Source organism: Pongo abelii, chromosome 10, assembly GCF_028885655.2.
Source record: "Pongo abelii isolate AG06213 chromosome 10, NHGRI_mPonAbe1-v2.0_pri, whole genome shotgun sequence".
NCBI classification, from domain to species: domain Eukaryota; kingdom Metazoa; phylum Chordata; class Mammalia; order Primates; family Hominidae; genus Pongo; species Pongo abelii.
This window is the reverse complement of record NC_071995.2, coordinates 130,926,671-131,210,747: the sequence shown is the minus strand read 5'-3', so window position 1 is coordinate 131,210,747 and position 284,077 is coordinate 130,926,671. Positions and strand designations below refer to the sequence as shown.

Below are 284,077 nucleotides of genomic sequence, written 5' to 3'. Positions count from 1 at the left end.
TCCCACTTACAAGGGCAGACTGCCCACAAGGGCGAAAAGCCCAGAAATGCTGCCTCACAGGCTGCCTGGGAGCCAAAGCCTCAAGCTCAGAGCGGCGCCAAGTGAAGAGGTGAACTTTGGCCACAGAAGCAGCCACGGTGTCTCTCCAGTCTTGTGAGTGGGCATCCCAGTCAGCGGCCCAAAGAGAAAACTGCTCATTCCCCCAGATGCTGGAGTACCCCCCAAGGTAGTCACATGGGCACACAGATCTTAGGAAGGAAGACACCCAGCAGAGACCAGGGAGGAGCTGGACATGGGGGACACTCAGTGCCGCCTGCCTGTGGACCCCCTCCCCATCCCATTCCTGCCACAGAAAACACCCTGTCCTCCGAGGCTGCAGACTGCACTCAGCACCCAGGTCCTGGCTCCTCGCTGGGCCTGCGGCTGCACCACACACCATCCTTCCTGCAGATGAGAGTGCTTGGTGCTGGTCTCCAGGACGTCGTCAGCAAATGACCCTCCCAAGGAAAGCCTCCACATTGCTCTCCCTGTGTGAGGGACCCCGTGGGGAGAGAAGCGAGGGGCTGTGCCTCTCTCTGTCTTCCTCTGTCTGTGTGTCTTTCTCTGTGTCTTCATCTCTCTCTCTCTCTCTCCTCTATAATCTCTGTCTCTCCATGTCTGTCTGTCATGTCTCTCTGTCTTATGTCTCTATCTCATGTCTCTGTCTCTGTCTCTCTCTGTCTCTGTTTCTGTGTGTCTGTCTATGTCTCTGTCTCTCATTAGATGGGCATGGACAAGCCCCTGTGTGTCCCCCGCCACCATCTCCCCTCCCTCCACACGTCCAGCTACTGTCCCTTAGGAGTCCTTTGGCTGAGCCCTGGACAGGGGATTGGGGAGGGGGATGCAGCCCCTCAGGCCTGGCCCAGAAGCCCCCCACCACCCTACTTGCCACCCCCTCGCGCCCTCTCCGTCCCCTGCTGTGAGTCAGGGAGGGCCAGCACCCAGGAGGTGATGGAGGGCACCTGGGTCCCATGCTGGCTCCCATGTGGCCATGCGAGGCTGTCCCCCCATGCCCACTGGCCGCTCTGTGCTGCCACGTGAGCCACACGGTGGCTGTGATGGTGCCAGCCCGGCCCCGTGGGATCTGGGTGCTGGTTGGCATGTGTGTCCTGACGATACAAAGGGCTGGCTTCATTCTTGAACCTCGGTCTTGGAGCCAACAAGCAGGATCAAGTGGACCGTGGGCCACGCCAGCCTTGTCTGGCCCTCGGAGTGGTCCCCGCACTCGCCAAGCCCCAGCATGGCAGCGCTCTTGGGAAAGGGAGGAAGCACGCCCTCCTTGGAGGAGCTGCTCGTGCTCTCTGTCGAGGCCAGCACACAAACAGCCTCACCGAGAGCCAGGGCCATACCCAGCAATCCTCCCTAGGCTGCATTGGCATCCACGCGGCGCCGGGCGCCACGTCCTGGCCTCCGTTTAGAAACTGTGTCTCGTGTGCGGGGCCTGCAGCCCGACAGAAGGGCTGGTAAATTGCAGTTCAGTGTGTGAGGAAGTACTTTTGTCCCTGAGAGCCTGGGCTGTGTCACCTGCAAATCGCATGAGAAAGAGCTGGGGCTCCAGGCAGGGCCCCGATGAAACCTAACTGTGTCTGTTCCGCCGAAGTGGCCGCAAAGCCACCCAGAGCTGTGGCGTCTGGAAACCAACAGCGATCGTGTCGCGTTTCCTCCCAAACGCCTTTAAATGGGCAGGACAGCGTGGCAGGTGAGGACGCTGACAGGCCAGTCAGCACCAGCGGAGGGTGCTGTGGAGGCCGGCAGGTTTCTCCACACTCACAGACTCACGCTGGCTTTGCCTGTCAGCCAGAATCTTCCAGCTCCACGTAGAACAGTGAGATGGGCCTCTGTGACGGGTGTGCATCCCCTGCTCTGCAAGATCAGGAGCTGAGCAGGAACGGGGTGCCACCGCCTGCCCTGGTCTCCAAGTGGCTTTATCATTATTCAGGACAGCGCAGCCAGCAGGCCAGGAGACAACGGCCATTGGTGAGATGGTTTGTTATGCACGGATCCCAGAGAAGGGGGTACCACTGGGCAGGGCCACCCGGGAGGCACCAGGCTGGGCAGGAGGCAGAGGGTGTGAGGGGGATGTGGCCAGGAACGGGCAAGGCCGGGTGAGCAAGCCTGGGGGGCCTGGCTTCCATCGTCTCAGCAGCTCTGGGGCAGGGGCCATCCTCCTGAGTGGTTGGGTGGGAAGATGGCAGCCCAGAGTGAAGGACAGAGGCAATGGGCTGTGGATTCGCGTTGCCTGGTGGGGCGCGGACTTGTGTTGGCCAGTGGGGTGCAGACTCTTGTTGCCTGGTTTGCATTTGGAAAGACGCTATGGGGATGCTCACTAGCTCTAGGAAATCGCTCACCCGGGAGGGGCAGGCCTCTCAGGCTAGTGAGGTTCCAGACGTCAAAGCGTCAGATACAGAAAATACGAAAGCATGATTAATACACGGGCTCAGCTCCTGCTTGCCCCCTTCATCCCTGGGCTCCTGCTGACAGTGGAGTCGCCGGCGTGGCAAGGGAGGGTGGAATCACAGGCGTCGTTCTCCACCCATCTCCGAAGGAGCCGCCGTCAGGGACCTCACACGGGGCACCCCGGAATCGGCTCTCTCTTCTCCAGGTGCCCTTGGGGGCAGTGCCCCTCCTGGTAATCCTTGTGAGGGTGGTGTCCCGGCTTTCACCTGGGAGGACCGAGGGGCCCAGACCCCTGTCCCCACGCCTGGCCTGGCAGGGAGGGGGGTGGTTGAGGACTCAGAGTCGTGGGTGCCCCCTGGACTTATGCTGCAGGGAGGGTGTGTGGACATGGGGAGCGGGGTCGTGCCTGCATCTCCAGCGCTGCTCCATGACCTGGCTGTTCTAGACCGTCAGTGCCCACATATGCCAACTGATGCATGCAGTCGAGGCTCTTTCAGCTTCCGGGACGTGTCTGCATTCTGCTCCAGAGAGCCGGCAGCAAGTTGGGGCCTCTTCAGGGCCCCGGCACCACCTGGAGAATGCAGAGGCCACAGTGGGCCTCACGTCCCCCGGAACATCCCTCCTCGGACATGAGGGCTGACCCCAGAACTGCTAGGTGCTCACACAATGAGCTGTCCCTGCAGATACATCACAGAGGCTGATAGGAAGGACAGCTGAGTGCACGTGTGTGTGTGTGTGCCTGTGTGGGGGTGGGAGTGTGTGTGTGACTGGGCGGGAGTGTGCCTGTGTGTGACTGTGCCTGTGTGTGGGTGGGAGTGCATGTGTATGCTTGACTGTGTGCGTGATTATGTTGCATGCGTGTGCATCTGTGGTGCATTTTCATGTGAGTGTGTGAAGAAATTGATTGATTCTAAGAATTGGCTCACACAACTGTGGGCTTGCCAAGTCTGAGATCCTTAAGGTGGGCAGCAGGTGGGTTTTCTGTGTCACAGTCTGAAGGCTGCAGACCCGGGTAGGGTTTCCGTGTCGTGGTCTCAAGGCTGCAGACCTGGGTGGGGTTTCCGTGTCATGGTCTGAAGGCTGCAGACCCGGGTGGGGTTTACGTGTCGTGGTCTGAAGGCTGCAGACCCGGGTGGGGTTTCCGTGTCGTGGTCTGAAGGCTGCAGACCCGGGTGGGGTTTCCGTGTCGTGGTCTGAAGGCTGTAGACCGGGTGGGGTTTCCGTGTCGTGGTCTGAAGGCTGTAGACCGGGTGGGGTTTCCGTGTCGTGGTCTGAAGGCTGTAGACCGGGTGGGGTTTCCGTGTCGTGGTCTGAAGGCTGTAGACCCGGGTGGGGTTTCCGTGTCGTGGTCTGAAGGCTGCAGACCCGGGTGGGGTTTCCGTGTCGTGGTCTGAAGGCTGCAGACCCGGGTGGGGTTTCCGTGTCGTGGTCTGTAGGCTGCAGACCCGGGTGGGGTTTCCGTGTCGTGGTCTGTAGGCTGCAGACCCGGGTGGGGTTTCCGTGTCGTGGTCTGTAGGCTGTAGACCCGGGTGGGGTTTCCGTGTCGTGGTCTGAAGGCTGCAGACCCGGGTGGGGTTTCCGTGTCGTGGTCTGAAGGCTGTAGACCTGGGTGGGGTTTCCGTGTCGTGGTCTGAAGGCTGTAGACCTGGGTGGGGTTTCCGTGTCATGGTCTGAAGGCTGCAGACCCGGGTGGGGTTTCCTTGTCATGGTCTGAAGGCTGGTGTCCTTCTCTGGAAACCTCCCGCCCATCTTTTCTCTCAACGCCTAGCTGGCTGGGGCCCGCCTGTGTGCATGCCCACTGACGTGTGGAGTGTCCACTGATGCAAGCATCACTCACAGCTGCAGACATGGTCCCAGCAGCACCTCACATCCACTGAATAACGGGATCTTCACCTCCTGAGCAGACGTAAAACCATCACAAGGGCCACAGCCCACAGGCGTGGCTTGCAGGGCAGGGGTGAGGTGTGTGAGCATGTGGCCTGCAGTTGGAGACCAAGTTTGGAGTCTGGCTGCCCCAGGTGCTGGCTGGGTGACTTGGACACACTCCTCAGCCTCCCCGTGCGCATCTCCTAATTCCCACAAATGGTCTTGAAGGACCTGCCCCAGGGTCCCCTAGACAGAGAGGCGGAAGGGCTCTGGGAAGCTCTGGGCCTGCTGCCTTTCACAGAGAGAATATTCGGGAAAACCATGTTGGAGACAGAGGACGAGGGACACAGAACGGCCAGGTGGACGGAAGTGGGTGGACGGGGTGAGCAGATCACAGGCTGAACCCCATGAGACTGCGGATACACGGCTGTTTCTGGCCAGCGTGAAAGGCGGCTGCGTGTGGTTTGACCGAATAGACACGAGGTTGCCTCCCCATTGCTGTGGTAATGGCGTCTGAGGTGTTTTCTTGTACTAGGTTGGTGCCAAAGTGATTGTGGTTTCAGATCATGAACTTCAAATCATTATAACTAGGTTCAAACACACCTTTATTCGTCAAAATAGGAACCGTTACAATCAACACATTTTTGCCAATGAGAAATAAGTTTGTTTATTCCTGTAGCATAAATATCTGTGCTTCAGGATTTGACAAACTCTTGGAAAGCATTTTCTGCATCCTGCTGGTGGTGGAAACGTTTTCTCTGCAAAAAGTTGTCGAGATCCTTGCAGAAACGTAGTCGGTTGGCGACAGGTCAGGTGAATATGGCGGATGAGGCAAAACTTCGCAGCCCAATTCGTTCAGCTTGTGAAGCGTTCGTTGTGTGACGTGCAGCCAGGCGTTGTGGTGGAGAAGAATTGGGCCCTTTCTGTGGACCGAGGCCGGCGGCAGGCGCTGTGATTTTTGGTGCGTCTCATGGATTTGCTGAGCACACTTCTCAAGTGTGATGGTTTTGCCAGGATTCAGAAAGCTGTTGTGAATCAGACCGGCAGCCAACAGCCAGACAGCCACCGCCAGACAGCGACCACCCAGATGGCGACCGCCAGACAGTGACCTCCAGACGGCGACCAGGCCCTTTTCTGGTGCAAGTTTGGCTTTTGGCAAGTTGGAGCTTCTTCTCAATTCAGCCATGGAGATGGTCATTGCTGGTTGTCGTATAAAATCCACTTTTCATTCTCCATCACAATCTGTTCGAGAAACGGTTCATTGTTGCGCAGAATAAGAGAAGATGATGCTTCAAAACAGTCATTTTTTAAAATTTTCGCTCAGTTCACAAGGTACCCAGTTACCGAGCTTTTTCACCTTCTGATTTGCTTCAAATGCCGAACGACAGTAGAGTGGCCCGTGCCGAGTTCTTCGGCAGCTTCTCGTGTGGTTGTGAGAGAATCGGCTTCGACGGTCACTCTCGGTTGTTGTCAACGTCTGATGGCAGCCGCTGCGCTCTTCATCTTCAAGGCAAAACTTCTCCTTTGAAAAACTTCCCGAATCACCACTGCCCTGTACGTCGTCGGCAGCTCCTGGACCACCACTGCCCTGTACATCCGTTGGCAGCTCCTGGGCCACCACTGCCCTGTACGTCCGTCGGCAGCTCCTGGGCCAAGCGCGTTGTTGATGTTGTGAGTTGTCTCTGTGGCCTTACGACCCATGTTGAACTCGAATAAGAAAATCACTCAAATTTGCTTTTGTTTAACATCATTTCTGTAGTCTAAAATAAACATAAACAGCAAGCAACAAGTCATTAGCAAAAAAATAAAGTGAGAAATGCACATTAAAATGGTGAATAACACAACCAATTTATTGAAGAACATATTCCAATATCAAACAGCAAACATTCCAACAACGCGAGACCACAGTTACTTCTGCACTCACCTAATAACTCAGTTGAAACACACAACGAATTTGTCACCTGCCGCACCCAGGCACCATCGTGTCGTCTGAAGGCCCTGGGAGGCTGCCATGGATGAGGGCTGGTGAAGTCAGGAGCGCCGTGCATACGTCTCTGCTTTATTTTCAGGGATAAAAGCTGTACATTCAGGGCTGGGCATGGTGGCTCACACCTGTAATCCCAGCACTTTGGGAGGCCGAGGTGGGCGGATCACGAGGTCAGGAGATCGAGACCATCCTGGCTAACACAGTGAAACCCCGTCTCTACTAAAAATACAAAAAATTAGCCGGGCATGGTGGCGGGCGCCTGTAGTCCCAGCTACTCGGGAGGCTGAGGCAGGAGAATGGCGTGAACCCGGGAGGTGGAGCTTGCAGTGGGCCGAGATTGCGCCGGAGAGCGAGACTCCATCTCAAAAAAGCCGTACATTCTCAGTATGAAAATTCAGATATTATTACAGAAATGCCACATAGGAAATAAAACATTCTGTCCCATGATAACCACTGGGAACAGTTTCTTCCGGATGTCTATGTATGTGATTTTCAAAATTCCTGTCTGTACAAAAATAACATATGTTTCTATTAGCATATGTTTCTAAAAACATGCTATTTTGTGACGTAGCAATAGCAAATGTGTATTTCCAGGTGCTAGAGGCAGAGACCGAGGGAAGGGGCAGGCGCCGTCCCTCTCTGTGGCCAGGGCCCCCACGGGTGTATCCTGCCAGGTCAGGGGGACTCTGGGGAATGGGCCACGCAGCGGCTGGGAGTGGGGTCCGGGCACAAGGGGCGCTGGGAAGCTGCAGGCGGGCGGGGCCGGTGTTCTCGCTGGAAGAGCCGTGGAGGCCTCGGCTGGAGAGGGGCCCCCGGGCTCGCCCACCTGCCCAGCTGGCATGGTTCCTGGTCAGGGCTGGTTCCCACCCAGTGTGGTTTAGAGTGCAGGGCAGCTGGGAGAAGCTCCAGGCCCAGGTTTCACCCCAGTTTCCCACGTGGTCAGGCGGGGCTGAGGGATGCAAGGTGTGGGAGCCGTGTCCAGCGCCCCGGCCCCCACCAGCACCTCATAAGGAGGGCGTTGCTCGGCACCCAAGAAGGCAGAGGGACACACGAGCAGTGGGGACGGCCAGGGGGTCTTCCACGCATGACGCCACAGAAGCCGAGCCACAAAACGAAATGAGCCTGGAGTCCAGGAGAGACGCACATCACCCTGCGGCAAGGCTGAGCGCCGGTTCCTGTTCCCACGCAGGAAGCCCTATTCCTGTGGGAAGGGCCGGCTGCTTAACCATGGGGTACTCCAGGAAGGGGCCGTCTGATCACTGCAGTGGCAGGAAGAAAATGAAGAGAGCAAGAGAGACGGCTTCTTTCTGAGTAAGGTCACGGCGCTGCCGGCAAGGCTGGGCACCCCTGTGCAGTGCGGCCATGTTTCCCGTGGAGACGGAGTCTGGGGCAACGGTTCAAGCCCGGCCACAGGCCCAGAGAGGACAGCGCCAGGCTTCCAGAACTCATCCCTTCACAGTGAGGATGCTGCTCTGCACCACCCTGCCAGTGACAGTTCCAGCCTTGTCGAGGGTTGAGAGTCGGGTGTCTTCCACCTGCCGTCACCCTGGAATTCACCTTCCAGACGTCAGCCGGGACGCACTGAGACCCAGAGATCTGTCGGGGCCAGGGGCCAGGCAGGAGTCTCCCCTGCTCCCGAGGGTGGCGCCCGAGTCCATGAGCGCCTCCCCTCCGAGCAGCCACCAGGAGCCCCGACGCCTGCCCTTTGTGCTTGCTGCTCCTGTCAGGGGTTTTTACCAAGTCAGCCCAGGAGCTGAGGGGCAGGGGTGGGCGGCTGCAGCCCTGGGGGTGGGTGGTCCTGCTCAGTGACAGCTCCATGGCTCTGGGCAAAGAGGCAGCTTCAGGCTTAGCCTGGTGGCCACGGCTCCTTGCCACCCTGCACCAGCCATGTGGCCTCAGGCGGAGGACCAAGCCTCTGTGCCTTGGCCTCATGTTCACCTGCAGATGACGAGGTTGGCCCCACCTGCCCTGGCACAGGGTTGTGGAACTTCCTCTTCACGCTGCTGCCACGTCCTGGTCCCGCTTTATTGGTTAGGGATAGAACAGCGAAAGCCCTCTTGGTTCCTCAGGCTTGCACTGATGGAGACTTGTGTCCCAGGACACACAGAGCTGAATGCTTCACCAGCGACCGCAGGGGCGCAGGCTCTAACGGTCCGCCGCCATCCTCGTTATACAGGCTCTCGGGTGCATATCTGTTGCCTCATGGTCTCAAGATGGCTGCCACTCCTCCAGACCTCACATCCACATCCCTAACAAAAAGAATGGAAAGGAGCAAAAGGTTCTGCCAACTGAGGCTGTTCCCTTTTTTAAAAATCAGGATAGGCCAGGCACTTTGGCTCACACCTGTAATCCCAGCATGTTGGGAGGCCAAGGTGGGTGGATCACAAGGTCAAGAGATCGAGACCAGCCTGGGCAACATGGTGAAACCCCGTCTCCACTAAAAATACAAAAATTAGCTGGGCATGGTGGCGGGCACCTGTAATCCCAGATACTCAGGAGGATGAGGCAGGAGAATCGCTTGAACCCGGGAGGCAGAGGTCACAGTGAGCTGATATCATGCCACTGTACTCTAGCCTGGGCAACAGAGTGGGATTCCGTCTCAAAAAAACAAAACAAAATCAGGATAAGTCACAGCTTTGCCAAAAGCCCTATTTCTGAGGCCCCGGCTTACACCTCATCGGCCAGGATTCTGTCAGCGGCCACCTCCAGCTGCCAGTGGGCCAGAGAAGTGGTGGTTTGTAGATGCGAGCCAAGTGACTCAGCAGAGTCTGGAGCCACAGCTCCCTCCACGCTCACAGAGATGGCGCCTCCCACCCACCCTACCCCTGGTGATCTGACGATGCCTCATAGCCAGAGTCCTGAGGACACCCTCCGAGCCCCTGCTTCCCTGACCGCAGCACAGCCTGCCCACGCCAGCTCTGCACAGCCCCACGGCCCAGGAGGACTGAGCTCGGGCCTCAAGCATGCCTGCGTCTCACCGCCAGTTAACCCCACTCGCCACCCATCTCCGCTCGGAGCTGGGGTTCGGGAAGCCGTCCCCAGCCAGGACTCCTGCACCTCCTGCCCGAGCCTCATGGCCCCGCTCAGTCCTCCAGCTGCACCCACACATGATCAGTATGACGTCTGAGCCTCGCCTGCCTTCCCTCTGGATGACAGTTTCGCAATGGAGGCCGTATGTCCCCAGCACCTCCGGGAGAACCCTACAAGCCCTGTTGCTTTGCTTGTCTTGACCAGAAGAACAGCTCCGACTTCACAGGACGGCCTCGCCCTCAGGCCCTCTGCCAGGCCCACAGCGCTGCCAAAGACAACGTCAGTCCTCAATGTACAGGGGGAATTTTTGACCCAACGCCCATGCACAGCAGGGCCCCTCTCCTGTCTCTCCTCTCACTGTGATGCTGCAGCCACGGGCCCAGGGACCCACCCATCTGTGGAGGAGTCGGCTGTCTTGCCATCTCTGGCCTCTAGAGTTACTGATGGCCCCTCAGCCTTGGTGTGTCACCCACACCACCCGTGTCTTCCTCGTGTGACCAGAAAGGGGTCCCCATCCAGACCCCAAGAGAGGGCTCTTGGATCTTGTACGAGGCAGAATTCGGGGCGAGTCCACAGAGTAAAGTGAAAGCAAGTTTATTAGAGAAGTAAAGAAATGAAGAGAAGAATGGCTGCTCCACAGGCAGAGTGGCCCCCAGGGCTGCTGGTTGGTTATTTCCTAATTAACTTTTGTGGTTATTTCTTGATCATTTGCTAAACAACGGGTGGATTATTCCTGAGTTTTCTGGGAAAGGGGCAGGATTTCCCGGAACTGAGGGCTCCACCCTTTTTAGACCACGTGGGGTAACTTCCTGACATTCCCATGGCATCTGTGAACTGTCACGGCGCTGGGGGGAGTGTCTTTTAGCAGCTAATGCATTATAATGAGCATAGAATGAGCCGTGAGGACGACCACAGGTCACTCGTTGCCATCTTGGTTTTGGTGGGACTTGGCTCCTTTACTGGAACCTGTTTGAGATGGAGTCTCTGTCTCCCAGGCTGGAGTGCGGTGGCGCAATCTCGGCTCACTGCAACCTTCGCCTCCCAGGTTCAAGCAATTCTCCTGCCTCAGCCTCCCAAGTAGCTGGGACTACAGGTGCACGTCACCACGCCCAGCTAATTTTTGTGTGTGTATATATATATATATATGTATGTATATATGGTTTTTTTTTTTTTAGTAAAGACGGCGTTTCACCATGTTGGCCAGGATGGTCATGATCTCTTGACTTCATGATCCGCCCACCTCAGCCTCCCAAACTGCTGGGATTACAGGCATGAGCCACCGCGCCTGGCCTACTGCAAGCTATTTTATCAGCAAGGTCTTTGTGACCTGTGACTTGTGCTGAGCTCCTGTCTCATCCTGTGACTTAGAATGTCTTCACCGTCTGGGAATGCAGCCCAGCAGGTCTCCGCCTCATCTTTCCCAGCCCCTGTTCAAGATGGAGTCACTGTGGTTTGAATGGGTCTGACACTTGGACTTCCGCCCTGGCTGTGGGGCCAGATGGTCAGGTAGCACGGGGGTGACCACAGGCATCGTCACTCAAACCAGGACACCTGAGAGTTACCGGAGATGCTATATTAATAATTACCCCAAGACAGGGGTATCAACTCCGATTGTCTTGGGCAGTGGGGATGCATGGCTAGTAACTGGCATTAACTGGTACTGACAACTATCTGCTGCATGCAAGGAAGCCACAGGAGTGAGGGTCTTTGCCAGCTGTACCTGCCAAAGCAGCACGGATGGGTCAGCTCTTGGACGTGTAACAATCCACTCTGAAATGTCGCAGCCTAAGACAACCATTTCCTTGGCCCACAACTCTGGGTTGGCACATGGTCTGTGTGGAGCTCTCAGCTGGCCTTGCTGATGCCGGCAGTCAGCTGCCAGGTGAGCGGGGTTGGCTGGTTGGGGTGGAGAGGAACGGGCTCAGCTGGGCAGGTTCTCTCTGCTCCACATGGTCTCTCATCCTCATGCTGGTGGCCAGGTTACAAGACAGAGATCAGTGTGAGCGCAGTCTCCTGAGGCCCAAGCGTGGCCTTGGCACTGGGTGGGTTCTGCCCCTTTCTGTTGGTCCAAGCAAATCATGTGATGAACGCCTAGGGTGATAGTGTCCCTCTCTCAGTGGGGAGAGCTGCACACACAGACGCCAGAAGGCGAGTCCAGCTTAGCCCCAGTTGCTCTCAGTGCAGAGTGCCAGCCGGGCTCCGGCCTCCTTCACCTGATCTTCCAGTGTGGCCAGGAAGGGGAGGGGCCCGGGCCTCCCGCCTCTTGAGAGCCCCTGAGAAGGGGGCCAAGTGCCTCTGGCTCCTGTGGGAGGATTTTGCCTGATCCTTAGGTGTTGGTCTCCTCTGGCCCACAGAGTGGAGAATTCATTGCCAATATTCATCTGAAATTTATAGAGGGTTAAACTGTTTCCCTTGAGGCTGTGATGGGAGAGCCTTTAAATTCTTCCTCTGCATAAGCATCAGTCTCCTGGGAACGCGGCAGGAGGCAGATCTGCCGGTCAGATGATGTACTGGTCCCTGGCTTCAAAATATGTGAAAAACTACACGGTCATTAACTCTGACACAGAAAAGAGACCTGCCCCGGGTGTGGGGACGTCGCACACCAGTGCCGCTTGCGCCAGGAGTCGTGGTCGGGGGTGAGGGCTGTCTTGTTCTTTCCCTGTTTTGCAGGGATTGGAAAGGGGATGTTGCTGAGGGCATGGGGGTTCACTCTCCGACTTTATCACTCCTGAGCTAATGGCCCTGCTGAAAAGCCAGGTCACGCAAGCTGTGAGCCCGTGTGCTTTGGGGGCACCTCACACTCCCTGAAAGCTCAGGGGTCTGCGGCCCAAGCCCAGAGACTGAAGCAGCCCAGTCCCCGGCTATGAGGGGTCCTCAGCTAATGATGGAAGCCGGCCGACTTCCACCGCTCGGGAGCCTCGCCTCTCCCGTAGCTTCAGTCCTTCTAGAGACACGGTGGGGGACCCGAGGGGCCGAGAGACCTGAGGCTGCATTCACCCAAGAAGGGGCCTCGGCACCACCCGCAAGCTCGGTACACACCGACGGGGCTGGCACCCGCGGAGCCAGCTTGGGGAGGCCTCGCAGACCACCCAGCAGTCCCACCAGGTTCCCACGTGGAATCACCCCAGCGCCGCAGAAAGCCCCAGGGACAGAGTGGCCGTAAGTGGCTGTGGGGTTCCTAAAGGAAACACATTCGTTCCGCAGCTATTTATCAAGCACCTACTGCACACCAGGCCTCGCTCTGAGCACTGGGAGGCAGCTGTGAGCAGAAGCGACAGAAACCCTGTCCTGTGGAGCTGAGTTGCGGGGAGGGACAGGCGGAGATGGGGACGGATAGCAGGTGGCGCCATACTGAGGGGTGTGAGCCTCCGGTCCGGACGCCCAGCCATGGGGCCAGGACGGCGGCTCTAAACAGGACATAGGGAGAGGACTCACCCTGAAGACTTGATGGTGACATTTGGGGCTTATTTTTACTTTTTATGTTTTCAGACAGGGTCTCACTCTTTTACCCAGGTTGGAGAGCGTTACGTGATCTTGGCTCACTGCAGCCTCAACCTCCTGGGCTCAGGTGATCCTCCCACCTCAGCCTCCCAGGCAGCTGGGACCGTAGGCACGCCCCACCCCACCCAGCTAATTTTGTTTTTTTTGTTTTTTTTCTGTTGCCCAGGCTCGCTGTTTTTTTTTTAATGGACAAATAGGATTATCCCCATTCGAGGGGTGCGGCGTGCTGCACTCAAGTCAGGCGACTGCACAGCCGCCATCTCCACATCTGCCGTTCCCTTGTGTGGGGGCTCGGCTCCTCCACCCAGTTGCCGGCTGGGTCATGGTCAGGTCCACGGTCCTCCCTCAGCGGCACCGGCACCTGCTCCTCTCTTCCTGTGGTTTTGGTCCTTTTTTTTTTTTTTTTTGAGACGGAGTCTTGCTCTGTTGCCCAGGCTGGAGGGCAGTGGTGTGATCTCAGCTCACTGCAACCTCTGCCTCCCGGATTCAAGAGATTCTCATGTTTCAGCCTCCTGAGTAGCTGGGACTATAGGCATCTGCCGCCACCACGCCCAGCTAATTTTTGTATTTTTAGTAGAGATGGGGTTTCATCATGTTGGCCAGGCTGGTCTCAAACTCCTGGCCTCAAGTGATCCGCCCGCCTCGGCCTCCCAAAGTGCTGGAATTACAAGTGTGAGCCCCTGTGCCCGGCCGGTTTTGTGCCTTTAACTAATCTCTCTCGCACTGGAGCTTTGAAGGCCGGAGGCAGTGGAGCATGCAGAGACCTGAGAAGGGCGCCCGGCGTGGGCACCGCCTGTGCCAAGGCGCTGAGGGGTGCGTGTGGGGGTGCTGGGAAGGCCAATGTGCTTTGAACCCAGGGGGTGGGCAAGGCGGGTGTCAGGAGCCCTGGGGGGCTTCGTGTTCCCTGGTGTGAGGCCCGAGGACAGGATGCTGTGGCGGGTGGGGGGACCGAGTCCCTGTGGCCTCTGTGCTGGGGGTAGACAAGGAGGCTGAAGCTGCTGGAGGCCACCCCAGAGGCCACTGTGCCAGGTGCTCCTGAAGACAGGCAGGCAGACGATGGAGGACAAGGTTCTGTCCCGCCCCTGGGGAGCTTCCTCCGTTCAGGCCCCTTCCAGCAAAGGGGAGGCCTCCGAGGCTCTTACCGCCCCCCGCACCCCGTGCGGCCCCACCCCCCTCCTTCTCACGAAACCTGGGTGGTCTCAGGTTGAGGTGGGAAGACATTGGCGGAGTGGGAGGGCAGCGGGTGGGATCCACCAGCAAGGCCTCTTCCCGCCGCGAACAGAAATCCAAGACAGAAAGGAAGCCCCGGCTCAGGGGGCTGGAAAACTCCAGGCTGGGCCCCTGGCAGCTCCAGGCCGGCTTTCCTCAGGCAGACAACAGACAGAAACCCAGAAACCACCTGCCACCATGTGAACCTGATGCAGAAACACGGTTCACTCCCTCGGGATGCAAAGGCCAACTTCAGCCAGGCACAGTGGCAGCGCCGACTCCACTGTCCCGGGGAAGGAGCCGGAGCCCTGTGGGTGACGTGGGACTATGGCGTGGCGGTGTCCCGGGCGGGGCTGAGCAGCGAGGAGGCTCTGGGTCGCCGGACCGGGCTCAGGGAGACTGGCGTTAGCTGCGTGCTGTGTAATCATCTCAGCGAGGGAGTGGCTCCCTCCTGCCCCGGACTCTGGATCTGTCCTGTGGTGGGCGGTCTCCGAGCGGCTATGAATGATCGGCGATGCGGCCTCCCGGTTCTCTCTCCCCCTGGGACTCGGCTTCCTGAAGGCAGAGAGTCGGGGGGAGGGAGGAGCCCCCTGCTCCCCCACACAAGGGACTGGGCCTCTGGGGTGGGGTGGGCTGACGGGCGGTCCCCGGAGGATGCAGCTAGGGGCCCTGTGAGTGTGGCCCTCTTTGGGAAAAGGGGTCTTTGCAGACGTGATTAAGATAACGGCCTGGAGATGAGAGCAGCCTGGACTAGGATGAACCAGAGTCCAGGGACGACTGAGGCATCCGAGCTCAGCTGGGCAGAGGCTCTGCCCTGTGCGCCCCTGCAGCTGGCACCACCCTCGGCCTCGGCACCTTCTCAGCACCGCAGAGCGAATGGGGCAATGCCAGGGCTGCCACTCTTTCTCGGGTGGTGGGGGGGGATTCGGGAGATGAGGCAAGCACAGTGCCCGCCCTGGGCCTGGCACACTCGTCCAGCGCGGGAGGCTCAGGGCTGAGGACCTGAGTACGGCAGAGCTTGGGCCACGTGGATCAGACCCATTTGTTCACAGTGACGTCAGCCCGTGGGTGGCACTGGCCTTTTTTTATGGGGTGGATGGGATGGGACAGCACAGGATAGGGTAGGATAGGATGGGACAGGGACTGGCTCAGGGCTCTCCAGGGAAACAGATTAATAGCAGATGGTGGGGACAGGGGTTTAGATGTGGATGTTCATCTAAGGAATTGACTCACCCGGTTATGGGGGCTGAGAATGCCGAGATTGGCCGTCGGCTGGCAGGCGCCCAGGAGAGCCAGTGGCGTGAGCTCCAAGCCTGAAGGCAGGGGACGACCCATGTCCCAGCCCGAATCGAGCAGAGTGTGTGAACGCTCCCTCCCTCGGCTTTTCTGTCCTACTCGGGCCTGCAGGGGACAGATTTAAACACGGCTCCCACCAGAGGCCGTGCACAGACCACCCAGAATCGGGAGAACAAATGTCCCAGCACCCTCTTCCCTGCCACGTTGACACAAAACTAACCCTCACAAGCAGGACAGCGCGGGGGGACAGGCCGGAGTGAAAGAGCACGTATAGGAAGGCTGGTATTGGTTAAGTGAAACGACACGGAAGGAAGTGAGCATAAAAGGATATGCAGTGACAAACACGTTTCTGCTACGCGTCGGGGTTCAGAAAGCCAGGGGCCGTGGGGTTTTATTAGCTGGGGAGGCTGGTTGGGTTTTTGGTTGTGTGTGTTCTGGGGATGCGTGGAGCGGCGTCTGCACAGCAAGCGGCTGTTTGTAAACAGATTGTTGGTGTGTTGGGGTGCTGGGAAAGGTGGCTGGTGCAGTGGGGCGGGGGGTTCCCTGCACAGAACAAGCACTGGGGGTGGGAATCACAGGGTGAAAAACCTGTTAAGTGTTGGGGTCAGTGGAATAAACTCCCCTCCCCACAGCCATCGTGTAACACACAAGAGAAGTCCCAGAGAGGAGCAGCCTGCACCGGGACCTTCTCTGTGGGCAGGGTCCCCTGAAAACAGCCCCGGGGAGCCCCGGGACCCACCAGGCCCGTCGGCGGTGCAGGTGCCCCAAGAACGGAGGGCTGGGCCCCTTGGCCTCTCACAGGCCCCTGGCTGGCTGGGCTGGCTGGGCTGCCCGCCTCTGTCAGGAAGGACGTCCACACCCAGTGCCGTCTCCCCACAGGTGTGGCAGTGTGGCGGCAGCATGGAGGTGCTGCCCTGCTCCCGCGTGGCCCACATCGAGCGCACCAGGAAGCCCTACAACAATGACATTGACTACTACGCCAAGCGCAATGCCCTGCGCGCCGCCGAGGTGTGGATGGACGACTTCAAGTCCCACGTGTACATGGCCTGGAACATCCCCATGACAGTGAGTCCCCCACGGGCTGGGAGCTAGGGCCACACCCCAGGGTCAGGGTCAGAGCCACAGCAGGGCCAGGCCGGAGGGAGGCCCCCTCGGGCCCCCCTGCAGGTGTGAGCGGGTGTGTTGACAGGTGTGCACAGGTGCAAGCAGTTGTGTGTGCGGGTGTGAGCGGGTGAGCTGTCTGCCTGCGAAGGAGCCTTCCTCACACTGGAAGAGACCAGCTTACACCCACCCCGTTGTGGTAGATGTTTTTCCTCTCAGCCCAGAGCAATTGCCCATGGTTAGAAGCCAGGGACGGGCAGCCTCTCCCCAACCTGGTGCCGCCGCCTCAGCCAGGGCCTCACTTAGTGCCCTGCACGGCACCTGTCAGCCAGCGCGGCCCCCTCCCCTCTGCCCCCCCAACCCCAGGCAGCCTCAAATGTCTGGCTGTTTCATGAACAGCTCATATGCTGTGTGCCTTCCCGTCCTCAGCACCACATTTTCTAGGTCACCCCCACCATGGCTGAGTCACGTCCATGGTGTGAACTGGCCCCTTGTGTGGATCCACTCGTCCGTGGATGGACATTTTTTATTGTTTCCCATTGGGTTTTGGCCTATGAGTGGCTGACCTGCTTCAAGTTGAGGATTGCTGTTTGTTTTCTAATTTGTAATTTCCCATAAAGAGCCTGAATTCTGGCTTTTCTCAAAGTGCCCCACCCCCACAACCCTAAGAAGGGCAGGTACTGAGATAGGCCGCGACCCATCCCGCCACACCCCAGCGTCTCTGGAAGCACCCCCTTCCTTCCCTGGCCACTGTAGGCGTTGGGTCCCTGAGTTCTGGGAGAACTCATCTTAGAAACAGCCTTGTTTTTTGCATCAACCCCAGTAAGAACCAGATCTTAAGTCATGACCTAGTGCGCGCACACACACACGTATATATTTACATCTGTCCACATACAGCGCTTTGCATACATAGCACCAAAGTCATCTTTCTCATTCACAATATACTACTTCTTAAAAATTCCCACTACAGCCCCTAAATTGGTTCACCACCCCCTGCTAGAGTGCACCCCAGCGTGTGGGTAACACAGCCTGAAGTGGCCCCAGGCTGGACCATTCACTGTGCAAACCCAGCATCCAGCCCCCAGATCAGCTCCCGCCAGGCAGATCAGGAGCTGTGGACATGTGCACTCATGTCTGAGAGATGAGAAGAGGGTACCCGGTGCTCCTACAGCCTTGTTTTCCATGAAGTGATACGGAAAACGTGCAGGGTGATGACCTCCCCAAATGCGTGGGCAACTGAGTGAGGGGCTCCAGGCCCCTGGGCAGTGAGGCCAGCAAATGCCTGTCACCTCCGTGTCCAAGGGCCCTGGTGTGAGCCTCTTGGCTGATTAAAGCCTCATCACAAAGCAACAATGAGTTTCTGGCATGATCGTCCCTACTTTACCAATGAGAAACTGAGGCACAGAGAAAGTAGGGGACTGCCCACACACCAGAAGGTGACGGGATTCAAGCCCAGGCCGCGAAGGCCAAGTCGTCTGCCCTCCCTGCAAGGCCTGAGCCTGGGCAGGGGGCAGGTGCTCCCTCAGGGCTGGCTGTCCGTCAGAGAGTGCTGGTCCCTACAGCCCCTCAGGCCCCTCAGGCCCCACAGGCCCAGGAAGACACAGACACCGCACTCGGCTGTGGGTTGTCACGGCAGAAGATATGGGTCAAAGTCAGCAGAGGGAAGAGACGCCTGGGCAGGGACCAGGAGAGGCCGGGTGCGAGCTCCCAGGTGTCCCCCCCCGGGAGGTCCCGTGGACTTGATTCTCCGGCACCCATGCGTGACAACACGTGCCAGGCGGGGCCAGCCAGGAGCCCCTGAGCCTCAGTATCCAGGGTCCTCACCAGGCTGGTCTTGTGGATATGGCTGACCTCGGTCTCCACCCTCCAGAGGTCAGGCTGATGCTGTGCAGCTAAGGCCAGGTGAGCAGGGCTGTCTTCTCAGGCAGGAGTTTCCTGGGCCCGGTGGGTGTGGATGAGCTGGCTACAGCAGGGGCCATCTGTCCATGCCAGGGCTGGTCTCTGGAAGGGTCCTTCCCATCAGGAGCAGCTGCCTCAGACCCTCTGTGGATATTGGGAGGCTGGGGGGTCCCACCTGGATGGGGCCTCAGCATCTGAATCCCCGGGGGAGGCTGCTCCTGTGAGGGGACTCGGTCCCTGGAGCCCCCCAACCTCATCATGGGGAAGACCTAGGTCATGGGGACGGTGACACTCACGTGCCCTCCCGCCTACTTCTGGCCTTGCAGAACCCAGGGGTGGACTTCGGGGACGTGTCTGAGAGGCTGGCCCTGCGTCAGAGGCTGAAGTGTCGCAGCTTCAAGTGGTACCTGGAGAACGTGTACCCGGAGATGAGGATCTACAACAACACCCTCACGTACGGAGAGGTAGCGCCTCCCCCGAGGGCCCCGTTCGGCCCGACACGCCTTCTGCCCTGACTCTCTCGCACACGTGTGCATTCAGGGTGATGCAGACACATCCACGTGCACACACAAGGTGCAGGTTCACATAAACACACACGCACCTGCAGACATGTGTGTCCATACACATCCATTCCTTCACATGGACCTCCCTAGAGGCAGGCAGTGTGTAGTCACATCCGTGCACACACGTGTGTTCACACGCCTGATTCAGACGTACCTACACACTCACATGTCTGTGTATATACGCATACACTCACCTAGATGTGTGTACAGAGACACATTCACAGGCACGTACGTAAATCCATGCAAACACTCATGTACAAGTACACGCGGACACGAGTATACATTTGCACAGTTTTGCTCATGTACACACAGAACTCTTCATACGCAGATGTATGTTTCACTAAGTGCATGAACCCCAAAGGGGCCTGCCCGTGCACAGATAAACATACAAGCCCTTGTTATCAAGGCAAAATAATGTGTGTGTGTGTACACGTCTGTGCATCCACATATGCAAAGCCGTGTTCATACACCACCGTGCATGCATGAAGGTGCCCACACAGACACACACGACGGGTGATATGCACACCCACACTCACGCAGGCACATCAGCTACTCAGAGACCCCCGTCTCCACTGGCCCCCACATGCACAGCGCTCTGTAAAGCCAGCGAGAAGGTGCTGCTCTTCTCCCCTCTTCCTGGTGCCTCCCACCATGAGACTCAAGCGTCCCAGCCCTGAGCTGGCACTCGGATGGGGCAAGGAAGAGGGTCCCTGGGGTGGATGGTCCTCGCTGAGCCTCCCCTCCCCGCAGCTCCTGGTCCACCCCGTGCTGACTCCAGTCCCTTGGGCACAGAGGTTTCCCAGGCAGCGCTAAGAGTGCATCGGGGCGCCGCCCCTGTCCCCCAGCCTCCCTGTGCTTCTACTCTGCCCACTCCGTCCTCAATTAGCCAAGCGCAGGCACCCCCCACCCAGAGCAGCCGTCACATCCAGACTCTGCTGGGCTTCCTCAACGGTCCCAATTCAAACCTGTGTGACCTCTCGTGGTGGCCGTGCTGGATGGGTCAGCTGCTGCTGCAAACCCAGCAGCCTGGAAACGCGGTGGACAAAAGCAATTAAGTGTCTACACTTGCTCACGAGCCAGGGCCACCCAGGCAGTGCTGCTGGCCTGATCCAGGCTGTGCTGATCTCCGATGGGCCTGTTCTGGCGGCTGGAGGTTGGCTGCCCGATGACAACCCATCCCCCAGCAGGCTGGCACGGGCTTGTTCTCAGAGGGCTGTCAGGATTCCTTCCAAGACAGAGTGGAAGCTGGAAGGTCTCCCAAGGGTCCAAGCCAAGGCCAGCCTACACTGCAAGGCTGGTGAGTGGTCTCTACCCACTCAGTGGGAGCTGCAAGGATGCAGGGAGCAGGTGGCAAGGCAGGGAAGCCACTCCACAGCCTAGGGCCTCCGTCCCTGCTGCTGAGCAGGGCTGACACTGCCGTCCTCAAGCGTCCCCTATTGAGTGATGGCCAAGTCTCCATCTGTGCATGGCAGACACATCCATGTCTCCATCAATGACAAACTCGGTCAGCCACCCCTTCCCAGGCGGTCCAGCAAGTCCCTTCCCAGGCAGCCCACCCAACCAGAGCACCCCACACGCCCCCCTCCTCCTCCCGCGGGCACCTCCTTAGGTGCTGGCTGCAGAGCTGGCTGCGCAAAGCTCCCTGGGGCCTCACCCTCGGGTGACTCTGGACTTTCTCCTGGGGCTTCTGGTTGCAGGTGAGAAACAGCAAAGCCAGTGGCTACTGCCTGGATCAGGGAGCAGAGGACGGCGACCGGGCGATCCTCTACCCCTGCCACGGGATGTCCTCCCAGGTAGGAGGAGCAGTGGCCACCCATGGAGCTCCCAAGGGGAGGACCCCAGGCTACCCAGACCCCACACCCCGGGGCAGAGGCACGGGGCCGGGGCATTCTGAGGCCACCAGGCCTGCATTCCAGGGCTTGGAGCAGCCCGAGGGCCCCTCTAGAAGGGGCCTCCCAGCCCGCCCCACCTGGAAGGCAGCAGAACACGGTGAACTGAAAACAGCCTGGGCAGGGTGCAGTGGCTCACTCCTGTCATCTCAGCACGGTGGGAGGCCAAGGCAGACAGATCACTTAAGCCCAGGAATTGAGACCAGTCTGGGCAGCGTGGCGAGACCCTGTCGCTACAAAAAAATACAAAAATTAGCCGGGCATGGTGGGGCCTGTAGTCCCAGCTGCTCGGGAGGCTGAGGCAGGAAGATCACCTGAGCCTGGGACGCGGAGGTTGAGCCGAGATCACGCCACTGCACTCCATCCTGGGCAACAGAGCAAGACCCTGTCTCAAAAAATTAAAAAGGAACCAGGCCTTTGGGGTCAGATGGGCTGTGGGTGCATCGCTCCCCCCTCAGTCAAGAGAGACGGCAACAGCACTTAGCGCTCAGGGCTGTCGGGTGCTTGAAGTGGAATGTGGGCTGCATTGGCCCTGGGGTGGATTAATAGGGAAATAGTGCTGTTAACCTCCGAGCCATCCCTACCTGGGCGGGACTCACCTACAGTGCAGCCGCAGCCCCAGCCCCAGCCCCAGCCCCGCGGAATCACAGTGGTCAGGGGCTGGCCGTAGTGAAGGTCCAGACCATTCTGACCACAACCCCCAGGAGCTGGACGTTTCTAACCCCACGGGAATGCGTGTTCCGCTCACACACGGTGCTGCATGTTACCCAAATTAAACCCGACTCCCGTCCTCCCCGAAATAAGTGGGGCCGCGCTCTGGGTCTGAGCCATGTTGGTGACGTCTGTCCAGGCGGAAGCCCAGCCACCTGTGCAAGCCGGGAGCCTGGTCCTGTGGAGCATCTGGGCGCCGTCCAGCCCACATCCCCACGTGGGCCCTGCCCGGCGGGCCTCTCCCACTCACAACAGTGTCCCCAGGGTGGGAGGCTCCAAGGCGGCCCCGCAGGGCCCCGTTTGCAGCTCAAGGCAGCTCCACGGCCTGTCAGTGCTCACTGGGGAGAGCCTGGGCCATGGCACCCCCAGGCCTGGACGCTGCTCACCCACGGTCCCGGCGGTCCTGTCCCCAGCTGGTGCGGTACAGTGCTGACGGCCTGCTGCAGCTGGGGCCTCTGGGCTCCACAGCCTTCTTGCCTGACTCCAAGTGTCTGGTGGATGACGGCAGGGGCCGCATGCCCACCCTGAAGAAGTGTGAGGATGTGGCGCGGCCAACACAGCGGCTGTGGGACTTCACCCAGGTCAGCCTCTGGGGAAGGGGGGCCGTGGGGTTGGGGCAGGGCTGCTGGGATCCCTGGGTGCCTCTGCCACTAGAGCCAGCCCATTGGGTGGGAACTGGAGTGCAGCGGTGGGTGCTCAGGGGACGGGGCCTTGGATCAGCTGCTCCCTTATGGGCCCCGACACTCACAGAGAGGACAGGTGACTGGTCAGGGCCACACAGCCAGAGAGGGGCCGGGCAGTCTGATCATAGCCCTGCATCTGCCTCTTCCAGCCTCAGGTGCCCAGGGTAGAGGGAGGATTCAGGGAGGGGATGAGGTATGATTCCAACCTGGGCCGCTAGCCCTGCAGGAAAGATGGGAAATCCTTGAAGCTCTGCTGAAGTCAGCCCCTTCCTGGCCCCCCTGGGTGCTGCTGTGATGCTGGGTTTCCATTCAAACTGCCCCAAGAATGAGCATGAGGGCTGAGAGCACGAAGCAGCCTCCCTGAGGTGGGGGGGAGGGGGAACGAGGACGCCTGCACCTGGCTGACTTGGTGTGCCTGTCCCCACAGAGTGGCCCCATTGTGAGCCGGGCCACGGGCCGCTGCCTGGAGGTAGAGATGTCCAAAGACGCCAACTTCGGGCTCCGGCTGGTGGTGCAGAGGTGCTCGGGGCAGAAGTGGATGATCAGAAACTGGATCAAACACGCACGGCACTGACCCCACCTCTGCCCGGACCCCCACAGACCTCGGGAAGGCGCTGGGCCGAGCCAGTGTGGCTGAGTGGCCGGGGTATGCCCAGCAGACACAGCAGGACAGGGCTCTATGTGCGGCCAGGACAGCAGAGGCCGAGGGGCCGGGGTGTCAGCCACTGCATCTGGAGTACAGCTTCTCCTAGGACAGGCGGCTCCACCCAAGGGGGGGCGTCTGGGGACAGTGACGCCAACTCAAACACGTGCCTTCTCCACGGTATCTCCTGGCCAGGCTGCTGGGACAGCCGCCGCCTCTGCATGTACCACAGCCCCCCACGTCCCACAGGGAGGCCAAGCCCCGGACCACGTGCCAGGCTGCACCCCGGCGTCTTCCACCCACAGGCCTCCCATGCTCCAAGCAGCCTCCCCCAGCACTTGCGGCCGCTCAGCCCTCCAACCAAGACCTAAGTCACACATCATAATGCAGCTCCTTGTGGTCTAGTAAGAGGGGTGCTGGGAGACATGGACGGCAACAAACCTGAGGCCGTGTCTAAGAGGCTGGCACGACTGCTTCAGCAGAGACCAAATAAAGAGAGGATTAGGCAGCAATGCTGTGTGTGTCTTCCTGGGAGCCGAGCTGGGGGTTGGGGCCCAGTCCCTCCTCTCTCCCAGGCACCTGGGCCCTGCTACAGCCCAGCCCCTTGCCTGTTTTAATAAATACAGTTTTATTGGTGCCCAGCCACGCCCATTTGCTTACTATTGTCTGTGGCCACCGCTGTGGGGCTCTCGGTGCAGAGTCGAGCCATGGCCACGTGGCTCACAAAGCTGCAGACGCAGACTCTGGCCAATTAGGAAATCATTGGCTGACGCCTGTGCTGGGATGTGGCCTGGCAGGTGGCCTCACGTGTGCAAACAGACCATGAACCCAATGCAGCCAGAAAAATGGAGGACAGCACGTCCCCTGCAGCCACACATGCAGCCGGAGGCCGTCAGCCTGAGAACTCACCCGAACAGAAAACCAAAACCACGTGTTCTCACTTATCCATGGGAGCTGAATGCTGGGTGCACATGACGCGGAGAGGGAACAGCAGACGCCAGGGACTCTAGAGGGGCAGGTGAGAGGAGGACGAGGACGAGGGCTGGAAAACCACCTGTTGGGAGCTGCGTTCACTCCCTGGGTGATGGGTTCGTTAGAAACCAAAACCTCAGCAGCAAGCTATATACCCACATAACAAACCCACACATGTACCCATGAATCTAAAATTTTTAAAAGCCAGGCACGGTGGTTCACACCTGTAATCCCAGCACTTTGGGAGGCTGAGGTGGGTGGATCATCTGAGGTCAGGAGATTGAGACCATCCTGGCTAAGGTGAAATCCCATCTCTACTAAAAATACAAAAATTAGCTGGGCGTGGTGGCAGGCACCTGTAATCCCAGCTACTCAGGAGGCTGAGACAGAATAGCTTGAACCTGGGAGGTGGAGGTTGCAGTGAGCCAAGATCAAGCCACAGCACTCCAGCCTGGGCAACAGAGCAAGACTCTATCTCAAAGAAAAAAAAAAAAATGGGCAGGTGCCAAATTTGGCAAGTCCAGGCTCCGAGTCTCCAGGGAGTGAGGACGCTGACCCGTTGTCACCGGTCGGAGTTCAGCCTGCGGGGACACTTCACTGTCCACTAGCCCAGAGTTCAGCCTGCGGGGACACTTCACTGTCCACTAGCCCACAGTTCAACCTGCGGGGACACTTCACTGTCCACTAGCCCAGAGTTCAGCCTGCGGGGACACTTCACTGTCCGCTAGCCCTGGGCAGAGGCGATGGGGCTGGGGATGCTTCACTGTCCACTAGCCCGGAGTTCAGCCTGCGGGGACACTTCACTGTCCGCTAGCCCTGGGCAGAGGCGATGGGGCTGGGGACACTTCACTGTCCACTAGCCCAGAGTTCAGCCTGCAGGGACACTTCACTGTCCACTAGCCCAGAGTTCAGCCTGCGGGGACACTTCACTGTCCGCTAGCCCTGGGCAGAGGCGATGGGGCTGGGGACACTTCACTGTCCACTAGCCCAGAGTTCAGCCTGCGGGGACACTTCACTGTCCGCTAGCCCTGGGCAGAGGCGATGGGGCTGGGGACACTTCACTGTCCACTAGCCCAGAGTTCAGCCTGCAGGGACACTTCACTGTCCACTAGCCCAGAGTTCAGCCTGCGGGGACACTTCACTGTCCGCTAGCCCTGAGCAGAGGCGATGGGGCTGGGGACACTTCACTGCTCTTTCCAAAGCCTGCGGGGGCACATGTTCCTCCCCCAGCACCCTGCCTGCTGGGGTGCCCACCCACCACACGGCCCCTCTGCTCAATGCCTTCCTCTGGGACTCCCCAGTCGTTGCTTCCTGTTCTCGTAAGAAGCCCTGAGGGGTCCCAGTTTCTCTGTTCTCAGCAGAGATTTCTCCCAACCCCAGCCCAAGCCTCAGCCCTCTGTCTAGTCCAGACCTTGCCCAGATTCTAAGATCATGGAGGCAAAACATGGGCAGTGAGTGAGGCCCCAAAAGTGAGTGGCTTACCAGGGACTCCCCCACCCCCAGCCAGACTCACAGGAGTCCAGAAGTTTCCCAGGTGAAGTCAGGAGTCCAGAAGTTTCCCAGGTGAAGAATGTGCAGCGTCCCTTAGCTTGCAACATGCAGCGCCTGTAGTTTAGACCAAGAAGATGGCAGGTACAAACTCGGCTCGCTCACACACCAATTCATTAGGCAAATTGACAGGCAAGTCAAAGCTGGCTGGTTCATAGCCCACACAGGATCCCACGGAAAACCTGACGCCTGGAAAATTACTCTCGAATCCTCAGTAGAACTCCCACCCTCCAGGGAGGTGAGTGTTCCCTCCCACTGAGGGAAGCCTACAGCTGCTCCGCCTCATCTGGCCCAGCCCCTCCTCCCTGGCACCAGGAGGAGTCCCGAGGGGAGCGTCTGGGATGGCAGATCCCTGCGGGGCGGCAGAGGTGAGGTGCTGTCCACGCTGTCTGGACAGGAGACTCTTCAACGGGCATGACCTTGACTTGACAAACACTCTGCTTCACCAAATACACCCTCAAGTGTCCTTATTTCCCTGACTATTCCCTTCTGTCCTTACCTGCCTAAGTGGCCACACACCTCTCAAGAACTGCCCCTGTTCTGGAGAAAGTGCCCAGGGATCCTAGAGATCATGTAATCCAAAGAGCTCCCCACCCTTGCATGGGTGGGGCAGAGCTGGAGACGTCCCAACGTCCGCCGCTGCCGTTGCATCTGCTGCCACACAGTGTCACTGTTGAAGATGGTCCCTGCGTGGCTGCGTGGCCAACACTCGGCCGTGGCCACTAGGACGTCCTTGCTGGCCTAGACTCACGCCTGCCTCACAGGGGTGCCCCACATGGGGACCAACCATACCTGTTTAAGTCACAGTGACATGCTGATGTAGATTGGATGTTTGTCCCCTCCAAATTTCAGGTAGAATTTAACCAACATGGAGGTGGTGCCTGCTGAGACGTGTTTAGCTCACGGGTGGATCCCTCATGAACAGTCCGGCACTGTCCTCATGGTAACTAACGTCCACTCTAGTAGTTCCTGAGGGAGCTGGTTGTTAGAAGGGTCCTGGCACCGCCCTCCCTGCTCCCTCCCTCACCACGTCCCCTCTGCTCTGAGAAGAAGCTCCCTGAGGCCTTCCCAGAAGCAGATGCTGGTGCCAGGCTTCCTGTAGAGCCTGCAGGCCCATGAGCCAATTACACCCCTTTTCTTCACGAATTACCCTGTCTCAGATGTTCCTTTATATGAACAGCAAAATGCCAAATGGATGGAGACACGCACTTGCCCTGACCCCAGCACAGTCCCTGGGCTCAGGAAAACGTGCAGTGCCATCCGTGGGCTGTGCCGCCCGTGGGCTGTGCTGAAGCCACCGTGATCCCCTAAACCCTTTGACACATGTGGACACGTCCCTTCCTGTAAGGCACAATCACTCCTCCTCATGGACTTCTGTGTCCTGTTTCGTAACCATAGGTCCTTGGTTGGGGCCACCCCAATTGTATCAGGTGGGATCCAACCAGTCAAACAAAAGGGATTTAATATGGAGGACCAATTGTCCAAGTGAGGGAAGAGCTGAGGCTTTGACCAGGCTCACAACTGCCGAAACCCCCTACCAACACCCACAGGCTGGAAGGCCTGGGAGCTGGGATGCCAGCGGTCACTGGGGGGCCCACAGCAGGCAACTCCAAGCTCGGAGACTGCAGGTTGGTCGCCTGAAACGGTCCGTGGTGGAGAGACAGACAGAGAAACAGACACCATGGTTGGTGATGCTACACGCCACAGCTGTGCTTCCAAGAGCCTGTTGTCAGACACTGGCCAGCACACCCCCAACTCGCTCTCCCACAACCCCCAGACGCAGAGCATCGCCCCATCCAACGGACGCGACCGAGACGCAGAGCACCTCCCCAGTCTAACAGATGCGACTGAGACAGGACGCAAAGGTCTACAGAAACGCCAGCTCCTGTCCCAGTTACTCGGGAAAACTGCTGGCAACAATTCTCTTCTCCTTAGAGGAGGGAGGACAGAGGAGGACAACGGAGGACAGAGGAGGACAAGGGAGGACACAGGAGGAGGACGAGGGAGGGAGGAAGATGTTTATATATGGCTGAAATTTTAATCCCATTTAATTCTTCAAATACCTTAAGTAGTACTGAGCCCTCCTGTGCCCACTTAAGGAGAAACAGAGGCTCGGAGGAGTAAAATGACTCCATACAAGACACACGCGTCACAGAGGCAGACCCAGGGGGGGTCCCACCCAGATCCATGTGACCCCAAACCTGTGACCTTCAACACTGCCTAGCTGCCCAGTATTTTTTTCTTTTTAAACAGTCATGTTTTAAATGACAAGGGTACAAGCAAATAGAATTTAATAAAACTTAATAGCCGGCCTGCTTCTCCCATTGATTCAATTAAAATCTGGTTCTGCAGCAGATTTAGAAAAATCCACATCATCTGTTTGACACGGTTCATTGGCACCTGACAACCAGGGCTCAGAGCGGCCGTTACAGGAGCAGGCGCTCGTGGTGGAAGCAGTGAACACACACACACGTCATTCTTCTCCTTTCTGTGCTCTTGTTAGAGATCATGGGCATCCGAATTTAATTTTGCCTCTAATAAAAATGCCCATCGCCTGATGAGTCTCATTTATGGCTCAGACTGACTTTAAGAGTGGGTACCACAGGAAGCAGCGTGCGGCGGGGGGGCCTGTCCCCAGGAGCGGGGCAGCCTCGAAGGGCCCCAGCAGGGGTGCAGGCCAGGCTGGTGTTGACCAGGGGCCCAACCACACAGAGCGTGGGGGTCTCCCAAACACTCCATCGTCATCACAGGCAAGTTTAGCTCTGGTCGAAGCAAGGGGAAGGTGAAGGGCAGACTCCAGGGCGGGGGCCCCGCTGAGAGGGCTGCAGGGACAGCTCTGGGTTCTGCAGAGAGGGGCAGCAGCAGACACACCTGGGCGCCCTCTCCTCACCGGGCAGCTTTGGGGAAATTACTTTCTCCTTCTGAACTGCATTTAATTCAAACAAGAAATAATAAGGGCTCCAAAGCTTTGCTTTGAGGATTAGGAAAAAAGCACATCATAACTGTTATATTCCTGGGTGGTTTTGATTTTTTTTATTTGCTTCTTGTATTTCCTAAATTTTCTGCAAAGAAACTTGTCTGCAACGAAGGATAATTGGCTCTTTTGTTTATTAATATTCATTTGACACCCACTGCACAGTGGGCGCTCTCCCTCACATCAGCGGCCCGTTCCCCAGCAGAGTGCAGTGCCCAGCTTCCAGCCCCGAGACACAAGGAGGGCTTCTAGAGGAATCACCGTCCACGCTGCCACTGCTGTCCGGCGACCAGGCCCCCGTGCTGGAGCTCACTGTCCGGCCCGCAGGCCGCATCTCACACCACGTCCTCCCCACCTGCCAGGCACTGGCTCACCAGCCTGCCGGGCCTGTGACTGCCCCAGTCCCAATCACAAGGCCCTCCCATGTTTGTGCCCAGCGCTGCCGTAACACAGGACCACAGCAGGTGGCTTCAGACGGCAGAATTGATTCCCTCACAGTCCCAGAGTCCAAGGCCCAGGTGCCAGCCCGGCTCCCTTTGAGGGCTCCGGGGCTCCTCCCACCTCCTCCCTCGCTGGGCCTGACCCGTCTCTGCTGCCGGTAGCCTGTTCCCCACCCCACCCCCATGTGTCTCCTCACGCCTGCATCCTCTCGTCACCTTATGGGGACACCAGCCTCGGATTCAGGGCCCACCCTGCTCCAGGGTGGCCTCATCTTAATGTTCCATCGGCTAAGGCCTTCTCTTTAAATAGGTCTCATTCGGGGGTTCTGGGTGGACATGAATTTTGGGGAGACAGCCCATGACCTTCTCCTATTGCCCAAACAGGCCCAGAAACTTCCCCGAGTCCTCCAAGGTACAGAGCTGTGCTGAGGTCTGTGGGGAGAAGAGAAAGGCTGACCTGCCCCGCTGGACACGTGCTATCCCCGAGCCCCGAAGTCCATCGCCAGAACGGCCCCTGGACATGTGCGTGGCGAATAAGCACACGGAAAGGCACAACGTTAGCAGGCACCGGGGGCTGCAGAGGAAAGCCACGGCGGCCGCACTGGCTAACGCACCCACGGGCAGCACGGGCGAGCCTCGGAGCGCCCCAAACGCCCACCCGCTGCTGGCGGGATCATGAAAGGCTACGGGCACTTGGAGCCACCGTGGGTCACCACCTCTCCATAACCACCTCTCTATAAAGGTAACTCACAGCACCCCGGCCCGGCAATCCCACACCTGCATTCACCCAAGGGGCATGAAGACACGTCCCCAAAGACGTACAGTAAAATACTCATAGCGGCTTTATTCACAACAGTCCAGAGCTGCAAGCAGCCCAGTGAGTGAGCCCCCAAGTGAGGGGCAGCCTCTGCGGGGCCTGTGCCCGAAACGGCTCTTGGCGGAGAGGAGGAGCGGCCGCGCGGCAGGAGAGAGCCTAAGGGGCCAGGGCGCAGGGAGCCGGCCCGGGCAAGCGCACACCCGCCCCTGGAACCCGCACAGCCGGTCACCCCACGCCCAGCAGGGTCAGAGCCGAGGCTGCCCGTGACCGCGTGAGCTGGGCGGAGGGCACAGGATCTGTCTGGATTTTCTTTGCAAAGTCCTGGGAATCTAAAACTACGTCAAAGTAAAAAGATTTTTTGTTTTTGTTGTTGTTTATTATACTTTAAGGTCTAGGGTACGTGCGCACAACGTGCAGGTTTGTTACATATGCACACGAGCTTCGGAGGGGCTGTGCAGATAAGCGGCTGCCTGGGGCCGGGAGAGGCGCCGGGGACAGGTGGAGACGCCGCTGGAACATTCATCACACCCCGCGGAGCTGCACCCGAGAGACCGGCGCCCACCGCACGGGACCTGCGCGCAATGATTTAAAAGGGAAAAGGGCCGCTCCAGGCCCCGCCCTGGACTCCTCCGTCGCTGCGTCTCCTCCTCCCTCCGGCCGTGGGCGCCTCCGTGCTCCGTCTACGGAAGGACAGGCCGCATCCCCACCACACCCCGCCCTTCACACTATGCCGGGCAGTTCCCTCCGAGCCCCGCTGGGACAGCGTCTACACAGCACACACCACAGACAAGCCAGAGAACGGTGCCTGCACCGGACACATCATAACACCAGCACAGAACAGCGTCCACACCGCACACCCCACAGGTGAGCCTAGGGAGCTGTGTCTACACTGCAGACGTCGGCCCGAGCACACACATCTTCATGTAGGCTCAGCAGAGGGGGAAAAACACCTCCCCGAGGGTGGGAGAGTCGCGGCCAGCAGACAGATGGATGGACGGACGGATGGACGGACACAGGCGAACAGGCAGCCCAGGGGTGAGCTGAGCCGGTCCAATGGGCCAGGACCCGGCTCCGTGTGCCCTTCACAGTCAGGATGACAGAACCCCATGGAATATGAAAAATGCCGGGAGACAGACCCCGGGGGCACAGCCCCTCACCGGGCAGGGAAGCCGCCAGAGGGAAGCTCAACTCCAGGTGCGCACCCCCCCCCACCCCCGCCGGGCAGGGAGGGACCCCACCTGCACCTTCAGGCGGTGCTCAAGATGGGGACAGGGTGAGCTGCAGAACTAATTTCATCCCTGGAATAAAATGGAATGATGGGTTTGTATGAAATCAGGACAGAGCTGGGGAGGTGGCGGAGTGGGGATGGGAAGAGGGCAGAGCAGTGGGCTCATTCCCTGGAACCAGCGTCTCCTGGCCTGGCTTAGTCACTGAGGGAAGCTTCTCTGTGCACTGAGCTTGGCTGCCCAGAGAGCAGCCCCACCCCCCTCCTGCTCCTCCTCCTCTCTCTCCTCTCCCTCCTCTACCTCTCTCCCTCTCCCAACTTCTAATCCCCCCTTCCTTCCCATCTCCCCCATCCCTGCCCCCCACCTCCAGCCTGACTCTAATGCTGCACTGGCCTTTAGTGTCTCAGAACACAGCAGTTGCTGGACAGAATCCCACGTGCCACGATGGGTCCACACACAACATGTGAACTAAACCACCCGAAACGCAGCAGGTTAAAGCAGCACTGGGCTCCTGGTCCTCACAATTCTCTGGGTCCATGGGGGCTCCCTGGGCTGGCTCATGGGCAGCCATGGTCACCAGCAGGGCTGGCCAGGCCCGGCAGCAGACGGCTCCTTGCAGCTGGCAGGTGGGGCTGGCCGTCGCTGCGGCCTGAGCTCTCCTCCGCACGGCCTCCTGCCTTAGTTTTCTGTTTCTGATGAGCCCCGTACCTAGCGGCTCAGAGCAACGCCAGTTCATCTCCTCGCAGCTTCCATGGCCAGGAGTCAGCCACGGTGTGGCTGGATTTGCCACTCAGGGCTCACAGGCTGGAGTCCAGGTGCCGGCAGGGCAGGTGCCGTTCTGCAGGCTCTGGGGAAGAACCTGCCTGCAGGCTCATGGGGGGCCTGGCAGCTCTGGGGGCCTATAGCAGCAGGGCTGAGGTCCCGGCCTCCTTGCAGGTTGTCAGCCGGGTCCCCTCTCGGCTCCTGAAGGCTGCTGGCATCTTCCTCTCAAGGGCCCTTCCCATCTTCCAACCGGAAACAGCATGGCCAGTTCTCCTGGCTCTGAGGGGCTAGTGAGTAGGCGAGACCACCCCGATGACCCCCCTTTTGAGTTAAACTGTGCCACACAGGGCACGTCCTCACATTCCAGGGCTCCTGCGGAGAAATTCCGCACGCCACCCTCACCTTCCTGTAGGTCAGGCCCGTTCCTTCTGCGGTGGGCGTGGGGCACTGTTTCAGGAGAGCCACAGCCCAGTGGAGAGGCGTTTTAAGGCCCCACACCCCTTCCACCACGTTCTACCAAGCACGGCAAATCAAAGGCCACCGAGACCCAGGGCCTAGGGACACACACCCATCCTGGGAGGGGAGGTGCCGCCCAGTCACAGTCCCACCAGTGCATGGACACAGGGAGGAGAATCGCCAGGGCTCCGGGGTTGGTGAATCCGGCAGCCCGCCCTCTGCCCCAGTGAGTCCCTTCCCCTCTCATAAAACCACATTCTCCCCTCCCTAGACCACCAGAGCCCCATCTGATTAAGGCATCGAGATCAAAGCTCAGCAGAGGGCGGCTCATGATGGGCAGCTCAAAAAAATAAACCCATCAATCAGAGTCCGTGTTCCTGTGACCGGCGGCGGGTGCAGATGCAGAGGAGGCTTCTCAGCGTGGTTCCTCCTCCTCTAGGAACCTGCCACCCCGCTCAAGCCTGACACAGGCTGGGACAGCCAGGACGGCCGCAGCAGGGGCAACACGAGGCACATCGACATCCCAAGGCCCCCGGGCCTGTCACCAAGTCCCGGCTTGGGGAGTGTCCCCTGGCCACACTGGTCCTGCTCCGGGCAGGCTCCCTGCTGCATGGATCAGTTCCGGCTTGGGGAGTGTCCCCTGGCCACACTGGTCCTGCTCCCTCCTGTGTGGTCTCCTAGGCACGTGGCTTCTCCCTCCGGGGCCCAGGCTCTGGTGTGAGCTGCTTTTTCCGTAGGAGACGCCCGTGCTTGCAGCTCACGCCTTTGTCTGGTGCCCTGGCCTCACACCTATAGGAACTGGGTACCTGGGGGCCTCTTCATCTTTACTTGTCTCAGCTTAGAGAAGCCCAGCTACACTTCCTCCATGCCTGGATTCATGCACGGCCCCACAGGGTGAGGCCTGGACACCCTCACGGGCACTGGGGCTCCACGGATGCAGAAGGCAGCCCGGCCCGGTAGCTCGGCGGTCTGAGATGGAGGTGGAGTAAGACAGAGCGACAAAGACTGCGTCCTGGAGGCAGGCTCCAAGCCTCCCTGAGCTCAGAGAGCCCGCGTGCGCCAGGAAGCCACACCTGCAGGACCCGAGTTGGAACTCAGAGGCTGGTACAGCTGCGGTGCTTGTCGTGTAGATAAGGATGGCCTCCTCTGGCGGCCAAAGTTAATTAAACTGACAATCTTGATAAGCTGCACAGTTAACTGCTCGGGGACAAAGATGGGAGCCTTGTTTGTGGTTTCTTCTTGTTCTTTCCTGTGCCCCACAGTCATTTTAAATTAAATTCAATGGCTTATCTGTGCTAACCCAAGCTGACCAGCTGGTATTTCCTGGGCGGCAAAGCAGTGGCTGACCGGCCTGCGCCCTGCACGCGCTCCCCATCAGAGCATGACGTCACCGGGCCACGCTTACAGAGCTTTGAAGATGGATTTCAAAACTGTTATCATTTCCCCCTTAACGGACATAGTTCAGTGAGATCTGACTTTTTCCCTTTCTAACCTCAGAATGTGGCCTTCCTGGGGGTGTCCGGTGGGTGGTCCCGATGTCCCCACAGAAACGAAAGCGGCCTCCTGGGCAGTGCTCATGCCTCTGTCTCTCTGTCCGGCTTTGGGGGCTGCAGGAAGCAAGAGGTCCTGTGCTCAGCAGCAAAGTCGACGCCAGGGCTCAGCTGACTGCAGCCCTCCCTCCCTCCCACCGACTCCGACCGTGGCTCAGAGGGAGGTCAGAAGCCGTGAAGGGAACAGGGAAAATAGTAATTACTGAGTCTGACCCAATGAAGACACGGGGACTTGCTACATATCCAAAAGAAACAAAATAACACAGCAGCTCTTCAGATGTGTAAGAAAAGGAGGGAGGGAGGGAGGAAGGAAAGAAGAAAGAAAAAGAAAAGGAAGGAAGGGAGTGGCGGAGGGAGAGAGAAAGAAAAGAAAGGGAAAGAAAAGAGAGGAAGCAGAGGTTGCCACAAGACTAAGAGCCATTCATTCCAGAAGAAAACAGCCCCAGGAATCGAAGAGCACTTCGCAGGCACCTCTCACTTCAGAAGAATCAAAGCCAGTAAACTTTTAACAGAAGACCACGGGGTTTAGGTGACAAAACTGAAGAATGGAATGAAAACAACCGATCACAGCGCTGAATAAACGAAAGAATGCCCAAAAAACACCAAGATAAAACGAGAAAACCCAGACGAGAGGAAACTAGACTAAGCTCAGCTGAAAACTGAGCTGCCGACGATTAAAAAATGCTTGTGGTGGGGACGCTGATTCGAGGTGGTTTTTAGTTTTTGACAAAAGGTCTTGCTTTGTCACCCAGGCTGGAATGTAGGGCACATTCTCAGCTCCCTGCATCCTTGATCTCCTGGGCTCAGGAGATCCTCCCGCCTCAGCCTCCCAGGTAGCTGGGACCACAGGTGCATGCCACCACGCTGGGCTCATGTGTTTTTGGAGAGATTGGGTCTCACTGTGTTGCCTGGGCTGGTCTCAAACTCCTGGACTTGACCAATCTACCTGCCTCAGCCTCCCAAAGTGCTAGGATTACAGGCATGAGCCACAACACCCGGCCAAAAAATGTTTTAATACATAGGGTGAAGCAATAGAAAAAATGACAATGAATTATTCGGAATACACACAAAGATAAGTCCGCACAGGGAGAAGAGGTGCCCTTAAGAAAGAAAACCTCAAAAGTAAAACGGGAGAGCTACTTAAAGCTATCATACAAGAAAATTCACCTGACCTGAAAGAAGGATTAATCTGTACATTGAAATAGGCTGTGTTTCAGGAAAAGATGATACAGAATTTTATATTGGCACATGATCCAGGTGGAATAAATACAGCCAGACCCTGACAAGAGGGAAGTCAGCCCCAGGCATCACGCCAATGCTTGATGTCAAAAGTCAATGGGGGCCAGTCATGATGGCTCACGCCTGTAATCCCAGCACTTTGGGAGGCCGAGGCGGGCGGATCACAAGGTCAGGAGATCGAGACCATCCTGGCTAACACGGTGAAACCCCGTCTCTACTAAAAATACAAAAAATTAGCCGGGCATGGTGGCAGACACCTGTAGTCCCAGCTACTATGGAGGCTGAGGCAGGAGAATGGCGTGAACCCAGGAGGCAGAGCTTGCAGTGAGCTGAGTGCCATTGCACTCCAGCCTGGGCGACAGGGCGAGACTCTGTTTCAAAAAAAAAAAAAAAAAAAAGTCAATGGGATGGGTCTTCTGCTCCTGGGAAGATAGAGCAGAGGTATTTTTCTCTATTCATCTCACTAAGTATGGCATAAAACTCTATATGAGAAAACTTAGGACACTGCAGGGCGGAGAGAAGAAAGCAGGCTGGCTAGGGACCTCAGGACCCAAAGGATCATGTGGTGGTGAAGGCCTTGGATTTTCTTCTTGCTTCATTGATCCCATGCTTGGATTTGAAGAAGCTGGTAATCCAGAAACAACAAGAAGCAAAAAAAATTAAAAAGCTCGGAGCACGAGCCTAATCAATACAATCATCAAAGCTCCCACCTCAAGAAACTACAAAAGAGGAGCAAAATCAACCCAATGCAAGCAGACAGAAGGAAAGAAAAAATGACAGAAATCATGGAAAGCAAAGCAGAGGAACAATACAGAAAGTCAAAGAGCTGGTTTCTTTAAAAATATGTAAATGGGCGAACCTCTAGCAAAAATGACCAAAAAAAGACACACATCCCAAGTATCAGGAATGAAGGAGACACACACCAACCCCACAGATAAAAACATGAAAAGAACAAGGGCAGCCGGACACGGGGCTCACGCCTGTGATCACAACACTCTGATATAAATGTGAAAAGAACAAGGGCGGCTGGGCACGGTGGCTCACGCCTGTGATCACAACACTGATATAAATGTGAAAAGAACAAGGGTGGCTGGACACGCAGGCTCACGCCTGTGATCACAACACTCTGATATAAATGTGAAAAGAACAAAGGTGGCTGGACATGGGGGCTCATGCCTGTGATCACAACACTCTGATATAAATGTGAAAAGAACAAGGGCGGCTGGACACAGGGGCTCACGCCTGTGATCACAACACTCTGATATAAATGTGAAAAGAACAAGGGCGGCTGGGCACGGGAGCTCATGCCTGTGATCACAACACTCTGATATAAATGTGAAAAGAACAAGGGTGGCTGGACACGGGGGCTCACGCCTGTGATCACAACACTGATATAAATGTGAAAAGAACAAGGGTGGCTGGGCATGGTGGCTCACGCCTGTGATCACAACACTCTGGGAGGCCGAGATGGGAGGATCACTTCAGTCCAGGAGTTTGAGACCAGCCTGGGCAACATAATGAGACCCTTTTTATACCAAAAAAAGTGTTAAAATTAGCCAGGTGGTACCTGCCTGTAGTCTCAGCTACTTTGGAGGCTGAAGTAGGAGGATCACTTAAGCCCAGGAGATTGAGGCTGCAGTGAACTATGATTGCACCACTGCACTCTAGCCTGGGTGACAGAGTGAGACCCTATTTAAAAAAAAAAAAAAAAAAAAGAATAAGGAAATATTTGACAACCCAGTTGAAATAGACCAATTGCTTAGAAAACACAGCAGACCACAACCTACCCAACATGAACCAGACAGTGTGACTATCCCTGTAACTATGAAGGAAATGAAATACATAATTATAAAACTCCTAATAAAGGAATCTCCAAGCCCAGATTGTTTGGAAAATTTTACCACACATTTAAATAAACATTTACCCCAATTCTATGCAACTCTTCCAGCAAATAGAAAAGTAGAGAACACTTCCTAGTTCATTTTATGGATTAATAGTACCCAGATACCAAAACTAGATAAAAATCGTACCAAAAAAGAAAATCAGACCAGTATCTCTTATGAATATAGAGCAAAATCCTTAACAAAATGTTAGCAAATTCTGCAATATATGAAAAGAATCATATGCCACGTACGAGATGAGTTTAACCTGGGGACACAAGTCTGGTTCAATTATTTTTAAATCTGTCAATATAATCCACAATTCTAACAGGCTCAAGAAAAAAATCACACAATCTCACAGAAAAAAAGCATGTGATAAAATTCAACATGGATTCATGACCAAAACTGTCAGAAGGAACAGAGAGGTGCTTCCCCAGCTCGATAAGGAGCATTGACAAAAATATCCACAGCTGGCATCTTACTCAACAGTGAGAGAAGACCGCTTTCCCCAAGATGAGGAGCACAGCCAGGGTGAGCATGTCACCACACTCTCTCAGCCCAGCACTGGATCTCTCATCACCGGTGCCATGATGCCAGGAAAGAAAATAAAAGGCGTCTGGCTGGAAAGGAGAAAGTGGCACCATCTGACACTCATGCTCAGCCCCCACACTGGCTGGGTGAAGAGCACTAACCAAGAATATTCTGACCAGAATGACTCTCGGGACACTTGTGAGATGGGAAAGACTCCCAGAGGCTGGAAGTTGTGGTGACAAGAGCTTGAAGCCACCAGGGGCTACCACACAGGCCCAAACATGGAGCCAGACCAGAGAAAGCAGAGGTGGCCGTTTGACCCTGGATCAAGCCACACCTGAAGGCAGTTACCAATAGAAGTCAACACACTCCCAATTGCCTGAATCAGTTTTGGTTTGTTTTTCTGTCACTAGGAACCCAATGACTCCTAAGTAACATAAAGGGGGATGGTTTGGTGTTTGGAGGAAGAGCGAGGCCTCGGGGGGAACGTTTTCTGTTGTTGTTAGGATGGAAGGTGTGAGCTATTTGTCAGCTGAAAGGGAGCAGTGCCTGGGAGAGGCAGATGCAAGAGGCTCTCAGGGAATGCAGTTAGAGGAGTAACAGCAGCCACAGAGAGTGAGAGAAGGAGAGGAACACCAGGGAGACACAGGGACACCTGGCCCTGCTCCTGTTCATCTGAGGACAGTCACGCGGCCCCACGCACCGTTCACCCGAGGACAGCCACGCGGCCCCACGCACCGTTCACCCGAGGACAGCCACGCGGCCCCACGCACCGTTCACCCGAGGACAGCCACGCGGCCCCACGCACCGTTCACCCGAGGACAGCCACGCGGCCCCACGCACCGTTCACCCGAGGACAGCCACTCGGTTCCATGCACCGTTCATCTGAGGACAGCCACGCGGCTCCATGCACTGTACTCTGTGTGTGCGCGCGTGCTGTGTGGGTTGTGCTGGGTGTGTGTACTGATTGTGAATGTGTGTGTGCTGAGTTGTGCTGGGTGTGTGTACTGTGTGTGTGCTGTGTGAGTTGTGCAGGGTGTGAGTTGTGCAGGGTGTATGTACTGAGTGTGTGCTGTGTGAGTTGTGCTGGGTGTACTGTGTGTGTGCTGTGTCAGTTGTGCTGGGTGTGTGTGCTGAGTATGTGTGTGCGTGCTGTGTGAATTGTGCTGGATGTGTGTACTCAGTGTGTGTGTGAGTTGTGCTGGGTGTGTGTGCTGTGTATGTGTGCTATGTGACTTGTGCTGGGTGTGTGTACTGTGTGTGAGTTGTACTGGGTGTGCGTACTGAGTGTGTGTGTGCTGTGTGAGTTGTGCTGGATGTGTGCACTGTATGTGTGCTGTATGAGTTGTGCGGGGTGTGAGCCTGTGCTGAGTGTGTGCTGTGTGTGTGTGTGCTGTGTGAGTTGTGCTGGGTGTGTGTACTGTGTGTGTGTGCTGTGTGAGTTGTGTGGGGTGTGAGCATGTGCTGAGTGTGTGTGTGCTGTGTGAGTTGTGCTGGGTGTGTGTACTGAGTGTGTGTGAGTTGTGCTGGGTGTGTGTACTGTGTGTGTGTGCTGTGTGAGTTGTGTGGGGTGTGAGCATGTGCTGAGTATGTGTGTGTGTGCTGTGTGAGTTGTGCTGGGTGTGTGCGCTGTATGAGTTGTGCGGGGTGTGAGCTTGTGCTGAGTGCGTGCTGTGTGAGTTGTGCTGGGTGCGTGTGCTGAGTGTGTGTGCTCTGTGAGTTGTGCTGGGTGTGTGTACTGTGTGTATGTGCTGTGTGAGTTGTGTGGCGTGTGAGCATGTGCTGAGTGTGTGTGCTGGGTGTGTGTACTGAGTGTGTGTGTGAGTTGTGCTGGGTGTGTGTACTGAGTGTGTGTGTGCTGTGTGAGTTGTGCTGGGTGTGTGTACTGTGTGTGTGCTGAGTTGTGCAGGGTGTGTGTGCTGTGTGAGTTGTGTGGGGTGTGAGCATGTGCTGAGCCTGTGCTGGGTGTGAGCGTGCACTGAGTGTGCCATGTTAGTTGCGCAGGGTGTGCAAGCATGTGTGCTATGTGTGCACTGGCGATGGGAGAGTGTGTTAGGTGTGTCAAGGAGTTGTTGCATGTTGCTGAGTGTGTAAAAGGCACAAAGACGAAGATGGTGTACAACATGAGGACTTGGCATGGCCATCAGGGATGGGGCAGGTCCCTTCCCCAGCTCTCCCCTCGGGGCCGACACCTGCCCTTCCTGGAGCCCACACTCCCTGTAAACCTGGAAGTGCCCAACATGAGACCTTTCAGGGCCGTGGTGTCCACGTGCACCTGACACAGGCACCCCCAAAGCCCCACAGAATGCAGGGGCACCCATGGGCTGGAACGAGTGTGCACCCCATAGACCCACAGGCCTTCCCGGCAGTGAGGAAGCTTCCCGCAGTGGCCGGGACAGAGACACGTGGAGCTGCAAGTCTGCTGAGTCCTTCTCTGTTTCACCAGCTGCGCTGGCTTTGTTTCTATTTTCATTTCTTAATTGTATAAAATTATATGTATTATAATACATGTAATGCATTTTATGCAGATATTGAATACATATAATCACACATATATAATTTCATTTAATAACAGAAAACTCACCATCGTAACATTTTTAAGTGCACAGTTTATCATTATTAAGAGCAGTCATGTCTCTGCAGCTGAAATCCCTACCCACCCCAGAACCTGTCATCTTCTAGACTCAGGCTTCGTCCCCATGAAACACAAGCTCCCCAGCACTGGGAGGGTCTGTTTCCTGGCACATAGGCAGCCACCTTCTCACTGTGCCCTCACATGGCCAAGAGAGCGAGGTGTGTGTGTGCATGGATGTATGTGCTTGTGCCTGTATATGCATGTGTGTGCATGCATGGATGTGTTTGTGCATGGAAGTGTGTGCATGTGTGTGTGTGCATGCATGGATGTGTTTGTGCATGGAAGTGTGTGCATGTGTGTGTGTGCGTGTGTGTGCATGCATGGATGTGTTTGTGCATGGAAGTGTGTGCGTGTGTGTGTGCATGTGTGCATGCATGGATGTGTTTGTGCATGGAAGTGCATGCACATGGATGTGTGTGCATGTGTGTGCATGTGTAAATGGATGTATGTGTGCATGTGTATGTGCACGGATATGTCTGCAGGTGTGCATGGATTGTGTGCATGCATGGATGTATGAGTGTGTGCATGAACGTGTGTGTGCATGGATGTGTGTATGTGTGCACACACGTGTGCGTATGTTTGCAGCCCTAATCTCAAGGAAGGACTCAAGCTGGGGCAGCCTTGAAGAGGAGCAGCTCCTCCTTCCATCGACCTGCAGGCAACCCCCCACCAGGGGCTTGAACTCTCACCCATTCCCTACAGCAGGTGGCGGGTAACAGAGAAGGAAGGGCCTGCCCTGCCAGCCCCACTCCCAGGCCCTGCCTGTGCCAGGGGTTCCAGCCAGTCCTGAAGAGCCTGGCCAGGCCCCCAGCTCACATAGACATGGCTCTGCAGAAACACAAACTTTGCCCACCAAAGCCACTGAGGCCACCCACCATGGACAGAGCTTCCTTCTCCCTGCCCTTTCCTGAGCTGTGAGCATCCCCACTGGCCACTGCACAGACAACTCTAACAACCAGTTAAGCAAAGAGCAAGCTGCAGGCATGGGTGGATCTAGCTGCTTTGCCTTCTGTCCCCAGCTCCTCCCTGGGGGCCCTGTACCCAAGGGGACATCTCTGCAGGACTGTTCAGCAACTGTGGCTCCGCTGGGACCGCTGTTAGCAATAATGGCAGCTACTTGGATCAGGACCTTGCTTTGGGGCAGGCTCTGCCCCGCTTCGTGCACACCTTCTCATTCATTCTCACACCAACCCTAGTAACAGATAAGGAAACTGAGGCCAGAGAGGTAAAGCGCCGGCCCCAAGCCCACAGCAAGGGTGTGGAGCAGCCGAGATTCACGCTGACACTGGCCCCAGCCACACAGCAAGGTGTCGGCCACAGCACCCTGAGCTGGAAATACGCTGTCCTTTGTGGTGGCAAGAGGGACTGGAGCTCGTGCCCTGGGTCTGACACGTTACCTGAAGCCAAGAACTCGGCAGAGCTTCTTGCTTGGTGCTCCGGCTGCGCTGGCGACAGCAAGAAGAGTAGAAATCCTAGAATGCCCACGGCACGTCAGTAACTTGGAGGGGCGGGGCTCACCAGGACACACGAATGGCACAAATGTTAAGCTGAAAACAAGTCCATGATACATCCCTAAACAAACAACAGCTCTGAGAACGGCATTTACACACAACAGCACGGGCGCAACTCGGAGACACAGAGGACGCTCGCTGAGAGAGAGAAGCCAGACACGGAACGCAGGAGAGGCAGGTGTGGCCCGGGGCGCAGGCCCACATGGTCCTGGGCGTGAACGCTGCTGTCTGGGTGGATGGAAACGTCCGGCTCCCCTGGTGGGGGCTGCCTGTGGCTGCGTTTGTCAGACTCGCCACCCCACACGTGTAAAGTGGGTGCGTCTCCAAGCAGGGAACAGCCTTGCTTCAGTGGTTCTGTCACCAAAACTGGATTCCCTGAATTTAATCACAGGGAAACATCAAAAAATCCAGATTGAGAGGTGTTCGGCAGGACAGCTGGTCAGCACTCTTCGACTGGTCAGTGGGTACATTTGAAGCCCTGAATCCCAAGGGAGAACCCGACCTGGGGTCATACAATCCCAAGATCACGAAAGGGAAAGGCTGGGGGCAGCCACAGCCCCATGTAAGGGGAGTCGGGGTGGGGGGAGAACCACAGGACACAGATCAAGGAACAGGAAGTGTTCTCAGGGACAGCTGGGGACATCTGCATTATTTCTCGATTTGGGCCAGCCGGAAACGATTTCAAAAACGAAAGAAGTCAGAAACCAACACTTTTCAGGGGTCTCATTCTGTCGCCCAGGCTGGAGTGCAGGGGGCGGTGGGGGAGGGTGGGTTCTGAGCTCAGTACAGCCTCGAACTCCTGGGCTCCTGACCCTCCCATCACACCCTCCCCAGTCACTGGGACTACAGGCGGACACCACCATGCACAGCTAAGTTTTTAATTTTTTTGTTGCCATGTTGCCCAGCCTGGTCTCGAGCTCCCGGCCTCAAACACTCCTCCCACTTTGGCCTCCCAAAGAGCTGGGATTACAGGCACAATCCACTGTGCCCGGCAGAAAAAATACTTTTTTAAATGCACATTTTATTGTACGTAAATCGTACCTCAAAAAAGGTAATTTTTGTCTTTAAAGTATATAAATTATAATTCTACCTAGTAAATATGTATTTGTATGTGCATATAAAAAGGTTTGAAATAAACATACCTAAATACCACAGTGATTAAATATCACTAGTGAGTTTACAAAGACTTCTTTCATGCCTTAATTTTGCTTTTCTGTTTCATCCGTAATAAGAAAATAATCTACCATTTTTTCAGTTATAATTGTAAATAGTAATTATATATCATAACTGTTATTCATTTTAATAAAGTAATTAGTTGTAAATGCTATAGTTTTTCTAAAATAAGAAAACATTCTTACTTTAGAAAAAATAAGAAAATATTCTTATTTTAGAAGAGATAAGAAAATACTCTTATTTTAGAAGAAATAAGAAAATACTCTTTTCTTATTTCTATATCCCTTCTTTAAGGGGATGAGTGGAGTGGGGCCCAGAGGTCTCTTCCTGGCTGAGGGACCCTTGCTGCAAGGTGGTTGGCTGTGGGTCACCAAGGACACCAGCCAGGCAAGGGGTCTGGGTGCAGCCCCTCCTGGGCCCCTGTCAGGCCCTTGCCTGTGACTCAGGGTGTGGCCGCCTCCTCCCAGAGCCTAGGGGATCCGGGAATAGACCAGGCGTGCAGCCTCCCCACAGAGCCCAGCAACCCATCAGCCCATTCCTTTCCTCTCAGGGAAGTGGGCACAGACCCCACGACCCTGAGGTGCCGCTCAAAGGTGAGCCCATCAGTCTTGCGCTGAGCCTGTGACAAGCTGAAAGCCGCCGGTCTCAGATCCAGGCTGTCCCTGCTGCGTCTGCACCGTCCATGGCACTTCCGGTCACTCCCCACCGCCTCCTCCCCCGCATGACCACCCTCTAATTTAATTTCCTGTCAATCCCCAGAAAATGAGTTGTAATTGCTCTAGGAAACATCATCCATCCTTACAGTAAGAGCAAGTTTTATGTCTGCCCCCAGCCAGTCGCCGGACAGAGCGACGCCTCTGCGCCAACATTCTCCACCAAGCCTCAGTCCCCGCAGGAGGGGCCCTGTCTTCAGACCAGTGATGTGGGGGAGAGGGCCGCGATGTGCTTTGGAGCCAGAACTCCCACAGAGCCTGCAAAAGCACAGATTGCAGGCCCGCCCCTGGAGCTTCTGAGCCAGAAGGGCCCCAGAACTAGCATTCCTAACAGGCTCCCCAGGGCTGCTGCTGTGCTCCAGGGACCCCACTTTGAGAATCAGCTGTTTAGAGCACCCCCAGCTTCTAGAAGCTCCCACCCTGGGCCTTCAGCTCCCAGGAGGCGGCTCCTTCTTTCGCCTGAACTTGGTTTCAGAGAGTCTTGCTTGTCAGCCACCCCATCCCCAGAGCATCATCAGGGTCCCCGCAGCTGCCTCTGACCTCATCCCTGCGGCCCCGTCCCACGTGCCTCCCCTCTGCCCAGCAGGTCCCCAGCTTCAGCGTCTGGCACTTGTCCACAGGCACGAGTCCCCGTGGGACGTGCAGCGCTGTTTTCTGCATGTTTTTAGTTTACAGGAGGGTGTTGCATCCGCACATCTCAGTCTACGGCCTGTCTTTTTCATCGAGCCCTGCGTTTCCAGGATCTTCCTGGCATGGCGTGTGGCTAGCCCACCACAGCTCAGTGCTCCCAGACCTGCTGTCAAATGCTCGGCTGCCCCCCAGCTCCCAACTAGTAAACAGCTCGCCAGCAAACCATCCTCCCTCTGGGACCAGTGTGAGGATTTACACATCGCCAACGGACCTGATGTTTGAGGTCATGTCCTGGCGACCCGGCAAACCCACACCCCACAGTTCTTCCAGCAGAAACCAGGCTCTTTAACGGAAAAGCCCGAACCACACAGGATGCGGGGAACAGGGCCCTGGCTGGGGTTCTGGCATCTGTGGGAAGTGGAGGGTTCATCCTTGCCAAGGGTGCACCTGTCATTGCCCTGGCGGAGGATGCTGAGGAGGGAGGCATGGGACCCTCCTCACTGCAACATAAATGGCTGGGAAGAGCTTTCCGGGAGATGACTGGACTCTTTTCATTTGAAGAGCAAGAAAATGTAACAGAAAATGGCTTAGGGCTGGGCACGGTGGCTCATGCTGCAATCCCAGCACTTTGGGAGGCCAAGGCAGGAAGATTGCTTGAGGTCAGCCTGGGCAACATAGCAAAACCCCATTTCTACAAAAAAACAAATTTTTTAAATTAGTGGGCATGGTGGTGCATGCCTGTAGTCCCAGCTACTCAGGAGGCTGAGGAGGGAGGATTGCTTGAGCCCAGGAGCTCGAGGCTGCAGTGACCTGTGATCACACCACTGCGCTCCAGCCTGGGTGACAGAGCAAGACCCCATCTTGAAAAAAAAAAATTAATGTATTGCTTTATGTAATTCAGAAGTTTACAAGTAAACCACCTTCAGGCTTGGCTGGATCCAGGTCTAAGTGCTGTCCCAGGATATGGGTTCCCTCCATCTCTCAACTCTGGTTTCACTGTCAGACTCCATGGAGAGATCTGCAGTGAACCCAAGCTCTCCTTTTTTGGGGGCAATGTGGGTGCAGTATCCTCGGTTGACCAGCACAATTAGGAATGCATTCAGCCTCAAGTTACAGAAAGACTGACGGTGAATTAAACACGTTGGGCTTGGCAGTGTCTTATGCCTGCAATCCTAGCACTTTGGGAGGCCAAGGGGAGCAGATCACTTGAGGTCAGGAGTTAGAGACCAGCCTGGCCAATATGATGAAACCCCATCTCTACTAAAAATACAAAAGTTAGCTAGGTGTGGTGTGCGCCTGTAATCCCAGCTACTCAGGAGGCTGAGGCAGGAGAATCGCTTGAACTTGGAAGGTAGAGGTCGCAGTGAGCCGAGATTGTGCCACTGCACTCCAGCCTGGGCAACAGAGCAAGACTCCATCTCAAGAAAAAAAAAAACAAAAAAAACCACGTTGGTTCTTCAGCAAGAAGTCTGGAGCAAGCAGGCAGTCTTCACTCAGCTCAACAGTCTTATCAGAGACCCAGGTTTTCACCTCTGTCCATTCTTCCGTTCACAGTTGCCTTGACACGTGTGTGACACTGTGTTCACTGACATTGCCCTGCTTGACTGTAAGGTCCTGGAAGGCAAGGTCTGTGTCAGCACTGTTCATTATCCTATCTCTAGTGTCAGGCACACAGTAGGTACTCAGAAAACGTTTCTCTTAGTGGATGGATGGAAAGATGGATGGATGGATGGATGGAGAGTGGGTAGGTGAACAGATGAGTGGATGAGTGGAGGGACGGTTGGGTGGATGAATAGATGGGTGGATGGGTGGGTGGGGGATGGGTGGATGAACAGAAGGATTAATGGATAGGTAGACGGTAAGTAAATGGATGGGTGGGTGGATGGATGGGTAGATGGGTGGGTGGGTAGACAAGTTGGTGAGTGAGTGGGTAAATGAGTGGATAGATAGATGTGCGAGTGGGTGTATGAACAGAAGAATGGATAGATGGGTGGATGGTAGGTAGACAAATAGATGGGTGGGTAGATAAATTGGTGGATAGATGAATAGATGGGTGGGTGGGTGGGTAGACGGTGCGGTGGGTGGATGAGTGGGTAGATAAGTGAGTGGATAAATATGTGTGAGGGTGGGTGGATGGATGGGTAGATGGGTGGGTGGGTAGACAAGTTGGTGATGAGTGGGTAAATGAGTGGATAGATAGATGTGCAAGTGGGTGAATGAATAGAAGGATGGGTGGATGGGTGGATGGTGGGTAGATGAATGGGTGGGTGGGTAGATGAATAGATGGGTGGGTAGATAAATGGGTGGATAGATGAATAGATGGGTAGGTGGGTGGATAGATGAATAGATGGGTGGGTGGGTGGGTGGGAAGACGGAGGGGTAGGTGGATGAGTGGGTAGATAAGTGAGCAGATAAACGTGTGTGAGGGTGGGTGGATGGATAAGTAGATGAGTAGATGGATAGATGCGTGTGTGGGTGGACAGAGGGATGGAGAGAAGGATTGATGGATGGGTGGATGGATAGATGTGTGCGTGGGTGGATAGAGGGATGGAAGGATGGATGGGTGGGTGAATAGAAGAATGGATGGATGAATGAATTGATGGATGGATGATTGGGTGGATGGGCGGGTAGGTGTAGCCATTGATCAATAACTGCACGGAAGCATGAATGAGAGAAGGAAGAAAGGGAGGACGCAGGGAGGGAGGGAGGATGCAGGGAGGGAGGGAGGAGGCAGGGAGGGAGGACCCAGGGAGGGAGGGAGGACCCAGGGAGGGAGGGAGGAAGGTTCACGGCTGAGTTCAGGTGACCGAGGCCAATGCAGGCCTGAGAGGACCTGAGCAGATAACTTCCCTCTCCAAGGAGGCCCCTCCCTGGGACTCCCAGGAAGGAGAAACCAATTCCTCCTCCAGAAGCAGAAGCAGGGAGTGGGCAGAGGGATGGGCAAAGCTGCCTCCTCCCCACACAAGCTGCAGAGGGAGGTGGCCATCCCTCAAAGTTCCAGGGGTGACCCAACAGGCTGGGACCCACAGGGCCCGACCCAGCACCTCACAACCGCCAGTGCCCCTCACTCCACCGCGGGCTCTCTTGAGAGGCATCAACACCAAACCACACTGGAGAAGGACGGCGGAGGTGCACCTGCCGTTCACAGATGCCGGCCCCGGGGCAGCACTTCCCAGGAATCGGCTCCTTCACACACAGGAACAAGGACACGAGGCCACCTGGGACGTCGCCCGCCCTGTGGTAGGTGGTAGGGCCGCCATGGGCTCCAGGCTGGGGCCAGGCCAACCCGTTTCTCTGCACCGCCCACCCCGGGAGGGAGGGAACGGCTCCCGCCCTGACACACACCCGCACGTCCATCGCCTCCTCCAAGGCCCAGGGGACACCCCGGCCTCTTACAAGCAGCACAGGGACACTCAGGAGGAGCTCGCCTTCCCCTTTCTGGAAATTTATTTTGAAAAGGATGACAAAGACGTCCCCAAGGAGCTTGGCAAATCCACACCTGCTCCACTCTGCCTCTCCTTCCAGAGACAAGCCAGCCAGAGCCCCTCCCACTGGGAGCCTGAGAGCCGGGCTGAGGTGAGAGGACAGTGCGGCGCCCCCAGGGCCTGCAAACCCCATGCCTTGCCCTCGCAGGTCTGAACCAACTGCAAGAAGATTCTGGAGGTCACAGAGCTGATCTGAGGCCATCGTTAGCTCTCACAGAGCTGGACCGGGAACGACCTGGCCTGCAGCCACCGCGAGGCTCCCAAACTCTGTCCCTATTGGCCGCCCCGGCCTGGGGCAAAGGCAGGCCCAGCTCCACAAGGCTGGACAGAGATGGACCAGAGGAGTAACGGAGGCACCAGGGAGAAGCAAAGCTGGAGGCGCTAGGGCCGGGGCGTGAAGCCTGGTGTAGAGAGCCTTGCAGGTGTGAGGCGGGAGGGCGGCCTGGGTGATGGGGTGGGGCTGCATGTATTCGCCCCCACGGGACAGGAAGTCAGTGTCAGAGGGGACAGGGCATGTGGTGACAGAAGCGGAGGCTAGGAGGGAGGGGAAGGGCCGAGCCCAGGATGCTGGGAAAGCAGGACCCTGGGAAAGCAGGAGCGGCTCCTCCAGGAGGACCATGGCCGCCTCCGCACTGCATTTTCTGGCCCACGGAGCTGAGAGGATCGATGGGTTGTTGAAGCCGCCAAATCGCTTCCAGCCACTACTTTATTGCAGCAGGAACAGGGGACCAGGCGGGCCGGGAGCCTGGGTTGGGGCCGTTTGACGGGTCGGCACTGGGTAGGAGGTGTGGGAGCAAGGCCCGAGGAAGGGCGGCCAGTGCCCGCGGCGTTGGGGAAGAGCCTCCAGGCAGAGACGGCCGCCCTGCGGAGGCGAATGCTGGGGTGTTCCTGGAGCAAACGGGGCCTCAGGGGTGCAGCCAGGGCCAAGGTGAGGGCTTTGGCTCTGGCTCAGAGCGGGTGGGAGCTGCTGGAAGGCTCTGGGCTGAGGCTCCCTCTGGCTGGGAGTGGGCAGAGCCAGCCAAGGGCGAGGTGAGCAGCGGCTGGGTGTGGGGAGACCTCGGGCAGCCAGGCCAGACCCCAGGGCAGTGGCTCTGCCCAGGACCCACGTGGGGCAGGTGGATGGCAAGTCTCAGCCCTGACGGTGGTGCTGAGTTGGGGGCTGAGCTGGGGGGCTGAGCTGGAGGGTCTGAAGCCTGGGTGGGATCCCCTCAGTGGGATCCGGCAGCCCTGGGGTGGGGGGCAGGGGCGGACCCAACACTGCCTCCTCCTCCCGTGTGGGGCTGGCACTGGAGATGCCCTGTCAGAGCCCCAGAAACCCAGGCCAGGGAGCATGGCCCTGCGCAGCCCTCAGCGGGCTCAGCTCTGCGGGCTCTCAGAACTGAGCCCCTCCACAAGAGCCACGTCCAGATGCCACGGTCCTGCGGGTTAAAAAGAGGCCCCCATGACCCACGCACACCAGGATCACATCCGCTAGCTGAGGGGCTTGGGAAGAGACCACCCTGATTTAGGGTGGGGTCCTTGTAAGGAGAGGAGGGGAGACAGAGGCACGCAGGCCAGAGCAGGAGGGACGCGGCCACGGGACACGAAGTACCAACACAGGGCACCCTAGAGAGGCCTGGGATGTGCCCTGCCCTGGAGCCCCAGGGAGACCAGGACCTCCCACACCCCAGCTCCAGGCTTCAGGCCTCTGGTGTGGAGGGAACACATTCCTCTGCACGGCAGCCCCAGGGCACGACACCTCCCACATGGCCTGTGGTGGGGGTGGGGGTCGCCCGGCAGTGGCTCAGCAGTTAGCTCTGAAAGCCGCCGGGAAGCTGACAGCCACTCTGCCCGCTCCTCGCCGAGGTGGGCAGGGACCTGGGGGCTCCCCTCTCCTCCTGAGCTCGGCCAGCCCTGCAGCACCGCCCCACTTTGCCTCAGTTCCACCACAGGGCCCTCAGAGCCCAGCCCAGCCCTCCTCACCTCCCAGAGCAGCTCGGCTACCAGGGTTTATTTTGCCGTCCGAGGTGTTTCCTTGTGTTCTGAGATGAATCGGGAGCGTGTTTTCCCACTTCCCGAGACCACATCGTTGAGGGCGGACCTGCCTCAACCAACAGCTCACACTTTTCAACGCGCTCACCTCACTTGGCAGGTGATCTACCATCTTATCTAAAGCAGCTCAACAGAAAACACACGCCCACAGCTGAGCTGTGTTCTAACTAAGCTAAGATCACAAAGCAAGTTCCACTGGCTCCAGGTTCCAGACATCCACTTCCTAGTGAGTCCTCTTACAAAACCCAAATTATCGTCCTGTTTGGCAGAGGGGATGGGCTAAGGGTCAGCTTCAGCTGTGAGAAACAGAAACCCCCACAAAACGGTGCCTTCTGTAAATCAGGGGCTTTAGTTCAACATCAGAACCAGGTGTCTTCAATTCCTTTCCCCGTTCTTGGAGGCCTCACGGCGGCGGCTGCAGCCCCAGCCCTTACCTGCACATTCTAGGTAACAAAAAGGAGGAGAAAGCCGCCATCTATCCTGGGACAGCCTCTCCCAGCAGCCCCCGGAGCCCTCTGTTTCTCTCCCATGGCCCCTCTGGCAGGTGTTCTGGTTTGGCAGCGGAGGAAGGTCCCCAAAGGCCGAGTGTTGGGTGAGCAGCCTGCAGGGTTGTCCACACACCAGAAGCTCGGAGAAGCCGGGAGAGCAGGGCGCAAACCCTCACGCCCGCTCCACTGCTGCCCTGCCTGTCTTTCCAGAAGGTTCTGGAGGTTTCTGGATTGTTGAAGACGGTGGGCCTGGGGCGGACATGTGCATCCAGGAGTAGAGGGTGGGGCGGCCCAGCGGACACCCAGGACCAGCAGAGGCAAAGCCCAGGCATCCCAGGCAGCAGGAGAGGCTCCAGCCCAGGCCCTTCTCCACGGAGTCCCGAGGCTCCCAGCCCCCAACACCACGTGGCCATGTGCCCTCGGCCGGGGTGGCCGGCCTGTGCGGCAACCCACACTGGGGGCTCAGGACGTGAGAAGTGGGTCCCAGTCGGCAGAGGGGGCTCAGGATGTGAGAAGTGGGTCCCAGTCGGCAGGGGGGGCTCAGGACGTGAGAAGTGGGTCCCAGTCGGCAGAGGGGGCTCAGGACGTGAGAAGTGGGTCCCAGTCGGCAGGGTGGGGCTCAGGATGTGAGAAGTGGGTCCCAGTCAGCAGTGGCCATCCCCACATCTGAGGGGTCAGAGCCCGCTGAAAACCCAAGTGTGCATCTGCAGCCCCCCAGTGGCTTCCCAGTGCTGGAGGGACACATGGAAAATGGGTCCCGAGGTTAACTGCAGCATGAACCATCCAGCCCACTACGGCCCCTAGGGGACCCTGAAAACTCCCCTCCCCTCTGCCGCTCCTGGCAGACACCAAAATCCCCAGCCTGACCCCTGCAGAGGGCCTGGCCTCCCCCCAGCCCTTGTGGGTCTCTCCATGATGCCTCTTGTTTCTGGGTGTCCAGAAAGCCGGTATCGGAGCCCTGCCTTGCCGCCCTGCACACCTGCCTGGGCCCCGCCTCGCCGCCCCGTACACCTGCCTGGTCCACACAGGCCCTGCAGACTTCACAGGCCCATGCTGCTCCCCACAGGAAGACCCGTTCTTCCCACAGTGCCCCTCCCAGTGAACGCCACCCCGCCTATCCCTCAAGCCAAAGACCATGGAGCACCTTTGGTTCCTCAGTTCCCATCACCAAATCCATCCCACCAGCCCCAAACGCCCGTGCTGCCTGCTCCTCCCCTCCCCTCCCCAACAGATCACCGGATCACGTGCGCCATCTCCCTGTGCTGGGAAAGGCCAAGGGCACCACAGCCGGCCAAGGGCACCACAGCCGGCCAAGGGAACTAACTCCACCTGCTTCCTTGCAGAGCTGAGGCGTGCAAACCTTGCAGATCTGTGGGTGGTGTGGGAGGGGCGCCTCTAACCACAGATCCTCGCGGGACTCCAGGCCTGCGCTCTCCCCGGGGCCTCGCCCTGTTGTGGCTTTAGAAACCATCCGTTATCTGTAGGCTCCAAGTGGTACCTGCTGCTGCCTGGACCTCTCCATGAACTGCAGCCTCCTAAATCCACCCGCCACGTGTGTCAGCCTTTCCATCTGGACGTCTCGGAGACACCCAGGTCCAGCATCTGCAAAACCAAACTCCTCCTTTCCCCAGCCTCAGAGTCCACTCCAAGCCCCGCATCCCATTAGCAACCACTTTGTCCCCCCAAGTGATCACACCAGGGCGTCAGATTCCGCCTTGGCGGCTCTTTCCACCCGTGGCGGCTGCTGCAGCAAATTCCGTCAGCTCCGCCTTTGATGCACACCCTGACCTGATTTCTCGGACCCCCGCTGCCCCCCAGGTCCAGGCCACACTGGGCTCCCGACTTCTCAGACCCCCGCTGCCCCCCAGGTCCAGGCCGCCCTGAGCTCGAGCTGGAGTCCCTGCAGCTGCTTCCGCATCGGTCCTGGCCGCCGCCCTCGCCCCTGCGGCCTCTTCCACTCAGCAGCCAGCGTGAGCCCAGGAAAGCACACGGTGTACCCCACCCCTGCCCAGGGCTGCTGGGGAAGTGGCCGAGTCTGGGCTGACCACCTCTCTGAGCTGAGGACTTGCTCAGACAGTGACGGGGCATTTCAAGGACACAGGGGACAGGCCCGGCACCATTCAAAAGGGCAGAGAAACAGTAAAAGTATCTAATTACAACAGAATCCTTGAGTCTAAGAAAAGGAATGGGGAGGCAAGTTCTGCTTCCCGGAGGAACGGTGGGCTCCAGGCTCACGGGCAGCGGCAGGACTGGAAAATCCCCACTCAACAACGGACCCACGTCCAGCCCTCCTGCGTGCTCAGCCGCCGGGTGGGAGGTGGACTGGGATGGGATCTCAACTGTCCATAAGTGTCACCCACAGGTCACCTTCCAGCGCACAGGGAGGTGTCACCATGATGGAGAAACCCCCGGGGTCACCTTAACCAAGTGAGCAATAATCAGACAAGCAGCCCGTCTGCCCCGGGTCTGACGCACGAATCCCCTCGGCCAAGAGAGTGGCATGGAGGCCAGTCCCAGAGCGGGACCACTGGCTCCAGAGGGGAAGCTCCACTGGGGCCCACGGTGGAACGGCCTCAGACTCTGCCCTGCCTGTGCTGCTGTGCCACGTTGGGCCAGCTGCTGTGCCTCTCTGGGCCTCAGTGTCCTCCTCCGTAAGGTTCAGCATCTGCCTTATAAGCTTGTGGGGTAAGATGAGGCTGCACTCAGGCGTCTGGAGCAGCCTCCAGCCCTGAGCAAGCCTGAGATGGAGGGGCATGGTCGCCCTATTCCCTCTTTCCTCGGCAGCCGCACAGAGGGTCGGCCAGTGCCGTGCAGGGCCCCTGCCCTTGCCAAGCTCAGCACCCAGCAGGGAGGCAGGAGGCCCACGGGCTCCAGGCCAGGCTGTGTGTGGAGAGGGAGGCGTGGAGACATATACAGGCGGCGGACGGGAAGAGCAGGACTTCCGCAAGGGGCAAGGGTAGAAAAATAACCTCCACTCCCACCCGTGACACCTTCGCTCTGAGCCCCACAGGGCCAGGAAAGTGCCTGAGCCTCCATCGGCCCTGGGAGGGCCCTGCTCTACTCGCCCCCTTTGCAGATGAGCAAACACAGCTTCCAAGGAGTGGGGCTGCCTGCCCAGGGCTGCACCTGGGAGGGCCCGGGTGGCTCCAAGCTCCTGGCCTGGCCCCCCTGGGGAGGTGACAGTGGGCAGGGCAGGGGCCTCTTGGCTACAGGCCCAGAACAACTGGAAAATGAGGCCCTTCGGGGACTTTCGGATGCTTTGGAAGGGCTTCCAGTGTCCCTGGTGCCCCCTCACCCCCTGCCGGGTCTTCCCTGTTCCCCCCCCAGCTGACACCCCACACATCCCCACGTTCTGTGGCCTCGAATGTGCAGGACGCACCCAGGCACGAACCCGACCTCGTCGGAAGCCGTCTCCACCGACACCATCATAGGTGGCCAGGCCTGGTCCCCCAGAGCTGCTCCCCGACCGGCAGCATCACAATTCAAGGCAGACGGAAACTGTCACGTCTCCACATCGTAGCCACCATGCCTGCGGCTGGGCAAGTTCCCCGGTGGGTCCCACGCAGCACTGCACAGCCTGATCTGGCAACAGCTCCACGGGTCCCAGGGACAGAAACTGAGGCCATGCCACTGTCTGCACGTGCGTTCTGCCTGGTGTCGGAGGGTGTGAGTGCACCTGTGCGTGCCTGTGTGTGCTGGTCTCATGGGTGTGCACATGTGTGATGTCCAGTACTCCTTAGGTGGCCAAAAGTCAATGCCCCTTGCTGAGGCCCCAAGGGGCCGGGGTTCCCTCCCCAAAACGTGGTTGTGTTGGCTCTCTGGCTCAGCGTCATTGGAACCCGGGGTCCACCAGCCTCCCGCTGGACGGGGCATGGTCCTCGTCCTCATGGGGCTGTAGGGCAGCCAGCATCCTCTTGTTCCCCCCCTACACACACACACACCGGGGGACCTCATTTGTGGCCACAGGGTCCCCTGCTGTGCAAACTGTCTCCAGCTCACTCTTTGGCCAGTGACAAGCGTGTTCACCTCTAGCACGGGACAGAACCTGAGAGTGTCTGCCAGGATGGAGAGGGCCCAGCCAGGGCCTGCCCAAGGCACCCCTGGGTATTAAAGGGACCTGCCCCGGGGACATTGGGGGATGGGGACAGAAAGGGGCTGGGGCCATGGCTCGACCACAGTGTGCTTGGAAAAATGTGACTGGAGGACGACGAGGCCGCCCCCGCCCAGCACCAGGCAGTACAGATCCGTTTCCCAGGAGGAGGGGCTGGGATGTGCTTGGTGGCCAAGGCTGGGGCTGGCGGTTTTCTACTCATCTGCTTATTAGATCCACAAAGTGAATTACGTTTCTCATAATTCTGCCATCGACTGCCGTGCACTTTGTGGTCTGGCAGGGGGAGGAAAGAATTTACCCAGAGCAGAGAAATCTGTGTAAATAAACGCATCACTAAGAATTCCTGCAACCGTCAGAAAGGCTGATTGATGGCACTTTTGCTAGTGCAGGAAGAGGGCTGACGTCATGACGTTCCTTACTGAGAATGAGGCCTGAGCCCGGCCTGTGGACGGAGGGTGTGAGCCCCGAATCGCTCTCCTGATTAGAACTTGTTGCCAAGTATTGACTGGGTCGAAAGAAACAAAATTTAATTTGAAATCAATTCCAGAGCATAAAATTGACCTCAGCTGTGTGTGCTCAGAAGCCACCAGGCCAGTCTGCGAGCTCTTGGTCCAAGCTAGGGGCATCGGACCTCCAGCTGCCCTCCCCGCCAGGGAACGTGTCCACCCTGCAGAGACTCACAGGATCCCCTCTGCCTTTGCTCTTCTTTTGGGGCGTGGTGGGAGTGCAGAAAGAGCGCCCTCATGAGACCCAGGGTCCTTCCACTCATGCCCCCTCAAGCCCAGGTCCCACTCAGGTCAGCCCTCCCACCAGGACCCAGGTGCCATGGGAGGTCGGGGGTCAGCAGCCTCAGGGGCCCCCGTGTCAGACGGACAGAGGTCACGCCGCAGACGTCCTGGCCGACATCCGGGGTCTGGGGCCACCTGCCAGTCTCACCTGCCACTGCCCGTGCTGGACACGTGATTCTGGTGGTGACACAGGCTCAGGGAGGAACTCAGGCCAGCAGCCGGGAGGGGCAGGTGGGAGCCGCTCAGAGGAGCTGAGACCCCTCAGCGTCCCTGCCCTGAGGTGCCTGCCACGGGTGGGGACTGTGTTCCCTGAAGAACACCAGCTGGCTCCGGCCCTGGCTCCCCGCTTCTCCCCCCGCCACGCGGCCCACCCTCCCCGCTTCTCCCTCTGCCACGCGGCCCACCCTCCCCGCTTCTCCCCCCCCACGCGGCCCACCCTCCCCGCTTCTCCCCCCCCACGCGGCCCACCCTCCCCGCTTCTCCCCCCCACGCGGCCCACCCTCCCCGCTTCTCCCTCTGCCACGCGGCCCACCTTCCCCGCTTCTCCCTCTGCCACGCGGCCCACCTTCCCCGCTTCTCCCTCTGCCACGCGGCCCACCTTCCCAAGCACCTTGGGGTGGGGCCAGGACCAGGGACCCCTGGCACGTAGGAGTCACACCCAGCACTCAGTGACCCCCAGCTCTGTGCACAGACGCCAGGGCCAGCCGGGAGGGGCAGAGTGCTGGCTACCACAGGGGCTCCTATCCCCCAGATCCCTCAGTGCACTCTGCCAGAGGGCCGGGACCCCACCGGAAAGGGAGTCGCTGCGGCACGGCAGGCAGGGTGCACCCGGGACTCTGCATTTCTAAGAAGGCTCAGCCGGTGCTGGTGCTCCTGGCCCTGTGACCGCGTGGAGCGGTCCCACCACCCACCGTTGGAGCAGACGCCCTTCCTGCTGGCCCCATGAAAGCCCCACGGGGTCCCTGGCCCACAACCCAACTCCCTCCCAACCCTGCATCCTGCTCCCTAGCATCAAGAAAGGATGTACCCCCAGGGCCAGGGACAGCCTCAGCCCTGGCACCATCGGAGTTGGGGCCCCGGCTTCTGAGCCTGGCGCCAGCACGGCCCAGGCAGCTCCTCCGATGTGAGGCTCCTCAGAAGGGCAGGCTTTGCTGGGCTCCTGCCGTCTGGGTCTGTACTGCGGTCGGCAGCCCCCACCCACGGTCAGCAGCGCCGGCTCAGCAATGCACTTATTCCCGTTATCCCGGCCTGGACCCCATCTCAGCATCAGCCCCCAGAGGACCCAAGTGGCCACCCCCCCACCACCAGCTTGTTCATTTCCTCCAGTCCAGCCCAACCAAAGGCCACAGCTGGGAAGCCCCCTCGTCTAGCCCCGCTGATACTGCTGCCAGACCAGCCCTGACCTGGGAAGAGCCCAGAAGGCCCAGCCCCCAGGCCAGAAAGTGACCGCCCCCACATCCAGCCCTCCACAGCCACCCCAGCGCCTCCCCCACCCCCACACTCAACTGTGTCTCGGGATCCCCAGGTTTCAATCCCTGCCGGATTTCCAGAAATGCTGCTTCACCTCGGAAACCGCACGTGCTGTGGGCGTGCACAGCTGGCAAGAACAAAGCCATCGTGGGCAACCCTTAGGGACACTGTTTCGGCCTCATGTGTTGTTATTAAACCTACCGATTTCCGCCTCGGTTCTGGTCCACGTGACCTCCTCTGCTGCTGTGTGAATGGCCCCCGTCTTGCACACTTACCGCCCCAGCAAAGCCCAATGCCAGCTCTGCCTCCCTGCCACCGGCCACTCTCCTTCCAGCTTGCCTTTGAGAGGCCCAGGGCTCTGGGCAGGGAAGAGGCTAGAGAGAGGGAGGGTGGCCCCGAGCCAGGTGTTTTCCCAGGCTCCTCGCTTGGATGCCCACCCTAGGTGGAATGACCCCTTCAGGCTCACGGCTGTGGCCGCCTACTGCCTTCTAACAAGAACCCCACAGCTGAGTGGCTTAAGCAATGCCAATCATTTTATCGCCTCCCTTGGATTCTGTGGTTGGAGAGTCTGGCTCAAGGACAGGAAGAGTAGGGCCCAGAGGTCTCTCTGCGTTGCCATTTCAGCATGGCAGCTTCGGGTACCTGTGCTGCTCAGTGGCCTGGGACTCTGAAGGAGGGAGTCCCCAGACACACCTGAAACAATGCATGGCTGTGCCCAACAGCCTCAGCACGCACAGGCAGAAATGAGGTTCCATCTCACCAGCCATCAGAAAGACCCACTCAAACCACAGGGAGACTGCACTTCACCACCAAGGGATGGTGCAGATGGATGATGAGTGGATGGATGGCTGGGTGGATGGATGGATGATGGATGGGTGGGTGGGTGGATGCATGGATGGGTGAATGGATGGATTGATGGGTGGATGATGGATGGATGGGTGGATGATGAATGGGTGGGTGGATGGATGGATGGGTGAATGGATGGATGGCTGGGTGGATGGATGGATGGATGATGGATGGCTGGGTGGATGGGTGGATGGGTGAATGGATGGATGGATGAATGGGTGATGGATGGATGGACGAATGAATGTATGATGGGTGGTTGGGTGGATGGATGATGGATAGATGGGTGGATGGATGGATGAATTAATGTATGATTCATGGCTGGGTGGATGGATGGGGTGGGTGATGGATGGATGGATGAATGAATGATGGATGATGGATGGATGGATGGATGGATGGATGGGTGGATGGGTGGGTGGATGGATGAATGAATGTATGATGGATGGCTGGGTGGATAGATGATGGATGGATGGGTGAATGGATGGATAGGTGGGTGATGGCTGGATGGATGAATGGGTGATGGATGGATGGATGAATGAATGTATGATGGATGATGGATGGATGGGTGGATGGATGGATGGCTGGATGGATGGGTGGATGGATGGATGAATGAATGTATGATGGATGGCTGGGTGGATGGATGATGGATGGGTGGGTGGATGGATGGATGTATGGATGGATGGATGAATGTATGATGGATGGCTGGGTGGATGAGGGATGGGTGGGTGGATGGATTGCTGGGTGGATGGATGATGGATGGATGGATGATGGGTGGATGGGTGGATGTATGGATGGCTGGCTGGCTGGCTGGATGGATGGATGAATAGATGGATGAATGTATGATGGATGGCTGGGTGGATGAGGGATGGGTGGGTGGATGGACGGATGGGTGAATGGATGGATGGGTGGGTGATGGGTGGATGGATGAATGAATGTATGATGGGTGGATGGATGATGGATGGATGGATGGGTGGGTGGTGGGTGGATGGACGGACAGATGAGTGGATGAATGATGGCTGGATGGATAATGGATGGGTGGGTGGATGGATGGATGATGGATGCATGGGTGGGTGAATGAATAGATGGACGGATGGGTAGGTGATGGTGTGCAGGAAAAGTTAAATATGAAATCTGAACTCAATTCAACGTGGACACTAACAACGGTCACCAAGTCCCGGAACAGGTTGTGTGAGTCCCTTGAGGCATTCATCCAGTGCTGTTTCAGAGAAATCTCTATTTCAATCTATTCCTATACATTAATTATTGAAAAACAACAGACAATCGCAAGAACAAGTTGACCTTTCTGCGTTCCTTGAGCCTGGTCGCGAAGGGCCCTTGTGACTGGGCCTCACGCCAAACAACTCGTTACAAAAAGAGCGCAGGTCCCAGACCACGCCAAAGATTCATGAGACCTCTCCTCATCCGTGCACAGATGAGCGGCCAACTCTGGAGCCCAGGCTGTTGCTTCCCAGTCTGGTGGTGAATCCTCCATAGTCTGGTGAGTATAAAATATATATATATATATATTTTTTTTTTGTCTTCTCCCCTTTCCATTGCAATTTGCTTATTATATATCTGCATTGCCATTTACATGGAATAAAGGTTGTTTACCCTTAAAGGTATAGTGTGTCTTGTCTTCTCCCCTCGCGCATCTCCTGCACAGAACAGATGGATGGGTAGATGGATGGATGTGTGGATGATGGGTGGATGAATGGATGATGGATGGATGGCTGGATGGATGATGGATGGATGGATGGGTGGATGGGTAGGTGGGTGGATGGATGATGGATGATGGATGGGTCAACGGATGGATGCGTGGTTGATGGACGGATGGGTGGTGATAGATTAGCTAAGTGGCAGATACAGATAGATGAATGATACAGATATATATGATTGATCAATGAATATAGATGATAGACATAAGATAGAGATCATCAATATAGATAGATGTGGCAGACAGGTAAGTAATATATTGAAATAGATAAATAGAGATAGGTAGATAGATGATAAATATGATAGATCACAGAGATAGAGAGACAGGGGAGAGAGATGATTGAGAGAGACAGAGAGAGATGGAAGGGACCAGTGCTGGCGGGGATGTGGAGAACTTGGACCCTTGTGCCCTGCTGCTGGGATGTCAATGGTGCACCCACTGTGGAAAACTGTCTGGAGAGTCCTGAACACATGAGACGTGGAATTACCACAGGATTGCAGCCACGCGGCACGTCCCTGAGCAGCCGGGAGCCCAGCGACTCTTCTTTAACGGTATGCACATGGTGAGACTGCTGGGCCATTTGTCCAGTTAGTGACAGGACAAAATCAAATTCCAGAGGCTGTGCCACCTGCACACCCAGGCCCTGCGGTAATTCCTGGCTTTGTTAGCCATGGGGCTAACCAGGGCTGAGCCACCCATGAGGCACCTTCCTGGATGCTGGGGTGTCACCCTCTGTGCCCTGATGCGGGCCCCATGATGTGGGTGACCTGCACCTGGGGACGCCTGCAAGTCAGCGTGGTTCAGGGCTGGGCCACACATCCTGGCTTTGCACAGCACCTGCCTGGTTTTTGGTTACTCACCTGTCCTTTAAAATGCGTGTAGAGCAGGGAGAGGAGCTCACATGGCAGGGGCGGCCCACGCAGGGTGGCGAGGGCACAGGTGCGAGCTCAGGGTGATGCTGCTCCTCTGGGGCAGGCCAGGCACCCGTCCTATACCCCCTGGCCTGAGCAGCCCCCATTCTGCCAGAGCAGCAGGGCCCCACCTTCCTGCAGGGCACCTGCCCTCCCCACGGGCAGCTCAGTGCATGACAGCTCTGACCCAGCATCAACTGAGAACACTTCTGGGGGAAGGAAACTAAAAGGCATTGGAGTGGCTCGGACCTGCAGGACGGAGCTGCGCCCAGCACAGGGCGGAGTCGAGGTCCCACAGGTGGGGAGGACCCAGCAGCTGGGGATGGAGCCACCTGGGGCTGGAAACAGAACGACAGGGTCAGGGGAGGAACAGAGATGGAGGAGGGACAGTGAGGGAGGTGACGCGGCCATGGGTGAGGTCAGGGCCCAGGGAAGCTCCCGATGGCTCCTACTGCAGGGGCTCCGGAGCCAGGACTCACCAGCCCCTTGGCAGCAGCCAAGCACTGAGATGGACGGGACGCTCAGCAAAGGCTTCCCGCCTTCCAGAAAAGGCGACATCCACCCTCATGGCCCAAATGTGAGGGTTCGGGGAAGGGATTTCAGAAGGGCCCCTGCCCCGCCCTGCCCATGACTTCGGTGGCTGACCTCACTCTCCATGAGGCGTCTGCTGTGGCCACGTGGTCCGGGAGCCAGCCAGGCTGGGAGGGCAGGGACAACTCGGACTCTGTGTGCCCCCACTGCCTGGGAAGGTGGCCAACGCTGCTTTTGAATTTTAAATGAAATCAAAATTGACTACGGTAGCAGGGAAAGATTTCCTAACACTAATTTTCCTCAGAGTGCAGTTGCCACATCAATAAAAATAAACAGCTCTGGAGTGGCCACAGCTCAGGAAGCGGGCAGAGCACAGGCCGGCCCAGGAGGCTGCTTCCCTGGGTCTTACCTGCCTCTCACCTCCCCACCAGCCTCCCCGAGCCTCCTCACGGCAGGGCGGCTGCTGACCCAATAGGGGTGGCTGGGGACAGCACGGAGGATGGGGACAGCACCTCAGGACCGGACTCTGGACACGCTGGACCCTCTTGTGCCAGGTGCTGGCAGTTCTGACCAAGCCCAGGCACCAGGGAGGGCCAGGGGGTGTGAGCCCGGAGGGGTCCTGGGGGCCGTTCTGGAGGCCAGAAGCTGCTGGTGACAAAATAATGTGTGACAAGGGGGACTTGAGAGTAGCAGCGGGGAACGCGTCCTATGTCTGTCAAAAAGAAAGAAAAGAGAGGGGAGAGGGGAGAGGGGAGAGGGTCTGTGCAGGGCACATGTTTCCCGTCCCCCAGGGCAGAGCTGTGGAACCCTTGTTTTCTTCCCTCCTTGATGCTGTGGGTTGGCGGTGGCTGGACGCTGCCCCACCAAATGGGGGCTTCAGCTGGCTGCTGGGGTCCCACGGCAGCCAGGCTGAGAAAACCAACGCAGGTGTCACAGGCCACGGTGGGGCTTGGGCTTTCTCACAATGTGGCGTCCCCACGTAGTGGAGAGCAGGGTGTGGCCTCTGATGACCCAGCCTGAGAGTCCCCTGGGAGGAAGAGCTCAGTGAGGAGGAGCTGAGTGGGGAGGAGCTGAGGCAGGAGGAGGTGAGTGGGGAGGAGCTGAGGAGGAGCTGAGTGAGGAGGAGCTGAGTGAGGAGGAGCTGAGGGAAGAGGAGCTGAGGGCAGAGGAGCTGAATGGGGAGGAGCTGAGGGAGAAGGAGCTGAGGGAGGAGGGGCTGAGTGGGGAGGAGCTGAGGGAGGAGGAGATGAGGGAGGAGGAGCTGAGTGGCGAGGAGCTGAGGAGGAGCTGAGTGAGCAAGAGCTCAGTGAGGAGGAGCTGAGTGGGGAGGAGCTGAGGGAGAAGGAGGTGAGTGGGGAGGAGCTGAGGAGGAGCTGAGTGAGGAGGAGCTGAGTGAGGAGGAGCCGAAGGGAGAGGAGCTGAGGGCGGAGGAGCTGAGCGGGGAGGTGAGGGGAGAGGAGAGGAGGAAGGAGGTGCTGAGTGGGGGAGGAGCTGAGGGAGGACGAGCTGAGTGGGGAGGAGCTGAGGAAGGAGGAGCTGGGTGTGGAGGAGCTGACTGGGGAGGAGCTGAGGAAGGAGGAGCTGAGTGGGGAGGAGCTGAGTAGGGAAGAGCTGAGGAAGGAGGAGCTGGGTGTGGAGGAGCTGAGTGGGGAGGAGCTGACTGGGGAGGAGCTCAGTGGGGAGGAGCTGGGTGTGTAGAAGCTGACTGGGGAGGAGCTGAGTGGGGAGGAGCTGAGTGGGGAGGAGCTGGGTGTGGAGGAGCTGGGTGTGGAGGAGCTGAGTGGGGAGGAGCTGGGTGGGGAGGAGCTGACTGGGGAGGAGCTGAGGAAGGAGGAGCTGGGTGTGGAGGAGCTGACTGGGGAGGAGCTGAGGAAGGAGGAGCTGAGTGGGGAGGAGCTGAGGAAGGAGGAGCTGGGTGTGGAGGAGCTGAGTGGGGAGGAGCTGAGTGGGGAGGAGCTTACTGGGGAGGAGCTGACTGGGGAGGAGCTGGGTGTGGAGGAGCTGAGTGGGGAGGAGATGGGTGGGGAGGAGCTGAGTGGGGAGGAGCTGAGGAAGGAGGAGCTGGGTGTGGAGGAGCTGACTGGGGAGGAGCTGAGGAAGGAGGAGCTGGGTGTGGAGGAGCTGACTGGGGAGGAGCTGAGGAAGGAGGAGCTGAGTGGGGAGGAGCTGAGGAAGGAGGAGCTGGGTGTGGAGGAGCTGAGTGGGGAGGAGCTGAGTGGGGAGGAGCTAGGTGTGTAGGAGCTGACTGGGGAGGAGTTGAGTGGGAAGGAGCTGAGTGGGGAGGAGCTGGGTGTGCAGGAGCTGAGTGGGGAGGAGCTGACTGGGGAGGAGCTGACTGGGGAGGAGCTGAGTGGGGAGGAGCTGAGTGGCGAGGAGCTGACTGAGGAGGAGCTGACTGTGGAGGAGCTGAGCGGCGAGGAGCTGAGCGGGGAGGAGCTGAGTGGGGAGGAGCTGGGTGGGGAGGAGCTGGGTGGTGAGGAGCTGAGTGGGGAGGAGCTGACTGGGGAGGAGCTGGGTGTGGAGGAGCTGACTGGGGAGGAGCTGAGTGGGGAGGAGCTGACTGGGGAGGAGCTGAGTGGGGAGGGGCTGAGTGGGGAGGGGCTGGGTGTGGAGGGGCTGAGTGGGGAGGAGCTGGGTGTGGAGGAGCTGAGTGGGGAGGAGCTGACTGTGGAGGAGCTGACTGGGGAGGAGCTGAGTGGGGAGGAGCTGGGTGTGGAGGAGCTGACTGGGGAGGAGCTGAGTGGGGAGGAGCTGGGTGGGGAGGAGCTGAGTGGGGAGAAGCTGAGTGGGGAGGGGCAGAGTGAGGAGGGGCAGAGTGGGGAGGAGCTGGGTGTGGAGGAGCTGAGTGGGGAGGAGCTGAGTGGGGAGGAGCTGTGGAGGAGCTGACTGTGGAGGAGCTGACTGAGGAGGAGCTGAGTGGGCAGGAACTGGGTGTGGAGGAGCTGAGTGGGAGCTGAGTGGGCAGGAGCTGGGTGTGGAGGAGCTGAGTGGGGAGGAGCTGGGTGGGGAGGAGCTGGGTGTGGAGGAGCTGAGTGGGGAGGAGCTGAGTGGGGAGTAGCTGAGTTGGGAGGAGCTGGCTGGGGAGGAGCTGAGTGGGGAGGAGCTGAGTGGGGAGGAGCTGTGTGTGCAGGAGCTGGGTGTGGAGGAGCTGACTGGGGAGGAGCTGAGTGGGGAGAAGCTGAGTGGGGAGGAGATGACTGGGGAGGAGCTGAGTGGGGAGGACCTGGGTGGGGAGGAGCTGACTGGGAAGGAGCTGAGTGGGGAGGAGCTGAGTGGGGAGGAGCTGAGGAAGGAGGAGCTGGGTGTGGAGGAGCTGACTGGGGAGGAGCTGAGGAAGGAGGAGCTGGGTGTGGAGGAGCTGACTGGGGAGGAGCTGAGTGGGGAGGAGCTAGGTGTGTAGGAGCTGACTGGGGAGGAGTTGAGTGGGAAGGAGCTGAGTGGGGAGGAGCTGGGTGTGCAGGAGCTGAGTGGGGAGGAGCTGACTGGGGAGGAGCTGAGTGGGGAGGAGCTGAGTGGCGAGGAGCTGACTGAGGAGGAGCTGACTGGGGAGGAGCTGAGCGGCGAGGAGCTGAGCGGGGAGGAGCTGGGTGGGGAGGAGCTGGGTGGTGAGGAGCTGAGTGGGGAGGAGCTGACTGGGGAGGAGCTGGGTGTGGAGGAGCTGACTGGGGAGGAGCTGAGTGGGGAGGAGCTGACTGGGGAGGAGCTGAGTGGGGAGAAGCTGAGTGGGGAGGAGATGACTGGGGAGGAGCTGAGTGGGGAGGACCTGGGTGGGGAGGAGCTGACTGGGAAGGAGCTGAGTGGGGAGGAGCTGAGGAAGGAGGAGCTGGGTGTGGAGGAGCTGAGTGGGGAGGAGCTGAGGAAGGAGGAGCTGGGTGTGGAGGAGCTGACTGGGGAGGAGCTGAGTGGGGAGGAGCTAGGTGTGTAGGAGCTGACTGGGGAGGAGTTGAGTGGGAAGGAGCTGAGTGGGGAGGAGCTGGGTGTGCAGGAGCTGAGTGGGGAGGAGCTGACTGGGGAGGAGCTGACTGGGGAGGAGCTGAGTGGGGAGGAGCTGAGTGGCGAGGAGCTGACTGAGGAGGAGCTGACTGGGGAGGAGCTGAGCGGCGAGGAGCTGAGCGGGGAGGAGCTGGGTGGGGAGGAGCTGGGTGGTGAGGAGCTGAGTGGGGAGGAGCTGACTGGGGAGGAGCTGGGTGTGGAGGAGCTGACTGGGGAGGAGCTGAGTGGGGAGGAGCTGACTGGGGAGGAGCTGAGTGGGGAGGGGCTGAGTGGGGAGGGGCTGAGTGGGGAGGGGCTGGGTGTGGAGGGGCTGAGTGGGGAGGAGCTGGGTGTGGAGGAGCTGAGTGGGGAGGAGCTGACTGTGGAGGAGCTGACTGGGGAGGAGCTGAGTGGGGAGGAGCTGGGTGTGGAGGAGCTGACTGGGGAGGAGCTGAGTGGGGAGGAGCTGGGTGGGGAGGAGCTGAGTGGGGAGAAGCTGAGTGGGGAGGGGCAGAGTGGGGAGGGGCAGAGTGGGGAGGAGCTGGGTGTGGAGGAGCTGAGTGGGGAGGAGCTGAGTGGGGAGGAGCTGTGGAGGAGCTGACTGTGGAGGAGCTGACTGAGGAGGAGCTGAGTGGGCAGGAACTGGGTGTGGAGGAGCTGAGTGGGAGCTGAGTGGGCAGGAGCTGGGTGTGGAGGAGCTGAGTGGGGAGGAGCTGAGTGGGGAGGAGCTGGGTGGGGAGGAGCTGGGTGTGGAGGAGCTGACTGGGGAGGAGCTGAGGGGAGAGGAGCTGACGAAGGAGGAGCTGAGTGGGGGAGGAGCTGAGGGAGGAGGAGCTGAGTGGGGAGGAGGTGAGGAAGGAGGAGCTGGGTGTGGAGGAGCTGACTGGGGAGGAGCTGAGTGGGGAGAAGCTGAGTGGGGAGGAGATGACTGGGGAGGAGCTGAGTGGGGAGGACCTGGGTGGGGAGGAGCTGACTGGGAAGGAGCTGAGTGGGGAGGAGCTGAGTGGGGAGGGGCTGGGTGGGGAGGGACTGGGTGTGGAGGAGCTGAGTGGGGAGGAGCTGAGTGGGGAGGGGCTGAGTGGGGAGGGGCTGGGTGTGGAGGGGCTGAGTGGGGAGGGGCTGACTGGGGAGGAGCTGAGTGGGGAGGAGCTGGGTGTGGAGGAGCTGACTGGGGAGGAGCTGGGTGGGGAGGAGCTGGGTGGGGAGGAGCTGAGGGAGAAGGAGCTGAGGGAGGAGGAGCTGAGGGGAGAGGAGCTAAGAAAGGAGGAGCTGAGTGGGGGAGGAGCTGAGGGAGAAGGAGCTGACTGGGGAGGAGTTGAGGAAGGAGGAGCTGGGTGTGGAGGAGCTGACTGGGGAGGAGCTGGGTGGGGAGGAGCTGGGTGTGGAGGAGCTGAGTGGCGAGTAGCTGAGTGGGGAGGAGCTGGCTGGGGAGGAGCTGACTGGGGAGGAGCTGAGTGGGGAGGAGCAGAGTGGGGAGGAGCTGACTGGGGAGGAGCTGGGTGTGCAGGAGCTGACTGGGGAGGAGGTGGGTGTGGAGCAGCTGACTGGGGAGGAGCTGAGTGGGGAGGGGCTGAGTGGGGAGGGGCTGGGTGTGGAGGAGCTGCGTGGGGAGGAGCTGGGTGTGGAGGAGCTGAGTGGGGAGGGGCTGCGTGGGGAGGAGCTGAGTGGGGAGGAGCTGAGTGGGGAGGAGCTGAGGGAGGAGGAGCTGAGTGGGGAGGAGCTGAGGGGAGAGGAGCTGACGAAGGAGGAGCTGAGTGGGGGAGGAGCTGAGGGAGGAGGAGCTGAGTGGGGAGGAGGTGAGGAAGGAGGAGCTGGGTGTGGAGGAGCTGAGTGGGGAGGAGCTGAGGAAGGAGATGCTGGGTGTGGAGGAGCTGACTGGGGAGGAGCTGAGGGGAGAGGAGCTGAGTGGGGAGGAGCTGGGTGGGGAGGAGCTGACTGGGGAGGAGGTGGGTGTGGAGCAGCTGACTGGGGAGGAGCTGAGTGGGGAGGAGCTGAATGGGGAGGAGCTGACTGGGGAGGAGCTGAGTGGGGAGGAGCTGACTGGGGAGGAGCTGAGTGGGGAGGAGCTGAGTGAGGATGAGCTGGGTGGGGAGGAACTGACTGGGGAGGAGCTGGGTGTGGAGGAGCTGACTGGGGAGGAGCTGACTGGGGAGGAGCTGGGTGTGGTGGAGCTGACTGGGGAGGAGCTTAGTGGGGAGGAGCTGGGTGTGGAGGAACTGACTGGGGAGGAGCTGGGTGTGGAGGAGCTGACTGGGGAAGAGCTGACTGGGGAGGAGCTGACTGGGGAGGAGCTGGGTGGGGAGGAGCTGAGTGGGGAGGAGCTGGTTGTGGAGGAGCTGGGTGGGGAGGAGCTGGGTGGGGAGGAGCTGGGTGTGGAGGAGCTGAGTGGGGAGGAGCTGAGTGTGGAGGAGCTGAGTGTGGAGGAGCTGAGTGGGGAGGAGCTGGGTGTGGAGGAGCTGAGTGGGGAGGAGCTGGGAGGGGAGGAGCTGACTGGGGAGGAGCTGGGTGGGGAGGAGCTTACTGGGGAGGAGCTGACTGGGGAGGAGCTGGGTGTGGAGGAGCTGACTGGGGAGGAGCTGAGTGGGGAGGAGCTGGGTGGGGATGAGCTGACTGGGGAGGAGCTGGGTGGGGAGGAGCTGACTGGGGAGGAGCTGGGTGGGGAGGAGCTGCGTGTGGAGGAGTTGGGTGGGGAGTAGCTGCGTGTGGAGGAGCTGTGTTGGGAGCAGCTGACTGGGGAGGAGCTGGGTAGGGAGGAGCTGACTGGGGAGGAGCTGGGTGGGGAGGAGCTGGGTGTGGAGGAGCTGACTGGGGAAGAGCTGACTGGGGAGGAGCTGAGTGGGGAGGAGCTGGGGCCAGGGCAGAGCCAGGATGCTGGAGGCCCGAGCATGTTTATCGGTGGGGTCAGAGGTCACCACATGGAATCTTTTTGCCGGGATCTGAGGCTGGAGACTGCGGGAAGCTCTCAGGGGAGGGCCTGGGGTGGGAGGCGGCCGGCAGGAGAGGAGAGGAGGGTCCAGGGAATGGGAAGGGCAGGGGCTGCGGCCAGAGGAGGCCGGGAGCTGGGGGAATTTGGGCAGAGGACCGTCGGTCCCACGATCACTCCCTGTCTCAGGGCCCCTCTGGCCACCAGGTCCTGCCACCAGGTCCTGACGCCGTCCAGCCTGCCTGGCTTCCACCGCTCCGTCTGTGGGGCTGTCAGGCACTTCCTCCATGGGCAAGCGGGGCTCCTGAGCCTGGCTGTCCTCCAACACCAGCTAGGGGAACCTGCCAGCACCAGGCTCTTCCTTCTTGATCGCACCTTGCAAAGGTATTGCAAGGACAGGTGGAGAGCACTGGGGCTGTGAACTCTCACGTCACTGTCCTGCACACACTGGGATGGTGGACACTGCCTCTCAGGAATTCCTGAGTGGGGACGAGGCTGTCCCACCAGGGACAGTCCCCCCACCACCTCTGTGAAGAAGCTCCCAGCCTGTCCTGAGGGTGCTGCAACCCTGGGCTGGACCCTCCCTCCCCCGGTTCCCAGGAGACCCCGACAGAGCCCCCCCGAGCCCGTCCACTCCACCCCCTCACTTCCTGCCGGCTCCATTGGGCTCAGGGCCTGCAGATCTGGAGGAGGGTGCCTGGTCCCGTGGCCCCCACACCCTTATCTCTTCATTACTTTTCCCTCTTATCTACCCAGTTTCCTTTCTCTCATGCAGCCGGAACCACTGCACTAGAATGACAGCAGGATCAGCCCAGCACTGCGCCACCGCCTCCCCGTCTGCCTGCCAGCCAGTACGGCCTCAGCCACTCGCCAGCTGGCCCAAGCAGCAAAGCCCATCGGGCCTTGGGGAGCACTGTCTGTGGCGGTTCACAGCTCATTCCCCAACACTGTCACCCGCCTGAGTGGCCCAGACAGCACTCGGCCGGCCTGCTGAGCAGAGGTGGAAGCAGAGTGGACCTGGCAGGGCACTCCCCAGCTGGGGTGAAGAGGGCTCACCCAGCGTGGGCTTGGGCGGCTGCCTAGACACCCACATGGGCACTGCCCAAGCTCTGGGAACGAATGAAGGAAAGAAAATGGGCCGAGAGAGGCGAGAAAAGAGCAATGCTGTTTCAGCCCCAGGTCCAACCACACCTGCTGCCAGCCCCATCTGTTCACATTCCATTCCCCAGAGCCCGTGGCTGTGTCCCCCACAGGGCAGAAGAGACTCTGCAGGTGAGACCGGCTGAGGGTCTAGTGGGGGGTCGTCCTGGATGACCCCGGCCCGGTTCATCACACGGTCCTTACAGTATGGAGGTAGGAGGGGCAGAGGGAGCGTTGGCCGCAGCAGCAGACATCGTGGTGACAAGCAAGGGGCCAAGCCAGAGCCCAGGAGCACAGCGGACTCTGGAGCCCAGAGTAGTCAGCAATGAGTCTTCCCAGAACCCCCAGAGGTGCCTGACCCGCCCACACCTCCATGCCCCGCCCCGCCCCACCCAGCTCCGCCCACACCTCAACGCCCCGCCCCTCCACGCCCCGCCCCTCCACGCCCAGCCCCGCCCACACCCCCACGCCAGCCCAGAACAAAGCCGCTGACTACGCCATCAGGGGACCTGCCACCTCAGTATCAGAACCCGGACCACGAGCCCCCAGAGGGCCGCAGCGCACGGGGGGCTTCCTGAGGTCTTCGAGGGGCGCCGTCGAGACAGACGTGGCGCGGAGCACACAGGGGCAGCGGAGGCTCCGCGAGGCACCATCCTCAGCACAGGATGCCACCACAGAGGCGTTGGGACTGGAGGCATTGGGAGGGCAGCGGGTCCCCAGGGGTCTCCTGAAGGTCACCCGCCCAGCACCCCCCAAGACAGGCGCTACCGTGTGAGCTCCCCGCAGCTGCCGCAACAAGTCACCGCAAGCCAGTGGCCTAGAACCACGCAGCTTCATCACAGTCCGGCAGCCAGGAGACCGAGATGCTGTCCTGAGGCAGGTGTGGGCAGGTTGGGGCAAATGTGGGCAGGTGTGGGCAGGCGGGGCCCTCAGAGACTCAGGGAGGACCCATTCCTGCCTTTTCCAGCTCCCAGAGGCCCCTGCTCCACCCTCGGAGCCGATGGATCGTTGTGGCCTCTGCCCGCCTCTTCACACCTCTGACTAGGACACCGGCCACCAGACTGAGGGCCCACCCTGAATGCAGGATGATCTCAGCTGGTTCCTTAATTACATCTGCAAAGACCCTATTTCCAAATAAGGTCCACTCGCCGGTGCTGGGGGCCAGGACGGGGACATCTCTTTCCGGGGGACACATGTCAGCCCCCATGAGATCCGAGGAGTGAACCCCAACCCCTGTGAAGGCTGCGGGATGAGGGGTCCCCGTCGGCACCCTGAAACACCAGCAAAGCTGGTGCAGAACATCTGGGAAGACCAGGCAGAGGCAGAGGCGTTTTGGGGGCCACCGCATCACACCTGCAGGAAGGGCGCTGAGGGAGGTGGATGGGGGCCCAGGGCCTGTGTGTGCATGTGTGCGCACATGTAGTGCTGTGTGTGTAGTGTGTAGTGGTGTGTAGTGGTGTGTGCGTATAGTGGTGTGCATGTAAGTGGTGTGTGTAGTGGTGTGTATGTGGTGTATAGTGGTATGTGTATGTAGTGGTGTGTGTCATGTTGCATGGTGAGCTCTAACGACCCCAGCCCCCAACACCCAACTCTACCTCCTGCCACCCGGAGCGGAGGTGAGCCGTCCCCACCAAGTCCACACTGCAGGTTCACGAGCGAAATCAGTGCTGCTGCAGTTCCACATCGCTACGTTTTGAAGTCATTTTCTGAGCAGACATAGACCTTGGCAGCACACTCTGTAGATAGGACAACGGAGGCCCAGGGCCGTGCCACCCTCCTAGCCGGGAGTGGAGCCCGCACTGTTGGAGACCGGCATGGCCTTCACCGTGGGCTGCTGGCCCCAGTGTGGGAGACCCAGACACTGCAGGGAACGGACACGCTCCCCACTGTCGAGCAGCAATCGCTTATGGCCGGGGCCTTCGCCACAGCTCCCAGCACGACTGACGCTCGGGAAACACACAGGCTGACTGATTCTCTGCAGCTGATTTCCTAAACGCCAATTAAATGCTCCAGCATCCCTTATCGCCGGAACGCGCACTCCACAGCTCTTCAGATATCCCTCATTACGGATGTAGCTGTGACTTAATTGTCCGGCAGCTGCGTTCATTTCCTGGAGGGAGACCCGGAATCGGGGGACGGGAGGAGAGGGAGACGGAGACAGAGAGGGAGTGGGGGAAGCACGGGGGGAGAGAGACGCCGTTTGTGCAGCGCTGTTCTCCATGTGCAGTGAGGGCACCGCCGGGTACACGCAGGTGCCGGCTGGGTATTGGCCTCATAGGTGATTGAAAGGGCCTCTGGAATTTCTCTAAGATTCTGGAACTGAAGGTGTCTCAGTCCGTCTGCACCACTGTTACAGGTTACCTGAGAGCAGGTAACTTCTAAAAAGTGCCACTGTCTTCTCTCCAGTTCCGCAGGCCGGGAAGTCCAGGATGAAGGCACCACCCTCTAGCGAGGGCCTCCTGGCTGCACCCAACCTGACAGGAGGCCAAAGGCCAGAGAGCAGCCGGCTCAGCACCATGTGAAGAAGCCACTTTTACAAAGACCTGAATCCCATTAACAAGGATGGCGCCCTTGTGGACGAGGCACGCCTAACACCGCCTGGTAGGCAGCACCCGGATCTCGGAGGGCAGGTGCTCCTCCACAGCACAGGGGACATCCCTGTGCTCTCAGGGACGGAGGCAGCACCTGAATCTCAGAGGGCATGCGCTCCTCAGGGGCAGCACCTGGATCTCAGAGGGCACGCGCTCCTCCACAGCACACGGGACGTCCCCGGGCTCCCAGGGACAGAGGCAGCACCTGGATCTCGGAGGGCACGCGCTCCTCCACAGCATAGGGGACGTCCCCGTGCTCTCAGGGATGGGGGTCGCCAGCCAGGGAGAGGGGACCTCGGGCGGTGAAGGAGGTCCCTGTTCATGCCCTGCTCACGCGGGGAACACAGGGAGCAGAGGACCGAACATGGTTACGTGGACATTGCCAGACACAGAGCCCCTCGGATGACAGGATCCAAGCCTGGCTGACTCGGAGGCGCTTTCACTCTCCTCCTGGCCTCGCCCATCATCCGAGATCCGCCTAACAGCCCAGTACAAACCCTCCGTGATGTCAGGAGGGAGGCCCTGGCTGAATCCGAGCGGGAAATACTGCAGAGCCTGGCGAGGTGAACCTGGCAGGGCAGCTCAGGTGCCGCAGGCCTGGGCAAGGCTGCAGTGGCCTCTGGTGGCCGCATGAGCTCAGGACGCCAGCACCTTCGGCCCAGCCCTGCCCCAGGAGCCCTGGGAGGGCGTGGAGGGGGGGCCAGGGCTCTGGAGTGTACCTGGTGTGACAGGCTGCCTGGGACACAGCAAGAGGCCAGGCCCTGCCTGCCCTGCTGCAGCCGGAGTGCTGAGGGGGCTCAGGCGGGACAGGGAAGGAGGGGCGCCTGTGCAGGACTACTACGCACAGGGTATCAGGGAAGGCCTCCCAGGGGGACGGGGCGGGGGCGTTCAAACCAGGGCAACACAGGGAAAAGCAGCAGAGGCCACAGCTGTGGCTGGTGCGAAGGCCCTGGGGCAAGAGCCAGTTCACTTGAGGAGCCCGCTGGGGCAGAGAGAAGCAGCCATGGGGATGCTGGGAGCAGGGGCACCGTCTCCACCATCACTCTGCCCCCCAAAACCCTGCTGGGCACACGGAGGGTCCCCGGCCAATGCTGGGCCAGCAGGGTGACGCCCCCAAGCCGCGGCATCACTCTGCTCCCCAAACCCCTGCTGGGCACACGGAGGGTCTGGGCCAATGTTGGGCCAGCAGGATGATGCCCCCAAGCCACGGCCAAGGCACCCCCCGCTCTCCCCAGCCACACCCACGCACACCAAGCTCCGTTCCAGTGCCTCGTCCCACCCTCTGTCCTCGAATAAGCAGACTGTTAAAAGGAAATTGGGGGTCACTGTGTAGACAAAAAACCTAGTGTGTTTGGTATAAATTTGGTCCCCTAAAAATAAACACCCCAGTAACAAGGCTGTGCTGCAGCCGGACCAGCGCCTCCCACAGCGGGGGAAACTCCACTGCAGCCGGACCAGCGCCTCCCACAGCGGGAGAAACTCCACTGCAGCCGGACCAGGCCCTCCCACAGCGGGGGAAACTCCACTGCAGCCGGACCAGGCCCTCCCACAGCGGGGGAAACTCCACTGCAGCCGGACCAGGCCCTCCCACAGCGGGGGAAACTCCACTGCAGCCGGACCAGCGCCTCCCACAGCGGGGGAAACTCCACTGCAGCCGGACCAGCGCCTCCCACAGCGGGGGAAACTCCACTGCAGCCGGACCAGCGCCTCCCACAGCGGGGGAAACTCCACTGCAGCCGGACCAGCGCCTCCCACAGCGGGGGAAACTCCACTGCAGCCGGACCAGGCCTCCCACAGCGGGGGAAACTCCACTGCAGCCGGACCAGCGCCTCCCACAGCGGGGGAAACTCCACTGCAGCCGGACCAGGCCCTCCCACAGCGGGGGAAACTCCACTGCAGCCGGACCAGGCCCTCCCACAGCGGGGGAAACTCCACTGCAGCCGGACCAGCGCCTCCCACAGCGGGGGAAACTCCACTGCAGCCGGACCAGCGCCTCCCACAGCGGGGGAAACTCCACTGCAGCCGGACCAGCGCCTCCCACAGCGGGGGAAACTCCACTGCAGCCGGACCAGCGCCTCCCACAGCGGGGGAAACTCCACTGCAGCCGGACCAGGCCCTCCCACAGCGGGGGAAACTCCACTGCAGCCGGACCAGCGCCTCCCACAGCGGGGGAAACTCCACTGCAGCCGGACCAGGCCCTCCCACAGCGGGGGAAACTCCACTGCAGCCGGACCAGGCCCTCCCACAGCGGGGGAAACTCCACTGCAGCCGGACCAGCGCCTCCCACAGCGGGGGAAACTCCACTGCAGCCGGACCAGCGCCTCCCACAGCGGGGGAAACTCCACTGCAGCCGGACCAGCGCCTCCCACAGCGGGGGAAACTCCACTGCAGCCGGACCAGCGCCTCCCACAGCGGGGGAAACTCCACTGCAGCCGGACCAGGCCCTCCCACAGCGGGGGAAACTCCACTGCAGCCGGACCAGCGCCTCCCACAGCGGGGGAAACTCCACTGCAGCCGGACCAGGCCCTCCCACAGCGGGGGAAACTCCACTGCAGCCGGACCAGGCCCTCCCACAGCGGGGGAAACTCCACTGCAGCCGGACCAGCGCCTCCCACAGCGGGGGAAACTCCACTGCAGCCGGACCAGCGCCTCCCACAGCGGGGGAAACTCCACTGCAGCCAGACCAGCGCCTCCCACAGCGGGGGAAACTCCACTGCAGCCGGACCAGGCCCTCCCACAGCGGGGGAAACTCCACTGCAGCCGGACCAGGCCCTCCCACAGCGGGGGAAACTCCACTGCAGCCGGACCAGCGCCTCCCACAGCGGGAGAAACTCCACTGCAGCCGGACCAGGCCCTCCCACAGCGGGGGAAACTCCACTGCAGCCGGACCAGCGCCTCCCACAGCGGGAGAAACTCCACTGCAGCCGGACCAGGCCCTCCCACAGCGGGGGAAACTCCACTGCAGCCGGACCAGGCCCTCCCACAGCGGGGGAAACTCCACTGCAGCCGGACCAGCGCCTCCCACAGCGGGGGAAACTCCACTGCAGCCGGACCAGCGCCTCCCACAGCGGGGGAAACTCCACTGCAGCCGGACCAGCGCCTCCCACAGCGGGGGAAACTCCACTGCAGCCGGACCAGCGCCTCCCACAGCGGGGGAAACTCCACTGCAGCCGGACCAGGCCTCCCACAGCGGGGGAAACTCCACTGCAGCCGGACCAGCGCCTCCCACAGCGGGGGAAACTCCACTGCAGCTGGACCAGCGCCTCCCACAGCGGGGGAAACTCCACTGCAGCCGGACCAGGCCTCCCACAGCGGGGGAAACTCCACTGCAGCCGGACCAGCGCCTCCCACAGCGGGGGAAACTCCACTGCAGCTGGACCAGCGCCTCCCACAGCGGGGGAAACTCCACTGCAGCCGGACCAGGCCTCCCACAGCGGGGGAAACTCCACTGCAGCCGGACCAGGCCTCCCACAGCGGGGGAAACTCCACTGCAGCCGGACCAGGCCTCCCACAGCGGGGGAAACTCCACTGCAGCCGGACCAGCGCCTCCCACAGCGGGGGAAACTCCACTGCAGCCGGACCAGCGCCTCCCACAGCGGGGGAAACTCCACTGCAGCCGGACCAGCGCCTCCCACAGCGGGGGAAACTCCACTGCAGCCGGACCAGCGCCTCCCACAGCGGGGGAAACTCCACTGCAGCCGGACCAGCGCCTCCCACAGCGGGGGAAACTCCACTGCAGCCGGACCAGCGCCTCCCACAGCGGGGGAAACTCCACTGCAGCTGGACCAGGCCCTCCCACAGCGGGGGAAACTCCACTGCAGCTGGACCAGGCCCTCCCACGGGGATGGGGGCAGGGAACTCCAGAGGAGCCCAGGCGCTGCCTGTAACTCCACGCAGCACCCACCCGGAACTCCACCCACCATCCGCCCGGAACTCCACGCAGCACCCGCCCGGAACTCCACGCAGCACCCGCCCGGAACTCCACGCACCATCCGCCCGGAACTGCACGCAGCACCCGCCCGGAACTCCACGCAGCACCCGCCCGGAACTCCACGCAGCACCCGCCCGGAACTCCATGCAGCACCCGCCCGGAACTCCACGCACCATCCGCCTGGGGCCTCACGGGGCTCCCAGAACAAAGGCCAGATTGGCAGGACACAGCCAGGGTGGGATGCTGACACTCACAGGAACCCCCGACTCACGCCCGCTCCCCACTCAAACTCACCCCCCACTCACACTAATCCTAACCCACCCCCCACTCACACCAACCCCCCCATTCACACCAACTCTCCCCTCACACCAACACCCCCTACTCACAAACTCCCAAACTCCTCCCAGTCACACTGACCCCCTCACTCACACCACCTCCCCTCACTCCCACACACACCATACCCATATACACCACCACACACGCCTCCCGCCACAACTGACCCAGGCAGAGAGAACCCCCCCACCCCACTACCTCCCAGGTGTCTGGAGTGGAACCTCAGCAGACGCCCCAAGCTCTGCAACAGGGAGGTCACTGGGGCCAGGGGGTGAGGGAGGCCGGGTAACCTGTGACACTAGTGGGCTGGAGGCCCTGGGAAAGACCACGTCTCAGGTTCCCCACCATCCCCTCCCAGGCTGTGGAGCTGGCAGGGGCCTCACTTTGCCATGTGCCTGGTGGGATCGGGCACATGTGAGGCCCTCGGCCTGGCAGAGGCATCCAGCCGCCCCGGTCCACACTCCCTGAGCCGTTCTCCTGCAAAAACATTTATTCACAGGTGGGCCGGGGTCAGCTGAGATTTATTCACAGGTGGGCTGGGGTCAGCTGAGTGTGAAGTGCTGGGCACAGAGTTCGCCCGGCCGTCCCAGCAGGCCCTGGGCTGGGATAAACTCCAGCGGCACCGGCTCGGGCCCCTTCTTTTTCAGGTCTCGCTCAAAGATCTGCAAAGGACAAAGAACCGCGGCTCTCAGGCTTGGCTCAGCGCCCTGTGGCCCAGACCCTCACACCCCGGCCTAGTTCCGCACCTCGTAGGCCGTGAGCTCCAGCAGCGGCGCGATGCTGACCTCAGGCATGGTCAGGGCCTGGTTGATGACGCTGGCGGCTTTGGACACCTCAGGGTGGTAGTGGCGCTGGAGGGCCTGGGGCAGCAGAGCGGTTAAGGGGCAGCTGCCCCAGGCCCCCGCCCTGCGCCCCCAGCCATGGCCTCCCTGTGCCCCCAGCCAGAGCAGGCGGGGTCGGGGCAGAGCTATGTGAGAAGGCCAAGCACCAAGCACCCACAAACCCAGGTGGCCAGCTGGGGACGCAACATGAGGCTATGCGGGAGGTGGCATGGGGAGCTGGGCTTTCTAAGGGGCCGAAGGATGGCTCGGGAGGCCCCAGGGCGTGGCAGCAGCGCCCTCACCTGAAGCTCCCACAGGGAGCTCTCCAAGGCCCGGCTCTGGGCTGGGTCCTCCTCTCCAGGGTCATAGGGGTCGGCGTCCAGCTCTAGGAATGAGACGCGGGCCCTTGTCTGCCGTCCACCTCCGCAGGGCACCAGGCACCCCCGCCCCAGCTCCAGCCCAGCCTCCGAGGGCCCCGCAACTCACCAGGGCCGTGTGGACGGTGCACGAGGACCCGGCAGGCAGGGTGCCGCCGCAGCAGGTTACAGATGAAAGGCAGGACCATGAGCAGGGCCTCAGGGGGAGCCGTCAGGGCCAGGCGGGCCAGCCGCTTGGCGAAGGCGGCCACCAGATAAGCGGGGAGGTGGCTGGGCAGGGCAGTGGTTGTGAGACAGGGCCCGGACTGCGAGCCCCCGCCACCCTCCCCGGGCCCCAGGCTGCAGCCGCACAGAGCAGGGCAGAGCCAGGTGCCCTGGTACTCACGAAGAGGACAGGAAGAGGTCAGCCAGATGGAAGAAGCGGGCGCGGTACTTGACGTGAAAGACAGAGGGGTCCAGGAGGCCGTAGAGCTTCCGGTAGAAGTCGGGGTACTCCCTGCGGGCCGGGGGAAAGGAGCAGTGGATGGAGCAGGGCCCAGGAACTGAGGCCTCCAAGGCCAGGGTCTCACTCGGCACCCCTTCCTCCCGCCCAGGGGCTCCAACACCACGGCCTGTGAGGAGAGTGGGGACCCCGTGGGGCAGGGTGAGAAGGGGACAGAGCAGCAGGGCTGGGCGGACTGGGGAGAAGACCTGCACTCCTGGCGACACTCACAGGTTGTGTTTGTGAATCAAGATGAACAGCCCGTTCAAGGCCAAGAGGCTGAGGGCCCCCCCTGCAGACAGACAGACACAGGCTGGAGCTGCAGTGACCTCACTCCCACCCCACCCCTTGCCCACGCTGAGTGTAAGTCTGTGGAGTGTGGCCTCTGCCCCTGCTGTCCCCTCCCACAGCCCCCACGGACACAAAGCTGGAGACCACATGCAGGGCAGGGGAGTGGGGGGTGGAGGCTGTGGGATCAGGGAAGAGGTGCAGTGGGGTGGGGGCTGGGGGTGAGAGCGAGGTGCCCCACTCACCGAGATCGCAGGCGCGGGTGAGGAAGTCGATCATGAGCGTGGGCTGGGCCAGCTGCGGCAGGATGGCGTCATGCACAATCAGCAGCACCTTCTTGTAGAGGCTGAGGGGCAGCTGGGCGGGGACCAGCAGGTCGGGGTGAGGGGCGGCTGGGCGGGGGCCGGCAGGTCGGGGTGAGACCTCCGCCCTTGGGAAGACCCGGACGCCGCCCCCGCCCCCGCCCCCTGGCCTGGCCCTACCTTGTGCTTGAGGAAGCTGAGCCACATGCCCTGGAAAGCCCTCCTGTGCTCCTGCAACAGGGTCCAGACTGCACTCGCCGCCCTCCCCACCCCAGACCCAGAGCCTGAGCAGCTGCCAGGGCACCCCGAAGCCCAGCCTGAGCCAACACAAGCCTGCTCTCCACTCTTCTGACCCTGCCTTCCCTCTTTCTGTCCCCATTCAAGTCAGGAACGCCTCACCCTCAAGGCTGGAGTCTCAGAACAGCCAGGAAAGAAGCTTTGGCAAGATGAGGGCCAAGAGGGGGCTGCGCCCAACACAGCCCACGGGGCCCACAGGTGGCACCAGAGGCTTCAGACTCTGAGAGGAGGCGGTGGCCTTTGACCCAAGGGAGGGCCCCGAGTTCATAGGCCTCGTCACCTCCCACACTTTGAGTGACCCAGTGGCCGTGTGAGCTGCCACCTGTACCCTGGAAATTTCCTCTGGTGAGGAAGGTGGCAGCCTCCACGGGGTCTCACATGCACCCCACACACACCCCCAAACCCGGGAGGGTGCCCGGCTCTCCAGAAGCAACTCACCTTCAGGTGAGCGACCTTCCAGGTGTCCCACAGCTCTGCAGGGAAAGCGAGGACAAAGGTCACCTGACCCGCAGGGGAGGCAGACCAAGGCCCAGCCCTGTCTGCCCCTGACTCTCAGCACACTCACCCGCCCGCTTCACATAGAAGCTGGAGACAGTGGGCTCCTGGCGGGGCAGGCTCACGGCAGACAGCAGCGTGAAGGCGTTGTTCCAGAAGGCGGGGGGCACCTGTGGAGCTGGGCCTGAGTGCCTGGATGCTGCCCCCCGGTCCCTGCCTCCCCACGAGGCAACAGCATGATGCTGGCGACAGGACCCCATCGCTCACCTCGGGGTGCTGGCCAGTGACCCGGGCCACAGCATCCATGGCTGCCTGCATGGTGTGGTAGCGGGTGTCGTCGTAGTCCAGGTACTCCCGGAACTGGGACAGGAGCAGGCTCTGGTCCTCCTCAGGAGAGAGCAGGCCTCCCACCACCAGCTGGGGGCAAAGACCAGTGAGCAGCCCTGTCCGGCCCAGCACAGGCCAGCATGGTCCAGGCAGGCAGCCCCGCCCCACCCATACTCCTACTGGTTGGGTGGGCCATGAGAGGCAACCCACACGCACAGGAACCGCAGGAGTGTCCCAGCCAACAGCCAGGCTCAGCTCAGCAGGCCCCGCCCCCACTACGGGGCCATCCTGGGCTCTGGCCAGCCAGCCAGGCCCTCTGGGAGTCCCCAGTAAGGCCCTCACCTTGAAGAGCTCTCGGGGGAACAGGTAGTTGCCTTCCCACTTGGACTTCTCCAGGGGGTGCGCTCCTTCCAGCTGCACGAACTTCATGAGCGCGCTGAGGGCCAGCTCCTGGGAAGGGGGCAGTGCAGGGTGGTTGTGACACCCTAACCCCACGGATGGGCCCAGAGCTCAGCCCAGTCAGGGAGCCCCTCACACCTAGGCCCAGAACTGAGAAAAGGGTGGCCGGGCCTTCTCTTGCTCCACATGCCACCAGATGCCACTCTGGGCTTCCGTGTCCCACCCATGACATGGAGATGACAACATCTTGAGTTAAAGAGATCCACTGCTCACGACAGTCTGGCAGAGGAAGGGCACACAGCCCAGGTCTGCTTTATGGGCCACCTGATTGCTCTCTCGTCACCTGTATCATGGGAATGCCACCATAACCCTTGGGAACAGCTGTGAAAACACAGGCGTGTGATGCCAGCATGGTGCCCAACTCAGATCCAGGCTCGGAAGCTCTCATCTCAGGGTGGCAAACTCAGTGCTTTCAGGGCCCGGGCAGATGACACCACAAAGCAAAAGAGCCACGTGCGGGATGACGGGCACACACGGCTGTCTCACGAGCTGTCCCTGACTCTCCCTCCAGCCAATCGCAGACATGAACAAACTTAGGCCCCAGTGTTGACAGAACTGATTATTTCTTTGTGAGAAGGTGGAAACTGGTTATTTTCATGTGGTATCTCCCCAACATTTAAAAGTCTGCAACTTGGCTATAATTAGAGACAGACGTGTTGGCGAGGATGTGGAGTATGTAACCCTCATATGCTGCCGGGGGAGTGTAAGATAGCGCAGCTGCTATGAAAAACAGTCTCGTAGTTCCTCAGAACATTAAACACACAGCTGCTGTACGGCCTTGTAATTCCACTGATAAGGCACATTCAAGCAAAATAAACAAAAGTTTGTGGACGTGAACGTTCGCAGTCCACTGTTCGTAACAGCCAAAGCTGGAAACGACCCAAATGCCCAGCAACATACGAGCAGCTGAGCAACGCGTGCTGTGCTATACGACGGGATGCTACTCAGCCACAGAGAACGAACTTCGAACACGCTGATGAGTGGAAGAAGCCACATACCGTATGATCCCCCTTATGAGGAGCATCTAGAGAAAGCAAACCTACTGACCCAGAAAGTAAATTAGCGGTTGCCTGGTGCTGGGTGTGGAAAGAGGGGGGATATGGGAGCGATGTTAACTGGTACAGGATTTCTTTTCGGAGCGATAAAGTTGTTCTGGGATAGTGGTAACCACTGCACAACTCTGAACACAGTAACAGATACTAACTTGTCAGCTTTAAAAGGTAAACTGTGCCTCAGTTATTCCTCAATACAGATTTTAAGAAAGCTCATAATGCATTCCCATGGCTGCAGACCACAGTGTGGGCTGAGCAAACACATCTGTGGAATGGCACGAGGCTTGGTGTGTGTGCTCTATGCAAACACAGAGATCCCCGTGGATGCCACTGGAGGTGAACACAGATTCTGCCTCTTCAATATTCAGTACAGGACTCGATAACCATGTTTCTGTACGGGACTGAACACACACAAGGTGACGCTCCCATGAAGGAAGCAGCTTTCTCTGGACAATTGTGAGAACCCCAGACCCCTGCTTTGTGGACAGCCTGGGAGTGGGGGTGCAGGGGATGGACAAGGATGAGGCCAGCCCAATGACCCACCTTGACCTGAAAGGAGGGGTGGCCCAGGAGCTCTCCCAAGCGATTGCAGCAGCTGTGATAGCGGTGTCTCATCCACACCTTGTACTTCCGTGTGGCTCCCCGGGACCCTGCAGACAGGTTAGGGTTGTCAGCCCACATATGCCACCCTGGGCCCAGCCCAAAATCTCAGGCCTGGCTCCACCCTCCCACTGTCTTCTACTCAGCCTCCGCAGGTGGAAACAAGTCGCCATGGCCCCCAGACCTGTGCTGGGACCAGCACATTCCCTGAGCCCTGCAAACAGGAAGAGCAGCTCCTACCCCGGGACTGCCCCAGCCAAGCTGCCAGGAGCAGGATCCACATCCCCTCACTTTACTCCAAGACCTGATGTCCTCAGGATAGGGACATAAAGGAAGCTCCGAGTTTAAGCGACTGTGTCAAGATCAGCCAACATTAAATTACAAAAGCGGTGCAAAGCACACAAAAAGTCGTACCTTGTCCAGTGTTCATCTAAACTCAGCTGCAAGGCACCCATGTCACCCCTGCCCCAACGCCACCATCCATCTTCCACGGTGGGCTTGGTGTGTCCTCCCACCAGCCTGCACGGCCTGTGCCAGGGTTGGGGGCGCTCATCCCATGGTGACAAAGCCTCCCTCCGACCCCCCGGAAAGAGAAGAGCAGCCCCGGGGCCCTCCAGGACTCACCTGTCATGACCATCTCCTCAGAGGGCAGCTGGCCCACAAACAGCTCTCCCCGCTCCAGCAAGGCCCCAAAAAGACGGCTGCACGTGCGGACTGCTTCCTGGATCTCCTCCTGGTCCTCAGACTGCAGGAGAGGCGGCGGCAGGGTGCCCAGCCGGGAACTGTCACCTTCGCCCCTGCCTAGGCTGTCCCCCACCCGTTCCCTTCCCCCTCGGGACGCCAGCCCCGTCACCCCCGACCCGTGACCCACACGCCTCCCGCCCTGACCCTCCAACGCCGGCTTGGAACCTCCTGGGGTCCTGCCGCCGCAACCCCCCATTCAAGTCCTGCTCCCGGGCCGCGACCCCAGCCCTGCGACGCCGCCAGGCCCACCTGCAGCACGGCCAAGATGTCGAACACGGCGTTGGCCTCACTGCGGCTCGCCAGCACCGCCTCCAGCCGGCGGCCCAGAGCCCGGCGAACGCCCGCGGCACCCGCCTCCCGCTCCATGCCGCCGCCAACACCAGACAACGCGGATTCCCAGCCGCCGGCGCTCCCGTGACGTCACCACTGCGCGTAGAGCCCGACGTCATCTCTACGCGCCGTAGCCCCCCCCCCACCCCATCTTTCTCGCGGAGCCCGAGTCCCAGGCGTGCCGTCGACGTCATCGCCGCGCGCCACGCCCGAGTCCCAGGCGTGCCGCTGGCCATGGCGCTGTTCTACGTCGCGCGGTACCCGGGCCCCGATGCGGCAGCTGCGGCGGGGCCGGAGGACGCGGAGGCCGGGGCGCACGGCAGGGCCCGCGCGCTGCTCGAGCAGCTGCAGAGCCGGGCCCGCGAACGGCAGCAGCAGCGGGAGCCCGCGAAGACCGAGGCGGCTGCACCGACCGAGCCGGCGACCAGGAGGCGACGGCGGCCCCGGCGGCGGCGGCGGGTGAACGACGCGGAGCCGGGGAGCCCGGAGGCGCCGCAGGGAAAGCGACGGAAGGCGGACGGCGAGGACGCGGGCGCAGGTGGGCCGCGGGGCGAGCGGGCTCCCTCCGGGGCGCCGGCGACTCGGTGCTGACGCGCTGCCGGGTGGGTGTCTGCCTCGCAGAAAGCAACGAGGAGGCGCCAGGGGAGCCCAGCGCAGGGAGCAGCGAGGAGGCGCCGGGGGAGCGCAGCGCCAGCGCCGAGGCGGCCCTAGATGGACGGGCCCTGGAGGAGGCGGCCGGACCCCTGGTCCCCGGCCTGGTGCTGGGGGGGTTCGGGAAGAGGAAGGCGCCGAAGGTGAGCGTCGGCGGGCGGGAGGGTGGTCGGCGTGGGAGGGTAGGCTGCGCGGATTCTTAAGTGCGGCGGTCGCCTGGGAAGGTTTCGTTCAGCGAATGTTCCCGGGTCACAGCCGCGCCTCGCTGCCAGGCCTGCAGTTTCATCCCCTTAGGGGTCTGGATCCTGCACGTGCAGAGCTCCCGTTTCCTCTGCTAGGCTTGCCCGTGTTCTCCCGCCGCGCCGCGCCAGTTCTCCTGCAGGATGTGCTTGCGTGAACGTGCGGGGTTTCCTGCTATGCGCTCACCGCCTCAGGAGTAAGTCAGAGGCCGTTCTGCAAGCCCCTGACCGTTGGTGGTTTTGCTTAGCACGGGTGGTTTTCGGTAAAGAGATTTCTGGCGAGACAGGTGAAGAAAGCGAGAAGTTTGGCGGAGTGCTCGGGCACCTTAGGTAGGGCAGGTGGAAGAGGTTGTCTTTGAGTTGGGATGCAAAGACTTGAAGCCAGGTCAAGGTTGGGGGTTGGGGGGTGCCAGGCAGAGGCCTCGAGGCAGGGACGCCGGCGTGGCTGGGGTAGGCGAGCGCCAGGTCACAGGACCTCCTGGCTGCGGGAGGGTGGGTGCCACTGTGGGTTGATGGGAGGCTACGGGGTGAGTTTGCTCAGGGAGTGGCATCTGCTTTTGCTGTTTAACTTCTCTGAAGGCAGTATGGAAAGCGCATCCTGGGGCTGAGGAGGAGCTGGAGACTGCAGAGGAGGTTTCCCCAGCCTCCCTCCCCCAGCTTCTTCCACCCTGGGCTTCTGCGCGAGAGCCTGGAAAGCGCTCACCTGGTCTTTCTTTTTGATGCCAGGTCCAGCCTTTCCTGCCAAGGTGGCTGACTGAGCCTAGCTGTGTCAGAAAGAATGTCACCGAAGACCTGGTTCCTATCGAGGACATCCCTGAGGTCCATCCTGACCTGCAGAAGCAGCTGCGGGCACACGGCATCTCGTCCTACTTTCCAGGTGCTCCAGCCCCGGGCAGGCAGCTGAGGGAACACCTCCCTGGGCACCCACACACAAGGCTGTGAGTGGCCGTGGGTCAGGCGTCCCTGCCACGTCGGTGCCAAGTGTGGTCTCAGCACCCTCAAGCTCATGGTTCCCACTTGGGTCTCCTGAGGCTGGTGTTCCTCTGGGTCTTGGTGCCATCCCTCTGGGGAGTGGTTCCCAGGCCTCCAGCAGAGCAGCCCAGCCCACAGATCACAGGCAGGGAAGGGGCAGGCCTAGGCCTAGGCGTAAACACGACTTCTCTCTCGCTTTTCCTCATCCAGTACAGGCAGCTGTGATTCCCGCCCTCCTGGAGAGCGCGGCCTGTGGGTTTCTGGTGGACAGAGGCGGCTACCGGCCTAGTGACCTCTGTGTTTCTGCCCCGACAGGCAGTGGGAAGACACTGGCCTTTGTCATCCCTGTGGTGCAGGTCTGTGTGAGGGTCCCCTTTCTCTACGGTGGGTGTGCAGAGAGCAGATAACAGCCTTGCTGACTTAGGCACCCCTTGCCTCTCAGGCCCTGCTGTCAAGAGTGGTCTGCCACATCCGTGCCCTGGTCGTGCTGCCCACCAAGGAGCTGGCCCAGCAGGTACGCAGACCCTAGACCTGGAGCGTGGCACCGCCGGCCTCAGCTTCCCTGCTGAGTGCACAGCGATCAGCCCCTGGGGGACCCAGACTAGATCTGGGGTCCTTTTTGCTGTAGTAGGGGTCACCAGCTACCTCCAGACCAGTGACAGACTTCTCTTGCAGGTCAGCAAAGTTTTCAACATCTACACAGATGCCACACCTCTGAGAGTCTCTCTGGTTACGGGACAGAAGTCTCTGGCCAAGGAGCAGGAGAGCCTCGTCCAGAAAACGTAGGTTGTGTCAGGGTGCGGGTCTTTCAGGGGGTCCCTGCTCAGCCCTGCAGGTGGCCTGAGGCACCGTGGGAGCAGAGGAGGGGCCACCATCTTTAACTGCCTGTTCCCATGAAGAGGAGGAGCTCCCACCCGCCCCCTTCCCATGTAGGGTGGAGTCGGGGCTGTGGGGTGAGGCAGCGTCTTGCTGTCCGGAAGCCCCTGAGAAAGCTTCCTTCTCTTGAGCCGCTCTTTGGTCTGTAGAGCTGATGGGTACCGCTGCTTGGCTGACATCGTGGTAGCCACCCCCGGCCGCCTGGTGGACCACATCGACCAGACCCCAGGATTCAGCCTCCAGCAGCTCCGCTTCCTGGTAGGTCCCCGCCCCAGGGGCCTGGGCTTTGAGCTCAGGGCCGCGCCACCCAGCCCCGGGCTCCCTGTGTCCTGCAGGTCATCGACGAGGCTGACCGGATGATTGACAGCATGCATCAGTCCTGGCTGCCGCGGGTGGTGGCGGCCGCCTTCCAGAGCGAGGACCCCGCAGACCCCTGTGCCCTGTTCCAGCGAAGACAGGCCCAGGCTGTGACAGCTGCCAGGTATCCAGCAGCATGCCCAGGTGCTGGCCTCCCCTGAGCAGAGGCCTCTGCACACAGCTCTCCTTCCTTAGTGCCCAGAGATAAGGCTGGCTTGAGCTCTGGTGCACAGAACTGCATCGTTCTGTCATGTGAGCTGGACCCACCTTGCCCCTGGTCCACGGCAGTCTCTACAGTGTGTAGCATGAGGAATCCTGTTCCTTGGAGACTCGGGGCAGCCGCTGGCAGGGTGCCAGCAACACCCCCTTCTCTTCCAGCACCTGCTGTCCCCAGATGCCCCTGCAGAAGCTGCTCTTCTCAGCTACTTTGACCCAGAACCCCGAAAAGCTGCAGCAGTTGGGCCTCCACCAGCCCCGGCTTTTCTCCACAGGGCTGACACACAGGGGCCTGGAAGATACAGATGGGGACGGGGATTCGGAGAAGTATGCCTTCCCTGTTGGGCTCACGGTGAGTGGGATACCGTGTGGGCAGAGGGTTGCACTGGGAGCCTGGGGCCCCTAACCAACCCTCACCTCCACCCCCACCCCGTGCCATCCCTGTAGCACCACTACGTGCCCTGCAGCCTCAATTCTAAGCCGCTGGTCGTCCTGCACCTGGTCCTGGAGATGGGCTTCTCGCGGGTTCTCTGCTTCACTAACTCCCGAGAGAACTCCCACAGGTGAGGCCCCGGCTGGGCAGGGGCGGCAGAGGCAGCCTCTGGTCCCAGCATTACTTGGCTGCAGCCTTCTCTTTGCCTAGGCTCTTCCTGCTGGTGCAAGCTTTTGGGGGTGTGGACGTGGCTGAGTTCTCCTCGCGCTACGGGCCTGGCCAGAGGAGAATGATCCTGAAGCAGTTTGAACAAGGGAAGATCCAGCTGTGAGTCCCTGGGCAGGGGCAAGGCCTCTGTGGGGTGGGGGTGCCCCCTCCAGGGTCAGCCTGGGGCTCTCTAAAAGGTGCTTCCTTCTGCAAATTGGCTTCCTGTGCCCCGGCTCCATGGCAGCCAGTTCCCAGAAAGGCCTGAGCTGCCCCACGCAGGGCCAGTGCTGCCACAGCCCCTGCTCCTGGCACGTCGGGCCCACAATGCCGTGTGTCCTGGCAGGCTCATCAGCACGGACGCCACCGCCCGAGGCATCGATGTGCAGGGTGTGGAGCTGGTGGTGAACTACGACGCCCCCCAGTACCTGAGAACTTACGTGCACCGGTGAGCACTGGCGCAGAAGCCACTGGGGGGGTCTGGGGCTTTGTGAGCTCCTGGGCGTCGTATGTGGGACCATCTTTCCTGCTGTGGATGGGGTTGGTGTGGAAAGAAGCCGTCGTTCTGTCAGACCCCTGAAGGCTCAGGGGCCAGTCTGGAGATAGCCATGTTTGATTCCAGGGTTGGGAGGACGGCCCGTGCTGGGAAAACTGGACAGGCCTTCACACTGCTCCTGAAAGTGCAGGTGAGGCTGCGAGGTCTTGGGAGTTTCTGGTGCTGGAGGGTGTTAAGGGGGCTGGCCCAAGAACCCCCTTCCACCATGAGCTTCCCTCCAGGAGAGGAGATTCCTCCGGATGCTGACTGAAGCGGGGGCACCTGAGTTGCAGCGGCACGAGCTCTCCAGCAAGCTGCTGCAGCCGCTGGTTCCTCGGTACGAGGAGGCCCTGTCCCAGCTGGAGGAGTCCGTCAAGGTAAGGGCACCAGAGTCCGGCATGAAACCCTCTGGGGAGGGTGTTTGCAGAGAGGGCATCGTCACCACACGTGGAGAAAAGAGGAAAAAAGAGGAAAGAGAGAAGCAAAGAGGGTCACACAAGTTGTCCTCGAGCTTCTGGCCCAAGGGCGGGGAGCCCCCGGGCACCAGTGGTGGAAACACCTGGCCCCAGGGAGGGCTGTCAGCGGGGCCAGGGCCTGGCTTCTGCCATGCACAGGGCTTCCTGTCCTCAGGGTTCCAGGGGCAGAGCCCAGGGCCCCACAGATGATGAGGGGATGGAGTGTGTGGTGCTGAGCCCTCTCCTTTCCTCCACAGGAAGAGCACAAGCAGAGGGCGGCCTAGGCTGGGGCTCAGAGGGCCGGAGGGACTGAGCGCTCACCCCCCTGACCCTCCTTCCAGAGCAGAGCTGACCACTGGATGCTGCATGTGAGGAAAGGAATCCCCCAGTGGACACAGCCTTCCTCCCCAAGCACGTGGTCTCTGCGCCAGGCAGCCCGGGCGTCAGAGCTCAAGCACCCGCCCAGACTGGAGACTTTAGGGTCTGTCACTTTCACAGTGCGAAGGTCAGCATGGCCGCTGGTGATGAAGCCTTAGTAAAACGGTGAAAAGTACTCCCCAACAGACGCAGGCACCTGTCATGCTTCTCCCAAACAGACGCAGGCACCTGTCATGCTTTTGGCTGAGAGCTGGGGGGATTAACCTTGAGCTAATGTTAAAAATCAAGCTCTTGGCCAGGCGTGGTGGCTCATGCCTGTAATTCCAGCACTTTGGGAGGCCAAGGCAGGTGGATCATGAGGTCAGGAGATCAAGACCATCCTTCCTAACACGGTGAAAGTCCATCTCTACTAAAAATACAAAAAAAAAAAAAAAAAAAATTAGCCGGGCGTGGTGGTGGGCGCCTATAGTCCCAGCTACTCGGGAGGCTGAGGCAGGAGAATGGCGTGAACCCGGGAGGCAGAGTTTGCAGTGAGCCAAGACTGCGCCACTGCACTCCAGCCTGGGTGACAGAGTGAGACTCTGTCAAAAAAAAAAAGCTCCCCTCCCCAGATTTGTGAACCTTGTGATTGTTCAGTGGACACCTCACGTATTGGTGGTGGGAAGGTCACACGTGGAGACAGCTGGGCAGAGCCTTGGGGTGTTAAACGCAGTCACTCATGACCCGGCACCTCCTCTCCTACGCACCTTGTACACCCCAGATCAGTGAGACCTGTATCTACACAGAAACGCACACAAATCTCTCAGCAGCATTGGTCACAGTAGCGAAAATCTAGAAACTAACCACATGTCCATCAGCTGATGAATGGAGAATAAAACGTGGGAAATCCACACCAGGAGAGAAAAAGGAGCGAGGCACCAGCACAGGCACCACGTGGATGAACCCGGAACCTGACGCTAAGTGAAGGAAGGCTCCGGAACCCGACACTAAGTGAAGGAAGGCTCCGGAACCCGACACTAAGTGAAGGAAGGCTCCGGAACCCGACACTAAGTGAAGGAAGGCTCCGGAACCCGACACTAAGTGAAGGAAGGCTCCGGAACCCGACACTAAGTGAAGGAAGGCTCCGGAACCCGACACTAAGTGAAGGAAGGCTCCGGAACCCGACACTAAGTGAAGGAAGGCTCCGGAACCCGACACTAAGTGAAGGAAGGCTCCGGAACCCGACACTAAGTGAAGGAAGGCTCCGGAACCCCACACTAAGTGAAGGAAGGCTCCGGAACCCCACACTAAGTGAAGGAAGGCTCCGGAACCCCACAGTAAGTGAAGGAAGGCTCCGGAACCCAACACTAAGTGAAGGAAGGCTCCGGCTATAGGGATGTCCCAGGCACAGCCAGACATTGAAGGGTGCTGGGGCTGGGAGTGAGCAGGGGTTGGGGCTGGGGACACAGTGGCCAGTGTGTGGGTTTGTTTTGGGGATGATGAAAATGTTCTTGGATTGTGCTGATAGCTGCTCACCTCTAAACCTTTTACTAAAAACCATGGACCGGGTGGATACAGTGTGTGAATTCTGTCAGTCCAGCGCTTTGTTTGAAAAAGGTGGATGATGCCAACATCACTAACCACCAGGGAGATGCAGGCCACGGCCACACCCGGCTCCCGGCTCACCGGAGTTGTGAGGATGGAAACACCAGCCCACCCCCCTCAATTCAGACCTCAGCTTAGATGCAAAGAATGTCTGGGACGGGTACTGGCAGCTGATGAGAGATGCAACCACTGAACCTGTGGACTGTGTTCAAACAAATGCTAGCAGAACATAAAGGCGACTGTTACAGGAGGCAGAAAGAAATGATTTAGGTAGATGGGGTAAAGCCAGTCCCCAGCAGAAAACTTGCCTTTTAACAAAAAGCAGCTGAAAAATAGCTCTTTTTCTAACCTCTGAGTTCAAAATCACTTCTCTTCTCACAACAAGCAGCCAGAAAGAGCAGACAGTAAATCATAGATGAGACAGCTCGGGCACAGAAGGAGTGCGGGGGGAGTCTCCTGGGTACTCACCAAACTTCACACTTCCACAATGGGCCCCAGTAAAACAGTGGACCCTAATAAGCACATTCCTGTCACCTTAGGCGCACTAAGATAGGGAAGCTAAAAGCAGACGGTGAGGGGTGCCTGTAATCCCAAGAAGATGTCTGGGAACAGACCCAGAGACCCTCCCAGAAAAACGTCACAGAGCAGCACAGACTAAGAGTCTGATAGAAACTACACAAATAGCACACCTTGTCCCAGCTAAATCCTTGGGTCCTGGGAGGACAGGACATCCCTCCTCTAACCTCTCGTCACTAGCCCATTTATAAAAACCTTGACCGGCCGGGCGCGGTGGCTCACACCTATAATCGCAGCACTTTGGGAGGCCGAGGCGGGCGGATCACCTGAGGTCAGGAGATCGAGACCATCCTGGCCAACATGGTGAAACCTCATCTCTACTAAAAATACAAAACTTAGCTGAGCATGGTGGCACGTGCCTGGAGTCCCAGCTACTCAGGAGGCTGAGGCAGGAGAATCACTTGCCCGGGAGGTGGAGGTTGCAGTGGGCCAAGATCACCCCACTGCACTCCAGCCTGGCAACAGAGGGGAAAAGAAAAAAATCTTGACATCTTTACTACAACTTGGCAACCCGCTCAGGCCCCCTGTGCGACGGAGAGCTGTTCTTTCCTTTTGCTTATTAAACTTCTGCTCCAAACTCACTGTGTGTGTGTGTGTGCGTGCGTGTGTGTGTGCGTGCGTGCGTGTGTGTGTCTGTGACCTCAATCTCAGCCGTGTGTGTGTGTGTGTGTGTCTGTGACCTCAATCTCAGCCGTGTGTGTGTGTGTGTTTGTGTGTGTCTGCGACCTCAATCTCAGCCATGAGACCAAGAACCTTGGTATTTACCCCAGACCACAAGGCTGCTTCGCGATGATTGCCATTTATCGGGGATTGATAGTGGCGCAGTGCCGCTGGGTTCACAGATGTGAGACGTGGGCCTGGCCACACACTCGGGAGGTGGGAGGAGCGGGCGGGCGCCAGGGAACACGTGGGAAGTGGGAGGAGCGGGCACCGTGGGCACACTTGTGAGGTAGAAGGAGCAGGCACCGGGGCACACTCAGGAGGTGGGAGGAGCGGGCGCCAGGGAACACGTGGGAGGTCGGAGGAGCGGACACCACGGGCACTCGGGAGGTGGGAGGAGGGGCACCACGGGCACACTCGGGGAGGTAGGAGGAGCAGGCACCAGGGCATCTGCAGCGCATCAGGCAGGCCCGTCCCGGCCCTTCCACAGTGGCACGGGGGCCTGGATCCTTCCCCAGAGTTTTGAGATGTGAGAAGGGAGAGGAGCGGGAGGGACAGCAGCTGAGCACACAAAGGAAGAGGTGGGAGGGGCAACAGGACAGAACTGTTGGTGACAGTTGGGACCAGGCGGGGGGGGGAGGGGTGTGCCGGGGCCATGCCGGCGGCAGGATGGTGGGCACTCACCTGCTGGGCCACCAGCTGCTGAGGGCTCAGGCAGGCGTCTGTGGCTGGGCCTCGAGGGCTCTTTGCGACCTTCACGGAGCACAGAATAGGGAGGAGGGACCTTCAATGTGCAGCGTGGGCCTCAGCTGTCCACACATTCCCATCTCCTTACCTCTACGGAGGAAGGGGGTGGGTCTTGAAAGTAGGATAATGACAGCAAGGAGCACATCAGCCACTGGCCTGACCCTGTGTGGCCACGTGGGAGGGGCACAGTGGGAGCCGCCCCTACCTGCGTGTGGGCCTGCACTGGCGCCGTCCCCGTGGCCTTGGGAACCTGAGACATGGGGGACGGCAGAAACAGTGCTTTCCTGGCGGGCCGTGGAGGGTAGGCCACTCTCCTGGCGGGCTGTACTGGTAGGCTGCTCTTGGCTGTTGGCCGGTCGGCTGCTAGGCCTGAACTGTGACTTGCTGGGTATTCATCTGGGAACTCAAAGGACAGGCCTTAGAGAAAGAGCCGGAAGACGGCAGAGCCACGGAGGGGCAGCCAACCTCTCCTTCACCTTTCCAGACATGAGTGTTCCGAATGGCCCTGTGCATTCTAGTTGCTGAGAGACTCTAGGGCGAGTCGGACGGGTCTGGCCCTCCAGGAGCGAGGTCTGCACCGTCAGGAAGGCAGAGCAAGGCTGGCCGCAAGTGGCTCATGCTTGTAATCCCAGCACTTTGGGAGACCGAGGCGGGTGGATCACCTGAGGTCGGGAGTTCGAGACCAGCCTGGCCAACATGGTGAAACCCCATGTCTACTAAAAATACAAAAATTAGCTAGGTGTGGTGGAAGATGCCTGTAATCCCAGCTACTAGGGAGGCTGACGTGGGAGAATTGCTTGAACCTGGGAGGTGGAGGTTGCAGTGAGCCGAGATCGCACCACTGCACTCCCGCCTGACAGAACGAGACTCCGTCTCAAAAAAAAAAAAAACAAAAAAGGAAGGCAGAGCGAGTCCACCTGCCAGGGCACAGGCAGGGTCCCGGGCCTGGAAGGCCCACAGCCACCCCCACTCAAACTGTCGTAGCCCCCGCATCAGCCGCGGCTCCAAGGAGATGGTCCTTGTCACTGGATAGATGCAAACTTGGGCAATCGAGAGGTGGACCCACAGGCTCAGCTGGGCCCCGTCTCCGCAGGAGGAGCCCCCGTCCAGGCCTCAGGAGCAGAACCACCCCCACACTCCCGCCCAGGTCAGGGTGGCAGCCATGTCTGGAGGGTGGCACAAGACCCGACAGCAGGCACAGCCAGCAAAACTGGCCACACCCGCGGAGTAAGGACGGCTGCGGGGGAGCGGAGGAGGGCGCAGCCTCACCAGAGCACAGCTGTGCCCGTCTAGCCCCAGGGGGAGACGGTGGGTGGGGTGTGCCGCCTGCGTCTGGCTTGCCTGCTGCGGCTCCCCGGGCGCTCCCCGGCCTTACTGAATAAGCAGAGAGAAGCCCAGGGTCGGGGCGGCCTCTCAGGCCTTTCAGAGGAACGTCGCGCCGGTTCTGGAGGAGTATGCCCCTGACCCAAGGCCCTCCCTTGCCAATGACACTGCTGGCGTCCACATCATTGTGGGGAGGCGTGGGAAAGAAAAAGAAACCACTGCACGGGTGGCAGGGACGAGCCGCACCCGAAGGCGCTCCCCGGAGGGCCCCGCTGCGCTCCTGGACCGCATCCTCCCGTGGCTGAGGAAGGAGGCGCATCCAGGCTCCCCCATCTGCGTCCCAGCCTCAGTTCTGCTACGGAGAGGCCGCCAGGCCGGGGCAGGCAGCACGGTGGCCCACACCCCTAGCTCCCCCAGCGTCCCCGCCCCTGGCAGCCCCATTGCCGGCCAGTGTCTGGCGTCTCTGAGCCAGGTGGCCCGACTTCCTGGAAGGGCCACGCCATTTGCACCAAGACCCTGAGAAGTCAGCCCAGACTCCACGCAGTGGTTTGGCACATCCCACGACGCGTCCTCACTGCAGCTCAGCCCTTCCCACGGCTCCTGCTCCCAGGGGCTGCGCCGGGCAGGGGTGGGAGGCAACACCAGGTGCCCACTCCAGGAAAACCTGGGGGCTGCGGGGCTCATGGAAGGCATCCGGGGGTGGCGGCTGCTCTGGGCTGCGGCCCTGGGGGAGCAGCTCCCCTGGACCACACCTGGAGACTCTACCATCAGCAAAAATGACAGGGAAAAGGCCTCTGTACCACTGTCCTGTGACTGGGCAGAAAAGGAGGCCTTGCTCCCGCTCAAGGAACCTTCTAAAATGCACCTGCTGCTGCTCGCAGTTCTCTTCTTGGTGGGGCCTACAGCTCCTGGTCCAGGTCACAGCGCTTCCCATAAGGTGGGAGAGAATCACCGCCCACCAAGCCCACAGCTCTGGGGCCAGCAGGCAAAAGGCGAAAGCCCTGCTCATATTCCGAACCTTCGAACAATAGGTGCTAGATTTCCCAGTAGATAACCTCAAGGACCCCAGCGCCCGGGAGTGGCCTTTGAACACCATGCGTCTCCTGTTCAAAACTGTGCCTTGGGCTATGAGAACAGAGCCCGCAGGGACCAACATGCAAGTCAGGAAGCTGCTTCCGAGGAGCCCGGCCCTCCATGGGCGGCCACTCCCCGCCTCACCTCAATGCCACACAACTGAGCTGCTCTTTCATAATCCAAGTTCCACAACACTCCTTATTCTAGTTTTGTATTTCCATTCCGTTCTTCCGCAGACTTAGTCCTAATGTATTTTATGCTTGGAATCCTTTGACAGCTCCCACATACTTCTGTGCAACAGAAATGTGTACGAAAATTGATCACAAGGCTCTAGGCGTTCAAAAACAATGATCCCGACTGAGAAATCATTACAATTAGTACTGGTATGCAAGTAGTCAAAATAACATAACTAAATATAAAAAGTGAAATTTAACCCCAGTGAGATGAATCAGGCTGCAAACTGAGTGATTCTGTCACTGTTCGGGGCACCACTTGTAACCGCCCTCGATCCTTGGTGGACTGAACAAAGGGGGCGAACGTGGGAATAAAAGACAAGAGACAAGAGAGTATATTTGAAAGAAGGGGTCAGGGGGCACCTTGCCTTTAGTGGACAAGGGCCCTGAGCTTTACACAGCCCTCCATATTTATTGGTAAAAGAGAGAGAGCTTTACACAGCCCTCCGTATTTATTGGTAAAAGAGAGAGAGCTTTACACAGCCCTCCGTATTTATTGGTAAAAGAGATAGAGCTTTACACAGCCCTCCGTATTTATTGGTAAAAGAGATAGAGCTTTACACAGCCCTCCATATTTATTGGTAAAAGAGATAGAGCTTTACACAGCCCTCCATATTTATTGGTAAAAGAGATAGAGCTTTACACAGCCCTCCGTATTTACTGGTAAAAGAGATCGCGAGAAAGGGGGGGTGATTGTTGGGTAATCGGCAGTCGGCCGTTTGGTTCACAGCAGGCTTTCGAGACTGCATCCTTCGAACAATAGGCGCTAGATTTCCCAGTAGATACACAGCAGGCTTTCAAGACTGCATCCTTCGAACAATAGGTGCTAGATTTCCCAATAGATAACTTCAAGGACCCCAGCGCCTGGGAGTGACCGCCCTCAGCAAACCTTCTGGCAGCAGGCACAGCTGGGAGTTTTACTCACATCCTACATTCATGATAAACAGTTTGCTGTTTGATCATATAGCCTCCAGTGGAATGCTGAGTTGGTCACGATCCCTTTGGCCTTTTTGGCTCCCAACATCAGGCTGTTTTTTTCTTTTCAATCAGTTCATCCATTCATGGGATGACATAGATTCAGCACCGGTGCTGTTCTTATTTTTCGTATTTATAGATCAAAACACCAAGGAAAACCCATGCCCATAATTAAGCAGATGGCACCAGGAGTTCTGCCACTTGACTCTGAGCCCTTCTGAAGACTTCATCAGCCGGAGCTTGACAGGTTCTCCTTCACATGTGGCTGAAGCCAGAAGAGAAGCCTCCCGGCCTGCAGGCAGCTTCGTGGGTGGCACGTGGGTGTGGCCTCCTCAGCCTTGATGGCAGCACTCAGGGCTGTCCTCTGGCAGAGCCCTCACCAGGCAGCAGCTGACGAGGTGACAGGATGATGATGGAAGCTCTAGAGACATTCCTAAGGCCTTGTGACTGTGTTTGGAAGGTCTTTGCATCTGTGCAGCTCAGCGTGAGGGGCAGATCGGCTGAGCCACACCCTGGCAGCCTGGGGTGGTCCTCTGATTCTTGCTGTCCTCAAGCTCACACTCCAGTCTCACCATGCAAGGCTCCCAGCCCCTCCCTTGGCCCCAGGGGGACCCTCCGGTGAGCATTACCGCCTACTCTCCAGCACACCTTCTGTCCACTGCGCTTTGCTTTCCACATCAAGGGCCATTTGCCTTCTTAAGGTGAGTTTGTTTGTGGTAAATCTTTTCAGTTTTTGTCTGAGTATGTCTTTGCTTCACTCTTATCCTTGAAAAACAGTTTTATCCCAGCACTTTAAAGCTACTTCTGGTTTCCACAGTTCCTACTAAGAAGGGAGCTGTCCGTGGAATCACCTTTCCTTCGTGAGAAATCTGTTTTCCTCCTGGATTCTTTCATGGTTTTCTCATCTGCTTTGAGTACCACAGTTTGCCCAGATGTGTCAGGCACAGGTATCTTTGTCTGTATCCCGCTAGGGACTTGTTGTATTTCTTCAGTCTTTAGACTGGTAAGTTAAACCCATTCTGAAAAATTCTCAGCCATCCACTTTTTGAATATTTTCTTTTTTCGTTCTCTTCTGGAACTCAGTTGAATGTTAGATCTTCTCACCCCTCCCTCTTCTTTTCTTATTTTTTGCAGAGATGGGGCCTCACTCTGTTGCTCAGACTGGTCTTGAACTGCTTGGCTCAAACAATCCACCCACACTGGCCTCCCAAAGTGCTGGGGTTACAGGCCTGAGCACTGCAGCCAGCCTGTCTTCTTTGTCTTGTTTCCTAGTCTCATGCTACCATGATTATTTCTCCAGATCTCTCTGTAGCTCACAAATTCTCTAATGTATTGTTTAACCCTTCCATTAAGTTTTTAAAAACTGCAGTATAGGCTGGGCACGGTGGCTCACGCCTGTAATCCCAGCACTTTGGGAGGCCAAGGTGGGCGGATCACAAGGTCAGGAGATCGAGACCACTCTGGCTAACATGGTGAAACCTCGTCTCTACTAAAAATACGAAAAAAATTAGCCAGGCATGGTGGCGGACACCTGTGGTCCCAGTTACTTGGGAGGCTGAGGCACGAGAATGATGTGAACCTGGGAGGTGGAGCTTGCAGTGAGCCGATATCGCGCCACTGCACTCCAGCCTGGGCGACGGAGCCAGACTCCATCTCAAACAAACAAACAAACAAACAAACAAAAAAACTACAGTGTAATTCATATACAGCAAGTCGCTGTTTCTGATGCATACTTCAGTTTTGATCAATGCACACAGCCATGTAACAACCATCAGCATCAAGATACAGAATCTTTCCACAGCTCTCCAGAATTCCCTCTTGCCCCTTTGAAAGTCAATCCTTCCACCGCCCCAGCCCCTCGTGACCACAGAGCTCTTCTCTGTCGCTATAGTGTTGCCTTTTCCAGAATGTCATATAAAAACAAAAACTGCAGCCTTCTAAGTGTGGCTTCTTTCACTCTGCATAAGACACTTCAGGCTTATCCCCGCTGCCCCCAGCATCAGTGGCCCAGCCCTGTCTCCTGCTGAGTGCTGTTTTATGGAACCGGTGGGTTGCCGTTTGTTTACCCATGGCCAGTTGAAGAGCGTCTGGGTTGCTTCCAGTTTTAGGTAAATGAATAAAGCTGCTGTGAACACTTGCATCATTTTTCATTGTGGTTACAGTATTTGGTTATTGTGTGGACATATGTCTTCATTTCTCTGGTATAAAGAATGAGGGGCTGGATTGCTGGGTCATACAGTAAATGATTGTTTTATTTTATAAGAAACTGCCAAACTGATTCCAGAGGGCTCCACTATCTTGTAGTCCCACCAACAAGGTATGAGAATTTCTGTTGTTCCACACCCTCACTAACACTTGGTTTTGGTCTTGTCTTTTTTTTTTAAGGCATTCTCACAGGTGTGCAGTAGTTTCTCATTGTGATTTTTATTTGCATTTCCCAGAGGACAGTGCTTATTTGCCACCTAGAGAGCTTCTTTGGTGGAGTGTCTGCTCAAATCTGTTGCCCACTTTACAAAATAAGTTGTTTTTGTATTAGTAAGCTTTGACAGTTTTTTGTATGTTCTGGTTACACGTCCTTAATCAGCTACATGACTGGCAAAGGTTTTCTCCTGGTAACTTGTCTTTTCATTCTCTAAACAATGGTTTTCACATAGCAAGAAGGTTTAATTTTATTAAAGTATGACTTGCCAATTTTTTCCTTTTATAGGCTCTATTTTTGGTGTCATATCTAAGAAATGTTTACTTAACCTATAGTCACAAAACTTTTTTCCTATGTTTCATAGTTTTGAATTTTATGTTTGGGTCTATGATCCATTGAGTTAATTTTCTATGGGGTGTGAGGTAGGGATCAAGATTACTTCCATTAAGTTTTGAATTTCAATTATTACATTTTTCATTTTTAGAGGTTCTATTTGGTTCATTTATTATCTGCTTAGCTTCTGATAATCTCTTGCTTCTTATTCATGCTTTTTAGCTTCTCCTTTGTTTCTTCAAACACATTAAACATATTTGCATTTCCTATTCTAACATCTGAGTCTTTGCAGGTGTGCTTCTTTTGGCCATAACTTCTGAGGCCCCTTCTCTTGTGTGTGCTGTGATTTTCCACTATGAGCTTATAGTCTAGGGATCCTGCTGGCTGGAATTCCTTGAGGCCTGGGTTGGGGGTTCCTCCTGCAAGGATGTACATTTCTTTCTACCAGAGGCCTGGGGGCACTATAGCTCCAGATATGCTTGCAATTAAAAGTCACAGTTTGCAGTTCTTTTGAACATGTAAATAATATGAACTTTGGCCCTACACCTGTGATGGAGAGTGCTAGCCAGGGGCCATAAATTTATAGGAGAGACTTTTTAAAGATGTTCCATCCACAGCCATGGCCAAGTGAGATACTGTTCTTGCAGTGAAGCTTAGAGTAGTAGTTTGCCCACTTCATCATTTCCTGGTAGTGTCTGCTGTATCCCTTTGTGAGCCCAGCCTTATATGGGGGTCTCTAATTTGGTTCTGCCCCTCCCTGGGTCCAAGGCTTCTCCAGACTGCTCCCCAAACTTACCTCAAAGTTCTAGGTCTTCTGGGTACATGGGGACCCAGGCCATAGAGTGTCTTTAGCCCAGACCTACCTCCTTAGACTTCAGCCCTCACCTGGTTTCTAGACTCACTATCCTGCAGACTCATTCATGGTTTTATATATTTTATCTGGCACTTTTTGAAAATCTGGCATTTTTCTATTTTTTTTTGAGATAGATTTTCAGGTTCTCTCATCTACCATATTACTAGAAATAGAAGTCCTTGTCAGAGTGATTTTTCACAGAAATCATTGTAAATATTTTTGAAAAATTATACTATACAGCAAAGCAAGCTCTCCCCTAGAGAGCAAATATATGTAAAAATTACAGGGTCAGAGTTCCTTGACACTCGGCCCCTCCCCACCTCCAGGAGCCCATGCAGGGAGCCTCCTCAGCTCTGCTTAACGACTGCCTCCAAAAGGAAGGGGATGAGTCCAGCCCCACTCTGGCCTAAGGGGCCTGAACGATGAGTGTGAGATGCAGCTCCCACAAAGCTGAGCGGCCACTTACCTTCTGCTGTGCAGCAGCAGGCCTGGGGCGGCCGAGGGCTGCACAGCTTTTTGCTGCTGGTGGTGTTTCAGCTTTCGGAGCTGCTGCATGTGCAGAGGCTGCACAGCCAATCTGGCCCCCTGTGGTGACGGCAGAGAGGGGGCCGCTGATTTGCTCAGAGGTGTAAACTGCATGGCAATGACAGTAAAGGAAATGCCTGCTGCCTTCAAAAGGAGAAATAACACCCATGCCGCATCTCCCCTTAATAGAGGCAAGCAGCTCTCGCCGGGGGTACAGCGGCCTCCGCTCCATTTGCTTAAAAGGGGGAGGTGCAAGGAATGAGGCTCTAATTAGGCGTCTTAAAAAATTAACACATGGCAAAACAACTCAGCAACTTCTAGAATGAGAAATTTAGAAAGGTTTGATGCAACTCACTCAAGTGAGTTGTTTCGAGTTTGGTGAGGCGAAGGTGGCTGCCTACCTGCCGCTTTCTGCAGAAGCCTTATCACAACACTGATCCCGTTGCGTTGATGGAAGCGCTGTGACCCTGGCTGCCAGGACAGACACCACAGGAGGCCTGGCCAGAGCAACCTGGGCCATCTGGGATGTCAGCGCCGACATCAGTCTTGGGCCTTGCAGGTGGGAGGTGGAAACTCGAGTCTAAATAACAAGAAACAAGGATCACATATGCCCTGCCCTGTCACACCGTGTTATCCTTCCTCAGGGGTTGGAATCATCAACCCACCTCAGGTATTAAACACAATGATGAGGCCAGGCGTGGTGGTTCATGCCTGTAATTCCAGCACTTTGGGAGACTGAGGTAGGTGGATCACCTGAGGTCAGGAGTTCGAGACCAGTCTGGCCAACATGGTGAAACCCGGGTCTCTACTAAAAATACAAAATTAGCCAGGTGTGGTGGTGCATGCCTGTAATCCCAGCTACTGGGGAGGCTGACGCAGGAGAATCACTTGAACCCAGGAGGGGAAGGTTGCAATGAGCCAAGATTGGGCCATTGCACTCCAGCCTGGGCAACAAGAGCGAACCTCCTCAAAAAAAAAAAAAAAAGAAAAAAAAAATGCAATGATGACTGAACACTTACAAGCCGGGCTACCTGGAGGTTGGCCATGGTGGTGCCCATCAACAGGGCTCTGGGTCTCGGGGCTGTGACCATGGTGAGCTGGGGGCTCTGCTGTGGTAGGGGGGTGATGGCTGCACTTGCACTTGTGTGGTTGGCTGCGCCCCGGGCAGGGCCTGCGGTGGTGGGGGTGGTGGGAGCAGCTGCAGTTTCTGCTTCTGGAGTCTAATCAAGTGCACCTGAAGATACAGATGATACTCATGTGTTTCCTCGGTTGGCAAGCTCACTTATGCAAATCCGGAAGTTTATGTCTTTCTTCACTCATGCTTTTAAAAAGACTGTCAACAGACGTACAGCTAATCAGATATAGATGCTACTACCAGGTATCTCTGGTATCACTAGCTTGCTTTCAGGAGCCACGTGGTTCTAATGGCACATCCTGACTGGCCCTCGGCCGCCACAAATGCACCGCCGGCAGCTCCCTCCCACGCATAGGACACAACACACACTCTTGCACATGACACACAAGGCTCATGCAGAGACGCGCCATCCTCAGAAACACCTGCACACAAGGCTGGCCCTGGGCTGGCCTCGGGGAACTTGGGATTTGGGGAGGTTGCCACCATTCTCTGACCCACAGCCCCTCATCCTCTGGGCCTGTGCCACCTTCTCCCTGCGTTCTGAGTCCTCACCACACAGCCCTGAGCTTCCTGAATGCAGTGCACTGCTCCCTGTCACGTGCATGTGTGCGCTACTCCTGCTGCCGTGACCTTCCCTCCCCCGTAACCATCCAGGAACTTCCTATTTGCTCTGAAGACTCAGCATGACCTCCGTTCTCCCAGGTCAGGCACTCCTTTCCCTGTGCTTTCCGATACTCACCACCAGGACTATGAGTTCCTAGGGGCATGTGTTGGTTTTCCACTTTGAGTAGCTGATTAAAAATGGACGGATGGATGGATGGATGGGTAGATGGATGGACAGATGAGTAGGTGGATAGATGGATGGCCGGATGGGGTGGATGGATGGATGAATGAATGGATGGGATGGCTGGCTGAGTGGGTGGGTGTGTGGGTGGATGGATGGATATATGGATGGGTGGGTCAGTGGGTGAATGGATGAGTAGACAGAAGGATAGGTGGATGGATGGATGAATGAATAGATGCATGGAAAAGTAGATGGGTAGATGAATGGATAGATGGATGAGTGGATGGATAGGTGGGTGGGTGGATGGACAAGTTAGTAGGTGGATCGGTGGATGGGTGGGTGAGTGGATGAATGAAGGACAGATGAGTAGGTGGACAGGTAGGTGAGTGAATGGATGGATGGACGGACAGACAGGTGGGTAGATGGATGGATGAATGGGTGGGTGGGTGAGTGAATGGGTAGAAAAGCGCTGGGACTATAGGTATGAGCCACTGTACCTGGTATATGTATTTTAAATTTAGCCATTAAATTTGAAAGATAAAGGATATAGAGTGGATGTTTAAAATCTTTTTCTTTTCTTTTCTCTTTTTTTTTGAGACAGAGTCTCACTCTGTCGCCCAGGCTGGAGTGCAGTGGTGCGATCTCAGCTCACTGCAACCTCCACCTCCTGGGTTCAAGCGATTCTCCTGCCTCAGCCTCCCGAGTAGCTGGGACTACAGGCGCCCACCACCACGCCTGGCTAAGTTTATTTTTAGTAGAGATGGGGTAAAATCTTTTTCTTAAATACAGCACAAACTCACACCATAGGGGTGCACCAAGTCACATTTCAGCTGGATGCCTGCATGTCAAAATCTCTGATTAGCCAAAGCCAAAATTACCATCAACAGAATAAACTCTGTGACAGATGAATAAATCTGACATCTTATTTTTTAAATAATATTTTAAATTTAGGGGTCAAGTTTATTTGTATCTGTGAAAAATTCCCAAACTAGTACTTTTTCTTAAAAGACTTGTCAACAATAGAATTAAACGCTGTCCTTGAAGATGATTTTGCTCAATGCTGAGAATGCCAGTCCATCCCAACACAGAGATCAGGATCAGCCTCTAATCTAATCTTCCCACCATGCTTGATATTATTACTTACATGTTTGGAAATACATGTTGGTTCAAAAAAGATAAAATGTGCTCCCTAAAGTGTTCTACCATGGAGTCTCTCTTCATGTTTGTAGCAACTATTAATCTATTTGTGTATTTTATTATTAGAAAGTTCTTGACAATTATTTGTGTGCACAAAATTAACAGCTTTCACAATAATCATTCATTGTGCTACAGCCTTCTACCACTGCAACAACAGATACAGGTTCATATTTCAACTGACAGAACTTCTAAATATAAAATCCCATAAGGGTTTTTTTTTTTTTTTAATCCCAAGTCACCTGAATACACACCCACATTTAAAAGTGAATATTCTGGCCGGGCACAGTGGCTCACACCTGTAATCCCAGCCCTTTGGGAGGGTAAGACGGGCAGATCACCTGAGATCGGGAGCTGAAGACCAGCCTGGCCAACATGGTGAAACCCCATCTCTACTAAAAATACAAAAAATTAGTTGGGCCTGGTGGCTCATGCCTGTAGTCCCAGCTACTGAGGAGGCTAAGGCAGGAGAATCACTTGAACCCAGGAGGCGGAGGCTGCGGTGAGCCGAGATCACACTGTGGTACTCCAAAGCCTGGGTGACAGAACGAGACTCTGTCTCCAAAAAAAAAAAGTGAACATTCAGAAACTCATCATTGTAAATAATATGGCTTATCTATATTATAGGTACATAGTCCCTTATCCAAAATCCTTAGGGCCACACAGGGTTTGGAATTCAGACTATTTCAGAGAAGTAAGGTAATGATATAAGTCAAATAAGCATTGGGAAAGTGTTAGGGACAGCGTCTGGCACCCATGACCAAACATGCTGATGCTTCCACAGCAATAGCACCCAGACACACTCACCTACCAGGACCGCGGGGCTGGCCTGGCCTCAGTGTGGGTCAGGTTTGCTGCAAAATGAGTGAGCAACACTGAATGAGCAAAACCTTTCTGCTGTCTGAGCTTTCAGAGTTTTAGAATTGCAAATAAAGGGTGTGAACCCAAGGGATGCTGTCCTACTGATCAGACATGGTGTAACCTGCCCCATCACAGGACTCAGAAGACAGTCGGGGTGCCCGGTTCCCACACGGCAAAGCCAAAAGGCAGTTCGGGCGGAAAAACCAAAGGCAAGACCACACGTTTCTGTTTTGATTTGAAGTCATCCTGAGAAAATTCGATTTTGAAATGGACCCTTTCTGGGTGGTCCCAAAGATCGTGACCAGGTCTGTCCTCTCTGGAAGGAGACCAGAGGGAAATGCTGAGGAGACTGGAGACCGGAGCCCCCCAGCAAGGACACAGGCACCCTGAAGCCCCTCACCCGGAACATGAAGTTCTGACGTCACAAAGAAAACACTCACCATGTCGCTTTTATTTTCCAGTGGAGGAGCACTTGCTTCAAAGATGCTGGAATCTTTACCTACAAAGGCGTAATCATAACGTTTTCAGGGCTTCAGTCTCATTACGCCATGGCACAAAGCACAGGAGCATAACAATGAATTCTAACAGCTCACCTTGGCAGTGGGCTATAACACGACGACTATTTGAATAAATACACGACATTAACTTAGTTGGTTACCTCTTTTTGAATATTTATTCAAATTTAATGTCTTTTTTTGTTTCTCTTGAAATTCAATTTGCAGCTTAATTTCTACTATCTAAAAGATAATCTACAATCTAAAAGAAAATCATGAATTAAAATATAAAATCATTAGCTCCCGAGTGAAAACTTGAGGGCAAATTGTAGAGGAAACGTGTGTTTACCTGCGCAGTACTAGACCAGGGACGCTCCATTTCTCTGGTAGTGGAGGCGCCGTCTGCCTCAGCCTACTCGGCTCCTCCCTCTCGGGCCCCGCCTCCCTGCGCGTCCTGTCCTGCAGCTGCCGGGCCACAGCTCTGAGCATCTGAAGACAATCGCCACATTGTCTGTGAGGGTCTCCATGCACACAGTAATATGGAAACATCTTGTTTTTTACTAGATATACATATTTAATTCTGGAGAATTCCAAAGGAAGTCTATTATTTCCATTTTTAGTATCCATTCATGATACTGCTTCAATCAACAATTCTAATAATATTCAATAATAAAAAGTAAAATGAATATTCCCCTAGAAAATACCCTTTACTGTCAGCCAAAGACACTTATGTTAATGGGCAATAAAGTCCAGATGAAACATGAACCACAGTTATCACAGGGCTTTCTATGCAAACATAATTCAAGATAATCCTTCTCAATTTAGACTGTGCCATGGCCAGACATGAAATGCCAGTTGATATGAAATTGTCCACATGGCCGGGGGTAGTGGGTCATGCCTGTAATCCCAGCACTTTGGGAGGCCGAGGCAGATGGATCACTTTGAGGTCAGAAGTTCAAGATCAGCCTGGTCAACATGGCAAAACCCCATCTCTACTAAAAATACGAAAAATTAGCTGGGCATGGTGGCAGGTGCCTGTAATCCTCACTACTCAGGAGGCTGAGGCAGGAGAGTCAATTTAACCTGGGAGGCGGAAGTTGTAGTGAGCCGAGACTGAGCCACTGAACTCCAGCTTGAGTGACAGAGTGAGACTCCATCTCAAAAAAAAAAGACTTACAGTCAGGTAAAGTCTTATAGTTAGTGATGAAAACTCAAACATTAAATTGGCCATATTAAATTTAGAAATTTTTTTTTACATAATATAATTACTTCTTCAATTCTCTTTCACGATGTGATTTCCGCAAAGTACTATTCCAACCCACCTTCTTCACAGAGGCCACCTTCCACCTCTCCTGGGCAAAGTCTGTGGCCATCCACTGCATCTCCTCCAGCAGATAGTCCCAGTGGGACTTGGGCCGTGGGGCCTCCTGCAGCTTCAGCAGACGCCTCTGGGACCACAGACCTGCTTTCCTCAGCTCCGCAATGCGCTGATGCACCTGGTTCTCCTGAAAGACAGGAGCAGCCCATCAACTGTGAAGACAGAGACTCCAGCCCCTTTGTCACGGGCTCAGATTAAGGACCTGAATGAGGGAAGGCAGTTTCCCGGCGGTCCCCAGTACAGACCACACTGGGTGCTGGTGGGGGAACCTGCAGTTCCCAGATGCTGTGCACACACCCCAGATGCCCCCTGCTCTAGAATCTGAGTAGGCTGGTGCCAAAGAATCACCAGAGAAGCAGCCATGGCCAGTTTTTCAGATGCCTTTACCGTCTGCCATATTATACTGAGAAACATTTCAACTTCTAATTTAAACAGCTTGTAGCAAAAGCAACTTCTTTCGCAGATAACTGAGCTCTCTCACCAGCTTGATCTGCTCTGCAATCTTGTCCTAAGGGCTCTCTATGGCCATAGGGTTTGGTGGGGGATGGGGCGGGGCAGGTGGTGCTGTACTCTGGGCTCTGGACACCGTGGCCACAGCCACACCTGCAGGTCTGAATGCACCTGGAGAGGCAGCTTTGTGACTTGCTTGGGGGGTGCCGCTTGTCTGCATGGAGCAGATGGAAAGGGGTGCTGCTGGCCGGGCGCAGTGGCTCACATCTATAATCCCAGCACTTTGGGAGGCTGAGGTGGGCGGATCACGAGGTCAGGAGACAGAGACCATCCTGGCTAACACAGTGAAACCCCGTCTCTATACAAAAAAAATTAGCCGGGCGTGGTGGCGGGCGCCTGTAGTCCAGCTACTCGGGAGGCTGAGGCAGGAGAATGGCGTGAACCTGGGAGGCCGAGCTTGCAGTGACCCGAGATCGCGCCACTGCACTCCAGCCTGGGCGACAGAGCGAGACTCCGTCTAACAAAAAAAAAAGGGGGGTGCTGCCCGCAGGAGCCGAGGGCGGACAAGGTGACAGGGGCAGAGTGTTTGCAACAACTGGTTACCCTCAAGGGCAGCAAGCTACCCGTCATTAACGCATTCGGTTCTCAATTCCACTAAAACCTTTACCCGGAACGCTGACTTACGGCCCTCACCATTTCATCAGAAGTGCTTAGTAGGGGAAAAATATTGAACAAGTTAGACCTAGTCCTTTACACTCACTGGGAACACAGATTCCTGGGGAAGCACAGACCACCGAGAATATTGTGGCACGGCAGCCCATGTGGGTCAGGACTCAGCCCATGCCCGGGATTGGAGGGCAGCCCCTTTGGGTACCTAGGATGGTGCCGCAGGCGGAGGCTGGCGGGCCTGGGGAGCTGCCTGCCCCTGGGTGGGGAGGTGGAGCGCGAGCTAAACAGCCTGCCTGGTGGAGCCAAGACCCGGCCTGGCAGGAAAGGTGGCGGTGCTGCGATTGGCTGCTGGGTCCTTCCCTGGACTGGGAGCTGTGCTTATGGCTCTGTCGCCTGCTGCTGGGAGACCTGCAAAGACGCTGCAGCGCGGACCCCGGCCGGGGCAGCCTCCCGGGCAGCTGCGGCAGTGGAGTGTGCAAGCTGGCGGCGTTCTGCACGGGAGGCCCTGTGGAGGGGTCATACTGCTGCTGCCTCTGCCTCTGTCCAGCGAGCTATGCGGCCTGCGGCGTGGGGGGGCATTTCTCCTGCAAATGCAAAGAAAGTCAAGCCCAGCTCTCCCAGTATCAAAGCAAAACAGAGACGTGACCTTAAGAAATTAGGGAGCCCACTGCTCCCCAAACCGAATAATGTCCCAAGTGTCCATTGACAGATGATGGGTAAAGAGAATAAGGCCTTAGCGAGGAAGGAAATCCTGCCACGTGCCACCGCGTGTATGAGCCCCAAGGACCTTCCGCTGAGTGACACGAGCCAGGCACAGAGGGGCAGATCCTGTCTGTCCCACTGACATGGGGTCCCTAGAGCACTCAGAGCCATGGGGACAGCAAGCGGAGTGGGGGTGCCCAGGGGAGGGGCGGGGCATCCGTGTTTCATGGGGGCAGCGTTTCCGTTTGGGAAGGTGGAAATCTTCTGGAGGTGGACGCAGGTGACAGCTGCACAGCAACGTGAATGTGCTTCATGCCACTGAGCTGTGCACTTAAAATGGTAAAAAAAAAAAGCCAACCAGAAAAACTCCAAGGAGTAACATTTGAATCATTATTATTATTTTCGAAATAAGGGCTCACTCCATCACCCAGGCTGGCATGCAGTGGAGCAATCACAGCCTTGTCTCTGCAGCCTTGACCCCTGCGCTCAAAGTGATCCTTGTGCCTCAGCCTCCAGAGTAGCTGGGATACAGGCGTACACCATCACGCCCGGCTAATTTTTGTATGTTTTGTAGAGACGGGATTTCTGCATGTTGGCCAGGCTGGTCTCAAACTCCTGACCTCAGGTGATCCGCCCACCTCGGCCGCCCAAAGTGCTGGGACTCCAGGTTGAGCCGCCGCAACCTTCAATCACAGGTTTTAAAAGATCATTTTTACAGTAGTTGTTCCAGTCCTAAAAATAGCCATTATAAAAGATTTGATTTTACATTTTACAACCAAAAAAGATGGAAATCTCTAGAATCTAGGCAGTGGCTAAACTATCAGTTTGGCCCCATCATTCCTTTTCAGGCCCATGGTCCTGAAGGGACCTCCTTCCTCCCACTCGAGAGAACTCTCAGCAGCAGATAAGGGCGGCCAATGCCACGGCCTGTGATTGGAGGGTGCCTGCCTCTGGCTGCCCTGTGATTGGAGGGCGTCGGCCTGTGACTGGAGGGCGCCCTCCCCTGCGCTGGCCTGTGACTGCAGGGTGCCCTCTCCTGTGCTGGCCTGTGATTGGAGGGTGCCTGCCTCTGGCTGCCCTGTGATTGGAGGGCGTCAGCCTGTGACTGGAGGGCGCCCTCCCCTGTGCTGGCCTGTGATTGGAGGGTGCCTGCCTCTGGCTGCCCTGTGATTGGAGGGCGTCGGCCTGTGACTGGAGGGTGCCCGCCTCTGCAGTGGCCTGTGATTGGAGGGCTCCCGCCTCTGGGCGCGCTTTTCCTCCTCTGGTGATCTGCAACCGCACGCCTCGCCTCACAGCCCCCACCTTGCCTCACCGCCCCCACGCTGGGAGAAGGCGATAGCTGTGCCCTCTGCTCCAGGGGCTCCTGGATGGTGACTCCCCAGGCCCGGCCCACCTGCCCGCCCCGCAGCTGCAATGCTCCTGGCTCACACCCTGCCCAGCAGCCGCAGCCTGAAGGCCTCGACAACCACCTGCCTCAGGGCGTGCACGTGGTGCAGCCTCTGCCACCAACCCTCCTCAGGCGGGCGCGGTCAGAAGCGTGCACTCTGTTCTAGCAGCGGCGCAGCTTCTCCACCTCAGCACCATCTGCGAGGGACTCTGCCTTGAGGACACGGGACCACCTTTCCTGACCACCTTCTGTCCCGAGGGCAGAGCGGAGCGCAGGGCACGCCAGGCCCTTCCTTCCCCAGGGAGGCACAGACACAGGCGACCTGACGGGAGTGGGCACTCTGAGGACCAGGGAGAGCAAACATGACGGCGCAGGGCGGGCGCCGGGGCGGCAAAGGCCTCTCCAAGGTGGGCCGTGGAGCCAAAACCTGAATAAAGAGAAGGGAGCAGTCGGGAGCCGGTCCGGGCAAAGGCAGGGGGTGGCGGTCACGCATGTCTGCGTACTCGGGCCTCGCCACTCTCGAGTCTCTGTAAATACCTGCTGAAGGAGCGCATCGATGTGACTCATCATCATGGACCGGTTTCCCGGGTCTCTAGGCACAGACTGATATGCACGTACATATACATATTCTAATACGGGTATTTTCTGATGTTTTCCTTGAAAACTACGGTGTATTCTATAAGCAATGCAAACTTGCAAAAATTAAAGAAAGACAAAAAACAATAGATGCTGGCGAGGGCGTGGAGAACAGGGAACACTGTACGCTGTTGGTAGGAGTGTAAATTAGCATAGCCTCTATGGAAAATAGAATGGAGGTTCCTCCAAAAACTAAAAATACAACTACCGTCCAATCCAGTAGTCCCACTCCTGGGTGTGTATCCAAAGAGAAATAAATCATTCTATTGAAGTGATACCTGTGCTCGCATGTTTACTGCAACACAATTCACAACAGCAGAGACACAGAATCAACCTAAGTGCCCATCAACAGACAGTTGGATAAGAAGATGTGGTGCATATATACACAATGGAACACTGTCCAGCCATAAAAAAGAATGAAACTGCCCTTTGCAGCAACATGGATGCAAACAGAGGCCATCATCCTAAGTGAAACAACTCGGACACAGAAAGACAAACACCGCACGATCTCACCCGTAAGCAGGAGCTAACTCACCCGTCCACACAGATGTAGAGTGTGGAATGAGAGACACTGGAGACTTGGAAGGGTACAGGGTGAGGGGAGGGTAGATGCTAGGAAATTACTCAGTGGGTATGATTACGTTATTCCGATAATGGATGCACTGAAAGCCCAGACTTCGCCACTGCGAAGTATGTCCATGCAACAAAACTGCTCCTGTACCCCATAAGTTTATAGCGAAAAAGTTGGATATGTTAAAAAAATTAAAGCTTGCCATTAAATCTATAGAATATTAATTTTTTAGTATGGTATTAACTGACATGTGCTTACAACATGGTGCTATGCTAAGCACCTTACAGATGTAACAGTGTTAGTCCTCAGAACAGACTTGAGAAGTGTAATTATCACTGTTGCTCCCATTTTACAGATGAGACAACTGAGAGGGGTGAGGTGACGCCACATGGCCACACCCCCCAAGCCAGCGAGGGCAGGGCTGACCATGCTGCAGCCCGCACTCCAAGCATCACAGCACAGGCCCCACAAAGCAAACAACAGTGCATGGGAAGACAGTCTGAGATCATCATAGAGAAAAAGAGAATGCTTCTACTTGGAAAAAATTAGGAAAATACATGAAAACTCTTGATAGTTTGGTTTTTAATCACCTGTAGGGGAAACTGTGAGTCTGCACAGACACCGTCAGCCTGTGCCCAGTCTGGGTCAATAAACAAGTGCAAGGGCCCACTCTGCCCAGGAACAATCAACAGATGACAGAGTGTGCGGTAGCTTCAGAGCCTCAGAGCTCAGAGCTTCACAGCTGTTGGCTCCTGGCTCTCACAGCCCACTCCTGGACTAGTACCTGCCAGGTGCTTCGGCACACAGATACTTTGTGCTGTTGGCATTAACTGCTGGAGAGGAACACCTGATGTCACCTCCAGGTGCTGTAAACCCATCCCAGGATGGCCCACTTGTAGGTGAGGCCTCTGACATCAAAGTAGAATCTGTGACATCAAATCCAATCACAGCACAGTGAGCCAGGTTCCACCTTCAAAGTTCATGCTACATTATCCCTGGTGCAGAACACGGAAATAGCACAGAACACACTGCGGGCAGGACATCCTCTCTCTGATCCTCACCAGGAAGGGAGGCAGTCTCAGGCCTGGGTGGGACCAAGCTCTTGAGGCACCCATCTTGCTTTGCTCTGAGTCCATGCCCACTGCCAAGGGGCCTGCTCCCAGGGATCCTGCTATCAAGGGGGGTGGCTGGACAGTGAGTTCGGGGACACTCACATGCCAGATTCTGATGTGCCTGGCCGGCATGGGGAAGCTCCTGGGCACAGAGCTGAGGCCCAGGCCCTGCCACTACATGAGTGCCCGTGGCCTCCCCAGGCCCGCTCCCATGCCTCCAGCTCAAGGCACTAAGTGGCCAAAATGATGGCTGAGTGTAAAGTCACTTCGCTCCAAGCAAAAACTGAGAGAAGGCACAGGGGTGACCCCGTGAGCCCACAGAAGCCATTTGGTACATATTTGTTGACTTACTTAAAATGAAAAAAGTTGGAAAATACACTGCTAGAAGGCTTGCACGGTTTCCTTTTTGTTTGCAGGCTGGCTTCATGCTGGGTGACTGCTACATACCTGTGGGCGCCAGTGTTCACTGCCTCTTAGATGCTTCCATTTTTATGGAATTCACATCTCCAGGTACTGGAGTCCCCATATGTATTTGCTATTAGAAGACAAAAATTATGGGAAGTATAAATGTGTGTCAACTTATATCACACTGATTTTAAAATAAGTATTTCTCCACTGTCTCTTCAATTTCTATGACAAAGAACATGATATCACAGCTTAGAGCTATTGGCCAGTGATCATAAATAAACTCAAAAAACCCTCCATATTAGCCTTTGAATTTGACAGAAAGGAACAAAAATAATCTTTCATCGTTTAGTGCTTTTCTGTGTACCACTTGCTAAAGGCAGCACAACAGAACCAGGCTTCAGAAGTAGTATGTAGATAAGAAATCTAAGTCACAACTGCTAACCAAAAGCGGAAGCCAGAATTAAAACACCAGAGGTATCCATGTGAAAACTAAATCTAGAGCTTAGAAAAATAGTTGTATAAACTAAGGCAAAAATGACAATGTCAAAATATTTGTGGAAAGAAATAAAACTCTAAGTCTATAATATGTCTTCACCAAAAAACAGAAGGCTTATGTGGATTTGACAACAAACAAAATCTTAGTAACTGGAGAATAACGTGAAACGAAAAATGTCTAAATGTTTACTGAGTAGAAAGCAGACTTAGGTTTTATAAAGTCCACCATACATGAAAATGCGTTGTACTCTCAACTCTAACTGAAATGAGGACAAAGCCACACAGGCCCCTGCAGAGGTGTCCTACACACAAGCACTGGAGCTGCTCTAGGTATTGCTTTCCATCTGTTTGCTTGGGAGAAGTTGTAATAAGCCTTTCCCCCAACAAGCGCAGCCCCTCAGGCCTTGCCTCATCTGTGACAGTCACTTCCAGGACACACCTCCTGGCATGGGTCCTCAGGGACAGCCTCAGAGTCAACTCCTCAGGGTGATCTGCAGCATCTGTAAATACACTGATTGCTATTTTTGGGATATTGGGATATGAAATGTATATGTATTGATCCTCAGGCATTATTATCATATAAAACAACATTTGTTTCAATATCCTCATATATGAGCCCTTCCTCAAGCAAAATGTTAAGTTTCAGAGACCAAAATAGAATGGAGATTTGGCTGGGCGTGGTGGCTCATGTCTGTAATCCCAGCACTTTGGGAGGCCGAGATGGGCAGATCACTTGAGCTCAGGAATTTGAGACCAGCATGGGCAACATGGTGAAATCCCATCTCTACAAAAAAACCACAAAAATTAGCTGGGTGTGTTGGTGCATGCTGATAGTACCAGCTACTCAGGAGGCTGAGGTGGAAGAATCATTTTGAGCCCGGAAGAGCAAAGTTGCAGTGAGCTGAGATCGTGCCACTGCACTCCAGCCTGGGAGATAGAGCAAGACCCTATCTCAAAAAAAAAAAAAAAAAAAGAACGGAGATTCAGACAGGTTCACAATTAAAACCAGTGTGCACTATTACTTCAAAGACTGTCAGAATGCTGCAGCAGGCTGAGTTTCAGAAATACCAAAAAAGGCTGGAAAAGATGCTTAAACAAACAAAAAACCAGGCTGGACAACATTAATTTTTTAAAATAAAAAGCTGAAAATTTAGCTGGGCATGGTGGCTCACGCCTGTAACCCCAGCTAGTTGGGAGGCTGAAGTGGGAGAATCGCTTGAGGCCAGGAATTCTAGACCAGCCTGGGCAACATAATGAGATACCATCTCGACTAAAAATTTTAAAAATTAGCTGAGCATGGTGGTGTGGTGCCTATAGTTACAGCTACTAGAGAGGCTGAGGTGGGAGGACTGCTTGAGCCCAAGAGATGGAGGTTGCAGTGAGCCAAGATCGCACTACTGCACTCCAACCTGGATGACAGAGCAAGACCCTGTTTAAAAAAACAAAACAACAACAACAACAACAAAAACCAGTTTTGTTTCTTTTTTCTTTCTTTTTTTTTTTTTTTTGAGACAAGAGTCCCGCTCTGTCGCCCAGGCTGGAGTGCAGTGGCATGATCTCAGCTCACTGCAACCTCCACCTCTCAGGTTCAAGGCATTCTCCTGCTTCAGCCTCCCAAGTAGCTTGGATTACAGGCATCCACCATTTTTGTATTTTTAGTAGAGACGGGGTTTCACCATGTTGGTCAGGCTGGTCTTGAACTCCTGACTTCAAGCAATCCACCTGCCCTGGCCTCCCAAAGTGCTGGGATTACAGGCGTGAGCCCGCACCCAGCCCACTTTTGTTTCTTTACCTCATTTAAGATGTTAAAGGAAATTTGTTTTTTTGAGCCAATGTTAACTCATGATGGAGATACGAGGCTAAGTCAGGCAGACGGCCAGGTTCATCCTCTTATTGAACAAGGGCAGGCCCTGCCCCACGACTGCTCTCCAGGGGCATCGGCACAGGGGTTTCAGCCCGGCATGGGGTGCTGCACACAGGGGTTTCAGCCTGGCGTGGGGCGCTGCACATGTGGCCTTGTGTAAAAGCTCAGTTTTTGGTTTCCACTCCCTACTGCTGGCCTCTCCTCAGCAGTCATCCATTTGTTTATCCTCTTCTGCTCTTCATACGGTGAACAACTGGAGGACTGCTAAGCCTCAGTCTGGGGCCAAGCTGAGCACATGACAGACAGTGCCTCTGTCCAGAGTGTCCCCGGAGGGCACCCTCCCATGGCACGCACAGCACCCAGCCCACCTGCATCTGCATCTCCCTAACTGGCCTGCACAGCTTGGTTGAGAAGTAAATGCATGCAGAGGTCCGCCTCTGTTGTATTCTTGCCAGAAATGTTCAGCCTAAGTCAGCAGTGAGAAACGGAACACCCAGGCTGTGATGGCCTCTGCAGAGCGACTGGCCTTCAAAACATCAGTGTCGGGAGAGAAAGAAAAGCAGACCCAGGCAGGAACATGCCTCGAGAGGTGTGGATGCCGGCGAGCGTGTCAGGAGGGCTGTGGTCACGTGGGACATGTTCTTGTTGGGAGATACACAACAAAGGATCCAGGGGTAAACAATTGCGACTGTGACAACTTTAAAATGTGTGGAGATAGACACACAGGTAGAACGCATACATGCGGCAAAATATTAACAACTGGTGAGTTTACCATTCACTGTACTGCTCTTTCAACATTTTCAATAATTCAAATTTTTCACAATAAGAAATTGGAAAAAAGAGCCAGGCGTGGTGGCTCACGCCTGTAATCCCAGCACTTTGGGAGGCTGAGGCAGGCGGATCACTTGAGGTCAGGAGTTCGAGACTAGCCTGGCCAACGTGGTGAAACCCCCTCTCTGCTAAGAATACAAAAATTAGCCAGGCATGGTGGCACATACCTATAATCTCAGCTACTCGGGAGGCTGAGACATGAGAATTGCTTGAACCCAGAAGGTGGAGATTGCAGTGAGCCGAGATCACACCACTACGCTACAGCCTGGGTGAGAGAGGGAGACTCTGTCTGAAAAGAATATATAAATAAAGAAATTGGAGAAAAGGAAATTGACACTGCCCACAGCCAGTTTGTTTGGAGAATCACACTGAACTCAGCCTGCGTTCTCAACATTCAGAACATGGCGTGAGAAGAGTAGGGTAGGGTAGGTAGAGAGAAGAGTAGGGCAGCCCTGTGTTCTGTCTGGGTCCTTGCACTTGCTGGGGCCAGGCCAGAGGTGCCAGCCCTGCCGGCCACAGGTGCAGCACACTGGGCCACCCCACAGCCTGCATCCTGCTCCCAGGAGCCCGTGCATCCCTCCACACTCTTCCTATGGGATTCCGCATATGTCACCAATGCCATTTGTTACTCTGAGTTAAAGTTGTTTTTTCAAATGCTGCCTCCCTCACTAGTCAATTTTAAACCATCAACAGTGCCAGCTGATTAACAGATTAAAACTCTAAATGTCCTTTTTTTTTTGAGATGGCGTCTCGCTCTCGTTGCCCAGGCTAGAGTACAGTGGCGCAATCTTGGCTCACTGCAACCTCCACCTCCTGGGTTCAAGTGATTCTGTTGCCTCAGCCTCCCAAGTAGCTGGGATTACAGGTGCCTGCCACCAAGCCCGGCTAATCTTTGCATTTTTAGTAGAGATGGGGTTTCACCATGTTGGCCAGACTGATCTCAAACTCCTGACATCAGGTGATCTGCATGCCTCGGCCTCCCAAAGTGCTGAGATTACAGGTGTGAGCCACCATGCCCAGCCAACTCTGAATGTCTTTAGCCATATGTACATGCATAGTCAGTAATATTTTTCTATTACATTATAAAGCATACAGCACACCTATTAGGGTGGCCACTATTAAAAAAATGTACAAGCGTTGGCAAGGATGTGGAGAAAGAAAACCCTTGTTCTTGCTGGTGGGATGTAAAATGGTGCAACTACTATGAAAATGGCATAGACTTTCCTAAACAGTTAAATACAGAGTTACTGCGTGACCCAGCAATTCCACTCTGGGTATATGCCCAAGAGAACTGAAAGCAGGACCTTGAAGAGATATCTGTATGCCCGTCTTCAGGGCAGCACTGTTCACAATAGCTGAAATGTGGAAGCAACCCAAGTGTCCACCAAGAGATGGATCAACACATGCAGTCCACCCATCCCGTGAAGTATGACTCAGCCTTCAAAAGGAAGGAAATTCTGTTATAGGCTACAATGTGGATGCACTCCGAAGACATGATGCTGAGTACAACAACAGACAGAAAAGGACAAATACTGTATGATTCCACTTACTTAGGTCGCTGGAGAAGTGCATGCCAATCCGCAGAGACAGACAATACAGTGGTGGGTGCCAGGGGCTGGGGGAGGGGGAATGGGGAGTTAGCATTTCATAGGGGCAGAGTTTCAGTCTGAGAAGATGAAAATGTTCCGGAGATGGATGCTGGTGATGGCCGCACAACAATGTGAATGTGCTTCATGCCACGGAAATGTACACTTAAAAATGGGTAAAATGGGAACTATTATGTATATTTTAACATAATTTTTAAAACATGTTTTTAAGTATATAGAAATGTTGACTGGGTGCAGTGGCTCACACCTATAATCCCAGCACTTTGGGAAGCTGAGGCGGAGGATCACCTGAGGTCAGGAGTTCGAGACCAGCCTGGGCAACATGGTGAAACCCCATTTCTACTAAATACAAAAAAATTAGCCGGGTATGGTGGCACGTGCCTGTAATCCCAGCTACTCAGGAGGCTGACGCAGGAGAACTGCTTGAACCCGGGAGGCGGAGGTTGCGGTGAGCTGAGATTGTGCCACTGCACTCCAGCCTGGGCAATAGAGCAGGATTCCATCAAAAAGAAAGAAAGATAGGAAGGAAGAAGGGAAGAGAGGAGAGGAGAGGGGAGGAGAGGAGAGGGGAGGGGAGGAGAGGGGAGGGGAGGGGAAGGGAGGGGAGAGGAGAGGAGAGGAGAGAGAACTGAGTTGCAGTTTCCAGGAACTTCCTTGTATTCTGAAATCTAAAATCACTGTTTTTTGCTACTCATCCCCTAGAATATGTTTAAATAACAAAATCAACTCCCTATAGCAAGAAAATAATTTAGAAAATCTGTTTGTTTAAAAGCAGACAAAGGGGGGAAAAAAAAGAGAAACATCCAAAGAGGCCACAATCGTACAGAAGCAATGAAAAATGCAAATATATCAGAAAAGCAAATGCAAATGAAAAACATTCCAGCAGAAAAGTTAACAGAACTAATGATCAGAGACAAACACTTTTTAATTTCAGTAACAGTAGGGAAAAATAACAGCATCCATGCATTAAAACTAAGAGCCTTCACAAAGACGTCTCAAGATGTATTTTGAACAACAGAGGACAGGCTCTTGGGATACCTCTGGGTCCTGCCTCAGAACATCGAGTCCTCAAATCCGAGTGAGGAAAGTCTGGGGAGCTGCATTGTGGAGCCATCAGAAAGTACCTGGAGCGGCTGCTGCTGGGCTGGAAAAGCCGCAGAAGTCCTCGGCGGTAGCTGGGTTGCTATGGCAACAGGAGTCCCAGGCTGCCCGTGCTTTCTGGCCACAACCTTTACCTGAGAGGGAATATTCAAAGGGAAGGGAGGAAGAAGGGAAAATAATGTTTAAGCTTTGCAAAGCGGATCACCACCTGCACATCCCACGCAGCTGGCGGCCTCAGCCGCTAACAGAGGAGCACAGGGACACTTGGCTCGCTGATGCAATTTCAGGCCTCACAGGGCTGGAAAGAACAAATCTGGCCCTAGGCACTGAAGCTTTGTTTGAAGTCCAGTTTAAACCTCAATCTGTGGCCGGCAGGTAGCCACGGTCAGGCTGCACAGGCCGCATCCACAAAGCTTCGCGCAGGAGCCCAGTGGCAGTGTCAGAGGGTGGCCAACCCCTCACGGCAGGGGCTGCAGATGCCTGAGGCCACGGTGGGGCATGGGGAAGAATGACAAAAAACACTCCCACTTAAAATGTGTCATTTCTTAAAAACACACTTTGATAAAACAGAAAGACAAGTTAATCTGCATCTCCACAATGACAGCTTCTTAGAGTAAGCAAACCAAAGAATCTTTCCAGATACATTAACTGCTTCACGTCCAGGGTATTCAAATGGGAATACCCTTGAAATTAAATGAATTCAAAGTCAAATGGCACTTTACAGCTTGAAATCATAGAGAGAAATACAAGAAAATAGAAACTGGTTCTTACGTCTGGCTGACAGGTCTAAAAAAAAAAAAAGGAAAAGAAAAACTAGTTCTTCTGGCTAAATATGTCCAGAAGGCTAAATATAAACAAGCACATATCATCATAAATAATCAAAACCAAACCTTAATATTTGTCAGTACCCTGGAATAAATTAACGCTTTAAAAATAATAAATCAGATAGACAGTAAATCTTATGTTTTGTATATGTTACCACAATTAAATGTTTTCTTTTTTTTTTTTTTTTTTATGACGGAGTCTCACTCTGTTGCCCACGCTGAAGTGCAGTGGCGTGATCTCGGCTCACTGCAAGCTCTGCCTCCCGGGTTCACACCATTCTCCTGCCTCAGCCTCCCGAGTAGCCGGGACTACAGGTGCCCGCCACCATGCCCGGCTAATTTTTTGTATTTTTAGTAGATACGGGGTTTCACCATGTAGCCAAGACGGTCTCGATCTCCTGACCTCGTGATCCACCTGCCTTGGCCTCCCAAAGTGCTGGGATTACAGGCGTGAGCCACCGCGCCTGGCCCACAATTAAAGGTTTTAAAGAAATCAAATAGTGGCCGGGCATGGTGGCTCACGCCTGTAATCTCAATGCTTTGGGAGGCCGAGGCAGGTGGATCACGAGATCAGCACCAATTCCCCAAGTAAAAAACCCATAGGCAAATGTAGCTAATTAGTTTAAATAATTTGGATGAATTCCATACTTACTAGCCCCCAAATATTTTATAGCTCTAATGAAGTTTGGTAACAGGGATCATGTTATAGAGTCGACCTAAATACACAACAAGCAGCTGGAATGTGAGCAATATTACACAGAGGAAAATATTCACGAAAAACCCAAATGTTAGTCAACTTCCGATATTTTCCTATAAAATGATGATAAAACATAGATTCCAAAGACGCTAGTCAGGTTCTATAAAAACTTATTTCTATCATTTAGAAGTAAACTTTAATACAACGATTAACTTACTCTTCATGTGACTATCGAAGCTGTTACACGGCTTATCTTCAGTATTTCTTAACTGAATATGCCATAATGACCTTTCTAAGGAGACCTTCGCTGATCCCACAAGACCTGAAGGCTGCGGGACCTCCGCTGTGGCGTGCTTCAAGACGCTTCCGTGAAGATATTCTCCTCAACCTATGAATACCTTACGGGCAAGCTTCCTAGTTTCCACACATAGTAAATGTTTAAAAGAATTGCTTTCTAATTTTATTGCATTATAGGGAGAGGACAGTTCATATGAAATTAATTTTATAAATTTTATTGAGGATCCCCTTGGGGTCAATTTACAAATAGTCTCCATGTATACTCTAAAAAAATTATTCTCTCTTTGTTGAAAGTTTTTACACACACATACATATACATGTGTGTTATACACTTAAACAGGCTAATTTGTATTGTTAATTTGAATAGTTGTTCTACACTTATAATTATTTTATTTATTGTCTTCTAAGAAAAAAGCTAGTAACTCCTCATATAATTGTGGATTTAAAAACTGCTCCCTAGGAGGCCAAGGTGGATAGATCACAAGGTCAGGATTTCGAGACCAGCCTGGCCAACATAGTGAAACCCTGTCTCTACTAAAAATACAAAAAATTAGCTGGGTGTGGTGGCGGGTGCCTGTAATCCCAGCTACTTGGGAGGCTGAAGCAAGAGAATTGCTTGAACCAGGGAGATGGAGGTTCCAGTGAGCCAAGATCATGCCACTGCACTCCAGCCCGGACGACAGTGCAAGACTCCATCTCAAAAGCAAAAAACAAAACAAAAGAAAACAAAACTGCTCCCTTGAAATTCTATAAATAGACCACACATAGGTGGCTCATGCCTGTAATCCCAGCACTTTGGGAAGCTGAGGCGGGCTGATCACTTGAGGCCAGGAGTTCAAGACCAGCCTGGCCAATATGGTGAAACCCTGTCTCTACTAAAAATACAAAAACATTAGCTGGGCGTGGTGGCACATGCCTGTAATCCTAGCTACTTGGGAGGCTAAGGCACGAGAACTGCTTGAATCCGGGAGGCGTAGGTTGCAGTGAGCTGAGATCGCACCACTGCACTCCAGCCTAGGCGACAGAGCAAGACTTTGTCACAAAAAAAAAAAAAAAAGAAAGAAAGAAAATGAAATTCTATAAATTTTTGCTCTGTATATTCCAAGTTAGAGCTGTAACTTGTTCAGAAACTCTTGACATTGAGATGTGTGTTCAGGAACCTTGGAACCTTGGCTTTGAGCCCAGCCAGCCCTGACTGCAGGCGGCTGGCAAGGGTGGACTCTGGGGTTCTCATCTTACACGGCACAACCATTTAGGAGCAGGCAAATGTGGTGGCATTCTAAGAAAGGTGCCAGGACGCTGCCGCCGTGAGCACCTGCCACAGAGGTGCCTGACTGAACACCACTGGAGTTTCCGTGCTGCTGGGGGTTCAGCCATGTGCCGGGATCCCTGGAACCACCCTCTGTAAATGTGGGGAGCCTCTGAGAGACTTTAAACCACTATTCACAGCCACAGTGTGTTTTAAAAGTGAGTGCCTAGAACGCATGCTCTGAGATGGTAAGCTCTGCGTTGCACCTGCACGCAGCATAAGCCCTGAGCTCTGCTTCCCATGACAAGCACCAAAACAGAGAACTGTTACCTCATCATTAATGACTTCAAAGTGCTCCTCCTCCTCCTCTTCAATGTCCAAATCATTCTGCCTAAGATATGCTTGTAATGGGGCATAATGTTTCTTCTTGAAAGCTAAGAAATCCATCATGTTCCCTTGAAAGTGTTGCAAGAAAAACAGCTCAATCAAATACTCCTTGAAGACCTCCTTCAGGGCCTGCATCTCCTGGTAATGATAGTCCAGGCACTGCTTCCTCATCTGTGCCATCTCCGGAGAGGCTGGGGGAATCTCCTCTAACTTCTTGGGAGCCTTCTTCATTCCCGCGTTCCCCACAGACGTGAGTGGGAGGCTGGAAAGGCCTGGGGGCACGGCAGTCCTGGAAGGGCTGGTGGGCGGGGGTGGGGACGTCATCCCAAACCCCGCTGCGCCCCCAGCCCCGGGGAGCAGCACGCCGGGCGTCCTCTCGAAGCCCAGGGGCCGGGGCAGCGGCGGCCCCTGCAGCACCTGCTGCTGCTGAACCAGCTGGCCCTGGATGATGCTGCTGATCTGCGGTGGCAAGTTAGCCGTGGTGATGTGGCTTGGGCTGGCCAGGGGCTGCAGGCCGGCCCCACCCGCGGCTGCAGGGCTCTGGGGTCCCAGGTGGTGGATGGTGCCCCCTGACTGTGTGTGGGGCTGGGAGGGTCTCCGCTCTCGGACTGTGATGGGCGTACCCGGGTGCTGGAGCTGAACCTGGGCTCCCTGGGCGATCTGGGTGAGTCCTGACCCATCCTGAAACACAAAGTGTCCGCCACTGGATGGGCTCAAGCTGATCTGCCTCACCAGCATGCTGGCATCCACGAAGCCCCCCGTAGGGCTGCTGCTGCAGGGGCCCAGCCCGGGGCCAGGGGCACCTGCACGCACATTCTGCAAGGCCTACCCCGGCCCGGGACTGGGCTGCGTGGGACTCTGGGTCTGGACCTGCTGGGACAGGGGGGACGTGACCTGAATGTATGATGGAGACCCATGCTCAAACCGCCGAGGCTGAGCACTGAACTGGAAGCCTGGAGAGGTGGGACTGGGGAGCGGCAGTGGGGCCAGCATGACCTGTGTGCTTCCCTGGAGCCCAGGGCCCACGCCCTGCAGGTCAACATTCGTGTTCTGCCCACCCGCAGGGCCCCCTCTCACCATCAGCTGCTGCAGTTGGTGGCTGGGGGATGGCAGCGTGAGGGGCAGGGACAGCTGGGAACACGCTGGGTGCTCCTCGCCCGCGCCGGGGCAGGTCCCAGGCCACTGGACATGGCGCTGGCTGCTCTGAGAGCTGCTGACACGCTGCATGACTACGTCTTCAGGAAATGCTCCCTAAACAAATGCAGAAAAGTTAGAGTTGAGTGAGGTGAGCTCCATGCCTAGGCGCCTTTCGGAGCCTGCACAGGTGTCTGGAAAGGTGGCTCAGGAGGGGGCCAATGCGGGCCCAGCAAACCCCAGGCATGAGACTGCTACCCAGGGCAAAAAAGGCTCAGATCAGAATATCTGCTCAGCCAGAGACGCTCGGCAAGCTTCCCTGCCTCACACTTTTCTTAAACTGAAGTATTCATACCCGCCTAATCCAAGTCTACCGCAAGGGGCTGAAAGTGCTGGCAATGAAGAGCATGGGAGGGGGGAGAAGGGAGAGAAGTACAGTACAGCAGGGCATCCCCAGCGGGTAGCAGATGGTGGCTCAGGTCACAAAGGTTCTGTACGCCCCTTACATGGTCTCATTTCGTTTTCACAGTCATGCCATGGGGTCACTCCTATTGATAGCCCATTTACCCAGAGAGACACTGAGGCAGCGAGAAATGAGCTCCCTGGGCCATAAGGTCCAGCCCTATGGGGCTTAGCGGGTGTTCTCCTCATGTGTGGAGACGAGAGATTGTAATAAATAAAGACACAAGACAAAAAAATAAAGAGAAAGCAGCTGGGCCCGGGGGACCACTACCATCAAGACTCGGAGACCTGTAGTGGCCCCGAATGGCTGGGTGCGCTGATATTTATTGCATACAGGACAAGGGGGCAGGGTAAGGAGGGTGAATCTTCTAAGTGATTGACAAGGTGAAGCGAGTCACGTGATCACAGGACGGGGGCCCTTCCCTTTTAGGTAGCTGAAGCAGAGAGGGAAGGCAACAAATGTCAGCGTTTTCTTCTATGCACTTACAAGAAAGATCAAAGACTTTAAGACTTGCACTAGTTCTTCTTCTGCTATCTACTAAGAACTCCAAAGAGGAACCAGGAGTACGGGAGGAGCATGAAAGTGGACAAGGAGTGTGACCATTGAAGCACCACAGGGAGGGGTTAGGCCTCCGGATGACCGCGGGCAGGCCTGGATAATATCCAGCCTCCCACAAGAAGCTGGTGGAGCGGAGTGTTCCCTGACTCCTCCAAGGAAAGGAGACTCCCCTTCGCGGTCTGCTAAGTAACAGGTGCCTTCCCAGACACTGGTGTTACTGCTTGACCAAGGAGCCCTCAAGCAGCCCTTATGCGGGTATGACAGAGGGCTCACCTCTTGCCTTCTAGGTCACTTCTCACAATGTCCCTTCAGCACCTGACCCTATACCCGCAGGTTATTTCTAGGTTATATTAGTAATGCAACAAAGAGTAATATTAAAAGCTAATGATTAATAATGTTTATACTAATGATTGATAATTGTCCATGATCATCTCTATATCTGATTTGTATTATGACTATTCTTATTCTACCTATTTTCTTTATTATATTGAAACAGTTTGTGCCTTCAGTCTCTTGCCTCAGCACCTAGGTAATCCTTTGCCCACATCGGGCCAAGCTATGAAGTGGTGGAGCCATCATCCAGCTCCAGGCACACGGGCTCCGAGGCCCATGGGCCTCACTATAGGCCAACACCGTGGACAGGTCCTGAGCCTGCCCCTGAATCTGGGATTTGGACACTATCAACCCCAGCGCTAAAACATCAGTTCCACGGATGTGATCCTGCATGAAGACTGAACACTTGATTGATGGTTTTCAGCATTTAATCTGTCCTGAAGGACTCAGTGCCTGGTAGAAAAAGGCAAAGGGAATCTGTTTCAGAAGTAGTCATTCCAGAGACAGGCTGGAAACGCGGGCACAGAGTGGACCTGAGGCACTCCAGGTGTGGCCTGACCCCGGCAGGGAGGAGAGTCCAGCTCCCACCTTCCTACCATGACAGTAGACCCCAACTGCCACGTGCTTTTTAATGAAGGACAGGTATTATAGACAAATGCATTTTATGGACAGCTTAGACCTGATGTCTTTTCCATCATCACCCTCATAGAAATTCAAGGGAAACGTTCAAAAAGCTGCAAAGATACCACGCACTACAGAAGCCGCCTCTTCTAACGCCTGATGCTCAGGGACACAGTAGACAGTGCTTACGTGAAAACGGTGCAAGCTCACATCCAGCACGAGGTGTGGCGAGCCAGGCAGGCATGAAGCGACGCTTGCCAGCAAAACCATTATAAAGAGTGCTTGATAAACACACTGTTTATGTTCGATTTTAAATGGAAAAATTCAAGATCCAAAATTATGTAATTTTAAAGATGTAATAAAAAGACTCAAAATGTGTCCACAGGTGGTGATCTCTGGGTTAGGTGGATTATAATGATTTTTTTCCCTTTTTATACTTTTTTGTGCTTTCTAGATGTTCTCTAATTACTATGTGGTATTTTTATATCCACACAGAAAAAAAAGGCATCTTTTTAAAAAGTGCTTTTCCTGGCCAGGCACAGTGGCTCACGCCTGTAATCCCAGCACTTTGGGAGGCCGAGGCAGGCGGATCATGAGGTCAAGAGATCGAGACCATCTGGCCAACGTGGTGATGTTGGCCCGTCTCTACTAAAAATACAAAAATTAGCTGGCATGGTGGCAGGTACCTGGAGTCCCAGCTACTCGGGAGGCTGAGGCAGGAGAATCACTTGAACCTGGGAGGTGGAGCTTGCAGTGAGCCGAGATCACGCCACTGCACTCCAGCCTGGCAACACAGCGAGACTCTGTCTCAAAAAAAAAAAAAAAAGTGCTTTTGCTTACTAGTAAACTCTTCTTCCAGGTGTGCAAAGTTTGCACATAAGGGACTGTAATCTAGTAAAATAATAATTAGAAGATGCATAGAAGATACAAGGCAAAAAATTATTTGTACATTATTTCTAACTCAGAACACCTTTTCCTATGGAAATGCAATGACTACAGTCTCTTTCTAAGATAAGATAGATCAGTGGCTCTGTACTTCGGAAGACTGTGCCCGCAGGGGACATCAGGCAATGTCTGGAGGCATTTTTGGTTGTCACAACTGATAAGGGTGGGAGCACTACTGGCATCTGGTGGGTAGAGGCCTGGAGGTCTCTAACCATCCTACAACACACAGCACGGCCCCACCATAAGGAATCTTCTGGCCCCAAATGTGAACCCGCTGAGGCTGAGAACCTAAGACTGAGGAGGTGGCCCTGTGGGGCTGACCCGCCACACCATCTGCACCTTGTGTCCAGGGCTGAGCGAGAGCATCTCCTTGCAGTCAGGCCACCCAAGCACACAAGGATGCAGCCTGGCCCTCAGTGGCAGCCAGACTGACCCCGGCTCTTCAACTTGTTGACCGGGAGGGGGCCACTGACACTCCTGAGAATCTGGTGAAAGCTGTGGACTGTTCTTACCAAACACACCTCACAGCAACAAGCTTTACATGTTTACACATAAGGGACTCTAAGAACCAGACCCTCAGTTGCCAGTAAGAGAATGAGGCCAAGGGAGCTAGTGACTCCTCATGGGGCAGAAGGGAAGCTGGAGTCCCCATGAGAAAGCCCAGCCTGGGCGGGCCGGCCGGCAGGACCAATGGTGGGCAAGAGTCCTAAGTGGGCCATAGAAGGTCTGGGGTTAGCAGGCAGTGCCTGGGCTCTGGGGAGGCCAGGTCAGGGGAAGAGCGAGTCGGAGTGCGCAGAAGCCTGTGCTTGTACCTGGGAGGAGGGGGCAGTCCTCCTCCGTGACTGCTCCCCGTGACAGGACTCCCACCACAGCAATGCTCAGAAAGAGGACAGTGCACACGTCCCCTTCCCACAGCCCTAGTCAGAGCCTCCCGCCAGCCCTGACCACAACACAAAGGGCTGGCGGTGTCTCCGTGCCTGTGTGCCCTAGGCACACACACTGTCGTCTCCAGACACTGCCTTGGCCGCTGGTAGAGTCTACGTGAGGGCAGTTAACACACAGCCAAACTGGAACTCTCCGCCCCACCACAGGTTTCTGCGGTCCCCATGCAGCAGACATCCCTGGGAGCCCCCAGGCTGCTGGGCAGGGCTTCCTCCTCAGTTCAGATTCTCCTCCACAGATGCTGTTTTCCTGAGGTGGAGTGCAGCAGAGGACCCTTCCTGTCACCCTACACTGACGCAGGCCTGAAACCAGAAAAGGGGCTCAGAATACTCAGGGGGCACAACAGAGCTGCAGCAGGGAGAAGGAAGAGAGGAGCCCTCCCCAGGCCATGCAGGCAGGCCAGCAATACTCAGTACGTGTGCTGGAGGAGGCAAAGGCCAACCAGCAGTTCATCCGTGTTCGTTGTATTAGAGTGAACTTAGTGTATTAGAGTGAACTTAGTGTGTTAGAGTGAATCCCAGCACTTTGGGAGGCTGAAGCAGGCGGATCACTTGAGGTTGGGAGTTTGAGACCAGCCTGGCCAACATGGCGAAACCCCATCTCTACTAAAAATACAAAAATTAGCCAGGCGTGGTGGCACACGCCTGTAATCCCTGCTACTTGGGAGGCTGAGGCAGGAGAATTGCTTGAACCCCTGGGAGGCGGAGGTTGTAGTGAACTGAGCTCAGGCCACTGCGCTCCAGCCTGAGCGACAGAGCGAGACTCTGGTCTAAAAAAAAAAAAAGAAAGAAAAAAGACAAAATAAAGATTTTTCCAAATGTACAAAACTGAAAGAATTCACCACCAGCTGTACAAGATGTACAGATGTGCAGTACAAGAAATGAAGGACATACTTTAGGAATAAGGGAAACAGATCCAAGGTGAAAATCTGGTTCTATACAGTAACCTTGGGAAGAAGAAAACTTCCTCGACCTGATAAAGAATCTCAGTGGCTACAACAGCTAATATGATACTCAATGGTAAAAGCCTGAAAGCTTTCCCTCTTAAGACAGAAACAAGGAAGGGATGTAATACGGTTTGGATCTGTGTCCCCACCAAACCTCATGTCGAATTGTGATCCCCAGTGTTGGAGGAAGGGCTGGATGGGAGGTGACTGGATCATGGGGGCAGTTTCTCATAGTGTTACACCATCCCCCTTGGTTGCAACAGTGAGTTCTCATGAGATCTGGTCATTTAAAAGCGTGTATCACCAGCCAGGCGTGGTGGCTCATGTCTGTAATCCCAGCAGTTTGGGAGGCCAAGGCGAGTGGATCACTTGAGGTCAGGAGTTCGAGACCAGCCTGGCCAACTTGGCAAAACCCTGTCTCTACTAAAAATACAAAATTAGCCAGGCATGGTGGCACACACCTGTAATCCCAGCTACTCGGGAGGCTGAGGCAAGAGAATCGCTTGAACCTGGGAGGCAGAGGTTGTAGTGAGCCAATATCACACCACTGCACTCCAGCCTGGGTGACGGAGTGAGACTGTCTAAAACAAAAAATGTAGGGACCAGCCCCACAGGGTCGGTGGGTCTCTCCCTGTGTGCGGCGACGAGAGAGTGTAGAAATAAAGACACAAGACAAAGAGATAAGAGAAAAGGCAGCTGGGCCTGGGGGACCACTACCACCAATGCGCGGAGACCGGTAGTGGCCCCGAATGTCTGGCTGCGCTGTTATTTATTGGATACAAAGCAAAAGGGGCAGGGTAAAGAGTGTGAGTCATCTCCAATGATAGGTAAGGTCACGTGGGTCACGTGTCCACTGGACGGGGGCCCTTCCCTGCCTGGCTGCCGAGGCAGAGAGGGAGAGGAGACAAAGAGAAAGACAGCTTACGCCATTATTTCTGCATATCAGGGACTATTAGTACTTTCATTAATTGACTACTGCTATTTAGAAGGCAGAGCCAGGTGTACAGGATGGAACATGAAAGCAGACTAGGAGCGTGACCACTGAAGCACAGCATCACAGGGAGACGGTTAGGCCTCCAGATAACTGCGGGCGAGCCTGACTGATGTCAGGCCCTCCACAAGCGGTGGAGGAGCAGAGTCTTCTCTAAACTCCCCAGGGGAAAGGGAAACCGCCCCCCCTTCCCGGTCTGCTAAGTAGCGTGTGTTTTCCCCTGACACTGAGGCTACCGCTGGACCACAGTCCGCCTGGCAACGGGCATCTTCCCAGACGCTGGCGTTACCGCTAGACCAAGGAGCCCTCTGGTGGCCCTGTCCGGGCATAACAGAAGGCTCGCACTCTTGTCTTCTGGTCACACCTCACTACGTCCCCTCAGCTCCTATCTCTGTATGGCCTGGTTTTTCCTAGGCTATGATTATAGAGCGAGGATTATTATAATATTGGAATAAAAAGTAATTGCTACAAACTAATGATTAATGATATTCATATATAATCATATCTAAGATCTATATCTGGTATAACTATTCTTGTTTTATATTTTATTATACTGGAACAGCTCGTGTCCTCTGTCTCTTGCCTCGGTGCCTGGGTGGCTTGCCGCCCACAAAAAAAAATGTGCATCACCTCCCCTTCTCTCGCTTACTCCTGCTCTGGCCATGTCAAGTGTTCACTCCCCCTTTGCCTTCTGCCAGGATTGTAAGTTCCTGAGGCCTCCCCAGAAGCTGAGCAGATGCCAGCATCATGCTTCCTGTGCAGCCTGCAGAACCGTGAGCCAATTCAACCTGTTTTCTTTATAAATTACCCAGTCTCAGGTATTTCTTTATAGCGGTGTGAGAACGAACTGATACAGGACGTCCTCTCTCAGTACTTGTACTCAACATGGAGATTGTAGCGGCACAGTCAGTCAAGAAAAATAAATAAAACACAGTCAGACTGTAAGGGAAAAAGATTAAAACCCTTCATTCTCAGGCAAAATAATCATCTCTAAGAAAATCCTGCCAGGCACAGTGGCTCACGCCTGCAATCCCAGCACTTTGGGAGGCCAAGGCAGAAGGATCACTTGAACTAAGGAATTCAAGACCAGCCTGGGAAACATAGTAAGACCCCATCTCTACAAAAATAAAAAAATTAGCTGGGGGTGGTGCTATACACCTGTAGTCCCAGCTACTTGGGAGGCTATAGTGGGAGGATCACTTGAGCCCAGGAGATAGAGGTTGCAGCGAGCTATAATTGTGCCACTGTACTTTAGCCTGGGAGACAGAGTAAGACCCTGTCTCAAAACAAAATTATCTCAAAAAATATAAAATACTCAAGAATAAATCTGATAGATGTGCAAGACCTGTACACCAAAACCACAAAACACTGCAAAGAGAAAATTTTAAAGACATTAATAGTGCTCATGAATCAGAAGACTCAGTATTGTTAATATGTCAGTTCTCCCAAAATTGATCTAAAAATTGAATGTAATGTCAATCAAAACCCCAAGAGGCTTTTAACAGAAATTGAGAAGCAGATTTTAAAGTTCATAAGGAAATGCAAAGAACCTAGAAGAGCCAAAATTATGAAAAAGACAAAAAGATTTAGATTTCCTGACTTTAACATGTATTATAAAGCCATAGCAATTAAGACAGCGTGGAAATCGAACAATCTTTCAGAATACCAGAAATAGATTCACATATACATGGTTAATAAATTTTCAACAAAGGGGCAAAGATCATAAAGCAGAGAAAGGATAATGTTTTCAAATATGATGCTGAAACAGTTGGATATCCATATACGCAAAAAAATGAACTCTGATCCGTTATTTGTACAACAGACCAAAAAAATTTCAAAATGGATTGTAGACCTAAATATGAAATCTAAAACCAAAAACTTCCTAGAAGGAAATACAGAAAAAAAATCTTTGTGTGTGATCTTTGTAATTCTGGGTTAGGCAAAGACTTTTCAGATACAATAGCATGATTCATACAAGAAAAAACTGGTAAGTTAGGCTTCATGAAAATTAAAACTTCTGCTCCTGAAAAGACACTGTTAAGATAACCACAGACTAGAAAATATTTTCAAATCACATATCTGATACAGAACTTCTATCTAGAATTCTCCAACTCAGGTTTTTTTTTTTAATTTCACCAGGCAAAAGATGTCAACAAACACTGTCAAAGAAAAATGGATAGAAAATAAGCACATGAAAAGATGCTCAACATCATTAGTGATTAGGGAAATGCAATTAAAACCACAGTGAGATACTCCTACAGGCCTTACTAAGATGGCTAAAGACCGATCATACCAAGTGCTGGCTGCTAAGGATGTGGAGAAACTGGAACCTATTCATATACTACTAGGGGGAATATAAAATGGTCCACACACTTTGGGAAATAGTTTGGCAATTTCTTAAAAAGGTAAACACCTGCCATATAATCCAGCCATTCCACTCCTAGGTACTTACCCAAGAAAAGAGACAGCATGTGTCCACACAAAGTCTGGTAAGTGCATGTTCCTCCTAGGCTTATGTGTGAGAGTCAAAAACTGGAAACAACCCAAATGTCCACTGACAGGTGAATGGATAAAAAAGTTACGATCTATCCCTACATGGAATATATTTGGAATATCATTCAGCAATAAAAAGGAATGAACTGGTGATACATGCAAAAAGACGAATGAATCTTTAAAAAAAAGTTAAGTGAAAGAAGCCAGACACAAAAAAATTCCATTATAAGGAATTCTAGAAAAGGCAAATTACGTGACAGCAGATCAGCACTTGCCTGGGGCTGGGCCTGAGGTGGGAAAGATGGCAAAGGGATGCAAGGGCCCCCTAGGGTGAGGAACACACCCTAAAAGGCTGCTCTGCAGTCACGTGGTGAATACTTACTAGGATTCAACAAAGAGTACACTTAAAGTGAGTGAATTTTATGGTAGGTAACTTATACCTAAATAAAGCTATTTTTAAAGTATAGTGGATAAATATGCATTTATATTTTTAATTGACTATTTTATCTATTTTTTTTTAAAGGCTGGTGCCTGGACTGTTAGAAATGCAAAATGCTTGTTCCCCAGTGCCACAAAGAAATAGCACTCGAACATAAATTTAATTTTCTTACCAAGGCAGTTTTTACTTTTTGCAAAAAGGGTGATCCTCGCAGATGGAACAATGGCGAGAGCACACCTGGACAAGGGAGGGGCAGGAGTTCTTATCCCTGAGGCAGGTGGTCCCTACTGCTGTGTCGTTCCCTCATTGGCTAGGGTTGGACCACACAGTCTAAGCTAATTCCGACTGGCTATTTTAAAAACAGCAGGAGTACGAGCCGGAGTGGCGGGGTGAGTAGTTTGGTGGGAAGGACGGTTAGGAAGAGGTAACTAAAGGTGATTCAGGTCAAAGCAGGTGACTGAGATGAGTCAGGATGGAGCAGGTGACCAGGGGAACAGATGTGAACTACTGATTAGGACTGGCAGGAAAGTTGTTTACTGAAACTAGAGGCAAGGGGGTGAAGAGAACCAGTAAGTTAAACTTTAAAATGGAGAATCAAAGAATAGGAAAGCTGAACAGACTGACATACTGATTCTTTGAAGAGAAACTTGGGGTTCACTATATTTAACAGAACTCTTTATTTCTAGGAATCAAGTGTGCTCAGAAAATCAAAGATGCAATGGAGAGTCTGAAAACTATGATTCTGTCTCACTGTTAGAACATAATCCCTAGATTAGTAGGGAGAATGAGACTAAGAGAATATAAACCAATTGAAATATAAAGAGATTTTTCCTGAAAAGAAAGGCTGAATAAAACTTTTTAAAAGATAGGTTGGATAGAAAAAGAAAAACAAAGCCAGGCGAGGTGGCTCACGCCAGTAATCCCAACACTCTGGGAGGCCGAGGTGGGCAGATCACCTGAGCTCGGAAGTTCAAGACAAGCCTGACCAACACAGAGAAACCCCGTCTCTACTAAAAATACAAAACATTAGCCAGGCGTGGTGGCGCATGCCTGTAATCCCAGCTACTCAGGAGGCTGAGGCAGAACAATCACTTGAACCTGGGAGGCGGAGGTTGCGGTGAGCCAAGATTGCACCACTGCACTCCAGCCTGGGCAACAAGAACGAAACTCTGTCTAAAAAAAAAAAAGAAAAAAATATTTCCTGAAGAGAAAGGCTGAATAAAATTTTTTAAAAGATAGGTTGGATAGAAAAAACAAAACAAAAACAAGGCCGGGCACCGTGGCTCACACCTGTAATCCCAGCACTTTGGGAGGCTGAGGTGGATGGATCACTTGAGGTCAGGAGTTCGAGACCAGCCTGGCCAACATGGTGAAACCCAGTCTCTACTAAAAATACAAAAATTAGCCAGGTGTGGTAGCACATGCCTGTAATCCCAGCTACTCTGGAGGCTGAGGCAGGAGAATCGCTTGAACCTGGGAGGCGGAGGCTGCAGTGAGCTGAGATAGCACCAATGCACTCCAGCCTGGGTGACAGAGCAAGACTCCATCAAAAGAAAGAAGAGAAGAGAGGAGAGGGGAGGGGAGGAAGGAGGGGAGGGGGGAGAGAAGAGGGGAGGAGGGGAGAAGAGGGGAGGAGGGGAGAAGAGGGGAGGAGGGGAGAAGAGGGGAGGAGGGAGGGCAGAGGAAGGGAGGGGAGGGGGGAAGGAGAGGGGAGGAGGGGAGGAGGGGAGGAGGGGAGGGGAAGGGAGGGGTGGAGTGGGGAGGGGGGAGGGCAGGGGAAGGGAGGAGGGAGGGGGGAAGGGGAAGGGAGGGGATGAGAGGGGAGAGGGAGGGGAAGGGAGGGGAGGAGAGGGGAGGGGGAGGGGAGGGGAGGGGAGGAGAGGGGAGGGGAGGGGAGGAGAGGGGAGGGGGAGGGGAGGGGAGGGGGAGGGGAGGAGAGGGGAGGGGGAGGGGGAAGCGGGGAGGACAGAGGAGGAGGTGAGGGGAAGGGAGGAGAGGATAGGAGAGGATGGGGGGAGGGCCGGGGAAGGGAGGAGAGGGGGGAACGGGAGGGGAGGCGGAGGGGGAGGGGGAGGGGGATGGCCGAGGAAGGGAGGGGGGAGGGGAGGAGGGGAGGGGGAGGGGAGGAGGGGAGGGGGAGGGGGGAGGGAGGGGAGGGGGGAAGGGGAGGGGAGGGGGGAGGAAGGGAGGGGAGGGGAGGGGGGAAGGGGAGGGGAGGGGGGAGGAAGGGAGGGGAGGGGGGAAGGGGAGGGGGGAGGAAGAGAGGGGAGGGGGGAGGGGAGGGGGAAGGGGGAGGGGGGAAGGCAGGGCAATGGAGGGGGAGGGGGAGGGGGAGGGTGGGGGAGGGGGAGGGCAGGGGAGGGGGAGGGGGAGGGCGGGGGAGCGGGAGGGCGGGGGAGGGGGAGGGGGAGGGCGGGGGAGGGGGAGGGGGAGGGCGGGGGAGGGGAGGGGGAGGGCGGAGGAGGGGGAGGGGGAGGGGAGTGGAGGAGGGGGGAGGGAAGGGGAGGGGGGAGGGGAGTGGAGGAGGGGGGAGGGAAGGGGGGGAGGGAAGGGGAGGGGGGAGGGGAGGGTCTTTTGCAAAGACCCGGACTACCAAACAAAAGAGGTAAAGGGAATGCACTCAAGTCTGCCTGATGGTCCGCGAGGCAGGAGACAGAGTCTCAGAGCCAGCTGGAACACTCCTCTAGAGGAGGCTTCCTGAGGGTGATGGCAGAAGGGAACCCAGGACAAGCAGCAGAGGCATGGCTCAAAGCCTGAAACTGGCGGGGACCCCGTTGGGAGGCAGCCAGCCTCAGCTCTGGAACCCACTGAGGAAGGTTCTGCGTGAAACAAAGGTGGGCACAGGGGAGCTGGAGAGGACACACTCAGGCCCAGAAGCGCCGGCCACAGTCAGCCCCTCTCAAGCAGCTTTGCGTCCAGCCAGGCACACCCAGTTCCAAGGACACCTGGCAAGAATTTCAACTGCCCCTCTCTCCAAGAGCCACAGCAGTGCAGTCAACATTAAGCAAAACAAAATTCACGGCAAACACATAGAACAGGACAAAAAGAAGGCTTATGTACTGATTAAAGCTGCAACTCGGCAGGGCATGTGATGGCACCTGTGGTCCCAGATACTTGGGAGGCTGAGGCAGGAATATCACTTGAGCCTGGGAGTTGGAGGCTGCTGTAAGCTATGATCATGCCACTGCACTTCAGCCTGGGTGACGGAGCAAGACCCTGTCTCTAAAATACACTAATAAAATTTTAAAAAGTTTAAACTCACAAATTATACATGACATACATAAATCTTTATAAACCAACATTATAGCAACCAAATGCATGAAAACAAAATTTCCTAGGAGAAGCTGATTTTAAAACCAAAACCAAAAAAAAGAAAAAAACCCACTTAGAATGAAAGACTGTAAAACACCTCTTTCAAAACCTGACTGATCAAATCGGACAAAAATAAAGAATGGAATACAACGCAACAAAATAAATAATATGCTTGTTATAAAACTTTGTACTTGGCCAGGCACGGTGGCTCATGCCTGTAATCCCAGCACTTTGGGAGGCTGAGGTGGGCGGATCATGAGGTCAGGAGTTCCAGACCAGCGTGGCCAACATGGTGAAACCCTGTCTCTACTAAAAACACAAAAATTAGTCGGGCGTGGTGGCGCATGCCTGTAGTCACAGCTACTCCGGAGGCTGAGGCAGAAGAATCACTTGAACCTGGGAGGGGGAGGTTGCAGTGAGCCAAGATCGCACCACTGCACTCCAGCCTGGGTGACAGAGCGAGACTCCGTCTCAGAAAAAAAAATAAAAAACAAAAACAACTTTGTACTTGTGAAATTTTTATAGGCCATAAATAAAATATGCATTAAGTCCCCAAAATAAAAGTTATACATAACAAATTAATTATATTTTAGATGCCAAATTCATAAAACTAGAAATTCATCATAAAAATGACAAAAAGTAACTAGTTGGAAGTTTTTAAAAACCACTAAATAATATCTGAACCAAAAAAATTAAACATGAAATTATGAACTTCTCTAGAAAGTTAAAAAAAAACCAAAATATAGAGTACTTCTCTTTTAAAACCTATGGGAAACAAAGCTGTACTTTAAGAAAAAGTTACAGCTTTCAATATTTTTATTATCAAAATAAAAGGCTGAAAATAAGTGTTCAATTTAAGAAAGTATACAAAAACTGAAAACAACAAAATGAAACAAACAAACAAAAGTAGTAGAAAGGCTAAATTAAACCAAAAACTGATTCTCTGGGAAAAATAAATAAAATGGATAAAGTCCAAGCAAGTCTGATTAATGAAAAAAGAAAAAATAAAAAAAGAAAAACGAGCCGGGCGCGGTGGCTCACGCCTGAAATCCCAGCACTTCGGGAGGCCGAGGCGGGCAGATCACAAGGTCAGGAGATCAAGACCATCCTGGTTAACACGGTGAAACCCTGTGTCTACTAAAAATACAAAAAATTAGCTGGGCTTGGTGGCGGGCGCTTGTAGTCCCAGCTGCCTCGGGAGGCTGAGGCAAGAGAATAGCATGAACCCGGGAAGAGGAGCTTGCAGTGAGCCGAGATCACGCCACTGCACTCCAGCTTGGGAGACAGAGCGAGACTCCGTCTCAAAAAAAAAAAAAAAAAGACAAATGTTGGGAATTAAAATATATAGCCATAGTTATAGAACAGATTACAATAGTTAGGAGGCAATGTGTACCTCCATGGTGATTACCTGGAATATCTACAAAAAAAAAAAAATCACTTTCCTGCTAAACATAAACTAAAAAAATTGCCCCAGGGAGGAGAGAAAAGTGACCAAAAACCACCAAAAAGAAATCAGGCCGGGTGTGGTGGCTCACGCCTGTAATCCCAGCACTTTGGGAGGCCAAGGCAGGCGGATCACAAGGTCAGGAGATCGAGACCATCCTGGCTAACATGGTGAAACCCCACCTCTATTAAAAATACAAAAAAATTAGCCGGGCGTGGTGGTGGGCGCCTGTAGTCCCAGCTACTCGGGAGGCTGAGGCAGGAGAATGGCGTTGACCCGGGAGGCGGAGCTTGCAGTGAGCCGAGATTGTGCCACTGCATTCCAGCCTGGGCGACAGAGTGAGACTCTGTCCCAAAAAAAAAAAAAAAAAAAAAAATCAAAAAGAAAATTAAATATCTATTGTTTTAAAAGACTCTAAGAGACAATGGAATTTTACTTAACTGAGCTCTATTTAACCTTTAAAGCTCAAGTAATTCCTATGCTATTTAAATATTTCAAGTTTATGGAAAAAATAGAAATCTCTCTAATTCACTCTACAAAATTAGCATTTAATACCCAAACCTGACAGATAGTAGAAAAAAGCAATAAACTTATAAGAATTTTGCATATGCGTGGTATAAAAATTATTTTTAAAAATTCATAAATAGAATACACTCAAAGAAAAACACACTGTCAAAGGGGAGTCAGTCCAGTAATTCAGAGAGTGGGCCAATATCAGGAAATCTACAAACTTTACCATCATTTTAAAGCTAAAAGCCACTAAATGAAAAATGATATAAAATTTAGCAGTTCTTCCGAATAATAATTCAAAGTAAAACACATATCAAAGGAAACAAATTGAACATAATGTTTTAAAAACTAGCTCCCAAAACTCAATAGCAATAATCATATTAAATGTTGATATGCAGAAACTAATTCCATTAAATCAGGAACACAAGGATGCAAATGTCACCATTTCTATGTAGCACTTCAACAGAGGTTTTAGCAGTTAAAAATAAAAAGAAACATGAACTAAGTAATGAGGGAAGGGAATATAATTTATTATTATTATTTACATATATATTTTTTAGAGTCAGGGTCTCACTCTGTTGCCCAGGCTGAAGTACAGTGACACAATCTTGGCTCACTGCAGCCCTGACCTCACAGGCTCAAGTGATCCTCCCACCTCAGCCTCCCAAGTAGCTGGGACTACAGGCACGAGCCACCACACCCAGCTAATTTTTTAATTTTTTGTAGAGACAGGGTTTCGTCATGTTGCCCAGGCTGGTCTCAAACTCGTGGGCTCAAGTGATCTTCCTGCCTCAACCTCCCAAAGTGCTGGGGTTACAGGCATGAGCCACCGCACCTGTCCTGAAATTATATTTATTTGTTTATGATATAATTGTATGCCTACAATACCCACGAGACCAAAACTTGTAAGAATAACAATTTGGCCAGGCACAATGGCTCACACCTGTAATCCCAGCACTTTGGGAGGCTGAGGTGGGTAGATCGCCTGAGGTCAAGAGTTTGAGACCAGCCTGGCCAACATGGTGAAACCCCGTCTCTACTAAAAATACAAAAAATTAGCCAGGTGTGGTGGCAAGTACCTGTAATCCCAGGTACTCTGGAGGCTGAGGCAGGAGAATCGCTTGAACCTGGGAGGCAGAGGTTGCAATGAGCCAACATTGCTCCACTGCATTCCATCCTGGGCGACAGAGCGAGACTCGGCCTCAAAAAAAAGGAATAACAATTTTGTTGGGGTGCCTGCAATCAAGATAAATATACAAAAATCAACAGGCTTTTTTTTTATGTCAGCGATAGACAACTGAAATGGAAATTTTAAGATGTCCCATTCAAAGGCCACAAAAACTATAAAATACCAGTGTACATTTACCAAGTACATTTACCAAGTACATTACCAAGAAGAGAAATAAACTATATAATGTTATTAAAGAACATTAAAAAATACATGAATAAGGCCGGGTGCGGTGGCTCACACCTTTAGTCCCAGCACTTTGGGAGGCCAAGGCGGGTGATCACCTGAGGTTGGGAGTTCGAGACCAGCCTGACCAATGTGGAGAAACCCCATCTCTACTAAAAAAAAAAAAAAAAAATACAAAATTAACCAGCCATGGTGGCGCATACCTGTAATCCCAGCTACTCAGGAGGCTGAGGCGGGAGAATCGCTTGAACCTGGGAGACGGAGGTTGCAGTGAGCTGAGATTGCACCACTGCACTCCAGCCTGGGCAATAAAAGCGAAACTCCGTCTCAAAAAAACATGAATAAAATGAAGCAACATACCATGTTCCAGAATAAGATTTACTATCACAAAATGTCATACTTTCAAAACTGAACATATAAATGTAATGCAATTCCAAAGAGGATTACAATGAGTTTGGGTTTTGTTTTGCTTTAGAAATAAGAAAAAAATTAGCTTAAAGCTCAATGAAGTGATATGTTTTTAAAGAGATAATGCTTTTTTGAAAAACATAAGAATACTGACAAAATAAAAGAAAAACAAAATAGTAGAATTCCTGACTTAGGAAAATAGTCATACTTATTCTAGAGCTTCTGTAATAAAAAAGCAATGTAGGTATATACAGCTATTGTGTAGCCATAAAAATTGAAAGTTTAAACTAAAAAAAAGTAGCATGCTCTTGGCCTCCCAAAGTACTAGGATTACAGGTGTGAGCCACCATGCCCAGCCTGAAATTATCTTTATTTGCAAATGATCTAATTCTATGCCTACAAAATCCGAGGCGAAAACTTATAAGAATACTTTGAATTTGGTGAAGTGTCTGTAATCAAGATAAACATACAAAAACCAACAGGTTTTTATGGAAAAAAGAAAAAGAGGAAAGAAAAAGGAAAAAGATTAAAAATGTATAGATACTTTAATGGTAGTGGCATTGGGAGAAAATATTTGCAAACCATACATTTAATAAGGGGCTAATATCCAAAATATATATGGAACTGAAACCACTCAATAGCATGAAAACAACCTAATTTAAAAATGGGCAAAAGACCTAAATAGACATATCTCAAAAGAAGATATACAAATAGCCAACAAATACATGAAAAAAGGCTCATCATCACTAACCATCAGGGAGATGCAAATCAAAACCACAATGAGATTATCACCTCACAACTGCTAGGATGGCTATTACCAAAAAGACAAAAGATAGTTAAGTGTTGGCGAGGATGTGGAGAAAAGGGAACCTTTGTGCACTGTTGGTAAGAATGTAATTAGTACAGCCATTATGGAAAACAGTACGAAGCTTCCTCAAAAAAATAAAAATAGAATGAAGATATGATCCAGCAATCCCACTTCAGGGTGCACAGCCAAAGTAAACAAAATCAGGATGTTGAATAGTTATCTGCACTCACACGTTGATGGCAGCATTGTTCACAGTAGCCTAGGTGCCCATCATCAGATGAATGATTTAAAAAGTGTGGTATATATACAACACACAGGAGTAGTATACAGCCATTAAAAAATAAGGAAATTCTGTCATTTGCAAGGACATGGATGAGCATGGAGGACACTGTGCGAAGTGAAATAAGGCAGGCACAGAAAGGTAAATACCACATGATCTCAACTTATATGTGGAATCTAAAAAGGTTGAACTTATGGAAACAGAGAGAACAGTGGTTACTGGGGCCAGGGGGTGGGGGAACAAGGAAAGGGGGATATTGATCAAAGGGAACAATTTCAGTTAGATAGAAAGAATAAGTTTTAGTGATCTGTTGCAGAGGATGATAATTATAATAAATAACAATGCATTGTATATTTCAAAATTTCTGAAAGAGTAGAATTTAAATGTTTTCACCACATAAAAATGGTGTGTGAGGTGATGGGTTTGTTAATGAGCACAATTTCATCATTCTGTAATATAAACACATTAAGACATCACGTTGTTCTTCATAAATATATAATATATACAACAATTATTTATCAATTAAAAATTAAGGCCAGGCATGGTGGCTCACGCCTGTAGTCCCAGCACTTTGGGAGGCTGAGGTGGGCAGATCCCTTGAGGCCAGGAGTTCAAGACCAGCCTGGGCAACAGGGCAAAATCCTGTCTCTACTAAAAATACAAAAATTAGCTGTGCACTTGTGGTCCCAGCTACTCAGGAGGCTGAGGTGGGAGAACTGCTTGAGCCCGGGAGATCAAGGTTGCAGTGAGCCAAGATTGTGTCACTGCACTCCAGCCTGGGTGACAGAGTGAGACTCTGTTTCAAAATACTTTCCTTTAAAATTTTTAATTAAATTAAAAAAAAAAAAGAAATGGTAGTAGCATCCAGGGGGGAAAAGGTTATCCCCTACCTTACACCATTTCTATCAGAATAAATAACTAAATGTTATCATGGAAGGAAGAGGAGGCAGGGAGGAAAGGAGGAAAACACCCCTACCTCATACCATTTCAGTCAGAATAAAGAACTAAATGTTATCCTGGAAGGAAGGAAGAGGAGGCAGGGAGGAAAGGGAGAAAATACTTTATTGGAATAATATTTAGGGGACTATCTCTACAACCGCGAGGTGGTGAAACCTTCTTAATAAGTAATGCAGGAAACCCAGATGCTGTAAAGGAAAAAATACATGACTACATAAAAGATGTTTTAAAGAAGATCAAAAGACAAAAAATAATTAGCAGAAAAATACATGCAATATTTTATGACTTCAAATGGTAAATATCCCTACTATCCAAAGAGCTTGGCTGGTTGCGGTGGCTCACACCTGTAATTGCAGCACTTTGGGAGGCCGGGGCAGGCAGATCACTTGAGGTCAGGAGTTTGAGACCAGCCTGGCCAATATGGTGAAATCCCATCTCTACTAAAAAATACAAAAATTAGCCAGGTGTGCTGGTGCCGTCTGTAATCCCAGCTACTCTGGAGGCTGAGGCAGGAGAATCACTTGAACCTGGGAGGTAGAGGTTGCAATGAGCCGAGATCACACCACTGCACTCCAGCCTGGGCGACACAGAAAGACTCCATCTCAAAAAAGAAAAAGAAAAAAAAAGAGCTACTATAAAATAGTTTAAAAAAAAAAAAAAAAAAAAAGAAAGAAAGAAAAGAAAAGGAAACCTCTCCAGGAAATGGGGAAGAACACAATGGAAAACTTCCAGAAGAGGCACTGCCAATGGGCCAGTCCACGAAGTGCAGCACGCGGCGCCAGCAGGATGTGGCAGCACCCATTCAACAGGCAGTATGTCAGACGGGAGCAAAGCGTCCTCCCCTTCATGGCTTCAGGAATGTAAATTGCTATAACTTTGGGAATAGATCTCTCAATAACTATTGAAATTTAAATGTTAAATATGCATACCCTTTGACCCACTAACACCATTTAGTTCCCCTTCATGGGAATCTAGCCTATAGAAATGAAAGAAAGTGTCAGGACCCATGCATAGGAATGTGTCTCTCAGTACAAAATGTGGCAAAAAAACAGACACAAAATGAAATCCATCAATGGGGAATGGTTGACTAAATATGTTGTATCCTCAGTACGGACTATTATGTAAACATAAAAAGAATAAATGTTTGCCTGTAATCCCAGCACTTTGGGAGGCTGAGGCAGGTAGATCACAAGGTCAGGAGATCAAGACCATCCTGGCTAACACGGTGAAACCCCGTGTCTACTAAAAATACAAAAAATTAGCTGGGCGTGGTGGCGGGCGCCTGTAGTCCCAGCTACTCGGGAGGCTGAGGCAGGAGAATGGTGTGAACGCGGGAGGCAGAGCTTGCAGTGAGCTGAGATCACGCCACTGCACTCCAGCCTGGGTGACAGAGCGAGACTCCGTCTCAAAAAAAAAAAAAAAAAGAAAGAATAAATTTTTATTTCCTGACATGAGCAGATGTTGAAGACATATTACTAACCGAAATGGAAAAAAAGGTGGAGGATGTAATTACAGCACAAAAGGACTGAAAAGAACTTATTTTTCTGTATTGTTTGAATTCTTATGAGGGTACATTTTGTAACATTAAAAAGCAAATTAAAAATATGGCTCATTCCAAGGTACAAAAAATTACTTTGGCAAATCAAAGTTTTTCAAAGTATCTTCAGACTCAAAGAAGTCAAAAAATAAGCTGGACACAAACAGACACTATTTGTTCCTGTAGCAGCTGGAAACCACAGTGAAAGAGCGTTTGCTTTTCCTCCTTAGAAGGGCCTCAGCACCTGACTTTGGAGAGAGCCCATTCTTTGCCATTTTTCCTCTACATGGTGTTTGTCACTGGACTCTTAGGGGACCAAGAATCACTTTACAACATTCTGTTTTCCTATTCAAAATGGGTCATGTTCTGGGGACTGTTGTGGGGTGGGGGGAGGGGGGAGGGATAGCATTGGGAGATATACCTAATGCTAGATGACGAGTTAGTGGGTGCAGCGCACCAGCATGGCACATGTATACATATGTAACTAACCTGCACATTGCACACATGTACCCTAAAACCTAAAGTATAATAATAAATTTAAAAAAAATGGGTGATGCTCCATACTTCTCAGAGTCATCACCCAAAATCATACATTTCAATGCTTTTTCAAACATGTGAACACCACCCAGCAAATTCATAAGCACGCCATTATCCTCCAGGCCCTTTATTACATGATCACCAACATTAAAGTCCTAACACTTAACCATTTTGGAGTAGTTAAGACAACTGTTATCTTAACAGTTAACAGATCAGATGACAACGTATCCATGACCAGGTGGGACGATGTGGACCCAGGAGGACCTAAAATCATGGCCAAGAGACCTCTGCACCACATGCTGACTCTGTAAGGCCATCTCTCCTTGAGTGTTAGGTATTGTTGAAGGAGGGAGTTTCTACTTGTCTGTACTGTGACTGAACATGAAGTACAGACTTTTGTAAGTAACATATTTTTTTTCTGAGACGGAGTTTCGCTCTTGTTGCCCAGGCTGGAGTGCAGTGTTGTGATCTCAGCTTACCACAACCTCCGCCTCCTGGGTTCAAGCGATTCTCCTGCTTCAACCTCCCAAGCAGCTGGGATTACAGGCAAGCGCCACCACACCCAGCTAATTTTTTTTGTATTTTTAGTAGAGACGGGTTTCTCCATGTTGGTCAGGCTGGTCTCGAACTCCCGACCTCAGGTGATCTGCCCGCCTCAGCCTCCCAAAGTGCTGGGATTACAGGCATAAGCCACCACACCCAGCATAAATAATAATTTTTAAAAGTGCATTAGTTTAGCAAAAACATGACAGGGATGTCAGTGAAATACCTTTGTGTTACAACTGTCATTTTGTACAACTTGGAAAACTCCGTTCAACAAACTAGTTAGTTTTGAAGTCTCAATAACATAGTTGGAAAAGAAACTGCTGTAGTCTCCCATTATCCATGGATTCAGTAACCCTTGGTGAACTGCAGTTCAAAAACATGTGTGTACAATACAGTAAGATATTTTAGGAGAGAGACATCACTTTCACATGACTTTTACTACAGTATATTGTTACGACTGTTCTATTTTATTATTAGCTGTTATTAATCTCTTCCTGTGCCTAGTTTATGAATTAAACTTTATCGTAGATATGGATGGATGCATAAGAAAACAGTATATATAGTGTTCACTACTATCCTTGATTTCAGGCATCCATTGAGGGTGTTGGACCGTATCCCCTGAAGATAAGGGGGGGCGACTACACGTGGATTGAGAGGTACCCTCACTGCTGCAGAGCTGTGGTAACAACACTCACTTGTGGTTCCCAGACAAGACTCTATCTGGTCGTGAGCCCCCAACAGCCAGTGGTCCTGCTATCCAATCTGACAGATGGTAACCAACGGCAATCAGCCTGCCTGGAGCGGTACAAATAAGCCTAAGACTCGAACTTTCAGCCAGTTAACTGTAAGTAAATCAACTTTTTGGTAAGGAGGACATACTCACCCAGCTCTTGGGCAAGATAAGTGTCTTTATTATAAAGTGTCAATTCGCAGCATCTTTACTGTAAAGGTGGTGGTATTATTAGATTCTTCCTTTCCACTAACACAAAACTCCCAGTACCGGAAGGCCCTTGTCAGGAGCAGGACCCGCGGAGGGGTCCGTGGTCAGTTCTGGGGCAGCTGCCGAGCAGGGCAGTGTGTGGAATCAGCTTCACTGCTCACGTGCAGCACTCCCTAAGCGCACTCGTCTTTCCTGGAGTGCAGACCAGGCCCCGACCTCAGGGATCAGGACACCGGGGCCAAGGGGTCAAGAGGGAGAGGAGGCGTCAGCACCGTAGACAGCGGTCTCGCGAGGCTGGAGCCAGGCGGGCGGCAGTGACGGGGGCACCAGGGGACTGGGTGAAGGGCCACGAGGGGAGGGGCGGTTACCGGGCCAGACGGTCACAGGGATCGTGTCACCGGGGAAGGGCTGGGAGGTCAGGGGGTCTGTGTCACGGGATGGGGGGGAGCGGTCACCAGAAAACGGGGTGATGGGGGAGAGAGGGCGGGGGAGGGAAGGCGGGAAAGGGGCAGTTACCAGGTCGCGAGGGGAGGGGTCGCAGGGGGAGGGGTGGGCGCTCACAGGGGCAGGGTCACTGAGGGAGGGGTGGGCGTTTGCGGGGGGTCATGTCACGGCGGACGGTTCGCTGAGGGAGGTGGGCGTTCACGGGGGATCGTGTCACGGGGAGGGGGACCCTAAGGGAGGGGTGGGCGTTCACGGGGATCGTGTCACGGGGAGGGGTCCCTAAGGGAGGGGTGGGCGTTCGCCCAGCCGGGGCCACCGGGTGATGGGACGGAGAGAGGGGAGCGCGCGGCCGGGGAGCCTCCAGGGTAACCGGCGGGTGTGGGCGGTCAGGCGCCGAGGGTAGGGCCAACCCCTCACGCCCGCCACGGCCCCGGCAGCGGATACGCGGGCCGTCACTCACCGCGGCTGCCAGGCGACGCAGCCAAGGGCTCCCGGCGCGGATGAGCGCTGCGACAGCGGACGGGGCGGCGAGGCCACCACAACCGACCAAACCGGCCGGCCGACGCGGAGCCAGTGCGCAAGCACGAGCGCCGGCCCGGCACTGCGCAGGCGAGGCTCGGACCAATCAGCGTCCAGCGGACCCGGAGGGACGGGGCGGAGGGGGCGGGGCGGACAGGGCCAGGCCTCGGTCCGCGCCGGCGCGCGCCTCTGGCTCCGCCCGGAACTAGTTCGTTCATTCGTTCGCACGTGGGCACTGAGTTGTATTTGCCCGCCCTCCCGCCGGACACCTGCTGAGCGCTGGTCACACTGACAAGCACGGCTAGCGGCTCCCCTCGTGGGCCCTACAGTCTAGGCGGGGAGGATAGATAAACATGCAGTTAGAAGAGCACCAGGCAAAGCAGCCGGGATGGGGCAGGCTGAGGTCTGTTTTAAATTGGGCAGGGGAGTCGGGGTGCCTAGGGAGATGAGATGTCACGTGGGATCCGAAGATCCACAAGACTCTTGCCTGTGACCACTGAAATGGTGGGACATGTCCCTGGTTTCATCGTGTCCACTGTAGACAGGTGAGATTTGGAACTGTGCATCAGGCGCCTTCCCCTGCATAGCCTGCCCATCTACTCAAGAGTGAAACCCGTATCACCTACCACCTGTCCATTTCTTCATGGTACTTATCCCTGCATTATTTTATCTGACCTGCTAGGATGCAACCCCCTTTTTTATTTTGCTGGCAAGTATAGCCTAGTTGTCTAAACTGCCACATAGTATGTACTTCATAAACAGCTGAATAAACCAGTAATTCATCCATCTCTCTGATCAGCTTTTTTTTTTTTTTGAGACGGAGTCTCGCTCTGTCGCCCAGGCTGGAGTGCAGTGGCGCCATCTCGGCTCACTGAAAGCTCCGCCTCCCGGGTTCACGCCATTCTCCTGCCTCGGCCTCCCCAGTAGCTGGGACTACAGGCGCCCGCCACCACGCCTGGCTAATTTTTTGTATTTTTAGTAGAGACGGGGTTTCACGGTGTTAGCCAGGATGGTCTCGATCTCCAGATCTCGTGATCCGCTCGCTTCGGCCTTCCAAAGTGCTGGGATTACAAGTGTGAGCCACCGCGCCCGGCCAGCTTTGATTTTCTTCAACAACCAACTCCAGCTGTTTTCTTCCGCCGCTCCAGCATTACTGGTAAAGTTGGCATGAAATATGCTACATTAAATATTCATTGAATAGGGATAAAGCAGAGTCACACTACAGCTGGAGAAATAAGACAAATACTATTGTTCAGCGCAAGGTACTACTGGAGGAGAACACTGGGGAGAAATGAATAAATGAATGAATGGATGCACACTTACTTACGTGGGGTGGTCTTTAAAGTAGGAGAAATACTTTACAACAAAGAGAAGAGCACAAAGTCTGGGAGACAGGAAAGGCTGCACAGGGGGCAGAACGATGCTGCTCTGGGGGCTGGTCAAGATCAGGCAGGAGGTCGGAAATAAAGGTTCCCGAGTAGGGGACCATGTGACAAAAAAGCTGATAGGCCTTATTTCAAAAACTAATTCATGGCCGGGTGAGGTGGCTCACACCTGTAATCCCAGCACTTTGGGAGGCCGAGGCAGGCAGATCACTTGAGCCCAGGAGTTCGAGAACAGCCTGGCCAACATGGCGAAAGCCCATCTCTACTAAAAATACAAAAATTAGCCAGGCATGGTGGTGCGTGCCTGTAATCCCAGCTACTTGGGAGGCTGAGGCAGGAGAATCGCCTGAACCTAGGAGGCGGAGGTTGCAGTGAGCTGAGATCACGCCACCGCACTCCAGCCTGGGCCACAGAGTGAGTGAGACTGTCCCCACCTCCACCCCGCCCCCACCACACACAAAAAAATTCATGCACTTGGCAAACTACCTAAACAGTTAAAAGGATGTGCATAACAGTGCAGAGTAAACAGCCTTGATCCTTGCCCCCCAGTCTCTCCCTCCACAGAGGCAGTGCTAACACAACGTACAATCGTCCCTCAGGACCTCCCATGGATGCCAAACTCCGAGAGGCTCAAGCCCCTGATGCAAAATGCATGTAACTCAAAAACATCTTTTTTAAAATCATCTCTGGGTTACTTACAATAGTGAATGCAATGTAAATGCCATGTAAATAGCTGTTAGGCAGCATTGTTTAGGAAATAATAACCCCCCCAAAACAAGGTCTGTATATGTTCAGTATAGACACATTTTTGTGTCTGAATATTTTTGATCCTTGGTCGGTTGAACTCATGAACGTAGAATCCACCACATGCAGGGGCAAATACTTCCAGGATATTCTATGAACATCCAGGCATACAACCAGTTCCATCCTGGTAGCATACTTCACAAACTTATCCCCCAGCACGGCTGTACTTTCTTGTTTGTATAGGCTGCACTGCATTCCACCGAATGTATGTAGCATAATCTACCCAATAAAATGGGAACTTTAGAAAAATTAGGGGAATAGATGCTGCAGCAACAGCGTAGCAGGGCACCCTATGGCAAAGGAATCTCCCCTCCCATTGCCCTGGATCACAATGCCCAACTCTGGGGTGTTGGTGGGCAGCTGTCACACGATCTGACATCTTGAGTAGGAGGTGACACAACACACTCTGGGCTCAGAGGCTACCTTAAGGTCTTGACGGCTGTATGCAGGCACAATTGCTTCACCCACTGGCCCCTGGTCGCTACTGGACAGCAAACAGAAACACAGCCTCCAGGCCAGATAAGCCCGCCCAAGGGCCTGTTGCCACAGGCACACTTGGCAAAGACGTGATGGTGGGGTCAGGATGACAGCAGCTTTGCAAAACCTGCAGTCCTCTCCATTGGGAGTATAAAAGACAGACACCAAGTGCAGCACCCAACGTTGGACTGGATCCTCAAGCCACCTTAGGAGAGGGGACATGGGGACACAGAGGCCCTGAAGGAGGAAGTCAACTGCCCCTGGTTATGTGGCTGGTAGGCATGGAGCTGCAGGTGTACCAGACACTGCAGTACAGACACCCAGGGGCCAGGGAGCACCAGCTGGGCTTTGCAGCTGGCTTTCTCGCCCACCCTGGTATCTGCACTATCACCTGCAGACACCAAGTGTGCAACCAGACCCTGGGAGCTTTCCATCTGGAAGACCTGAGGTGGAAGCCCAAAGCTGCAGGGCCAAGTGCCTGTGCACCCCCGTTTTTGTGGTGGGAGAAAAGATATAGAAACTAAGGGGCTTCTGGGATGCTTCTTTACTTTGCGTAATGTGTGCGTTTTCAATTAAAAGTATGCGTTGATTTTTGTAATCAGATTTAAAACAAAATGAAGAAAAGTCCAAAAGCAGAAAAAGAGAAGCAACAACTCCCAGGCCATCTGCTCACAGGCGTTTTCGGTGGTGAGCACCTGGGAGCAGGTGTCCCTGCCCTTACTTGGGCACACGGACTGGGTGTGGAAGGACACTGGTGCCAGTGTGGCCCCCAGGATAGTGACGACGGGTGCTGCGAGGGTGGCAGGCCACACGGGGCAGGGTGGCACCGGCTCTTTCCTCCACATGTGGCTTTGGAAAGTGGCTGCCTGGTGGACCTGGTGAATGTGATTTCTGTTCCTTCCAGGTCCTTCTATGGCCACGGAAAGGTGGGTGAGGGGAACACCTCTGGCTCCAACATTACTTGTTGGCTTTTTCTTCACACAAATGAAAAACTCAGTTAGCATCTCATTTTAACTTAAATACCAGTTTTCTATGAAAGACAAAATGAAAAAATATATAAAAAGGTCACTTGATTTTGCCTTTTGTTTGGTATGCTATCAATGCCCTTTAAAATCCTACTATTCAAGTACAAATGCTGATGTTTACAAAGTATTTACAATTTTAGTCTTGTTCCTTTCCATCTTAAAACACAACAGCTAACTGGTTACAACAGTTAACAAAACAATAATAATAAAGGTCACAAAAAGAGAAACCCCTGTCTTATCAGGCACCAAATCTGAACAAGGGCTTGGATCCAACCTTCTGCTTCCCACCAGATGCTTTAAAAACAGTCTGGCTTTCATTAGAATAAACGTCTTTCTTTAAAGAATAACAGGGCAACTGTTTCCCAGGTTCGCCAATTAGAGTCTGACAGTGTTTGGGCTGCTGCCTTTATAGTCCGTGTTCTCAAAGTTTCCAACTCTTACTTGCCGTATTGGAATGAACCCAGATTCACAAGGGGAAGGCCTAGACAACAGCTTCCTGAATGTGTACTTAATTCTTAGGTTAGAAACTTTAACCTTTAAAATGGAAGGCCAAGAAAATAATACACTAAAAGGAGAATTTTTACTTACACAACTAAGTGAATTTAACTCAGGTCAACGGTAGCATGTAGAAGTTACTAAATTGAGTGCTACGAGTAAAAATATGTCCATATTTTGTATTAGGGAAAAGCCAAAGGAAACACACTTGAGAGACAGGAGACCCTCACTGACGTGAGATCGGGGCGGGAACTCCACATTGCAAATATTCAGAATCCCCTTAAGATCTCCAAAAAAGCATTTGAGAGATGTTGCTAAATTCTCTTGTAGTGTTTTAGATTAATAGAGCGCTTTTACTTAGACAGTTATGTCTAGGATATTCTAAAATAAGTGCACTCAACATTTTATCTTCAACTATAAGGAGACTACCAAGATTTGGGAAAGACAAAAAAAATGAACAGGGCACACAAATTAAAACAAATGACAAAGGCAGAATTCCTAGATACTTCAGTTCTGCACATTTGTGGATGAGGAGGAGTAAAAATTTCCACTGGGAGCCAGATCCGAGGCGCACACAGCGGCCCTCCCTCTGGCAAGCTGCGCTCTCACGGCACATGCTGAGCCAGGGAGAACGGGTTTGGTTAGAACAAACAGATTCCAGTCCTCTGCTTTGATATGTTCAACTAACTAAAAGATTAATTTCTTCTGTTTTTTCAAAGCTTGGTTTTTACTCTTCTCCAAATTTCTTATCAAGAGCTCAAGTGAGCTCCCCAGTTGATTTCACTGAATCCTGCTGTATCGCTGTCCACAGAAACCTGTGGGACAGAACACCTTCCTCAATGTCACTTTAAGTGAGAGAATGGGGAGGAAGCGGATGAAATACAATTTAAAAACAGAAAATCTTTATTGTGCCGTAACTGATTTTTAGTATACAAAAAACCTAATATAAGCTAATTTCCTGGACCAAATAATGTAAAATAGGCCAAAATCAAGCCACAGCACAAAGGATATTATTGGATACGGACCTTTTTGCTTTGGTGAAAACTTCAAAGTAAGGAGACACTGTCAGCCAATCAATTCCACTAAAATTGCATTTATTTTCTTGTCATAGTAAAAAAAGGAAAAACAGTAGCAAATACTGGGCTTCACTTTCCCCCTCAACGGCATGCCTTCCACAACAGCACAGGTGGTTCTCTGCTTCACTAGCAGAACCACACAAGCTTATCCGAGAGAAAATCTGCTGTCATAAGTCCACAGGGAAGAGCTGACTGGGCCCACTGCTATAGCCAATACTTCCAGAATCACCAGCCCACCTTTGTCAAAGGGCTGGCTGTGGCAGCAAGGGGTGTCTGTCATATTCGTCCTGGCTCACTGAGCCCAGGCCTCATCGTACCCTCAGCTGTGACATCTGTACTACCATTGCCTCTGCGTGGTCCTCTGGGCCTCACGCCAGCCATGGCAGTGTCCCAAAGGTTCTCAGGAGCTGTTTAACACACTATGTCAAATACCAGCTTCCCCCGAAAGCTGGAGATGCGTCTTGAGTGCACTGAGTTGGGCATCAGTCCCAGAAGTTTCCATTAAATGAAAGCCAATCCCATTGTGGGGTAGGGCCTGGGGGAGGCCCCTGTTGGCTGCTCTTTGGAATAACAATGCAATGACTGATCATTTCCCTTGAACACAGGCCAGGAACGTGCCTTGTGTGTTTAGGTGGGTGTCAGAACATTTCTCTTAAAAGTTAAGTCACATTTTAGGAGGGAAGGAAAGAACCATATTGGCTTTCTTTGGAATAGAAAACCAATCTCAGATGATTTACTTTAGACAGGGCTTTTCCTCTGCGAAGACCATGAGGCATTTTTCAGTAAGGTATAAAGAACTAAACTCTGGCAGACACTGTGGAAGCCCATGTCTTATCTTTAGAAAGTCCATTGTATGCTCCTCACACACGGCAGACGGCTTCTGTGGCGCGCAAAGCACTACATGCTCACAATGAAATTCTAAATGGCTTTCAGAACACAGTACTATGGCTCTAGGGGACAGGTGTGGGTGGGGACTGAAAGGTGAAATGATTTAGAGGAAGCCATGTTGTCACTTTTTCCATGAGCCATGTAGTACAGAGAAGGGGGCGCTCCATAGGGACCATTTGTCCTGCAGTGCGGGATGCATTTTAATAAAATGATTACACTACTTTGTTTCAATTATATCTTTCCAAGTGCTGAATATCTTGCATGACATGGTCCCAAGGTTCACTAATAAAGCGATTTCTGTGAGGAAGGTAGTTTTGCTTTAGATGAGAGGCAGCCCTGCTGTCCTGACTACTGGCACGGAGGCTTAGTAGGTGTCTTTAGCCTGACAGCAGGGACCCTCATCTGTAACTTGGGCTGCTGGCTTGGGCTGTCGGAGCTGGCGGGCACCTGGGCTGGGTTGGGAGCGCCTGGAGTCTGGAGCGGGGCCGATGCCGTGGTCACCACTTGCTGCTGAATCAGTTTCTGCTGAACCACCTGGGCAGTCGCAGTCACTGCAGGGATCATCTGCACCTGCTGCCCGGCCGCTGTCGCCTGTGTGAGTGCCACAGTCTGTGGAGAAGCCTGAGCCGAGAGAGTCAGAAAACACACATTGCCAGGAAACTCAGTCCAGGGACAGGAAAATGGACATTCTTTGGGATGCGGAGGACTCGAGAAACTTCACTGACTATGCTTTTATGACATGGAAGAATGACCAGTCACACAACAATATGACCTCTGGTTTCCAATTAAACACAAGTGGAAAATTAAAAGATGGTTGCTTTTAGACTAACACCAGATGCCTCTTGGGAAAAGGGTGAAAGTTGGGTCAGGGACTGATTTTGTTGTTGTAGTAAAGCTTTTAATAGAGTTTGGTTTCTTGAAATCTATATGCCAGTGTGACTTTGAACAAAATTTAGAAAGTTTAAAGCACCGCTTTACATTTAAAGCACTGTGCTAAAGAGTCATATTGTGGAGCATCAGTGACAACAGTGAAAGCGCCGGAAGGGCTTCTGTGAGAGGCAGGGCCACTGTGCCCACAGCACCTCTGCTCAAGGGCAGGCCCCGAGCGGAGCCTGCTTGCCTGAGCCTGTGCCTCCCTAAAACCACAGGGCAGCATCTGCGACTTGCAGGACACACCCACGATGATCAGTGAACAAAGGGTCCGGGGAGTGAGCCCAAGGTGAGGCTCCCTCAGTATGGCTGACACAACCCCAAAACGCTTGTTCACTCTTCTTCTCATTATTAAGTGTATCTAGTTTTTCCCCTGAAGTTAATGTTTTTGTGTGTATCACAAACATCAGAAGTGATTCCCTAATCATGACCTCAGATGAAAACAACCCATTCTCTGACCTGGGAAATGTGAGGTTTCCACTTTGTCTATGCGTCCTACCTGCTGGGAAGCAGAGGCAACTTGCTGGATGCTGGCCACAGGTGTTTGCTGTTGAACAACTTGAGGAAGTTTTGCAACCTTTGACAAACAAAAAAAGCCAAACATAGAATTCAAAGGAGTATGTGCACAAAAACAGATTTTTCCTCCCTTTCTGTCCTCGGTTAATGCAAAAAACACAATGACCATGTGACACAAAAGAGCAATTCTCGTAGTGTGCCCACCTGCAGCAGCGAGAGAGCAAGTTGCTCCACTGCATGATGAGTCAACTGACTGCCTCCCCAATTTGCCATCACTCATCATTTAAGCTTATTTTTGGTCTCATATTTCAGACACATTTTTTCTTTTCACAAAAACTACTGCAAGTTTATATGAAAGAATCAGACTGAGGATGTTAAGTATTTGAGCGTCTTGTGAGTCCCAAGGGCTCTGCATGTGACAGGCCTGGATGACGTTCTAGTAATGAGCTGTACAGTGCAGCTCGGGCAGCCAGCTGAAATGGGGAACCCGAGGACGCACCAAGGTTTTGAGGCTGGCAATTTTATCATTTTTCTACATTTTTCTTAGTCATGATTGAGATCTGACTATTTATAAAGCAATGCTTTCCACCCAGTACCCACTTTCTGTGCACTTGCTACTGCATGCATCTCCCGCTGTCTTGATGTAGTAAGAGGCTCTGGGCCGCCTGTGTGTCCTGTCAGCACCATCATGGCGTGCACCCAGAACACAAGAGAGGCTCCAGCGTGGGCAGCTGCTGGGGGCCCTGATTTCAAGGGCCCTCCCTGCACAAGGCCCTCATGGACCCTGGTCTCTTGGTGGGTCCTGTTACTTATAGAAAACAGATGAAAATAATATTGCCCAAGATAATTCTGCGAAAAATGTGAAATTATATGATTTACTCACACATGAACAAAGGTCAAAATAAATGTTAGTCCTTACTAAAATTAAAATCAATCAGAAGGCATTTACTAGTTTACTGTCACTTAAACAATTATAAATAAAATTCACTAAGATAAGTGCCCTGAGCGCCCCCTGTGGAACTACTGGGAAACAAAGATGCGGCCGGTGCTCCAGGGCCCATCTCAAGACCACAATGATCCAGGACTTACTTGGCACAGCACTGAAAATCCTGAGACGTCTTAAATAAAGCACTAGCAAGAAATTTTAAATGTGCCAAGAAACCTGCAAAGAGTCAGGAACTGCCAGTCTCCAAACCTAAGCACAGGCGGGCACCACGAGTCACGGAGCAGAAAAACTGCACAACCTCTGCCCAAGATCGCTGGCCACACGGAGACGCACCCCATGATCTCCAGGGTCGCACAGGACACAGCTGACCAGACACCAGGTATAGACCAGTTCTCGGTGGGGAGCTCACAAAAGAGCCCCGTGCTACTGCCAGCTGCCATCCTGGAGGGAGACACTGTCCCCACAAAGGTACCCAAAGGCTGCAAAGAAAGCATCCCCTTCCTCCAGTGGCATCTGTAAGAAAAGCACCTGCCCTAAGCCTCAGTGCCAGGGAGGAGAGAGGAGGAGACACAGATTCAGAGGCCAGGTGGGTGACACCTGAGAGCTGAGCGAAAGCCTAAGCCACACACGAAGCAGTGTTCCTGTGGCACCTGAAGGTGCCCGCAGAAGCAAAACTCCACCTTTGCCCCAGGCTGCGAGGAGTCCCCGTAGATGCAGCACATTTCAGACAGGGAAATCACCAGATCCAGAAAAACACCTCGCTCACTCTGTGAGGCCTGGAAACAAGAGACTATAAACAAAGACCAGGCATATTTGGGAACTTCTGCAAACAAAATAATAAATCATCAAGATAAAAATTCAACAGACAAGCTTTGAAGCAGATTTGACTTAATGAAGGGAAAAATGAGTGACTGAGGAGACAGAGCGAAAGACATGACTCAGAATATAGTACAACGAGACAAAGACACAGAAAATATAAAAGCTGCTGAGAGACCTGAAGGGCAGAGGGAGCAGGACAGGGGCAACACGTAAACAAACAGTGGCTGCTTATTTCCTAAAGACATGAGAGAGACTGCCCAAGATTCAAGAAGCTGGAGCATCGGAATGAAACTGCAAAACAACAAAGACAAAGACAACGTCTCAGTAACAGGCAGACGGTGGGGAAGAGACAGGTGACCCTGGAAGAGCGAAACGCTGGACAGACACCGGCTCCTCTTCCAACAACAAAACCGGCCACAGTGAGGAAATGATACCGTGAATGCACTCAGAAAACAATGCTGACCGGTCGTGGTGGCTCCCAGCACTTTGGGAGGCCGAGGCAGGTGGATCACCCAAGTTCAGGCGTTCAAGACCAGTCTGGCCAAGATGGTGAAACCCCACCTCTACTAAAAATATAAAAATTAGCTGGGCATGGTGGTGTGCGCCTGTAGTCCCAGCTACTCGGGAGGCTGAGGCGGGAGAATCTCTTGAATGTGGGAGACGGAGGTTGCAGTGAGCCAAGATCGTGCCACTGCACTCCAGCATGGGAGAGTGAGCCTCTGTCTCCAAAAAAAAAAATGCCAATCCGGAATTCTGTACTAAGCAAAGCAAAACTGTCTCTCAGGAACAAGAGTGACACACAGGCATTTTCAAGCACTAAAGGAAATTCCAAAGGATGGGTCAAGTGGAAGGAAAGTAATTCCACATAAAAAGTCAAAGATGAAAAAGGACAGAACTATGGGTGGGCGCGGTGGCTCACGCCTGTAATCCCAACACTTTGGGAGGCCGAGGCAGGTGGATCACGAGGTCAGGAGTTCGAGACTAGCCTGGCCAACATGGTGAAACCCATCTCTACTAAAAATACAAAAATTAGCCGGGCCTGGTGGCATGCGCCTGTAGTCCCAGCTAATCAGGAGGCTGAGGCAGGATAATCACTTGAACACAGGAGGCGGAAGTTGCAGTGAGCCAAGATCGCGCCACTACACTCCAGCCTAGGCGATGGAGCAAGACTGTGTCAAAAAAAGAAAAAGCACAGAATTAAAACGCACACTAACAGCAGCATTTGAGATGAATAAACTGAGCTACTGTGTGATAAGATCATTGCTGGAGAAGAGGGTGGAGGCAATCGTTAACTTCATACTCTGATACAGAAGTGTGCACATGGAGATTTTAGGGTAACCACTTAAAGAACAGAAAGAAAATATATAATTTTTCACTGGCAGAGGGGAAAAAATTGACCAAAAAAAGAGAAGGTGGCCCAAAAGAAGGCAAGGAAGGGAGGAAGAAAAAACAGAACAAGCAAGACAGAGTCTAAACAAAAGAGAAGCCAGAAATTCAAATATACCCACCCTTATATACAGACAAGTGGACACGTGTTTCAGGTAAGAGTCAGAGATGGAAAGCCTGACCTCACAACAGCACCGGACCTGCCTGCGAGCTGCTCACAGGAGGTGACGAGGGGCACACAGAGAATGGCTGAAAACAAGGAGGGAAAAATACAGACCAGAAACTTCCAACAGGAGGGTGGTGCTTTACTTATGTGAGGAGAATAGGCTTCAAGACCAGAGATATTACTGAAGACAGTAAGAGTCATTTCAAAATAACAAAATTCAAAACTTTAAACTTAAATGTGGCTAATGAAATGCCTTCTAAGATATAAAGCAAAACCAGAGAGAAAGGTAAGGAGAAACAGACAAAGGCATACTCAGAATGGGACATCTAAACACGCCTTCTCAATAACTAGTAACACAAGTGATTGGCAGGACACAGAAGACCGAAATGACACAAACAGTAAACTTGACCCAGTTACAACAAAATCATCTCACAACTGAACCCATCCTGAAGACTGCTTTGGAAGGACACAGACCATTTTTTAAAACTGACTGTATTTTGGACGAGATAGCAAGTTTCAACAAATTTCAAAGACTGAAATCATTCAGACCTCATTCTCTGACAATACAATGAAGATTTATTTTTAAGTCAATAATAAAAAGTAACTGGAAAACCTCACCTGGAAATTAAGAAACACTTCTAAAAAGAACCCAGGCAATAAAGAAGAAATCAAAATGGAAATTCAAAAACATTTAGGACTGAAGGAAAACCAAATAATAAAATTTGTGAAATAAGCTCAGGTGGTATTCCATCTTAACAAGTTAGAAAATGAATAGCAAAATAAAAGAAAGGAAAGGAAGTAAAAACCCTGGCAAAAGCCCGGCATCGTGGTGCACACCTGACCTGCGGTCCCAGGCCCGCTGGAGGCTGAGGAGGGAGAACTGCTTGAGTTCAGGAGTTTGAGGCCACCCTGGGCAACACAAGCAGGAGCCCGTCTCAGAAACAGACCTGACAAGGCAGGCAGAGCGCACGAACGAGGCTGTGCTGCCCCGATGCCGAGAGGTCACACACACGAGAGCAGTAACTGAACTCATCCATGCACAATGAAAACTACCACAGGACCCAGTGAGTCACCCCAGAACACAACGATGATTGAACATCACAAGATTCAATGACTATAACCCACTACAACAGTCCATCTGTCCACTGTACTAACAGCCCTCGGGCACATCTGTACTCATGGGGCTTGCTTTGTTGGAGGAGACAAAATCACCTGAACAAAGTAATTATAGTATTTGTTGAAGGTGATAACACAGAAACAGAGAGCAGAAAAGGTGAACAGGAAGGGAGACTGTGAGCAAGGCTGGTAGGGGCACAGGTGCAGAGGAGCAAGTGCAGAGGGGTGCACAGGCCAGGAGCCGTGGGCAGCAGGGCTCTGCAGGAGACATCCACACCCCCACACCCCCGACCCACCCACACAACCACAAAGTATTCCTGGGGGACGGACGGCAAAAAGGAAGCAGGAGAGATGGCAACAACCAGGGAAGGGTGCGGAGGAGGAGCTGACAGTAGAAACAGGAAGTGGCTGCTCCAGGTCTCTTCTGGAAGTCAAGCACACACAACTGCCTGCCAATGGGCTGGACCTCTATGGATGACTGTAGGGGTTTCTCAAGTAGGCTAAAGGTCTGCAGAGACAGCTGCCCTTCCTGAGCCGGAAGCCTCTGGTAGGAGCAGGTCAGGCGTACACACCTGAGGCCTGAGGGATCAGACATCTCCATGGATCTGTCAAAGGCAGGCAGGATGAAGAATCTGAAACTCAGGACAGTAAGTGGCTGCAGACATGAATCTGGGTATCATTCGCACCAAGATAGGACTTAAAGCTTTGAGACTAAAGGAGATGTGTAAGGGAGGGAAGGAGTTCATACACATGGGCTTTAAACAAGACAAAAAGCACCGTAACAAAGAGGAACAGAAACTTCAAGCAAAGCAGAAAAGAAAAGAATTTTCTTACTCTGACAAAAACACAGCAAACACCCTACTTCACAGTGAAATACGGACTCTGACATTCACCACTGTGCTGCAGGTCCCAGCCAGCACAGTAAGGCAGGAGAAAGCAAGGGTTTAAGATGGGAGAAGTAGATCGTCACGATTTACAGGTGATACAAATGTATATGAAGGAAATCCAACAAAACAAAACCAAATTCTAAGATAAATTATTCAAATAACCAGAATCTAGCAAGGCGGCCAGAATAAAAAACCAATGTACAAAAATGTACAACAGCCAGAGACAGAAAATGGAAATTAAAAGCATACCATTTACAAAAGCATCAAAAAATACTGATTACTTAAGAATAAAACTAACATAATCTATAACACTTTCACAAAATATTAGAAAACTTCATTAAAAGGCATTAAAAAAGACTTAAGTAACAGAAGATGCATCATATTGGTGAGTCTGAAGGAGACTGTAAAGATGTCAACTCTCCCCTAAACAGCTACAGAATCAATGCAATTCTAATAAAAACTTTCAGCAGTTTTGATTGTAGTGTATGAACTAAGCTAACTAAAATTAACACAGAAGTGGAAAGAGCCAAGAATAGGCACGCTACACCCAAGGAAGGGTGTGGTAGGGGGACTCGCCCTCCAGACACCAAGTGTCACTGCCACTCACAGCGAGAGCGCCGTGGGACCGCATGGCCTCTGAGACAAGAAGCCCTGAACATCCCCACAGGATCTCGGGTGGAGGCGGCACTGTGGATCAATGGATGACAGAATGGGCTTTTAAATGAATGGGGCTGAAAATAGGGTATTCATAGGGCACATCAAATTGAATTCCTGTTTCTATCTCAGACCCAAAAACCAATTCCCAGAGGATGTAAGACTAGCTGAGAAGGTAAAACTCCCCTGCTCTAACTGATTTCCTGTTTCTATCTCACACCCAAAAACCAACTCCAGGAGGGTGGAAGACCAGCTAAGAAGGTACAACTCCCCCGCTCTTCGAGAAGGATGCAGGGAGGTACCATAAGCTCTGGGAGGAAGCAGGACATAAAAGCTCTAGGCAGAGAGGAAGATGGGACGGCACACTGCACACATGAAATCAGGAACTCAGTTCTCCCAAAGACACCAGGTAGAACTTGATGAACAAGAAATATCAAAAAATAAAATAAAATATATTTTTTAAAAAGACACCAGGAAGGGAGAAGAGGAGCCTGGAACTGGGAGAGGGCAGCTGTACCCCACAGAGCTGGAGATCGACGTCCAGAACATGAAGGCAAAGCTGGCGACAGTCGGAACAGGCCCCGGGCAGAGAGAAGCCTTCCCAGGAGCCAGAGGGGGTGAAACCTGAAGGCCAGGAGACAACACTTCCCTCCAGTACACCACCCAGTGCAGCAGCAAGGGCTGGGAGCTCGCAAAGCCTGCGAGACACACAAGCCAAAGGCTGGGCAACCACTCCTGACACTCGGGCCCTCACCCTGTTCCCCGCTCACCTGGATCTGGGTCTGCACTTGCTGGGCCCCGGCCAGTTTCTGGGCCTGGGAGATGGGTGTGGTAAGAAACTGGGTCTTAAGGGCCGGCTGCGCGGCGTAGGCAACCTTCTGCTGTGCGCCAGGGGTGGTGATCTGCTGTGCGGTGATCTGGGGAGAGACTGCAAAATTAGGGCCACAAAGACCACGCCGTGCTCAAGACTCCCGGGACTCCTGCCCGCTCTGGGCCCTACAGCAGAACCCAGCCCCTTTCCAGCCTACCTCCCAGACCAACCCTGTGCATACCCACATCTCCTGCCCCCTGTCCCATCCCTGCCGCTGCCTCCAGGCCTACCTCTGCCCATGCGGCATGGCCGCCAGCTTCTCCTCCTACCTCTGCCCATGCGGCATGGCCGCCAGCTTCTCCTCCAGGAGGCCTGGCCGTTGCCTGCAGCCCACCCCACCCAGGACACTGCTCCCTCAATAGTCGGGCTGGTGGGGCACCCTGACACCCTTATCACACCTGCACGGGGCTGCTACATAGGTGACTGAAAGCGATCACAATCTCTCAAATCCAATTTAAAAACTTGGCAGACATAGAGAAAATATTTAGTACACGGGGTAACAAACTGGTATGCACCATTTTTGCATATCATATTGTGTACATCTGAAGTTTACGTATCTGCTTTATCAGCCATGCTTATGGGTAAATAGGGGTTTTTAACATCTAAGGATGTTTCTGTCCAATTGTAGGAACACACAGCCCAGCACTTCAGCTGCAGCCCTCCACTGCTCCCTCAAGCACAGCTCAAGCCTGAGGAACCACGCCCACCTGTGCATCAGCATGGCCACGTCTGCCCATGGACCACCATGATGCACCCAGGGACTGCTGACCAGGCCCCGGAGGTAAGTCCCAGTACTGTCTCCTTCTTCCAGAGGTAAATAAATGCAGATGACCATCCCGACCCAAAGGACATGCACTTCCCTGCAGCAGTCGTGCCAAGTGGGGATGCAGGCTGGTCTTTGGAACCCGGCCACGGCGGAGCTGGTGGCATTACCCAGACACCCTGCGCCTCCCGGCCTTGTGTCCCCTCAGTGCTCAGTCCCTCTCCCTCTGGGTTCCAAAGGACAGCTCTGCTTCCAGCTCCCCACAGAGCATGCCATTGCTGGCAACCAGCAGGGCTTCACCCACAGGGTCCCTGAGCACTGGGACCTCTTCTGCAGGAGGTAGCAGCGACTCACAGCACAGCCAGTGTCCAGGTGGTATGGCACAAAGAACCCTGGGCCTGCTGGAGTCAGCCAGCTGCCTTTTACTGGCCCTGTGATCTGGGCAAGTCCTTTTCTCTGAGCCTCAGTTTCCTCAAAACAACATCCTCTGTCTTGAGGATAAGCACCAGCTGCCTGCAGGGGTCCAGCGCAGCGCTCAGGGAACAGCGCAGCTCCCCGCACAGCCATGTGGCTTCCCATCAGAGCCCGCCTTCTAGCTCTAGCCAGAGAGCAATGCCAACAGAAAGCAGGGTCTGAGGGCCCACACCAGCCATCTGAAGCCCAGGACTTGGGCTAGGTGCCACCGATGAGCCACCATGAGCAGAAGTCCCTGGAGGCAGAGCTGTCTCACCACCGTGTCCCCCTCACGTCCTTCAACACAGCACTGGCTGCTGAGAGGCACAGGTAACGTCTCAGGGAGCTGGCTGAGCCTGTAGACGCCCTTGGAGCCCAGTGCCCTGCTGCGCCCCCATCCACGTCGGGCCCAGGCGTGTATATCTCCCCTTTCACCACCAACATGCACAGAGGCCACATTCTCTGTCTGGGGTCCAGACTATGCGGTGTCCCTGTCTTCCAGTAGGAGTCCAGGCGGGTCCTGTGGTGTGAGCTGCGTCTGCTTCCGAGCCCACTGGCCCCCATCATGCAATTGCACCCCCTGTGTCTGTCCCAATGCCATGCAGGCTTCTTACCTGGCACCCAGCCATCCTCACAGACTATACCCCCTCAACCCCCCTGCCAAGACCTCAGCCTCACTTGTCACATCACACACAGCACTCACCTTTAAAATAAGAAAAAACCAACAGGGATGACCACACTAGCACCTCCAGCCCTTGAAGCCACCCTCTGAAAAGCCTGGGCCACCACGTGGGGCTCTGTCTGCTCAGGACCCTCTCCCTCTCCTCCAGCAGCTTTGGCTCGGCATGGACCCAGAAGTGAGAATCCCCTAGCCCCAGTACCTTCTGCTGGACGGCTGCCGGGCCCTGGGCAGCCTGGGGCTGGATGGCCTTCTGCTGCTGGACGGCCTGCTGCTTCAGCTTCAGCAGCTGCTGCACGTGCACGGGCTGGGCCACCACGGTTTGTCCTGCAGGCGGCAAAAGCCCCTTAGTCAGCACACTGGGAAAAGAGCTTGAGGCTCACGCCAAGCTCTGTTCCAACTGGCTCACCTCTACAGAAAATAACAAACTATGAAACTCTATGGAGACAAGTAAGCCATCCCTTAACTACATTAAAATGTTTCTGGGTTCACAAATTACACTTAAATTAAGACGGAAATTTCAGAATGTTAACAGTTCAATTGAGGACCCAGCCTTGTGCCTGGAAAGCGCCAAGGCACGTTTGTGCTAGAACACGTGATGGCACGCTCAAGTGGGTGGGTGTGAGGAAAGAAAACGGGTCACTGGCGACCACTGCCACCAGAGGGGCCTGTGAAACTGGGCTCAAGCCCAGGATGGGAGGGTGTGCTGGGGCGGGCACCTGCTGCCTTCTGTGGCTGACCGATCGCCACGCTGATCCCCGCGACGTTCATGGGCAGGGTGGTGACTCCCGGTGAGGAGACCACAGCTGCCGGGACGGACACCACCGGAGGCTTCGCCAAGGCCACCTGGGCTGGCTGGGGTGCCTGGGTCTGCATCTGCCCTTGCGCCTGCAGCTGAGAAGTGGGAACCCGGGTCTAAACAGTAGAAATAATGGGAGAGTCCAGAGAAATTCAGGACATGGTATGTCTTTCCAAATACTTCTCCACAAGAAGTCATGCCATGAGAAAATTTACAAAGATCAACAAAGTTTAAAGTAGCCCGATAGGAAAGGAAAACTGAGAGATCTGCACGCCGCAGGGAAATATGGAGTCACAGGTCAGCCCGCGCTTCTGAAGCTCCCGCAAGACCTGCAGGCTCATCACACATGCTGCTGCTTTCAGATGTCAGTGATCTCGCGGGACATCACCTTCACTTCCCTCCATCTCCTGAACCAGTAACCGCATCCTGTCCCGTTTCCCACAGAAGCCTTCACTTCCTGTTCCTTCAGTGACCACTCAACATCGGCCCGTCCCTCACTTCAAAATGACTGCCTCAGCCTCCTGTCCCGCATTTTCTCTTAAGTTACCATTTAAAAAATGGTAAATGGAAGTACTTCTATTTTTGTATGTATAGAGACTAAGATTACATAAGAAAATACAAAGTAAAAATTACACACACTCCTCGAACTACTCACATCTGAATATTAAAACTGGTATTTAGCCTTCAGCCACTGTTCATATCTGTGTGCCTCACCGTGAAAGTGTGCAAAAATGACATGAATTATAAATATTTTGAAATCTGTTTCTCTTCTCTACAAAAAACCACTTTCAAAATATTGCTTAATATTCCATTGTTTGGATGATACATAATTTACTTAATGAAATTCTTAGTAATGGACATTTAATTTCCTCTAACATTCATGAAGCAAACAAGCTTGTATATTCATCACTTTGTAAATGTTCAGTTATTTCTCCAGGACATAAGAGGGGTGTTTAGTTAAATAAGCATGCATATTTTTATAGCGTAATTACCAAAATCTTCTCCAAAAAGAGGCCACTGATTCCCGTCCAACACGACCCCTGTACCCTGGCTACTAGGTGTTACCACCCTTCTCAGTGAATTTGCATTTTTGTGAGCATGAATGAAACCAAGCACCCTTCTGTAGTTCTTCATCCACTTCTACTCACTCTGCTGTGGAGGGCTAGCCCCTCCCAGGGAAGACCCGAAGTGGGGGTCGAGCACCCACACAACTGAGCCTGAGCACCTGGGTCCCCAAATCCTAGCCTGAGTTGCAGTCGATTGGTTGTGGAATTTGGGTGGGAACTTAGCCTACGTGCCTCAGTTTCTTAACCTGTAAAATGGAATTAATCGTAAGACCCTTATCCCTGCCTGGGGCAGTCCATGAGCGCTGGGCCGGGTGAAAGACACAAGAGAACGAAGGGCAAAGTCTAGCTCAGGGTGAGCCTCCAACAGGGCAGCTGTCACCAGCACCCCTAGCTGAGTTCTAGTCACGGTGCAGTGACGCTGCCTGCCCCGGGATGCTGGCACCTGCTGAGAGCTGGTCTTCCCAGACAGCACTTGCGCCTGATGCTAGTCCCTTCTGAAATCTCCAAATGCTCTCCCCGCCTACAGCGGTCACCTGAGAGCAGCTTCAGAGACGGCTACCTGCCCATGCCTATGGCTTCCATGCACAGCGCCCTCTGCTCCAGCCACACAGGCCTTGGTCCCTGCAGGCTCCCTCAGCAGCACAGGGACGCCACGCAGGCTGCACCTCACCTCGCTCACTCTCCACCCCCCTCAATTCAAGCCCTGAGAAGCTTGGTGATGCCTGGATGGGCTCTGGGAGCTGCTGCTGTGTTAATGTTCCACAAGTGGTGAGTCCCGTCCTCTGTCCAAGGGGTACTAAGTTCTCGGGGAAAGGATCCCATCTCACACTCATTCCTGTAACATGTGACATGCACCTGAACAAGCGCAACAGTTGTGTTAAAACATAAAAATGCTGCTTTTGGAAAACAAACAGAAACTGACACTTACGAGCCGGGCCACCTGGAGGTTGGCCACGGTGGTGCCCGTCAGCAGGGCACCAGGCCTTGGGGCCGTGACCGTTGTGAGCTGGGGGCTCTGCTGCTGCGGGGGCTGCGAGGCCTGCACTTGCACTTGGGCTGTTGGCTGCGGGGGCACAGACTGGGCCTGTGGCGGTGGGGGCTGCGGGGGCATCTGCAGTTTCTGCTTCTGCATTTTGATGAGGTGTTCCTAAAATACAAGCAAAGTATCTTCTCTTCAACATTAACTGTGCTCCATTCTTTAAGTAGACATCTTGTTCCTAAGCCACCCCACTACTGCCCATTAAATACCAAAGCAGACACCTGCTACCGTGCAGCATCCAGACTGCCTTCCATGGGCTGCCCAGTATCTTCCAGGTGTTTGTTTATTAAAAATGAGCATTCGTCGGTGAAAACTACAAACAGGGATTCTGATTGATAAGTTCATAGCAAAATTTCTATCATCCTCACAAAAAAGTCGATTTAAATCTGTAGCACCAACCAAACTTATTTATTAGTTTTTAAGTTCAAAAAACATTTTAAGAAAAAAATGTTTAAGAAAACCTATACTGAGTTGATCATGACTATCAAGTCTCTTTTGAAATGCTGAAAGTGAACTGGTTTTGAAATGGATTTGGGAGAGGGCAGAGTGAGGAACGAAGGAGACAGGCAAACAGCTGGCACACAGAGCTCCTGGCAGCCAAGGCTGGGTGGCAGCCTTGACGTTGAAGGCACTGGTGTCTCAGTGGTTGAACCGGGGAAGGTGACAAGGCACCTGTGTGGCTGTGGGCGAGGGGGGTCAAAGCCCAGCTCTGGCTCCCTGATAGTTGCCTCTGCTGGGCCCGGAATTCTTGAGCACAGCGTTCTAATTTAGCACTGTCCAGTGGCACTTCCTGCAGGATACAAGTGGGCTAGGCGGGGACTGCCCAGGGTGGTAGCCACGCAGCCCTCGAGGGATGGCTGGTGTGACAGGAACAGGATAAGCTCAATGTCTAAATTCCACCGACAGCCCTCCCGACAGCCCCAGGAGGGGCCCTCAGCTGAGTGTGCGTCTCCCGCAGCCCACTTCCTCCCTTCCAGACCACGGAGAGGCCCAGACTCAAGCACTCCGGCAGGCCCAACAGTGAGCTGAAACTTCAAAATATTGTCTTGTCTTTATTCCGTATGTTTCTCTGGTTACTTTCTATGACAAGTATTAATGATTTTCCATTTATGGTAGGACATAACATTTCCTTTTTTTTTCCTTTGAGACAGTGTCTTGTTCTGTCGCCCAGGCTGGAGTGCAGTGGCACAATCTCGGCTCACTGCAACCTCTGCCTTCCAGGTTCAAGCGATTCTTGGGCCTCAGCTGGGATTACAGGCACCCGCCACCACGTCCGGCTAATTTTTGTATTTCTAGTAGAGACAGGGATTCGCCATGTTGACCAGGCTGGTCTCGAACTCCTGACCTTAAATGATCTGCCCGCCTTGGCCTCCCACAGTGCTGGGATTATAGGCGTGAGCCACTGCGTCCAGCCCAACACTTCCTTTTAAAATGAATACATTTACATAAAGAACAGCAAAGCTGGTACAGAGGTTAGCAAAAATCAGGTACATCAGTACGCCAACGACCACCTTTGACAAACAGTACCACACGTGAACCACATCGAAACAAACCCAGGGTCCATCTCTCCCAACTGCTCTCCCAACACTGCTGAGGAATATCTTCTCACCAGCACTTTCTCTGGTCCAGAACCACACCAAGCGGGCCTGATGCTGAACACAAGGCACAAGACGCCTAAGCAAGAAGATGCATTTGCACGCTGGGTGTTAATGTCTCCAAAGTGCTCTGAATAAGCTGTAAGATACTTCTCTAAGGCATGATCAAAGTGTTATGACATGGGAAATTTTAGACCAATAAAACGAAGCACGTGTCCTACATAAAGGCAGTGCTAGACGTTTGCAAAATACACTCTGGACTGCACCATGCAAGCAGGCACCGTCTCATAGACGCTGGGCTGACTGACCGCAAGACGCACACGTTCATGGTCCTCTGGGAAATGCTCACCGGCGTCAGCTTGCCCACAGCTTTGATCTGTGCTGGGGACTGGGCCTGGCCCTGGATCTGTGGAACTTGCACCTGAGAGGTCGTCGTCTGCTGCTGCTGCTGCTGCTGCTGCTGCTGCTGCTGCTGCTGCTGCTGTTGTTGTTGCTGCTGCTGCTGCTGCTGCTGCCTGAGAAGCTGGAAATGTGCAGGTGTGATGGTTTTTCCAGGGAGCTGAACTCCTGTGGCTATGAAGAGGTTTGCTCATTAGGTCTGGACAGGGATACTCGCCCACCTTCAGATCCTCATTCTCAGACAGCAAGCAGCAGCTGAGCCCTCACACGCGCCAGAGCAGACGCGTAGCAGAGAAAGCTCCCAGCCTGGCTTTACCTTGGGACACTTGGGGCACCAAAGACCGCGCCGGGGTCTGCACTGGGGTCAGGTTGGTAGTGACCACGGCCGAGGCTGTCACAGAAGTGACCGCTCGAACACCCTGAGTCGTTGCCATGGACACCAGGTCAGGGGTCGCTGTGGCTGGGGAGCCGACTGCCCGTGGCGGGGGCTGGGTGTGCACCACCTGGGCGGGAGCAGAGCCTCCCGGCGTCTAGAAAAGGCAAACAGAGGACCTCATCAAATATTTCACACAGCACTCAGGGCTGTTCACACTCAGAGCAGGGAAGACAAGAGCACCCAACTTCAGAGGCGAAACAAGTGAAACACACGCTAGAGTTCAGTCTTTTGAAAACTGCTGATTTCATGTGTAAATTCAAAAGCAAGTGCCTTGAGCAATGTTTTCTTACAGCGGATCACATCACCCACAGAAACACGTTTCAGATGACGGCACTCCTGTGCACATGCTGAAAAGGCTGTCCTATCCCTCCCTCTCCGCACAAAGACCTCTCGGTCCCCAGGAACATAATGACTGTCCTTGAGGCACCCATGCTACCCACAAACACACAGCCCACAGTCCTGGCTCTCTACCACTGTCTCCATCTGTGCTGAAACTACAGCCCTGAGTGTCTCACCATGTGCTTGGGGGCTTGTGGCATCTTACCTTCATCTTGTCTAAAATTCAGAGCATCCTCACTGTGCCCTGCAGTCCACTCTGGCCCGCAGGCAGAAGTGGCAGCCAGAGTGGTCCCCTCACCCTATCCCACCTTGCCCCACTGCCCTTCCTTGTCCCACCATAAACTGGAAGGCAAACGCAATCATGCCACCTCTGCAGTGTCCCTTCAGCTGACCTCTGCCAGCTCCCTTGGTTCCGATGTGCAGTGTATTTTTAGTTTCTCTTGATCCTTTTATGTCTCATTGCTTACGCATTTGGATGGAAATCTAGCGTGTTACTCCATATTTTCCATTCCACCCAGCTGCTGTATGTTTCTTTTCATCTCCTTTCTTGCCTCCTCTCAGATGACTCTTTCCTCACCAATGTCCCTGCCACGGTTGGGACCAACTCGCTCTGCTCTCACTCTTCTGGTGGCTGGTCTGGAATTACCACGGATGCTTGCCAAAGTCTAAATACTCCATGTTCTTCCTAAACAGTAACGAGATCTGTGCACATTTCAGCCCCTCTGCCCCTTCCCCAGCTTGCATGTTACTATCCCGTGTATTTATTTCCTCTTTCTAACCCCAGTGAGCTCCTGCGTTCATCCACGAGTTTACCTTGTTACCACTTCCAGCTGGGAACACCTTTCTTCTGCTTAAAGCATATCATTCAGTGAAGGTCCAAAGTTGAAAATGTCTTTATTTTGCTCGTTTTTTTTGTTGTGTTTTGTTTTTTGTTTTTTTTTTTGAGACGGAGTCTTGCTCTCGTTGCCCGGGCTGCACTGCAATGGCGCAATCTTGGCTCACTGCAACCCCCGCCTCCCAGGTTCAAGCAATTCTCCTGCCTCAGCCTCAAGCAATTCTCCTGCCTCAGCCTCCCGAATAGCTGGCATTACAGGCATGTGCCACCACGCCCAGCTAATTTTGTACTTTTAGTAGAGATGGGGTTTCTCCATGTTGGTCAGGCTGGTCTGGAACTCCCGACCTCAGGAGATCCGCCTGCCTCGGCCTCCCAAAGTGCTGGGATTATAGGTGTGAGCCACAACACCCGGACTCCCTTATTCTTAAAGGTATTTCCAAGAGATGCAGAGCCCTAGGCTGGCAGCAACTTTCTTTCCCTGGCACGACGATGACACCCGCTGGCTCCCGGCCTCACTGCTGCTGCTGACAAGTGAGCCACTCCACCTCTGAAGGCAATCTATCTTTTCCTATGGCTGCTTGAAAGACCTCTTGGTCACTGGCATTATGCAGACGTGGTTTCTTTTTCTCATCCTTAATTGGGATTAGACTTTCTGCATATACGCATCAGTGTCATTAGTAAGTTCTCAAAAACTATTCCGTCTTCAAATATTGACTCTGCTCAATTTTCTGTCTGATAGTCAGTGACCACCTATCAGGCCCTGTCACCATGTCCTCCATGTGTCATCCTGTCATCCCATGTTGCATGTAGGATGTCTTCTGATTTCTGCCTCCATTTCCCTCATTTTCTCCTCAATTGTGTGATATTAAGCTCATTCTTAAGTTTGGGTTGTTTCCCCCAATTTTGGTAATCAGACTTTCCTAAAAGTTCTCTACATTCTTTCTAAACATAGTTTCCTGCTTACAGATATTCAGATATTCTCAATCTTCTCTTTTATTTCCTTAAAATAGAAAGCATAACTATTCTTTTTTTTAATGGAGTCTCGCTCTGTCACCCAGGCTGGAAAGCAATGGTGTGATCTTGGCTCACTGCAACCTCCGCCTCCCGGATTCAAGCAATTCTCCTGCCTCAGCCTCCCGAGTAGCTGGGACTACACACGTGTGCCACTACGCCTGGCTAATTTTTAATTTTTTTTTTTATTTTCTGTAGAGACGGGGTTTCACCGTGTTAGCCAGAATGGTCTCTATCTCCTGACCTCATGATCTGCCAGCCTCGGCCTCCCAAAATGCTGGGATTACAGGCGTGAGACACCACTCCCAGCCTGAAAGCCTAACCTTTAAAATCTAAACCTGATAATCCCAATATCACACATCTTTACAGGCCTATCCAGTGTCTGTCATTCCGCTGACTCTCACTCATGCCTTTTCTTTTCTGTTTAGTTATTTTGTATCCTACTGTATTGTACTGTATTATACTAGAAAACTATTTGTGGAGATTCTTAGAAGTCAAGAAAGCATAATCCGCCAGAGAGAATCTGCATTTACTCCAGGTCAGCTGCCCAGGAACATGCCCACTGAAGCAGGTATACTTCACTTCACATGAGGGAGTGTGGGAGACACTTTTAAGGTAATATCAACTTGAGCTGCAAACTGCCCTGTGGTTTCAACCTCTCGGGGGCCGGCCCCACCGTGCTCCACTGCTCAATCCAAGGGCAACTCTTCTTTTGACCCCTGAAGGCCAAGGGCAGATGGATTCTGCTTCTGGTTCACTCCCGCTCTAAAGGTTTAGCCACCTGGGGCCCTACCTCAGTGTATCAATAGTTTCCTTTTTAGATTCTCCACCTTGGCCCAGCCTTGGACTTGAATTCAAGTTCCCTCATTCCACAAGCTGAAATTTATTTTCAAGGCAAACATGACTTCAGTGAATCCTGTTTCTCTCTCTGAGTTTCTTCCCTCCCTTAGATTTGGGCCTGATAATTAATTATTCTTGTCAATTCCTTGAAGCTTTACAAAATTTTTATCCAATAACTTCAGTTCTTTTCATTAAGAGGTGGTATAAAAATAACTCATCTTGTTACCAGAAACAGAAGTCATCCTTTTCTGGACTCCTTAAACAGTTTTCGCATCCCAACTATTCAGGAAGCTGAGGTGGGAGGATTGCTTAAGCCTGTGAGTGTGAGGCTGCAGTGAGCTGTGATTGCACCCCTGCACTCCAGCCAGAGCAACAGCAAGATGCTGTTGCAAAAAAAAAAAAAAAAAAAAAAGGAAGAAATCATTTTTCTCCTTAGCTTCTTCTACTCTAATCAATTCTACATATGTAGTATCACGTTAATTTTCCTAGAACTTCTCTCTGCTCTAAGACCGTTAAGGGCTCCCCACTGCCTGGTGAATAAAATCCATAGTCTAGGCTGGGCACGGTGGCTAATGCCTGTAATCCCAGCACTTTGGGAGGCTGAGGTGGGTGGATCACGAGGTCAGGAGTTCAAGACCAGCCGGGCCAAGATGGTGAAACCCCGTCTCTACCAAAAATACAAAAATTAGCCGGGTACGGTGGCGGGCACCTGTAATCCCAGCTACTTGGGATGCTGAGGCAGAATCACCTGAACCCAGGAGGCGGAGGTTGCAGTGAGCTGAGATCGCACCACTGCACTTTAGCCTGGGTGACAGAGAGAGGCTGTCTCAAAAAAAAAAAAAAAAAAAAAAATCCATAGTCTTTAGCCTAATATCCAAAGCCCAGTACAATCTAGCCTCAATATTACAAAGTGCCAAGCACACAGAAGCCACTCAACAAAAACTTTTTAAAGGCAGGGAACCACTGTTTCTCTGTTAATATCTTTTGTGTTCCATTCAAACAGAACAACACGCCATTCTCCACGCACGCCATTCCCTTCCCCTGAGACCCTCCGCTCACACGACTGGCCCTGCCTTCAGAAGGGCCAGTTCTGTGGATGATGTACTTCCTGTCCTCCTGAAGCCCAACATCACTTTCTCCTGAAAGCCTTCTCTGAGTCCCCCGAGTACAATCACACATGTGCACCACTGCTATCTGCACTTCTTTCATGTTCCAGCCACAGCACTACAAGGCCCCCATGAAAGCACACCGTGTCTTGGGCCCACAGTGCCAGGAAGAATGTCTTGTCCATTAAGAGCCACTCAAAAATATGTCGTGAATGAAATGCTTTACATTTTAAAATACCACAAAGAACAGGTCTTTTTCAAAATAAAACGCTAAATGCAGTGATTCTGGCTTGGTACCCTCATAGAAACAGTGGTATTGGCCATACAAGATGTTCCGAACGCCTCAGGCCTAACAGCTTCTGCTATCTACTGCAGTGACTGAGCCTGAAGTTGTTTACTACAAAGCAGAAAGAAAAGTGAAATAATCCTAAAGTCACATACTAGAAAAACCGTGTGTATATATATTCTACTGCTTAAGAGTGTTTTAGAGGGATTTATTGAAGGGTAATTTACAGAGTACAATATATGGTTCTATGAATTCTGACGGACACATTATCATCACGTAGCTACTGCCATGACCCCACCACTCCCAGCGTTCTCGAATTCCTCTCCGTAGTGGAGCCCCTCTCGCACCTCCAGCACCTGGCAATCATTCATCTGTTTTCTGTTATTTAAACGGAGTCATACAGCATATGAAGCCTTCTGAAACTGTTCACTTAGTTGCAAAATGCATCTGAGAGTCCTCCACAGAGATGCATGTCTCAGGCGTTCATTCTTTTGTATTGCTTGGTAGGACTGGGCTGTATGAATGTACCATAATTTATCAGCCCATTCACCAGCTGAAGGGCATTTAGGCTGTTTTCTTTTTCAGCAATCCTGAATAAAGCCACTATAAATATTGGTGTTGAGGGTTCTCATTCTGGTGTTTTCACTTCTCTTGGGGAAGTACCTAGCTGCAGAACTGCTAAGCTGCATGGTAAGAGTAGGCTTGGTTTTATAAGAAACTGTTTTCGGAAGCGACTGTGGATTCTGCACACCCACAAGCTTGTGAGAGGGTCCTCGCTGCTTCCCTGACGGCCAGCCTTCTGTTTCTGAAGCGACTCTCCTGGGCACATTGTGGTGCATCACTGTGGTTGTAAAACCCACATTTCCCTGACAACTCATGGCGCTGTGCACCTTTTCAAGTATTTACCTGTGATTCTTCTGTCTTCTTGGTGAAGTGACTGCTGCATCTTCTGCCCATTTTATACAGTTGCTTGTTTTCTTACTATTGAACTGAAGAATCTTTATATTTTCTCCCAGTCTATGCTTTTCCTTTTCTTACTATTTCTCAAGAAGCAGAAGTCCTTAATTTTGACGAAGCCTAACATATTAATTTTTCTTCATGATTCACAGGCTTCTGGTATCCTAAGAAATCTCTGCCTAAACCAAAGTAGCACAGATTTTCTCCTAGAAATGCTACTGTTTTGGCTTACAGTGTAGTTTTTGCTTTTACATGCAGGCCTGTGATCCACCTGGAGTGCCTTTCATATTCCGTGTGAGTTACGGGCCAAGGCTCATTGTTTTGCACATGGCTGCCCAACTGTTACAGCACCGTTTGCTGACACGACAGTCTGTTCACCACTGAATTCCCTTGGCACTTTTACTGAGGTCAACTGAAAATGTGTGTGTGTGTGCATGTGTGTGTTGGGGAGGGGTCTATTTCTGGACTCTCTATCCAATTCCATCATCTTACATATCTATCCTGCCAATGCTCCATTATCTAGGCTACTACAGCAACGACATCTTCACAGGAAAGATGCTTTTCAAAACCCGAGAGAGACTACATTCTCTCTCATTGCCAAAGCACCCACTTTGAAGCATCGTTTCTTCTCATTCAGAGTATGTTGCCCCTGGGTCTGCGAACTATTTGGAAAATCGAGATACAAATCTGAGCTCCTTATTCTCACTTGTATTTGGTTCTGATGATGAAACACCCAAGAGAAGCAGGTGGTCCCAGGGCGCCACATGGCTCTGCACCTTTGCCTAGGCGCCTCCTCTCCACCTGGGTGGGCTGCACCTACCACTTCCCACACCTGGGGTCTCCACATTCTGTAGAAACTGCCCGCTCCTCCCATGCCCGCCTGCTGCTTGCACACACCCTGCCATGCCCTCGTGTGATGCCATGTCCCCTCCCCCAAAACCACGCCCCCAAGAGGGCCGTCATCTCTTAGCTTCCCCACATGGGCACAGTGGCGAGCACATGGCGGGCACCTGCGGCAAAAGAATCAGCAGCAGACCCTCACATCCCGCCTACCTCCTTTCTAAAATCATCCTACAGGGAGGGGACACCTCACACACACACACGCCCCCCTACACCTCACACACATACCCCTACACCTCACACACACACACACACCCCTACACCTCACACACACACCCCCCTACACCTCACACACACACACCCCTACACTTCACACATACCCCTACACCTCACACCCCCCCCACACCTCACACACCCCCCCTACACCTCACACACCCCCCTACACCTCACACATACACCCCTACACCTCACACATACACCCCTACACCTCACACCCCCTACACCCCACACACACCCCTACACCTCACACACACCCCCCTACACCTCACACACACACCCCTACACCTCACACATACCCCTACACCTCACACACCCCCCTACACCTCACACACACCCCCCCCACACCTCACACACACACACCTCTACACCTCACACACACACCCCCCTACACCTCACACACACACACACCCCTACACCTCACACACACCCCTACACCTCACACACCCCCCTACACCTCACACACCCCCCTACACCTCACACACCCCCCTACACCTCACACACCCCCCCTACACCTCACACACACCCCTACACCTCACACACACACCCCTACACCTCACACACCCCCCTACACCTCACACACCCCCTACACCCCACACACACCCCTACACCTCACACACACACACACCCCTACACCTCACACACACCCCCTACACCTCACACACACACCCCTACACCTCACACACCCCTACACCTCACACACCCCCCTACACCTCACACACACACACCCCCCTACACCTCACACACACCTCTACACCTCACACACACCCCTACACCTCACACACACACCCCTACACCTCACACACACACACTCCTACACCTCACACACCCCCCTACACCTCACACAACCCCCACACCTCTCACACGCCTCTACACCTCACACACCCCCCTACATCTCACACACCCCCCTACACCTCACACACACACACCCCTACACCTCACACACCCCCCTACACCTCACACACACACACCCCACCTCATTTTCATCCCTCATACAGAATGGAAACCATCCCCTAAACAGCTGAATATTTCTGAAATCAACATACTGATCAGCTACTTATTTTATGAAATTCAAACTAGACAGTTTTTTCACCAATGGAATACTTAAAAATAAGAAGAAGAATTAACAGACAAGCAAATAATTTCGGCGGAATGCAGTCAAGGTGCACAACCAGGTGAAGCGCGACTCACAGTCAAGGCCCCAGGAGCCACCGGCGGCGCCAGGCGCTTGTTGATGGACTGGAAGGCGGCAGCCGGGACCCCTGCGATGGTGTTGACGATCACATTTCCGCTCACGGTGCCTGCGGACACAGGCGGGCGTAAGGCAACAGTGCCAGGAGCAATGGGGTCCACATTTCAGCATCTCTGTATTTGTCTTACCAGTGGGCATGCTCGTCCCAGTAACTGATGTTTTAATGCTTCCTGCCTATTTAAAAAAAAAAAAAAATTCATTTGAATTTCACGTCAGGCTCTCCCCTGCATAAACCCTCCAAAGATTTGAATTTCACGTCAGGCTCTCCCTGCATAAACCCTCCAAAGATTTGAATTTCACGTCAGGCTCTCCCTGCATAAACCCTCCAAAGATCTGAATTTCATGTCAGGCTCTCCCCTGCATAAACCCTCCAAATATTTGAATTTCATGTCAGGCTCTCCCTGCATAAACTCTCCAAAGATTTGAATTTCATGTCAGGCTCTCCCCTGCATAAACCCTCCAAAGATTTGAATTTCATGTCAGGCTCTCCCTGCATAAACTCTCCAAAGGCTTCCACTTCATTCAGAATCAAATCCAAACTCCACGACATTCACACAGCCACCTGTCCCATCCTCCCCAGCTCATTCCACCTGGCGGTGCCCCCACCCTCTGTCTATCTGCTGTCCCTCCACCTCTATCCCACTGTCCCTCCACCCCGGGGACCCTCCATCCCACTGTCCCTCCACCCTCACCCCACTGTCCCTCCACTCCTCCGTCCCTCCACTCCATTCATCCACTCTCTGTCCCTCACCACCTGAGTCCAGCCACACTGACCTTTCTGGCCCCCATATCAGCCAAGCTTAGGGCCTCTGTACTTGCTGTTTTTGTTCTTCTTATGACCGACTCCTTGTCATTCAGGCCTTAGCTCAAATGCCAAGTCCTCAGAAAGGTGTTTCCTAACAAGCCAGTCCTGCATTGTGCCACCCTGACTCCTCCCGCCAGCATTTAAAATGATCCCTTTGGCTGCCTCCCTCCCTTGTAGGACGTGGCTCCAGAGTGTGGGCACTGCCCATCTTGCCCACCTTGCACCAAGTAAGTATTCACAAAGATCTCTTTTGAATAAATAAGGAATGAAGTTGCCTGAGTACATATAAAAATTCCACTACAGCAAACAATTTTCTAAAAACTACTGCAGGAAATGGTTCTATGTAACAAAAATATTTTTATGCCTGCCTGGTAGTCCAAGGTGTGGGTTTCCCCAATTTGGCACAGCTCCTATTCTCTGCAGGTGTGGTTCTGCACATGTGATTTCAGCGTCTGTGTGGCACACGGACGCACGCAGTACAGAGATGCACCAGAGCGTGGTGTGCACAGCCACAGTCTGCAGCTCCACACCCTGCCTTTCTTTTCACAATGCTTCTCGTGTGCTTTACAGCTTTTCTACAACAGGCTAATTAAAGACTGATGTGTGTGGGTGAGCGCACACGGGCATGCTTTCAGGAGACACCGGCACAGACAGTACCTGCTCTCTCAGTGTGTAGGAAGTCAAGAAGTGAATGCGTCACAGGTATGTTTTACAAAACCCAGGCAATTACAAACTTCCCAACCACCTCCACTAAAAGGAGCTGCCTCTACCTGCCAAATCCAATAAAGCCACAAAGCCCACAAAAGCCCTGGAGGAGAGAAATGGCAGAATCCAGGTGAAAACACACAATTCCTCTGGGGTGAGACTAAGCCTTTTCCTATTTCTTCAAAAGAACGTCTACAGGCTGGAAATGTGCTAGAACTGGCAACAAGTCTTTGTTTCAACAGAAAGCACTTGAATCAAGGGCGGGTGTGGGTGACTTCCCGTGGAGGGGAAGCCCGAGAGGAGGCCCCTGCTCACCAGCACGGCCGCACTGCCCCCCGTCGTGATTGCAGGCTGCGCCTTCGCTGGGGCCTGCACAGGCTGCGGCTGGGTCTGGGGCTGCGGCTGGGGTTGGGGCTGGACAGCTGGTGGCCCTGCTGGCGGCTGGCTGCCCGCTGCCTGTGGCTGTGGCAGCGGTGGCGGTGGCTGCTGCGGGGCTGGTGGAGGCTGCGGCTGGGGCGGGGGCGGCTGGGCCACGGCTGGCTGCTGTGCCTTCTGCTGATCAGCCAGAGCCTGAGGGACCAGAAAGGAAGAGGAGCCACTGGAGGGCGGACCCGGCCTGCACACCCTCTGGGTGAAGTCACAGTCACCACGTTTTCCCACTCAAGCAGAAGAGCCCAGGGCGCTGACCTTTTTCTCTTTTGCGATTCGCTCTGCACGGAGAGATGCCACCTGGATGGGAGGCAGCGGCTTGTCATAGTTGATTCCACTGAAAGACGGATGCAAAGGTTAAAAACATACAGGCAAGTTTTAAGATAGACAAGGACCAAGTACCCTAGAAACGCCATGCTGCCAGGTGCTGGGGCAGCTCCAGCCCAAGAGACGAGGGCGTAAAGCAAGGTGCCCAAGGTGCCCTGCAGGAGATCCAGCCACCTGGACCTTGTCCTCGGCCTGGCGCTGAGTCCTCTTCCTTGAGGCTGAGCTCTCCCATTCTCCGGGAAAAGTATCTCTGAACACATCCCCAGCATACTGGTGGCAGCCCCCAAACGCACAGCCCGCCTCATGTGTCTGCACTGTACTCGGGAAAATCTCTGTCTGTTCCTTCTGTGAGCACGCCCTCGAGTTCATCTCCAGGGAGGTAAAGGGAGGGCGGGACTGTGCCTGTCTCGCTCCCTCGAGAATGCCCAGGCTCCATGCCGTGCAGGCCTACAGCAGGTCCAAGGTCCATAAATATTAGTAGGGTGAATTAACTCTTCATTTAATCGACAACATAAATCAAATGACTGGTCTGTGCTCCCAGACACTAGAGTCCCAACGATCACAGCACTCACGTCAGACAACAAACAGGTAAAATGTGCAGCGGGTCTGAAGGCGTACTGACTGCCATGAAGGAAAACAGCAGGGCAGGGCTGCAACTCTCAACAGTGCGCTCCGAAAACATCTCACAAGGGCAGTTAAGTGAAGGGCTGGGGCGCGGCTGCCAGCACACTCAGGGAGCACCAAGTAGCTGAAAGCCAGGGCCAGGCGACTCAGAGCATGGGCAGTAGGGAGTCCTGGGGGTTTGCGGAGATGGGCCCTGAGCCAGCTCCCTCTGACAAGGATCACTGCACCACTGTGTGGAAAGGGGGCCACAGAACGAGCAAGCCTCCCAAATCCGCCACTGTGTGACAACTGCAGGCGGCAAGCCACCCAGGTGCCGAGGCAAGAGACCGAGGACATGAGCTGTTCCAGTATAATAAAATATAAAATAAGAAGTTATACCAGATATAGATCTTAGCTATGATTATCTATGAATATCATTAATCATTAGTTGGTAGCAATTACTCTTTATTCCAATATTATAATAATCCTCGCCCTATAATCATAACCGAGGAAAAGCCAGGCCGTACAGAGATAGGAGCTGAGGGGACATAGTGAGGTGTGACCAGAAGACAAGAGTGCGAGCCTTCTGTTATGCCCGGACAGGGCCACCAGAGGGCTCCTCGGTCTAGCGGTAACACCAGCATCTGGGAAGACGCCCATTGCCAACCGGACCGTGGTCTAGCGGTAGCCTCACTGTCAAGGAAAAACACCCACTACTTAGCGGACCGGGAAAGCGAGTCTCGTCTTGTCTTGTATCCAATAAATATCAGTGCAGCCTGACATTCGGGGCCACTACTGGTCTCCACGTCTTGGTAATAGTGGTCCCCCAGGCCCAGCTGTCTTTTATTTCTTTGTCTTGTGTCTTTATTTCTATGCTCTCTCGTCTCCACACACGGGGAGAAACCCACCGACCCTGTAGGGCTGGACCCTACAGACAACAGTGACTAAACCAGATGCACATCATTTCATCCCAGCAGACCTCCTTTCCAACATTTTATGGGAAGAGTCCGACAGTCAGAAACGCTGCAGACACCCATGTGCCTGGCAGTAAGGTTCCACACTGGGGTTCCACCATCCGTTACCCCATTTACTTTCTTGCATCTACCCACTTCTCTACCCATCCATTCATCCATTCCTCTTTTTCCCCTGTATAACTTCAGGGCAAGTACACACACCCCTAAATGTGATGTGTTCTTAAGATATGGCGAACAAAATCAGTGCCTGAGAGGTGGGGTGCGAGGAAGAAAGCCCCTTGTGGTTGGCCACATGGCCCTGGCACACTCATCATGTCTGTCAGCGTCTTTCCCCACTGAGGGCCAGCAAGGATGATCCCTGTAACACAGAGACAGGGCAGGGGCCGTCCCATGCATACCCCAGCCCACGGCAGGAGAAACACCTCTCTCCTACAGGTTCTGTGCACCGCCACGTCCAGCTGATGCCTGAACATGCTAAGTGCACAACGATTTGCTGAACTCACTGAACTCAGATGACACTGGAATGAAATCCTTCCAAACAGTAACAAATGTGTCACGAATAGAGAAATACCTTTCTGCCAACACAGACGCGTGCTTGGGGTTCTTCTGAAAGGGATTCATGCCAAGCCTGAAGTATAGACAGCGAGACAGCAATTATTAAATAAAGGAAATATCTGAAGAAGGGTATGTTAAAAACACATCAAAACCAAGCTTCACGCAATCTACTCAGTCATAATTAACATAAAATGAACACTCAGGAAACATACAGAGGTTTGATTGGGGGGCTCCTCTTGCCAGCAGTCATTTTCATTAAGTCAAAGTGGCTCGTGTACAGCTGGGTGTGTGTGGCGTTCTCATCCTGGGCATAGATCTGGCTCGTACGGAGAGGACGGTTGTTTTTACTCTGCAACGAAATTGACGAGAGTGCATCCGAATAAGGCAGCATGGACAGACGGCTGCGCGGGACACAGGGCTCACTGGGTGGGAATCTGAGGCTAAACTCCCCATGGCTGAACACAAACTTCCTTTTCCTTGGCCTTCTTTCCAAGTTCAGGCATAACCCAACAGCAGCGGCATTAAGTGGCTGTCGTGGCCGACTGCTGTGACACTCCCCAGTCCACGCTAACCCTTTCCAGGTGTTCTCTCATGTAAGCCCCATAATCACCCAAAGAGGGAGAGGGAGCAAAACAGTGTGCAAAGTGCCCGAGGTCACATGGCAGGTGACTGTGTGGAACAGGCTGTGAGCCTTCACCCGCTAACATCAAGGGGCAGCGCAGACTGCCATGGACACCACTGTCGTCTGCCCACGGTGGACAGTGAGGCTGGCGCATGCCCAACAGTGTCTCAAAGTACACTCTTGGGGGTCTCTAGCAGTGCTTATGGCTGGCAGTTTTTCCTTCATAAATCGCACAGCTAAACAATGGGCCACTCAATTGTGAGCTATTTGCTCCCAAGACATCTTAGAATCCTGCAGAATTTTAAAGCAACTCCTTATCCTGTGAAGTGAACAGCTGTCCCAGGAATGCTGTCTGTGCAAGGTCACAGAGGTAGCGACAAGTCAAGACCAGGGCTCAAGCACCTCCTTCCTCGCCCAGGGCTCTTCCCCCATGCTCCTCTAAACTCTGGTCAAAGAGAGTGTGCCAAGGCGAAAACCAAGACTCTCACATGACACAGCAACACAGGCCCAGGTACAGGTGTGTCTGTGCAGGTACATGCATACATGTCTGTGTGCACACGTGTCCTCCACTGCTAGAGGAATGCCTTAAATTCTGAAGGCAACACCAAGGACAACCAGAACTAGAAACCAACATGCAACGCCACAGCAATCTGCTTCCGGAACACTGTACCATACAGGGAAGCATTCTCCTCCCATCTACTATCCTAAGAGTAAGCAAAGGGAAGCAGGCAGAAGGGGTGCATAAGAGTAATATCAGGCCTATCACACATGACGCTGGATGGCTCACCTGAGCCAAGCCAGAGATGGAAAGACCGTGTGTCTGGTAACGGAACTCCTATGCAGGCTCTAACCAGGCATGAATACCCCGCCCCGCATGGCTTGCCGGAGCCCCGCAGGCTTTGAGAGGTGGGGCTGTCCCACTCACGCACACATCCGACCACTGTCACTATCATGGGCTTCCACAGGGAGTGAGGGTCATGGAGGCTCAGCATGTCCTTTAGGGGGCTCGGCAAGTCACCATGGGGTCCTCCAATGCAAAGAGGCATGTCCTCTACGTACAGAATGAGAGGCCCTGGAGAAAATTCTAGGTCTCAGGTTTCTGTTGATTCCTAAAATACACATTAAGACTGAATCTTACTCTAAGCTTCTGTGCACAGGCTCTTAACAAAGTGCTCCAACTTATTCAGAACATCACCCACAGCCGGGGGTGGTGGTTCATGCCTGTAATCCTAACACTTTGGGAGGCCGAGGTGGGTAGATTATCTGAGGTCAGGAGTTCGAGACTAGCCTGGCCAACCTGGTGAAATTTAGGGCATTCCTCTAGCAGTAGAGGACACGTCTCTACTAAAAATACAAAAATTAGCCGGGCATGGTGGCATGCACCTGTAATCCCAGCTACTTGGGAGGCTGAGGCAGGAGAATCACTTGAACCTGAGAGGCAGAGGTTGCAGTGAGCCGAGATCGTGCCACTGCACTCCAACATAGGTGACAACAGTGAAATTCCCGTCTAAAAAAAAAAAAGAACATCACCCTCAAACTTTACAAATATTTTTGCCTTTTTCTTTGGATTAGCTTAATAAATCAGCTATAAAAGAAGACAATATTGTTGCAGGAAGTCAGGGACCCCGAGCGGAGGGACTGGCCGAAGCCATGGCAGAAGAATGTGGATTGTGAAGATTTCATGGACATTTATTAGTTCCCCAAATTAATACTTTTATAATTTCTTACACCTGTCTTTACTGCAATCTCTGAACATAAATTGTGAAGATTTCATGGACACTTATCACTTCCCCAGTCAATACTCTTGTGATTTCCTATGCCTGTCTTTACTTTAATCTCTTAATCCTGTCATCTTCGTAAACTGAGGAGGATGTATGTTGCCTCAGGACCCTGTGATGATTTCGTTAACTTCACAAATTGTTTGTAGAGCATGTGTGTTTGAACAATATGAAATCTGGGCACCTTGAAAAAAGAACAGGATAACAGCAATGTTCAGGCAACAAGAGAGATAACCTTAAACTGACTGCCGGTGAGCCAGGCGGAACAGAGCCATATTTCTCTTCTTTCAAAAGCAAATGGGAGAAATATCGCTGAATTCACTGAATTCTTTTTCTCAGCAAGGAACATCCCTGAGAAAGAGAATGCGTCCCTGAGAAAGAGAATGCGTCCCTGAGGGTAGGCCTCTAAAATGGCCGCTTTGGGGGCAGCTGTCTTTTACGGTTGCAGCTGTAGGGATGAAATAAGCCCCAGTCTCCTGTAGAGCTCCCAGGCTTATCAGGATGAGGAAATTCCTGCCTAATAAATTTTGGTCAGACCGGTTGTCTGCTCTCAAACCCTGTTTCCTGATAAGATGTTATCAATGACAATGCCTGCCCGAAACTTCATTAACAATTCTAATTTCACCCGGTCCTGTAGTCCTGTGATCTCGCCCTGCCTCCATTTACCTTGTGATATTCTATTACCTTGTGAAGCATGTGCTCTCTGTGACCCACACCCTATTCACACACTCCCTCCCTTTTTGAAATCACTCATAAAAACTTGCTGGTTTTACTGCTCAGGGGGCATCATGGAACCTGCCGACATGTGATGTCTACCCCAGACACCCAGCTTTAAAATTTCTCTTTTTTGTACTCTGCCCCTTTACTTCTCAGACCGGCCAACACTTAGGGAAAATAGAAAAGAACCTACGTGACTACTGGGGGCAGGTTCCCCCGATACAAAATTTTAGCTTTACTTTTTTTCCATAATAAGGTAATGGCTATTATTATAAATGCTTCCAAAACACAGAAAACCTAATTAATGCAAGATTCCAGGAAGTCTTATTGGTGAAGGGACCACAAAGTGGTATTATGAAGAAAACTTGCTTTTCTACGTTCAACAAAAAAACAAACAAATGCTTTATTTTGAGACAAGTGTTTTTAGAAAAATGAAAAGAGAGATAACTGAAAGAGCGGGTACAGAAATAAATTAAGTGTGACGTTCATATCCTGAGGATGGATCTGGCTACTACGGAGAAAATGTAATTCTCACAAATTAGAAACAAAAGTAAATATAATAAAAGTACTGGATGCCTGCCTCTACTATATCTGTCCCACCCTGTCCCATGCAAGAAGACGTGCCCACAGCTCCTGTTTGGATGGGCTCCATGAGGTGAACTGAAAGGCGGTGGTCCCCACATGCCAGCATGGCACGTGCCCTGGAAGTCAGGCAGCACATCTCCCAATGGGTGTGGACACCGGCAACGTGGGCACAGCAGAGCATGTGCAGACGTTGTTGGTGTGGGGGCTCTGGATACTGTCCTGAGGCGAGATAGGCAGGCAAGCAGCAAGAAGGAGCTGCCTGAAGAAAGCCAGATGCAGAACAGAGAGGGATGACTCAGCTCGAGGGAAGGCACACAGCATGCACGCCTGCATGTTACTGACCAGCTGCCTGGACTCTTCGGGGGTCAAGCTACAAACCACACAGCTGACTTCTTAAATGAAAGACCAATGATTTGACTATACTATATGTAAACAAACATTTGCAATACTTATAGTTAACCCTGAAACAGAGAATATTACGCTTGTCAAACCAATGGAGCCAGCCAGTCTTTTGGTACCGAATAGCAGAGGTACCAGTAACAGACTTTTCTTTAAGTACGCCATGATCAAAACAAAGCGAGACAGCTTATCAGCTTATCTTTTCATTCACTCAAAACCTTCTTGAAAATGTGTCTATATATGACCAAGTGTTTTGATGACACCCTCATTTAAGTACACCATGATCAAAACCCAGCGAGGTCTTTTCATTCATCCAAAACCTTCTTGAAAATGTAGCTCTCCCCCTCCCTCTCCCCCTCCCCCTCTCCCCTTTCTTCGGTCTCCCTCTCCTTCTCTCCCCTTTCTTCGGTCTCCCTCTCCTTCTTTTTTTCGGTCTCCCTCTGTTGCCAAAGCTCGACTGTACTGCCGTGATCTCGGCTTGCTGCAACCTCCCTGCCTCGGGATCCTGTGATTCTCCTGCCTCGGCCTGCCGAGTGCCTGGGATTGCAAGCGCGCGCCGCCACGCCTGACTGGTTTTTGTATTTTTGGTGGAGACGGGGTTTCGCCATGTTGACCGGGCTGGTCTCCAGCTCCTGGCCTCGAGTGATCTGCCCGCCTCGGCCTCCCGAAGTGCTGGGATTGCAGACGGAGTCTCGCTCACTCGTTGCTCAGGCTGGAGTGCAGTGGCGTGATCTCGGCTCGCTGCAACCTCCACCTCCCAGCCGCCTGCCTTGGCCTCCTAAAGGCTAAGATTACAGCCTCTGCCCCACCGCCACCCCATCTAGGAAGTGAGGAGCGTCTCTGCCTGGCCGCCCATCGTCTGGGATGTGAGGAGCCCCTCTGCCCGGCCGCCCCGTCTGGGAAGTGAGCAGCGCCTCTGCCTGGCCGCCATCCCATATAGGAAGTGAGGAGCGTCTCTGCCCGGCCGCCCATCGTCTGGGATGTGAGGAGCGCCTCTGCCCGGTCGCCCCTTCTGGGAGGTGAGGGGCACCTCTGCCCGGCCGCCCTGTCTGGGAGGTGAGGAGCGCCTCTGCCCAGCCGCCGCCCCGTCTGGGAGGAAGTGAGGAGCGCCTCTGCCCGGCCGCCCCGTCTGGGAAGTGAGGAGCGCCTCTATCCAGCCGCCCCGTCTGGACAGTGAGGAGTGCCTCTGCCCGGCCGCCCCGTCTGGGAGATGAGGAGCGCCTCTGCCCGGCCGCCCAACGTCTGGGAAGTAAGGAGCGCCTCTGCCCGGCCGCCCTGTCTGGGAGGTGAGGAGCGCCTCTGCCCGGCTGCCACCCCGTCTGGGAGGAAGTGAGGAGCCCCTCTGCCCGGCCGCCCCGTCTGGGAGATGAGGAGCACCTCTGCCCGGCCGCCCCGTCTGGGAGGTGAGGAGCGCCTCTGCCTGGCCGCCACCCCGTCTGGCAGGAAGTGAGGAGTGCCTCTGCCCGGCCGCCCCGTCTGGGAAGTGAGGAGCGCCTCTGCCCGGCCACCCTCTCTGGGAAGTGAGGAGTGCCTCTGCCCGGCCACCCTCTCTGGGAAGTGAGGAGCGCCTCTACCTGGCCGCCCCGTCTGGGAAGTGAGGAGCGCCTCTGCCTGGCCACCCTCTCTGGGAAGTGAGGAGTGCCTCTGCCCGGCCACCCCGTCTGGGAAGTAAGGAGCGCCTCTGCCCGGCTGCCCATCTTCTGGGAGGTGAGGAGCGCCTCTGCCCGGCCGCCCCGTCTGGGAAGCGAGGAGGACCTCTGCCGGGCCGCCCCGTCTGGGATGTGAGGAGCACCTCTGCCCGGCTGCCCCGTCTGGGAGGTGAGGAGCGCCTCTGCCTGGCCGCCCCGTCTGGGAGGTGAGGAGCGCCTCTGCCCGGCTGCCACCCCGTCTGGGAGGAAGTGAGGAGCGTCTCTGCCCGGCTGCCCCGTCTGGGAGGAAGTGAGGAGCGTCTCTGCCCGGCCACCCTGTCTGGGAAGTGAGCGCCTCTGCCCGGCCGCCCTGTCTGGGAGGTGTACCCAACAGCTCCAAAGAGACAGCGACCATCGGGAGCGGGCCATGAGGACGATGGCGGTTTTGTTGAAAAGAAGAGGGGGAGGTGTGGGGAAAGGAAGGAGAGATCAGATTGTTGCTGTGTCTGTGTAGAAAGAGGTGGGCATAGGAGACTCCATTTTGTTCTGACTAGGAAAAATTCTTCTGCCTTGGGATGCTGTTGATCTATGGCCTTGCCCCCAGCCCCGTGCTCTCTGAAACATGTGCTGTGTCAACTCAGAGTTAAATGGATTAAGGGCGGTGCAAGATGTGCTTTGTTAAACAGATGCTTGAAGGCAGCATGCTCTTTAAGAGTCATCACCACTCCCTAATCTCGAGTACCCAGGGACACAAACACTGCGGAAGGCTGCAGGGACCTCTGCCTAGGAAAACCAGAGACCTTTGTTCATGTGTTTATCTGCTGACCTTCTCCCCACTATTATCCTATGACCCTGCCACATTCCCCCTCCCGAGAAACACCCAAGAATGATCAATAAATACTTAATTAAAAAAAAAAAAAAAAAAAGAATCAAAATTGAGGCCGGGCGTGGTGGCTCACGCCTGTAGTCCCAGCACTTTGGGAGGCCGAGGCGGGCAGATCACGAGGTCAGGAGATCGAGACCATCCTGGCTAACATGGTGAAACCCTGTCTCTACTAAAAATACAAAAGATTAGCTGGTCGTGATGGCGCCTGCCTGTGGTCCCAGCTACTCGGGGGGCTGAGGCGGAAGAATTGCTTGAGCCTGGGAGGCGGCGGTTGCGGTGAGCCGAGATCACACCACTGCACTCCAGCCTGGGTTACAGAGTGAGACTCTGTATCAAAAAAAAAATAAATAAAAGAATCAAAATTGAATCACTTGTGTTAAAAATTCTCACAAATGGAGCTGGGGAAGGTTCTCATGCACAAATGCCTGATAACGAGAACTATTAGAAAAGAATCTGCAAAAACCACAATCTTTTACAAAGGCCATCACAAACTTACACAAAAAAATACTTTTGTGAGGACATCTGCCAGCAACTGCCTGTCCAACTTGGGACTGGTGCCACTAGTGTTACTGATCCTTGTAGCCAAGGATAATTGATTCAAAACAATTATGTAATCCCCCTCTTTTATCCTTTAAAAATCTTTATTTTCCTTTACCTCCCTGAATATGCACGTTTACTATGGCATGTGTATTCCCATTGCAATGCCCATTCCCAAATAAATATGATATAATATAAAAAAAAAAAGAAAAAAAGAAAATGTATATATATATGGCCAAGTATTCAGATGACACCCTCACTCTTAGAAATGACAATGGCAGTGCAAATGTTGGTATCAGATAAAACATCAGGTACGAGGCCTGCTGCCAACACCAAACATGATCCCAACAAGCACAAGCACGTGAACTCCTCCATCACTGCTCATGCCATAGGTGAGGCACAGTGCAGACACCTGACCTCGCTGGGTCCACCAGGAGCCCGAGGAGATGGACTTCAACGCAGACCCACAGGGATGAAGGAGCCCAGTCAGTGAAGAGCAGGACTGGAGCTGAAACTGCAGGCCACCGACACCACACCTGCCTGTGTTCTCCTTGGAGGACAAACGAGACCGTGCTTACCTTCCCCTCCTCTCGTGGAATGATGACATTCTCGTAGCGATTCCGGCACTGTTTGGAAGAGCGGTAGATTCGGCTACAGGAGTTAACGACATCACTGACAAGATCCCAGTTAGGTGTGTGAGCAGGTGACACGATTGTAAGGTTCAAAGGCAGCTCCAGTAACTGCTTTACAGCCTAGAGAACAAGGTTTCAGGTAAAACAGGTGAATACACTCTAAGTCAGAAGGTCTTCCCTCTTGCCAAAGACTCCCTGCAAAGTGATCACAGTGAGCGGGACGTGGGGAAGAAAAATGACCGCACATGGCCGCTGGCACAAAGACCACGCCCACCTACCTGCAGCAGCGCCCAGTCCTCACTGATGAGCCACTCGGGGTTGTCTTGACCAGGCTCGGCTGTGGGCTTGGCAAAAGTTGGCAGGGGCTTGGCGAACGGCACCTGCTGCTTCAGCAGAATATTCTTCTTCTGCTCTTTGCCCTCTCTGCGAATTTTCAGGAGGCCTGGGGTTGCTCGGTCAAACAGGGACCGAGGAGGGACGACCGCCTCCCCATGACGCTGCTTCTTCTTTCTGCCTGCAGCTGAACAGAGAGGCAGTCTTCAGCAAGAGAGTAAACCAGGAGATTCCACATTGGCAGGCAAAAGACAAAGGAAACAGGTCAGGCAAGTCTGGATATGCCTGGGCAAAGAGGCCACAGAAAGCACCTGCCAAAGACAGACCTGCTCTCGGGCCTTCAAGGTCAATTAGAACGAAACACGAAGGTTTCCTCACTGGAAACAACAGAACCTGTGCACATGGCCTGAGAGGCAGCGGACGGGCGTGTGATCGCTCGCCCTGCAGCAGACAGGCAGACAGCAGACAGGGAGACAGCAGAATTTGGCTGACATGCAGGGACTCTGAAGGCCAGGGCCCCCCCCAGGTCATGTGACGCCCTCGGGATGCGCACCTGAGGGGTCTGTTTTGTGTCGCTTCCGCTCCTTCCTCACGTACACAGGGGGCAGCTTAGCCTCTGGGATGGGAGTGGCTTCATACATGAGACACATGACCGAGTCGAGGTAGATGTCGCTGTCGTCCTGCGGTGGGGTGGGCGGGGTCCAGAGCTGCATGGAGAAGGGAAGGCCCATGAGATGTGGAACTCACAGGAAGCTGCCCACACAGACACAAAGGGAGAGGGCAGCACTCACCGGCATGACTTCTGTCTGCCCATCGACATCTTCGTAGACATACTCCTGTAGGGAACACGGCAAGCTCTAACTTCCACCAAGTCTCAGTGTCATGTTATAAGCCACAAATCATGTACCTTCATACTCATTAAGTCTTCCAAATAAGTCTGATCAACATGACTATTTATAAGACTTATAAATGTTTTAATCAGAGCTGGTCAATATCTAACTGACAATCTCCAAGTGTCAATTTTTAAGAAAATTGTGTTTTTAGAACATAAGTGAGGTTGTTTTGATATGACAAGTAAAAATTCCTAGGCATTTTCTCATGTCAATGTACACAGACTTTGAACAAGCCAAACATGGCTGAACAAGTGCCCCTCAGCAGGGGGGCAAGAGGGCAGGAGGGCCCCGGGACGGGTACCATGCTGTAGGCATCCTCTCGCGTGTAGGTCAGGAGCTCTGCCTCCTCCTGCTCCAGCCGCAGCCGAGCCTCCCTTTCCTGCAGGGCCTTCAGGTTCCAGAACTCCCACGCCCTCACTGCAGTCATCACTCCGTCCTGACGGGGAGAGCAGCAAGAACTTTCAGCATCAGGAGTGCAGCTCAGAGCAGCCCCTGAGTCCCTGCTCCAGGTCTCCCTGTTGTCTCAGAGCCACATGTTCTCTACACACACTGCTCCGCAACGCATCACCCCCACAAGCAGCAGCCTGCTGCAAATCAAATCAAAGACATCGAGGGGAGAACAAGCCCCACGGTCCCTATGGGGGTAGAACAAGCTCCATGGTCCCTACGAGTGGAGAATAAGCCCCATGGTCCCTAGGCGGGGGTGAACAAGCTCCACGGTCCCTACGGGCTTCTCGAGACTCTCTTCATTTTAAGTTCATTTCCAAACTTGTGGGTTTTGGCTTTTGTGACTTTAATTTAATGAAGTCACATTTACTTCAAATCAAACTTAACTCTGAAAATATTGCAATTTTTTTCACTGACCAAAAGTTGATTCTCTTACCTCACTGTTTCTCTCTTTTTCTTGCTCAATGGAAGTATGGAATAATTCCAGGTAATTTAAAGCATATTTTTCAATTGGTGTAAGCTGTTCCAAAAGTATATTTTTTGAATAGGGTTAATAGCAAGTTAATAAAAGTCAAGTTCCTTATACAACCCACTAACCAACATTTGAATCAAAAAAGTGATTTTTCTCGCAGTAAACAATAAATATTTTATAGAAGCGTCAAATTTTTAAAATATGTAGTTGTAAAGGAAAACATGCCCAAACCTGCTCCATGAAGTCAGCTAGTTCCTCTAATTGGGACGGTTCTTCATCACACGGCATGTTCTCAGAGTCTGATGACAGAGCATCAGTGTGTGGTCCCAGCACCCCCTCCTCTGCAGACTTCTGGGCATCCTCCTCCAGATACTCAATACTCTTGAGGGCCTGAGGAAAGTCTTTGTTTAGATTGCCTTGACAGACTTTTTAAATGAGGGTAGTTTGAAAAAGAGCTATCCCATGTAAAGTTAATGGAGATGCCTCCACTATAATCACCCACTCTCCACAAAGGTAATCCACTCCTTCCCTGAGGTCCTCTTACAGGTGAAAATGATAAAGCACTTAGGGATACAGAAAATGAGTGGGAAACCTCCTGAGCCTTGCTAACCTTACTATCGAGTTGGACAGGCAGGCCCCATGGAAGAGCTGAGCACTGACGCAGGTAAAGCGTGCCAGGGCACCCAGGGCCAGGGAAGCTTGGAGAACAAGAAAAGCCCAAGGAGGCTCCATCTCAGACCCAATGCACACCACTGCCCACAGCTCCTGATAGACACAGCAGGACAGACGCTGCTGTCCAGGAAACAGACAGCAGACGGACAGCCCAACGTTATGGCAGCTGGAGCAAGTCCACCGCGAAATGTAGCATGGATGACTATAAACATACAAGACAGCTTTATCACAGTGCAAGACACGCAAGTTAGAGTGAGGAGATGCCACCGTTCATCTGCCAAAACAGCTAGGAACACACATCTATAGTTACCAGCAGATGTGGGCAAAAGACATCTGACATGGAGGTACGGTTTTTAGTTAGAAGATACAAATTAAAAACTGGTACAATCTGTTTCCAGGGCAATCTGGCAAAACCCACAAAGTTATATAACACTACTTCGACACTATACACAGAACTTATTGCCAGATAGGTGGTGCACCTAAATAGCAAACATAAAACAATGCAACATGTACAAGAAAATAGAGGAGGATGCTTGATGACCTTCAGGTGGGCAGAGAATCTCCTCAGCAGAGCACAAAAAGCACCCACTATAAAGACAGCAGATGTGGGCCCTGGATGGTGTTAGAACTCAGAACTTCTGCTCATCAATACACAGCATTTAAAAAGGCAAACCACAGAATGGGAAAGATATGTCATGTGTATCAAACAAAAGCCTTTTATCCGGGATACACAAAGAACTCCAACAAGTCATTAAGAAACAGAGACAACTGGCCGGGCACGGTGGCTCATGCCTATAATCACAGCACCTTGGGAGGCCAAGGTGGGCAGATCACCTGAGGTCAGAGGTTCAAGACCAGCCTGGCCAACATGGAGAAACCCCCGTCTCTATTAAAAATATAAAAATTAGCCAGGCATGGTGGCATGCACCTGTAATCCCAGCTACTTGGGAAGCTGAGCTGGAGAATCACATCGACCTGGGAGGTGGAGGTTGCAGTGAGCTGAGATCGCACCACTGCACTGCAGCCTGGACGATGAGTGGGACTCCATCTTAAAAAAAAAAGAAAAAAGAAAAAGAAATAGAGAAAACCCAATTAAAAAAAAAATTGGGAAAAGCCTTGGCATTTCTTTAAAAAGTACTCAAACTGCCAGTAAATATATGAAGAGGCACTCAAACTCATCAGTCAACAGCAAAACCACAAATTAAACCACAATGAGACTATCCCACATCCTGCCCTGCAGCCACAGTGAAAGGAGCAGCAGTTCCGCCTCCACCACCCACAACAGCCCACTGCAGGAGCAGCCCCGGCACAGCCACAGCATCTCCTCAAGTCAAACATAAGCAGCCGGAATTGCACATACGTGCTTACCAAAAGACAAGGATACAAATATCCACAGGAGCACAATTCAAATTAACCACTCCATCACGTCCACAAGCTGCAGATCTGATAAACTGTGGTATATTCAGACAGAACTCTAGACAGCAATGAGAATGAGTTACAGACTGCTACGCACAACAAGAAGGCAGACCCGAAGGAAAAGTCTCCATGTATGGAAAGTGCAGAAGCAGGCGGTGCTGTCAGAATTTGCAAGAGGCAGCACTGCTGGGGGACAGGCCTTCTGAGGAGCCCGCCGCATCCTCCTCCTCCACCAGATGCTGGCTACTAGGTGCTTCTACTGACTGAACATTTCTCCAGCTGGAATCTTTGTGATGTGTACACTTGCTGAATGTTTTTGCATGTCAACAAGGACTTTTCTTAAAACCATTTTTCAGGCACAAGTCCTCTGATGACCGTTGCCAATGAAAGAAGAATCCTATAGCCACAGTCCCATGCAGCAGGTACGAGTACAGCACGCTAACGTGGATCTGTCTCTGCTGGCAAAAGGCCAAGGCTAACCTACCTCTCTGTCCCCAGGGGCCGGTCAAGCCAGTGAGGAGCAGCCATCCTCCTCACACCCCCACTGCAGCAAGTCCTGCTGGCTCTACCCTCCAAAGACCCCCGTGCTGCCCCCACATGTCCCCCAGCTGTCTTCACCAGCCTTGCTCACCAGTGTTACTGCTCTGGGACTCTTAACTGTTCCCCAGGATCCCCCTTGCCTTGCTACAACTGAGTCTCAACAAAGGAGTCAGAGCGACTCTCTTAGGTCATGCCAGACCCCGTGTCACAGCTTGACTCAAAGCCTTCCAAGGGCTCCCTACAGTCAGGCCTCACCTGGTCACACCCTCCCTACCCCCTCCGCCACACTAACCTGTCTGCTGTGGTGACCACAACATTCTCCCCTGGATTCAGCACTTCAGAACTTCTCATGTGAATAAATTACATGCTTTACTCACTAGGTTTGGTTTCTGCCTCTCTCCTTACTCGAATAAAAGCTTCATGAAATTTTTGTCTTTTTTTGATCCTGTATCCCCACTGCTTAGAACAGTGCCTGACACACAGTAAGACAATCAACAAGTATGTTTCAAAAGAATGTGTGTGTTGAAATACTATGCTGCTGGGAAACAACAAAGCCAATATGGAAAATCCCCGGACTTCTGATGGACACTTGGGTTGATTCCGTGTCCTGGCTGCTGGGACAGTGCTGCGATGAACACAAGGGTGCACATGCTTCTCCTACACACTAATTTCAACTCTTTGGATATACACCCAGCAGTGGGATTGCTGGATCGGGTGGGAGCTCTATTTCCACATTTTTGAGGAACCTCCCTGCCGTCTCCCATAGTGGCTGTGCCAATGATGTTTCCAGGGACAGAGTGCAACGGGCCCCTTTCCTCCGTGTCCTTGCCAACACTCGCTATCTTTTGCATTTTGATGACAGTCATCCTAACAGGTTACCAGTTGGTACCTCATGTGGTTTTTATTTGATTTTCCTGATGATTAGTGATGCTGGACGTTATTTCATCTACACATCTGCCACTCACATATTTCCCTCTGAGACATGCAGAGTCAGGTCCTTTGCATATTTTATCTTTGAGACAGGGTCTCACTCTGTCACCCAGGTTGGAGTGCAGTGGCATGATCATAGCTCACAGCAGCCTCAATCTCCTGGGCTTAAGTGATCCTCCCACCTCAGCCACCCCAGTAGCTGGGACTACAGGTGCTCACCACCACACTCCTAGTTTTCAAAATTCTTCTTGTAGAGATGGGGTCCCACTATGATGCCCAAGCCAGTCTTGAACTCCCGGCCTCAAGCCATCCTCCAGCCTCGGCTTCCCAAAGTACTGGGATTACAGGCCTGAGCCGCCACACCTGGCCCCAGCTATGCTTTTGTATTGTTTTTCTTTTTCAATCTCATGCATGTATTACCTCCTTAAAACACAATGAGGTTGATCCATACCTCCTGATATGTAACCATCTGTAAGGTATTTCTGTGCAAAGGAAATGATACACAGGCAATCTCTAGAAGAAATGTGAGAAACGGGGTGGTGGCGGGGTGGGGGCAGGGCAGGAGACTGGCTTTTCATTATAAATTCTCAAAGGTTTGGGTCACGGGTGGATCCCTCAGGAATAGACACGCTCTGGGGCTGGGGGAGTGGGTCTCACCCTGTTCGTTCTGTGACGGCCAGTCTATTAAAGGGAGCCTACTGCCTGCCCCTTGCTCCCTCTCTCGCTCCGTGGCCTGCACATGCAGCTCCCCCTCCCCTTCCACCACCGTGGAAGCCGTCTGAGGCCCTCACCAGACAGATGCTCAATCCTGAACTCTGCTGCCATCAGAATCACCAGCGAAATAAACCCCTTTTTAAAATAAATCACCCAGTCTCAGGTATTCCTTTACAGCAACACAGACTGAGAGAGTCATACCCCAAGTATTTCTTACTTATTCAGTAACTGAGTAATGTTTAGAAATGGAAGAGGAGACAGCACCAGAGTTGGTAAGAACAAGCTGAGCACAGGCAAGGAGGGGGCTGACACCATGAGGCTGGGAGGCTCAATCTCGGGTGTCGGCGGACAAGTGCTGAGGGGCTGTGTAGTGTGCCTGGTCTGGTCTTTAACGCTTTCACAGAAAAGAAAAAACATACAGTAAAAGCCCATGCAGTCATGCGCTGCAGTCAAACAGGGCAGAAAGAAAGATGTACAGGGATACCAAATCCTTCCAAGGTAAGAGGCACAGAAACGGGGACCCCACAAGAAGTTCTGGAGGAGTGGCAGGGCCACATGAAGGAGGAGGGGACTCAGACAACAAAGGCAGCTGAAGGCCTCCATCTCCAGGACGTGGGGCTGCAGGGCTTTGATGGGCAAGCCATGGGGACAGGGAGGGAACAGCGGCCCCGTGACGGGTCTGTGACGTGTCTACATAGCAGCACCCCCAAAAAGGAAAAATCAAAGGACCCAAACATGCCCTCTATCTTCTAGTACCCATGCCGAAACAGTAAAATATTGACATAACCCAATAGTCAAAATATTATCACTTCAACATAGTCAACACTCAAAAGTATCAAATGTGATAGTCTGTGTTCTTTCTTATACTCAGTCTTTGCAATCAACCAGCACCTTACACTCAGCACCTGAGTGCAGGCTCATGGCTGCACTGCTCAGGGAGAAGCCAACACAGCCAGCTGGAGGGGAGCAGGGGCGGTGCCGGCAGCTGGAGGGGAGCAGGGGCACTGCCCGCAGAGCCTCCAGAGGCGGCAGGGATAGATTTCCATGGGGAGGGGAAGGAGCTGAGACTGTGGCAAAGTGCAGATGAAGATGGCAGCGACTGCTTCAGTAACAGGCCTGTGGTCCGCGACCTTTGCCACCATTCCCCTCACTTGTATTTACAGTTCAAAATCCCCATGACAGAAAGAAGGGAGTGGGGAGGCTCCAAAAGCAGGGATGGGAAGAGGGCTTCAGGCCAGGGAAGAGTGGGGACTGAGCACTCAGAGCCCTGGGGGAGGGTGCAGGTGTTCCGCCGGCTCCCACCGTGCAACTCTCCAGCCAGATTCAATGTATTCTTACCTCTATGAAAGGTCTTGCAATTTTGGGTGCAATCGTTTCCGTGACAGAAGGTTCCTGAGAAAGCACCACAAACTCCTCAGCTTTGACCGGGAAGCCAGCATCATCCATGGGAGAATAAACTTCAAACAGCTCCTGGATGGTTCGCTGAACACAGAGATGTGTGTTACTCCCCAGTATAAGGTCCAAGTGTGCATCTGACCTGAGCTGGAGACCTAAGCCCCTCGCTAGTGTGCACTAACACCATGCGATTCCACGCGCCACACAGCGGGTCTCACCTCAAGGACTCTCATTGAATAAGGAGTACCTGAGTTAAGAAAGCCATGGAGTAGTCATTTCCCTGAGCAGCCACTTCTCGGATCAGATCTTTAGTTCCATTTTTCAACAATTTCTCTTCAATGGAATTGCCACTCACAAGCCTGCAAACAAAAGACATAAGATACTAAATCAGTCACCAGGAAACACAGTGACAACAGGCGGGCACAGGATGCAGATGGTGATCAATGAATCCACGTCCCTCCTCCAGCTACCCCTACTCAGAACACGCCTTCGTGGGGCGCCAAAGGCCGCTCTCAGCCAGCCCCTCCAATCTTAGCTCTCCCGCCTCCCAGATTGCTGACAGGAGGCCCCTCTGGAAGACTCTTCGCTGTCCCACCTCATCCTTCCACCTGCCATCCCGTTTTTCTCCCACCAGTCTCAACCTGGAAATGTCCCACCCGGTCCTTCCAGATGTACCTCCAGCATCTATCTTCTCTGAAGCTTTCACTGAGCCCAACAGGCAGAACTGATCACTTCACAGACTTGCTTGTTAATACTCATGAGACATCTCATTCTCATGTAATTATGGACGTTTTCATCTTTCTAACCCCGGTACACTACCAGACCCACAATAGGTGTTCAATTAAGACTGTGAGTTGTAGATGTGACCCCACTGGACACATGGACCCCCAGTGCAGGGACACATGGCTTCCTTAAGATTGCATCACTGGGGACACAGAACAGACCTTGCAGTCTACTGCCTTCCCATGAGGCTCATCTGCCTGTAAAATGCTAAATGCTAAACCCCAAAAAAGCTCACATTAAACAACTTTAACAGCATGATTTTCACAGAGATGAAAACAAATTTTTTTTCAGAAAATTCTCAATTAAAAGGATCCTAAATATTAAAGAGAAACAATCATAGGGAACAGGACGGAAAGTGAAGACGTGAACCCAGACACAAACAACAGAACTAAATACGTAATAAAGGGAAATAGTGGACGGACAACTTCATAAACAGCAAACCACCACCTGGGAAGACTTTCCTGGCCTTTAAATGAAAATCTACTCTTTCTTGATTATATTACTACACGCTCATTGTAAATTATTTGATTACATAAAAGCATAAGAAACAAAACAAAACAAAAATCGCCTGGATTCCAATCATCTTGAGAACCACTAAAAAAAGTGGGGATGGCATTTCCACCCACATTAGTTCACAAGAAGGTGCCGCTGCACGTGTGTGAGTGTGCACTTCCGCGGGCACATTTTTCCTAACAGGCGTATTTCATGGCTGCTTCAGGGAGGGTGGCCTGCCTCTCCTGCCCCCCACCCCAGCAGCCACGTCAGTGTGAACCTGGGTGCGTGCTTCCACGACGTTCCGTGTGAACCTGGGTGCGTGCTTCCACGACGTTCCGTGTGAACCTGGGTGCGTGCTTCCACGACGTTCCGTGTGAACCTGGGTGCGTGCTTCCACGACGTTCCGTGTGAACCTGGGTGCGTGCTTCCACGACGTTCCGTGTGAACCTGGGTGCGTGCTTCCACGACGTTCCGTGTGAACCTGGGTGCGTGCTTCCACGACGTTCCGTGTGAACCTGGGTGCGTGCTTCCACGACGTTCCGTGTGAACCTGGGTGCGTGCTTCCACGACGTTCCGTGTGAACCTGGGTGCGTGCTTCCACGACGTTCCGTGTGAACCTGTGTGTGTCCTTCCACGACGTTCCGTGTGAACCTGGTTGGGTGCTTCCAAGACGTTCCGTGTGAAACTGGGTGTGCCCTTCCACGACGTTCCGTGTGAACCTGGGTGTGCGCTTCCAAGACGTTCCGTGTGAACCTGGGTGTGTCCTTCCACGACGTTCCGTGTGAACCTAGTTGTGTACTTCCACGACGTTCCGTGTGAACCTGGTTGTGTGCTTCCAAGACGTTCCGTGTGAACCTGGGTGTGTCCTTCCACGACGTTCCGTGTGAACCTGGTTGTGTGCTTCCACGACGTTCCGTGTGAACCTGGTTGTGTGCTTCCAAGACGTTCCGTGTGAACCTGGTTGTGTGCTTCCAAGATGTTCCGTGTGAACCTGGGTGTGTCCTTCCACGACGTTCCATGTGAACCTGGTTGTGTACTTCCACGACGTTCCGTGTGACCTGGTCGTGTGCTTCCAAGACGTTCCGTGTGTAACTGTGTGTGTCCTTCCACGACGTTCCGTGTGAACCTGGGTGTGTCGTTCCACGATGCTCTGTGTGTGAACCTGAGTGTGTCCTTCCATGATGTTCCATGTGCCATCACTTCATGCACAACCGTGTGGGGAAAATGTCCACCTTACTTCCTACTTCTCTGCATTTTGCTGTCCTCCTTAAGCAGTGTATTACAGAAATGCCTCGCCATGAGCTCATTTTCCACCTGGCTGCTCAACACCGTGGGATGGCTGTGCCCCTTTGTGCCGTGTGACAAAGCTGTGACACACATCCTTAGATAACAATCCCACGTCCCCATCAACATGAGGACGTCCCCTTTTCTAGTGCCAGGCTGAGCAGGCTTGTTCCCTTAGGATCTCACCTGTCCAGGGCATGAGAAGAGAGATCTCATCGTGCATTAAACTGGTCCTTCCTTCTCCAGACCAGTGAGCTGGAGCAGCCTCTCATACTTTCTGGCCAATTGGGATGGACTGTTCATATTCACAGGCCCTTCCTTTTTAAAAGTAAGGGGGGGTCTTTATGTATCTTCTCAATTTTTAAGAGCTATTTAACCCTTTACTTGCACTGAGAATGGCAAATCTCCCTGTTCTATCACCCGCCTGTCCACTGGGCTCACCGTATCTGTACAACGCTTGGCTTCCTGTCTCACTGCAGCTGTGTGCCTGTCTCCCCTGACTTCGGGGTCTGTGTGGGTCAGGCGGTTCCTTCCAGCTCTCGGCCACAGGTACTGTCTCTTCAAGAGTGTTCTAACACTGCTGCTCCACCGAAAACATTCAAGTCCTTCATCCCTCTGGACTCCGCTATGGTCAGGCGTGGGAGCAGCACTCCAAGCCCCTCCTCTCACTTGTGGAGCACAAGGTGTGCAGCACATTCATGACAGAAAAGCCCTCCAGTTACTGCAACAGCCAACCTTTGTAACATGCGAAATCCCCATGGGTGCTGGGCTATCTGCCCCGACACCAACAGCACCCTTATGTAGTCTGGGGGCTCCCATGGCTCATAGTGGGGCACACTCCCACCCGCAACACTGAGCATCATGATGGCGGCCTTCATCAGGATGTCCACACTGCAAGCACACTGGCACCACCTTACCCAACCGTGTGTGTGCACGCATGCAACCTTCACACCCATGAGGAGCGTTTTCACAAAAATATATTAAATTTTAGTATTACTTTGGAGAAACTTCACATGTTCATGAATGATGTCTACCCACTCAAGAACAAAGTGTGTCTTCACACTTGGCACAGCTCATCCTGCATCCTTCAAGGCCACCTCATGCCTCACTTCAGATGTCCTGTTCCTGCACCGCTAAGGCCATGCCTGAGACTTCACTGATACTGAGAATAAAATACTTTTCCAATTTCCAGCTAGTAATTGCTAAAGAGCCAACAATGCAGAATGGATTCCACACTAAGCCCTTATCCATTCAACATAAACCATGCACCAAACTTATATTCATCACCATGGAAATGTATGTATAACGTACTGTTAAAAGAAAAAAAAAGTTTACAAAATAAGACATAGCGTGAGCCTTCTTCAAGAAGTAGAAACATGTCTGGAAAGATGTGCAGCTAAACGTTAATAATTACTGCCTCTATAGGATCCTTGTTTTTCTTTACAGGCTCTCCTTTTTTTCCTCGAGGAACATGTAATGCATTTATAGCAAGAAAAATAATAATAAAACAATTTAAATACAGCATTTGAATTACTATGTCACCAACCACCTTGTTAAAAAACAAATTGGTTGGCCAGGTGCAGTGACTCACACCTGTAATCCCAGCACTTTGGGAGGCTAAGGCGGGCTGACTGCTTGAGCCCAGGAGTTTGGGACCAGCCTGGGCAACATAGCAAAACCCTGTCTGTACAAAAAATACAAATATTAGCCAGGCATGGTGCTGCACACCTGTAGTCCCAGCCACTTGGGAGGCTGAGCTGGGAGGATTACCTGAGCCTAGGAGATAGAAGCATCAGTGAGCCAAGATCATGCCACTGCACTCCAACCTGGGCAACAGACCGTCTCAAAAAAAAAAAAAAAGAGGTTAAAGCACACTTGGGTTTTAGTTCCAGGGTCAGCTACCACCTAGGAGACCTCATACAGGGACCATATCTGTCTAGTCTCAGGTTCCCTACTGGGAACTGACAGGTCACTATGAGAGGCGAGCCTAGGATGTGCTCAGTACACAACCAGGCACAAAATAAGCAGAAGTAAATCTCCTATTACACTATAACAGTAAGCACTTAGAAATTTAAAAATATAGAGTAACCTTTCTCCATTTCCCCCAATTGTGTTTTGACAGTTATAGTTTTTATCTTTAAAGATAATAATAGACCAGGCGCAGTGGCTCACATCTATAATCCCAGCACTTTGGGAGGCCAAGGAGGGCGATCGCCTGAGGTCGGGAGTTCCAAGATCAGCCTGGCCAACATGGTGAAACCCCATCTCTACTAAAAATACAAAAACTAGCAGGGTGTGGTGGCGCACACCTGTAACCCCAGCTCCTCGGGGGGCTGAGGCGGAAGAATCGCTTGAACCCAGGAGGTGGAGGTTGCCGTGAACCGAGATCACGCCATTGCACTCCAGCCTGGCTAACAAAAGCGAAACTCCATCTCAAAAAACAAACAAACAAACAAACAAAAACATAATAATAGATTTTGGCTGGGCACAGTGGCTCATGCCTGTAATCCCAGCACTTTGGGAGGCCAGGGCGGGCAGATCACAAGGTCAGGAGTTCGAGACCAGCCTGGCCAATGTGGTAAAACTCCATCTCTACTAAAAATACAAAAATTAGCCGGTCGTGGTGGCACATGCCTGTAGTCCCAGCTATTCGGGAGGCTGAAGCAGAAGAATCGCCTGAACCCGGGAGACAGAGGTTGCAGTGAGCCAAGATCGTGCCACTGCACTACCGCCTGAGCGACAGAGCAAGACTCCGTCTCAAAAAAAAGAAAAAAAAAACTATTTTAATTCTCTTTTTTCTTCTTTTCACAGGTGTTGACCATTCTTTCAATAGCCATTTTACTAACAGATAATTTATAGTTTATAATAATTAAAACAACCCAAAATCTAAATCGTACTTTTAAGACTGAGGTACTCTGGAAGAGGTACCACACGTAAAAACTGAAGATGGCAAGATGACTTGTGTGAGCAGCATCACTAACTTACAATTTCAAGCAAATGTTGAGTATAAATAAAAGGAATAGATAAAATAGCAGAAATGTAAGTTTGTCTGAAGGAAAACAAACCCTAGTTTAAAATTAGATACCATGCATTGTCTTTACTGCTACCTTTTGTTTCTGCATTAGTGCTTCTTGCACCAATACCTCCTGCAAAGCTTCTCATTGACTCCATTTCCACACGGCCATCCCCGCAGGCCCTCACCTGTATATGTGGATGTCTTTGCATCTCCCGATCCTATCGCACCACTCCTGAGCTTTGGCATCCATCACTGGATTCAGGTCATTGTCATAAAACACGACGGTGTCCGCCTCTACAAGGTTTATACCTGTGGTACGGCTGTGAGTGGAGAGAATGGCACAAAAAATCCGCCTGTCTCTGTTGAAACTCCTCATCAGTTCCTAAGATGAAACAAAACACCGGAGTTAGTATTCTTGGAAAATGTTGGGAAACCTTTGACACGTTTCAACATTTATTAATTAGAAATAATCCCACAGCAGGCCGGGCGTGGCAGCTCACACCTGTAATCCCAGCACTTTGGGAGGCCGAGGCGGGTGGATCACGAGGTCAGGAGATCGAGATCATCCTGGCTAACACAGTGAAACCCTGTCTCTACTAAAAATACAAAAAATTAGCCGGGCGTGGTGGCAGGTGCCTGTAGTCCCAGCTACTTGGGAGGCTGAGGCAGGAGAATGGCGTGAACCTGGGAGGCGAAGCTTGCAGTGAGCCGAGATTGTGCCACTGTACTCCAGCCTCGGTGACAGAGCGAGATTCTGTCTCAAAAAAGAAATTATCCCGTAGCAAAACTGCTTGGTTTGTATTCCATTCAACACGAAGCTCATGTGAAAGCAACACCAAGGTCCCCGCACTGTATTCCAGCTCTTCTGTGAAGCCACTATCATCTTGCACTCACCCATCGCCAACACCCTCATCCACGGTTTAAATAACATCAGCCATGAGTGACAAGAAGGAAAAAGTTAGAGTCCACCTTGCATTTACTGTCAGCTCAACTTGTAGGCCCCAAAAGAAAACAGTGTCTTACTGGGGAGGGATATGTGCTTTCTCATCTATCCTCAGGCAATGCCAGGGCACTTTACAGGGAACAAAAAGCCCCTGGAGTAAGGCTGAGGAAGCAGGAAAAACAAAACCATGAAGGACAGTCCTCTAACCTCACTGTGGACCATGAAGGGAGATGACTTGAATACTTTTCTTCTCTAACGATTTCTGTGCCGGAAACGAAACCTAACCACTGACCAACTCTCTTCCTTCAAGGCATTCTACAGATAATTTCCTATAATATTACCAAGAAAACTTGTTAAATCACCTTTTGCTCTATTTCTTTCTAGGCCTCTCCAGTGTGTGCATGAGCGTGTGTGTGATATAACGCAAGCTGTGTGACTTACAGGGCAGCATCTTGGTTTTGCGCTGGGAGACACTGGGTCATGCTACTAAAGCTGGCTCTGACATGCTGCTGACAAGGGCCTAGCGCACCACGTGGAATGCTGGGCACAGTTTCTGCTCATGAAGCTGCCGGGGCACAGGACCCATGGACAACCCCTTATGCACTCACTCTTCTGCTGAACACTGACTTTGTTCTCAATTGTGAATTACCATAAACATTTCAACAACAACTATGTAGACAGATCTTAAGTGGTGTGTTTGTTGTCATGTAAGTAAAGGATCCTAAATACAGAATTACTAGGTCAAGCATACATCACCATTAAGGTTCAAATCCATACTGCCAGGCTGCCTTCTAGAACTCTACTAGTTTATGCTTCCACGGGAGGATATGAGAGTGTCTGACTCACTGTGCCTGATGAAACAGCCTTGGCAAATCTCGTAAGTAAACAATGGGCATATTACCTTAACTTGTATTTCCTTTCATTCTAAATTGGTTGGAATTGTTTTCATATTTTTACCCCGTAGCTACCTCTTGAAGTACACCAGTATCGTCTTAATGATGACTACAGGTCACCAGCGTTTATTCTGAGACATCAAGACTGCATTTACCTAACAACGTGGCTTTTAATAAAAAATATCGAAGGATGGATTGAGACTTAAAAAAGTTCAAAGGCTCATTAAGTCCTTCCCCTTTCACTTAGAAGGGCCATGAGACCATTGAATTTACACAGCACTTAGGCATTAAACACCAGTGACTGACCCATCAGGGACAAGGTAAACAATGTGCTTCTCACCTGCCGTTGCTCACTGCTGGCATTTTCATCAATTCTTACATAGGTGAGGTAATGGAAGTTCAAGAACATCTCTAAAATGTCCAACATAAGAATCATCTGTGATAAAATCAGCACCCGACGTCCTTCAGATTTCAATTTCTGAAGCAAGATAGCTAAAGCTTCCAACTTTCCTGGGAAACGAATCACATCAAGAGTGCCTCATCATCCAGGGCCAGCCCAGCTCACACACGGGCCACGCCACCAACTGCCCCATACCTGAATCGAACTGCACCAGCCTCAGCTCAGGGAACTGCAGCAGGCGTGGAACCGTCGTCTGCCGCAGCTGCTGGAAGTAAGGCGCAGCGTGCTCTCTCAGGCCCTGCCTGAAGATCCGCATTCTGTGGCTGTACAGGGGTGGCGGCCGCGGCACCCGTAGGGACGGGGGTGCTGCCACCACCGGAGGAATCACAAAGTCCACCCTGAGGAGCAGAAAGCATGTTTTGTCACCACCAGGAGCCACACACCTTTACCCAGCATGGGGGCTCCTGAAAGACGGGGCAGACTTCTGACAGTCCAAGTCCCAGGAAACAGCAGGGCTCAACCCAGTCACATGGGGACGTGGCTGTTGGCACATGGGCAGGGGCCCAACGAGGCAGATCCTAACCAGTCCTGGCCAATAACCACCACCTCAGGGACTAATTCAGACAGTCCAGGGCTGATCGATCAATGGGGGTGGATCCCCTAGGCCGCAGGCACCAGTTCAGAAATGAGCCATTCTCTTTCCAGTGTGTCTTCAGCTGGAAACTTTGGGACAAAGGTGCACTGTCTCGTGGACCCCAGAACTGCTATAGCCACTGTGCCACCAGGACGGGGGCCAGACTCAGGGTGAAGGAATCTTCAGGACAATGACCATACAGCGAAGATCACACAGCCAACCTGAGGCCCACCTTGTAACCTGTGGAGGTCACCTGCACCAGAAGGCCCTTGCTATGGACATCAACTATGACTCACTCCCAACTGTATTCAAACTGAACGAATGGTCACCCATGATGTTCAATGAGGGAGAAGTACACAAAGACAAATCAGTACTCGAAAGAAAAACTCCAGGAGCACAAGGTCACTGACATAGTCACTCCCAGACCAGAAGCCAGAGGTGGCTTGTTCAGCCTTTGAGAAGCACTCCCAGTTTTCTTTTTTTCCATTAATTCTGCTTCCTGATCTGAAAGAACTGAAATAGGTAGATCCTGAAAGCTGAGCTGAGCCACGGCACAGGAAGAAGCCAGGTTTCCCTCTGTAGACAGGAGACAACTGAGAACTACAACAGATGCAAAGAAGGGAAGAAAACATGTCTGAAGCAGAGCCTGGAGACCGGGTCGAAGCAGGGAGTGGAACTGCAAACAGGGTAATGCGCTCTACTGAAAGCAAGCTCAGTGAGAGTGGCCGGGTGCCCACTGTGCCCACTGGTGCTCAGATTTGCTCTCCATTAAAGCACGTTCTGAGATCAACTCCTGCACACATTTCTCATTATGTAACGTTCACTCACTCATGTGGCTCTTTTAATGCAATCATTTTTTAGAAAGAGTCAAATGGAGAAAGTCCTTAGCAACACAGTGATCTGTCCCCAGGCACAGTGTGAGCTCAGTGCTGTGGCTCTGCCCCCAGGGCTGCCAACTTCCTTCAGAAGCCGTGCCTGGCACTGAGACCCAGATAACAAAACCATCTGATCCCAAAGCTGAAGACCTCAAAGAGTAACTTCAAAACAGACCGCTAAGGGACATTGTGGGGAGAAGCCGATGGGAGTAAGATGAACATCCACGAGACAAGAAGGGGCCTTGCCGGGGCGCAATGCAGCCAGAGAGCACCGAAAAGGTCACGAGGTCTGCAGTACCTGTCAATAACATCCTGCAGAGACTCTCCACACCGACAAAGCGTCAACATCAGCTCACTTGGACTTTCTGAGGATGAAGCGTAACTGTGCGCTCGCCCGGCCTCCTTCCCACGATGGCCATCCAGGGACCCACGCCACTGTACCCTTCCGTGGCCAGGCAGGGCACAAATCCTTAGCAAGTCTCTGCCATAGACTGGAGCTTGAGAACAGCGCCGCTCGTTGACTAAATAAATCTGATCCAGGCGCTCTTTCAAGAGTCTGGTCTTTTCCTCCTTTATCAAAAAGTGATGAAAAACAGTTACTTGAGAAATAGAACGACAAGTTACTGTCTTCACCAAACCCCCTCCGGGATTTCCCACATATGAGATCCACTTCAAAATCCACGGTCTTGTGTTACAGCAAATAGAGATAGAAATGAAGCCGAGAGCTACAGGAAATAGAGACGGAAATGAAGCGGAGAGCACAAACGTTCTCTTCCTTGCCAAGATGGGAAGTATTTCTCAAGACTCAAGTGAGTAACTCTAATGCCCAGGAAGACTTGCAGAAGGACATAAAAAACACAAAAAAAGATTTTGGCAGTCGTAAGTCCAGTTTCATTTCTTTTATTAGGAAATGTGTGTTTTAAACTAAGAATTCAGTATCACTTGAGGATTCACAGGAGCCTTTAAATATCAAACCAAACACAACGAGCAGCTCTTGGAAAGCACCCGTCCACGTGCACCGGGGTCTCAAGCTCAGGTGCTTACCTGGGTCGGCCCTCCAATGGGAGAAGCTGGTTTGGAGGCCGTTCCGGGTTCTCCTACAGCCAAGGCATTCACCGCCACGCGGCCTGGAACGCCAACTACAAATGCATAAAGGAAGAGATGAAAAGGAACACCAAGTTCACAGGATTTCATCTGCCACCAGCATGCTCCATGGAACCTCGCGCTCCACCAGCACACTCCGCAGAAAGTCATTCTGCAACGGCATGTCCCCAAGGCCTCATCCTCCACCAGCACATGCCTGGAATGTGCATGTCTCAAACTTAAATGCTTTAGCCTGCCACGGAAGCATGCTGGCTCCCAGGCCATGACTGGAGCTGAATGGAGCCAGCAGCTTATCCCTTTCCTTTGGGAGGCACTCCAGAGCCACCCAGAAGCATCCCAGCACACCTCCGAGGCCCTGGGTACCCCATCGCCATCAGCAAGTGGCCACCTCCTAGCCCAGGTGACAGCCTGATGACTGTGAGGCCCTTGCCTGCCATGAGCAGCCCAGCCCCGGCAGGAAGTCCACCCAGTCCTCACGACTGCAACAGAGCAAGCCAGTGCCCGTTTCATATCCGTTCCCTGGAGCTGCTCCTGACATGACACCTGCTACCAGCCAGGGCCAATCAGGAAGGCAGAAGCCATGCCACTTAGTGCGGCAGACTTTCCTACAAAGATGTGGTCAAAGAGGTGTCTGAGTGCTGAAAAGGGGCCCAGAGGTAAGAGTCACCTTAGGGGAAAACAAGGGGAGAGGCTGAGGTTGTCAGAACTCAGCACTTGGGGGTGGGGGTGTCTGAGCTCAGATCCTCAGGGTCCAGGACTCCAGTTGGTACTGGGGCCTCTGAAGCTGAGGAGGGCTTCCACGGGACAGTGACTCATCAGCCCGCGAAGAAGGGTGCAGCAGCTGGTTCTGGAATCCCCAAGATGCCTGGTTCTGGGGGTAGCGGCAAAACCTGGCAAGTGGAACTGCTGACCATGCTGGCATGCGGGACTGCTGCTAGGTGACGCTAACAGGACTGGAGAACAAGCCATGGCCCCTCCCCACTCCAGCCTCGCAGCCTCCTCTGATGACTAACAGAGCCTAACAGGTTGGCAGTGACCCACCCAACATCACTGCCCACTATGCAAAGGTGGGGCTGGAACTGAATGGACACCACTCGGCCACCAGGACAAGGGCTCCAGCCCAAGGAGAGAGCCTCACCCCTCTAGGCTCCCAGCTGCCTCCACGGGTCTTTGGGTTCCAGAGGACACACCACATCATGAGAGAGCATGTCCAGGGAGACCTGGGGCCAAGGCAGGCGTAGAGCGGGGACTCAGAGGTGAAGCAGGTGGCGAGACAGGATGAGGAGTGGCAGCTCGGGCCGGACAAAGAACCAGACCCTGCGTGGGCGGCCACACACTCCCACTCCCAGGGGAAACGGAGCACACTGAATGTGTTGGCGATATACAAACACGCAAGATTTCTCATGATTCCAAATTTCTTGTGAGAACACAAACAAAACAAAAACCTAAGGACAGCGGAGGCTGGTTATATCCAACCAATACCTTTGAAAGCACAAGAAAAAGAAAATAAATCAGGCTGACACTATGACACATCTATAGAAATCAGAGATGGCCACACACTAGACTGTGCTGTTCTGAGATACAGTCAAAGACACATGAATGCCTTCCACTCGCCTTAGATGAAAGAGAAAGAAGCATCCAAGCCAAGTCTCCCTCCTGCTCAGAGCACCCTACCTTGTGGGGTCAAGGGTGCAGGGCTGGGACCGCCGGCCGGGGGCTTGCTTCCCAGGGCGCCGTGCACAGCGCCTGCCTGAGACACGGTCTGCATCACCACAGGGCCAGGGGCTCGAAGGTAGGGCTGCCCGGGGGCGGACACGATCTGGAGGACGCTGCCTGCAATCATAGGTCCACTAGGTGTCAATGACAGGCACATGTACATCACAGCCACACACTCCAGGCACTTCCAAACAGTACAAAAATAAGTTGACAAAGTGAAAATCAAATCTACACAAAAAAATCAATGCAAAGTTCAGTTACTGTGAGAAAAGTGGCAACCCATCACCGACAGTGGACGACAACACACTAAGAGATAAGGTCTCTTGCTCCATGTCAAGAAAAGGCCATCTACCCTCTGTCCCTCATGGAAGGTGGGTGACACACAGCTGCTGAGGACCTGCCGTGCTGTTTGAGGTACTGAGCCGGACATCCCCACTCCCAGATCACAGCAGTCAAGGAGAATGAAGAAATAGAACAAAACCCTGTTTTTAGCCCAGATGCCTGTGGCTTTTCTGCTGCTTTTTAACAAGGCTGCCACTTTGGATCTTGTGTGACTACATCTTTCTGACTTCTTTTACTCTGGAGATAGCTTCCCAGGTCATACTCTGTGAATAAACTGGTGGCCATCAGAGACATTACCAAGCGGCCCCGCCTCTGTGGGCCAAAAAATGGTTGTTTTTTTTTTGTTTTTTTTTTTTAAAAAAAGGAAGTAAACCAAACTGAATCATTTCTCTGTGGCAGGCCTTGTTCTGCTGAGACGTGTCTCTCCAAGGAGGTCAGTGGGCTCACCCGCTCACCCTACTACTGATGACAAAACCTTCCACCCTGACAAGTGCCACAGGCAGCGATCATGAGGAAAGCACTGGGGGAAGGCAGTCACTGAGGGTGCAGTCACGGAAGGTGAAGGAAGGTGAGGGAAGGTGGGGGAAGGTGCCGCCGGGGCTGCTGTGGGGTGGGTGGTGGGGAAGCAGCCGCTGAGGCTGCTGTTGGGGAAGGTGGGGGAAGGCAGCCGCTGAGGCTGCTGTGGAGGAAGGTGAGGGAAGGTGAGGGAAGGTGAGGGAAGGTGGCTGCGGGGGCTGCTGTGGGTGTTCCTTGAACCCTAAACAAAAACACAGGGAGCAAATGATCCCACCACCGGGAAAAGGTGCCACTCAATTCCTCTCCCTCACTTTTTTTGAAGAGCAGTTACTATATAAACACACTGCTCTTCACCAAAGGTCTCGGCTTTGGGTCTGGGAGTTAAAATTAAGTCTGCTGATAGAAGAAAATGATTTCTCATACATAAAATTACTAATCCTGTGGCGTTTTAGGGACAATTTGTCTCACAACTATATTAGAAAGCAGGAAATATTTCTGTTACTTATCTATTATTTAGAGATGGGGTCTCACTCTGTGACCCAGGCTGGAGTGCCGTGGCAAGATCTCGGCTCACTGCAGTTTCAACCTCTGGGGCTCAGGTGATCTTCCCACCTCAGCCTCCCGAGTCGCTTGGACCACAGGAGAGCACCACCACGCCTGGCCAAATATTTCTACTTTGATCTACAAAATACGAAACTCTCTTCAAAGCGCAGATGCTGGTAGCGAAAGTGCCTGTTGTTTATTTGACACGCATCAAGCGCAGGCAACCTGGTGGCTGATGAACGCCGTCTCGCTGGTCCTCCATGAACCCATGAGGTGAGACGCATCATCGGACACAGGGAAAAGCCTGACGCTTCAATGCACGAGGCAGGCCCCGCGGGCAGCACGGCTCATGGTGAGGCGCTTTTGTCATTTTTGGCATCAGTGCTCTCTCACCCTTATCCTTACCTTGCAGCTGCAGCGGCTGGCCCGCCGTGAGCTGCCGGAGCTGGCTGTGCGACAGGGTGAACTTGCTGCCCTGGAACTGCAGTGTCACCGGCGTCTCCGGCTGAGCCACGCGGCTCTGTGGTCCTGCGATGGATGCCAGCTGAGCTATTTTCACTACCTCTCCACCTGTTGAAACGTAGAGGAAAAGGTGAATTCAGATCATTTTGGAAAAAATTTGGGAGAGTCATATTGACAATCGTTTCTTGTATATAATGACCATCTATCATAAACTGAAGCACCGCAGAAATGTTTATAAGGCAGTGTTTTCTACCACTTCTTAAAAATAATTATTTTAATTAAAAAGAGAAAACAAAATGTCAGATTTTAATGGTTAACTTTACTTAACCATAATTGGTTGGGATTTGAGATATCAGATAGTGATATTATTAACGAAGCTATTAAGGAACATTTTACTTTTCTACCCAAACAATAAAAAAGCAGCAAACAGCAAAACTAGCAGAAATCGGCTGGGTGCAGTGGCTCATGCCTGTAATCCCAGCACTTTGGGAGGCTGAGGTGGGTGGATCACATGAGGTCAGGAGTTCGAGACCAGCCTGGACAACAGGGTGAAAACCCATCTCTACTAGAAATGCAAAAAAAAGAAAAAAAGAAAAAAAATTAGCTGGGCATGGTGGCAGGCGCCTATAATCCGAGCTACACAGGAGGCTGAGGCAGAAGAATTGCTTGAACCCGGGAGGCAGAGGTTGCAGTGAAATGAGATCAGGCCATTGCACTCCAGTCTGGGCAACAAGAGTGAAACTCCATCTCCAAAAAAAAAAAAAGCAGAAATTTACTTATAATACACTTAGAAACTCACATATGAACCTAAACTTTAGAGAACTTTAAAAATGTGAAAAGTACCTGTCCAATTTAGCTCACAAAGAGAGATTATATCTTTACAAACATAAAAAAAAAAAACTAGCTTCAATTACACCCATAACTCTCCAAAATCTAAGAATGTATTTTTATTTATTTTGTGAGAGACAGGGTGTGGCTGTCACCCAAGCTGGAGTGCGGTAGCGGGATCACAGCTCACTAGAGCCTCAAACTCCTGGGTTCAAGCGATCCTGCCACCTCAGCCTCCCAAGCAGCTGGGACTACAGGTGTGAGCCATAGTGTCTACAAGATCTAGCAATGCCTCTAAATACATAAATAAATCACATACATAAATAAAGCTTTAAGATATAAAGCTTCATACTAATTTGAATTAGACGGTAAGCGTCAATCTATAACATTTACTGTTTTTTTTTTTAAAAAAAAGTAAAACAGCGTTGCTTAAAACACTTTTTTTTTAAAAAACGTAACTCAGATGTGGTCATTTGCCCCCAACTCAAAAAGGTACTACCTTCCGGCTACAACTGAACAACAGGTTTAAAGATTTATTTCCCAATGGTTGATACTTGAGTCTAAATGTTCTTCCCGAGAAATCCATGCCAGAATTATTAGTGATATGATAAAAAGAATAGTTAGTAAGAGACTAGAAAAATGTCTAGAGATATCTTGCCCACAGAATAACCGTGAACGAGGAGGGGAAAATGAAAACAGAAGACGGAGATTTGTGCATAGAAGTGTCAATCTCTCAACAATCCTCCTTGCTCCATACACAGGTGAGGACCGACCCACTGGAAAAGCAGTTTTGCTCACTTCACGGATCTCCCAAAGAACAGCTCCTCTGGCAACCACCACCATGAGTCTCATCCTACGCAAGACAGTGTCTAGTATGATAAAGATGCAAAATATGCAACTGCTTTCTCCCTTAGGGCAATTAACTAGGACAATTCCTCTTTATTTTTGGGCAACGGGAGAGACAGAGACTTGTAAGGAAAGAGAATTAGTTTGAACTCAAGTGTCTCTCTGCATCACTCCCTCTCCCATCTCCATCTTTCCAGAAAGGCCTCCACATAATTTGGCTATACCCACAAAAAAAAGAGTTGAGGTGGCACTTGAGAAATAATAGAATACTTCAAGTCAGGGTAATTTCCACCACAGAATGAATAGGGTGCATGTAAGGTCTGAAAACATACTAATCCCACCAGACACAGCAAAATGTTCTGTATTAAAAAAATTAATAACTCTTGTTTTAAGTCATTAAATTATTACAAGTTATCTTGGTTGAGCAATTCCAAGTTTAAATTTGGTAACAGGCGAGAGACTAAAAAGAGCTAATGTTTTTTAGGAACCTAAAGCTAGTTCACATGACTGGCAAGGAAGCGACCTTCCCAAATGCAGTCGCTGTCACTCTAGGAGCATCTGCTCCCCCAGAGTGCACCTGTGTGGCTGGTGGAACAAGGCCGGGGCTAACACTGGGAAGTGCCGTCCACAGCACCAAAGCAGTGAGTGAGCGCAGCAGGAAAGCAGAGCTGGATGGCGGGGTCAGGAGAGAGAGCACAGATAGGAGAAGGCCGGACGTGGCCTCCGCAGAGGCGCTCCCTGCTAGACTCATGCCGGAGGCAGCTGCACTGGTGAGAGGCAGCGCCGGGCATGGGGCTGGGGAAAGACAAAGGAGTGGACAGCAAGGCTCCTCCTACATCCCCGTGTTCTTAACACAACTCCTCTGGGGTAGAGCGATGGCAGAAACCTGGAAAGGTGAGGCCACTTACTGGGCAAGCGGGCCTGGGCCTGCGAGGTGAGCACCAGCCTCTGAGGCAGCGCGCTCTGCCCGGCCGTGTGCGAGGGGGCCTGGGGCTGGGGCGGGGGCTGGCCTGGGGTGGAGGCCTGTGCTGTGGTCTGGGCCCGCAGTTTCGCAGGATGGGCCGGGCTAGCGGCTGTGCTGGAGGCCGAGGCGGGCTGGTGTCGTGGAGCACTGGCGGAAGCCTGAGAGGTCTGAAACGGGGCTGCTGCTGCTGCAATCGATAAGGTTTGTTTGTGCAAAGCTGTTAGAGGTTCTTAATAAAATACAATATTTTAAACCGAATTTTAAAGAAATAAACATTTCACACTGTCTCTCAAATGAGAAGCCCCCTCTTAAGGAAAAAAAAAAAGGAGGGGACATATAGTTTACAGGGTGAGAGAAATATAATTTTACTTGTTAATTATCTTCACTTCGAGCTACAGCACTCTATGCGGTACATTTCTCAGAGTAAACAGAAACTGTTAGAAGTCAGCCCAAACATTAGTATCAATTAGAAACTATTTCCTAAACACACAAAGAAAACATCAACAGAGCTTCCACTCATATGTCTATAGAGAATGCTGGCAACAATGCAGGTCTGAGCATTTATTTTTAGCTCAGAAAACCTAGATGGACATGGCGTAGAGGGCCCCTTTGGCCAGGTGGTGAAATACTACTTTTAACTATTTTGATGACCTTTTCTACTCTATCCTTCCTCAAAAGAATAATTAAGTTCAAGTGACAGCACAAAATACAATATGAGTAGACATTCTCAGGAGTCTCCTAGACGACTGCACGCATGCACCTCTGTCAACAGAAACAGCCTGCCCAGTGGCTGTGAGCATCAGATCGACACTTATCACCTAGGAGTGAAACTTCTTCAGTAGGGAAAACATCCATTACAAGCCACCAAAAAGTCTAAAACTCATCAAGAACTAAACAAGGCACCTTCAGAGAGCCAGCGGGTGGTGCCTGTTCCCACTCAGGGACAATTACTGCATCCACAGGCACGAGAAGAAAGTGCCATGAACTTGTCCCACAAAAACCTCCATAAGGTGGAGAGCAGACAACTACGTGAAGTCTACCTTTTGCCTCCGGATTGGCAGAGAACGTGGCGATGGGCGGCCGTCCTCGAAGCGGGCCCTGTGGAGCAGCAGAGGCCGTGGTGGGGGCTGCCGTCCGGGGCGGGTGAGTGCTGGGGAAAGCCACGGTGCGACCCTCGGGCTTCTGGCCGTACTGCACAGGCTGAAACAACCTAGATGCCCATTGGTCCAGGCAAGAAGATACAGAGCATCAGACCACAGAGAAGACAGGCCACCTCATCGAGCCGGGATTCACTGCTACCCATAGGAAGCCAGCTCAGGGACCAGCGCCCAGAGTGCAGTTTACAGAGGGAAGGGGAAAGACACCTAAGTACTGCTCTAAGTAAGCTCACCCCGGGCCCAGGCACAGTGGCTAACAAGACTAAGTACACCAAAGTGGTATGGTACATCCACCCAGATTCCTGGGAATACAAGGGTGAATGCTGTTTTAACTTTCACAATCATATCAATGTAGATAGAAAACAACGCATCTATTACAGCACAAGGGCTGAGGGGAGTGAGGAGAAACATCAGCTTGACAAAAGTCTGATCAAGCGGCCGTTCAAGTGATGGTTCACTGTTGCCTCAAACTCCTGGCTTCAAGCAATCCTCTTGCCCAGCCTCTAAGTAGCTAGGAACACAGGTGTGCACCACCACGCCTGGATTTGATTTTTTTTTTTTTGGAGAGACAGGGTCTCACTATGTTGCCCAAGCTGGTCTGCAACTCCTGGGCTCAGGCAATCCTGCCACGTTGGCTTCCCAAAGCACTGGGATTACAGGTGTGAGCCACTGTGCCCACTTTAAGCTGGGAACTATATTGGCCATTTTCAAAACCCCTATACAATGTAACAGGCAGAGATGGCCATCAAAAGCCATTTTTAGGCCAGGCATGTGGTCTCACACCTGCAATTCTAGCACTTTGGGGGACCGAGGCAGGAGGATCCCTTGAGCCCAAGAGTTCAAGACCAGCCTGGCAACATAGGGAGACCCCTGTCTCTATTTAAAAACTTTTATAAACTTTTTTGTAAAAAGCCATTTTAAAAAGACAGACTAGCACCCACTGGAATGGGTGCTGTTCATTTAACTGAGGGCTGCGGGCTCTCTGAGGAGCAGCCTGCTGGGTCGTGGGTCCTCAAGCTAAGCAGAAACCTCTGGTACTGACGAGGGGAGGGTGATCCACTCAAAGTCCCCAGTGAAGCCAAATACAGAAGTGCCAACAAGAAAGACTGCAGAACTCCTGGAATGGCAAGGATCACAAGACCGTCTGCAGAACTGGCCCCTTCATCTCCAAATACCTATTTCCTTTCCTTTCCTTTCCTTTTTAACCCAAGCATAGGACTTTGGATATTTCCAATTGCTAGATTTAGACTATGGCCCTTTCATCTCCAAATACCTATTTCCTTTTCTTTCTTTTCTTTTTAACCCAAGCATAGGATTTTGGATATTTCCAATTGCTAGATTTAGACTATGAGTCATTTATATCTCGTTTTAATCATCTAACGTGTCTGTCCCTCCCAGCCTCATGACACCCGCAAAAGCATCACTTCAGAATCACTCACATGTCACTTGTTAAGACAATGACATCACCGTGGGGGTGGAGTCCTCTGCCTGCCACACTCACGACACGTGTGGTTCGGCCACACCAGCCTCCACCACAGGAGGCACCAGGTCAAATGCAGCCCTGACACCCACCCTACCCTAAAACTGCCGCAAAGACGATCAAGGAGGTTGCTGCTCAGGGAGGCAAGCAGTTGCACTGCACCACACAGCCTAAAAGGCATCTGCAGAGCCAGGCGTACCACAGCCAAGGACACCAGCAAGGTCCCAACAGCAGCAGATAACCCAACTACATTAGCAGCCTTTCTTTTCACCACGCATAGAACTGGGTCAGCTGTGGGAGCCCTGGGAGCCAACTTGCCTCCCTGCTGCCTCTGGGTTGCACGCACCTGCTGGCCTTCAGCTTTGCTGCTGCTGGTCGGGCTGCTGGGGCTACTGAAGTGGAGATTTCCTCCATGAGTTTCCGCGGTACCTTTTTCTTAGACAGCAACTCTGCCTCGTGACGAGTGATTTTATTTTCTAAGCCGATGAGATCAAACAGAGAGAGATCTGCTTCCTAGAGAGAAAAAGAAAAAAAGTCTTGCTGCATGAAGAGGCAAAAAAAGCACCTAAGAATCAAAACTGATTCCTATGGCAGGGCCCTAATGTAGGCATCCAGACGCGCCCCCTCTAACGGCCACTCGGCAAGCAGACCCTCCTCCATGCCAATACACAGGTGCTGCCACGCCCTTGGTGAAGCTCTGTTGATGCGCCGTGCACGCTCAGCTACTTCTCACAGCCCACAATCCACACAACGCCAAGAAAGCCTGCCCTCTGCATCTTTCCACTCTGTGAGCCTGTCTCCCTCAGGTAAATTTCCGGAGGTGGAACACTCCGGCAAGGGGTGGCAGGCCATCAGTGCTGCTAGACAGTGCCATGTATTGCGGAGCTGCAATTGCAATTGCAGAAGAAGAGCTGGTTGAGAACCCATTTCCAAGAATGGTTTTATCTATAATGTGCCTAGAAAAGATATCCAACAGTAATTCCGCTTTCTGGATCCTCCACTTACCTTCCAGAAATCTCTCTCCAGTGCCTTCAGAATTAGAGATGCGGACGGATACTCCAGTGGCCCCGCCACATAGGAAGAGCCTGGGTGCCGGGGCTCCACGAGCCCAGGGTGGTTGCAGATGCGCTGCAGCCGCACAAGGATGCTCAGGACGTTGACGAAGTGCCCGCTCTTCAAGGCTTCCTGAGTGCTGCCCATGGAGAAAGAAACATGAAGCATTCAATCCAAATGGCACATGGACATAGTCCCACCCTCACCATCGACTGTCCCAACTCCAGAAAGGCAGGCAGGAGCAGATTTTCTAGGTCCACTTAATGAGTTAGACAGAGTGGCCATTCAAGTCCACATCCCAGGCAGGCCCCTCTGCACTCGTCCGCCATCCCCACTGAGAATGACATCCGCCCCACCAGAGCTGACGGGAAGACAGCCACTCCGCTTCGTTCACAATCATACCGAGTGCTCTGAAAGAGAAGTGGGGGCATCCAAGGGGGATGAGCAAAGTGAGGGGCAGGGTGAGCACAGCAGAGCAAAGCCCCTCACACACCCGCTCGGCAGCTCTGACGCCTGGTCCTACACTGGCCCAGCAGGCAGTGAGCGGGGGTAGATGAGAGCCCAGGTCCATGCCCTGTGCGGCTTACCACCCAGTGAAGGGGGCAGACAACAGGACCCACAACGCACACTGGGACCAGGGCTGCGCAGGGAATGGGAGCATGGTGGGGAGTAGCCTCTGGTGTGAGCACAGCGCACCAGGCGGCCTGAGGGAGGAAACCACGGCGACAGTGAATGACAGGTAACTGGTCTGGAGAGAGACTCAGGAAGCAGATGGCAGACTTGTGGGAAGAGGAGGGAGGAGAGAGCAATGGCAAATTTCCAACTCAAACAACTGGGTCGACGGCGGCGCACACCCTAAAACAGGAACACAAGGGAGGGAGCCAGGCTTGGGAAAACACGAGCTCAGTTCTGCCACGCCGGACGTGAGGAGCTCAAGGATCAGCTCAAGTGCAGGTGACAGCAGCTACCATGACAGCAGTACGCACTACAGAATCCAACCAGGGCCGGGCGTGGTGGCTCACGCCTGCAATCCCAGCACTCTGGGAGGCCAAGGTGGGCGGATCACCAGAGGTCACGGGTTCGAGACCAGCCTGGCCAACATGGTAAAACCCCGTCTCTACTAAAAATGCACAAAAAATTAGCCAGGTGTGGTGGCACATGCCTGTAATCCCAGCAACTCGAGAGGCTGAGGCAGGAGAATCACCTGAACCTGGGAGGCAGAGGTTGCAGTGAGCCCAGATCATGCCACTGCACTGCAGCCTGGGTGACAAGAGTGAGACTCCATCTCAAGAAAAAGGAGAAAAAAAAAAAAAAAAAAAAGCAGGAGGGCTCCATGGGGGAGACGGCGCCTGCAGTCCTGAGTCCCCACACAGCTAGGCCTTGACGCGTGAGACACACATTGCATGGGGGCTGAGAAACGAGAGGAGGCCGAAAAACGGAGACAAGCATCGGGAGACCTCCTGTGAGCCTGGCTCTGGAGAGCAGCGGTGGCAAGGAAAAGAGGCCAGGGAAGGACTTACATGCACAAGGGCCAGGGCAAATCACATGTTTCAAAAAGAATGGCTGAGACGATGGATGGTTCCGGAGAAGGGATGGGGCTTAAAGCCCACATGGACGGGCTGATAACAGAAAGGCAACTTGTCCTGGCTAACGGGAACCAGGAGAGGCCAGCACAAGCACAGGGGGGTCTGGGCAGGTAGGGAGTCTGGTCTGGCAGCTCTGGAGCTCATGGTAGAGAAACGTGAGTGCTACCCTCACGGCAGTGGGTGTGGCACGGTCCCTGCAAGAGAAGGGGGGAGCTGACCAGGACAGGACGCTCCTGGGCCACCCAAGGAACCCGTCAAGCACCAGACAGCGCCCAAACACTTGATTACCAGGTGCTCCGGGGGGGCGAGGCGTGCGCACACCTAATGCACTAAAGCTTGATTTCACAGGCCCGGAAAGAAAGAGGAAAACATGCATGAGGAGTCCGAGTGCCCTCCTGCCATTCCACCCAGGCAGCAGATGCCACAAAGCTGGCCTAAGACCAGCAGAGTAAGACGTGCTTTCCCCCAACAGGTCCCAGGGCCACCAGCCTCTCACATCTCAGACGACACTGCAACCCTGAAGGCAAACCACCATGTTGCGTGGGCACAACCACAGAAGGGCAATGGGTCGGACTCCCTAAGACGGTCTCTGTACGCAGGGTGTGGTCAACGTGACTTCCCTGACATGCTGGCGCCCAAAACCTGCATAAGTTGTGCGTCCTCTCCACTCAAATGACAACTAGTGTGTTACCAAAGCTGACATAGGCTGATTTCAGTATTCTACTGAAAAATCTGACACCAGAGCTTCAGCAACGTGGCAAAGTGGTTTCTGTCCATGCATACAAAGTTTCTACAATGCTTGGAGAGTCTCGCCACTAATGGTGTGGAGTGAAGTGCTGCTCCACTGCTCTGCCTCTTGGAGAAAGGACGGTTGTATTGTGTCATTTGTGGAGGACTGAGAAATTCCACAGTCATCATGCACTTACCTTCCCTCCTGAAATCTCTACTCACCAGGATTAAGCATGCTGCATTCACAGGCACCCGCCTCTCGAGGGTGCCCAGGCACCACACGCGCATACACAGAACCCTGGCAAGCCCATGAGTGCACGCCCTCTGGCTGCAGAGCAGAGGATGAGGCACAGAGAGGGAGACCCAGAGCAGAGGATGAGGCACAGAGAGGGAGACCCAGAGCAGAGGATGAGGCACAGAGAGGGAGACCCAGAGCAGAGGATGAGGCACAGAGAGGGAGACCCAGAGCAGAGGATGAGGGAGACCCAGAGCAGAGGATGAGGCACAGAGAGGGAGACCCAGGACGGGGGGTGGCGTATGGCTAGCATGGCCTCACCCCTAGTCTCCGCAAACCACAGTCTGCTGTGCCCACGGCCAGAGTGCACTCACAGGATCGCCTGGCATCTGCTCCCGCCACAGCACCTCATCAGGGTCCCCACGTCATCTCCCCACAAGGAGGGCAGCACATGAGCATGTGGCTGGGGGAGGAGTGGGGTCACCTGGTCCAGTGTGTCTGACTGTGCCTGTGAGGGACACTGAGGTGGCACAGGGTGGGGGTAACCCTGCAGCACTGCCTCATGGCCACGCCCCCAGCAGAGAGTGAGGTGTGATGACTAAGCACAGATAAATTTCAAATCCTCCAAAACTTGATTTCCAGGGTTTTTTGTGTTTCTTTCATCTAAACTCAGGAAAATGGAAAGCCTCACAGACCAAAACCATGCACATCTGAAGACCTCGGAGAGGGTCAAGGGGGGCCCCACACTCTGTGTCAACTCAAAGGGCACAGCTTCTGGCACCAGCACGTCCCTGCCAGACAGAGGCACAGCGGCTGGCCATCACATGGTGTGCGTTGCGTGGTGCATTCCACCCCATGCAACGCACCAATCACTGTGCCACAGACACCAGCGTGCCACCTCCGGTGGGCCACAGCCGACCCAAGTCCTGGGGCCTCCAGCTGGCTGTGGGAAGGCGAGCTGCTCAATCACCATCCTTCCCGGATGAATGGAAACTAAAATTCACAGAATTCTCTGGGCAACACAGGGAGCAGCACCAGGACACCACCCTACACGTGGGCAGCTAAACAGAAGTGGGGCTTCTGAGACAGGAAGTGCAGCAGGACCAGCATGAGCCTGAAACAGCTGGAAACACCTGAGGCCGCACAGCCTGCTGCCCCCAGGAGGGTGCCTCGGCCTCCAGCTCCAGACACCCAATCCTTACAGAAAGGAGCTTTCTGCTGAGGCCACAGAAAGGGCCGTTGTCCCTCACAGGCAGGGACAGCGAAGGGGGCACATGCCCAGAGCCCACACTCACCCAGGTTGCAGGATAACGTCCTCGTATAAGGCTTTTTGTCGGTTAGAAAGGCGACACTTCAAAACATGCTCATATTTCTTTGTTAGTTGCTTTTCCACATCTCTCTTAGTTCTCCTCAAAATAAATGGCTGTGTCACCTGAAAATAAAAAACGGTTTACTGTTTTCTTTCCAAAAATGCTGCTGTAACACGTTTACAATAAGGCATACGTATGTTTAATTAATTAACTGAAATGGCAGAACCCAACCTACCCTGTGTAACCTTATGACCACCTTATGGTAGTAATCCTGGCTCTCTTCACTGGGGGCCCTCAGAGGGGAGCTCAGGTAGGGCCTGGAGATCCCTGGGACCAGGAAGTGCACCATGGTCCAGAGCTCCAGGAAGGTATTGTGCAGCGGCGAGTCGATCAGAAGCAGGCGTTGTTGGCTGCAAACAGGACAAGAGACAACACTGGAGTTCTACAGCTGGCTGCAGCAGCGTCTTCTCTGACAATGTGTGAGAAAAGGGACAGTGATTTGACACCGCAAATGTCAACGTGCCCATGCCTGAAAAGGGAGGCTGCACTGACCCAGATCTGGGGCTCTCTGGCCCACGTGCTGGGATGAAGATGAAAAGCAATTCTCTAGCTCAAAGGCCATTGTTTGTGTCTGCAATTATGCAGATTTCTTCAAGAGAATCTTCTACATCAACAGCAAAGAACACTCAATGACAAGCGCATAACACACAGACCTCTGCAGGGTGAAAACCGCTTCCCAGTGCCTCTCGGTCATGCCCTTCACACGCTGCATCTCATCAATGACCAGGCACTTCCAGCGCACTCGTGTGAAGGCGGTGAAGCCCCGGAAGAACTGAGTGTAGGACGTGATGCAGACGTGGAAGCTGTTGGGTTCGGCCCACTCCTGCAGCACAGAGAGGATGGCTTAGTGCCTTCACACTCCACTGTCTTTCAAAATCACCTTGAGGACACACACTTCCCAAAGCTCACCACCCAGTGACTCTGTTCCCACCTATAATTTTACTCGCTTTTTTAAATAACTTGCTATTACCGCACAAAAAATGGCTGTGTTTTTATCTCTACCTCTAGGGGTCTAAAGCAGTTTCGTTGACAAATTAAGAAGCTATTTTGCAGGCGCTGACAATTACCATTTAGAAAATACTGAGATTATGGCAGAGGATCCTGAAGCAGGGCGAGCTCTTCTAGTATCTAATCAAAACAAGGGGAAGTGTGCTCAGAAAAATAAGAGATGCCAACATCTGTATTGCAACTGACTGCATTATACGTTTTTTAAAAACAAACTAAAAGCCAGACATAGTACTATGGGCTTGAATGTGTTCCCTCCAAACTCATGTTGAAATCTAATGCCCATGGTGGTAGCATTAAGAAGTGGACACTTCCCTGCTCTCAAGGAAGAACTTGTGCAGTATGAAAGGGCTGGAGGGAACCAGCTTGGACCCTTTTGCCCTTCCATCCCTTCCGCCATGTCCCCTCCAAAATGTGCAGCAGCAAGGCCCTATCTGAGAAGCGGAAACCAGGTCCTCACCAGACACTAAATCTGCTGGCATCTGGATCTTGGACTTCACAGCCTCCAGAACTGTGAGAAATAAATTTCTATACTTATAAATTACCCAGTCTTTGGTATTTTGTAATAGCACCAAAAACAGACTACAATAGTAAAAAAGAAAATACTACTGAAAGCTCACTTTTTCAGTATACACTACTCAACACAATGATGTCTAATGGTCCAAAATGTTCTACTCAGTGGAAAACTGTGATGAATCTACCTTCAGTGACCTAGTACTAGAAACTATAGGGCAGACAAAAATCTTTAACAAGTTAAAATTTGTTCCAGAAACATTATCTATTAGGCATGTTTTGGAAATGGTTCTATGGGTTTTAAATTCAGAGCTGGGAGCACCCAGCTTCTCCTCTGTGCCTGTGGAAGCCAGCAGGGCCTCCAGGGGGAAAGTGTTGCACTGCCCCAGAGAATACCATTTCCGGAGGAAACTGCCTCACTTTCTGGGCAGTGACATTGAGCTCTGTGCACACCTGGGCCTGCGAGTGCGTGGCCCTCCTCACAAGGAACGGCCAGGCCGATGTGGTATTGCCTATGCTTTCAAGGGGAACAACATAAAGGTCTGTTAACTCATGAATGAGTGATCTTTAATAATTCCATGAATAAGCATGTCTTCACATTTTTTAATGTGTCTTTTATAAAAATTAACATGGCTTTCTGTTTAGCTTTATTTTATGTTTAAAAAAAAATACCTGTCTCTTTGCTTTGAGTTCTCTGTGGCTGCCAATATATGAGAGGATTTTGAGTCCGGGACACCAACGTTTCAATTCGAGCTCCCACTTGAGTATGTTACAACTTCTCACAACAACAAGATGGGGGCCCCAATTACCTACAAAGCAAAAAACAGAATTTTCCACATCAAAGTATCTGTCATGTCCAGGCACCTAGCACAGTGTCTGACCAGAGACGCTTCATCAGTATGAGTATGTGTCACATGAGCCACCGCACGACTGAGGCAGACTTGGGGGGGAACAAGTTTATTCATCTGGAGCCAGCACACTGCCCAGAAGCTGCTCCTTGGCCCCCAGGGCGCTGCTGCACAAGCACCAAGCCTGGACCAGAGGAGGCCTCAGTAGACACACATTGAATGAGCAGTTCCAAGAAGACACTGGTGTTCATTCAAACCACAGAGAACCCCTCCAAGAGCCCAGGAGGAATGAGTAACACTCAGAAAGTGGACTCACAGACTAAGAGCCCCAGACCCTGCTCAAGTCCTTCCCACAAGCCAGGCACCCATGAAGCAGGCGTCTAAATTGTGTTTTGCTAGCCAAGGGCTTGTGTCCATTACTGCTTCCCAAGCTTTAGTCAGGGCACATCCAAACCATCCTAAAATACGTTGTTTCAAATTTCATTCTTCAGAAAACTATGAGTTTTTTTTTAAGATGGAGTTTTGCTCTTGTCACTCAAGCTGGAGTCCAACAGCACAATCTCGGCTCACTGTAACCTCTGCCTCCCACGTTCAAGCAATTCTCCTGCCTCAGCCTCCTGTCTAGCTGGGATTACAGGCACACGCCACCATGCCCAGCTAATTTTTGTATTTTTAGTAGAGACAGGGTGTCACCATGTTGGCCAGGCTGATCTCAAACTCCTGACCTCAGGTGACCCGTCTGCCTCGGCCTCCCAGTGTGCTGGGATTAGAGGCGTGAGCCACTGAGCCTGGCGAGAAAACTAAGGTTTTTAAAGATTATTAGAGGAATACATACAAATTTCAACTTCTGTGCTATAAATGTAACATAAACCAAGTTACAAGACAGACTTAGCAGACGTTAAACAAATATTTACAACACATCCATCTACGGCCATTACTGCTAATATGCAAAGCATTCCTGCTGATCCTGGAAAAGAATCACCCAATAGAAAAATAAACAAAGGATATGAACAGAAATGTCACAAAGAAAAAAATAGAACAATAAACTCTTTAAAAGACACAACCGGCTGGGCGCAGTGGCTCACGCCTGTAATCACAGCACTTTCGGAGGCTGAGGCAGGCAGATCAGGAGGTCCGAAGTTCAAGACCGGCCTGACCAATATGGTGAAACCCTGTCTCTACTAAAAATACAAAAATTAGCTGGGCGTGGTGGCGTGTGCCTGTAATCCCAGCTACTCAGGAGGCTGAGGAAGGAGAATCGCTTGAACCCGGAGGCAGAGGTTGCAGTGAGCTGAGATCATGCCACTGCAATCCAACCAGCCTGGGCAACAGAGCAAAGCTCTGTCTAAAAAAAAAAAAAAGACACAATCTCAGGAGTAAGCAAACACAAATCAAATCAAATCCAGATAATATTTTAACCCCCAGTGAAAAACAAGATTTAAAAAATAAATAAAAAAGAAAAGCTGGCTAGGCACGGTGGCTCACAGCTGTAATCTCTCTAATCCCAGCACTTTGGGAAGCCAAGGCAGGAGGATCTTTTGAGGCCAGGAGTTCGAGATCAGCCTGGGTAACATAGTAAGACCTCATCTCTCCAAAAAAAATAAAAATTAGCCAGGCGTGGTGGCATATACCTGTATTCCCAGCTATTTGGGAAGCTGAGGCAGGAGGGTTGATCACTGGAGCCCAGGAGGCTAAAGCTGCAGTGAGCCATGATCACATCACTGCTCTCTAGCCTGAGCAGACACCTGTACCAACACCTGCACTGATGCAGACCACACATTAAGGCAAAGCCACATCAGCTCCCTGGGCCTGTTAGACCTCTATCGTGGCTGACCGCAATCTTTCTGTCCTCATCCCCCACCGTCCCCTCACACCCTCTCGCCCTCACACTGGCCTCAGTGCTGTTCCTGGATGTCAGCTGCACTTGCAGCCCCCACCCCCACTGCCCCATCTCCCTGAGACCTTGCTCCAGCTGGCCAGGCTCCTGTCACTATGCTGGGTCATCAGCCCATTTCAAGGATCATCTGTACCAGTGTGGGGTTCCTGAAATCAGGGCTGCACCCTCAGGGCCTAGAAAAGCGCCTGGGGTCTGTGACAGTCATCAGGTAAGGAGCAGATGAATGAACGCTGACTGATTCACTCATCTGTTCAACTGACAAAACACAATCCCCTAGTTTTAGAAGCATAGGCTACTTCCAGGCCAGGCACGATGGCTCATGCCTGTAATCCCACCACTTTGGGCAGCCAAGGCAGGCAGATCGCTTGAGCCCAGCAGTTCAAGACCAACCTGGCAACATGGCAAAACCCTATCTCTGCCAAAAATATAAAACTTAGCCAGTTTTTTGTTCAGTCACAGTGATCCTCCCACCTCAGCCTCCTAAGTAGCTCCTTAGGAGGCTGAGGTGGGAGGATCACTTGCACCTGGGAAGTCAGGGCTGTAGTGAGCCCTTATCATGCCACTGCACTCCAACCTGGGCAACAGCGCCTCAAAAAAAAAAAAAAAAAAAAAAAGGCTGGGCATGGTGTCTCACACCCGTAATCCCAGCACTTTGGGAGGCTGAGGTGGGTGGATCACTTGAGCTCAGGAGTTCCAGACCAGCCTGGACAACACGATGAAACCCTGTCTCTACCAAAAATACAAAAAAATTAGCCAGGCATAGTGACAAGCGTCTGTAGTCCCAGCTACTTGGGAGGCTGAGGCAGGAGGATCGCTTGAGCCCAGGAGACAGAGGGTGCAGTGAGCCAAGGGTGCACCAGTGCACTCTGGCCTGGGTGAAAGAGCAAGACTCTGTCTCAAAAAAAAAAAAAAGAAAGAAATAGGCTACTTCCAATATTTTTCTATTGTAAAAGTGAACACTCTTTTAACCTAAATAATAAAGTAGTAAGGCAAGGTAGCTTTTCCATCTTGAAGTAACTATGCATATGAATGTATGCTATAGCACTACATCTAAACTGTGTGACACGGGCCAAAGACAGAAACAAATAATGGAAGAAAATATGAAGCTCAGAAGTTGATCTGCTTATGCTTAAAAACTGATCATGAGATGCACCGAGTTTTTCAAAACAGAAGGCAAGGAAGACGTATTCAACAACAATGCTGTGGCAAACTATGCAAACAGCTTAGAGGGGAACTGTTAAGAAGAACCCTCAGGCCGGGTGCGGTGGCTCACGCCTGTAATCCCAGCACTTTGGAAGGCCAAGGCAGGCGGATCACCTGAGGTTGGAAGTTCGAGACCAGCTTGACCAACATGGAGAAACCCCATCTCTACTAAAAATACAAAATTAGCTGGGTGTGGTGGCGCATGCCTGTAATCCCAGCTACTTGGGAGGCTGAGGCTGGAGAATCGCTTGAACCCAGGAGGCGGAAGTTGCAGTGAGCCGAGATCATGCCATTACACCCCCAGCCTGGGCAACAAGAGTGAAACTCCATCTCAAAAAAAAAAAAAAAAAGAAAGAAAAAAAAGAACCCCCTCTGGAGGTGAAGGGACCCTCAGCCCTGCCTCTCTCTCCTTAAGCTACTTGGACTGAGACCCCCACCACAAGCCCACTGTGTTCCACTTCTTTCCACGCAGCCTTCAGTCAGAGCACCCATGGGGTCATCGCTTCCCTAAGCTGACCCTCCTAATTTAAACGTGTCCAGCTTTATGTTCAAAGCTCAAATGTAAAGACAAGGCCACATTCCCCTCTACTCTGCAGCAATAGCAAAGCCTACTTTAAGTCTGGAACATATAGTAGGACATTCCAAGATGTTTACTGAACTCTTCTCTTACAAGATCAAGAACAGTGAAACCTTGTCCTGTGTTAGAGACACAAGTCACACCTTCTTCTGCAGCTAGGCACAGAGCAGGAGACTAGGGTGGGCACCTGACCCAAAAGCCAAGAGAGGAAGGGGAATGAACAGGGAGCTGAAGACTGGAAACTCTGAAGACTGGAAAGGAGGCCAGAGGGCCTACGCAAGCTGTGTACCAGCTAGAAGTGTCAAGAGGGTGAAGAACCAGTTGGGGCTGCCATGCAGAGGCTGAGCCCACACAGTGTACCCAAGCCCATTCCCTAAGGAACCCGAGCAGTAGATTAGAAATGCTGCCCCACTGACAGGTGAAATCCAGCAAGAGGGACGAGAGGAGGCGTGGACATGATAACATGAAAAGGATACAGTGAGCCAAGATGCGTGCCACAAACCACCCCACATGGCTGAGAGCCCAACAGCGGGTTCATGCCAGTCTAGAAGCAGCATGGGAAGTGGACCACCTGCTCTGCTGCCCACACACTGCACAGTGACCTGACCCTGGAGTCACAAGGTTCAGTCATAGCCTGACAAGTCTCTGTATTGTATTAGATTTTCACTAATTGTTACTGGATGTTAACTGTGAACCAGTTTTTTATTCATTCATACAATGAATACTTCTGAGCCTCAATTTGCTCAGGTCAAAAGACAGGAGCAAAGAAATAGGTAAGATAGCCAAGTCCCCACACTCCCACCAAACACACTGGCCTACAGGTAAGTCCTAGCAAATAGGTATTGTTCAAAAAACTAGCAAACTCTTACCTTCGTTACAAGCTAGGTGGGCAAAAAAAGCAATGATCTGCACTGTTTTACCCAGCCCAGCTTCATCTGCCAATATGCCATTGAGATTCTTCCTGTAGAGTTTGGCCAGCCAGTCCAGGCCAATCTTCTGATAATCTCTGAGAGCCCCGTACAACAAAGACGGAGCATTAAACTTGACCTGCAGTGATGAGCAAATCAAAGAATGACTGCTCGTCAAAATAATCACCCAAACTTTTTCTCAAAACTGAAATCAACAGTCACATGATAAACCAATTAGAAAGCCACAAAAATGATCTACAGAAAACAGGAAGAGGAAGAATTGCTTCTTTTGGAGACCGAGTCTCGTTATGTCACCCAAGCTGGTCTTGAACACCTGAACATCTGGGCTTAAGCAATCCTCCTGCCTCACCCTCCTGAGTAGCTGGGACTACAGGCACGTGAAGAATTGCTTTTTCTGACAACTGCAGTTGGGATAGAGCATTTCACTGGGAAGAGGAAAAGCTTTTTTCATGGCTAAGCTATGTGCTCTGTCTCTCAAAGGCCCATCCCACACTTGAAAGCTCAGCACCTCACCGAGGTTGTGACCCGAGCACTGCCCTTCGGCAGGATGGCTTCAGCCACCGCAGTGACGTCCGCAATGTCCTTGGCGTTTGGCTTCCCGATATTCATCCTCTCGGCAGCTTTGAACTGATCCATGATGAAAAGCGAGTCGATGAGAACCAAGTCCTTGCGACTCTCTCTGTCGCCTGGGCAGTCATCTGCATCTGTAACGACAATAAAACAGAGAAGTGAGGGCCACTGAGAGGGCTTTATAAATCTAAACCTTTTTTTAAAACAGGAAAAAGTTTATAGAATCCAACTACTTCAAATACTGAATTAGGCAATAATTTTTTATTTGTAATCCAAAATATCTAACAATGCTACCTGGATAAATGGGAGAGAACTATCACGAAACTACCAAACCAAGGACCATTCTGGAAAGCCCTCCAAGAGTATAATTTGCCCCAAACAGTCCGGTATTTTGGAAAATGTCTCCATAGCAATTAGGAGCTGGTATCACAGAGAGATACATGTAGGTGTCTCAGGGTTTAGAGATCTCCCCTCTATCACTAAGAAAGAAAAAAGCAGAACCCTTTCCCAAATGTGGGAAACCGAGAGGAGACCAAACCGGCCACTCCTTCCTCTGGTCCTGCTGGCAGCGTGGGGTCTGGTAAGGCCTGACCTCCCCAGGGCTCCTGTGGGCATGCAGGTGTCTAACTGTCCCAACAACTGGAATGAGAGCAGGAAAGGCAGACCTTTTCTGGTATGCTCTGTGCATCTGTTTAGAAAGTCTAATACCAAGTAAAATAAACTACTCAAAACTGGTGTGTTAAACAAACACAGCACAGCCTGAATAAATATGATATCTAGGTCCATAAAACAATGATGTTTATAAATCTAGAGAAAAATATTTTTACATCCTTCACAACATGATCAAGTGCCCCAATAACTGTGCCAGGTTAATAAATTAAAAGCACGGAATTTAATAAAATTCTATTCAATATAAAGATACTTATTAAATATTTCTAATTTTTTATTTTATCAAACTAAAAGAAATGTTCTAAATCTTATTTTAAGTCTTTGTAAGTATTCCGGCTTCTGCTTTTAACCCTGAATTCTTCCAAAGGCTGGGAGCGCACCTTCCTCTCCGCTTGTGTCCTCCCCATCAGGCTTCGGCCGGGACCACTGAGAATTCGGCAGGAAGGCGCCTTCGTACAGCTTCATCAGGTCCAGGAGCGGCAGCTCAGCTGCAGAGGGTTGCGGGCAGAAGGGCTGTTACTTTATAACAACAACTGTCATTTAAATTGGGAAGGAGCAGCGGCCAGGAGAACCACGGTAAGGAGGGCAAGGGGCTTCCTCTCACATGTATTCCTTTTTCCAGCTTTAGATCACTCCTTGGAAAAAGATAATATTGTCTAAAAGCACACTTGTTTTTTCTAAAAACTAAAATGGTTGCCCATTACTGATAAAAGGTGTAAAATATTTTGTTGGGGGATGCAAGGGGAATGATGAGAAATTACTTAGTAGGTGCAACACACATTTGGGTCATGACATACCAGAGACCCAGACTTCGCCACTACACAGTACAGCCAGGAAACAGCACTGTACTTGTACCCCTGAAATGTATGCAAATTAAAAAAATATAAAATATTTTCTCTATAAAGATGAGAATCTTTGAAACTCAATTGTATTCACAAAAGATTTAAAATATCTGAAATAATCTAAATGAACAGTAACAGTACAGACTAATAAATAAAAATGTAAAAAATGAACACCATTGATTAGGAAATAACTGATGATATATAAAAATACAAAACATCAAATTAAGAAACAAAAAGCAAAAATGTTAAAAAGTATAATAAAACATAATTAAGCTTTTTTTTTATAAAACACTCACCCTAATTACTTAAAAAAAAAAATACCACACATTAATTAAATCCCCAATCACAGTGGGCAAAGGATATGAAGCTGTTACATACACAAAAGTATAAAGAGCAATAAAATGTTTTTTCATTAATCATCCCTGGAAATCAGTGCACAATTTGTTTAGTATCAAATTATCAACCATCTTAAAATCATAACACTGGGAAACTATTATGAATTAGATACTCTCATATGCTGCTGATAATGGCATAAACTGGCTGGATGTTTCTGGAAATCAACACGGAAAGCTGAAGGGCTTTGGAATCCAATGCCCTCAACCTCATCATTTCCCCCTTTAGTGAGTCTATCCAGAGGAATGACAGAAATGTGAACCCAGATTTCTGTTCAAAGAAGGTTCACACAGTGGTAGATCTAACAGGGGAAAACACTTTAGTTGGGCTGTGTACTTGTGATTTGTGAGCTTGTCTGCATCTGTATTTTATGTCAAAGACTGTTGAGCCAAAACAACAAATGCCATGGACAAGCACCCTACAAGGACCACGTTAAAGGCACTGTCTACTTGGGACTAGCAAAACACTTTTTGAATTCATTTGCTCAGGATGTTAAATATTCGCCACACTGGCTTGATGGACATAGACCTAATGGATCCCAGTGAAAGTAAGCGTTGGCTGTGGAATCCAGGTGGTGTGTCCATGGTGTTCCTAACAAGGTTCTTCACCTTTCCTGTCTGTCTGATGGTTCCAGAGCAAAATGCTGGGATGCACCACTACAGCATATGATGCTATATATAAGTAGGAAAAACAAGCCAAACCACCGGAAACTTCCAGTAACAAGATAATTCTGTAAGGTGTCTCAGAACAAACAATATACAGAAATCAGCCTCCACATATGGAAATGAGTTAGAAAATGAAATCGAAGAAAAAAAACCTGTTTAGACAGAAAATTAAATACAGTTGTCCCTCAGTATCCTTGAGGAGGTAGTTCCAAGGCCCCTTTTGATATCAAAATCCAAGGATGCTCAAGTCCCTTATATAAAGTAATGCATATTTGCACGCAACCTATACACATCCTCTCATGTATTTTAAATCATCTCTAGGTTACTTATAATACCTAATACAATGTGAATGCTATGTAAATAGTTGTTACACTATTTTTTTGGTATCTTTTTTGTAATTGTTGTACTGTTATTTTGGTTTATTTGGTTTGGGGGGTTTTTTTGGTTGGCTGTTTTTTAATTTTTTTTTAGAGATGGGGTCTTGCTACGTTGCCCAGGCTGAACTTGAACTCCTGGGCTCAAGTGATCATCCTGCCTCAGTCTCCCAAGCAGCCAGGATTACAGGCGTGAGCCACCACACCCAGCTGTGTTCTTATTTTTTACTGTTTTGCTTTGTTTTGTTTTTGGTAAATATTTTCTATCTGTAGTTGATCAAATTCATGGATTTGAAACCCATGGATATGAACAGCTAAATATACTTAGAATTAAACTTTCAAAAATGTACTACATCTCTGTGAAGAAAGCTCTGCGAGGTTCCTGAAGACCACGAAAGAAGCCTCGACCCAACGAGAGGCTCTGCTCATGGATTCAGCTCGACACCATAAAGACAATGGGATCCCCAGGAAGCCACCTCCTGGTGTTCACTCCTGGCCTCTCCCACACTGACCTGGCCTGACCGGCGTGACCACCATATGTGAGAATTATTGTAGGTGACTTCCAAGACTCAGCTACAAAAGATACTACAGTGTCTATCCTGCTCCCTCATGGATATTTGCTCTGGGACACCAGCCTCAGGTCAGGAGGACACTCAACCTGCCCTCAGCATGCAACCAGAGCCCATCAGCTGGCAGAATGAACCAGCCTGGAATGGCATCCTCCAGCCTGCCACATCAAGCCTTCTGAAAACCATCTTCACAGGAGACCTGCGCCACAACCACCCAGCAAGGCTGCTCCCAAACTCTGCCCCACAGAGAGTATACAGTGCTAATTTAACAGGATATCTAGTAAGTCAAGAATGCACACCATAATCAGATAGCCACTACAACAAGAATATAGAAAGCTAACAGAGAAGAGGAAATGAAATAATTTGTAAATACTTGCCTGATGCTTTAACCATAAAGAGATTTACTAAAGAACAGGTGAGAAAATACAAGATAAATTTTAAAATTAGGATAGATCTAGGCCCAATCATTAATAGAACAGGCTTAAATTTAATACAAATGTACTAAACACTCCAATTTAGAGACACAGGGATGTTAGAATAAACTGTAGGGCAGAGAAGACCAACTATATGCTGTTTACAAGAGACATGCTTTACAAAAGAACACAGATCAGAAGTTAACAGAAACTCTCTCTAGAGGAAATTCCCTCAGTGTCAGGCCTAAAGTAACTTCCACAATGAAGTTCCAATATGTGGGCAGCAAGCCATCCAGGTGCCGAGGCAAGAGACCGAGGACATGAGCTGTTCCAGTATAATAAAATATATAAAACAACAAGAGTTATACTAGATCTAGATCATAGACATGATTATATACGAATATCATTAATCATTAGTTTGTAGCAATTACTCTTTATTCCAATATTATAATAATCCTCGCCCTATAATCATAACCGAGGAAAAGCCAGGCCATACAGAGACAGGAGCTGAGGAGACATAGTGAGGAGTGACCAGAAGACAAGAGTGTGAGCCTTCTGTTATGCCCGGACAGGGCCACCAGAGGGCTCCTGGGTCTAGCGGTAACACCACCATCTGGGAAGACGCCCATTGCCAAGCGGACCGTGGTCTAGCGGTAGCCTCAGTGTCAAGGAAAAACACCCACTACTTAGCGGACCGGGAAAGGGAGTCTCCCTTTCCCAGGGGGAGTTTAGAGAAGACTCTACTCCTCCACCTCTTGTGGAGGGCCTGACTAATGTCAGGCCCACCCGCAGTTATCCGGAGGCCTAACCATCTCCCTGTGATGCTGTGCTTCAGTGGTCACGCTCCTAGTCTGCCTTCATGTTCCATCCTGTACACCTGGCTCTGCCTTTTAGATAACAGTAGCAAAATTAGTGAAAGTACTAGAAGTCTCTGATATGCAGAAATAATGGCATAAGCTGTCTCTCTCTCTCTCTCTCTCTGCCTTGGCTGCCAGGCAGGGGAGGGCCCCCTATCCAGTGGACACGTGACCCACGTGACCTTACCTATCATTGGAGATGGCTCACACTCTTTACCCTGCCCCTTTTGCTTTGTATCCAATAAATAACAGCACAGCCAGACATTCGGGGCCACTACCAGTCTCCGTGTCTTGGTGGTTGTGGTCCCCTGGGCCCAGCTGTCTTTTCTTGTATCTCTTTGTCTCGTGTCTTTATTTCCACAATCTCTCGTCTCCGCACACGGTGGGGAGAAACCCACAGACCCTGTGGGGCTGGTCCCTACACCAATAAACTGTCAAAAATCACAAAGTACACTAGGAAACAATGTACCACCAGCAGAAACCAGGACTCATAAGCGACAGCAAAATCAGACCTGCAAAAACGTCACTCATGCAATTATTAGGCAGAGATTATAAAATTTCATATTTGAAGAAATAAAAGAGACAACTGGAAGTCTGAATACAGAGCAAGAGATAATTTTAAAATTTCATGTAGGTTTTCTAAAAAACCATTGGGAATGTCTTAAAACAAACTGGTAACTGGAATTTAACACTTAATCAATGGGTTAACAAAAGACTAGGAAGAGCTTAAAAGAGAATTCATAAAATAGAAAACAGACGTGACAAAATTATCTAGACTCAAGTAAAAATGATGACGCAATAGGATAACAATTCTAAATCTATATATGCACATACTAACATAGTCTCAAAATACATAAAATGAAAACTGACAGAAACTTAAGGAGAAATAGGTATTCATTATCATAATGGAACATTTTAACATACTTCTCTCAGTAATTGATAGAGCAAGAAGGAAAAAATCAGTAAGGGTAAGAACTGGATAATGCAATCAACAAGTTCTACCTGGTGGACTCAGAGAGAGAACTGTACCATAATCTGATGAATGCATGTTGTTTTAAAGCATGTATGGAATGTTTATAAACTGGTCCATTCAAAACCTACCTCAACAAAATCCTGGTCAGTGAGAATCCCATAAATCTTCTGTCTGATCAAAATGCAATTAATGTAGAATAATAAAAAAAAAATTGAAAACCCTGTATTGTTTGGAAATTAAGAAACATCCTTCTAAATAACTCATGAGTCAATAAAATATATATATAGGGGAAATCAGAAAATGAAAATATTTAAAACTGAATAATAAACATGATATTCAGCTAAAGCAGTATTACAGAAAAATTCAGACCCTTAAATGTTTATATTAATGAGCCGATGAAAATTAGTAAGCTAGTCATCCAAGTTAAAAACTCAGAAAAAGATGTTTTTAAAAAAGAAATACTAAGAGCAGAAACAAAACAGAAAACAATATACAGGCACCAGGTAAAAAAAAAAAAAAAAAAGAAACTGACAAACTTTTGACAAGACTATTAAGAAAACAGAGAGGCATAAATACACAGCATTAGGGGAAAGAAGGGACATATATACAAACACAGCCAAGATCGGAAACACTGTAAGGAGAAATTATTGACAATGTATGCCAATAAATTTTAAAATTTAGATGAAATAAATTCCTAGAAAATCTGACTATCAAAATTGACTATGAAGAAAAGAAAAAGTCATATTCCTCAACTTAATGTATGAGGGCCGGGCGCAGTGGCTCATGCCTGTAACCCCAGCATTTTGGGAGGCTCAGGTGGGCAGATCACCTGAGGTCCGGAGTTGGGAGACCAGCCTGGGCAACACGGCAAAACCCTGTCTCTACTAAAAATATAAAAAATAGCCGGGCATGGTGGCTGGTGCCTGTAATCCTAGCTACTAAGGAGGCTGAGGCAGGAGAATTGCTTGAACCCAGGAGGCGGAGGTTGCAGTGAGCTGAGATCATGCCACTGCACTCCAGCCTCGGCGACAGAGCAAGACTCTGTCAAAACAAACAAACAAAGCATGCAATACCCATCTACAACAGAAACACTGAAGAATAGATACAAACTTCATTAATTTTATAAAAATATCTACAAGAACCCTATACACCATGTCCATTCATGAAACATTAACAGTATCATCATAGTCATCCTGAGAGCAGTAGTGAAGAGCACACCGTAGGACACGTCAGGCCAAGGCTTCCAGACACTGCAGATCCTCAGAACAACACTGGTTATCCCATTTACAACTGAGAAAAACACCACGGAGAGCTTAGACAACCTGACCGAGGCCGTGGGGTCAGTAGGCAACAAACATTAGGTTTGAACCATGCAGTTATGACTCAACACTCTAACGCTCTGCGTTTCTACTGAAAGTGCTCCCTCCCTTTCAAAGCAAGAACAAGCCAAAGTTGTCCACCATTAGCACGAACTCAACACTTCACTGAAAGTCCTATCTAGCACAAAATGGCAAGAAAAAGTAGTATAAAAGGAACAAGGATTATAAAGGAAAAACTCTTCAGTGAAGTACACAAAGACTTTGTATACAAGACTGTATACAAAGAATTAACAAACAGAGTTCAGAAAAGTTGCTGAGTATAGGAGAAATAAAATTGACTGTACTGACACATACCAGCAATATATTTAAAATATAATTTTAGAAAATATGCCATTTAGCACAACTTTTAAAAATATATAGTACCTAGAATTAAATCTAACAAAAGAGACACAATCATGAAATTTTATGGAAAGCTATTTAGGAAGACCTAAGTGAAGGGGAGAACTATATTTTGATCATAGACTGGAAAGGCTGAACTTCATAAAGACAGCAATTCTCACAAAACATCCATTAATGCAATTAAATTCTAATCAAAATTCCCAATAGGTTTTTCTGTGAAACTTGATGAGCTGATTCTAGCATGTTTCTGAAATAGTCCCCAAATAGACAAGATCCTCCTAACACAGAGCAAGGCAGAAGAACTTACCTAACCAGACATCAAGAACTATTATAAAGCTATCGTAAGAAAGACAGTGTGGTATCAGTACAGATTGGTACAAATTTGCCAATAAAAGAATAAAGATCCCAGAAAGAGCCATGCATAGAAGGAAACCTGTTTTATGTCTGAGCTGGCATTGAAGATCAGTGGGGAAAAGACAGGCTTTTCAATATGGCTTTCCAAATATGCATTTGGGGGAAAAAAAGGAAACTGCACTCATTTCACAACGTGAGAGTAAAAGCAGAAAAATTTTAGATGATATATCCTTGTGAACAAGATTGACAAATTCAACTACAGTAAGTCCTCACTAAACATCATCAATAGGTTGGTTCTTAGAAATTGTAACTTTGAGCAAAATGACGTATAGCTGATCGGTGGACAACTTGGGTTGGAACTGTGAGGGTCCTCTTCCATGCAGATTTTATCCACAGCAGGACCAACCCCTTCCCCTCCCCCTCACCCACTCCCTCCTCATCCTACTCAACGTGAAGATGACAAGGATGAAGACCTTTATATTCACTTCCACTTAATAAATAGTAAATGTATTTTCTCTTCCTTATTTTTTAACAACATTTTCTTTTCTCCAGCTTACTTTGTTGTAAGAATACAGTACATAATATTAAATACACATAACATACAAAATAGGCCAGGCACGATGGCTCACACCTGTAAACCCGGCACTTTGTGAAGCCAAAATGGGAGGCTCGCTTGAGCCCAGGAGTTTGAGACTAGCCTGAAATCCCGTATCTACAAAAAACACAAAAATCAGCTGGGCGTGGTAGTGTGCACCTATAGTCCCAGCTACTTGGGAGCCTGAGGTGGAAGGATCGTCTGAGCCCAAGAAGTCAAGGCTGCAGTGAGCTGTGATCCGCCACTCACTCCAGCCTAGGTGTCAGAGTGAGACTCTGTCTCAAAAAAAAAAAAAAAGAAAAAGAAAAAAACCACACAAAATATGTGTTCATCGACTGTTTCATGTTATTGATAAGGCTTCCAGTCAACAGTAGGCTATTAGTAAGTTTTGGAGAAGTCAAAAGCTATATGCAAATTTTCAACAGTGCAGGTGGTGGGGGCGGGTTGGCACTCCTAATCCCCACATTGTTCAAGGGTCAACTGTATAACAAAACCAATTTTTTTTTCCTCATGGCTATAATAAAACAACATTAATGTAACGCCATTTCACTTAAAGTTGCAGTTTCTAGTAACTTATTGACAACATTAAATGAGGACTTGCTGTATGCTGAAATTAAGAACGCCTTTCATTGAAAGGTACTGCAAAGAGTGAAAAGACACACCACCAACTGGGAAAATGTCACTGCAACACAGAACTGACCAAGAATTCATGTCCAGAATATATAAAGACCATCACCAACAAGTCAATAAGGAAAGAAAACTCAACACCAAAATGAGCCAAAATGAACAAAGGAAGAAACACGAAAAGATGCTTCACTTCGTCAGTTATCACAAAAGTGCAAATTAAAACCACAAGGAGATACCACTTTTTACCCCCAGAGTGGCAGACAACATCAGGAGTTCCTGAGATGTGTTATAGCAGTGAAAGAATGGCAATAAAACTAAATATATATATATATAATTTTTTTAAAAAAGAGTTCCTTCCTAGGCCGGGCGCAGTGGCTCATGCCTGTAATCCCAGCACTTTGGGAGGCCGAGGCGGGTGAATCATCAGGTCAGGAGATCCAGAACATCCTGGCTAACATGGTGAAACCCCGTCTCTACTAAAAAATACAAAAAATTAGCCGGGCGTGGTGGCGGGCGCCTGTAGTCCCAGCTACTCAGGAGGCTGAGGCAGGAGAATGGCGTGAACCCGGGAGGCGGAGCTTGCAGTGAGCCGAGATCACGCCACTGCACTCCAGCCTGGGTGACAGCGAGACTCCATCTCAAAAAAAAAAGAGTTCCTTCCTGAGATGTGGAGCTTGGCACACCCACTCTAAACAACAGTTACTCTCCTGCCCCTGAGCACAGGCAAGCCGGCAAGCCACTCATGCACACGTGCCTGGGGAATAGGAGAATGCTCACAGCAAACACAAGGACCAGGTGAATGGCCACCAACAGCACAAAAAATAGTTGGTGACATATTTACAAAAAGAATACGGCCTGGCAAAGACAATGAACGCATTGATAGCAACACCTAACGCTGTGGGTGAAACTCAGGACATCCAGGCTGAGTGGAGAGAGCAAGCCCGTCAAGCTGTGGTGGATTCATTCGTATGAAGTTCTCACACACTCAAGATGAACGGTACATTCAGGGAGACACACGCAGGTGGCAGGGAAGAAAGACACTCAGGGCAGTGTCCGACACACAACCCAGGAGGACCAGGACCTCCAGGTCAGGAGAGAGAGCAGCAGGAGGCACACACGGACTGTTTTCCATAAAACAGGCACTGCTGCTGTTACTCAATATATTATTATTCACATCTCACACGTTTTAAATGTTTCTTTGTACTTACTGAATGTTTAATACGGTAGCAACAGCCTACCTTCCTTGGCTAAATTAGAAAGTTCTGTTTGGTGGTCCACAACGCCTTCGTTTGCTTCCTCCTCTTCAATTGTTTCCTCTTCGTCGTCCACTAAAATGGTTATCAGCAAGCGTCACTGAGAGGCAACACCACTAGAATGTCTGTTACTCACTACACACTATAAGGCTTCGAAATTATTTTGCATAGCTATTACAGAAATTGAAACTGAGCTTTTAAACTTCTGAGGTTAAATTTAATTAAATGGGCAGGAAACTGGAGGCATATTTCCCCTTCCACTTCAGGCTGTGAATGACAGCCCTGGTTTTTCCACACATGGCATACCTTCTTCAGGCCAACATACGGAATGCTGTCAACCCTCCTACCTTCCTGCAGAGCCCCACTGTGGAAAGCCCACAAGCATGCCATCTGGGATCACCGTGAAGTCATCATCGCCCATCTCACGAGGCCCACCCACATCAGCCTAACACTCTCCTTGGCTCTCCTGTCCTCCACAATCACCAGCCCAAGCCCGCTCCGCCCTCTTCAGCCCTCCAGCCCTGAATCTCACGCCTCACTCACCATAGAGATCTTGGCTCCTGGCAGAGAAAAGAGCAGCTACCAGCCTCCCCACAGCCAAACTCCCTCTGTCCATGGACCCTCTCCCCACCTGGGGGCCTGCACCATCTCTCCTCTCAGCTGGCTCTTAACTTTTCTTCTCTCACGATCTAACGTAACATCTCTCCCTTCCCACCATCAAAACTCTTCCTCATTTCTTCACTACAAGACCCCCACTGCCCACCAAGAAGGCCTAGACACCTGACCCCAACCACACAAGTCGCTGGACCTCCAGGTGCTGCCTTTCCTGACTGTACTCGACACCCTGGCAGCTTGCGACAGGCCTGGCCATCCCCTTCTCTTGGAAACACTTTCTGCCATTCCTTCTGCCTTCTGACCACTTGGTTTCCAGAGTGGAGAGTTTTGGAAAAGAAAAGTAAAGACAACCTCGGGTGGTTAATTTGGCCTTCTCTGAGTTATCCTAAGACATCTTTAGGCATTAAACAGAAGTCAAATAAAAGTCTGTTTCAATACAGTTGAGCACCACATAATGACGTTTCTGCCAACAATGGACCGCATATGCAATGGGACCCTGTAAGACTGTAATACCGTATCTTTACACTACCTTTTCTGTGTCAAGATATGTTTAGATGCACAAATACCACTATATTCCAATTACCCACAGTATTCAGGAGAGTCACATGTGTGCAGGTTTGTAGCCGGAGGCACAGGCTGCACCATCTAGGTTTGCGTAAGTACTTTGTACGTTCACATAACAACAAAATTGTCCAGCAACGCATCTCTCAGAATATATCCCTGTTGTTAAGAAACACATGACTGTACACAAATGTGCTCCTGAGAATGTGAGAAAACAAGGAAAGTGGAGAGGTCAATCTACATAAAGCCGACTGCAGCTACCAGAGTGCAGGCCAGAGAAAAGGTGTTCCTCATGAAGAAATGACCTAATCCTTTCCAGGTAACAAGAAAGACACAAACCTACTGTACTCTGTTGTGCTTCTCTTGTCTGAAAGGCCAGAGTTCAATCCATCCCCAGTGCAGGATGGTACTATCTAGAATTCAGCACCAGGCCAGGTGTGGTGGCTCACACCTGTAATCCAGCACTTTGGGAGGCTGAGGCGGGTGGATTACCTGAGGTCAGGAGTTTGAGACCAGCCTGGCCAACATGGTGAAACCCCATCTCTACTAAAAATACAAAAATTAGCTGCGTAGTAGTCCGCACCTGTAGTCTCAGCTACTCAGGAGGCTGAGGCAAGAGAATCGCTTGGGAGGGGCCTGAAAATGCCACCACAATGCTGTGCCAGTCCTGGGCCATGTGCCCTCAGGCTCTTCACTCATCTGCCACACTGCTGTTTCGTTTCTGTCATACGCACAACTGAATACTGCCAGTTTCATGCCAACAATCTGGCCAAACTCCCTGTTGACTTCCAAATAAAAATCAACACATACCAAAGATCAATCTTCAAAAATTTGGAAAAGTTAACGCACTTCACCAAATCAAGCCAATAAACCCACATTGATGCTGATCAAAGAGCCGAAGGAGAAACTGCAGGCCTTACCTGGCACCTGACAGGAACCGCCACACAAACACCCAAGAAAGTTTCTCCAACCTCTCTACTCCTGCTCCCTACTCTGTCTCTAAAAATCCAGTCTACTCCTGAGGACTTCTGTACTCAATCCACATGGGTTTGGAAATAGGTCATGGCCGTGGGCTGTCCCCAGCTCACACACTGAGTGCTCAGGTATCTGTTCTCATCTGAACGAGGTTTCTCCAACATCTAAAATTCACACGAGTTTCTTCTGAAATCCCAATGGCTGGCAACCATGGGTCTACCAGAGGACATACCAGGGCCACCTCTCAAGGACAGAAACAGGCTTGGCCCTGTGCCACAGGAGCATGGGGCCCCAACACTCTCCAAGATGCACCCAAGTTTCCAAACCTCAAAAAGCAGATATGACCATGTTGCTCCAGAAAACATCCCAAGTCCTCCAGAGATACCAAAAAGTACTCTATACACTGAGAGACATCTGGATAAATACAAAGGTTGAACTTTCCAACCAGCTGAAGATGACAAGACTAAACCCCAAGTCGCCGCAGCTCTGTGTCATCTCATCAGCAGCCCTGGAGATGACAAAGATAGCGCTGAGGGGGAACAGACCTTCGTCATCAGTCAAAGATATGCTAGCTTTTCTTTTTCTTCCAGACATTCCTGAATCCTGAAAGAAAGAAAGAAAAACCACAAGCATGAGATCCAAACACTCAGAATGGGAAACCAAGACAACAGTGTCCATGGGACAGGTGGGGGGAGCCCCAGGGCAAGCCCTTTAGGCCGCCCTCAGCCTCCATCTGGGGTCGGGGCAGGGCAGTGGGGGAGCAAGGACATGATCAATGCTCACTGTGTTCAGCTGTCACTGCCAAATTAACACCCCACGTGAGACTAAGGCTATAAAGCACCAGTTTATTTTCAAAGTAGACTGAGTCTATAATGAAAGGGAGTAATAGGCCGGGCGCGGTGGTTCACGCCTGTAATCCTAGCACTTCGGGAGGCCAAGGCGGATGGAATGCCTGAGCTCAGGAGTTTGAGACCAGCCTGGGCAACATGGTGAAACCCCATCTCTACTAAAAAAAAAAAAAAAAAATTAGCCAGGTGTGGTGGCGGCATGCGCCTGTAGTCCTAGCTACTTGGGAGGCTGAGGCAGGAGAATTGCTTGAACCTGGGAGGCAGAGGTTGCAGTGAGCTGAGATCGTGCCACTTCACTCCAGCCTGGGTGACAGAGCAAGACTCTGTCTCAAAAACAAAAAAAAAAAAGAAAGGGAGTAATAGTCACAGCCTACAAATTCCTTTGGATAAGAACAAAAAGGCCCACTCTACTGGAGCTGCTTCTACTCCTCACACAGCACAGTAACAACCCCAAACTTACCAGAGAACTTTCCTGTAATGCGTCAAATCCTTTAGGTCTCAATTCTTTCCCTAGAGAGACAAGGAGCACAGTTCGTTCCCAAGGCCCCCCATGCTTGGCGAGGGCGTCTCTGCTTTCCAGGCAGGGTCCTGCTGCCTCCACCCACGTGCAGGGAAAGGAGGGACGCATGAGTTCTGCCTCCTCTTCCTCATCATCACACAGGGCAGTGGTTTTTACTAACTTGTGGCTCTATGACTTTCAGCAGCAGCCACCTCTCAGCCTCAGGTTCCTCATCAATAATGGGGAAACACAATGCCCACCCTCCTGGAGGTGTCCTCAGAGGCAAATGAAACAGTGAATACTGCCGCCACTGGTGCCGCGCACATCCTAAGTGGAGTGGCACATAACGAGTGGAGGCAGCTGCCGAAGAAACATCAAAGGAAGAACGACAGGGAGGTGTCACCCAGCCAGGCACCCAAGGATCCTCCTGCATGGCAAACACCTCAGGAAGCTCCTCACTCACTGTCCAGGGACTGAACCCCAGTTCTGTGTCCCAGAGTTTATCAACTTAGGGGTGCTGACTCACACTAGCACATCTCAAAAGCACTGAAGCATAAAACTAGGATGGCCACACAAAGAGAAATGTAACAATCAGGCAGCTGGCTGATGAGCAGATGTCCTCTGTGGGAAGCCACAGCGCCAGGAGACTGCCTGCTGAGAAAAGAATCTGAACAAACTACCACCCAAGCGTGGTGAGCCTTTTTTAAAAGGGTCCTACCTCTCCTGGAAACTTTCTGTAAATTTAAGGCCTTCTTCCTTTTTTCTTCTAATTCTACTTGTAGTTTTATTTCCACAACCTAAATGCAAAGGATTAAATGAATAAGCACGTTACTAAGGATGGGAATTACAGATGTTCTGCATACAAAACACTAAAGCACATAAGCAGAGTCTAAAAACAGTGTTTTCCAGCCTCGTCAGGTGGTGCTTTTTCATTTATTTCATACTAACTACATCCTGCCCAGGTTCTATTAGGTGGTGACGTAAGAATTAAAATTTCAAAAAAGGAAAGCAAGCGAGCGAGCGGCCGCTCTAGAAGTAACCGTGGTGGTGACTCACACTAACTCTGAAACAACACCCAGAGCCCCTCCACAGCATGAAGCACCTCAGAGGGCAGCCACAGCTGAGGTGCATCCCCTGTGCAAGACAGACGGAGGCACGAGCAGCTCATTCAAAGGCCAACGAGCAACAGCCCAGGAGAGTGCACACATTGCTGGCTCTGGTGCTCGAAAGCTTCCTAAGCAAGGTGCCCATGCTCTGGTCTCGGGAAGCGGCCTCACCAGCTCCGATGGGCTGATTCTTACGACCCCATGACAACTGCAGCACTCGCCTGTTCAATATTCGACCAAAAGCACTCTATCTCCCGGGCCGTGGAGGCGGCTATCCGTCTCAGTCTGCTCTGCTCTTCCTTCTTCCCCCTTTCTTCACGGAGCTGCTTCTCCTCATGATGGCGCACCACAGTTCTAACGAGCTGGTGAATAAAAGTGCAAGAATTGTATGTTGTACTCTATGTCATGCTGGAAAAAAAAGGATATGTAACTTTTTAAAAATCTTCTCAGACTAAAATTACATACAATTCACTGTCATATACATCCTCGTATGCTCTTAGGGTGGATTAGGAGAAACATGACTATAAGCAAAAACCACCATCAATATTTAGCTTGACTTTTCTAGAAAGTGTTTTTATATTTTTCACCAAATACACATTATTTTCCTCAAAACTAGAATACCATATTGTGCTATAATCTTCCTTTCCCATTTAATAGATGATTAACATCTCTCCATTCAATAAACAAGCGTCAGCATCTCATTTCATGAATGCTGCACCAGTTATAGAAATTATTGGGCTGCGATAATTCACATTTTTAAAGCTTTTGCTTTAAATTGTCTGTTTTCCAAAAGTTTAGACACTTCACATACCCACCAACAGAACCTCAAATGGGTGGAGAGAATTAAGATGAGAAAACCTTTGGAGCCCTGAGAGCACAATGGCTGTCACCCCCACGCCCGTTCTAGGGATGGAAATGCACTCAACTACCGCCGGGACTCTGCGCACATGCCATGCTCCCACTTGGCCTCCAACGGGGCTCACTGTCGTCAACACAGGCCCTGATCGGGGTGGGCTGCTCTGCGGCCTCTCCCTGTCTACCCCAGCGAGAGGCAGGAGGCACGGGGAAGGGCAGGCTTGGCTGCAGGTGCATCACTCAGCTGTTGAGAGATGGCCCCGGCCTGTGCCCTGTAGGTGCTGCACTGCTCTTCAGCCAACCCCACCAGCTCCCACTCTAGCCCATCGGCCAGCCCCCACCCATCCAGCCCGGCATCCACATGCCCAGCCTGGCATCTACACGTCTGGCCTCCTGCCCTATCCAGCCTGGTGTCCACCATGTTCAGGACTGTCTTCTTTGTGGAAAGGCTGGTTTAAGGAAGAATCTGGGTTTTTCTGGAATGCTTATGAATCTGACTTGAGACCCTTGACCCTCAGAACCCCACGGTTCTCACCCTGTGGTCTCAGCTTTTCTCTGCCTACCCTACATGAAGACAGCGAGGGGGAGAATTCTGGGTATGGAGTGGACAGGGCAGGGGACAGAACACAAGGCCACGGCCTTAAGAGTACAGAAAATATGAACAAAGACCCTAGGGCCCAAGAAACAGAGGCAGTGACATGGTAATGAGGAGGACAAAGAAGGGCCACGGCTGTTCACACAGTGAAAGCACAGCTGCTTCCCACTGAGGCCTGGGGTTTCTAGAAATCTACCACTTGTTCTCACTTTTCTAGTGTTAGCAGTAGGGCCTCCACAGTCTTCCAAGGACTCTGTGCCTGCTTTGGCAACAGTTAGGAGAAAAATAAATTCTCAGCCAAAATTAAAGAGAAAGCTAGACTAGAAGCCCAGGAGGAAGGGCAGGAGGCCGTGTGGCCAGGCAGGAAAGCCTAGGACAGCCCCTTGCTGTCCCTTGACTGACACCAGGTGCCTTCTAACTCTTAGCCTCTCAGCTCCCTGAACAGCCCCAGCCACCAGCCCGAACCTGCGGCACTGCAGGTATCCTAACTCTAACTGCCAGGCAAAGCCAGGCAACAAAATGAAGCTAAATCCACACCAGTGCTCAGTGGGGGAGGACAGGCTTGATCCCAACAACACATGCTGGGCTCTGAAGACACTACCTCAGAGACTTAATTACACAGCACAGTTATTCTCCAAACAATAGGGAAGTATCCTTCCCAGACTTCACAAGTTAAGGCCTCTAGAGTGAGTCTGCCAGGCACAGTGGTTCACGCCTGCAATCCCAGCACTCTGGGAGGCTGAGGCGAGCAATCGCTTGAGCCCAGGATTCAAGACCAGTCTGGGTAATGTGGCAAAAAAAACAAAATTAGCTGGACACTCCAGCCTGGACAACAGAGCGAGACCCTGTCTGGGAAAAAAAAAAAAAAAAAAAGTGGGTCTGGAGTCCTGCCCACCACTTACATCACTGCAAACTCGAGCCCCCACCAACGCACACAGCACAGCAGCTCCACGCATTCCAACCCACCTTCTTCGCAGCAGCCACCTTCCACCTCCTCTCCTGGGCAAAGTCTGTGGCCATCCACTGCATCTCCTCCAGCAGATAGTCCCAGTGGGACTTGGGGCGTGGGGCCTCCTGCAGCTTTGGCAGACGCCTCTGGGACCACAGACCTGTCTTCCTCAGCTCCGCAATGCGCTGATGCACCTGGTTCTCCTGCAGGTGATATATGGGGGACGGTGGGGTCGGCATGTGATGTGTTCCACCAACTCAGACCCCAGAAATTTGAAGCCCTACTATGCAAAAGTCTCAGTCAGGCACTAAGGAAGAGAGAAAGCACAAGGTCCCAGTTTAATATCAAAGGTAAGACTCGAACACAAAGGTCAAAGTGGTTCTAGGAGAGGCCTAGGAGCATGTGACCCTTCCAGGAGCCTTAGAAGAAGCTGGAGCAATAGTCCTGCCCCAGCTCTATAAAACAGACTAAAACTTTAAAACCTCATGTTTCTACCAAAGTGTTGACATGGGAAACCATAGGATGCCTGGAATTTGCTTCTAAATAATCTGGAAAGGAGTGGGATAAATGAAATGAGACTAGCTGCATATTGATCACTGTGATAAAATCAGATAATGGGGAACATGGGGTTTATGACACTCTATTTTGATACACATTTCTTTTAATTCCCCTAATGAAGGTGAACAAAATAAATGCTTAGTCATCCAACCCAAAGTAAGTGCTAAGGGCTGGGCAGTGACTCTCAAGCACAGGGCTGCAGACTGGTGGCTGCAGGGACCTCACAGCCTGCAGGGCCCCAGCGCTCAAGCTTGTCCCTCTCAGCCTGACTGCTACACGTGACCTCTCCCACCCTCATCTACTGCCCATATGAAAGCAGCCCAAGACTGCAGGCTTTATCACAAAAACACAGACTGCCTCCATGAGTCTGCTTCCAACAGAAAAGGCTAACCCTTGGTTTTCATCTTGTGTCTACTGATTCCCAAGCCATGCTGAATTGACCAGGCATTTAGTTTTATGCCATCACATTCTTGACAATTAAAACTAAATGTGCTTCACCAACTGGAGTATATTTTACAACTTTCTTAAGCATGCTTACCAGAGTTATTTGTTCTGTCAGCGTATCCTGAGAACTGTCTTGGGACGAGGTGGCATTCTGAGCAGGACTCTGTGGTTTGGGGGGGGCAGATGCCACCACCCCTGGGGTCCGGGAAGTGACTGGAGACAGTGCCTTATTGGTGGCTGAGGAGGGTCTATTTACTGGAGAGGACCGAGCAGGGCAGGGTCCTGGTCCGGAGCCACTCACAGGTGCGAGGGATGAGGTAGAAGAGGTGGGCAGAGGCCGTGGGCAGGGCGGGGCAGAGTCCACAGGGAGCCTTGTCGATGCCACTGTCTATAAGGGCAGAGCACAAGTGGAGCAAGGTGAAGAAAAGACGTCAGGGCAGCCCACAGTGCCAAATACCAGAGCGCCCACAGCACCAGAGATGCGCACTGCCAGCACCTTCCGCTGCACGACGCAAGCAAACAAATCACATCACATCCACAGGCCAACACTAACGTGTCCACAAATAATACATCCTCCCACTTCCACAAAACCAAATAGGAGTTTTCATTATGAACTATCTTTAAGCCATGCCCAGTGGCTCATGCCTGTAATCCCAACACTTTGAGAGGCTGAAGTGGGAAGATCGCTTGAGCCCAGGAGTTTGAGATGAGCCTGGGCTTTGACAAAGTAAGACCCCATCTCTACAAAAAAATTTAAAAAATAGCCAGGTGTGGTGGTGTGCGCCTTTGGTCGCAGCTACATGGGAGGCTGAGGTGGGAGGACTGCTTGAGCCTGGGAGGTTGAGGCTGCAGTGAGTCATGTTTGTGCCACCGTACTCCAGCCTGGGCAACAAAGCAAGACCCTATCTTAAGAAAATATAAAATAAAATAAAATACAAATTCAGTGTGCCTCTCTCGTGGCAGACAGGCTAAAAGGGTTAAAAAAATCCTCCTCAGGCCAGGCGCAGTGGCTCACGCCTATAATCCCAGCACTTTCAGAGGCCAAGGTGGGCGGATCACCTGAGGTCAGGAGTTCAAGACCAGCCTGACCAACACGGAGAAACCTCGTCTCTACTAAAAATACAAAATTAGCCGGGCATGGTGGCACATGCCTATAATCCCAGCTACTCGGGAAGCTGAGGCAGGAGAATTGCTTAAACCGAAGAGGCGGAAGTTGTGGTGAGCTGAGATTGCGCCATTCCACTCCAGCCTGGGGAACAAGAGCAAAACTCTGTCTCAAAAAAAAAAAAAAAAAAAAAGTCCTCCTCTTCACACCACCTCAATGACAGACTTAAATTCACAGAGAGCAGGGAAGGTGGACTGAGTGAAGGCTCACACAAGATTTAGCCCGTTCAAAAGCTGAAGGGAGACAGAACTGCTAGAACACTCTCTCTGAGTGCCCGTCCCACAACATGGGTTTGTTTTCTTCAAATCTGCAGCACTGTCTCCCGGCTGGCGACAGGCTTTTGGAAATGAAGCTTTATTACAGCACAGCCACATCCACTTATGTGCTGTCCGTGCATGGCTGTGTCCACTTCTGCCACAGAAACTGAACAGCCCGCAAAGCTGGAACATTTACTACCTGGCCCTTGACTGAGAAAGTGTGCCAACCCTGGCTAACCTAGAAGTAACAGGTTCCTAATGACTTTGTAAAGCGCTTCTTTAAAATCATTTTCCAGGCTGGGTGTGGTGGCTCACGCCTGTAATTCCAGCATTTTGGGAGCCCAAGGCGGGTGGATTAGTTGAGGTTAGGAGTTTGAGACCAGCCTGGCCAACATGGCAAAAGCCCATCTCTACTAAAAAGTAAAAAAAAAAAAAAATAGTTGCCTAAGCATGCATAAGATATTATGTGCACTGCAAAATGATCAGTAAATGATTTCCTGTACTGCTGTTCTTAAGGAGAGAATATAAAGTTATTTAGAAAGCTAAATTGTGAAATAAATCATTTCTCTGCTGGAAAAAAAAAAAACCCCAGTAGGGCATGGTGGCACATGCCTGTAGTCCCAGCTACTCGGGAGGCTGAGGCAGGAGAACTGCTTGAACCCAGGAGGCAGAGAATGCAGTGAGTGGAGATCGTGCCACTGCACTCCACCCTGAGGGACAGAGTGAGACTCTGACTCAAAAAAAAAAAGATAAAATAAAATAAAATCATTTTCCACAGCTGATTTTTTCAGTAATACAGGCAGGTAAATTAAATCTAAGAAAAACCACAGAGCTGCTTTAAGTCAGTATGTGGCTTGATGTGAGGAAGTGTTCAAAATAGAATCATTTCCACAAAAACCTAAAGCAAGCAATGTAAGGCCTAGAAGAGCTCAGCTGTCCCGGCATGTGTCAACTTTCTCAAAGTGGGTGCACAAGGCTTCCCTGCAGACTTGCATAAAAGGCTCCCAACCACAGCCCCACCAGTCACTGGCTTTTCTGGCCTCTGGTTTTTTTAATCTATAAAATGGAGATAATAAAGATTCTACCTCACAAGGTTGTCAGGTAAAGGAAATAAATAATGCCAATAAATTGCTCATCACAGTGCTTGACACCACACCTCACAAGTGGTGAATAAGTGATAGCTATTATTGTTACTATTATTTCATCGTTATATACTTAAGACTTTGCCATAAATCTCAAACATAAAGAACCTGTAGGCCGGGCGCAGTGGCTCACGCCTGTAATCCCAGCACTTTGGGAGGCCAAAACGAGCGGATCACCTGAGGTTAGGAGTTCGAGACCAGCCTGACCAACGTGGAGAAACCCCGTTTCTACTAAAAACACAAAATTAGCCGGCATGGTGGCAACATGCCTATAATCCCAGCTACTCGGGAGCTGAGGCAGGAGAATCGCTTGAACCCAGGAGGCGGAGGTTGTGGTGAGCCAAGATCGGGCCATTGCACTCCAGCCTGGGTAACAAGAGCGAAACTCCGTCTTAAAAAAAAAAAAAGAAAAAGAACTTGTAGCTTGGGCAGCATGGCAAAATCCCGTCTCTACAACAATACAAAAATCAGCCAGGTGTAGTGGTGTGCACCTGTAGTCCCAGCTACTCAGGGGGCAGGGGCAGGAGGATCATCTAAGCCCAGGAAGTAGAGGCTGCAGTGGGCAGAGATCATGTCACTGCATTCCAGCCTGGGTGACAGAGCCAGACCCTATTTCAAAACAAACAAAAACCCTGAACTCAAAGCCCACCTAGGAAATTCCTTTGTTAGTGAGGGAGAAGGCAAAAGGAAGTGAAGACTCTCTGCAGTGGGCTCCCCAAGCCCTGATGTGCATCAAATAGTGGAGAACCAAGGGGGCTGAGAGTCCTCCCCGGCCTCCCTGTCAGTGCCCTGTTGACGGCTGGCACCCAGGCTGTGGCATTTCGCTATTCCTTAGGAACCAAAACCAGTTTACTGTGGACATTCCAAAAACGCACTGGGTAAAGTTAATCAGTGGAGGAGGGGCATTTTAACTACCTGAAATGTGTATCAAGCTGGCTCAGTAACGCCTTACACATGTGTATCAAGCTGGCTCAGTAACGCCTTACACACGTTTGCAGAGCATATAGCATCCCAAAAGCAGCAAAGCAGGCGCCCGCGGAGCACGTCTGGTGGGTGGTGTGCAGCATGGTTTCGCACTCGCATGGAGCTAGGGCCAAGCCCTGCTCATCACGTCATCGCCACGTAACCTGGGGCCCCAGAACCTCTGCATATTTGTCTCCACACTGGTAGAATGGGTCACTGCCACCTACCTGAGAGTTGCTGGGCAGATCATAAGGGATAACTGACACCATGCCCTTCGCACAACATATGAGTGAGTAAGGAGGGGCCCCGGTACTAAGAGTGACAATAATAACAGTTGTCTATTATTACTATTATTATTATTATTTTTTTTTTTTGAGACAGAGTCTCACTCTGTCACTCAGGCTGGAGTGCAATGGTGTGATCTCAGCTCAGTGCAACCTTCACCTCCCAGGTTCAAGTGAGTCTCCTGCCTCAGCCTTTGAAGTAGCTTGGACTACAGGCACTTGCCACCACGCCTGGCTAATTTTTGTATTTTTAGTAGAGACAGGGTTTCGGCCATGTTGGCCAGGTTGGTCTCGAACTCCTGAGCTCAGGTGATCCACCCGCCTCAGCCTCCCAAAGTGCTGGGATTACAGGTGTGAGTCACCAAACCCAGCCCAGTTCTCTATTACTTTAATAAAGATAATATCATAGAGCCAAATAAAACTGTATTCCAAGTACTGAATTAACCAATTGTTCTAAATTGGGGGAGCAAGCTGCTAAGAGAAAATACACAAATTACAGTGTGGTGTGACACTCTGTCTAACACACAGGTAGCCAGCAAATCCTGCAAACCATTTTCTTTTTTTCCTCTATCTATTCTCTTCTCATACCTGTGGCAGGGAGGAAAGCTGAGAGGCCTGCATCTGCACCTTTCCAGGCGTGGGAACGTGGAGGGCCAGCTGTGCAGGCTGCGAGGGAGGGATGGGGAGTTGGCTGCTAGGGGGTGCAGGGATGGGAACATTGGGCTGCTGAGTCTTCACCGGGATTTGGAGCTGTGTCTGGGCCTCCACCACTTGTGGCTGCTGTGCAAACTGCAGCGCAGAGGAGAGGGCTGCAGTGGGAACACCGGCTGGGGGCAGCCTCCCGGGCAGCTGCGGCAGTGGGGTGTGCAAGCTGGCGGCGTTCTGCACAGGAGGGCCCGTGGAGGGGTCGTACTGCTGCTGACTCTGCCTCTGTCCAGCGAGCTGCGCGGCCTGCGGTGTGGGGGGCATTCCTCCTGCAAAATAAGAAAAGAGCCAAAAGCACTGATTCCCAAGTGTGGCAGCTTCTACCAATGAGTCACAAGGAGACACATCTAACACCCCGGTGCTTGTCCAAGACCCGCCACACTCACACGAGAAGTCGGCCACAACTGAGCACACACAAAAGGAAAGAGAGGCACTTGACCTTTGCAAGTCAGCATCAAGCAAAACAAGCACCAGATCACCACAGGGCACCCCCACAACAGCAGCAATTAGGAGAAACACAGGAGTAAAAATTGTTGAAAGACACTATGACAATGCGACGTGTGGCTCCCATTAGTGTGGCAAGAATATGTCTCCAGGGGCTTTGCATATGATATCGACTGGGACTCAGAGAAGTATCAATTTCAGGCACCCCACTGCAAACACGCTACCTCCACTGCCCAAGTTTGAGTCTGGTGCTGGTTTCTGGAACCGCAGTGTACCGCCTGCTCCTGAGTGGGGAGCTGGCTCTGCTGCTGGGCCTTACCTTGTGCGGTCGGCATTAGTTGCTGGAGAGGAACGCCTGCGTCCGCCCCCGGGTGCTGGAAAACTACCCCTTGGTGACCCACTTCAAGGCGAGGCCTCTTAGACTGCTCTAGAATAATTTTCAAAAAAGGTGCAGTTTGATGTAAAAATAAAACCAGAGAAGTAGTAGAAAAAAACATGTGTGTTTTTACCATCTTTGAACAGGGAGGCCTTTCTATACATGAACTAAAATCCAGAAGCCATAAAACCTAAGGCTGATAAATACAATTTCTCATTAAAATGTTGCCAATACAAGAAAAAGGCCAAGGACGAGCAACAACCTGAGAGGCAACACTGCAACGCATGTGACGGACAGAGGTGGACTCGCTTAGCACTCAGAAAGCACAGGCACACATGAGGGGCATCACAAGTACACGGACGAGAGCATGGAGAGCGGGCAGTGGAGCAGACTGACAAATGCCCAGCACACAGGGAATGAGGCTGCACAGCGTGCTCAAAACTAAAGAAACCCGTATCAGAACAAGGAATTTTTCACCCATCAGATCAATGAGGATTAAATGACTTATACCTAATAAAACGATCAAAATGTGAAAGAACCAGAAATTCTTGATGGCAGTGAAAACTGGCCCCGTCCTTTTGGTGGGCAATTGAGCACCATCATTACCTAACTACATCTGCGCTTTGATCTAGCAATTTCATTTCTAGGCGTTTTTCCTTTAGATATATTGACAGACAGTCGGGCGCAGTGGCTCACGCTTATAATCCCAGCACTTTGGGAGGCTGAGGCGAGAAGACTTGAGCCCAGGAGTTCGAGACCAGCCTGGGCAACATAGTGGGACCACAACTGTACCTAAAATGCAAAAATTTTTGCATTTAGCTGGGTGTGGTGGCACGCGCCTGTAGTCCCAGCTACTCAGGAGGTTGAGGCATGAGATTTGCTCAAGCCTGGGAGGTAGAGGCTGCAGTGAGCCATGATGATGCCAATGCACTCCGGCCTGGGTGAGCCAGACCCTATCTCAAAAAATAAGTAGACACATAGACTGATATACATGTAGGAAAAAAAAACCATGAGACTACATGTTCAATCCTTAGTTCACTGTAACAGACAAAAGGTGACACTAACAGATGAACACTGACAAGGATCTGACTGATAAAGAACCAACCATCCCCATGACGGAACAGCACGGAACACTGAGAGAGGTTATGACCTGAAGAGATGGGCTCTTCAGTTAATATTCTTAGACATAACAACTTATATACGATCGCATCTCAACTTTTTCAAAGTATCACATATGTAACAATGCTTGTGTATGAAGAGAGGAAGGTCTGTGAGAGAGAATATGCGAAACATTAACAGTGGTTACTGCTGTGGCTGGGGAGTGGGCAGGTACCAAGCCAGACATAGGCTTAAGTTATACCGTACTGAACTGTTGAAGTCTTTTATATAAAAATGTATTAAGTTTATTATTTGAAAAAATCAGCTTAAAAATATGACAACTTCAGAAAGCAGATGATTTTGTGTTTAATTACACCGTGATGACTCAAGAGCCTACAAATGCATGCAGAAAACCAACATGGAATACACCTGCTCAACTGAAAAATTCCTCACTTCAGGACTCAGAAAAATTCACGTAAATATTGTTCAGCTGATAATCACTGTAAGCGAGGTTAATTTTCAAAGTAGGAAGAAACCAAGTTTAGCAACTGCTCTTCAGAAACTCATGGCAACTGTACCTCGGCAGCCCAAGGAGAGGGGCGCATTCCCGAGGCCACGCTAGCCGTGCCCTGACGTAGCTGCCATACCTGTGGAGGGCATCGCCTGCTGCCTCTTAAACAGGTCCGTCTCTACTGTGCTTCCGGCCCCTGCTACCAGGCTCCCTGCGAGGGCTTGCTGCTGGGAAAAAAGATGAAAAAATGAGATTTTGATCACTGAAGGCCATTACAAGAATACACTCAAACTATCATAATTATCCCAAATATCGACCTCATTCTTTTCTAGTAACAGAAATGTTATCTACCCCGTGTCTTTAAATATACATGTGTAATGTATATTTATGTATAATAAACAATTTAAAGTTCTAACTTACCTCTGGGGGAAAAAAGACTTGTAAAAGACATAGTATTCTGGTTTTAATGGAATTTCAAATCAATGCAAACCTACAGTCCTTGGGAAACAACAAAAGGTCTAATGCTGGGAAACATGAGTTTCAGTTCTGAGACAAAGCTCAGCTGACCCATCAGTCACACTGCCCAGCATAACTTCACATCCAAAAACACCGAATAATAAAAAGGTGAAATTGCCTTTCTACTGGAAAATGACACTAAAACCCCAATTAATAACTAATTAATTTAGATCTTTTTTTTTTTTTTTTTTTTTGAGACGGAGTCTCACTCTGTCACCCAGGCTAGAGTGCAGTGGCGGGATCTCAGTGCAACCTCTGCCTTCCAGGTTCAAGCCATTCTCCTGTCTCAGCCTCCCGAGTAGCTGGGACTACAGGTGCCTGCCACCACGCCCGGCTAGTTTTTTTGAATTTTTAGTAGAGACGGGGTTTCACCATGTTATCCAGGATGGTCTTGATCTCCTGACCTCGTGATCCGCCTGCCTCGGCCTCCCAAAGTGCTGGGATTACAGGTGTGAGCCACCACACCCAGCCAACTTAGATCTTTAAAATGAAATTTTTACAGTTAGCACCCTACATGAGATATAAATATGTGAGATATATAGAGATATAAATAGACAGATGTTATTTAAAATGTTTAAAGTGAAAAAAAGCCATCACCAGGCGTGGTGGCTTATGCCTTAATCCCAACACTTTGGAAGGCTGAGGTGGGAGGATCACTTGAGGTCAGGAGTTCAAAACCAGCCTGGGCAACACAGCAAGATCCTGTCTCTACAAAAAAATAAAAATTAAAATGTTAGCCAGGCATGGTGACACATGCCTGTAGTCCTAGCTACTCAGGAGTCTTGAGCCCAAGAGTTTGAGGCTGCAGTGATCTAGGACTGTGCCACTGCACTCTGCATTCCAGCCTGGGCAACAAAGCAAGAGACCCCATCTTTAAAAAAACAAAAAATGAAAGAAGCCAATCTGAAAAGGCGACACGCTACATGACCCTAACTCTGTGGTGTCTTGGAAAAGGCAAAACTATAGAGACAAAGAGACGAGTGGTTGCCAGGTGCAAAGCAGCGGGGAGGAGGTGAGCAGGCGAGCATGGGACATTTCCAGGGCGGTGAGACTACAGTACTATGCTAATGACATGGCACTGAAGGTTTCACCAAGTGCAACAAATGCACCGTCTGGTGGGGGACACGGATATAAAGGAGGCTGTGCACATGGGGCGGGCAATGGGGTATGTTTAAAAGTCTCTTGTTCCTTCCTCTCAATTCTGCTGTGAACCTAAAACTGCTCTTAAAAAATCATGTTTTTTAAAAGTTTACACGGGAAGCTATTGGCATGTTATTTTACAAAGACAGAAACTAGCCAACTCTTGGTCAGCACAGACTTAACCCTAACCCTTTTCCATCTGGTCATCATCCTTGCCATTAAAGTAAGTGCTAAGGACTTAATTACTAGTTGCTAAATTATTCCTTAAATCACTCAATTATATTCACTCTACTTAGTGAGACATTTTAAACGTAAAAGTTACAGATACCTCAACAAAGTAACTGTTCAGTGACAGGGAGCTGTTTGAACCAACTGCCACACAAGGGCCACCACACAGCCACCACCAGTCATGCCACAGACTCTGTACTCACACGGGGAAAAGCTTAGGAAGAGTTACTGAAAGGAAAAATCAGCCACAATACAGCATATGTAGCAGGAAGGCACTGCCATTTACATTTAACCAAGATGGAAAAGGAAAGAAGATGAAAGGGACAGAGGGAATGGACAAAGAGAGGGAGGAAAGAAAGGAAAGAATGTTTGGAAAACAATGGCCTGGCAGTGGTTACCTCTGGGGCAGCATTACAGGTGACATGATTTGTGTGTGTGTGCGTTTCTAAATTTTCCAAATGTTCTATAATGAACATGTATGACTAATACAATCAAAAGAAAAGAATATTTTTTAATAAAAAAAACTTGATATAGGGCTCCGTGTCCAGTAATGGCCAAGTACTTCCTATCGGGTCAAACATAATCCAGGTAACAAGGCCGGGCATGGTGGCTCACACCTGTAATCCCAGCACTTTGGGAGGCCAAGGTGGGTGGATCACGAGGGGCAGGAGATCGAGACCACAGTGAAACCCCATCTCTACTAAAAATACACACACAAAAAAAATTAGTCAGACGTGGTGGCGGGTGCCCGTAGTCCCAGCTACTCGGGAGGCTGAAGCAGGAAAATGGCGTGAACCCAGGAGGCGGAGCTTGCAGTGAGCCAAAACTGCGCTACTGCACTCCAACCTGGGTGACAGAGCGAGACTCCGTCTCAAAAAAAATAATAATAATAATCCAGGTAACCAAACCATAAACTCTAGATGAAATACAAAAAAATATGAAACGGTAGGCCAGTGATACAGGAAGGGAAGTGATATTCAAGAAGGGAATGGAACACGGTAAGGTTTCCAGTTTCATGGCATTTGGCATGAGGGCAGCCCCAGTCTGTGCTCTATGGAACAGCTCAAACCTAAAGACACATAGCATCTCACTGGCTTGAACAAGAGGACAAAGAGCAAGAGACAGATGGAAAAGGAGGAGGCCCCACATTCTCTCCCTAACCTCCACCTAAACTATGTACACAAAAACAGAATCCAAGAGAAGGCCTAAGTACTGAACTGAGTTTTCAGGTGCCTCCTGCCACAAAGGAGAAAGAGTATGCAGGTTTTTTGTTGTTGTTGTTTGGCGTTTTTTGTTGTTGTTGTTTTTTGTTTTTTGAGACAGAGTCTCGCTCTGTCGTCCAGGCTGGAGTGCAATGGTATGATCTCGCCTCACTGCAACCTCCACCTCCCGGGTTCAAGCGATTCTCCTGCCTCAGCCTCCTGAGAAGCTGGGACTACAGGTACGCCACCACGCCCAGCTAATTTTTGTATTTTTAGTAGAGACAGGGTTTCACCATATTGGCCAGGCTGGTCTCAAACTCCTGACCTTGTGATCCACCCGCCTCAGCCTCCCAAAGTGCTGGGATTACAGGCGTGAGCCACCACACCCAGCCAGAGTGTGCATTTTTAATTCAATCAAGTTAACTAAGTGTTAAAGCAAATAAACACTTTTCAGAATAATGTAACAGAACCCAGGGTTTCTACATGTCATGCACAATTGTCCAAAATCCAATTCAAACTTACTCCAAAATACAAACAAAATTACTTCAAAATACAAGCAAAAAACATGAGCCATACTCAGACACCAACCTCAAGATGACCCACCTACTAGAATAAGCAGGCAAGGATCTTAAAGTGACCTTAATATGTATGCCCAAGGACGTAAAGGAAAATATACTGCAATAAAAGACAAGAAGAAATCTTGACAAAAAAACAGAAACTATTAAAATAAAGAGCAAAATGGAGATACTAGAAGTGAAAAATACAACATCCAAAATAAAAAAAAAATTCATTGGATAGGCGTAACATCAGTGTGGAGATGTGAAAAAATTAGTCGGGGCACGGTGACTCACGCCTATAATCCCAGCACTTTGGGAGGTCAAGGCAAGAGAACTGCTTGAGATCAGGAGTTCAAAACCAGCCTGGGCAATATAATGAGACCCCATCTCCAAAAAAACAAACAAAAAATTTTAAATTGACCAGGCGCAGTGGCTTATGTTGTATTCCCAGCATTTTGGGAACCTAAGGTACACAGATCACTTGAGGTCAGGAGTTCAAGACCAGCCTGACCAACGTGGCGAAAATTCATCTCTACAAAAATACGAAAATTAGCTGGGCATGGTGGCACAGGCCTGTACTCCCAGCTACTTGGGAGGCTGGGATGGGAGGATCACTTCAGCCCTGGAGGTTGAGGCTGAGGTTGCAGTGAGCCGAGAGAACGCCACCACACTCCAGCCTGGGTGACAGAGCGAGACCCTATCTCAAAAAAAAAAAAAAAAAAGAAAAGAAAAAAAAATTTAAAAATCAGTGAGCCTGAAAAAAGATTATTGAGAGAGAAGAACCAAGTGAAGGACCTGACTTCAAGACACACCCCAAGACTCCAGGAACCAGGACAGTGCAGTGCAGCGCTGGCATAAGGACCAACACACAGATAAAAAGAACTGAGCTGCGCACCAAGAATCAGATCCACACTCACACGATGTTCCACACTCACACGATGTTCCAAAGCCTCTAAGGCAATCCAATGGGGAATAGAAAGTCTTTTCAACAAATGGTGCTAGGAAACTGGATATCTACATGAACACACGGATAAACTGGACTTCATTAAAATGAGAAACTTCTGCTCAAGAAGCACTGACAGGGATGACTGTGCACCCTGCTGACTGCTCCCCAGCTGTGGCTGACACTCAGCCTGCTTCCCAGAGGACTCAGGACACACGGGTCCTGCTGCCCCTGGGTTCTGCAGAAGACACAGGAACTCCTCCAGGCACGGCACACTCAGCCTTGGTTTTCAGAATGATTTTTAGTTTTACTTTATTTTGTCTCCATGAAGGTATTATTGGTAAAGATACTCTGTCTTTTTTTTTTTTTTTTTTTTTGAGACACAGTCTCTCTCTGTCGCCCAGGCTGGAGTACAGTGGCACAAGCTCTGCTCAATGCAACCTCTGCCTCCCGGGTTCAAGCAATTCTCCTGACTCAGCCTCCCAAGTAGCTGGAATTACAGGCACCTGCCACCAAGCCCAGCTAATTTTTTGTATTTTTAAGTACAGATGGGGTTTCACTATGTTGACCACGCTGGTCTTGAATTCCTGACCTTGTGATCCGCCCGCCTCGGCCTCCCAAACTGCTGGGATTACAGAAGATACTCTTGTGTTTAAAATACAACCTTGATTTTGATCAAAAACCATTATTACAATTCTTTAAAAAAGAGAATTTCTCACAAAGAAAAAACACTCTGAAGGGAATTTAATTCTGGGTGCCCATTTAGGAGAGACAATACCAAAACAGAGCTTATCCATGGAAAACACAGCAGAAGGAAGCTCACAGAACATCTGCCACCTAAAAAGACCAGTAGTAGTTGGCGGCTACCAGAAGGAAAATTTCTGCCCTATTTAAATAAACAAAGAAATAAACTATAAAGCCAGGTGTAGTGGCTCATGCCTGTAATTCCAGCATTTTGGGAGGCTGAGGTGGGAGGACTGCTTGAGCCCAAGAGTTCAAGACCAGCCTGGGCAACAAAGTGAGACCTCCATTTCTACAAAAAAATAAAAAAACTGGCAGGGCGTGGTGGCTCACGCCTGTAACCCCAGCACTTTGGGAGGCTGAGGCAGGCGGATCCCCTGAGGTCAGGAGTTCAAGACCATCCTGGCCAACATGGTGAAACCCCATCTCTACTAAAAATACAAAAATTAGCTGGGCGTGGTGGCACATGCCTGTAGTCCCAGCTACTCGGGAGGCTGAGGTGGGAGAATCACTTGAACCCAGGAGGCAGAGGTTGTGGTGAGCTGAGATCACGTCCAGCCTGGCAATGGAGCAAGACTCTGTCTCAAAAAAAAAAAAAAAAAAAAATACAAACACATACGTAAAGTAACGTAAGAAACAACAGTTGGGTTAAGATCACAAAACCATAAATAATTACTCATTTTCTCTAACATCATAATCACTGAAAAAAATGCTCCAATCAGGAGGTTTTTATAAGACATAAATAACCATAATAATATTACTAGTATTTTTTTATACTATAGCTGCACTCAACACAACCACAAAACCTTCTGGAAACAAAGAGAAATACACGCAATGCTGAGCACTCTGGATTTATTTCTGGAGTTTAACTGGCACAGATTAGTTTATTATAAAAATCCTACAATTGGCTGCAAATAATAAAACTCATCCTGAAACTCTGTCTTAAACTTTATTTTTTTTGAGACAAGAGTCTTGCTCTGTTGCCCAGGCTGGAGTGCAGCGGCACAATCTTGGCTCACTGCAGCCTCTGCCTCCCGTGTTCAAATGATTCTCCTGCCTCAGCCTCTCAAGTAGCTGGGACTATGGAAACACGCCACCGCACCTGGCAAATTTTTGGCATTTTTGGTAGAGACGGGGTTTTGCCATGTTGGCCAGGCTGGTCTCAAACTCCTGGCCTCAAGTGATCCGCCCGCCGTAGCCTCCCAAAGTTTAAACTCTTTTTAGAATGGTTAAACAGGGCTTGCGAAGCCATAATAAAACTGGGGCCACAGTCTAGCAGCACTTTTAGCTAAACACAAAGTGAGTATACGGTGGGCACCACGAAGAGACTTACGCTCTCCTGATTCACTAGTGTCACTCCTAAGAGTTTTTCTAAATAGAACAGACATAACCTAAAACTAGAAAGTGGTTAGATGAATTACAGGTCCTCAAAATAATGAAGCAGTAGCAGCAGTTAAAAAGAGAATTATTAGAAGTCAATAAAATAATTATTTGTTAAGTGAAATAACAAAACAAAAAAGTATAAATTCATTTGATTCAACTGGTATATATGCAACATAACATTAAAAAATCAGTCAGGCATGGTGGCTCATGCCTGTAATCCCAGCACTTTGGGAGGCCAAGGCAGGTGGATCACTTGAGGTCAGGAGTTCAAGACCAGCCTGGCCGACATGGTAAAATCCCGTCTCTACTAAAAGCACAAAAATTAGCTGGGTGTGGTGGTACACGCCTGTAATCTTAGCTACGCAGGAAAGCTGAGACAGGAGAATCGTTTGAGCCTGGGAGGCAGAGGGTGTAGTGAGTCAAGATCGTGCCACTGCACTCTAGCCTGGACAACAGAGCGAGACTCCATTACAAAAAAAAAAAAAAGTTGTGTTAGGATGATAAAATTATGGCAAATTATTCATTTTCGCTAACAGGAAAATGATGAAAAACTTCTACTTAGAATGGTTCTTTTTATCTTTTTATAAATAAATGTGTGCCTGTCTGTATTTTATATGCAACACCCCTGCACTCAGGATCACCTAAAAATCTTTTCGAAACAGAAATTAGTACATATGTAATAACAAATTCTGAATTTATTTCTAGAGTTTCACTAGTCAAAATAAAAATTACACAATTGGCTATCAGTAATAAAACTCGGCCAGGTGCGGTGGCTCACGCCTGTAATCCCAGCACTTTGGGAGGCCAAGGAGGGCGGATCAGGAGGAGGTCAAGGAGATCGACACCATCCTGGCTAACATGGTGAAACCCCGTCTCTACTAAAAAATACAAAAAATTCGCCGGGTGTGGTCGCAGGGGCCTGTAGTCTCAGCTACTCGGGAGGCTGAGGCAGGAGAACAGCATGAACCCGGGAGGCGGAGCCTGCAGTGAGCCGAGATCGCGCCACTGAACTCCAGCCTGGGCGACAGAGCGAGACTCTGTCTCAAAAAAAAAAAAAAAAAAAACAAAAAGGGAAAGTAATAAAACTCATGCTGAATTTTTTTCCCAAAGAAATGGATGTTTTTCATTTTAACTCTTTTCTATTTTCTTAGATATCCACTGTTACTTGGCCTCAAAAGTCTGTAACTCAAAATGGAGACTCCTTGGTTTTCCTCTTTTAGTCTTATAAGTAATTTTTTATTAGGAAATATATCACACATACAAAAGAAATTATAAAATATATGTAAGACTTTCAAAGCACAGTAAAATTAATCATAGAATTTAAATAGTAAGATATCATTCACTAAACAATCCATTCAACTTGTTTGGAATTTTCATAATATGGTGTTGAGGAGGAAAGTGGAAAAATACATACATATTTAAAGCAGTAATAATAAAGCGATCCCTACATACTCATCACATGCCTTAAGAAATAAAAATTTTGGCTCTTGAGATTAAACTGGAAGACAAAAATAAAAAAAGAAACAAAAATTTACCCATACCTTAAAAACTCCATACACCCGCTTCTACACTTGCTATCCAAAATGTCTGTTAAACATTTCCCTAAAAAACCCTTGTGCACTGTTGGTGAGAATGTAAACTATTACAGCCATTATGGAAATCAGTATGAAGGTTCCTCAAAAAATTAAAAATAGAATGAACATATGATCCAGCAACCCCATTTCTGGGTGCACAGCCAAAGGAAAGGAAATCCGCGTCTTGAAGAGGTATGTGCACTCCTGTGTTCACTGCAGCACTGTTCACAACAGCCAAGCTATGAAAACAACCTAAGTGTCCAGCAACAGATGAACAGATAATATAGTATATACACATGGAATACTATTCGGTAACAAAAAGCAAGGAAATCCTGCCATTTACGACAACAAGAATGAACCTAGAGGGCATAATGCTAACTGAAATAAGTCAGAGAAAGATAAATGCTGTACAGTATCACTTACACGTGGAATCTTTTTTTTTTAAGAGACAGGGTCTTGCTCTACAGCCCAGCCTGGAGTGTAGTGGCACAATCACAGCTCACTGCAGCCTCAACCTCCTGGACGCAAGCGATCTTCCCGCCTCAGCCTTCTGAATGAATAGCTGGGACTACAGACACATGCCACACCTGCCTAATTTTTTAATTTTTTGTAGAGATGGTGTCCTAAGTTGTGCAGGCTGGTCTTGAATATGCGGTCTCAAGCGACCCTACAGCCTTGGCCTCTCCAAGTGCTGGGATTGCAGGTGTGAGCCAAAGCGCCCAGCCTGTAATTAATAATATTGCACTGTATACTTGGAACTTGCTGAAAGAGTAGATCTTAGCCACTCTCACCAAACAAAACAAAACAAGGGTAACTGTTAATTTGATTGCAGTAATCACCTCACTATCCTTACACTAAATCACTTTGTACACTTTATAAAATTTTATTTGCCAATTGTATCTCAATAAAGCAAAAAAACAAACAAACCAAAAAAAAGTTTCCTTATAGTGTCACCACCTGTGGGTGTGTGTCTAAACCCTCTCGGCTTTGCTTACACCCGCGCATCAACGTGCACGATGGCAGGGCTCTCTGTTTTGCACTGGGTGTCTATTAGTCCTCCTCTAGGACACAGCCCATCCATTCTGCGGCCAATGGACAATCTGGTTCTTTCCAATTTGGGGCCAAAAACAATCCCGCGAGGAACATTACTGCACATGTGTTCTGGTGCACAAACACGAGAGTCTCTCTAGAGCATCGTGCTGGGTCAGAGTATGCTCTCTGCTCACCTTTTCCAGATGATGCAAAACGTTTCCAAATAAGTAGACCAAGCTCCACTCTCATCAAAAGCAGACGAGAATCCTACAGCTCTACATCAACGGATTCTCTCCAGTTTAACTTCTGGCAATCTGGTGCATGGAATAGGAAGTCTGAGCAGTTTAATTTGTACCGTAGAGACTGCATCTCTTTTTCATGTTTATAGGCACTCCTGGCCTATTGTCCTACTGTTCTAATGCAGATATTTATCAATGTGGTCCATAAATGCATTAATATATTATATTCCTCCAGGCATTAGCAGTAAAGATGTCCCACTAACAAATTTTCTGATAATCTCCAACTTAAGAGTTATCGTCTTTTTTTTGGGGGGGCGGGGGCGGTGGAGACAGAGTTTTGCTCTGTCACCCAAGGGAGTGCAGTGGCACAATCTTGGCTCATTGCAACCTCTGCCTCCTGAGTTCAAGCAATTGTTGTGCCTCAGCCTCCTGAGCAGTTGGGACTACAGACGCACATCACCACACCCAGCTAATTTTTTTGTGTTTTTTAGTACAGTGTTTCACCATGTTGGCCAGGATGGTCTCTTACTCCTGACTTCAGGTGATCTGCCCACCTCTACCTCCCAAAGTGCTGGGATTACAGGCGTGAGCCACCGTGCCCGACCAAGAGTTATCTTCAATTGTATAAAACCCATTACAGTGAGTATCTAAATAGCAGAATCAAATTACTATTCCCCACCGAAAGGAACCAGGCTCTTTGTCGAAATGGCTGATTCCAGGGCTGGATCAAAGAATACATATATATACAAGGTGAACTTTAAACAGTTTGTGCCAGAAAATAAGGAAGTATTCAGGAAGTAAGAGAGGTATGTCGGAAGTATACTAGAGCTAGCTTGAAGAGGCTCCAATTGGATAAGCTGAGCATCAAAATAAATAATAACAGAACCACCAGGAGGGGGGCTGGGCAGTAAATGACTGGCAAGGAGCATCAGGCAACTTCATGGAGTGATAGAAATGGACATGTTGACCATTGTGTGGGTTACATGGGTGTACGTACTTGTCAAAACTCTGCAAACTGTTAAACACTGAAGATCTGTGTGTTCTGTTTTTAAAGTATGCCTCAATTTAATGTAATTTACCATTTTTACAGACTAAAGAAGAAAAACCACATATCACTGTCAATAGATGTATTTGACAAAATTCAACATCAATTCATGATATACTAGGAGTAAAAGGGAATTTTATTACCTTGATAAAGAACATCTGCAAAATGTACAGTTAACATCTTACTTCACGGTGAAAGACTAACTGCTTTCCCCTAGATCAGGAAGGAGATCACACTGGACGCCCTTGCCAATGCAATAAAAAAAAAGAAAAGAAAAGAAATAAAAAGCATACAGATTAAAAAAGAAAAAAAATCCTGCTCTATTTGCAGACATGATTCTCTATGTAGAGAATCCCATTCAATCTACAAAAAAGCTCCTAAAACTAATAAATGAGTTTAGCAAGGGTGCAGAATGTAGGTTCAAATAATCAACTGTATACCTATATACTTAGAATAAACAGCTGGAAATTTTTTTAAGTGCTACTTATAATACCCCCCCCAAAATTGGAATACTGAGGTATAAACCTAAGAAAATATATGGTATGCTGAAAGTTACAAAATGCTGATGAAAGAAATCAAAGAATACTGAAATAAATGGAGAGATACACCATATTCATGGACTGGAAGACTCATATTGTTAAGATATCACTCCTCCCCAAACAAGTCAATGGATGCAACACAATTCTAATCAAAATCCCAGCAAGATGTTTTGTAGATATCAACAAGCTCATTCTAAAATGTATACAAAAAGGGAAAGGAACTAGAATGACCAAAATAATTTTGAAAAAGGAGAACAAACTTGGAGAACTCACACTACTTGACTTCAAAACTTATATAAAGCTATAGTAATCACAATAGTGTGACACTGGCAGAGAAACACACATAAAGAGAAGGGAAGGGACGAAAATCCAGAAACAGAATCATACAAGTAGGTCAACTAATCTTTGGCAAAGATGCAAAGATGCAACTCAACATACATAGGATAGTCTGTTCAAGAAACGGCATGGAACAATTGAATATTCAATATTCACATGCAAATTTCTTATGTTTGCCATGTTACACAAAACTTTACGCAAAATAAATCATAGATCTGAAAGTAAAACTATAAAACTTGTACAAGACAACACAGAAGAACATCTTTCTGACCCTGGATTGAGCAGAGCTCTTAGATATGGCATCAAAAGCAAATCCATAAAAGAAAAAAATGATAATTGTACTTCCACAAAATTTAAAACTGTTGTTCTGAAAAAGATAGTGTTAAGAGAAGAAAAAAACAAGCCAAAGACAGGAAAAAATACTTGCAAAACATGTAGCTGACAAAAAATATGTCCATATTATGTGAAGAATTTTCAAATGCAGTAATAACTCAGTGAAAAAATGGGTGAGACATGAACAGATACTTTGTCAAAGATATACGAACAACAAATGAAAAAATGCTCAACTTTATTAGTCTTCAGAGACATCCAAATTAAAATAAACTAGACCTGCAATGATTAAAAAAGAAAACTGACGATAACAAGTACTAGAGAAGAAGCAAAACAAAGAGAACTATCATACATTGCTACTGGGAACACAAAATGGTACAGGCACTTTGGGAAAGTTTGGAAGTTTCTTTTAATCTTTTTTTTTTCTTTTTGAGACAGAGTCTCACTCTGTTGCCCAGGCTAGAGTGCAGTGGTGCCATCTTGGCTCACTGCAACCTCTGCCTCCCAGGTTCAAGAGATTTTCCTGCCTCAGACTCCCAAGTAGCTGGGACTACAGTGGCACGCCACCACGCCTGGCTAATTTTTTTTTTTTAAGTAGAGATGGGGTTTCACTATGTTGGTCAGGCTGGTCTCGGAACTCCTGGCCTCAACTGATCTGCCAGCCTCGGCCTTCCAAAGTGCTGGGATTACAGGCATGAGCCACTGCCCAGCCTTTTTATTTTTTTATTTTTTTGAGTCAGAGTCTTGCTCTGTCACCCAGGCTGGAGTGCAGTGGCATGATCTCAGCTCACTGCAACCTCCATCTCCTGGGTTCAAGCAATTCTCCTACCTCAGCCTCCTGAGTAGTTGGGATTACAGGCGCCCACCACCACGCCCAGCTAATTTTTGCATTTTTAGTAGAGACGGGGTTTCACTACATTGGCCAGGCTGGTCTCGAACTCCTGACCTCAGGTGATCCGCCCCCCTCGGCCTCCCAAAGTGCTGGAATTACAGGCATGAGCCACTGCACCTAGCCACCTTTTTATTTTTCTGAGACAGGGTCTCACTATGTGGCCCTGTGGCCCAGGATGGAGTGCACTGGCATGTCCACGACTCACTGCACCCTCGAACTCCAGGACTCAAGCAATCCTTCCACCTCAGCCTCCAAAGTAGCTGGGACTACTACAGGTGTGCATCACCACACACAGCTTTTTTTTTTTTTTTTGAGACGAGTCTCACTCTTGTCACCCAGGCTGGAGTGCAATGGGGTGAACTCGGCTCACTGTAACCTCCACCTCCCAAGTTCAAGTGATTCTCCTGCCTCAGCCTCCCAAGTAGCTGGGATTACAGATGCCTGCCACCATGCCAGGCTAATTGTGGTATTTTTAGTAGAGATGCAGTTTCACCATGTTGGCCAGGCTGGTCTCAAACTCCTTACCTCAGGTGATCTGCCCGCCTCGGCCTCCGAAAGTGCTGGGATTACAGGCGTGAGCTACCACGCCCGGCCTGATTTTTTAATTTTTGGTAGAGACAGGGTGGTCTTTTTTTTTTTTTTTTTTGAGGTAGGCTATCACTCTGTGGCCCAGGCTGGGGTGCAGTGGCGCTATCTCAGCTCATTGCAACCTCCGCCTCCTGGGTTCAAGCAATTCTTGTGCCTCCTGAGAAGCTGGAATTACAGGCATGTGCCACCACGCCCAGCTGATTTTTGTATTTTTAGGAGAGACAGGGTTTCACCACATTGGCCAAGCTGGTCTCTACTGACCTCAGGTAATCCACCCACTTAGGCCTCCCAAAGTGCTGGGACTACAGGCATGAGCCATCATGCCTAGTCCAGGCTGGTCTTAAATTCCTAGCCTCAAGTGATCCTCCACCTTGGCTTCCCAAAGTGCTGGGATTTCAGGCGTGAACCACGGTGCCTGGCCCAGGTTGGTCTTAAATTTCTGGCCTCAAGCAATCCTCCCGCCTCAGCATCCCAAAGTGCTGGGATTACAGGTGTGTGCCACTGCACCCAGCTGGACGGTTTCTTAATAAAGTTCAACATACCCAGAAATCTGATTCCTAGTTTTTCCTTTTTTTTTTTCAAATCAGCCAGCCACCCAAACCAGAATACTTTCAGAGAGACTCTTTGACTCCTAGGCATTTACCCAAATGAAATGAATACCTATGTTGACATGAAAAACTGTATGTGAACATTTATAGCAGCTTTATTCCCAAATTCTAAAAACTGGAAACAACGCAAATATTCTTCAAAGGGTAAATGGATAAACAAACTGGGGCACATCCACACAATGGAACAGCACTCAGCAATAAAAAGAACAAATTAATGGTAAATAAAAGAGTAGATGAATCTGAAATGCATTATCTTAAGTGAAAGAAGCCAGACTTAAAAGCAACCCAGACTAGGATTCCATAGATATTCATTCTGGAAAAGGCAAAATCATTAGCGATGGAGAACAAAGATCAAGGGAGGCGTGAAGAGTTGATGAGGGAACATTTTGGGAGGTGATGGAGCTTCTGTTGCTTGACTGTGGTGATGGTTACACAACTCAATGGATTCGTCAAAATTCTCAAGTACAGACTAAAAAACAGTGCATTTTACTGAATGTAAATTAAATAAGTTTAAACAAACATAAGCAAATAAATACTGATAGTGATATATTACAGCCTACTGATTCTAATAAATGTAGACAGAATGATGGAGTTAGAAAACCCAGCATGGATTCTTTATAGTAATAACTGATTCAGGCAAGACTCATCAATAGATGCTAGAACTAGTGGGTAAAAGTTTAAGGAGATTCAGGATATTTACATAGTCTCAAAGTATCTTCCCCCAAATTACTCATCATTTAAAAAAGAAAAAATAAATAAATTTCCACTGGACAGGCCTGGTAGAAACCACCTTAACAAAGTGGTCAGAGTTAACATTACTAGTTATAGGACAAAGTAACATCACAGCCTTCTGATAAGACACATTGAAATGGACATATCATTACTTCTATAGCAATCTTCTCAAAAATACATGATCCAAATAGGACACAAGAACACATCAGACAATCCCACATCAAAGGACACTGTACAAAACAACTGGTCTACACTTTTTAAGGCCCAGGCCCAGGCCCAAGCCAAGGTCAGGAAAGACTGAGAAACCAACCCAGATTAAAGAGGCCAGAGAGGCATGACAACTTGATACTGGACTAGGGGGAAAGAAACACCATGAAGGACATCCTTGAGACAAAAGATGAAATTTGAATTAAACTATGGATTAGAATATATTATTGTATTACTGTACAATTTCCTGGTATTTATCACTGTACTGTGATTAAGTAAGGAAACAGTCTTATCTAATACATGCTGAAGTATTTACAGATAAAAGAGTAGGATATGATTGATGTTTTATATACGTGTATATATATGACAATGAAAATAATGCAAATGGGGCAAAAACAACTGATAAATTTGGTAAAGGATATAAGGTTTTTTTAAAATAATTATTGCAACTATTATGTACATTTGAAATTATATCAAAAGTTAAAATAACAACAAAAATCCCAAGGATGAAACTGCTTTCACAACCCAGCACTATCTATTCCAAAGCTAGTAGAAATTTGATGGTTTGTTTTTTTGTTTGTTTATTTGTTTTTGAGATGGAGTTCTGCTCTATTGCCCAGGCTGGAGTGCAGTGACACAATCTCGGCTCACTGCAACCTCCGCCTCCCAGGTTCAAGCAATTCTCCTGCCTCAGCCTCCTGAGTAGCCGGGATTATAGGCATGCACCACCACGCCCAGCTAATTTTCATAGTTTTAGTAGGGACAGCGTTTCACCCTGTTGGCCAGGCTGGTCTCGAATTCCTGACCTCAGGTGATCTGTGCGCCTCCGTCTCCCAAAGTGCTGGGATTACAGGCGTGAGTGACCTGTGTTTTTAAATTATTGGCATTACTAATTTAACACTGAGTGAATTTGCAAAAAATTAAAAATAATCAGTTTGCATTCACTTAATATCCGTTTAGAAGCCTATGGTCCTGATGATTTCAGAAGTGTATTTCACTTCAGCATTTCCTCTAGCTATGGAAAATACCAATTTATCACCTACTTGAATCTTTTTTTTCTTATTCTGTTTTGCACTGTTCTCAAAATAAAGGACACAAGAAAGAACCAACATTTAAAACACAGCACACAAGGAATCCTGAGCATACATTCAACAGGACTAAGTATTAGATGACATGCATGCTAAAGCTACTATCGCATTACAAGTATACGAAAGAAAGTAATGCACTAAGATCTGTGTCATCATTAACTCATGCAATTTAATTTTATAATTGTATACGCAGGAAGATTTTTTACTGTTGAAAAATAAGAAATGGGCTCTGGAAAAAAAAATGCTGAAGAGCAAGTAGTATATCGAAGGTTAAAATATCTGGATGAAGGAAAAGTTTGGGATGAGACTACATTTGAGAACCATCGAAAAGTACCTGAAATGGTTGCTGCTGGGATGAAAAAGCAGCAGAAACCTTTGGCGGAAGCTGGGTTGCTATAGCAACAGGAGTCCCAGTCTGCCCATCCTTTCCTGTCACAACCTTTACCTGAGAGGAAATATTTTGAGAAAAAAAGGCAACATAATTTTTACAACTGCTCAAAATTTTGTTAGAATTTTATTGCTGATAGCTCACTGACATTTGGGGTTTAAAAATGGAATGTTTTTGCATCAAATCCTGTAAAAGGATACTGAACTGACACATTTACAGCACAACAAACTAACTCAAACTGCAAACCTTGCAGAAACTCCAATTTAAGTCAAAGTGCAATATCTTTAGATTCTGCAACTTCAAATTTTAAAAATGCATATGGCAGACAGACTTCAACTAACAAAGCCCTAACAACTCCCTAGGAAATTTGCAGAATAGCCACTCTGTTAAATGTAGGGTCAGAATGGCAAAGGCCTTTTTCAGCAGGAAGTTAAAAAAACGAATTTGTTTTTCTTTCTAAGCACAGGTAAGGGGGATTGAGCTTACAGACAACATTGGTATACAAACGTAACAGAAATGAATTTTACTATTTCAAGACAATAGAGGTGAAATCCTCAAAATAATCATATAAACCTGTTGAAAAACAAATATGGTCCATCCTGGAAAAGGTGTTAAAAGAAAACACAAAATGGCAAAGCCACACAAATACATCCATAGATACCAGTAAGGACTGCTTGAGCAAAGAGACTAGCTTTTGTTCACCAAAAGCAGATTTCTTTGCAGAAGAGCTGACAAAGATTTAAATTATTTTAACTGTATCATAAAACAAAATAAGCTCCGCCAACATAGTATACACTACACAACACAAAGGCACAAAATACAGTGCATCACAGTCCAATTCACTCTCACCCTGGTTTTCAGGAAGTCTCAGACTCACCATGGTACTAAGAAATCTCAGGTAGGGGGTTTATTATGTGCCATTCCAGGCACCCAAAAAGTACACTCTCTAAAAAAGAGTCACTCTTAAATATCACTTAATAGGTATTTGTAAAAATGAGTTTAAAGTATGATCTCAAATCTTAAGCCTACATCTAAAAATTGAATAACTTCTCAAACATAGGTTTTTGCCATAATAACTATTTTAAAGATGAAGGTCCCATATATATACATCTAGTGACTTATGGCTGGTTATTATAAAAAGCTAGTGACTTAAATCTGTTTGAAAACCATGCTGATGGTGTTTTTAAGGAGATCTATAGAAATAAAATGTGAAACTTGGAAAACCAGACAAAGGGTGCTGGGCTTTCACACGTTTGGCTGGTGACAGCTGTCGGCGTCAGCCAACAAACCACACACCCAGATACAAGGGGAAAAAAACTGGACACGCCTGCTGAGTTCTCTGAACCTGAGATGAATCCTTGGTGTTCAATGAAAACACTGGGTGTTGAAGATGCACTCATTGTAGCGCAGCTCCGTCCCTTCCTCCTGACACACTTCTGTGCTCAACAGCTCTTCCTTCCCATAAAGGAGGCCAAACACATTCTTCACTTTTACTTATGGGTCAAATCCTTGCCCCAAAACCTTAGAAATACCTTAGAAATACCACAGGCTCAATAAATTATTACTTAATTCATTGTTGCATAGACTCTGATCATCTAGAAGATTTGTACTAAGCAAATTAACTCCTGTTTCTTACCTCGTCATTGATAACCTCAGATTTTTCTTCCTCCTCTTCCTCCTCCTCCTCTTCTTCTTCAATGTCCAAATCATTCTGCCTAAGATATGCTTGTAATGGGGCATAATGTTTCTTCTTGAAAGCTAAGAAATCCATCATGTTCCCTTGAAAGTGTTGCAAGAAAAACAGTTCAATCAAATACTCCTTGAAGACCTCCTTCAGGGCCTGCATCTCCTGGTAATGATAGTCCAGGCACTGCTTCCTCATCTGTGCCATCTCCGGAGAGGCTGGGGGAATCTCCTCTAACTTCTTGGGAGCCTTCTTCATTCCCGTGTTCCCCACAGACGTGAGTGGGAGGCTGGAAAGGCCTGGGGGCACGGCAGTCCTGGAAGGGCTGGTGGGCGGGGGTGGGGACGTCATCCCAAACCCCGCTGCGCCCCCAGCCCCGGGGAGCAGCACGCCGGGCGTCCTCTCGAAGCCCAGGGGCCGGGGCAGCGGCGGCCCCTGCAGCACCTGCTGCTGCTGAACCAGCTGGCCCTGGATGATGCTGCTGATCTGCGGTGGCAAGTTAGCCGTGGTGATGTGGCTTGGGCTGGCCAGGGGCTGCAGGCCGGCCCCACCCGCGGCTGCAGGGCTCTGGGGTCCCAGGTGGTGGATGGTGCCCCCTGACTGTGTGTGGGGCTGGGAGGGTCTCCGCTCTCGGACTGTGATGGGCGTACCCGGGTGCTGGAGCTGAACCTGGGCTCCCTGGGCGATCTGGGTGAGTCCTGACCCATCCTGAAACACAAAGTGTCCGCCACTGGATGGGCTCAAGCTGATCTGCCTCACCAGCACGCTGGCATCCACGAAGCCCCCCGTAGGGCTGCTGCTGCAGAGGCCCAGCCCGGGGCCAGGGGCACCTGCACGCACATTCTGCAAGGCCTGCCCCGGCCCGGGACTGGGCTGCGTGGGACTCTGGGTCTGGACCTGCTGGGACAGGGGGGACGTGACCTGAATGTATGATGGAGACCCGTGCTCAAACCGCCGAGGCTGAGCGCTGAACTGGAAGCCTGGAGAGGTGGGGCTGGGGAGCGGCAGTGGGGCCAGTGTGATCTGCTGGTTTCCCCCGACGACAGGGCCCACGCTCTGCAGGGTGATGTTCACGTTCTGCCCGGTTGCAGGACTCCTATTCATCAGCTGTTGTATTTGATAACTAGGAGACTGGGGTGCCGATGGGCTTGCTGAGGGAGCGAAGGGAGCTGCGGGGGACGGGGGTGGGTTGGGGTGGGCCGGCTGCTCCTCACCCTCACTGCCAGGGCAGGCTCTGGACCTCTGCAGCTGATGCTGGACGTTCTGGGGGCCAGTGCCATGGTGCATGATCACCTCCCTTCTGTATCCAATGTGTCGTTCTCCTAAAAATTAAAATTAAAACCAAGTCACTTGAAGGCACACATAATTGTTTTATTGCCACTTAACAGCACTGAAAAGACACTTTGAAAGTACATTCCCACTGACCGCATCTGATTCAAATGACAGAGCTGACTCACATTCAATATGGCACAGCTGGAGAAATGTGTCCTCAGTCACTGCTGTGCCCAGGGTGGGCCCCACGGGAGTGGGTGGGTAATCTAAACCACCTACTGAGGGAGGAACATACCAATCATCGCTGACCTCAAGAGCTAACTTGTGTGGGCGCTTGGAGAGATCAGGCCATCCCTTAAATCCTCATGGCCGCCCTGTGGGGTAGGAACTACTCACACCCCATTTGAAGGACTAGGAGACTGAGCTACAGGAGTATCTGTGAGCTGTTCAAGGCCACGCAGCCAGCAGGCAGAAGAGCAAGGTCTGAAGCCAACACTCACGCTGTGGACTTTGCAGCCTCCGCCCATCTCTCCCTATGGAGGGACAGCTCCCTGCTCACTGCTGCCCAGAGCCCAGGAAGCATTCTGTGACTCTTGCTGAATGAGGGTGTGCAGCACCACCTCGCCAGAAGCAAATACCCAGCCCTCCCCAGCCAGTAGTTCTTATCAACCTCCAGGACTACCTCAACTGCAAACTCTCCTCTTGTAAATCCATTTCAAAGACACAGAGCCCCCTTTGTGTGTCAGGCCCGGTGCTACTGCAGGAGAGTAGAGACAGACATGGGTAAGACAGTCCTTGCCCTGGGGAGGCTGCCAGCCTGTGCCAGGAGCTAGGAGAAAACATGACACCAAGTCCTGGAGTGGAAGGTAGGGAACAGCCTCAGATCTCAACATTCTCCCTAAGAACACATGAAGAGAAGAAACTGTGAGAAGGTCTCAAGGGAGAGAGAAGGGAGACGGCCAAGACCTGGCTCTCACTCTGGGGTGAGTTGCCTTTCTGGCTCTGCAAACTCTCTGGGAGGCTGTACCACAATCTCAAAGGAGCTGTAACCCAAACGCTGTTGAGCACAAGTGGACGAGAAACAGCAGTGGAGGAGCAGAAGGGGCCACTGAGGAAAGTCAGCTTTCAGGACAGGATGAAGCAGAGGATGGAGCAGACAAGGGTAATCCTGGGGTGAGACAGGGTCAGACCTGGGCTACAGACTCCAGTATCTACAGGGGAAAGGAGGACTAAAGATAAGCAGTGAGCCCCACCACTGCAGCCCCATCTGTTCCCCACTGTGGTCGCTCTTTCTCCCCTAAGAGAAGCAAGGGTGCAAATGCAATGGTGAGTGGCACCTGGCACCCAACTCAGTGCCAGTGTTCCAAGAGGAGAGGTGGGACACTGTCCCACATCAAGGGGGCGGCTGCTGCTTGGATCTATTTAATAGATAATTTCTGTCATAAAGGAGCAAAAATCTCATTCAAGTTTTCAAGGGAAGCAGATGGACTCTTGGTGGCATAGTTCAGCACTGAGCCAGTGGGTGAGAAGCCACACCACTCTGCAACGTTCCAATTCACACTTAGGCCTACCACAGAAGCCAGCTTGACCTGGGTGCCACCATTCAGACTTCTCCAGTCCTGCTGGACATACCCAGCTGCCTCTGTCTTCTTGAGGTGCCTTTACCTCAACCCTGGCTGGACAGCTATCAGAGAGCTTCTTCTTGTTTACTCCAAGACAAACAAGACCCCTTGTTCATCGCAAGGACATCACTGCTTATCTCTATGAGAAAATGGACAATGGATTTTTAAAAACCATGAATCTACAGAAGATAAAAAATGGCCAGGCATGGTGGCTCACACCTGTAATGCCAGCACCTGGGGAGGCTGAGGCAGGAGGATCACTTGAGGTCAGGTGTACAAGACCAGCCTAGGCAACATAGTGAGACCCCATCTCTACAAGAAAAATACAAAAATTAGCCAGCCATGGTGGCAATGTAGCAGCCTTAGTCTCAGCTACTCAGGAGGCCGAAGGAGGAGACCGCTTGAGCCCAGGAAATCGATGCTGCAATGAAGAACAAGATTCCATCTCAAAAAAAAGAAGTTACAAAACGTATAAGGCTCTTCTAAGTCTCGGGTACCTGGCTGAAATACATGTATATATGAAATCAAAAACTACAGAATTTATAAATACACAAGTATATTCCTAACAAACATTTAAAAAGTGCATATTTAAACTAGCAGCAGAAAGGCATGCTTTGATCAGATGGTTAGTTTCTGAAGATGGAGTGAGAAGACAGCACGCAGGCTGCAACAAACAGATCTCAAGGGAAGAGCAAGGCCACAGAGACACCCAAGAGCATGCCCCTCCCACCGCCCGGCAGAGAGCCCATCAGAGTGGGTGCAGGGGACAGGAGCTCCAGATGAGGGCAGTTAACAATGCTTATTACTTTCAAAACAAGCTTCTGTTCCTGATCTTACTAAACAAGCATTATGATAGAAGATTAGTGTGAAACTGGCACAAAAGCTAAATTAACATAGGTAGAGTATATTCGGGATTATTTCCTTACAATACATTTCCAGAGTGTCAAAGGAGTCAGTAAGAGAAAATGAGAGCTAGAAAGAAACTCTCTCACATATAGTAATTCAGAAAACCAGAGGAAAGGTAAGGGTTAGGAATTTTAAAGTTATGTTATAAAAACAAATTAATGCATTGAGAAAATTCAACTTAAACTCTCAGCACAAACCATACATCAAAATAAATTAAGTGGCGGGGCCTGGTGGCTCATGCCTGAAATCCCAGCACTTTGGGAGGCCAAGGCAGGCGGATCACTGGAGGTCAGGAGTTCAACACCAGCCTAACCAACATGGTGAAACCCCATTTCTACTAAAAATACAAAAATTAGCTGGGCGTGGTAGCACACGCCTGTAATCCCAGCTACTTCAGAGGCTGAGGCAGAAGAATCGCTTGAACCCGAGAGGCGGAGGTTGCAGTGAGCCGAGACTGAGCCATTGCACTCCAGCCTGGGCAACAAAACCAAAACTGTCTCAAACAAGCAAATAAATAAATAAATAAATAAAGCATTTGTATAAGCGAACTTTCCAAGTTTTACATTAAATGTAAAAAAAAAAAAAAAGAAAGAAGGAAAGAAAAATCAAAACGTTCCTTCTGGTAGGTGATAGGAAAAAAAAAAACCAAAACATTAAAAAACCGAACATAAAAGTGAATATTTACTAAATCTCTGAAGGAAATTCAATTTCCTAACCTTAAAAATAATAAAGTTGTAACTGAAAAAATAGAAAGATTTGAAGATAATTTTTAAATGTTTAAAACTCAAAAAGTAAATCATCAAAATCTAAAACCAAATTATCTTGGAAAGAATATTTGAAGTAGGTACGACAAAAAGCTATTACCAATACCATAAAAAGCACTCATACAAATCGGTAAGAAAAACATTAAAGTCCCAGTAGAAAAATTAATTAAAGACAAAAAGAGGCCGGGCGTGGTGGCTCATGCCTGTAATCCCAGGACTTTGGGAGGCTGAGGTGTGTGGATCACCTGAGGTCAGGACTTCGAGACCAGCCTGACCAATATGGTGAAACCCTGTCTCTATTAAATACAAAAAATTAGCCGGGTGTGGTGGCACATGCCTGTAATCCCAGCTACTTGGGAGGCTGAGGCAGGAGAATTGCTTGAACCCAGGAGGTGGAGGTTGCAGTGAGCCAAGAGCTCGCCACTGCACTCCAGCCTGGGCAAAGGAGTGAGACTCCTAAAAAAAAAAAAAAAGAGGACAAAAAAAGACAGTTCACAAAAGGAGAAAAGCATGTACTTAACCAGCTTAAAGGAAAACGACCAACCTTGCTACCAAAAAGAGGAATACAGACTAAAATAAATATTTCCCTAGACCCACTTAGCCAAGACATTAAATCAGACAACTGGCACTCCACTAATCCTGCTAAAAGGAATTACAGAAGCAATTTGGGAAGATGTAGAAAAGATTTCAAATGGGTTCAGAACCAAAAAATCGCCCTGTAGGAGAGACTGCATACAGCAGTAGGAAAGTGGAATGAACCCATCTGACCCCAAAACCTTTGGCCTAGTAACCCTACTTCTAGAAATCTATCCGAAGGAAATTAACCTACCAACCTAAAAAATTGTACATAAACAATACTCACTGTAGAATAACAAAAAAAATAAAAAGCATAATCAGAAATTTCCAATGTTGAAGTTCTAGATGGAAAATATGTAATAAAACCAAAATTTCCAGATACATTAAGTGAAAAAAGCAGGTTACCAATTGCATAACACAATCACTAAGTTAAACATACAGAAAAAGACCCACTGAAACGTATCAGAATATTAAAACTGACCTTCCCCTGATGAGCAGACACATCAAACCGTGATACGCCATACAGCAGACACAACCCAGCAACACCAAGGAACAAACCACTGACATACCCACAACACAGTTGAGTCTCAGGAGCAAGATGCCAAGTAACAGAGGCCAAGGGCTGTGTGGGTCACTGGCATGACATTCCGGACAAGGAAAATGGTGGGGACAGAGACTAGAACAGAACCTGACAGGGGCTGAAGGCGGAGATGGAGCTGACTAGAGAGAGGCATGAGGAAATGGGGAAGTAAAGAACTGTAGCTACAGCTTGATTTGTGATAATGGTTACAAGATGGAATGTGTCTCTCAAAAGTACACAGATTGGCTGGGTGCAGTGACTCATGCCTGTAATCCCAGCACTTTGGGAGGCCGAGGCGGGTGGATCACCTGAGGTCAGGAGTTTGAGAACAGCCTGGCCAACATGGTGAAACCCCCGTCTCTACTAAAAATACAAAAATTAGCTGGGCATGGTGGCACGTTCCTGTAATCACAGCTACTCGGGAGGCTGAGGAAGGAGAATCCCTTGAACCTGGGAGGTGGAGGTTGCAATGAGCCAAGATCGCACCACTACACTCCAGCCTGGGCAACAGAGCGAGATTCTGTCTCAAAAAAACAAAAAGTACACAGATAGCAACATTAAATGGACTACGAAAAAAAATTCAACCATACACTAAAAAGCATAAACTTGGATGAGCGCGCTGGCTCACGCCTGTAATCCCAACACTTTGGGAGGCCAAGGCAGGGGGATCACCTGAGGTCAGGAGTTCAAGACCAGCCTGACCAACGTGGAGAAACCCCATCCCTACCAATAATACAAAATTAGCCAGGCATGGTGGTGCACACCTGTAATCCCAGCTACTCGGGAGGCTGAGGCAAGAGAATTGCTTGAACCCAGGAGGCGGAGGTTGCAGTAAGCCAAGATCACGCCATTGCACTCCAGCTTGGGCAACAAGAACGGAACTCCGTCTCAAAAAAAAAAAAAGCATAAACTTTCACCATATGTAAATTATACTTCAATTTTATTAAATGGTTTCTGACCTCAGTGACGTTATAGCCACATTAGAGAAACAAAGACAATCAACTATAATGCAAAGAAACTGTTTATTTAAAATAACACTTCTCAAAAACATGGTACAGGTATCCTAATGGATAGCAAAGCTACCAACGATGGCTAAACAACTTTAAAAATTTTTAAAGACTATGTTTCTAATTTTAACTCAATTTTAACTCCTAATTTTTTCTCTTTTTTTGACACAAGGTCTCACTCTGTCACCCAGGCTGCAGTATAGTGGCACAATCCTGGCCCACCGTAACCTCTGCCTTCCAGGCTCAAGCAAACCTCCCACTTTAGCCTCCTGAGTAGCTGGGACTTACAAATGCATGCCACCACAGCCAGCTAATTTTTGTATTTTTTGTACAGACGAGGTTTCACCATGTTGCCCATGCTAGTCTTAAACTCCTGGCCACAAGCAATCCTCCCACCTCAGCCTCCCAAGTAGCTGGGATTATAGGCACACACCACCACGCCCATTTTTTTTTTTTTTTTTCTTTTTTGAGACAGAGTCTCACTCTATCATCCAGGCTGGAGTGCAGTGGCGTGATTTCGGCTCACTGCACCCTCCGCCTCCCGGGTTCAAGCGATTCTCCTGCCTCAGCCTCCTGAGTAGCTGGGATTACAGGCGTGCACCACCACGCCCAGCCAATTTTTGTATTTTTAATAGAGACAGGGTTTCACTATGTTGGCCAGACTGGTCTCCAACTCCTAACCTCAAGTGATCCACCTGTTTCAACCTCCCAAAGTGCTGGGATTACAGGCACAAGCCACTGCGCCCAGCCAAATTTTTGTATTTTTTTTGTACAGACAGGGTTTCAACATGTTCCCCAGGCTGGTCTCGAACTACTGGGGCTCAAACAATTCTCCTGCCTTGATCTCCCAAAGTGCTGGGATTACAGGCATGAGCCACCACACCTGGCCTGGCCCCTAATTTTAATTCAACTCTCTACAGAGATGCTGACACACATACATTTTGAAATGTGTTTTTTTTTTTTAATTTTAAGACAAAATGGATAAACAGGTATGATGAAGCAAGTATGGTAAAATGTTTAATGGAAACTAAGTGGCAGGTATACTAGTATTCACCGTAAAATTTTCTTTCTTTTTCTTTTTTTTTTTTTTTTTAAGACAGAGTCTCACTCCGTCACCTAAACTCGAGTGCTGTGGCGCAATCTCAGCTCACTGCAACCTCTGTCTCCTGGGCTCGAGCAATTCTCATGCCTCAGCCTCCCGAGTAGCTGGGACTACAGGTGTGAGCCACCACAACCAGCTAATTTTTGTATTTTTAGAACAGACGGAGTTTCACCACGTTGGCCAGGCTGGTCTCAAACTCCTGATCTCATATGATCCACCTGCCTCAGCCTCCCAAAGTGCTTGGATTACAGGCGTGAGCCACCCCGCCCAGCCAACCACAAAATTCTTTCAATCTTTGTGTATCTTTGAAATTTTTCATAATAAATGTTACAAAAAATACTTTCAATATAAGATGGTAAGACTAGATGTCATGTAACAAATTAAAAGCTACTAACCCAAGATCTATATGCTAACAAAACCTTCATTATTCTCCCACCAAAGCGCACATTACAAAAGTACCATACTAGTTCCTGAAATATATAAATTCCGAATGATACCAAGTGGGCTAAACTGAATTTTAAAATTGTCTAGGGCTTATCACACTGTATGTTACTACAGAGAACTGACCTGTCAGGGTGCTGTAATGATGGATCAACAGGAAAGCCTCCCCTCAATGTCTCCAATGTCCCTTCCACTTAACAGGCTACAATTCCAAGGATTTTAAACCATGGAGGCAGTAGTGGGTCCTTAACCTTATGAACCAAAGCCCCTATACTAGAACAGGTGGGATCTATTTCAGCTTGTGAGAGAAGTTCAAGAAAAACTGAAGAAGTGCTTCATCAAACACCAAATAATAAGGTTATAAATCCCCAATCCATCATTCTACTGTTGTTTCTTGATCTTTATTTTTCCATGGCCCCGCTAAGGAACATTTGTATAAGTTTTTCTCCTAATTGCCTCCCCATGTAATTTTAATACCACAGCTGTACACAGATATACCACACTGTACATCTGTTCAGGTACTGGGATCTTTGGGAGGCCACAAAACACCGTAATGCCTAAGTTTTTTCACCATTCTTCCAATAACTAATTTTCACTCCCTTGTTGGAGATATCGCCCTCACTGAGAATGCATGTTCTGATGTATGGAAAGAAACCCAGAAAAATGAATCCCAAATTTGGTAGCTGTGGGGAGGTGATGAATGGGGAGAAAAGGGCAAAGGAACTCTTAATGAGCTCTATGTACTTCTGTGTTGTTTGGATATCTTTCAATATGAACTGTTCATGTGTTACCCTTATTAAAAAAAAAGATGGAAAACAAAGAACTGGAAACAATCCAAATGTCCATCAGCGGGCGAACAGACAAACCGGTACATTCACACCAAGGAGTACTCCTAGACAATAAAAAGAAACAGGCTGGGAACAGTGTCTCAAACCTGTAATCCCAACACAGTGGGAGACTGAGACCAGAGGACGTCTTGAGTCCAAGAATTCAAGACAAGTCTGGGCAACACAGTGAGATACTGTTTCTACAAAAAATCAAAAATTAGCAGGGCATGGTGCCACACACCTATAGTCCCAGTTACCTGGGAGGATAAGGCAGGAGATCGCTTGAGCTCAAGAAGCCACAGCTGCAGTAAGCTATGATCATGCCACTGCACTCCAGCCTGGTTGACAGAGCGAGACCGTCTCCAAAACAAAAACAAAAACAAACTATTGGGGCTGGGAGCGGTGGCTCACACCTGTAATCCCAGCACTTTGGGAGGCCGAAGTGGGTGGATCACTGACCAGCCTGGCCAACATGGTGAAACCCCATTTCTTTTTCTTTCTTTTTTTTTTTTGAGACGGAGTCTCGCTCTTGCCCAGGCTGGAGTGCAGTGGCGCAATCCCGGCTCACTGCAAGCTCCGCCTCCCGGGTTCACCCCATTCTCCTGCTTCAGCCTCCCGAGTAGCTGGGACTACAGGCGCCCACCACCACACCCAGTTAATTTTTTGTATTTTTAGTAGAGATGGGGGGTGAAACCCCATTTTTCTACTAAAAATACAAAAAAAAAAGGCCAGGTGCAGTGGCTCACCATGCCTGTAATCCCAGCAAAGGGGAGGCCGAGGCGGGCAGATCACCTGGGGTCAGGAGTTCAAGACCAGCCTGGCCAACATGTGGAAACCCCCTCTCTACTAAAAATTAAAAATTAAAAAAAAAAAATTAGGCAGGTGTGGTGGCAGGCACCTGTAATCCCAGCTACTTGGGAGGCTGAGGCAAGAGAATCACTTGAACCTGGGAGGCGGAGGTTGCAGTGAGCCGAGATCATGCCATTGCACTCCAGCCTGGGCAACAAGAACAAAACTCCGTCTTAAAACAAACAATACAAAAAAATTAGCTGGGCATTATGGCAGGCACCTGTAATCCCAGCTACTCGGGAGGCTGAGGCAGGAGAATCACTTGAGTCTGGCAGGCAGAGGTTGCAGTGAGCCGAGATCGCGCCACTGCACTCCAGCCTGGGAGACAGAGTGAGACTCTATCTAAAAAAAAACAATAAAAAGAATAATTACAGAAATTATTTTATTGCACATATTCTGCTAAAAAAAAAAAATGACAGAACACAAATAACTAAAAAAGAATACAACTTATCCACGAACCCAGAGAGAAGCCCTATTAACACTTCCACGTGTCCCGGCGCGATGCCTCACGCTTACAGTCCCAGCACTCGGAGGCCAAGGCAGTAGGATTGTTTGAGCTCAGGAGTTCGAGACCAGCCTGAGCAACACAGCAAGACCCCAACTCAAATAATAAAAAATTGGCCGGGCGTGGTGGCTCATGCCTGTAATCCTAACACTTTGCGAGGGCGAGGTGGGCGGATTGCCTGAGCTCAGGAGTTCGAGACCAGCCTAGGCAACACAGTGAAACCCCCGTCTCTACTAAAACACACAAAAAACTGGCCAGGCGCGGTGATTCATGCCTTCAGTTCCAGCACTTTGGGAGGCCAAGGGGGCGGATCACGAGGCCAGGAGTTCCAGACCAGCCGGACCAACATGATGAAATCCCGTCTCTACTAAAAATACCAAAAAAAAAAAAAAAAAAAAGCCAGGCGTGGTGGCGGGCGCCTGTAGTCGCAGCTACTCGGGAGGCTGAGGCAGGAGAATCGCTTGAACCCGGGAGGTGGAGGTTGCAGTGAGCCGAGATCATGCCACTGCACTCCAGCCTGGGTGACAGAGGGAGACTCCTTCTCAAAAGAAAATAACAAAACAAAATAAACAGTTACCCGGGCATGGTGGCCCAAGCCTGTGGTCCCAATCACTCGGGAGGTCGAGGCTTTAGTGAGCCGTCATCGCGCCACTACACGCCAACCTGGGCAACAGAGCGAGATCCCGTCTCAGAAAACAACTACTAATAAAGCACTGGGATGCGTTACTTTTCCGTCACTGACACGGCGACAGCTGAGCAGAAGCCGGCGGGCCGCAGGTGTGTGAGGGGAGGCGCTCCCGGCGGAGGGAGCGGCAATTACTAAGGCTCCGCCGTGGAGGACGGGGCAGGTCTACGCCGACAAGGAGCGGATTCGGACCGCACTGTAACCCCTGTGGCGGCGCGTTCCGGGACGCCCGGGACGCGGGGTCCTTAAGTTCTGAGTGAATTCGCCCCGTCGCGCCTCAGGAAAGCGGTCTGGACGTCCCATCCCCGCATCTTAGCGTCGCGTCCGTGACCGCGAGGGAAGCCCACGCACGCACCAGCAGCAACAGCCACCCCCTCAGCCCCGAGAACCAGGAGGCGCAGGCCGGAGTCCCCCGGTTCCCGCAACGCCGCCGCGCCGAGCTGCCCTCGGCCACGCCCCCAGCCCAGGAGCCCGGGGAGCCACGAGAAACGGGCGCGGATCGCGCGACCTGCGGGCGACGGGCGCTACGACTCGAAAGACCCGGGCCCGTGAGCCCTCAGCCCGGTCGCCCGCCCGGGGTCGCTCACGACAGCCGCCACGGCCTGGTCCCCACGCGACGCCCGAGGCCGGCCGGCGAGCGGGCCCTGTACGCCCGCGGCTGCAGCTACGCGACCCCGGGCCCTGGACGCTGCCGTCCGGAGAGCCTCCCGCGCCCGTCCCGAGCCTCCGCCCTCACTTACCCTGGGCCTCAGGACTGCGCTCCGGCCGCGTCAGAAGGGCGGGAGGATGGAAGCGGCGCCGCAGCCGCTCAGTGCATCCGGGGCCCCGGCGGGAGGAAGCGGCGGCGCGGCTGCTACGGCGAGCCGGAAGGGCCGCGCGTCGGCGTGCCCGTAGCTGCGCTTCCGCGGCGCCGCTCTGACCGCGCGAGGGCGCTGGAGGTCGAGGGCGCCGGAGGACTGGGGCGCCGCGAGACTCTGAGGGGTGGGTGGGGGCGAGGCCGAACCCAACGCCAAGACGGACGCAGCGGGGCCGGTCCCAGACAGACGGAGGCGGGGCCGGTCCGAGACAGACGGAGGCGGGGCCGGTCCGAGACAGACGGAGGCGGGGCCGGTCCCAGACAGACGGAGGCGGGGCCGGTCCGAGACAGATGGAGGCGGGGTGGGGCCGAGACTGAGGAAGGCGGCGGCGGGGCCGAGACTGACGGAGTCGCGGCAGCCCGGCTTTTCCACGCGCAGTTCGGGAAATGCGCCCACGTGGAACAGAAGTGGGCCGCCAGCTCTCACACTCTGCAGATTCACCAAACAGACCAGGCTCACATGCAAGACCCAAACCCTGTGTGTGGCCCAGGCTGGCCTCAAACTCCTGGACTCCAGTGATCCTCCTGCCTCAGTCTCCCGAGTGGGTGGGACCACAGACTCGCGCCACCACGCCTGGTTAATTTTTTGTATTTTTAGTAGGGGGGTGGGATTTCACCAAGTTGGCCAGGCTGGTCTGGAACGCCGGACCTCAAGTGATCCGCACACCTCGGCCTCCCAAAGTGCTGGGATTACAAGTGTGAGCCACCACGCCCGGCCAAAAACGACAAAACTCTATTAAAAGACACAGACGTGGCTCACGTCTATAATCCCAGCACTTTGGGAGGCCGAGGCGGGAGGATCATTTGAGATCAGGAGTTCCAGAACAGCCTGGCCAACATAGTGAAACCCTGTCTCTATTAAAAATACAAAAAATTAGGTGGGCGTGGTGGCAGGCGCCTGTAATCCCAGTTACTCCAGAGGCTGAGGCAGGAGAATCGCTTGAACACGGGAGGCGGAGGTTGCAGTGAGCCGAGATCGTGCCACTGCACTCCAGCCTGGGCAACAGAATGAGACTCTGTCTCCAGATAAAGACATAGGCGTGAATCTTCGGGGTTCTGGGTTAGGAAATGGTTTCTTAGATATGACACTGAAAACGTAACTAACAAACACAGATACATTGGACATCATCACAATTTAAAACGTTTGTGCTGCAAATGACACCGTTTAAAAAAGATAATCCACAGAACAGGAGAAATTACTTTAAGTCCATATGTCTGACATGGAACTCGTGTCCAAAGTAAATGATTTACAACACAACAATTAAAAGGGCAGGCACGGTGGCTGTTGCATGTAATCCTAGCACTTTGGGAGGCTGAGGCAGGTGTATCCCTTGAGCCCAGGAGTTCAAGACTAGCCTGGGCAACATAGACAGACCCCATCTCTACAAAAAATTTAAGTCAGTCATGGTGGCATACACCTGTAGTCCCAGCTACTCAGGAGACTGAGGGAGAATCACTTGAGCCCAGGGAGGCTGAGGGTGTAGGAAGCTGTGATCATGCCACGGCACTCCAGCCTGAGTGAGACTCTGTCACTCCAGCCAGGGCAACAAAGCAAGACTCCATCTCAAAAAGAAAAAAAAAGAAAGAAAAGAAAAGAAAAAGAAAGTAAATTAGTGGTTGTCAGGGACTGTGGGGAGAGGATAGGCAGTGACTGCAAATGAACGTGGGGTTTCCTTTTTGGGTTGATAAAAATGTTGTGAAATGAGATAGTGTTGATGGTTACACAGCTTTATAAATTTACGAAAGTCACTGAATGATATACTTTAAAAGGATGAATGTTATGGTATGTATGTGAATTATGTCTGAATTTATTTTTTAAAAAAGAAATGTGGGCTGTGAGGTAAAGTGATGAATGCTTAACTTTAAACACACTGAAAATTTTTGGCTGGGCACAGTGTCTCTTACCTGTAATCCCAGCACTTTCAGAGGCTGAGACAAGAGGATCACTTGAACACAAGAGTTCAAGGCCAGCCTGTGCAACATAGTGAGACCTCACCTCTACAAAAAATAAAAAATAAATAAACTGAAATTTTTAAAGAGAAAACAATTTGGCTATAAAAGGGAAGAGACAGAGGGAAGGTTGGAAGGGGATAAGACTAGGTGGATAACAGAGGGGAGTGATTTTGCATGTTGAAGTGCCGTGAGGCAGTAGACGTGCTGACGGTACGAGAAAAGACAGAGTCAAAGTGCAAGGTCTGAGAAGGCAGGAGAAAGATGACAGGGAAACCATAGAGGGCACCGGCACTAGAGAGGGAGACCTCTTCCACTGCAAAGCAGGAAGTGCAAGCCTGGGGTGGGATTCAGGAGGATGGGGAGTGGCATTTCCTGGCCCCCGTTCTCTCATGGAGTGGGAGTGACCCACCTGCTGAGAGCATAAGACAGTGGTCACTGGGGTGAGGAGAAGAGGCAATCGGATATGCCGGTGAGAAGACACTGACTTAGAGAAGTGTCTTGGGACTGGCTGCCAGTAGAAACTCCGGGTGACTGTTGAAATGGCGGTGACGGTGGACACAGAGCACAGCACCAATCACATTCTCCCTCATCGTCAAAAACGAGCATCAGAAGGCTGGCAGTTGGTTGGGCGCAGTGGCTAACGCCTGTAATCCCAATACTTTGGAAGGCAGAGGTGGGCAAATCATTTGAGTTCAGGAGTTCAAGACCAGCCTGGCCAACATGGTGAAACCCAGGGTCTACTAAAAATACAAAAATTAGCTGGTCATAGTGGTGCCTGTAGTCCCAGCTACTCGGGAGGCTGAGCCACAAGAATCACTTGAGCCCAGGAGCTGGAGGTTGCGGTGAGCTGAGATCGCAACACTGTACTCCAGCCTGGGCGACAGGGTACCACTACAAAAAAAAAAAAAAAACAAGGCCAGCAGTTGGGTAAAACCACGGCTAGGGGCTTTCATGCCAAGGCACTGTCTCAAGGAGGCACAGAATCCTGGAAGTGGTGGACTATGGAATCCAGGCAGGGGCAGCTAGGATGAAGCGGCTGAAGGAGAAGAGAGGAGAGGAGTTGGTGGTGTGAGGTGTTGACTCAGCCATCAGTGCAGGATTCAGGACACAAGTAACAGGTGGTGCTGTCCAGTGGCAACACGGAGCACCATGACACAACGGTTTCCATCCTCACTCACACTGAGAAAACCATACTGCAACTCCCCACCTTAGGACTTCCTGCTTCATCCTCAGGCATGAAATACTGAGTCCAAGTAAGTGAAATGATGGGTTCAGCAAATTTTTCAGACTGGCTGTTCCAATGAGAAGCTATTAATTTTGGTGAAAATCAATTTATCACTTTTATCTTTCACTTTTTGCATCTTAAGAAATCTTTGGGCCAGGTACAGTGGTTCACACCTACAATCCCAGCACACTGAAAAGCTGAGGCAGGAGGATCACTTGAGGCCAGGAGTTTGAGACCACCTGTGCAACATAGCAAGATCCTGTCTCTGAGACAGAGTCTCGCTCTGTCGCCCAGACTGGAGTGCAGTGGCACAATCTCGGCTCACTGCAACATCCACCTCCTAGGTTCAAGCGATTCTCCTGCCTCGGCCTCCCAAGTAGCTGGGATTACAGGCGTGTGTCACCACGCCCAGCTAATTTTTTGTATTTTTAGTAGAGACGGGGTTTCACTGTGTTAGCCAGGATGGTCTCAATCTCCTGACCTCATGATCCGCCCACCTCGGCCTCCCAAAGTGCTGGGATTACAGGCGTGAGCCACCGCATCTGGCCAATTTTTTTTTTTTTTAATTAGCCTGGCATGGTGGTGCGCCTATAGTCCCAGTTGCTTGGGACGCCAGAGGATAGCTTGATCCCAGGAGCTGAAGGCTGTACTGAGCTATGATTGCACCACTGCACTCCAGCCTGGGCGACAAGACCTTGTCTCAAAATAGAAAAAGAGAAAAATTAAAAGAAACCTTTTGGCTACCACAGAGCAGTGAAAACATTATCCCGTGTTTGCTGAAGATGCATTACCATCCTTGCAAAGGCTCACGCATGTTTATATATACACGGAACTCTCCAGAAGAAGCCACAGGGCACTAGTGAGAGCAGTGGCCTCTGGACAGGGACACTGGGAATTAGAGAATGAAAGGCAACTTCCCTTTTTTATACTTTATTTCCTTCCATATATACATATTATTTTAAAATGTAACATACCCCAGGATCATCAAAGGTGATTGAAATGGGTCACCCAGGCCGGGCATGGTGGCTCACGCCTGTAATCCCAGCACTTTGGGAGGCCAAGGCGGGTGGATCACCTGAGCTTAGGAGTTCCAGACCAGCCTGGCCAACATGGTGAAACCCCGTCTCTACCAAAAATACAAAAATCAGCCGGGCGTGGTGACGGGTACCTGTAATCCCAGCTACTCTGGAGGCTGAGGCAGGAGAATCGCTTGAGCCCGGGAGGCGCAGGTTGCAGTGAGCCGAGATCGCGCCGAGATCCAGTCTGGGCAACAGAGCGAGACTCCGTCTCAAAAAAAATAAAAATAAAAAATAAAGTCCTGTCTATCCCAGATAAAATTAACATGCTTAGAACCAAGCTCCTGCTTGTTCTCCAAACCCATTCCTTTCCCTGTCCCCCGTTCCAGTTAATGGCCCAGCTCATCCATCCCTCAAACCCAAAGCCCAGTGGGCCTCACACCTCCACTCGCTGGCTCCCGAAGCG

The 284,077-nt window shown here is 51.6% G+C and overlaps 6 protein-coding genes, 2 long non-coding RNA genes, 1 other non-coding gene and 1 pseudogene across 33 annotated transcripts in view; 3 read left to right on the top strand and 7 right to left on the bottom strand.

The window, feature by feature from the left end:
- GALNT9 (polypeptide N-acetylgalactosaminyltransferase 9) overlaps window positions 1-23,875 on the top strand; it is a 130,419-nt gene extending 106,544 nt beyond the window's left edge. The window contains exons 1-6 of one of the 3 annotated variants that reach the window (XM_054528458.2): window positions 10,644-11,201; window positions 16,205-16,390; window positions 18,652-18,789; window positions 20,586-20,681; window positions 21,902-22,069; window positions 22,599-23,875. In XM_054528458.2, the coding sequence (XP_054384433.1) occupies window positions 11,181-11,201; window positions 16,205-16,390; window positions 18,652-18,789; window positions 20,586-20,681; window positions 21,902-22,069; window positions 22,599-22,745 (756 nt within the window). In that variant the 5' untranslated portion in view covers window positions 10,644-11,180 and the 3' untranslated portion in view covers window positions 22,746-23,875. Of the gene's footprint in view, window positions 1-10,643; window positions 11,202-16,204; window positions 16,391-18,651; window positions 18,790-20,585; window positions 20,682-21,627; window positions 22,070-22,598 lie in introns of those variants that run through there. The other 2 variants (XM_024256802.3, XM_054528457.2) reach the window with 2 other exon arrangements.
- LOC129049366 (uncharacterized) lies at window positions 12,644-20,420 on the bottom strand. Its single transcript, XR_008512426.1, has 4 exons — window positions 19,854-20,420; window positions 18,622-18,732; window positions 18,251-18,469; window positions 12,644-15,430 (listed from the first exon to the last, which is right to left on the bottom strand). It is a non-coding gene; the product is annotated as an uncharacterized LOC129049366 (long non-coding RNA).
- A 44,895-nt stretch (window positions 23,876-68,770) lies between the features above and the next one.
- LOC129049391 (uncharacterized) lies at window positions 68,771-70,314 on the bottom strand. The gene is made up of 2 exons (XM_054528521.1): window positions 69,246-70,314; window positions 68,771-69,154 (listed from the first exon to the last, which is right to left on the bottom strand). The coding sequence occupies exons 1-2, from the start codon at window positions 69,756-69,758 to the stop codon at window positions 68,771-68,773; spliced, it is 897 nt and encodes a 298-aa protein (XP_054384496.1). The 5' UTR covers window positions 69,759-70,314.
- Window positions 70,315-75,608: 5,294 nt separating this feature from the next.
- On the bottom strand, window positions 75,609-81,918 carry NOC4L (nucleolar complex associated 4 homolog). The gene is made up of 15 exons (XM_024256846.3): window positions 81,626-81,918; window positions 81,257-81,377; window positions 80,576-80,682; window positions 78,864-78,971; window positions 78,462-78,611; window positions 78,265-78,364; window positions 78,138-78,172; window positions 77,583-77,633; window positions 77,346-77,457; window positions 77,044-77,104; window positions 76,717-76,827; window positions 76,441-76,601; window positions 76,257-76,339; window positions 75,880-75,993; window positions 75,609-75,795 (listed from the first exon to the last, which is right to left on the bottom strand). The coding sequence occupies exons 1-15, from the start codon at window positions 81,740-81,742 to the stop codon at window positions 75,676-75,678; spliced, it is 1,551 nt and encodes a 516-aa protein (XP_024112614.1). The 5' UTR covers window positions 81,743-81,918; the 3' UTR covers window positions 75,609-75,675.
- LOC129049365 (uncharacterized) lies at window positions 78,971-81,042 on the top strand. The gene is made up of 2 exons (XR_008512425.1): window positions 78,971-80,488; window positions 80,779-81,042. It is a non-coding gene; the product is annotated as an uncharacterized LOC129049365 (long non-coding RNA).
- Window positions 81,919-81,940: 22 nt separating the features above from the next.
- DDX51 (DEAD-box helicase 51) lies at window positions 81,941-87,658 on the top strand. The gene is made up of 15 exons (XM_024257520.2): window positions 81,941-82,244; window positions 82,328-82,500; window positions 83,323-83,473; window positions 83,779-83,924; window positions 84,011-84,082; window positions 84,244-84,350; window positions 84,594-84,702; window positions 84,780-84,925; window positions 85,180-85,369; window positions 85,465-85,580; window positions 85,661-85,777; window positions 86,001-86,102; window positions 86,277-86,340; window positions 86,432-86,566; window positions 86,902-87,658. Exons 1-15 carry the CDS (start codon window positions 81,941-81,943, stop codon window positions 86,926-86,928), a joined length of 1,959 nt encoding a protein of 652 aa, XP_024113288.2. The 3' UTR covers window positions 86,929-87,658.
- Window positions 87,659-99,575: 11,917 nt separating this feature from the next.
- Window positions 99,576-105,250, bottom strand: LOC134759482 (E1A-binding protein p400-like; annotated as a pseudogene).
- On the bottom strand, window positions 104,175-143,064 carry LOC100451512 (putative EP400-like protein). Of its 4 annotated transcripts, XM_063712365.1 has the most exons (8): window positions 142,920-143,053; window positions 120,535-120,708; window positions 119,401-120,138; window positions 116,027-116,137; window positions 114,846-114,910; window positions 110,145-110,232; window positions 105,495-105,873; window positions 104,175-104,297 (listed from the first exon to the last, which is right to left on the bottom strand). In XM_063712365.1, exons 2-6 carry the CDS (start codon window positions 120,682-120,684, stop codon window positions 110,196-110,198), a joined length of 1,101 nt encoding a protein of 366 aa, XP_063568435.1. In that variant the 5' UTR covers window positions 120,685-120,708; window positions 142,920-143,053; the 3' UTR covers window positions 104,175-104,297; window positions 105,495-105,873; window positions 110,145-110,195. The 4 variants fall into 4 exon arrangements, with proteins under 4 accessions (XP_063568435.1, XP_054384430.1, XP_063568436.1 ...); XM_054528455.2 differs by lacking the exons at window positions 104,175-104,297; window positions 105,495-105,873; window positions 114,846-114,910 and having other exon boundaries at window positions 106,337-110,232; XM_063712366.1 differs by lacking the exons at window positions 104,175-104,297; window positions 105,495-105,873; window positions 110,145-110,232; window positions 114,846-114,910 and having other exon boundaries at window positions 115,804-116,137; window positions 142,920-143,064.
- A 5,177-nt stretch (window positions 143,065-148,241) lies between these two features.
- LOC100451130 (E1A-binding protein p400) lies at window positions 148,242-279,620 on the bottom strand. 20 transcript variants are annotated; one of them, XM_054528437.2, is made up of 55 exons: window positions 279,302-279,499; window positions 277,592-277,713; window positions 267,378-268,747; window positions 265,688-265,798; window positions 249,570-249,660; window positions 247,768-247,875; window positions 246,888-247,273; window positions 242,583-242,876; window positions 241,504-241,689; window positions 239,309-239,449; window positions 238,700-238,778; window positions 237,943-237,992; window positions 237,180-237,237; window positions 234,469-234,558; window positions 225,231-225,338; window positions 224,125-224,315; window positions 223,552-223,729; window positions 218,830-218,966; window positions 217,293-217,462; window positions 216,815-216,989; window positions 216,565-216,701; window positions 212,672-212,858; window positions 212,013-212,179; window positions 210,070-210,239; window positions 208,974-209,216; window positions 206,335-206,499; window positions 204,487-204,645; window positions 202,753-202,847; window positions 202,007-202,278; window positions 200,395-200,597; window positions 200,140-200,309; window positions 198,149-198,345; window positions 192,633-192,744; window positions 192,329-192,472; window positions 186,950-187,108; window positions 186,683-186,766; window positions 186,101-186,235; window positions 185,698-185,742; window positions 185,460-185,613; window positions 184,852-185,093; window positions 184,520-184,693; window positions 177,002-177,138; window positions 176,806-176,862; window positions 174,589-174,667; window positions 174,217-174,471; window positions 172,520-172,565; window positions 172,331-172,440; window positions 164,530-164,743; window positions 164,164-164,387; window positions 162,109-162,327; window positions 160,034-160,229; window positions 159,517-159,641; window positions 157,319-157,465; window positions 150,558-150,635; window positions 148,242-149,749 (listed from the first exon to the last, which is right to left on the bottom strand). In XM_054528437.2, the coding sequence occupies exons 3-55, from the start codon at window positions 268,710-268,712 to the stop codon at window positions 149,477-149,479; spliced, it is 9,462 nt and encodes a 3,153-aa protein (XP_054384412.1). In that variant the 5' UTR covers window positions 268,713-268,747; window positions 277,592-277,713; window positions 279,302-279,499; the 3' UTR covers window positions 148,242-149,476. The 20 variants fall into 20 exon arrangements, with proteins under 20 accessions (XP_054384412.1, XP_054384411.1, XP_054384414.1 ...); XM_054528436.1 differs by lacking the exon at window positions 277,592-277,713 and having other exon boundaries at window positions 279,302-279,580; XM_054528439.1 differs by lacking the exon at window positions 277,592-277,713 and having other exon boundaries at window positions 160,034-160,208; window positions 279,302-279,580.
- On the bottom strand, window positions 198,942-199,077 carry LOC112135985 (small nucleolar RNA SNORA49). The gene has a single exon (XR_002917200.1). It is a non-coding gene; the product is annotated as a small nucleolar RNA SNORA49 (small nucleolar RNA).
- Window positions 279,621-284,077: the final 4,457 nt, after the last annotated feature.

Bases quoted from the DNA above. Each gene is read 5' to 3' on its own strand.
- LOC129049391 (XM_054528521.1), bottom strand. From the start codon at position 69,758: ATGCACACCACTATACGCACACACCACTACACACCACTACACACTACA. The intron at 69,155-69,245 runs CTGGAAAAGGCA...GCCCACACCTGC, and splicing joins GGAGCAGGGGCCTCTGGGAG to CTCAGGACAGCATCTCGGTC.
- NOC4L (XM_024256846.3), bottom strand. From the start codon at position 81,742: ATGGAGCGGGAGGCGGGTGCCGCGGGCGTTCGCCGGGCTCTGGGCCGC. The intron at 76,828-77,043 runs GTGAGTGTCGCC...CCCGGCCCGCAG, and splicing joins TTGATTCACAAACACAACCT to GGAGTACCCCGACTTCTACC. The intron at 76,340-76,440 runs GTGAGTTGCGGG...TCTCATTCCTAG, and splicing joins GCACCGTCCACACGGCCCTG to AGCTGGACGCCGACCCCTAT.
- DDX51 (XM_024257520.2), top strand. From the start codon at position 81,941: ATGGCGCTGTTCTACGTCGCGCGGTACCCGGGCCCCGATGCGGCAGCT. The intron at 84,703-84,779 runs GTAGGTCCCCGC...TGTGTCCTGCAG, and splicing joins TCCAGCAGCTCCGCTTCCTG to GTCATCGACGAGGCTGACCG. The intron at 84,926-85,179 runs GTATCCAGCAGC...CTTCTCTTCCAG, and splicing joins CAGGCTGTGACAGCTGCCAG to CACCTGCTGTCCCCAGATGC.
- LOC100451512 (XM_063712365.1), bottom strand. From the start codon at position 120,684: ATGCAGCGTGTCAGCAGCTCTCAGAGCAGCCAGCGCCATGTCCAGTGG. The intron at 116,138-119,400 runs GTAACAGTTCTC...ATTCCCTCTCAG, and splicing joins TTGAAGTCATTAATGATGAG to GTAAAGGTTGTGGCCAGAAA. The intron at 110,233-114,845 runs GTAAGTGGAATC...GTCTTCTAATAG, and splicing joins GCACTTCTCCAGCGACCTAA to CAAATACATATGGGGACTCC.
- LOC100451130 (XM_054528436.1), bottom strand. From the start codon at position 268,712: ATGCACCATGGCACTGGCCCCCAGAACGTCCAGCATCAGCTGCAGAGG. The intron at 164,388-164,529 runs GTAAAGCCAGGC...ACCTCTTCATAG, and splicing joins GGTGCCCCAAGTGTCCCAAG to CCACAGGAGTTCAGCTCCCT. The intron at 160,230-162,108 runs GTAAGTGTCAGT...TCTACTGTTTAG, and splicing joins ACCTCCAGGTGGCCCGGCTC to ACCCGGGTTCCCACTTCTCA.